The sequence below is a fragment of the Psittacula echo genome, assembly GCF_963264785.1.
Source record: "Psittacula echo genome assembly, chromosome: 5".
Taxonomy (NCBI): Eukaryota; Metazoa; Chordata; class Aves; order Psittaciformes; family Psittacidae; genus Psittacula; species Psittacula echo.
Genome location: NC_137739.1, coordinates 7,120,616 through 7,408,973, shown reverse-complemented (window position 1 = coordinate 7,408,973; position 288,358 = coordinate 7,120,616). Strand labels below are relative to the sequence as shown.

Genomic DNA, 288,358 nt, shown 5'->3' with positions numbered 1-288,358 from the left:
AATACAAAGTATAGGTCTATTCAATTAAAAATCAGTATTTACAAAGACCCTGCAGGGGCTAATTGCGTACAGTTAGATTGATGGCTGCTGCAAATCAGCACGGATATATTGGCTTTCTTTTTTGACAGCTGAAGATCTGGCCTTCAGTTTTCGTGCCTCTTATTTAAATTCTGGATAACTTATTATTGGTGTTACATGTGTCATTCCGTACCTTCTCCCAGAGAGAATACTCTTGGTATTGAAAGGAAAAATCAATATAAATTCATATTTTGTATCTTCATGACTCTTTCTTGCAGTGGCTGTCACTGAGAGTAACGAGGGACTGAGATCAGAGGTGGAAGGATGGTAGATTATGCTTAGTTCTGTTAAGGGTTTAAAAACCTGACCCTGTCCATGTGGCTTTCCAGATCTTACCTGCTTTCTTCCAAGGAGATCCTATTACTGCTCTGATTTTTTCAGCTGCTTTGTTTTTCAATTATGTTACACATTTTGATTTTTTTTTAATGTATTTTCTCTTTCCTTCTTAAAAAAAGGGAGGGGAAAAAAAGTTGATGTCTTTGAGAAAGTGAGAGATTTAAAATGCTGTTATTTTTCTTTGCTTGGTAATTTTACACTGAGAGCGTAAATGGTGATGTTTTGCATCCATATTTCACTGAGGTAAGTGAAGACATGTGGTACAATATAATAGAGAAACAAGCCTAGAGGCTGGCATTAGACCAGGCTCTGGTCTGTGTTACTCCATTTCTTCCCTCCTGGAGTCCCTAACATATTCCAAATCTGACTGAGGCCAGAATTTGAACCAAGCTAAATTTTGCCACCAGCCTTTCAAGGCACTTCAAACTTGACTTGCTGTACGTAGTTTGGATAGAATATTAAGTTAGCCATTGCCGTCACACATATTGTGTCCAGAAAACTGGGCGAGTGATTTATTACTCAGTCTCTTCTTAAAATAGTGATGGAGCATTTGCTTATTGTAAGGCTACAATTGCTGAAAGTTTGTTCCTGAAAAATAAAGTTTTCCTTTTGCTAGCTGAATGGGAACAAACAGACTGATCAAGTGCCAGAGGTTTGCGAACAGGAAAGTGGATGATGGCAATTTATCTTCAGGTAGGAATCTGCCAGAAGAGTCCAGAATGCGCAAACTCAGGTACACTTTTCATCAGACATCTGAATAAAGGCAGATATTGACAAATACATTCATGTATTTGTGATTGTAGGCCTGGAGAATCCAACAATTCTTAAATGCTTAAAAGGACAAACACAAAGCCCTGAAATTACAATGTGCAGATTTTGTGGCATATTTTCCCAGTAAAATAAATTGCATGTTCCTGAATATTTAGGTTTTTAGAAGTGTCATATACAAAGCTAAGTAGTCAACTGACATTTGGGTTATAATTCTGAAGCGCTGTGCAGCATAATAATTGTGGTATTGCTTCTGGTGTACTGCCCTCAGGTCCCTCAAAGATCTTAGATGTATGCATAACTGCTGTAAAACCTCATGCCCCTTGTAAGTCTTGTGGGACTGAAACAACTGAAAATTAGTGATAGTGTTAATGCTTTCAAAGGGCTTAAAATATTGCTTTGCTTAACGGTATTAATGGGCGCTGTTGTGGAAAGTGTATTTTTTATTTGCCACGCTGGTTAAAGTTGATGGATATACTAACCTCCTTCATTTACAGTGACTAGAAAGACCAATTAAGTGCTCCTTTGTGTGGTGACAGATGAAACAACAGCAAGTTGATACCCAAGGCAATGAGCTGCGCAAAACTAATGAGCAAATGAGCTGAATGGACAGGGGTTTTCCTGCAGATTAATTGCAAACTCTGGTTTGTCTGGTTCATGCTGTATCCTTCTGCAGCACTGCAAAAAGGGAGAGAGGCAGTGTTTAACCTAGAAGAAAGCCAAGAGCAAGGACTCCCAGTAGGGGCAGGACTCACTGGGATGTCAGCCTTGGACTTCTGAACAGAAAATGGATTCATGTGTTGAGGAAGCAGGGTTGTTTATCCCTTCTATTTTTTTTTCCCATTGGGGAGCAAGTGAGTTAGCTAGACCTGCCCCCTCCTTGTGTAACCCCTTGGTGAGAAAAAGAAGCAACAACATACTGAAACATGAAATGGTTTTTATTTCCACATGTCACAACCTAGACCAGGTTTCTGTGGGTAGGCATAGTGGGAATCGGGAAGGATCATCAAAGGTGAGGGTGTTTATGGTTGGATTTAAAGTCTTACAAACAAAGCTATGTGATTAGATTATTTGTGGTAGTTACAAGCGACGCCGATGCACTGTGAGCCTGAGTGCAATTGGTGGTTTGGTTCATGTAGGGCTTGGTATGTGCATTAAAAATGATGTACTATAGCGTTTCTGTTATTATTTTACTGATGTTGCTGAAAAATTCATGCAAGGATTACTAGGGTGAGGATGTGAATGGTTCCCTGCAGGGGAAAAAAGTCTCAAAGGACTTTTTCTGACATTGATGAAAGCAAGTTGGACACTTGGGATTTATGGTAACCTCCTGACAGCAAGATAATGCCTTGGGGAGGTGGGCTAAAAATTGCCAACATACTCTTTCTTAAAGAATACTGGAGTGTGTGAGTCATTGGGGATTAAATACAGGAGAACAGTATTCGTTTTCAGAGAGCAACACATCACTGCCCACCAAATAGGTTTAATGTTTACCCTATTGTAAGATTTTCTTCTTCACTTGTGCCTTTGAGAACATCTTGTTCACTGCAACTTAGTCACAGATGTGTCCCAGTACAATGACTACAAAAGTCCAGTTGGAAAAGCTGATGGCTTTATCTATTGATATTCATGTCTCAACAGGATTTTCTTTTATACTTATTTGTTATAGCTGTCATTATTATGGGTGTTAAGCACTTGTGAGTGTTAGGCTGTTCTGGTTTGTTCTTTCCAAAATGCCATTCGTGGGGAAAATTGTTGTTTAGATGTATATAATATTTTGCTTTTTCTACGGAGTGGTCTGTCTTGACTGATGTATTTGTTGTATGAATGTATATGGGTGCTCAGTTCAGTTGTGACAGTGTAAAGGTATTTTGAACATTATGGGAAGATTTCCTTTCATATTTGTATGCTTTATATTGGTTTCTATTTATATGATTTCTCTTCGCTAATAAGGAAGGTTCATCCCAAACTTCAGGATGACCAAGCCAGAGATGCCTAAACCTGGGGGTAAAACTCTTAGAAGAATATGCTGTCTTGTGATCCAATTATGAAACATGTAAGGAGCTGCTGTCATCTGACAGCTGGTAAAGATTTTTTGTTTAGAATAAGGAAAATCGTGTTATATTCAAAGATGTGTCCCCTTTCCTAGGAGAAGGGGGTTGTAGAATAGGGCAACATTCTTGTGTGCTTCTTTGTACCCTTCTTGTGAATGGCAAGGAAAAGGAACTGCTGCTAAGCAGCTTACATAGACCTTGTATGTACTGTTTATTTAAATGCTGAAAGATAACCTGACCAAAAGCTTCAATCCACCTTCACAACAGGATTTCATGACAAAGTGATTCAGGATACTGGTGGGAGCTGGGAGAAAAAGAGTGGTGATTCTGTAGTTGCTGGCTTTGTTTAAAAAGCAAACAAGTACTATACTTCAGGAGACTATTGGATTTCTTCCTTTATAATGAAAACATCAGCCTGTCTTGCCTTCTTTTCTGCGCTTGCATTTGCCTTTATTTTCTGTCTGAAGTGATGCCACAGCTCTGTTCTATGAACCCTACAGCCAGCATGTGTGTCCCAAACCTGCAGGCAGCAGGGATGGATCCTCACACTAGCATGCAGCCTTCCTGACACAAGCATTGACCTAAGAGGAGATCAAGGCTGCGGTATTCATGAAGCCCAGGGCAGTGCTGGTTTGCTTTGAGCTCTGCTGTGTAGGGAGATATTACACAACAGCAAGGGAAGGGATTTTCATTACGAAGCTACAAGAAGCCTTATGCATGTCTTCGAGACGAAAAGCCCTGAAGGCAGGCACTCAAAAAGGCAGTCACCTACTGCAGGGATGCTCTTTTGGGTACTTGTTCCTCTCATACATATAAATTCTGCATATACACAGCCCTCTTACCTCCCCTGTGTATAATATTTAGGTCTGACTTCAGTATACTGGAGATAAAGTTGAAGGCTGTAGGCCAAAAGTCCCATATGGCCACTCGGCCCTTGCTGGGCTGCAGTGAGGAGCTGGCAAGGCTGATCCATGAGGATCTGCTGGCTGGAAGTGGAGCAGATCCTGATCCCTGCTTGTGTAGTTCTGGTTTAACAGCATCACTCAGTGGTGTAAGTGCGTGTGCAGGAGGATGTGGGGTCTCTGGGGTCAACCAGTTTTAATGTGTTTTGGCTGTGTGGTGGCCATCCCAAGCAGAAAGCGAGGGGGAGTAATCGTTGCAGAAAAGTTAATTTGTACCTATGGAAGCCCTAAGATTTGAGTGAGATTTTCCAGGTAACAGCCATTGCTCAGTTCGTATTCCTGCTTCGGAGGGCTTGAAACAGATCCTGCCATCCTTCACAAAACCCTGATATTAATAGAGATGCTCCCTGCTATAACAGCTAAATATTATTCCCTCAGCAGAGCACTGAGAGGGATGACCCACAAAGATGTAAAATTTGGAGTGAATTTCTGGCATCGTAGTTTGGACTGTGTCTGTTCAGACCATGGAAGGTGGCCCTATGCTCCCACTGGTTCAGACCACATGAGGTTATTATGAAGCTGGTTATTATGAAGCGTCTTTTCTGAAGCATAAAATCGAGTCAATATGTGAGAATCTTGCCTTTCGTTTTGTAGGAGAGCAGAGAAGAGAGGAGATAGGAGAGAAAAACATGCTTTTAAACCAGCTAAAAATAACAATAAGAAAGTGAATTAAAAAATTCCCACAAACTTAATATTTTTAAAACTACGTGACTTTCTAAGTCAGCCACATGACTTTAGAGAGGACAAGGCTGACTCATAGTATTTGAATACTACAGATTGGCAATACTAAGCCTCTCTGTTTTCCGGGCGGGCGTAATTACTCTTAGAGAGTGAATTGCCTCCCGCGAATCTTGGAAGGGAGTAGTAGAGCAGAGGAGTAGCTGTGACTCAGACGTGGGGATGTGTGTGAGTCATGGTGACTCTTGGGTTGGTAATAGCTTGCTTAGGGCAGCACTTAAAATCTCATGGTGTATCCCTGCAGTAAGGTGGGTATTTGCAGCAGACAGACAAAAACAATACCATTGTTTAAAAATAATACCATTGGGGGCCCAGAAAAAGAATGAGCCATGACATTTTGCTGTTTTACAGGTGAATTAGGAATTAAATGGAAATGCTTTGATTTCTTTCTCATCACATAGGCCAGTTTCAGTATTCAAATAAACTCTAACCCCTAAGTGCATTGGAGCTCTGAAGTATTTGTGAAATACCAACATAGTCTAGACGAGGAGGAAAGTTTGAATAGTAATGATAGTTAGGGGGATTGAAAGTTTTGTTGTTGTTTTCGTAGCTTTTATAAGGTATTTGTCATTCATGTTGGCAGAGCGGGAATTCTAATGAGTAATTGGCGTTGCTATTGTTTATTGCTTTCATGTGAAATCTATTTTATTTATTTGTTTGGAATTCAGCCCAGCAGTGGATTACTGTTTTATCCATGTCCGGTTTAAAATATTTGATTCAAGCTTTCAGCATGCAAATTAATCTTGATGTATCTGTAAATGGAGAAGCTGTGCAGGCTTCTATTTATATGATATTAAAGATAAGGGACAAGAAGCAATGAAAATGCAACCAAATATTTACAGTTGGGAAAAAGAGAAACAGCAACATCTAAAATGATATTCTACATGAACCAAGCTAGAGAAAAAAGTGCTGTGAGAACATAAAAGTAGTTGTCTTTGCCTGCCTCTAGGAGATATTTATAGACACAGTGGAGTTTAAACTGAAACTCAGTCTGAATAAATTCTAGGCATGGTCTTCATGAGAATACAGATAGGAAGCTCTGTAGTATTTCCTGTGTATTGGAGAGATGTGTATATGAAATGGGTATTGTCCAGTTTGTGATTTCCACCGAGGAGTTAGAGGAGGTGTGGATGGGAGCTGGTGCTGCCTGTGGAGAGCCCTCATGAGCACCTGGTGCAGCCAATCCACCATGGCACTTACATTGGGGCTGGGGGCTATAGTTGGGGTGAATGGGACATGCAGCAGAGAACGTTGGGCAGACACATCTGAACCCTGCATTGCTGGTAATCTGGGTGAAAGCTTGTTGCTTCTATAGCATCTGAGCTTGTGCTGGCGCCAGAGAAATCCAGAGCTGCCACTTGGAGTAACTGAAGTGCTTATTCCTGAGCTTCCAGACAAAAATGAGCTGCTGGGCTTCAAGGACATCCTAGCTGGCAGCAAAGCTCCTAGATAAGCCTGGCCAACTCCCCAGGTTTTATTTCAGTGGAATTTTACATTTCAGTTTTATGTGTATGTCTGAAATAGGGTTGAAAACCACAGACTTGAACGACATTTCGTGGAGGAAATTGCACAGCTCTTAATTTAAGTAGCATTGTACAGCTGCTTCCCAGAGCAAACTGGTGACCTTGGCTGGCAGGAACCTAGCACCAGGGATGTGTCACTGCAGCTCCACCTTGGCTGGCAGGAACCTAGCACCAGGGATGTGCCACTGCAGCTCCAACTGGTCCCACTCCCAACAAAATGCAGAAGAGAGACCAGGAAGAGACGAGGGCATCTCCTCATCTTTATTTCCCACTCCGTGATTAGGAATATCTCAGTTGTTACAATTCCTTGGTGAAATGACTGTCGCAGTCAATGAAATAATTGTCAAATTGGTCTATCCCCAAGTGATTCAATGATGTTTCAAGACTAGAAGGTAGTTTGAGGGAATTTAGAGGAGAGGATTTACAATCAGAGCAATTCTGATCTTTTTAAAGATACTATTGCTTTAAAAGCTATTAGGGAAAACCCCTCTCATCTAAATACTGGTTTTTAGTGGTTGAAAAGAATGAGTGGGGGAAAAATTTGTATATTTGGAAAATGAACAGACGATATTGAGTGCCTTGTTCCTGGGTGATCGTATTGCACTCTATATTCTTTTAGTAGAAATACTAGTTCCATCTGAGGTGGGATTTCAGGGTTACTGTAGTGCAAGTGACACTGAGAGGGGGAAAGGTCTCTGTTTTCTTTTTAATTTAGAGAGGTATAAAAATAAGTATTCTCAAAAAGGCTGATGTTTGGGTTGTTTCACTGTTGCTCCTTTTCCATTCTCTCTATTTGTCTATCCTTTGTATATTTTAATAACGCAGTATTGTGCTTGTTTCTTCCTGCTCCATTCATGCTGTACTTGGCATAATTAAAATGAACTATGTAGTTATTTTTGTATTTCTTGTACATTGGGAATCTCTAGTGTGTCTGGCTATCTATAGTCAAATGTGCTTGTATAGTGGCCCTAAGGTAAAACCTTGTCAGCATTAAAATCCAACCAGGATCCCCATGGAGTTCAGTGACCCAGCATTTAATTTCAGCAGGGGAAAGCTATATGAGCAGCTATTCATCCCATCAGCACTCTGCTTTTCCCTAGATTAGTGACAATTTATGGGCTATGGAGATCCCTTGAAACAAGGAGCCCCAGCCCTTTAGGATCTTGCACATCAGCTAAATCTCTAATTATTGATACTGGTGGCTCTGACTGTACTCAGCCATGTCAGTAAAAGCTGATGCTACATTAATGAGGATTTAGCGTCTCAGTTTTCACTGAGTTTCAGGTATTTTCCTGTCTGTCTTGAGGATTTGTTCCTTGCAAGACCATCCTTACCCCAGTGGGCTCCAACTCCCATCAGATTGAGTTTTGTAGGAGCTGAATGAAGTCCTTGTGTCTAGAGCCAAATTAACCTCAGAGCATGTCACTAACCCTCAGGTGCAGCTTGTAATGTCTGCTGAGTTGTGCTTAACGGAATCTGTAACGTGTTTAACAACCCTTTGCAAAAACTTAATTGTATCCAAATAAATACCAGTGCTGCCCTATACGGTAATCAGTTTGGTTAAAATCAGTGCAGTAAACGAGGACTTTACCAATAAGTGCTTTTCTCCTACCGGCTGAAAAAGTACACTTTAAAAATAAAAGTGCTTTGCTGATTGATGGTTGTCCTTTGCTATGCCATTTTGAGGGTGACCTTGGTCTGTTTTGATACTCGAGCAGCTCAGCTTTTGCCCTGGAGTAAAATCAGCTTTTATAGGCACTAGTTTTTTTTAGAGTTGTGCCTTTTATTTGAATTAAGCTAGGCTGCCTTTCCTGAGGCGGCTGCCTGATGCATAGTGAAACCAACAAGCCTTTGTAAGGAGGATGAGCCTTGTCAGGAATACCTCCACCACTGTCAGCTACAGCAGACTTAATAGCTCTTCAGTTAATACAATCCCTTAATCACTGCATTCAAAATGCAGTGCTGCTGGACACTGGCTATGTTTTCTTTTCGGTGTCCCAGTTTACTGTATTGATGCATTTTCACATCTAAAAATACCTGAGTTGTTTCCATGATACACTCTGCTTCAGTTTGCACAGAAAACAAGTCCTTGTTTGACAAAGGAATATCTGCATTATATCCTCTAGCACAGAGAGTCACTGGTTATTCATGACTGAAGAGGGGGGTGTGGTGCAGGAGTTTATAATCTCACATGACAAACTGGGTAAAACAAGTTATGAGGGAAGTTGTGCCTGTGACATCCAGCTTGACTCCAGTCTACAAGGTTCATTCCTCACTCCTTCCAGGCTAGGACAGACTTGCCACTGTTCTGTGCTCTCCTCTTTGTGCTCCCTTATCAACATTCTGTGTGAGTGCTTGACTGGAGCAGGCAAGTCAGAAAAAACTCAAAAGGAAACTATATTGTTGAAGACCATGATAAAGTTTTAAGGGCTTGGAGAATTTCCCAGTGGCTTTTGCATTGATGCAGTTTGAGCTCTGGCAGGAGAGATTGGGTATTTTTCCTCCTCCTTTGGCAACATGGCTTTAAGGACATGAGCTGATTGGTTTACACAGAGAGTGACTGCAGTCTCCAGGATGAAATGCTTCTCTCAGGTGTCATGTAACAGGTCAATAGTAAGTAGGCTGTTGCTCCTCAGATGAGCCAGTATTGAAACCAAGCTCCCCTGCAGTCCTATTCCTAGTAAACCCCATCTGGAGACTTGGGAAATAGGAGGTAGAGAAGGTCCAGCAAGGTCTCCTCCTCTCAAGCAAAGAATGGTTCCTAGCTCCAGTGTGTAGGCAAAGTGTTTGTGAAGAGGTAAAGAGGCAGCTTTGACAGTTGGCAGGTTGTTTTGTGGGTTTCTTTCTTGTTTTACTGCTTTTTCTTTTAATACAGAAGCCCAGTTACCCCAGGGAGGCAGCAAGGCTGGGAGAGCACACATTGCTCCATGGGCTACCCTGCTGTGATCCCCACCTGCTGAATCTCAGCCTTAGGTCTGTTGTGCTTGGTACGTGGTCTGCTGGTGCCATGTGGTCCGTGAAACTCGCACTGCACTGTCTTACATCAGCAATAACTCAAGCTGAGTTTAGTGGAATTAAATTGGATTTGCTTCAAGTCTGGCAGAATAATTCTATATTCTCAAATAGCATAATTATTACCACCTATGGCACGGCTCATGGATGCAGTGCTTAATCTTAGGAGGTTATTATGGAGCCGAGTAGGAAAGGGTTTTCCTGTCCCAAAACCTCATTGTGATTTCCAGCCCTCTCTCAATATCCTTCTTTGATTAGACCTCTTAAAGAGCTTTTCTGGGAGCAGTGGGGAGTGCTAGAGAGTGGTGAAAGAAGGGAGAGACAATGCTGAGAAGGAAAATGCCGGTGTGAGGCTTGGACACCCTGGTCCAATTCCATGCCTTGCCCCTCTCCAGTGTTCAAGCCTATTTATTATTGCAGGTTTGGTTGCTTAGACTTCCCCATCCCACTTAGAATTACTGACTCATCCAGGATGAAATAAAGATTTCCTAATGGAGATTTATAAAAACTGCAATCAGTCCTACTGAAAAAATTTACCAAGTTGACATATCTAATGGAGGTAAATAACCTCATCAGAAACTTTCTGCCATCTGTGGTTTGTTATTCCTACATAAAATGTATATTAGCTACTTGTTTACTTCTGCTGTTTTGGGATTTATAATGAAAAGTGATGCCAGCACCTCACCACTTTATAAGTAGAGGTTGATTGTCAGCAACAGCAGGTTGATCCAGGATTTCAGGTGCCTTTAGTGCTTCTTACAGCTATAATTTATGGCCAGCTTTTTTCTGTTGGTTAGTACAGGGATGGAGATATAAAATTCCAACTTAAATATTTATGTAGCTAGCATATCTTCGTGAATATTTCTCAGTGGTGAGGAAATGCTGTTTAAAGAGCAATACATTGCAATTCAGTGGGAATGACTATGTGAAAGCTGTCAATGTTTTGAACAAAATCTGTGGATGCCATAAAGTGGTAGAATTACTCATCCGTCAAATCTGTGCTTTGGGAAGGAGCAAAATGTGTTAGTTAATGATACTTCAGTAGTGACAAAGAATTTGTCTAGAAAATTGGCACATCAATTGAGAATATCTGATTATTGAGATTAAGCATTTAGGGGTTCAGTGTTTCTTCCGTACATTTAATTCCAGCTAAAGGGACTGAACTTGTGCACGCACAAACTGAATAAAACCCAGACAGCGACTACTAATCTTGCTCTCATATATAATGTGGAGATAAGATGATGCTCAACTTTCCTTATTTGTCAAATCTGACAATTACAATTACAAATGTCTTTGCAAAAGATCCCATTTCCTTCCTACTGGCTGACAGCTGCCTAGAGGATTCACAAGCATAAATCCATTCTGCATACAAACACCTCAGATAAAAAAGAAAGTGTTTCTGCAAAGATTTTGGGTCTGCAGCATGGCAAGAGTTACATGTACTGATTTGTATCTGTGCTCTCTTTTTGCCCACTTACCATAAAAATAGCTAACAAAGAGAGGAATACAGTTTAATAAAGTCTTATGAAAAAGATAAGCACAAAATTAATCTGGGAAATTATCTGCCTACTATAGGTTTTATTGACAATTTTTTCAAAGACCTTGAATTACTACATACTGATTGTATAATATTAAAGTTTAAGAATATATTAAAGTTTTATGAAAATGTCTTATATAGCAAGCTGAGGAGCCAGTGCTATCTAATTTTATTTGTGTCTGATGCATCTGCAGCTGAAATCTCTGCAAGTCTTTCCCTTGTCTTTAATAGATATCAGAGCAGGCTTTTAAAGGAGCAGGTCTATTTACTAAAGGTCAGACACATTTGTAATGAAAATTCCATTCATCAAGATGCATTTATAGTGTGAAAATAGCTCACTGCTTCAGAATGGATTTTTCTCCCTCCTTTGCTCCCTTCTGGAAAAAAACAAACACCCTGAAAAGAATGATGGTAACATTTCTCATGGCACTCAAAGGTCAATTCATAATATAATAGCCCTGAGGGCTTACTCAGCTGGATGAGGAAGCTGTGCTCTTGCAAAGTGCCAATATGCAGACAGGTCTGTAGGCATTAATATCTGTTTGAAATAATCTATCAATGCTGGTATCTATGGTTTTGATAGTTAAATGAACTTGGTGCTGAAGAACCTTGTAGATAAACATTTACTGGTGGATTGCCTGCTTTGAGGGGTTGAGGAGGCCTGGTCTTGTCTCTCCTGATGTCTGTAAGATCATGTAGTTATTGTAGTTTTTCCTGAGAAATGGGTTTGTTTAGTTTCTAGTAATGCTTGTGGTTTTTTGTTTGCTCCCCTGGGAAAAAAATGCTGTTGTGTTTTGATCTAAATAAATATTTAAAGAAATAAATAAATAAAAATCCAAGCTCACAGATAACTGTCAGAGCCTGTCAGAGTCCAAGGAGCAGCTGAATGGTGCTTTTACTCATATGGTTTAGTTTTAGTTTAGCTCTGCAAGGCTCAGAGAGCTGGACTTGATAGTTCTTATGGGCCCCTTCCAACCTGAGATACTCTAACTCTCAGAATACTTCATCACAACCCTGAAATCCCTCAAAGAACTTGCAGCTAAGATTTCTGTTGTTTTTTACAGCCCTGCCCTGTCCTTGTGTTACCTTTGCATGCTTTCTCTCCAGCTGATGGAAATGGGGTGGACAGTGGGAGATACACTCAGAGACTACACCTACAGGAACATTTAGGGTAGCATTAATGAGTTAAGCTCAAAGTACAGCTACTAAATGCAGTAATGGTATTTCTAAATTAATTTATTTCTGACAACCCAAATAATTGTGTAGCTGCTGTAAATGAAATGTTTTTTTGGTGTTTTGTATGTAGCTGGGGAAAGAGGAACCTAATTTACACTTATCTCACACTAAGCCATTATTAAGAAAGGTGAATTTATTTCCAAGCTGTGCTGCTCTCCTCACACTCCCTGTCCCCTCTGCTGCTCCTGCAGTGCTCAACTGCTTTGGCCTTTGCTAACAAAGCATCTCATTCCTTATAATGGTTTCAGACTTTGTATCTGCTACCAGTATTGCCTGGAGATGTGATTCTGTGGGCACGGAAACTGAAGGCTGTCCCAAGAGGATCCTGCCTCTGCCTGGTGTGGGCTAAGTGAAGTCTGTACTATTTTTATAAACACTTATTTTATGTCTGATTTGGAGCATGCTTCCATGCACAAGCAGCGGCCTCTTTCCCTTCAGGGGCCTATCCTGCACAGCCAGCAGTGAGACCTGGTGATAAACTGAACAGCAGTTGAAAGCAAACTCCCAGCTTGTGTCCCAGAGATGTCCTGTCCCTCCTGCTGGGAGCTTAGCTGCCAGCATCATCATTGCAGGGTCAGTCTCCAGCATGAGTGTGTGTGTATGTGAGGTGGGGATGCACAGCTTTCACAGGCAGAGAGCCACGTGTCTCCTTCCTCACACGTGCCTGCAGCTCATGTGCATGCCTGCATGGGAGAGCTAGTTCCTTCTATGACAAGTTAAATGGTGTTCTAGGATATAGCTGAGCTGCCGATACAGTGGGCTGGGGTAGGAGGGGAGCACAGGGAAGTCAGCCACTTCAGAGCTCTCAGAGATAATGTTACTACTAAAGGTGCTGTGCTGGTGGTACACTGAAGCTGCTTGTACTAATGCTGTGGATCTTGAAAGGCACTCCTCCCTCTTGTCAAGAGAATATTTGTTATGCATTTTATAGTCTCAGGCATGGCCATCTGCTAATATAGTCAAGTAGACACAATAAAGGAGGTTTATATCTTTTTAGGTTCTGCTACTTCAGTTTCTATTTTTGATGAAGTAGGAGCCAGCACAGCTGAGCTGAAAGACTCTCAGGAACATGCCATGCATTTTGTAGTGAATGTGACTAAAGAAAATTCGCTGAAGGACTAGAATTAAAGGCAGCACATAACAGAGAATTTGAAATTGCTTTTGCCTTGCCTTTAGCCAGGGGTAATTCAGAAGCTCTTTTTGGCACAGAAGACTCGAGATGCTCTGACATTATGTAGTCTGTGCAGTGCAAGTCTGTGTGTGTGAACTGCACTGAGGTATGAGTGGTCAATGCCAGCATGTCTTTTACCAATATAGGCATGAGAAGCTTTTACTTGTAGTCCAGAGAAGGGTCTGTCACATTGAACTGGTCTCCTGACACATGGCAGGCTTGTACCTGCATTAAATAAATAAAGCATGCCAGTAATTGTGTGCATAGATATAGCTTCAGCTGTCCACAGGTTCAGTTTCTTTGCCTTCACTGTAGGCATCACTCGTTGAAGTTGGGAGCTCAAGGCTGGAAAGGACACCTGGGTGAATGAGCTGTGTGTGCTGCTTGTGCAAGCAACCACACTGTTTGTTCTGCATTTGCGTAAGCTGCCCTCAAATCCGAGGTGTTTCTCACTTTCCAGAGAATTTATAGTGGAATTTACTCTGGTTCAGCCCAGCGTGAGTCAGGTCAGTGGGAAGCAGCTCGGTGGCACACTGTGGTTGCTTGGGCTGGGCAAAGCAGTGCAGACATCCACATGCCTTCTCAGCAGCCAAGCCAGGCAGGAGAAGGGGCTGAGTGGCTGTCAGTGGGTTATCTCCCATCTCAATCTGTGCTGCCTTAATGGCCTTGGGTGGTTTGTTTTTTTTGTGGGGGTGTTCTGTGATTCTGTGTTTTTTTAAATTATTTATTTTCACCATTTAACCTGCATGCCAGAACACCTCTACTTACTTGTTTTAAAGTCCCTCGCAAGATCTGATTCAGCTTGACTTTTTGTGGTTCTTTTGTGTATGCTTCTTGACCTCCTGTAAGACGTTATCGTGTTTGGCTGATTCTCTTTTTCCTATTCAATGCATGCACTAATCTGTTCCTGAAATGCATTTTCTTTTTAGATGTGATTATTCATTAGGGAATTTGGAAGTGCTTTCTTAATCCGAAGAACTCAAAAGGAGCTGGGGCAAGAACAAAGTCTAAAAGCTTGAGCTGAACTTTCAAGATTGTCTGGGGAAAAGTTGTGGAAGATGTGCAAAAGAAATTCACCTGTTGAGAGCTGGAATTTCAGGGTGCAATTTTCATTCATCCTTGTCTTTGCCCCGAATTGTCACTATTCAAAATCTTTTGCTATCTTGATGCTGCTCAAATATGTCAACCTTTTTTGCAGTTCTTCCAGTTTCTCTTGTGGTTAATTTGGGTGGGTACCACCACTCAGAGAGCTGTTCTTGGGCTGGCAGCCTTGCACAAAACGCGTTGTTCCTGAGACAAACCTCATCAGTGATGGCAGGTTTGGGGTTATTTTTCTTTTTTCACCTTTTCACCTGCATGCTAGGAGGCTTCTAGTCACTTGTTTTAAAGTCTCTTGCAGGATCTGATTCAGCTTGACTTTCTGCAGTTCTCTATTGCAAAGAGAGAAAGCATCTGTAGTAGGATTATGCCCTCACACTCAGTTTAGTGTAAACTGAAGGGCTGTAGGACGTGGCTCCCAGCTCGTAGCGCTGTGGCACTATGACTTTCAGCAAGTTAATTATGTCTGACCAGCTCTCCCTGGCACGTTTCTAATTAGCTGTGGTTTATGCCAAGCCTTTCACTATCTTAATCCTTCTCTGCTACTATTTTGAGACTTCCCTGATAACCAAAACTGATGACTTGGTATATTTTGTGATATTTGCATCCCTGCATGTTTTCTTTTCCCTGATACCCTGAACAGCAGAGAAGGAAGAGGGGCTCCGAAATGAGGAATGGCAAAAAAAATTGGAGCACAAAAAATTGTCCTTTCTCTTTTCTGATGCTCTTTCAGAGTTTCTGCATGCTTGGGACAGGTCCTCATTTACTTTGCTTTCTTGTTTTTCTCATTGTTTTCTAGCAAACAATTGGCTTGGACATTCTTCTGAATTCTACACCCATCTATGTGATGGATGCATGCAATCCTCTGTGGGATTAATTTGTTGTTTTATCCTGTGTTTTTCATGTTTATGTAGCTTTTGCTTTCAGTTGTGTGGTCATCAAAATGCTCTGCAGTATTCAACTTCTTATTCCCCAAGAGTTACATGATAAGATAGCAAGTGTCTAATTAAACTTTGGCTAGTTGGCTACCTATCTTGATATCTGTAACAGCTGTAATATGTGCCTGGTCACAATTAATGAAAGTTAATATACCCTTGTAATTACATAATCTTGTTTAAATATCCATGACCATGAGCAACAGTTAAATAAGAGTATTATTTAAAATTAATATTATTATATATGTTATTTATAATATTATTTAAAATAAGAATATTATAATAAACAGTTAAATAAGAGTATTAGGGTATTACCTCTGTGGGTGAAAGAATCTTCTTGGAATTACACCGAACAATTTAGCAGTGTTAACATTAATAGCATAGTAGGTGATTTTGCAGTGAAAATTTTGTGTAATAATTGGTCTATTTGTTCTTTTTAGCTAATGCATTTTACAGCAAATGCAATAAATACTTGCAATTTATAACATATGTTCAGGAGGAAATCTCTGGTAAGAGAAACTGTTCCATAATCATATGCTTCAGATATTTTTAATATCCCCACGCAAGGTAAGTACATTGCTAAAGTCACAGAAACCAAAAATAGAATCATAGAATACCAGGAGGGTACTCGGGTGATGCAGTAGCCCCCTCCAATATTAGAACATATTTCCTTCAGATACCACCATGTATAGAAACAGCATCTGGAAAAGTAAATGTCTGATTCTGGCAATGGAAGAGCGATACTGTAATGACAGTCTGTGGAGACATCTTGAAAACATTATGCTTTCTTTTTGTTTCCGTCTGTCTTTTATCTCACATTTCCTTTGAAGCTATCCTTGGATGCAAACAGATGTGGCAATTATGTTTCTGTGTATCTTGTATATGTTTCTGTGAAAGTATTAAGGTAACTTTGTGCCTTATATAAAACAAAAAATCACCTTTGCTTCTTTATGGTGAATTTAAATTGAATATTGTGCTGGCATATTTCCACTTCGAAAGGACAACATTGACCAGTTTGGTGTGGGATTTTTATGGGTGCTTTTAACTCCCATTTTTATAAGTAGCAGCTCCAGTACTCCAGAGATTTGGCCTGGGCTCCCATGTCCCCATTGTTCTTCACCACCTTTGCATGGATCCTCCAGGTCTGCTAGAGGAAGCAAAGGCACTTTGTGACACATAGAGCTCTTCCAGCCTTGTCTGCTTGAAACATTCTCGCTGGCTGTCTGAAGATTGTTCTCAGCCTTGAAATCCACCTGGGTGTTTTCCCTCTGCTCAGAGCTGTGCATCCTCACATCCTTTGTTTTCATCTCATTGTTTCAGATCTTCCTTGGGGAGTTCTTAGCCTTTTTCCATAGATGGTTTATTTTTTCCTCATTTTGTTTTGTGTTGATAATACTGAAAGGGGCTGGGGAGTGGGGGGGAAGGAAGCTTCAGTCCTGCTGGAGTTCTTCCAAATCAGTTCGTCATCATTAATCTTCCAATGTTATTTCCCTCCCTTAAAGCTTCTTGGTTCATTATTGCCATGGAAAAAAAGAGGAACCTTTTGTTCAGTAACAAGGGAATTTGTGTCAGTCAAGGCAGCAGCTTTTTTGCTCCAAATTCCGTATCTAATTTTGCAGAAAAATATTGTCAGCAAATTGCTTGAGGTATTGCAGTGAAACACAGGGCATGTTACCAGCAAACATTCATGCTATTATGTAAATCTTTGCAGAGCTGAATTGTCAGAAAGATAAATAAATGGAATGATCAGAAATTACACCTGCAATAAGGATGTGATGGTTACAAAGAAGAACTGGCTAGTGACACCGTGAAACAATTAGCTGTCTGCTTAAATGACACTTCCACTTCATTATACGCAGAGAATTTAACTTTATTCCTTAATTATTGAAAAATAACTTTGAACAGAAGAATAATGCTTTCCCCATATGTGTAATCTGTGCTTGCAAAGCAAAAAATCCCAGTAGTTCAAAATGGAAATGTGTTTATTGGCATGCTGAGTAGCTCTCTTCTGCCGATTGTGGAATACTCAGCATTTAATTTCCTACATCTGGGCTTCCCAGCTCAGTTTGTTTGGGAACCACCAGCAGTGTCTATGCAGCAGCACCTCACTTGGTGCATTCAGCTCTTAGGATGCTGTGCAAAGAGGCTGGAGCAGTAGTAGCCACATTGGCATGCACAGGGAGCCCTGTGACACTGTATACGTTAGGCCTCACTTAGAGCTGAGGCCCAGATACTCAGAACTATCTCGTTTCTAGCTGGAGGCTAATAACTGTAAAAGATTATTTTCTGGTTGCACAGAGATAAATACCACTACTCGGAAGCTTGCATTTCCCTAGCTTCTGGAAAATGATTCTGTGGCCGTATCTCTATTCCAAATGTTGCTACATTTATCATAATTGGCATTATATTTAGAAACTGGGTTGTCATGTTCTAGTGTTTTGAACTGTTTGTCTTCAAGTCTTTTGGAATATTGCACAGATCCTTGTAAAGATCGGGATCTAGAAAAATGAATAAAAATCCCAAACATCACTTCTGTACCACCAAAGCTCAGAAACGTTAGATTCTGATCTGCACTTGAGTTGTTCTCCAATTATTTCTTCCTGGATGGGGCCCAAAGAGCCTAGTGTCCCAAGGACTTCACAAATCCAGTCAAATACTCACTCAGCACAGCCCACATGCTACCAACTGCCTCCCCCAGACATATGGCTATGTTTTTTGCTTATCACTATATAAGGTTAGAGTAGGGCAGAAACACTTCCCCCTCCTGCTCAACGGAATAAGTGTGATAGTTTTTCTAAATTAAAACAAAAACAACTTATACTCAGGAGCGTGACTAATGCAACGCAACCCAAATGACTTATACGATATGTCAGTGGAGAGTAGTTGCTTCATTGACTTCTCTATATTGTGCAGCTGCTGACTATGACTTGCATTTCTTTCTCTGTGCTTAGGCTTGTCTAGAAGCTCCCGTCAAAGATCAGATGTCTCAGTGCACATGAGACGTGACCCTGTAAGATGGAGACCTGACATCACAACTCTTCTTGAAATTCAATGTTGAGTTTTCAATACATGCTGCTGTTGCCTGGGGTGAAAGTCTCTCATCTTCTCTAGCAGCAAAATTCTTCCAATGGCTGCTGGTGCCTTGCCTGCCACACTGGGTAGCAGAACTAGAGAGATGGCAAGGGTGATGCTTACAGTAACATTTTTGCATTATTTTTCTCTTTACAGACATTTCTTTGCTCTAGTCTTACCTTGAGAAGTCTCATGCTTCAGGAATGCTCTATATGGAGATCGTCACTACTGCCATTTAAATCCTTTTGCTGCTGGGAACTAAAGAACAATGGCAATGACACTGCTGTGTCATTGGCAGGACAATACTGTCTCAGGATTCAGCAGTCGCTGGCAGGTGGCATATGGGAAGGGTTTGATTAGCAGGGCAGAAATGAGGCCTTGTCTTCGGGAAAGCATCATCTCTGCTTGTTTCTGCACTCAGCAGGAGCTGGGTGTTGTTGCCTTGCACTGGGACAAAATATTGTTGCCCAGCTGAATAGAGGCTTTTAATTCACAGGAGCTGCTTCTCCTGCTGAGTTTCTCCCAGTGCACCTGCTGCCTTGGTTTGGGAAAGAATAAACATTGTGTGCCATATTGCCTTTGCAAAGCTTTCCACTTCTATGTTTTTAATCAACTGTGTCAATGATCTGATGTGTCCAAACAAAGTGCTTGCAAGGGATACCTGGAACTTATAAATAAATAGAAATTCTAGGAAGAGATTGAGCCTACCATCAGAGCAAACACTGCTGCTACCCTGGAGAGTGAGTGGCACCATTCTCTGTTTCATGATTTGGCTCTGATCCTTCAGCAGTGTTTCAAATATTCTGTCTTCTGCAGCTAATGGGCAGGCTGCTTCTTGCAAGCTTTTGGGAAAAAAAAGTTGAAGATGGACAGTGCTATGATTAAGAGGGTTTAAGACTGTGTCTGAAGATTTGCTTTCTCATTTAGCTAGGGTCTTCCTGTGCAAACTACGGAAGGTCACTTGATCTCTCTACGGCTTGATCCGCCTTTGTAGAAAACAGGTAATGGTCCTTTATCTTGTCTATATAGATCGTAAATGATAAAGACATGGACTTAAGCATGTAAATTCTTGGTAATGCAGATTTTCCAATCATGAGTGGGACTTCCAAATGCTACTGTCCTACAAATAAGTAACAGGATGGCAATTCCTCTTGCATGGCTATAATGAAATCCCAAATGTAATTTTCGTAAGAAAACATTTTGGGGTTCAGTTCTGCTTTTTTGCGTGCTAATCATAAGCATGATAAGGTTTCCTAGTCAGTGCTGTCCTCCTTGCATCTTGAAAACATTCTATTCATTTGGGGCTCGATGGGAGGGGACAGAAGAGGAATTTAAAACTACTATACTTAATTGGTCATGGATAAGTCTCATAGGTTTTACTCAAAACTCATCATTGGTTTTAATAGGTCTGCTTAACAAGTGTTTGTCTGAAAAGCCTCAGGGTAATTAAAGCTAATTCTTACATGGCCTTGACATTTCTGCAAGAATTCCTTCTTAAAAAATAATCAAGGGATAAATTAGTATTTTAGCATATATAATGATGCATTCCAGGAATTAGGATGATAGCAGCTAGGTAACTAAATTGAGAGGAATTTCTTATAAGATTAAAGCACTTATGAATGAAAGTTCCCAGATGTTTTCTGAACTGACCTTACAGAAATATAATACAACCAGAATCTACTTTCATACTCAGCCCATAGAGCAAAGTAAAAATGGTTGAAAGAAAATATCTGGTTTTCTCTATCACTAATAAATACGGGCCAAATTAAGAAAGCATTGAAGCATACACTTAGAGGAATGCTTAAGTGTTTCATCAGGACCTAAAGTAGTGAATTAGAGCAACTCTTACCCTTGTTCAAACCACACTGATGTCAGTGGAACAATTCTCATTAACTTCTGAGGATGTTGTGTTAGATCTGCAGGTAAAATTCTGGTTCCTTTGAAGTTAGTGGTGAAGCTTCCATTAACCTGTGCCTGGGACTTCATTTATTTTGCAAAAGGAATGTTCCTGGCATAAAACATATGATCGTGTCCTGATAAATATAAAGAAAATTGATGCTATTCATTTAGGAATATCCAGCACTACCAATTAGTAGGAAGTTTGAATACAGAAAAAAACTAATCTAATTATGTGAAAATCCTTGCTGTGTAATAAAATAGAAATGGTTTCTGCATGTCTTACTGCTAATGAAAGGGATCAGTATTCAGAAACATGCTTGAAGTTTTTTCAATATGTATAGAAAACACTTTTTGCTTTCAAACTGCTAGGTAACCATTATAGGCTACTTTTACCAGCTGTAAAACTTCATTTGCCTTGTAGTCTTGAGTTGTTTCTCTATTCCTAGTAATGTTTTAGTGGCAACCTGTTTATATTTTGTAAGGTGTTATAATGAGACCTGAAAGTTCTGTTCGTTCCATGTTTCTGAGTCATTTTATGTGAAAATCTGTGAAAAAGAAAAGAAGTCTGAGGCTTTGAGGACAGATAAAATTGGTCTTCAGTTCAGGAAGAGCAGTTGCATCAGTCTGGAAGAACATGGTTAGGGCTAGAGTTTTCCAATACAGGCTGAAAGAATGGAGTGTATTTAGCCTAGAGAAGCTCCAGAGAAGTGATGGAAAGGCACCCAGAATCATCATTTGCTTTCTGAGGTGAAAAAAATATTGAGTACCAGTATAACAACAGAAAATGTATTAGGGGCTGAAAATATTACATAGTGAATAGAAAAACTTTCAAAAATGGGTCTTGACGGTGGCTAAGTTATGGACGTGCATGCTATAGGGAAACTGAAGTATGAATGTTCCAAATTCCTTTTAAAATGTAGTCAATTAATTTTGTTAATGGAGGAAATGCTGTTTCATCTAAGAAGTTGGATTTTAAAAGAAGCAAACAGCAGAAATAGCCAAGTCTGAGAGATGAGCGGTTTCCTCTTTGGAAAGTGTATCTAGAGGATCAGATTTTTCGAAAGCCTGTAAAGCTTTGGTAATCCTAAATATCTAATCAGAAAAATAAATGGAGCTTAACATTCAGGGGTTTTGACCAGTATTTCCAGAGGATTCCAGAGGGCAGCCTGCAGAGATCTTTAAGAGTGGGGTTTAAGGAGACTTGCAGCACTGCCTCCTCACCTATGGAATGTTTATGGAAGACAGTGTCGCTGATGCCAGGAGCAGGTCTGCATCCTCTGGAGGGGCAAGCCCACACGGCTGTCAGCATAGGCCTTCAAGTGAACATATTTCATAAAATGCTAGCAACCACACCAAACCATGGCATGCTTAGTCTCATTTTTACACACTGTTTCAAGTAGGATGATACACTTTGCAGGTAACTCACCAACACAGGAAGCATTAATGCAGTTGCTGAACTGTAAAACTCATTTGACATCTTATGAGTCACATACTCTGAGGTCTGGGAGCTGCCAAGTGTCCTCAGCTGATACTAAATTTGTTAGGAACTGAGGGTACTTGATAACCCCAGAAGTCAGGATGATAACCCCAGAAGTCTGTCGGATTAATTTATTCTGAAGGAGTGGCCGCATTGCAAACCTCTGTAATAGCTTTCTGGCTTTCATTGCCAGCTATGCATCCCCTAATGACTACAGTTAGGAAACCTACATCAAAACAGATGACATCATGTGAAAACACATATTTGAAAATATGACTTTGAAACACTGTGTGTTTTTTTAAGGTGATGAACATATTTCCCTGTATGAACTGAAGCCTTCTGTACTCGGAGATCTTCCTGTATCTCTTCCCCATGTGCCTAATAAACTCACAAATGAAGACATAAATGCAGGTCTTCAGAGAAGCCAAACAACTAAAATAAGACAGCCAATTAATCTGAAAGCACATTTACCAGTTAATGAAGTGTTCCTGAGTTCTTGAGTGCTGACAAAGAATCTATATTGGGAAGTATTTTGTGCTCCAAGGTATCCATTTGCAACAAAATCCCCGAAGGGCAGCATCTGCTAAAGAGCTTCCCAGTGTATTGTCCCACTTCAATTGTATATTGTTCACAGTATGTTTTCTTGACCAGGCTACAGTCAGTCTAGCTAGACTATATTTCCCAGGGTTACCTATGAACTGTCAAGTAAAACAACATTAAGAAATGTCAGAGAAATGAAATTACATTCGCTTCCCATATTTGTTCTTCGCAAATCCACGTTGGCTATTACTCATCTTCATGTCACCTTCTGGTTTCCTACAGGTTATTTATTTCAGTATTTCTCTGCATGCTGAATGATGTATAAATCCCTGGATCCATCCTTGCTTATTTGCTAGCAATCTGGATTCTCACATATCTCACTTCTGCTCCCCAAACTGTACAACTAGTTCTCTCAGTGCTCCTTTGATTTTTCATTTATTTATTTTCTGACCAACAGATATATAACTCTCCAACTTAGGCAAGTATTCTTGGTTCTCCTCTGATTTTTGCCACACTTCATACACCAATCTCTCTGAGCTAGCATCAATTTTCTATCCATCTGATCACAATTAACCTTTTTAGTGAGGACTGAGGCAGAAGAGGGAGTAAATGCTTTGGTCTGCTCAGCATCATTTATTGAGAGATTCTTTCCTGTTGAGCAGCAGACTGACTTCCTGTGACCTTCCCCTTCCTACTAATATACCCTATTTTCTTGTTCCACTTTGTGTCTTGTTAGCTGCGCCTTTGTCTTTTTTTCTCTTCTTTACGCGCTGCAGCAGTTCTTGGACACACCCTTAGAAATTAGATCAGTAAATTGTATGTTTTCTGATGCCTCTTGAAAGGACTCAAAGTCTTTGCAGAACTCTAGAAATACTCCAGCTGCAGCTTTAGCTGTGGTCTGCTTTAAACTCTTAATATATTAATATATTAATAATATATTATTAATAATAATTATTAATAATAATTATTTAAAGGAATAATAATTAAAAAGGAATGATAATCAGAGGATCACCTAGCATTGGATTACTCTTTCATGAAATATGTAACGTTTACTGTAATGGTTAGGGTACTATAACAATAAATTGCTAGGCCATTAAAGGACATACACTTCCCTGGATTTCTTAAACAGTATGCGTTTAAACAGTAAACATTTATAATTCAAGATAATTATAATAATAATAATTATAGCTGAATAATATAATACTATAATTATATATATTATAATATATATAATATATTATAATTATATATTATATATAATAATTATAGCCGAATATATATTAGGCTTGCCTAAAAAATAATTCCTAGCTAGTAGGCCTATCTTATATTTTTTTGTGAGATTTCACTGATTAGGAGATATTTGAAAACCTTTATTTTGGGGAGTTTTGTCCAATTTTTACCCTTTCTTTATCCTTTCATTACTGCTGTGCTTGAAAAAGCTTCTTCAGATATTGTCTATCACCATCATTTTCTTTTTATAGTGAGCACTGTAAGGCCGCAAAGCTGCAATGTTAATACAACAGAAATAACTGATACTGTATAAATGATATATATATATATATCAGATAACGTATAAATGTTAAGAGTTCTTTCTCCAAATGTAATGGTAGGGTAACAGGGGCTCAGAGTGACACCAAGTCTCTTGTGTCACCTGTGATTTCAGAAGGACTGGCGTGGCACAGCTCACCATTCTAGCAGGCAGGCTGCCCTTGCTTTACCTTTCTCCTGTCCAAGCCAAAGATTGCTGGAAGTTAAACCATCACATTTTTCACTTCTGAACACAGCCACGTACTCTTAACAGTTCTCTCCTCCTATTGACACCGTCTGGATTGTTTGGTTATTGTTGATTGTAGAACCAAATGCCACATAATTGTGAATAGCAGAAAGTCTCTACATCCTCAAGGACTGCTGAAAATTAAAAGTAGTACTGTTTTAGTGTTGAGCTGCCTGTGATGAGAGATTTTGTGTTTTTCAAAATGACCAATTGTTTTTTAAAGCTGAATGCACCATTTATACAGCCATTGAAAGTGGTATTAGGAGTTAATGCCCAAATCCTATTGACACTCATTTGATACTCCTTTGTAATAATGAAAATCTCTTTCTCCTAAGGTGAAATATTGATGAGGGTATAATGAAACGATATTTACCTGCTTGTGATTCAGGTTTTGAAGACTTACTTTCTTTTTGAAGACTCACCTCTCCCTGCCCAGCTAGAGACTCCAAACACCTGAACTCATCCATTATGTCTGTCCTTTAGATGGAAAGTTTTTAGTAGGGTCACACTGCTGGTGTTCATTTAAATGCAGCTTCCTTCAACAGTGTGCTTTCAGCTTCTCTATGGTGCTCTAATACCACATATTTTCATATATAAATCTTCTGTGGGCTTTAAACGTAAAGGCATTACTTGCAGATGGAACTGATGTAAAGTTTAGACTTGCTTTATTATCTTACAATAAACATCTATTTTTTTCCTGTAAGTGTATAGTTAGTCTTTGTAAATACTGAAGATTAAATTGTGCTATTTTAAACAGGAAGAATGACTAACCAATTTAAATTAGCTGTATTGGCATCAGCCTAAGATATGAGGTATGTGACTGTGTAATTGCTGCTGAAACTTGGGAGTTGGCTACCTCAGAACTGTGATGGGTAGTGCTGTTGTGTCAAAGTGCAAATGTGCATCTTGTGAGCACTGGATCTGGGCTGCTGCACCTCATCCACCAAGGACTCTGCTCACAAGTGGTCTCCTTCCATGGTGCTTTGTGTGCAGCCACATGGCTGAGTAGTACATGTCAATCAGTGTCTGTTAAGTCTGGGGCTGTATGACCCTTGCCACAGCCTCCTGGGACCCTAAGATGGGAAACAGGAACTAAGGGGAAAGTTCTGGAAAAGCACTGCAAGATCTGCTGGTTTCCATGTGATTAAAAATGCTGAATTGCAACATAGGGATGCCTGCAAAGAATTGCTTGTGGAAAGAGCTGGTGGTATTTGCTGAGAATGTGCATATGTGGCATTATTGTCTCTTTGCGAGTGCCTGCACAGGTCTGTGGGCAGGGCTTCTCTCCAGCATCTGCACAGTTTGGGCTGTGGTGTTTGACCCCTGCCAAAGGAAAAAGAAGGGTCTAGGACTGATTCCAGCAGAAATAATCATCTCCATGAAAATGAGAGCCCTCAGGTCTCTCTTTGATTATTGTTGAAAGGATGATGGCTTTGGGTAATGAAAACCATAGTGCTTTTTCCCTCTTCCAGTTGCCACCCCACTGCTGACATTTAATACATAGAACAGGACCTGTGCCATAATGAATTGTCACTTGCCTAAGAGACAGGAGTGATATGACCAGTGCTGGGGGACAGCAGGCTGTGAAAGCACCAGGCAAGAAGAGTCATCCTTCCCAACTGATGAAAGAAAAGTTAAAGGGGATGCATAATTACTGAAAGAGGCTTCTGAGACCAGAGGTGGAAAGAGTGACAAAGGAAGTGCTCGTATTGAAAGGTGCAGGGACTGACGTGTGCAGCCCTACGTGACCCAGAGGCTCTTTCACAGCTCTTGTGCCTCCCTCCACTTGGTTAGGGTTTCTGTAGCTGGAATCAGGCCCCTCTCTACTCATCAAACGCTATGTGCTGATTTTAATAGGCAAGATGAAACAGAAGACAGCTCAGTATGGGTTTAGATTGAGTCATGGTTATTGAATTTTTCCAAGGTACAAAGGTGCTGTTTGCACCAAAATGAAATAAGTGATAAAAAAAAATCCACAAAGAACAAAGCGACTGGAGAGTAATATTTGTCACACTCTCAACAGTCTTCTGCTGTTTCTGAAAGATTTATATGAGAGAAGAAAAGAGTAAGAAACATGCTGCAAACTTGCAACAGTGAAGTACCTGAAAGTAAAAAAGTTTGATGAAAGTTGAACATTGGTTTCACTCAACTTTACAAAAGCTTCGGGGAGGGATTGCTATGGGGAATTGAGAAGAAAAAACCCACAAGTAACAAAGAAACAAAGAAAAGGAAAGGTGAAGGGCAATGAAGGAGCATTTGTGGCCCCCATGTGGAAACCTTACAGTTATGCAGTGCCTGGTTCAGTCATTGTGTCCATGCAATGTTGAGTTGGCAGTCGTACCTCCAGACACAAGGCTCCTACCCATCTGTTTGTGTACGCTTCTGAACCTTTCCTACTTTCAGATTTACAAAGAAACATGTTTGTGTAAGTACTTCAGTATCTGAGGTTTCCCTGTCTCTTTCAGCTCTTAAAGATAGGAATAGTTTTCCTTGTCTGTTGTGGGTGTTTGTGATGATGAATAAGTGATAGGTGATTATTTGCTATAATAAGGGGAGGTTGGTAGATAGGTGCTTGCTTCAATGGTAAGATTGTTGTGATGAGTTGAGGACATAGGCATTGCAGGACTTGTAGGTAGAAGTGTCTTGTAGGAAGTACTCTGTAAAGTGTAGTTACCTTATAGCAGTACCCCAGATACCTGTGCACAGCCTGCTCTTAATTTGGCCCATATATAGGTTATTTAATCTTTTATGACACATTTACGTCAAAAGAAAATGACAATATTGAAATAAATTGGGACAGAAATCACATTAGAGGTACTTTTAGATGAACCCTTTGCCCTCTCTTCTTTAAATAGCTATCTAATCAACCTCTGCTAACCTTTACCTTTGAGTTTCTTAGCTGTGGTCACTTCCAGAAAAAAGCAGCTACAGGTAGAAGACTCAGGCAGGTGTGTGCCTTTGCTTCAAGCCTGGAGGGCTTTAGCATCTCCACAGTGACCCACCAGGGTGCTGTCTGTATGTGCAGTCGTTGTCAATTATGCAGTATCAGCTTTTGTTTCAGCTGCTGTCTGGAATCGGTAGAAATGAATAAGCCTTATCAGGAAGGAGCAGTAGAATGAAAAGCCAGCTGGAAGGAGATAAACTGTTCCTCTCGGTCGAGTGAACATGTGAAGTGCTGCCAGCCCTCATTAATGTGCAGGCTGCTGGAGTGCTGTGTTTCTCCCCAACTCTGTTGCCAAACCTATGAAATCGGATGCTCTGACTGCGAATGAAAGAGAACGGTCTCCATTTTCCTCATGACTTAGGCTGGGTCTGGTTCCACAGTCCAGGCACCACAGCTGAATCCTAACCTGATGAGCCCTTGCTGACTCCTTTCCATTTTGATTTATTAATCCCCTCACCTCAAAATCCCCCACCAGCAGATGGGGTCACCAGGGATGGGTTTAATCCTTGTTCCAAGGCTCTGTAAACACTGTGATCCAAGGAGGGTCTTTGGTGAGGGAGCAAGGTCATAGAGGGGGGTACAGTGCTCACCTTTAGGAGTTGCTCTTGACTGTGCTGAAACTGCATTTAACTTGACTGATTTGCTCTTGACAGTCTGGAGACTCATTCATTTGACTTGGTGCTCCACTACAGATCTGTATTTCCATGCTGGGGGCTGATCAGTCTTTCGGGTTCATCACAGTCCTCCAAAACTTGTGCCCAGACGCCTTTGCACCAAAGCAGTTTCAGAAGGTTTTCTGTTGTTGTTTTGGTGCCAGCTGTGTGTATGTATTTTCAGAGCAAAGGTTATGCAGTCAGATTTAACTAATGCAGTCTTGTACTGATATAAATTAAAAGCTAACCACTCATTTTCCAAAATAACTGTCTGTACCTCGGACTGCACCGGAGTAATAGGAGAAACAAATCAGTCCTGTTGTAGTAAATCAGCTCTAACTGTGTTTTTGTCTGGTCTGTTATTTTCATTCTAATATTATAGATTTGAAATTCTCTGTTCTTCACTCCAGGGAAGCAAATGGCAATTCAGCTCTGCCATAACTTTTAGTTAAGTCTTTTCTTACTAAGCCATCAAACTGTTGCTCACTGGTTAAATGCAGTTAGTGAGACATTTGCTGTGTGTATTTCGCAAGCTGTTATCACTTAATGCAAATGAAGGCTTAGAAATTGAAGGAAATACGGTTCTGCTGGTTTGCATAATTTTCATTTTCATGTCCTAACCTTTGTAATAACAACAAAGTTGGGTCATGTTTTCTGTCTGTGTTGTTGTACCATCACTGTACCACTGCGGTGGCCAAGAAGTGCCTGGCTTTCCCATCTTCGTTGCCCTCACATTGTTAGTAGAGGAGGCGAATATGAAATAACTTTGGAAGCCTTTTGAATAAAATGTCAGTTACTATTGTTTTTCCTGCAAAATTCAGAATCTGGGTTACTAAAATTATTTGGAAATATATTTTGCCAGACAAAAAGAGGGGAAAAGTCAAAATGTTTTCTTTTGATATTTCAAAATACTGGTTTTACTTCCTTTTAGGTAAACAAGTGATTAGAGGTGCAAGGAGTTAGCTCTGAAAGAATTGTCTCCAGTGAAATGTGTGTGAAAACTGTGGAGTAGCTGAAATAAGTAATATTTTATGTAACTGAAGGCTAAACATACGTTTCTTTATCTTGAGTTTGTCCTGGCTAGTTTTCAAGGGGCTACTATAAAGGGAATATGTCCATTACCATTTAGAGATTTAATTTGCCTTGATGGTCCCAACTATACTTGTATAATTAGTTCTCAGGATGAATGAGGTTTCTAAGCAACTTGAATATGAACAATTTCAGTCTGCACTGGGTCTGTCCAAGTTTTTGGGGAGTTTTTTGTGTGTAAGAAGAGTACAGTGTAAAGAAAACCCCAGAGTTCCCATCAGCCTCTCAGCCAGAGTAGATTCAGAGGTTAATGGCTCTCTCCAGAGTCTTGTGCTTCTCCTACCGCCCAAAATTAAATTTTCCATGTTCAAGTTAGATTTCATGGCATGTCTTGGATGATGAAAGTCTACAAAAAACCTCCTAAAAATCCTCAAGGTAAGTAAGAGATATCTTTGAACTTCAAACTATGATCTAAAATTCCTCTTTGTTTGATCTCATGATTTTTACTTGGATTTAGTTATTTTTCCATGCAGGGAAAATAAGCCTGTACAAGAACCAGCAACCTCTCTTCTGCATAAGGGTACCTGGGAATTTGGCTGCTGCGCTAGGGTCTGAATTTGTTCTTCCAATTCCCATTTGAAGATGTGCTACATGATATCCACCCATAAACTCTGTGATAGACACACAGTCCTTTTTCTTTTCCCTATTAACAGTGCCTTTCTAGCAGAAATCTCTTACAAAATTAAGTTTTCATTATTCTTGCAAAATGTAACGTGATACATTAGTTTGTATAATAGGAAGCATTATCACACCGTAAATAATTGAAGAAACCATAAATTACGGTTGACAATCTAAATGAAGCAAGTTCATTTTCTGATGCTTTTCTCTGTGAGTTTCCTTGCTGGATTTTGTAAATGAGCAAGTAATTTGTAATGGTTATCCTAAACATTAGTGAATTAGTGAGGGTCCATTGTAATTAGGTTTTTTTTTAAAGCAATTAGCAAGTGAAAATGATCTCATCGTTTACTTAGAATTGCTTAGGAAAAAAAGAAAAACATAACTTCGTTTGTACTGTATTTTTATTAACATTTTAGTCCTTTTATTTCCTCCTAATAAAAAAACTTGCACCAGGACAAGGAGAAGAGGAATGGTCAAATCCAAAGTTATATTCTTTCCTGCTAGATATGTAGGCTCCTTCTATTATCAAAGGTTTCTGGATTGGACCAAGCATGATATATGTGGTATTCTACAGGGCAGGGAATTAACTCTGTTTTCTGCAGATGCAGTCTAGTGCCTTCACCATAACATCATTCTTTTTCTGCATGTCTTTGTACACATCACACAAATATTTTTAATTCCATTTTAACAGAAGTGTAGCCTATTTTTTGCTTTCTTCTACATTTAGTAGTAACTGAATGGCAATAGAAATGAAGTGAAATTTTTCAACCCTGTCCAAGGACATCTCTAGTTTTGTTCTATTTTTCTGTGAAGAGTCTTATGATAAGAGCAAACCCTTGTTTTCCTTTGCTGTCACCTCATAATGTCAAAGGAAAAAGAGATTTGGCTGCTGCATATTCATGAATTACTACAGGAGATTGGATGAAGTACTTGGCAGAGATTCCTGTAACAGCTGAGATGTTGACTTCTTGGCTAGTGTAAGAATAATATGGACACTACACCAGTTTGCACAGCAGGTCTGCAGTCATCAGCACTGAGAATAAGGATTTTCTATCACTTCAGAATAGTGGGGTCAGTAATTTCCTTCTGTCATATTGCTGTGCACTAGAACGGTATGTGATAATTGGAATCTCTGGGTGCTGAAGGACTGGTGATCTTTTATGTGAAAGATGTGACCTGTGTTTGAGGTACAGTGTAGTGACACTTTTCAAGTAGCAATGTACCTGTGTGCACTGGAAGGCCAAGACCAGCTGATGGTTCCTGTTATTCATTTACAAACACATTTGTTGATGCAAGTCTCTGCTGTGTTGCAGTGTAGTTTTCAGTCTGATCTTATTTCCTGAGATCTGTAAGGGATGAAGTTCTAGGGATTTATGTGCATTATTCAGCTGCAGAAGTGTTCTCCTTTAAGAAAGGTATTCTCTTCCTTGTTGTATGTCTATTTTTTTTCTATTTATCCTTTTCAAAATACATGTTCTGCAGTTTAATCGTAGTTCTCTGTGTGTCATCCTTTTAGCACTGCTTTTACCTAGTTCTTTTCTTCTTGGATTTACCTTGAACAAAGCAAGTAAGTGTTCAGAACAGACACTTTGTCATTTAGAAGCACTTCAGCTTGATGCTGGGTCCAAGCTTAGAAAAACTGTTAATAACCAGAAAGAAGTAAATATTGCTTGAGTAGACATCAGCAGGAGTGGAGAGATCCTGGCTGTTGGCTGAAAGCACCTAGAGCTGCTCCAGACCAAGTTCAGCCCCTGATCAGTAACTCCGCTGCTGAAAGCAATGATTTCAGTGGTACAGTTCAGGCAGTTTAGCTAATCTGCAAATTCTGACTATAAAAGTCAAGAAACAAATGCTAAAAAGCTGTGGTGGATCTATTCGTCCCCTGACACTGTGTCTGTAAGAATAAGCATTGAGTGACAACAGAGAAAATCACAGGAGGCTGCATAAAATTGTAAAATAGGGCAGATGCATATAAAAGAAAAATTAACACAGGCTGGAGCAAATCAAAGCATGACTGCTGTAGCATTTAACATGTTTAATTACAAGCTGACTTACTGACATGGTTTCTGTGCTTGAGACTCCTTTGATAGTGAGACAAACAACTGGCTGTATCTGAACATACTGCATGGTTTTAATGTTGGGGGTTTTTTTGTGTGTGGTTGTCTTTTTCTCCATTTTTCTTTTTACAGTTTAACTTTCCTTGTGGGTAAAACAAATGATAATGTACGTTTTCCAGTATTCTTTGCAATACTCATCAAGAGTTCTAAGTCGTTTTGGTGGTGGGAAAGAAGTGACTGCTTGGTAACAGCTGTAAGCCTTGCTCGGATTTGGGAGGAAAGAACAGGGGATATAAAATTGTTGGTTGTATGACATATATAGTATCTGGCAGAAAACTAGTATTTTTCTGCTCTGATATACACTTATGAATAGAAATGTTTTCTAGTAAACCAGCTCTGGACCCCTTCTTGCTTGGTGTATAGGTAACATCTGACTTAAAGAGGAAGAGGAAATAAAAGGAACAAATTAAATATAAAGTAATATTTCTGTCTTCCTATTTTCCTAAATAGGAAACTTAAGTGGCAGGTATTTAAAACGCTTCTTTCTGAAATATGAGATTCAAAACCCAAGCAATGCATGACCATTTCAAAGACAGGAAAAGTTTCCAGTTCTGTTTCTGAGCTCCAAGTTACTCCTGTGGTTGTTCTGATTCTTAAAAGGAAAAAAACCCACCTCAATAACATCTGTAGGATGTGTGTGTCCCCTGGTACCTCTAAGCTAACTGGAGATTTCACATTACATTAATTTGCATGGGTTGCAAATATTCCTGAAGTAGCCTGTTGATTAGATTTCCCATTACTGAGTAACTGGCTCCTTGCAGGGCCCTTAAGAAATGTATTACTGAAAATAATACCTTAAATTAGTTGTTTATGTGAATGAAGAAGATGATTGACAGAATATGGACATGGTCTAAATATTAACTGGGGATGCATAGGTAGGAATTTGTGTATGAGAACAAAGACTTCCCCATGCTTACTGCTTTTGATAAGAGATTTATGCTTCTCATGTCACATTGATAATAGTGGCAGTCTCTTCCTTAGCAGAATAGCTATCAAAGATTAAAGTATCTTTGTAGGCTGGCATGAGCTGATTTGCTTAGTTCTGTGCATGGTAATATTTTTATTAGGCAAATCCTTGTGGTAGTAACTAGCTTTTCAATTAACCATTTTTTAAAAGCTTTCACACCTCTAATTACTTAACTTTAATTTCTTAGTGAAGGAATAAATCTCAACAGGCAGGAATTCATTCACCTGAGTTTTTGGGTGCTAAAAAGTCTGTGGAAAATCCAGAAAGCAATATGAAATATTAATGGCCACTCTGTTTCTTCTGCAAGTTAATTGTGATTAGGAAAACGGGTGATGTAGAGTGTGATGTGCAGAATTTCTTGCTCTTTAGAAGAGTGAAATATGAAACATTACTTATAATTGAAAGTACTGTGGTGTCTATTCCTTAGATCATTACTAAGTAACTTGCCAGGTCAGACCTTGAAGAACGAAATTCATTCCTGATCAGTGGAATCAAATCTAAGATGATTTACCAAAGAGTTTACCTGAAGATAATTTTGTCATGTTTTTATTAACATTTCATAGAAGTTACATAGTAGTTAGTAAGTTACTAAGAGATCCTACAGGTATTACTACATGTTGCATATGTATTAAAGTGCTTGGAGCATCTATAGATGTTGTAGAGGACTATAGGTGAATGAAAATGCTTTAGTTTATGTATAAACTACAGGTGAACAAAACTGCTTAGACCCTGTAGTGACTATTTCATCACAGATTTATGAATCACGTAGATGTTTTATCCACTATTCAAGGAGACTCTCAACCGCCTCTTTTCTGATTCTAGTTCTGTCAAAGTGTTTCCATTGTTTCTGCTTTCAGATGTATTAGCAGCTTAATTACTGTTTTGAAACCAAGGAACTTTTCAGAATAGATAACATGAAAAACAAACATCCTTGTCCCAGTGGTTAGTGAACCCTTTACTATTGAAGAAACTGTTTACTGATAAGAAAACTCTCATCAAGCAGATTCATAAGCAGTTGACTATGGTTCAGCTATTCTCCTCCAAGGAAAAAACTCTGGAGATATCCAGATAATTATTAGTTCATGGCTGTCCTAAGAGCAGGGTCTAACTCACACTGGCCTTAACTAGAATCTAATGAATTCCTTAATTTTTTTATTCTAATCTTTAGTTTTCACAGCTTTTCTGAAAGTTATGAAATACAGATTGTCTTTTGTTATAGGTTGCAATGAGGAGAGTGGAGAAGGCAAGGACATGATAACAGGATACGCAGACTAAAGCTAGTTGAAAATGTTTTAGTGGAACAGTTCTCCCTTTTAAAAGTACAGCTTAAGGGGTGGGAATGGGATTAGATATTAATTGAACAGGTTGATATTTGACCAAGAAATCTGTTAAGGACAAACCAGAATAAATATAAATCTATTTTTTATTTTGATTTCATGCATTTTATCCCCATATACATTTTAAATAATATAGACTTTGAACATTTAATAATAGTTATGTTATTTTCTAAGGTTTTGACACTTTTGAAATCTTTCTAGTTGCTAACATTATTCGATCAGGATTCTCATTCTGCAGGTAAATAACAATTTTGACTTTATGTTCCAATTCAACAGAAAAGCAAATTTTGAAATGGCAGCTTTTCCTGTGGAAAGAAAATCCGCCTTTCTAAACAGATGTACATGTGTCTTTATATAGTTTCAATATCACAAAGATTGTTTCACTGCAATTGACACTAATTGGAGGGGACAGGTGGTGGTGGCAGTGGGGAGGAAATCTCTTCGGGATCGTGTAGAATTGATAACAGGATACAACGAGCTAGAGGTGGTTGGAAAATGCATAAATACCAGTTATGTAAGAGATTGATTAGCTAAGATTAAAAAAGAAGAATGTAAATTAATGGAAATAAGAAACACACTTTCTCTTCTGTGTCTTCACAAAGAATCCTTAGAAATGTAACTTTAAACCGCTAATGTTCTCCCATGACTGCAACTAAACACCTCCCAACAAAGGAAACTCAACACAGTGAAGGCAATGGAGAGTGTTTGTGGCGGGGAGGCATTGGAGGAGCTTCATCACCTTGCTGGTTATGGATATGTGTGTTCATGTTTGCATAGATATGACTGAATCTCTTTCCATCTCAGAAGACAAATCTTTGGGTAGCAATAGAATAAATTCAGAGTTCAAGGTTAAAATAAAGGCATTGGTCAGCAATTGTTCTTTAAACTTCTCAGTAGATGTCCAAGTGTACGAAGTCCTGTGGTCAGTGAGAGAGAAAGCAGAGTCTGTATTTGAGCTAGGTGAGAGCCTGCCAAGTCTGAGTTACTGTAGCATGCATTAACACAAGAGGGAGTCTGAGATAAGTCTGTAGTACGTGTATTGTGACGAAGTCTGTATGCCATAGCTGAAGAAGCGAAGATATTTTTCCCCATAAGATACAGGCTGTGAGAGAATAATGGGAGAATAAATTTTAGGCTGTTTGATCAATTCCATCTGCTTTGAGGATCCACTGGTTTTGCCAAGGGAAAATGTGAACTACTGAGTTCTCAGGCTTGTGAACCAATGGATGGACTGATTTCACAGAAACACAGTAGATGCTTTATAAAGCCATGGCAATTAACTTTCAAAAGTTTGTATTTATTACCAGAAATCAGATCATGTTATCATTAGTGATTTATACTTGTAAAACAAGATGTAATTGAAAATTTTCACAATACTGAGATTTTTCTCATAGTATAATTACTTGTCTCTCAAGAGCTTAAAGACAGAATAGAGAAGAGAAGTATGTAAAGTCATCTGATGAATTAAAACAAAAGTGCAGTGGCTTTGAAACCACAAATACAGAATGGTTGGTTGATGCCCCATGGCTTGAAAAACAGCATGCTTCCTAAACATGAAACTCATCTTTCTTCCCATAACCACTGCCTTTGCTCCAGGCAATTGCTCAAAATACATCACCTCGAGGATTTAAACTTCTGCACAATGGTTTTCACAAAGTGTGTGTAAAGCCAGACTGTATGAGCTTGAGTAACACTGAGAAAGGGATTTTACAGAGGAGCCATATAGCACCTTGGAACATCGGTGTTAGCCACAGAAATACTTCAGATGCTCTGATGAACAGCTCTGGAAAGAGAAGTGATGTCTCTGCCTGAAATGCTGGAGAGGAAGGCAAAGAGATAAAGATAAAAAGATAAAACCATTTTCAAGCTCTGGGTTCTCCCACATTTCTCCCACTTTTAGCAGTGTTGCTGAGATTGGACTTGGTGTATCTCTGGTTTCCAGCAAGAATAACAAAGTTGTATAGCCAGCTGCTGGTGGGGATCTGGAGTGATTTGGGGTTGCTAGGGCCAGTTTCCAGTGGTGATGTGTGTAGGTGGAGCAGATGCAGTGACTTAAAAGAGTCTCTAAGCCTACATCTTGTCCCTGTCAGCTCTTTCAGGATGAGACGCGGCTGTGGTGAAAGTCACCTGTAGGAGCTTGACTGTGGTGGGGAGAGACTTGCCATTCCCCCAGGCACCTGTGCTGAAAAGGGCTGCCTGGCAGCGAGCCCGTGGTCAGATCCCTTGATTTATTTGACTTTGGTTTGGCAGCTGGATCAGGACAAGGACTCAGGTTTAGGTAAGGCTGGATGGAACCTGGTGCAGTGGCATACTGCAGTTATTTATCACTGCTGTACATAACCTGCAGCACTGAAACAACATTATCACTGACTTATATGGGGATTGGATTGTTATAACGCTTCCTTTTTATGTACTGCAAATGAGAAGTTGATAGGAGAAAGAGAATCGTGCAATAGGCTTTCCAAAGCAGAACTGACGGACTGCTGCTCCTGCAGGGGTACATCTCCCAGCATCAGCTTCCTATTGCATATGGAAGAGACAATGATCTATCAGTGACTCACTGAATGCTTTTCACTTTATCATAGCAAGTGATCAAAAAAACAACAAAAAAAAAAGAAAATTACAATTTCCATGGCCTTATAAAGGCAATAGGAGCCTGTGATTAAAAACAAGCAGCTTAGCATGTGAAGGGTAAAAGCACAGCAGCAGGAGCAGCAGGTTAGGTGTTACTGCTGCTATTGAAATGGAGGGCACTTTGCAAGAGCTTTATTGCCTCACTGTAGTAAAAATGAATCACATTTGTCTCTCTCAGCTCCTTATTTTTCCTCTCAGAAGACTGATAGGAAAAAAAAAAAGATAAAAAGCTCAAGATAAAAAAAGTTCAAGTTTCCACGTCAATGCTGTGTACAGATGGATCCATCTCTGTGTTTCTAAGCTGGCTTTTTGTTTGAACTGTAAACATGTCAGCTTTGTGCAGAGATTCCAGGTTTGGGCCTATGCTAATACTTGCTTTTATCAGGTAAAATGTTATGTGGTGGCGTAGAAGGGACTCCTGCTGAAAGTGTTTCCCTTTGCTAGTTTGATGGGAAAATAAAGAGAAATCTGTGTGAAGTCTCCATTTCTGTGCTCTGAGAGATTATTTCAGTAGTGGTTTATACTGGGCACTTAAATGGCATCTACAGGTACTTTTCAAAATTGGATGCCATCCTTTGCTGTAATGGAAGGGGTGAACTATGCACTTTTCCAACTCTGAATCAATTTTGTGGTGGTCCAGTCTCTATTAAGCAGCTTTTAACTTTAGTTGCTGTTACAGTCTTGGGAGTTACAGGCAGGAGAAGGCTCCAGCTATACAGCATTCAACAGGCTCTAAGTCTTTGTGCCATGTAGTGCAGGGACCAAAAGTAATCTCTTAGGAAGCCATATCATGAAAGTACTTGCAGAGGTACAAAGGACAGGGCACCAGCCTGCAAGCAGCAAAGAAAAACTGAGCTTATAGTCCTGTAATATGTTCATATAAACTACGTTTCTCGTCGTTCCTCCTTGCAACAAAATTGTAGGAGTCAATGTTCAGTCTGCAGCAGTGCAGCTTGCCAAGCAAAGCCATACTGTTTGTGATAGGAACACTTTGCTTGCTGTGGTGTCTGGCATCTGAGAGTCCTGAAGCATTTTGTGGTACAAATGTTAATTAAGCTTTACAACAGCTTTGTATGGTAGGTGAATAGTATTAACAGACATTTCAGCTAAGGCACACGGATGCCTCTCCTATGGAAGGGTATTAAGAGGGGCCTGTTGGGTGGGTAGCCCAGTGTCTGGGACCAGTTTGGCATTTGGGAGACCCAGTCTTCAATTTCTGCATGACCTTTTGTGCTAGCAAATTGGGACCTACAGCACAGCTGGGACCTCTGCTATTATTACAGCAAGAAAGCTAACTGTGGTAACATAAATGCTCCATAGACTGAAATAGCACAGGGTTCTGTCTGCCAGAGACATATTTTGGATTTCCCCCCAAATGACACTAGTATCCAGGTTTTGATATGCATAACAGTTCTTATTCCCACTAACACAAAGCTTTTACTTGTTCCAGAAGCGTAATCTTGTACCTCAGCTGCAGCAACAACAAGTTGTATGGGCTTGCTCTCTGCAAAGCTTGCCAAGCAGCAGCCGTGTGCCCTGTGCTCCGGCGTGAGCTTTCATTTCATTCACACATTGGTGAATCGTTAGCAGTCTGTGTGCAGCCTGTCAGCCCTTCATGTTCTCCCTTCAGCGCTCTTAGTTTCCTAGCAGGAGGAAAAAATGCTCCTAGCTTGTAGCCGGAATCCTGTGCTGACACATGTCCTTGTCCAGAGCCTCTCCGCCTAAGGTTGAATACTCTATCCGACAGCCCAGGCTGCAATCTGACGTCCAGGGGTTATGCTGGTATAATTTAGACCCATTTGAGTTTTATGGGTAAATACTGCAGAACCTCTCTGCAAAATGGCGGGAGGAAGGAGGATGCAGACAAAGTGTTCAGTGCTCTACTTAGCAAACACCTAAAACCTGCCCCACTGCGATGCTTTGTCAGACGCTGTATGCTGCGAAACTGATTAAATAAAATTGTAACACATTTGGAGCAGAAATCACCCAGTTCAATGTTAACATTGTGTAAACACTCTCCAACTGACTAAATCCAAAAGTTGCCAGAAGCATTTTAATGCTCCCGCTTTCTGCTAAAGCTAGAATGGCAACTCTAGCTACATTACTGTCTCCCTGGGACTCATTAGCATGGTGCCACCGTTGTTCCTGGGAGTGGTAGGCAGCCACGGGGGAAAGCGTCATACGTGCAGCTAGTGGCAACCTTCACACAGGAACAGAACTATGAAGCAAAACTGCAGTGGAGAAGAAGGATCATGCTTAATAATATGCAAACCAATGTAGCATCTCACAAAGATTTGATTTGCGTTTTGAGGCAGCTGCTAAAAATGTTGTTTTAACCCCTCTTGGGAATGTAAATATATCCAGTAGACAGGCTAGACAGAGGGTGATTACATTTTCTAATAACTTTAATTTTACAAGGTAGAACATTTGAAAGCTGCTGTGTCTTTCATCCTTAGACAGACTTTGCTGGGAGGATGTCCGTGTAGGGGTAATCGTATCACAGTTAATACAGCAGAACCCTGCCAACTCACGCAAAATGCACTAAGAAATGCCTTGCAGATTTGTCAGGATGTAAGAAAGTTTTGCTAAGCCTGATAGAATGTGAACATCTTTGTTGGTGACATGGACAGTGGGATTGAATGCACCCTCAGCAAGTTTGCCAAGGACACCCAGCTGTGTGGTGTGGTCGACATGCTGGAGGGAAGCGATGCCATCCAGAGTGACAAGAGAGACAGGCTTGCTCAAGGCCAGGTTGGACAGGGCTTTGAGCAACCTGGTCAAGTGAAAGGTGTCCCTGCCTGTGGCCAGGGTTGGAACTGGATGAGCTTGAAGGTCCCTTCCAACCCAAATCAATCTATGATTCTATAAATACAATTTTAAATGCACAAAGGACATGCTTTCTGCTCGCTTTTTATTGTGTCATGAAGGAAGCCCAATATTTGGTGGTGATGCTTGGGCTCGATCATTATGCTGTCAGGCTGCATATACTTTTCACTGAATCAAGTGCTTATATGCTAACCTGAGAAACTCAGACAAGCCTAGTTGTTTTCCCATTTGTAAGAGCAAACGATCAGTCAGCTTTGCCTTCCTGTAACCAATACCACACATTGTTAAGCTTGTGTGACTCGGGTGGTTTTTTATTACCTGTGTCTCACAGAAAGTGGCACTAGACCTAATGCAGGTGTTTCAATGTGACAGAGCTGTAAGAAAGAGCAATATTGTGGCCCAGTGCCAGAAAATTAATAAATGAGCAGCATACTGCTGCACTAGCATTTAGGGAAGGGTTCTTTGTGTCTTGCTCTGTGAAGTTATTGTTCAGGAGATAGCAAATGGGTATTTTTGTGGCTTGGATCTATTTTGATTTGTTTTCCTTGATTCAACTCATCAGTCTCCAGCCATTTTCTTGGGTTGAGTTTGACAGAGGTGCTCAAATGGACTCATGGCTTACTGTCTTCTAAAGAACATCTGTAATTCTCCTCCCTTTGGTTTTTGGTTTGGCCATTTGTGATAGCAAAGCCACTGTCATGGGCCAGGGTTCCCTGCTCTCTACAAACACAAAACTAAAAGGCACTTTGAGACTTAGGGGGTTCTCAGGCTTCATTTTGTTTAGAGACACGTTGCTGATTGAAAATACAAAGGTATCAATGGACTTCATCCTGCTTCAGCACTGCCCTTGACAAAATCTCCTTAACAGTTAAAATGAGACCCCCGTTGACTCAGAAAATGATTGCCCAAAGGCTCTCTCATACTCAGGCAACTGTCATGGCCATAGACCAGCAGCTCATTTCATTTTAGCCCTGCAGGTCTCATCTCCTCCACTCACACAAGGCTACAGGGACCAGTTGTGAGGGGCAGCATGCCCTCCTGCAGGATTTGTGCTGATCTCTGATTGACACCTTGTGCCTCAGCACCTCTCCATCACTGAAGGAAGGAGATTGTATCATCCTGAAACAATCTACTGCACCCCTGGTGTTTGCTCAAACATTTAATCATGCTTTACATTACACACCTTGCAGGGCACCATTTTGATTTTGCCTGGTCTCAACCAGACTAAGGAACCTTTTATTAACAACTATTCCCCTTCTGCCTTTCCCTCCCCTTCTCCAAGGTCTCTGTACATTGTAAACCAGGCAACTCTTGGTCTCTGTTCTGAGCATTTTGTCTTACAGAGCCAGGCATGTTCTCTGATGCTCTAAGAAATTCTGTGGGTTTGCACCGTTCCTGTTTTTTAACATGATTTTTTTAAACTTGGGGTACTAGGAGATTGTAGAATATTTCATCATCAGTCTCACAAGTGCTGCAAATGGATGTAAATTTACATCCCTATTTGTTGTTTATTTGTTTACACATCTAAGGATCATTTTTCAGCTTAGAGCCCTTTATTCTGTAGCTGTGCCTTGGTACGCTTCTTATTCCCAGATATATAACCACACATTTGGCTTTAAATGAACCTGGTGAAAATTAATGGATTTTCCTGAGGTACCAAGGTTTATTAAAAATTTATATCATATAATCTCATATAACTCTGCTCCAGCTCCTCTGTGCAAGCTCTCCTTAACTGCCATAAAATGTTTATTCCTAGATCTTTAACATCCTCTTTAGTTACTCAAGGATTAGAAGACATTTAATTTTCTACTGTCCTTTTCATATATGGAATAGAAATATGTATTGAACAATTTTACCTCTTTTGCATTATCATTGAAAACTTGGTGAGCTGTTTAGCTGCTGTGCTGCTGAGGTTCTTTTGCTGTGTTTTAACTCCTTGCCCTCAGCCAGGCTTGTGATGGCTTTTTCTCTGTCCTTTTTAGCTTTCTTAATAAGTATTTCATCTTTTCTAACTTTGCTTACAGTAATTCCTATTGATTTCCTCCTTTTCAGTCATTTTATATTGGATTTTTGTTCCTAATTGCCACCTTGACTTTGCACCAAATGAGAACGTGCTTTTAGCCAAAACTTGCTCTTTTTTATAACTGTGGTATTGTGGCTCTTTGGCCATCTCATGATTTTCCCCCCAAGAACTCTCAGTTCTCATCATGTCTACTTTTTCTTTTCAGTCAGTTTTGGAGCATATTCTGTTCTAGAGTTTTTGGGCAGTAGTCCTTTTGGAGCCTCAGGTATGAAATTGCATTTGTCATATTTACTGTTCTCCTTTCTGTTCTGTCCTCATTTTTAATATCCTTTTTTAAAAATTATATTTTGCATAATATGATATTAAACAGCAAAACATCTGGATCAGCAACAGTCTGAATAGCACTTGAAAATCATATCCTGTGTCTTTGTGTTGCAGAGTCTTTGCAGAGACTGTTTTCTGTTCTATTCTTTTCTCAGTTAACTCAATGAACTCTAAGCAATTTGTTCTGTTTGTTGCTTCCATTTCAACCCTGAAGAAGTACCCATGTTCTTCAGCATATATTTGCAGGGTATTTTCTACATACTTTAATTGGCATAATAAAGGATATTGCTTCTTTACAAACCTTGCTTGCATCCTTAGACTCCTACAGCTGCACTGTTGGAAAATAGGATTTGATTGTAATCCTTTTTAGGAGGCTATACTAAACAAGGCCTCCTGACAGTAAGAATATGCTTCTGCAATGGTAGTTTTATACGTTGAAGAGACTATCACAGGGATGAAACTTCTTGTTTGGGGTGCTGAGTTACGAGACCTGTTGCTACAAGATGCTGGGAGCTGGCTTAACACCAGCTTATGCTCATAGATGTGCTACCAAAGCCACCGCTGCACCAATTGCTATGAAATAATTGGCTCCTGCTGTGGCAGCAATCTGGGTAGTATTTGGCAGCTCAAGCTGCCAGAATGATCTTGTTCTTATTGCATGGGTGTCCAGCAAGCTATGCAGCAAGCTGTAAAGCTAAAAATTCACTGTTTTGCAAGAACATAGCAGTTTGAATTTGCATTCCCAATCAGTCCCTTACTGAGTCACTTTGCCTTGTCATGGCTCTGAATCACTGCACTGATTTGATGGAGATGTTTGTTTTGTGCCACGGATGTCAGGCCTTGCGTAGGGGCATGATTAACGATCCCTGACTCCAGGTGACTGACTGGGAAGGTTCTTCAAGTCAAACCGGACTACACAGACACAACCTCACTTCCTCCATAGTTCACCTGGCCATGCACAATGAAGGAATGCTTTAGTGGCTGAGCATGGTCATGCAGCAGTCCCCCAGATGTGTCTCTTTTGAGCATCTTCTCTAGGATTTGAGAGGCCACCATTTTTCATGTGACAGAGGACATCTGGTAGCTCACAAGATGTGAGGTCATTGTGCAGTGTGCATGAGGTATAAACCTACCCGCAGGGTACCCTGAAGCACAAATAGTCAGTCTGTGAGGCTGACAACAGCCAGCTCAGGCTTACAGGGCATTCGCAATGTGGTTTTCAATGCTTGGGAGAGCTCTCACTTCCATAGAAAATTTCTTGGAGCCCTAACCTTGATGGGCGCCTCTGATTAAGGTCTGCTGTCACTGAGCTTCTCTTCTCCCCCTTTCCTACCACACAGTCATAGCTGGAAGGGCTGAATATGGCCCTACTTGGCTGTGCTGATATTGTCTTCTACTTAGCATTTGTGCAATCTCTCTTTCTGCTTTCTTCCGTTTCTCAAAACCCATGTCCCTAGATATCTAAACACATCTTACCAAGAGTAGTCAGTGAGCATGAAGCAGATTGACTGCAAATCCTTCTGATGCTGAATTCAGCTGACAATCAGTTCCTAATGCCAGCAGCTATTCCCGTTTTGTATCCTCTTCTTTCAATCTGATGTCAACAAGGTCACGTTTAGAAACTTCTAACAAATGTTACTTTCTCATTAACAGACAGCCTGTTGGGTGGCAACTCCTGTTCTGTGTATGCCGGTTGCCATTTTAATCAGCTCTCTCTGTGTAAACTTCATATTTGGATATCTGGTAACGCCAGAGTGGTGAATGGTGTAAGAGCCAGCAGGTCTCTGCACACATTTAGCTCTTTATGGTTTTATACCAATTAGCATTTGAATCCCATTTTCCAAGTGACCCTGACTGTTCTCTGCCCTTTGAGGAGGAAGGGATGTGGCGGCAGAGCAGGGGACATGGGGATGTATGTATGTATGGATGGATGACATCATGAACAAGTTGCAGCTGGTCCAGAGCTGTGCTGTTAAATGGAAACTTCTTGTGTGTGAAGGAGTCCTGATTCCAGATCCTGTAATTCCAGTTTTCCTATGCTGTGCCTTCAGCATTCTCCACTAATTCCCTGCTGGCTAAGGACCACTAGTTTGCTAGGATCTCTAACTCTGCTAAGTACCTAAAAGTTGTGTGTCCTGCACAGTAAGTAAAATGAGCTGCCTCATGTATTGGTTTTGGATAGAATCATAGAATCATAGAATAGTTAGGGTTGGAAAGGACCTTAAGATCATCTAGTTCCAACCCTCCTGCCATGGGCAGGGACACTCCACACTAAACCATGCCACCCAACGCCTCATCCAACCTGGCCTTGAACACCGCCAAGGATGGAGCATTCACAACCTCGCGGGGGAACCCATTCCAGTGCCTCACCACCCTCTCAGTAAAGAATTTCTTCCTTATATCCAATCTAAACTTCCCCTGTTTAAGTTTTAACCCGTTACCCCTTGTCCTGTCACTACAGTCCCTGATGAGTAGTCCCTCCCCAGCATCCTTGTAGGCCCCCTTCAGATACTGGAAGGCTGCTATGAGGTCTCCACGCAGCCCTCTCTTCTCCAGGCTGAACAGACCCAACTTTCTCAGCCTGTCTCCATACGGATATTAGTCTGGAGTAAGAGTCCTGCTTTATCGTAACTTGAATGTTGGCTCTTCCCATCTAATCATCACTATAATCTGTAACCTAGTGCTGCAGGCATGGATTTAGATATGCATTCATAGCAATTATATAAGTGAATTAATCAAATATATATATATATAAAAGATATATAAATAGGGTGATTTAAAAGTGTATTGTGAAGATGTATATGGATACTTACAGTTTGAAACAAATCCCTTTTGGTTCACTGGGAATCTTTCCACTGATGTCAGTAGCCTTTCGGTTGGCTTCTTGATGATTTATCTTCATTAACTGAAGTTATACAGAGTATGTCTTCTTATGAACAGTTCAGAGCTGTCAAATTCTGGTGGATGCTCTTCTTAATGATGGTACTGAAAGTTAATGTCTGTTAGTGATGCAGTAAGATGCATGAGATTGTTCTTTCAGTCTTGCTGGGGAGCAGAGCCAGGACTCCTTAAGGATGAATGAGGGTGGAATGACTTTCCACAGGTTGGAAAGAGATCTCCAGAAGAGCATTCTTGTCCAGTATGCTTTGGGATTGATACCTGGCATCAGCTGCAATGAAACAGCCTCTCATTAATGTTAATCATACCTCTTAATTTTCATATGAGGTAATGAACAGAGTTATGTACTGGAAAGCCTGCTCTCTCTTTTTCTGCTGTGACAGTGTTAGATTGCTGTGATTTATACTCTTCATATAGGTAGTAATATGATTATTCAGTTAATCTATTATTCATTTCACTCATGATCTATTATTTTCACATTCTTATTCCGTGAGTCAATTTCTCTCTCTGCTGTTTTAATATAGTAGCATTTTAAATGGTGAGAACACGGCATTAAACATGTATAAGATTTAATCTAATTTAAAATGCTTTCTTCTAGCAGGATATGCCTAATAAGCATAAACCAAATAATGTTCAAAATACTATGGCATATTAACATGACACATTGTGAAGGATGCATTTTTCAAATAAAGCCAAGCACTAATCAGTGAATTTGTAAAAACCTTTCTTATCCTTATCCTGACGCTGTATGATTGACATGGGAAAAGATCCTTTGATAGAATAGTATTGTATACAAGCTGCCTTGACATTTACAAATACTGTTTCTTGCTGTCTAATGTGTTATCTTGAATACAAAATCAGTGATATCTCACAGTATTAATGCTATATGGACACTGGAGTGCTTGTGAATGATTAAACTACACTTGATTTAGTGCTGGATGTATGAGGGACCCACTGGTTGAAATAGATTTTAGGTTTCCTTTCTGCATTTTCTGCAGAGCTCCTGAGTCTATTCCAGCTTGCACTGGCACAGCCTGGCTGTTGCTTCTTACGCTTGTAGTTTTAGAGACTCTTGCCAGAGTTTAATTACCCAGGCAATTTATTTGAGAGAAAAATGAAGTTTTGGGTTGACTGAAAACTTGTTTGAAACAAACTCAGCCTTCTCCCTGTGCCTGAGAACGGAGTGCTTTAGTGCTTTTGATGTGTTTTTAAGAGAAACATTTTTGTTTCCTGTTTTGAAATCATGCTTCCTTTCAGAAAGTTAAGGCAATGCACTCTTGTGACAATGTAAAACCTGCCCAGATGCAAAGATCTATTTTACTATAAATTGCACAACTAACTAAAATGAAGTTGTCTGGTTTTTCTGTTTCATTGGCTGTTTTCGTGATCTCTTTTGCTGTTCAGTTTTTGACCATCCAAGCAGCCCCACTGTGAGAGTGCAGAACACAGTAAACCCCTGATCCCACAGAAAGTTACGCACAAACTTAGGGTTTATTATGTCTGCACCGGCTCCCAAAGAGCCCACAGGAGCCTGCTTTTCCTTTCTGTACAGAGTAAGGCACAGGGTAGGAAGGCAGCAGAGCCTGGTCCCATACTAGGAGGCTGGGTTGTGGCCAGGACACACCCCCACTGTGCAGGTTTAGAAGCCTTCTCAGCTCTGTCATTTTAGACAAAGCCAGTGGAAGCTGCTTTGTAATACCCAGTGGGAAAACTCATATAATTAAGCACATCTCTATGTCTCTCCAGTTCCTGAATCTGCTTTTTAAAATCTCCTATTCATTATCATTGTATCAGTTTAATTACAGATTTTTAGCAGAGGCTGACATGCAACAGGAGGTCTAATTGTGTGTTTGGTTTCCGGGATTGCTCATTCCCAGCAGGTGACTCCAGGCACATATGGTGGAATTAGCTATTTGCTCACACTGCTGACCTTCTCCGCGTGCACAGCCTCAGTGACTGAGCTGCTGCGCTCCCACACTTTCAGAAGGGTGAGTGTGAAGTGATGAAAAAGGAGACTTGGGCACTCAGATGAAGATCACTGAGACAGCTTGCTGTAAGCTGTGCCTCAGGTGATGTAAAAAAATGACTAATGCTGCAAGCTTCAGAATACAAATTCCTGTGGTAGCAAAATACTTTCTGACAACAGGGCAGAAGGATATTGGTTCTGAGCGTGGCTTGGATTTTGCAATGTTGTTCCTTAAGCATGTTTAAGTTCTTGTTAAAGTCAGAACTTTGTGGAATATTTCTGTTTATTGTTTGTATCTTGCTAGTTGCTATGAACTCTCTTTGTAGTCCAGGTTCTATTTTGCTGGTGGTGTTTGAACACAGAGAAAAATGAGAATGCTTTGTATTTGAGGAATGTATTAGGAGTGTACTTAGCTCTACATATCTCTGCCCTGGAACTTGCATGAAGTAAACTTTTATGGGAAAACAAATTTCTGAATATTAGAAAACCAATATTTGAGAAGGAGTGTGCATGAATGGCATTTTTTTATTTAACTGAGGAGGTCCAACTCCCCTTTGTAATTCTTTTCCCCAGGAGGAGCTTACAGAAACTGTATTACAGGGGTTCAAGAAACCCAGACTTAGATGCTGAGACTTCAGTGATGGTTCTTGGTGTGCTGGAGAGGCAGGTCATAAACTATGGTCATTCTTGTGGACATACAAAGTTAAAGCAATTACCATGCTGGGAACTGGGAAGGAGTTTTACTTATGTATTCCCCAAGTATCGTTAGGTGCTGCGGATCCTCCTGCTGCCCACCCCCCTGTTTCTCTAACCCTGCAATCCCAATGAAATTAGGGAAAAAACACTGGGTAGATGGTTCAGTTTTCTATGGCTGTGGGTGAATAGTATGAGTGGATCTCAGTCTATGGGCCACCAGGACTCTGTTTCTATTTCCAATTGCATCTGTACCTCTGTAGCAGTAAAAACCAAGGTGAGAGGCAGATCTCCTCCATGCTGTGCTCTGCGTAGCAATGTGCCCCAAAACCTGCCCAGAAACTTCCAGCAGTGAAAAATGCTATTATTACATTGCTTGGTTTTACAAAATACTGCCCGGAGTGACACTCCTCAGACAATTAAAAGAGCTGGCTTTGATCTATAAAGCTTTTCCTGTTTAGGATCGTGGATGCCTCAGTGCTGACATGTCTCGAGTTGACAATCGCGTCATTGACTGTTTGGGAAGCTTTGGCCCTGGGCACACAAAGATGCAGCACTTTTTTTTTTCATGTCTACCTCTCCTCACATCCATCTTAATAGAGATGTTATTTCTAGCCCTCGTTGTTTTGTTTCTCCTTTCAGCAAATAACGTAAGAGAAAGAAAGGTCTGTGACAATCTGGGGAGGCTTTATAGAAAAAGGTTTTGATGGCTGCTACTTCTTCTATGGGCATTTGGAAAAATCCTTGAAATGATGTTCGGTGGCTTGGTGAAAGGAATTATTACTATGGTAACAGCTGCTGACATGGTACAGGAAAGTTTATCTCTACTTTTCCCTTTTTTGTTTTTATGCTGACATGAAATCATGTGGCCTTATTGCAGAGATGGTGGCATCAGCATGTCAGTAATATTTGTTATGCAGTGTAAAAAAAGAGAAAGGAACAAGCATATAAAAATCTACATATTCAGAATCTAAGCACTGCAGCAGAAATAAACACCAGCTTACTGAAATAAATTAAGAAACTAGGAAGGAAAAAATCTATGCACAACAACTGGAGGAATCTTATTTCAAACGCTAGTCATTTCAAAAATCAAAATAATATTCCTTATTGGATTCATATCATAATTCTACAGTTATAGCTGCTATTGAGTTACAAAAAAATTGCCTTTACAGTAGAAATTTCATATTTCTGCCAGCATGTCCTAATCTGCTGTATTGTAGCTGGGTAAGTTGTCAAGGAGGAGGAGGTAATTGCTCTGTCTGCCCACTCTGGGGTTGGTTTGGCTCAAAGTGTCATATCCATTTTGATGGAATAAATGGCCCTAAATTATCAAAAGTGTGAATGTCTGCATGACCACACAAAACAGAGAGAAAGTCAGCCCTGGGCCTCTGAGTGTGGAAGTCTTAGTTCATTTATCACAGTGGACACTAAAGGACATAGAACTACAGAATAGTTAAGTTTGGAAAGGACCTTAAGATCATCTAAGTGTGGAAATTAAAAATTAAAGTTAATAAAAGTTTATTGCAGCCTTTCTTAAGGGAGGAGAAAGAGTTTTCTTGTTCAGTTCTAGGGCATAAATGATCAGGACAGTGAAGAGTCGCTAGAGATTGATAGTATAGGTCGACACAAAGAAGTAAATGGGCAGGAAATACGGGTTGTTTTGATAGTGTCTTCAGAATCCAGCTGTATTGTCCATCATGGATAGATACTCCAGCAGCTCATCTTTTTTTAGGGTTGAAAGGATCCTTACCAGGTCAGTAGTTCATTTATTTGCTGTGAGGCAGAATTTGTGCTTGTGTACATCCTATGGAGTCAGGAGAAATTTAGGACCAGTTCAGTTATCAAAGTAGTTCGAGAAATATAGAGCTGGTTTCCCATATGAGGTTGGGGAAGCTTTGTAATAAAAGAAATAACTTTTCTGGGTACATTGCAAGCTCTGCACAGTGGTTTGCTCCACTCGTTCTGAAACAAAAGTCAAACCCAAGTCAAGGGCAGGAGCTCTTTTTAGCACAGTGATTGCTGATGCTTATGCTCATGACCAAAAGAAGGTGACAGTCTCTTAGGTTTTCCCTAGAACACTTGAATAATTCTATATTAATTATGTTGCAGGAAAGCCTGGAAACAAGCCCTTGTGTCTGAACAAGGTGAAACATCACAGACTCGGGTTTAAAACCCAAAGGGACCAGTCCAAATGTTGCACGTGATACCAACCCAGGAACCGTTATGTGGGTATTACTAGTCTTGGATTACTCCAGAGTTTGGGCCCAGATGAGACACTTGCCTCCAGGCTGTGTATCACTTGCACTGCTGCTGTATGTGTGTAAAGCCTGCCATGTGTAGCAGGATATATCGTGACATACAGTTCAACTTCTTTCCTTATATTTTAATGGTGTTTTTGGATTAGGTCAATGAAGGAAACAAAGATGTTACTTGAAGACACAATAATCTCATGAGAATTGCGGGCGGCTGTAACTCTGTGGTCAGTGTGAGCACAGTCTTACTGCTTAACCATGGACTTAGGGGAGCATCCTGCAAAAACATATGGTTTAAGGATGTAAACCCACGTTTGAAATGTAGATTTTTCAAGGCAGTTGGAAGAGAGACAAATTGGAGTCAGCTGCATGGAGTGGTCTCATGAAATTGTGAGCAGGTTGATGTACAACTTCATATCATGTATCATGTGAAGCTTCTGCTTTTGCCTTGGCCTCAGTGCTAAAAAGCTATTGAGGTGTTCTATCATTTAACTCCTCTATGATATTCCAGCCAGATTTACTTTGTATGCAAGTATCAAGCAGTTAGAGGGTTTGATATCAAGGAATAACTTCTGCTCTGTCTTTTTCAAAAACCAGCATTTACTGGTTAAGCCTTTGGTGATGGTTCAGGCTTTGTTCTAAGCCTTAGAAATATTTGATTTGAAATGACACCTAGCAAACTTTGGGATATTGCCATCAGTTTCATTCCACTATTTGGGATCTTAGTCCTTCTGCAGCAGCACAGTATTTCAGGTAGTTTTGGTTTGTGTAGCAATGGCTGATTGGAGCTGTCTGGCTACTGCTGATTTAAGAAATGGATTGAGGAATGTTGTGCATGGAAAATGAAAAGCTACAAGTGGATCAGACTGTGGGAGGAAAAGTGGGTTTGCGTTTGCAAACACCCACTCAGCCCTGAAGCACTGGCACCAAGGATGTTTTTTGACAAATCCTGATTCTTATCCGGTATAAATCAGAGCAATTAGCAGCAACTCCACTGAAGTGAATGGGATTATCCATGTTAACAGAGATGAGATCACATTTATACTTCTGGAGAACCACTTTTAGCAGGGAGTGGATCCTGAGCAAAGCTGAAAGACTGGAGTTTGAATGTATTTTTAATTTAATTTTTTGTACTATCCTTCCCATCACTCCTGCCTCTTTAAATCTCAAATAAAATATCACATGGAGAGCTTTCATAAATAATTTACTTTCTGCCTGACACCAGTAAGGGAGGTATAAAGCTTCCTGTGTGTACATGCTGCTTCTAGAGCTCAGCGGTAACCAGATCTGAATTTAAAACAAAAAATCTGAAGACTTCTCTTTTTCTATGAGGATGGAAGAGGCTCAGAGGCTCTGAAAGAGTCAATTCAGACCCCTCCACATCAAACACGCCCTGTGGTGTTTGAAAAGGCTCTGTTCATTCATCCTGACTCCCCCCCCAAAGGGAAGAGGGATGACGTGGGGAGAACTGCCCTTGTGGTTAAGGAACTGGGTGGAACCCAGGGGATTTTGGCTCCAGTCTCTGCCCTGCTCTAGGTGATGCTGGCTGGGTACAATGCAGTCCTATGCTGAGATTTCCAGGCTACCTCCAAACGAGCCAGGAAGCAGAATAGTTGCATTAATACCTGATGTCCAGGCAAAGATACCTGCTGTCCATAGGGGTTAGCTAACACAATAGGTGTGTCTTGTTTTCCCAAATGACCTTGCAAAACTGCTTAAAGTCCATCTTTAAAAGGGAGAGTAACTGTTGAGCAAGCTGTTTGGAGCTCGTTTTCCAAATGTCCTGCATGACCTAGGGCAAATCACTTAGGCAGAAATTTAGTGAAGTATTAAAGCATTTCAGTCCTATTGAGGGCTTATCTCCAGTTCATTTCAGTGGGATTTAGGCTTCCACTTTCTACTTAAGTACCTAAATCTCTTTGTGATCCACACAAATCTTAAAGTTTCTCTTTGAAAAAAGGGGATCATAAAATGTCTCACAGGGATGTTTTGAGGAGAAATTAAAGATTGTGAAACAAAATAAAATGAGGCTATGTAGATGTGATATACAGGATGATCATGCATTCACTAAATCAAAGTCCAGATTACATGCTTGGCATGAGTGCTGTACAAGTGTTTCCAAGCTGGCAAGAGCATTCAGTCTCCATATTGCACAAAGATCATTCTATAATTTACAGCAAACCTCTGGAAAATATTTCTTTCACTTAAAACAAAAATACAAAAGAAAAAACTCTGCCCATGGCAAGGCATCTGTAACACGCTTAGCAAGCAGCATGAGCTCTGTATAATTCATCAAAAAGGCCACACACATAATGAGACAAGATTTATCTCTGTAGCTAAATACTTCTTCCCAATGCTGCTTCAAAACAAAAAGTACCAAGATGATGGGCATGGGGAAGACTTGTTCCAGGGCCTGGTGTGTCCCAGAAATGAGCAGTGCACAGAGCTGCACCCCTGTCCAGGGGCAATTAGTTGCCCCACTCCAGGGGTGCTCCAGCCCGAAGCACCAAACCATAAGCCTCTGCTGCCCAGATCTGGCATAGAATTTGGGCTAAAATGTCCAATCCAAGACTAAACAAGCTTCAAAAAGCTGTCAGAGCTGCCTTGGTAGCTCGGCTGCTGCCCTCTGCCATTGTCATGCCTTCAGCTGGGGCTGGGTTGGGAGAGTTTTCTGACTGTGGACAGACCCAGAAAATGCTGGAAAAGAGGGAGAGCTGGGGTTTCGGCTTCTTTCGTTTCTAGATGACATTGTGAGCAGGGCTGAGCTGAGCCTGCCTGTGGCCCTGGGGAAAGAAAAGGTCTGTGGGAAATGGCTGTTTCGCCTGGCACCATTTCCAGTGGGAATCAGTGAGGATTTCAAAGATATTCCCCCTGATGTGCTAAAGCTTGGCTTAAAAAACACAGAGATGAAAGGGCAGCCTCCTCTGGCGTGCGATGAGATGTGACAGGGTGAGCGGCTGCTGTTGCAATGAGCTGTAATGAGCTCCTGTACAGGGAGTCACAAGTGCTAAAAAGTCAAATGAATAGAAATAGCAGTGTGCAGAGTGATTTCAGGGCTGCCTGTGCATGTGGTGCATCCAGTCCTGCTCCTTTCCATGGCTGTGTAATTCCCTGGGGCTTAGAGGGGACTGCTGTGGTGTCTGAAGTGAGAAAGAGAGTTGCTGCACCATATAGGTTTGCTCTGCGTGCTGGCCACCTCCCCAGCTCACTGTTTTGTCCTTCTTTGTCTTTAAATGTGACCTGCAGAGACTTTGATACTAAAACAGAAGAGGAGAGTTAGGTGACCGTGCTGTACTGAAGAGCTGTGAGGTTATTTCCTAGTCTTACATCAGTCTTTTCCAGTCTGCTGTAGACATAGCTGAAGCTGTAATGCAGAGATAGGGGATTTTCCATCATGTTGAATGAATCTGCAAACTTTCAGAAGCACAATCTCTTCGTTCAGTTTGGGGTCTGCGTTCTCCCACGTGTATTGTGGCAAACTTGTAGGTATCATGTGAGTGTTTACACCAATGAATCCATGGTTTCCTTCTCTCTTTTCTCCTGTTTAGTGCCAAGAATCTGCCAGAAATTAGTAAGGAAAATTAGGAAATTATGCACCCATCCCTCTGGCTGTGGGATGCGAAGTCAAATGGAAGAGGGCATTGATGGAGGAAACGCAACAGTGAAGAGGGACAGGATGGAAGTGCTTCCTCCTGCTCTACCTTGCCTGCATACGCTCTGCATTTAATTTCCTACTGAAGAGTGAGAGAAGCAACGTTTGAGAGGTGTATGAAGGATTTGCTAATAGCTATAACCAAGGGTCTTCATTCCCTCTTCCCTCCTTCAGAGTACGCCCTATGTTCTCAATAACGCACTGAGTGATGTGTACTTCTGTCTTGTGAATGATGAATGCTGCACAGTGACTAGAAACAGTACTACCTACATCCATTTCCTAAATGGAGTAAGCAACGAAGCCAACTCTGCACACAGAGGAGATGTAGGAGTTATTGTGGCAATAACCTGTTGAGTCACTGTTTTTTATTGTACAATTATGTGTGTTCAGATCTGATGCCTAAATAATGTGCAGTGCTGAAACACTGCAGAAAAGGAAATGAATGCAGAAAGCATTGCTCCACACAGCAGAATGTCCCTGCTGAATAAAAGCTATAGCTATTTCCCTTAAGCTCTAGTTAACAAGGTTCTAAAAATGATGGGTGAACTCCTTCAGGGCTGGTGTCTGAGTGCAGTTCAAAAGAGTAGCCTGAAGTTCAGGCACTTCTCTGAAACTTCTCTCATCCATTTGAATGTCACAGGTCTTCAAACCTGGGCTGGAACCCCTGTGAGGAAACACTTCTCAGCAGCACTTCCACTTCTCAGGTTCCCACTGGAGAATAGAGCTGCAATGGCACACAGAACTCACACCATTTCAAGCTTGAAAATAAAAGTTGGTGGTGTACTGGAAATAGGCAGAGATTTAGACTGAAGGAGCTTCTTTCTGACCGGTTTCAAACAATGGAAAATCTCGTCTTTGTTTAATGTATGGAGTGTGGGAAACTTCTAGATAACAAATAGGGGAGGGCTTTGCAACCTGTCCCTGTTAAATTGGAGTTCATCTTGACTGTGAAATGTCCTGTCTAGTGTAAGACGAGGTGACATAGACCAGCCCATGCCATCCTCTTAACACAAGGGCAAAACACACTCCTATGTTTTAACTGCTGGGATTACTCTTGTAGTTCAAATAGCACAGGCAGATCCTTTTAGACATAGAGCCCAGGGCTCAGTCCCTTCAAATGGACTGAGAAACAGGCAAGTCTCTCTTCCAGGACAGCAATCTGTAGCCAGCTTCCATCAGCATCATTTGCATGTGGCGCATGTATCCCTGCATGAAGTGACCTGGCCACAAACTGATCTACGTTGTGGTGCTCTGTAAGGCAGCACCCTTAGGAGGGACAGCAAGTTTCCATAACAGATACAATTTCAGCAGGAACCTTCTGTTCCTAAGAGAATACTTTTGTGTGTGTGTGAGAGAGAAAGCAAGCCACACAGAGCCTAGCAACTCTGGATTTCTGGATTGCATCCCTTAGCACAAGAGCTGGAAGCATGTCAGTCTTTCAGAATATGTACATATTTTTTTCAGATTGGACTCTAGGCATGTTAGTAGAAACCTGGTACAAATGGGAGATGTTTCCAATCAATAGTCAACATGCTGCTCATGTCTTGCCCCTGTGGGGGCTGCAGGCTGCAGTTCCTGGCTCAGTTGAGACTACAGACAAAGTAGCCAGGGGCTAGGAAGCACTGCTTCTTTTTGACACGTGCCTCACAAGGTGATGTGGTTCCTCTCTGTGGCTCAGCACCAGCCCAGAAGCTTGCTGTTCAGAATACCAGTTTTATCCTCTCTGCTGTCCCTGTTTTGACTTGCTGACTGACCACCAGCCTCCTGTCATTTGAGTTCTGAAAATCTAGTTTTGTTTGAACGACACAAGAAAGATGTTTTAGAAATTATGTTACTACGGTGATGTGTTGAATCTGTGAACATTGTCTGGTTTGGGCTATGAAAGGAAGTAGATATGAAGGAGCGAGGAAGTGTTGGAAATATCATAAGTCATTAGGAAAACAATTGTACATTTATCTTTAATTACTTTATAACTAAGCGTTATGTTAGAAACCTAATCAAGGAATGATTTGTACGATGACTGAAAATATCCAAGAATAAAGTTAGAACGGAAAACTTTGTTCGAAACCTGGCTGGAACTATCGTTCTGGCCAGTTGCACTTAAGAAACTAGTTAACAATAGTTCCGCAGTTTGGACCAAGGTTAAGTCATCAGAGTGCAGGTGCAAGTGTGAAGATCATTATAATACAAAGCGGGAATAGATCATAAATCTGTATAGGCGTATTGCATCAGCCGACTTGTAGTGTATAAATTGCGAATGCGATGTGACGGGGTTAGAACCAGATTTGGGTGAGTACCCCTGGTTCTCGGCGCCTTAATAAAGCACCTCATATAACCATTCCGGTGGTTATGTGTTTGTCTTGACGCTAACAGAAGAAGTATATAGAAATCCTGATGTGGGTTTAAACAACAGTGACTAAGGATTGTGCACCCAGTAGTTTCCTGTGCAGTGAGGTAGGTTTTGAAGTGAACTGCTTTACTTAGCTGCCGTTTGCTTCTGCAGTGTCTGGATCTGTCGTATCTCTCCTACAGGTTTCTGAGGCAGTAGCATAGCTGAGTTAGCCAGGAACAAGAGACAGAGAGACCTAAGGTAACTACTTTTAATGGAGGCTTTGCACAGAGTATTTAGAAAGCTGGAAATTCATATTTTTGCTTAAAGGTCCTTATAATTTACAGTATGGCAGAAAAATTTCTGTGTTCCATTGAATGTTAGAACAGAGACCGGGAGAGTTCATCTGTGGTGCTTATGGAGTAGTCAGAGGTAGGTGGAACATGCACTTTATCATATGCTTAAAAATGTTTGGATGCACATGTCTTTACTGTACATCTGTAGAGCTTTGTGATCTGAGAGCATCTGTGCTGCTTGTTCTGAACTACTGGCAAACCTGCAGTGTTATAAAAGTCCAAAGAACTGTAGAGACACATTAAAGAGAAGTGAAATTGTGGCAGTGATGCAGTCGTGGGTTACTCGCTGCATAAAAGCCATCTTGATAAGTGAGAACTTAGAAAGACAACTTTCAAAAGCAGAGGTAGGATTGTTGCTAGCAGGACCCCTCCTGCTTCTTTGGCTTTCAGTAGTACCCATGGCCTTGCTTGCTCTCTGGGCTTCTGAAAATGCCCTGGCACTCTTGGCACAGTTTTGCTAGAAAACGCTATATTATGCGCATTTTCCTCTTAGGCCACCTAAGCTAAAGCCACTTACCTGTTTTCTTGTCAGACTGTCTTTGTGGCAGTTGTCTTTCAGGCTGAGACAGTGAACCTGACATTGAATGCTATATTAAGTTATTTGAGAGAGGAGAACAGTGTAAACTATAGTTACCAGCGCTTTAGCTTTCAGAGCATTTTGTGTGTTTGCAGGCAAACTGACTGAGGGGTTGGAATGTGAGGACCCTTGTTTTCCTCCCTTCCCTCATGGCATCTCTGACGCCTCCAAAGCACCAAAGCTCATCCCCCTCAAATCCACAGAGGGAAGCCGAGGCGTAGTTTCAGTGCAGCTTACTGGATCCTTGATGCACTCTTGAAGGCTTTTTGATTGCAATGTTATTTCCTCTTGGAGCCAGTGTGATTCCCTCTGTGCCACAATAAAACCACTTAACAATCTTTCTTCCCTTTCAGGAGAAAGGAAGCAATTTTAAAAAATATATAGCTACATATATCTCCCACATTTCTAGGCTAAAAAATATATCACATTTAAAATGTTGTGGCTGTGGCTCTGCAGGCTCCCCCACATCCAAACAATGCAATGTCATGCTCCAAAACTTCATGACTTGTGAGAGTGCTGAGCTGGTAATATATACATTGCATTTTTTGGATGTTACAGTGCTGCATATCATTAGAAAGAGAAAATACTTCTTTGTCCTCTGATCTTGAGCCCTGATTAGTAGCCGTGTCCAACCTGAATTAGGAGTATTTTAAATTGCAGCACTCACCCATATTAGATTGTTTCAGAATGCTTTCATGGCTCCATGTGAGTAATTTGACAGATGGTACCAAGGCACTTGGTTGTAATGCGAAAGGAATATAAAAAATTGCCTTGCTTAAAATAAGAAAGTAAATTCTCAAAAAAATCTATACCAGTTTCAAAAGTGTGGCATGTGCAGTATAAAGAAGTGAACGTGAATCCTTAATGCCAGAGCCTGCCTTGAAACCCCAAGTAAACTCTCATGCAAGTAGCAATGCTGTCCCACATACACAATGATAAAACATTTGCATTCCACGGTTCTGTATCTGTCTTGAAGATAGATACGTGTATGTAGGTACAGGCTGTGTTCACAGAGTGTGTGAGTTAGGGAAACATATCCAGCTGCTGTGAAATCATGCTAACTTTGCGGCATAAATTATGTGGAAATTTTCCAGATTTGTATTTAAAAATGGCATTCTTGGGAGCTTTGGAACTAAACAAGCCCCATCTGCTTTAAAAATTATGCAGCACCATGAACGTGCCACAGTAAACATAAAAATTTGGGATGTTGTGTAAGAAACAGCAATTCCTTGGCTGGCGGGAAGATTGCCAAAGAACGATTTTTTGTATGTCTCTTCTTGAAGCTCTTGGTTAAATGCATGCATTGCCTAAAACTACTAAGTTTTTAGTGCTAAGCATGAACTATTTTCAAGTCTGATTTTCAGATGGAAGTCTTATGACTGAACCATTTTAGTTTGTAGGTCCTGCTCAGCTAGGAGAGTGCTCACTCTGGCACCAGCCAACCTCTGGCCAGCCAACCCATGTCTGCTACATAACACCTGTCTTTGAAACAAAGATGCTTTGACTATAGATACTGCTAAACTTGGTTGTTGTTGATGCTGCTGAATAGGAATATCCAATGACAGCTAAATTTTCCATAGCTTTTGCATCAACTAACTGTTCCACTTGTGAGCATGAGGAGGAGAAGGTCATAGGGAGCAATCAGCACAGACTGATCAAGAGTAAACAAGCCTGACCAACCTCAGTGCCTTCAATGATAGAACAATAGGATTTGTGGATGAGGGAAGAACCTCCCTGTCATTTACCCATTCTTCACTGTCATTCTTTACTGTGAAAGTGATGAGGGGCTGCACAGGTTGTCCAAGGAAACTGTGAATGCTCCATCTCTGGTAGTGTTTAAGGCCAGGCTGAACAGGGCCCTGAGCAACCTGGTCTGGTGTGAGGTGTCTGTCCATGGCAGGGTGGTTGGAACCAGATGATCTTAAAATCCTTTCCAACCCTAATTATGAGTCTATGACTTACTTTGAATTTAGCAAGTCTTTCAACAGTCTCCTAGATACTCCTCTGTCTAGTGTGAGACATTACATTCTGGATGGACAGATGACTCAATGGATAAAAAACAGTTGGATGATTGGGCTCATTGATCCTGATCACACTCAAAGTGCACGTGTAACATGTGCAGTACTCCAAGGTCTGTTCTGTGGCCTGTTCTGTTTATGACCTTTACGAGTGACCTGAAGGAGATGATGGAGCATGCTTTTGTCAAGTTTTCAGGTGACATTTTGGGGTTGAACATTTTCAAGACTTGTGGGTTGTGTAAACCAGAGCTGACCACAGCGGAGTCAGACCAACACATGTCAGCATAGGATTTGGTATTTTGAGTCTCCCAGAGAGTCTCAGATATAACAGAAGAGAGGTGCAGCTCTATAAAATGACAAACCTGCTGTACATTTGCTGATTGAGTCTGACAGGGCTGCTCAGCTCTGTTTTCTTTCAAGTTTCTCTGCTGGCTCAAACGCTGCAACGTGTTACTGTAATGAACAACAGAATAGTGGCTGGGGTTTGCAGAGGGACTTCTGTATGTTCATGCTCCCAGGAGATACTATATTGCCCGAATTACTCATTGTGAAGTTGCTGTTCTGAGGAGAGAGGGAAGAGAACAGAAAGGTTGGTTCAAAGCTGCTGTAAACAATTACTAGCAAGTAAACCAGTGTGTAAACTGACAGCACATCAGTTAATGCCCTGACTGCCTTTGTGTGAGGCAGCTTACTCAGAAAGCAGTGAGGCCCTGGACATATGCCTTTTTGTAGGTCCAGCTGATCCAGTGGAAGACGGTATTGATCCAGATGCTCCCCAGTGCTTCTTTGCCAGAGGTTGCTGCCCTTTCCTATTTGCTGTCAGAATGGGTTTGCATGAGCACGTACATTTTTGCTCCAGGCAACATCAGTAGGGCTGGTGCGAACTGGCCCCAGCGATTTGGCTGATGTGAATTAGAGAATGCTCCCATAGTTTGCTTGGTGTGGCAGGTCCAGTGCACAGACAGGCACCAGGGCTAGTGAGTGCTCCTGTGGCACAGCTGGAGTGGGAGGAGGCCAGCCCTCCCAGGCTAATGGCACCTTGCACGAAAGAGCATCCACTGAAAAACAAAGTTAGAGGAGCAAAGGAGCTGTGAACTCACACCCTTTCACTGTGCATCAGCTATGTCACTCACTTTAAGAGGGTGATTTGATTGCTGTGGCACTGCCAGTGAATGACCATACCCACCTGAGTTTTCTGAAAACTCCCTGTCATGCTCTACACGGGCCTTGATTACCATTGCCTTTCTCCTTGGCTCTCAGGAGTCTGTTTTACAGATCCACAGATGTTGCCCAGAAAATCCCCAAACCATAGAATTGCCTCATGCTTTTTATGCTTTTTGCTTCACTTTGATATTTCCCTGAAGGATGCTATGCCTGCTTTTGTCTATTTCTGGATGGAAAGTCCCTTTGTAATGACCTGATATTGCTGTTATTTTTTTTCTTTTTAATTTAAAAGCTTGCTTTGGAGTTGTTTCTCCTTCTATGACAGTAAGTCGCAGGAATTATTTTTCTTTTTACATGATTTGCAGATCTGTGGCTTGAAAACCAGCAGAATGCTGGGTGTTAATCTCAACTACCGTACATCCATTGCTTTCCCATTGCCACTGTGACCCTCCCAAAGTAATTGACAATTTATCATCCAGTAGCAACTCAAACTGAGCAGTGTGCAAGGGGTGAATTCCTGCTGGTTTTGCATGGTTATTAAGTGTCCTTGTTGAGTCTTACACCTTGACAAGTTCTTGACCCTGGAGGACAGTTTCAGTTCACCTGTTACCGAACTGGGGCCACCTCTACAATGGGCATGGCAAGTTTTGAGCAGGGTCCGTTTGATCCAAACTAAGCTGTCCGGGGAACGGTAGGATCTGTGGATGATTATTTGTGGCAGACGTTTGCCTGTCCTGTAATGACGTGGGAGAACAGCTCTTTAAATCACAGGACTGACAGCGGCTGCAAACATCTGCGGATATAGGATCTGTAATCTCTCTTCTCAGACCTTGACATTGCTGCTTAATCTCTGCTATTTGTGACTGCAGTTGTTTGGTTTTTATAGGAATTGTGTAAAATCCACTGCAGGAGGGAATCGCTGTGCGTTTCTCATTTGAATGGCAGTGGATATTGCATGTATATGCCTCTGCACACACACGTGCATATATATAAAAACAAAACCACAGGGAGCTTTAGTGCAAACATTACTGCATACTTCTGAAAGCCAAACAGAGGCAGCAGTTAGTACATGAGAGGGAGCTGTTGAGTTTTCAGGTGGTACAATAATGAGAAGTAGAGATGCTTTGGAATCCTTGTCAACCCTGATAGTGACACCCATAAAAGCCCAATATATGCTTCAAGGACAATATACCCGGAGAGATGTAATCGGTCCCTGTTAAAGTGCTCATTGTTTTGGAACTGAGGACTTTCTTCAGTGATCAAAGAGCTACCTTTGATTAATCAGTTTTGAAATGAATGAATTTCTAAGTTCTCATTTTTTGCTTTCCTTAGGGGACATATTTCTAAAGCCTTTTGATCTTTGGTGCTAGGTATTTAGTAAAAGGCTGATATGCTTTTACAAAAAGAACCATGGAAGTCTGGTTGTAAAAGGTGATGTGTATAAAGCCCTGATCAGAAAACATTCAGAATACAGGTTCAGCAGGTCCATTGACTTCAGTGGGTCTATGCACACTCACAGGGTTGCTCTTGTGCTCATTCTTCAGCAGGATCAGTGTCTTTAAAAGGTAGAATCAGGCTGCTGGTCTGTGGAAGAAAAAAAATGGTAATATCTATTGCAAAGGTCAGAAAATATTTATGTGGCATCTTACACTAACAGATTACAGGCAGCACAAATCTTTACAAATAGGCATCCTGCTGGTACCAATTGGAATGTAGGAGGCAGTTAGTGTCTCCTAATTGTGTCACTTGATCCCCAGGGAGGCATTTAATGGATGATATTTGCCTACTGAGAGTCCTGTCTTTTCTTTCTGTACTTCATTAGTAATAGTTCAGGGTCCTCCTATTCATAAAAAATGTATGCGCTGCTTACCTGATTTTTCACATAGTGTTCTATGGAAAAAGATGTTGTACCTACAGAACTAAACAGAATACCTTTAATTACATGATGTCTTCCTGTCTGCAGGCAGGTTTTACCCACTACTTATTACTAAGCCAAAGAGAAGGAGAGAACAAAGCAGAGAAAAGAGAATAAAACCCAAATAAAGTAATGACAATCTGCACATCCACTTGCCTCTCTGAAAGTTTCCCCACTCCGCATCCAAGCTATGTGGCCTGGATCAATGTTATGGTTACTTCAGAATGCAGAAAGCTGTCTATGGGAAGTGGATGCCTCACTCCTTCTGCAGAGGTGGAGTTGTGATCGGAAACAGTTATGTTAGCAAGCATGAATAGTTTTATTCATAAGAGAAATCTTGCCGTTGTATGACAGGGTTAAGCATTACTGTCCTACTGTTGCTAGAGGGAGAAAAAGAAGAAAGAATTCAAAACACCACAAGCAGAGCTACCTGGAATAATTTCAGAGTCAAAACTCAAGCTGTAACAAATCCAAGTCTCTTCTTGGTGCCTCAAGTGGTCTATACTGACCCATCTCTCTTCCCCAGGATCAGGGACTGCCATTCATTTTCTGATACTGTCTTGGCTGATTGCTGTCCTATTTTCTCACAATGTTTTAACTCAGATTTACTTTCTTATAACCTTGATCAACTCCTCAACATATAGATTATTTAGTAACAGAAATACCTTACTTTAATGGTCTAATTAAATACAATAAAACACTTTAACCTGCAAATATAGAGCCTCCCAGGAACTGATCTGTACTGTTGGGGTTCAGTTCAGAAACACAGATCTACCTGCCTTTATGATTGCAGTGTTTCTGCATGGGGCACTCACCTGGGGTGGCAGAGAACATGCCACGCTGCCTTTCATAAACCAGACCTGTTTGTCCCCTGTGATCCACAATAGTGTTGTGAATCCATTGAAAGCGTGAATTGCAAATGAATTCATTGCACATGCAAAAAATCTGGTAGTAGGCTAAGGAAAGTTTCTTGTGTTAGCCACTGGCTCTCCAAATGAAGGGGCTCCCTGCAGAGTGTTTGATGTGCTCCTGAACACTGACTCAAGGCTGCTTACCTTTTCTTCAGACCCTTCTACTGTCCTGAGGAGCTGCTTCTCCATGTCTGCTCCCCTGTTTGCACTTAAGCCCTGTTGAGAGCTTTGCTGAAGGAGAATCAAACTGACCAGTATCAATATTGGCTTGGTTTTGTTAAATGGAGCATGCTGTGATTTGTTACATAGCTTGGGGTGGTAAGAGAGATCCATTAAACTTGAAGTTAATTAGTATGGGAAGACTGTAATTTATCAAGATTGCCTTAATGAAAGCACGGGCATTGCTATTTAATTAGCAGGTGCCTTTGGATTTTTTAGATTATTTTTTCCTTTTTTATTTAATCCAAAAATATTACAAGTACTTTGCATATAATGAAAGAAGAATAGATTAGAAGACAGGAAACTGAAAAAACATTAAAACCCTGTGGATTTTTTTGTTTTGCTATTAAGTGCATGCTGTTTATCAGGAAAGAGAGCTTTAACTGCTGTGGTCAGTTCTCATTTTGTACCTAAATTGTAGATGAAAATATGCCTCAAATGACAGAATCCTAATTTATATTACAAGGAAGGACTAAGCTTATAGAGCTATTAAACCAGAATGTGCCTGTTGCTTCTTCTGCTTCCCTGTTTCTGAGGCCTTCCATTGAAACAATGGGGACCTCCAGATGATTTGAAGAAATGTATAGACTCAGCTGTGTTTTATATTGTGCACTGCTTTCTTCTTCATTTTCCTTAGTAAAAGATAAATCACTGTAGATTGAAACTTCACAGTTACTCTCCTTTAAGGAAAATGATACTGCTTTCATTCACAGAAATGGGCCTAGTCCCACACCAGTTTCTAATCACGCAGCACTGATGTGAGAGAATGTGGAATGGGGTGTTGTCCTGTCAAGTGCATTGAATAACATACAGAAAGTTCTCTCCCAGGAGGGTTATTACCTGCACAGTTTGCTCAGGCTGTCCATCCATCGCCTCCCAGCGACAGATGCAGGGCTCATCCCACGTGGGATAAGCGTTTCTAGCAATCAACACTAAGTCATTCCTCATAGCTGCTTGGGGTGGCACCCAAAACTACCGTACTTGTATTGTGAATAGTATGTGTCTTGTACGGCAGCTGGCTGTACATTTAGCTTACATGCCACAGCAAGGTGTGCAGAAAGGCATTCACTCCAAGCCTCAAGGGTGGCTCAGCCTGCCATTGTGGGAGTGTGGAGGTTGTGGAACTATTCCTGTGCAGTGGGAGACACCTGCTGTGCAGTGCACAAATGGCAACTGCATGCTGTACTGTGCCCAGGCTCCTTGCTACAGCTATGGTAGGTAGGTGTGATATTAAGTAAAATACAGCCTGAATGTAGGGCTTACCTCACTCCACAGACTGTAAAAAGAACCAAGATTAGGTAGATGGTCTGCATGGTTCCTAAGTCTTATTAATCTTGATTTTTATGCAGGTATCTACACCTACTCTGTAGGTGTACATTCATTGCTCCCTTTCGCCTCCTGTGAATGGTGATAATGGTGATAATATCACTTCCCTACCTCCCAGGACGACTCAGTAAATGCATCAGAAATCTATTTGGCTGGAGTAGTCTTTCCCTAGTGCTCTAGTATAGCTTGCTCTGGTAGTTGTGTCAGCTGTGCAACTACGGCATTTTGTACTAAACCCACTATATGCAGCCACTGCTCTCCTTATGCACGCTGCTGTGGGAATTACACACCCTGGCAATGAGCACACCCAGCTCTGAAAGAAGTTTCTGGAACTTGTGCGTGTTGATGGCTGCAGTTTAAAACCCCATGTTGGTAGCGTTGGGTGTGCTGTCAGAGCTGAGATCTGCAGGGTTTAAACAGTCCTGTGACAGCTGCAAGATAGATTTCAGTTTCCACGGAAACTGGCACTGACTCTCCAAAATCAAGGTGAAGTGTTGGCTGATTATCTAATAATAATACTGAGCATTTACATACGAAGTTCTTCACCTTCCTCTTGCTGAAGGAATTTCCATTCCTATAGCATTCAACAAATGCAATCCATGTCTTGCGAATGCACACTGTTGTCATAGCTTGGGCTGCGTAATCTACTTTCCAGGGATGAAAGAATTCAACCTTGACCTGCTCAGCCACTGAGCCTTATGCACTCTGCTGTTAAGATAAAGGGCTAATTTGCCCCTATGTCTACTGCACAAACTGATACCTTTGTTTAGAGGACAAATTACAGAATAACAGAAGTTCTTTTGCGTTACTGTGTGGTTTTATACTGTCTTTCCAGAACGTTTTTGTTCTCAAATGCATTTCCTTGTAAATAATTCCCATTACATGAAGTTTTTATCTGCTCACACTCTTGCTTATCACCTGAATTTAATCATGCTTTGCCTTTGTGCTCACTGGACTCTGTTTTGAATCAGTGAGTTTCATCGTTTTGCTGAACATTCCTTTCTCCAGGTCATTGATTCCTAAGGTTAACAAAATGAATCCTTCTGCTGATCCTTGTTAAGTCTCACTGATCTCCTTGCTATATCCTGAACTGCTCAATTACCTTTTGCCTTCAATTTCAGAGGCATTTATTGAACCCACAGATCAGTCTTTTGTGCAGGAAGCAGTTTCATATTGGATTCGGGAACATGTTCATGTGACTATTGCTCATACTTACACTTCAATTTGTTAGGGTTGTTTAAGTTTTCTTGGTTAATTTGCTTCTTGACATGCCCTTTTAAGTGTACTTTCTCCACTGCCCACTGCTCATTTTCTTTCTTTCTAATCTCTATTCTTTTTCATCTGCTCCTGAATAATATCTTCCACTGTTTGGTAATGTTGACTTTTGACTTACCATTTTGTAGTGTTTTATCTTTTCTACCTTTCTGAATCATTTGAGTCCTTTGCCAGCCTTTATTCATTTTGTGAGGAGAATAAGAGACAATATTCTTCCGAAGGATGTTTGCTTTGATTTCCTCAATAGGAAATTGAGCATTTTCTTAAACCTGTCTTTCATCTCACTAACATCACGTCCCTCTTATATTTTTTGACTGGGGGTTAACATCCACTTTAGCCAGGTTTGGTACGATCAGTTGTATTTCAGCTTCCATGTACTGGGGAGAGCATGGAGACACAAAACCATGGAAACAATGTTTGTGGCCTAACACCCCATGATACCCTTTGAATCAGCTGGGTATTAATGGGAAATGGGGCAGAGCATAGGTCTTACTCCTTTTAAATCTTCCTCCAACCCTAATGACCTCATGCATCTATAGCTGAGTCTACTCTCATAGTTCTTGTCTTTTCTAGGAGTGCAATATGGAGAAGAAAGGGATTTTTACACATCTGTGTGCCAAGCAGTTGTCTTTAGGTGTGTTTATAGCAGGGAGGGCCATGTGTCTGTCACAAACATTATAAAAGAAGCTCAAATTAAACTTCTGGCTGCAGAGAGCTACTGTGCAGTCTGTCTAGAGCCACCATCACTCTAAGCTGCATTTTTCGCATCAGGAATCTGTTATTTCGAGTGCCCAAGGACTATGCAGCTGTTTACAGAACACACTGACATCCCTGAACAAGTCACATACCTTTGGCAGTGGTGCAGATGTCTGGGGTCTTGGGAATAAGCAATAAAACTGAAACTCTCAAGAACAATAGCTTCTTTGCTAAGGAGAGGCACATTCTGAAGTGACTGAATATGACTGGAGATAGCGGTTTGAAACCAGAGCACTGACAACACAAAAGACACCACTCCTAATCAACAAGCCTACTTATAGATTCTTTTTAGAAAATAAAAAAAGCCAAAAGAAGTTCTGCCTTGAAAAAGTACTTTTTTGACAAAACCTCTGTTTTACTGGATCAATTGTTATCTTAGGTGATCCTATTCTATATTGAATTTTTCAAGTTAATTAACAAAGCCATTCTGAGGTTGTGTCATTTCTTCACAGACAAACTGAAGCTCTGGGCTTCTCTGAGGAAACATAGAAGTTGAATGTGTGAGATGAGCACCCTGAAAACCTCATGGTAAAACCCTTCACATTCAGACAGTTACCTCCCGGTTGGTGCACTGGAAAAATGATACTTGAAAAACCCCAAGCCCACAGGCTTTAAAACAGAGGTGAGGAAAGTGTGTCATGTTTAAAGAAATAAATGGCCACAAAGGCACTTTTGTTTAAAAGCCTCCAGGGCACTCTGAAATGCCTCATAGCAGGGGGCAAAGCCAGGCTGAACAGGAAACTAATGGTAGGAGATATGTGGAGTTTATACAGCCTTGACATTGAGTATAAATTTGAATTTAATATGTTTTGCTGAGCAGCTTTGAGCTACTGGTTGCTGTGTTTTGTTGTGAAAAGGATTTTGGTGACTAGCTGGGTAATAATATGTGAAAGAAAAATGAACAGCCTTGGGGGACTACTTATCAAGATTAGAGGGGTGCACTGCTTCACAAAGTGTCGGAGATGTGGAGTCTTCTACAGCATGTGCTGTGATCCCACCAAAATACTGCTAACAGCTAGCTCTCCATGAGCACTTCACCAGCCACCACAGTCCCTGTGGTTAAAAGTTAAGCCTATTAACTTAAAAAAGGTGTCTTTTAAGCCAAGACAGAAAAAGATAACATAACTAGGTAGCCTGGTTTGTTGGAAGCACTTAGGCCATTCTCAACCTGGACAAGTCAGTTCCTTCTTAGAACAAACACACATTCAACAGCATTTTGGGTGACTTCCATTTCAGTAATATTGTTGTAACAGGAAAGAGAAGTAAGTTTGCCTTAAGCATTTTTTTCTTTGAAAGAGACAGCAGAAAGAACAGAGAAATTACAAGAGGTAGTGAGTTTAGCAAACCTGCACATAAAAGAACCTTTCATAAGAATAAAATGCTGCATTTACAGCTGTAAAAGTGCACACCCGTATAATTTAAAAATACAAAGCTACTTTTACTGTGTTTCAGGGCTTGATCCTCTTTAGTTCAAGTGCTGGGCTTAAAGTGTTTAACCTCATTGCATTGGCAAAACCAAGCCATTCATACAGCACTGGGCTTTTAACTCATCGTAAGTGAGAAAGTTAAACTTGGTAGTTAGTGTAACCAAAGTGCAATTGTGTTCTTCACACTGTGTACATTTTGACTGGCTTGTAAAAAGAATGTAGAAGTTCATGGCTCTCCCTGGCAACTTCTTGTGATGACCGAGGTAAACATGATCTGCAACATATTTGGCCACAGCCTGACTCTGTATGAGAAGACAGGCTTTTATCAGACAGTGGAGAAAAGTCGAAGTCAGCTACCTGCAAAAGGAACATCAAAGAGAGAGTTTTTAATTTGGGTCCCACTGGCTTGAGTAAGTCCAGCAAGAATATTTTGGGCCAGAAACAGCACTTGGTCCTCAACCAGTTTCAGTCAGTCACCAACTCCAAACAAACTTCTGATTTATACCTGTTGCACATGTCTCATAGGTCGTCTCTCTAGAGGTATATTATTCATATCATAGTATGATATGAAGTGGTTTAGGTACTTTCCAAAGGGCCACGAACGCTACGTTTGATTTAGGAGCTCATGCTTATTACAAATACAGTAATGCATCATGTGAAAGCTACACCCGAGATGGAAGGGAGCTGGGGAGATAAAGGTCACATACTAGGGTAAGGTAACAATCTAGTGCCACTTTAGGTAGTGTACCTATACTTTTTTACTCTCCTGTATTCTCTCTCATTATACCCCTGCTTTCTTTCATGTAACCACTCTAAGGCAGATCCTCTGGAAGGGATACTTCAGTGCAAGCACCTGCTTGGGTATATTAACAAACTGCCCATGATAGCCTGATAACTTGAATTATAGTTCTCCACAACAAGCCAGAAGCCTGCCTGTTGCTTCAAGTGTTTGCCTGCACTGTTCAGATTTTTCCATGGAATGGATCAAACACACTAGGGAAATGCTCCCTCCCACTCTGTTAGTCTGGGCATTAAGGAAGGGACATGGCTGAAAGGTGTCTTTACTTACTATCCTAGCTCAAAGTAAGAGTAATGGAATACCTCCACCAGATCTTTTTGTTGTGTGTTACTTCGGAAGGTTGTGTACAGCACCAGTCCTAGCATCACTGAAACCAGAGCAATGCAGAGCAGGACAAAGAAAGCTGGGTGGATCCCTAGGAAAGAGCAGAAGGGCACATTCATGGAGTGATACAATATAGTGAGAAGGAAATGATGTTTTAGGAGAAGTTTTCATATTTTTAGACCGAATTACATCTGTGTAACGAAGAATAATTTTTTTCAGCCTAGATCGCTTCAGATCTTTGAGATCTCAGAAGTGGGAATGCAGAATTGTGAGATTGGTTTTTCCCATACCTTTTTACCCTCTTTTCCCTTTAACAGCCTAAAAAAATCTCCACCCGTTTACATATGTTTGTCCTAACTCTCCAGTGTGTTTGTACCACTGTGGTACCCAAAGAAGACAGGAAGGAACCTCATCTTCACAGCAGCTAGCAGCCTCCATCAAAGAGTATTTGCATACTTAGTCCTGAATGCTCATCAGTGCCTTCTGGACTGAGCTGCCCTGTCTGTATGCAAGTGTTGGCCCATGCTGAGATGGTATATCTATTCTGTATCACAGGCTGGCTGTCCTCTGGTCCTCTTCACATGACCTCTTTCTCAGATGATTCAGGGACCCAAGGGGAGCATGTGTGAGTGTGCATGGGGAAGCCAGCAGGCATTCCTGGCTGGAGAGAAAGAAACTCACACTGAACTGGAGGCCTAGAAAAATCTACCCTTAAAACAATCCAGAGCTAAAGTGAACAAAAAGAATTGAGACTTCTTAATTAAGGGAGTGCTATAAACATATATGTTTCCTAGTTACCCTCTCTAACTACAAAAGCCAGACTATTTAAACTAAAAATATGTAATTTAAGTAAATCAGCCTTCCCAGGAAATTCATTAGCTTCAAGATACTCTTGAGACTAAGGGTTCAGCAGGATGCAAGAAGCTCAGAGCAATTTCAGTAAGCACATTATAGGCTGTCCTTTCTCTTTCTCCTTCCTATGCTTTCAGGGACCTATACCAGTTTCCAGAAGCCTCATCTGCAGGCTGGTTAATCCATAATTATCTTTGACATGTTTGAGGCTGTTGGTTCTCTGACAGGTGGGAATCTCTGTGCTGCTCGGATCAGCTGCCCCCTCACCTGTTGGCCACACTTTGATTTCATGGTACGTCTGCAGCATCGTCACGCCTTTCTCCACTCTGACGCTGAGGCAATACTGTCCAGCATCACTGAAGGTATGGCTGAGGTTGTAGCAGGAGCCATTAATTACCACAAGATGGCACTTTTCCCCTTCCAGTGGAATGCACTCGGCCTTTATGAGCCAGCATAATGCTAGCGGTGGGCTGAAATGCGACAAGAGCAAAAATAAAAGAAAAAAATTGGTAAAAACTTTGCAAAAATTTCAGCTAGGAGCTGATGAATCACTTGGTTAAAGTAGTATAATAATTGTGAAAATAATGAAGTTAATCTAAGTACAAATAGAGAAGTAATTAAGTCAGTTTATAACATTTGTCTATTGAGAAAGTTCTTTGTAATGCTTCTATAAAAGCAAGCCTTTCAGATGAGAGATAAATACCTGCATGGGTCATAAGCAGGCCTTTTGTGGAGAAAACCCCATAGTCCTTGTCCAATAATGATAAAAGGAATCTTTTTTTCCTGCACTTCCAAGGGAGTATAGGTTGTTTTTCTTTTGTTCTCACACAGAAGAAATCACTGTTTGTGCTAGGGAAGCACACCCAAGACTCCTGATTATAAAATCCCCACAACCAGAACTGGAAAGAATGTAAGATGAGTTCTGTACAATGGACTAATAAATGCAAATAAATTGCAAGGATCACAGTACTCCCTTATAATAACAAATATGTTCTTATTTGCTACTAAGCAGCCCAGGTGCGAACCACCTCATGGCCATGTGCCTTCTCACAATACCTAGTTGATGCCTTTTATTTACATTTTCAGACCCTTGTTCCAACTGATTCTGTTTGGACTCACTTTATGCTCTGTGGACTTTGATTCTGACAACCAGATAGAGATTTTCTTTACCCCATGTTATTAGTATTTTGTTCCTTATCTCTTTAGGACATTATTTGCTAAAGAAAGCAGTGTGTTTATGAGTTTAGCTAATTTTCTAGCTTTTTTTTTGATAACCCATCTCTCGAGCCTTTGTCATTGCTTCTCTATCATAAGCTCCTATTGCATCAGTCCCAGTCCTGTGGTGAGGAGTTTAGGTCTGGCAAACACTGTTCATCTTAAAGCCAAGCCTGCTTTTAGAGATCTCAGGTTATCCTGTAATGGTTTTTGGCTGTCTGTATTTACTGGTATGCCACCTTCAGTTTCCACTCCTGCTAATGTGCATTCACTTTTGAATGCAAATTGTGCTGCTTTGTCTATTAGGACTATTTATGCCTTTGGCAAACGATTCTGTATTGGGTGCTACTTGCTCCATCCTTCATCTCCACTAATAGCCCTGCTCTATTTGGTTGTGGGGTTTTTTTTCAATCCAGCATTAGCCTCAACAGCTCCCAGTAGGAGAACTGGAAGTAAGTGTCACTTTTCTGCTCTTCTGAGTATAAATGACTTCTGTGGTTATAGAGCTTTTATGGTGAAGGAGTTTTCCTGAGTGTTTCAACAGTATTTGAATTACAAAAATCCTCTGATACGTTCTAAATGCTGCAGCTTGAGAGAGCTTGTGCTAGGATGGAGGTGCTCACGACTCTCCTGTTATCATCCCTGCATAAAGCCCTTCTGTCTTATTTCATCTGTGGCAGTCTCAGCTTTGCCGTAATTATTCCCCAGCCCCATTATGCCCATGAGCTAGTCAAGGATAACTGCTGTGCAACAGGGCACTGAATACAATTTATTTAATGTTGGGGAAATTGGTCAAGAAGAAAAATTCAAAAGGAAGTTTTAAAATGTATTTCAATCCCCCCCCCCCATGTATTTCTTTCCTAGCATTCTCTTTACAAAGATATAAAAATAACATTTGCTTTATGTAGGAGGATTCTACTTTTCTGTAAAGATTGAGGCTCTTTCAGGCTCTTAAAGAGTTCATGGTATTTCAAGTCAGGAAAATCCAATATTCAACAGCATTTTGTTCAAAGGAAATTTCATTTTTGCTTTAAGAAACAGTTCTGTGGAGTGCAATTCACTATTTTAAGGAAACTGTGTGGAAAAACAAATAGACAAAAAGGGACTTAAATAGACAAAATAGAGAAAGAAGTTGTGTTTGTACTTACGTGCCATTGATATGAAGAGATAAATTCAAGTCTTCCATTACATGAGTCTCTCTGGAGCCCACTACATTAATGCTTTGAACAGCATCTGAGGAAGGGAAAAAACAAACCATAACACTCCACATGTAAACTTGAAATTCCCTGGTTTTCCACTGAAGTTTTATTTTCACAGATTTTGCAGGTTTTAGCTCCATCAGTCACACAAATAATACTTACACCACACCCAAAAAAGAAACTTCCTGCTAGAGTTGTTGTAAGTTTTCTGAATTATTTGTGATTTCTTTTTAATATATAATCAACTCCTTTGTTAATCCTTCACATTTTTAGTTATGTGCTTGTTTACTCCTGAACATGATCAAATCAACAAGACTTTCCTAATGCTTATTTAACTAATAATAGTTAAATAGCTGGATTAAATTAAACAAAGAAATCCTCCATAAGTTACAGTAAGCATTTTATTGTAAGTTTTAAGGGTATGTGAGACTGTTACAAAAGATAGTGAAACTTTTGGTAAATGAAAAAGAAACATAAGATTTTATACGTTTTCTCCTGTTTTTTTCTGTGCTCAAACAGCACAAAGTCCATTTTGCAATGGAAACACTTCATTGAATAACGACCAGTTCTTGCATGTGAAACAATACTAAAGTTGTACTATCACATTAAAGATAGATTGTATCTGTAGCTATATAGCAAGTTCAGTTTGAGTAAGCAAAATGTTTTATAATTACCTAACAGCTCCAGAGCAGTAGTGAAATCACCAGTTTTCTGCATTGTTTCTCTTTCATGTATGATGCTTCCAATTTGCTCCCACTCAGCTATGACTTTCAGATGCACTGTGCGATTCCCCATGGTAGAGTGGTTATAGTAGACAAAGGGTTGCTTCGTGATCTGATAAACTCTATGTGCAACATGAAAAGATTTAGAACCAAAATCACCTTTTACCAAGTAATTGCATATTCCTGATTTAAAAGGGACAAGCTCTAACACGTTTTTTAAAGAGAATGCTACAGTCTGCTATGATTCTAGTTCTACTTTACGTCCGTACCAATAAGGATTAATGCCTGTGTCACCACCAACTACTCTCAGTATACGACCCAGAGCATATCTATGCATTTTTGATCAAAGAAACTAAATATAGTGCTAAAAGAATTCAGAAAATGGGACAGAAATAGACAGTAAATTATGACAACTACCTTTATAGCAGGTGGCCTATGAGTTAATTAAAGCACTACGGTGGGAGGGGGAGGAGAAAAAAAAAAAGAAAGAAAAAAAGCAGTATTCAAAGACTAAATCCTACAATTTAATTTTGTCCTATGATATAATTGGGATTTTTTTTCTAGATGGGCATCTGAATCAAAGCCATCTTGAATACTCTTTAAAGTAAACAAAGAAATCACACTTACCCATCTCCAAACCCCCAGTTGTAGACAAAGGATGCTGACTTGAAATAATGACTTGGGTCATGAAGACAGAAGGAAATCCGGGTCACAGCACCCATGGAAGAACTAGAACCATGTGTGATAAATCTACTGTGTTCTATCTTGGCAATGGTAAGATTCCCTGTGATAAATTCTGCAGATGATAAGATCGAAGAACGACAACAAAAATCACTTTCATAGCAAGCTCTGTGTGAGTATCAAAACATTACTTAAAATGTACTGCATAAGTCTTTTTAGGTCCTAGTCCAAGTGGTTAAGTGTATTTTATATCTATTATTCAGTATTGTTACATGTGTTAGTGAAACAGAGAAATTAAGTTACTTGCTTACGTTAATAAAATGGGCTATGAGAAAGCTTCTAGTAGAACTAAGAGACATAATCCTGGTCTGACTGAAGTTAATGTCAATTTTTACTATGGATTTGAAAAGAACTGTGATTAACACAAGTATCTAGATAAAGGGATTCAGAATCAAACTGATAGACCCATCTTTCATGTCTGGGGTGGCAGGTTTTGTTTGTTTCTTTTGTGGGATTTTTATGTTGCTGTTTTTTGGCTTTTAGTTTTAGCTACTTCCATAGAAATGAAAATTTGACTACTGTGAATAACAGATGTGCTATATATTGTGAATACTAGGACTGCAAAGGCTGATCTGAAGACGCTTCTTTAACCTATGAACAAAGAGGTCTTATGATGATACACTTACCAGCTCGTTATAAAATTAATGGGCTATTAATTACGAACAACAGATTCTTACCCTGTTAACAATTCATTAAATTTCATTAACTGTTCTCTTGATGATGCACTAATAAGAATCACAATTAATGCTTCAGAATGGGGCCAGTAATTCAGAACTAACTGGACTTGTAGTTTATATGAGTTATTGGCAACTACCTTTGAGCACCTGAAAAGCTCCACTAGGTGCTCTTGCTTGGGAAGGCAGAAAGGTGCAGTGGGATCTTACCTTTTACAGCTATGGAAGGCTTTTATTCCACTTGCTTGCAGCATAAGAGTATGACAATGCAAAGCAAGAAATGAATAAGTAGATATTCAACATGGCAGCCATTCTTAACAGAGAAAAGATCTCATGTATACTTTTATCCGACTTATTCAGTAAGCTTGGTGTTTCTCGAGGAAAAATCTCAATAGCTATGCCCTATGGTTATCTGTTTTGTCTTCCTCCATGTCCTTATCATTGGCTGGAAGCTGAGTCTATTCTGGAGTATGTAAGTTGAGCACTGGGACCCAGGGTTAGAGGGATGTCATTACAAGTCTCTGAAAGAAGGGATTGTGGGAAGCTATCAAGTGATATTTCATGTCAATCCTGTATCAGAGATTAGGTTAACCATATCACATCATTGGTCAGTTTGTCAAGATATATATATTTATGGTTATAAATATTCCCAGTAAGCTGATTAATTATTTGAAACGCAGCCATGACTTCACATCCAATTTCAGTACACTCAGAGATTGAAAAAAAAATGTAATGGCTCTGTTGTACTGATGGCCTAAGTTTTTGCTGTGTCATGCAATGGCGAAAATCAGTAGATTGTCACTTCTGCTGGTCATACTAACTTTAGAAATGCTGAGAAACAGTACAGGAATCATTGTTTTAAGAGTCTGGACATCACTGAACAACACTGATGTCTGAACTGCAGCTACTGAAGCATCTGTTTTCTAGTTCATTTTCTCTAAATGAAACAGGCAGGAAAACATGGGCAGCATCACACTTGCTACCTGTATGTAGGTAGGCTACAGCACAGCCCAGTTAGTACAATGCCATCCAAACCCACCTTCCATCAAAGGAGTATACAAATCAAAGTATGTTGGCAGAAGCCATATTTATGCCTGGCTTTCATGTTTCTGATGCAAGCAAAACAAGCAAGCATCCTGATCTATACTGAATTCCTGAATACACAGAAGTTGTAAAGCCATTTTACCTGTAATTTGAAGCACGGTGACATTCCTAGCAACCGGCCGACATAACCAGCAGTTTCTGTGAGTCACCCAGACAGATATGGGAAAAGTCCCAGGAAATTCACCAGTCACATTAATTACGGAGTTAAACTGCTGCTCAGATTTCTCTATCAGAATCAGGGGAGCATAAATCCAGTTGAAGTGATACGAGTTTGATGTGACACTGTCATTCTTCATACTTAGACTGGCATGAACAGTGGCTTGAGCTCCCGTTGTGATGGGACCATTGTTGGTTATCTCCAGAACATACTTCTCTGTGGAAATCATAAGAAGAAAAAAACCCAAACCCAAACCTAGTTGTATTGCATTTTTAAATTAATTTATTTACACATTTTAACTAGTCAGCTGTAGTTATATGTTAGTATATTACTTCTTTTTTACCATTTAAAAACCTGGAAAAGAAACTGTTTCATCTATATATGAGTTCAAACATGTAAGACTGGGTCCTAGAAACGTTAATAGTAGCAGGGAGCTTCAGATTAGAACATTATAAAAATTTTGATGAGGTTTCATAGGCAGAACTGGACAACATGGAGCAAGTTCCCTTGCTGCACCAGTGCTCTGCCTGGCGATCCTCTCACCAGGGAGCACTGGGGCAATGCTGGGCAGAGCAGCAGAGCTGGGGGGTTCTCATGCTGACGGCTTTCCTTCTCTCTTTCTGCAGCCACCAGATTGCTTACAGGGACCTGAGTCTTTTAGCTGCAGAAGCTGCATTTCTCACTCATCCATGACATGTAACATGGAGCACTGGGGTAGGCTACCCCTGTGCTGGCTTTCCTGCACCCATCAGCTTTGGATGGGGTGGAAAGAGAACCCAAAGCATCTACTTAGTGCTCACATTTTATTTTACATATTGCAGGTGCTGAGCAAATCTGGTTGCAAAATAACTGTGAGAGGTAATGTTTTACTGCCTGAGCAAGAATTCCACTATTCGCATTTCACAAGGGAATGGCCCTGAGTTCAGATTTTTGAGTTAATAGAGAAATGCCTGTGATTTGATGGTCTGGCACAGAGAAGTTTCATGTCTCTAGAAGAATCAGGCTACCCTCCTCTTTGTTTCAGCAGAACTGGGGAAAAAAATAGCCAGCTAACTCGTGCTTATCTAGCACTTCTCCTTGGAGGTTATCGTGGTGCTTTACAAACCAGGGCCACACTGAAGCCCAACAACTGCAGCAGTTGAGATTAAGTGGCTAAACCAAGGTCACTCAATGAGTCACCAGCAGAGCGAGACATTTCATCCAATTCAGGGATTCCTTCTACCTTCCCGACCTCTCTTTGCAGAATGCAGCACAGCGAGGGATGGGGGCTGCCCAGGTGCCCTGGGACCCGCAGCACTGAGTCAGTGGAGGAAGCAGAAGTGCAGCTTCTGGGTGAGGAAGTGCAAAGCAGAACCCTGGCTCCCCAGGATGCCCCAGCTTTAGCGACAGCACCAAGGTCGCAGAGCCTGAGATCTAAGTCTGAGAAGGTGCTTGGAACTGTCTCCGTCCCCTGACATAGCTAGCAAGCCTGGGTTAGGGAACCATCACCCTCCCACAAGTAAAGCACCTTACGCGCCTTCGCTCCGCCGCTCCACCCCCCCATCGCAAGCTCCCCGGCGGCGATGTCAGCGCAGACCGGCGGCCGCTTACCTGCCGCCGGGAAGGCGCGGCCGAGCAGCAGCAGCACGCAGGTCAGCAGCAGCATGCCCAGGGCGGCGGAGGCCATAGGCAGGCGCTGCTGCGATGGGTCCGGGACCGCGTCTCGCCGCGCCGGGGCCCAGCGCAGCCCCGAGGCCGTCCGCGGTACTGCGGCACCTCTGTCCGCCCCCCGGGATGCTCCCCCGCGGCACAGCCCGTCTGGCCTCTCCCGGGGAAGTTCCTGCCGGGCGGTGTTGCCCACGGAACGGTATGCTGCAGAGCCGAGGAGGGTTTAAAAGTTAAATACATAAATACAAAGCACAAATGCCACCCATCCGCGAAGAGGGTGGGCACAGCCTTGAGCGCAGAGACCGTGTTTTGGGGTTGGTGGCTGATGGAGTATTAGGCTCTGGGAGGTGAGGACGCCCCAGTCTCGGACAGTTCGCTGCGGTTATGCAGACGCTCCACGTCCGGACTGGTGGCTCCGCGCAAGGTGCGCGACGGGAGCTCTGAAGGGAGCCGGGAAAGCGGCTCCAGCAAACGCAGTGCAGCTTGGTTTTAACTGTTTTGAGTAATTATTCTAAGCCCTATCTTACTCCTGGCTGTATATGTATTTTTTAACAGATCAGCCCCCTTCCACCGGCTTTGCTCCGGGTCCCCGGCGCGGCGGAGCCGCTTCTACCGCCGCTCCCCCGGGACGCTGCCGGGTCGCGACTGCATCGGCGAGGCGGTTCCTCGGCGGGAGGGGTCTGGGCCTGCAGGGGGGACCGACTACGGCCGCGTCTGCCCAGGGTAACTCCACGACCGCGGTAACTCGGCGTCGTCCCCGGCGACCGCTGCGTTAGGGGACACCCCGGGTCTGAGAGAAGGGACGCGGCCGGCCTCGCCTCAGGCAGCGCGGCCCGGAGGGTCCTGGCTCGGGCGGGGCGGGGCAAGGCAGGGCAGGGGGTGTCTGGGGGTTGCGGGATCCCGAGCCGTGAGGTGACCGCTCGGCGCGACGGGCCTCAGCGCCCGCCTCCGCCCGGGGAGATGCGGGGGAGGCGGGCGGCGGGAGGAGGCGGCCGGAACTGGGCTCGGGCGCTTCCGTTGCGCCCATGCGCTGCCGCCGGCCTCCGGGAGCAACAAAGGAGAGAGCTGGGGGGCAAAGGCTGGCCGGGCCCGGGGAGCCGAGGGGTGAGGGGCGCCGGGAGCGTCAGCGCTTCCGTATGGGCCTAGGCCCGGCGCGGGCGCGGGGTGAAGCGAAGCCGCGGGAGGCGAGGCCCGGCGCAGCGCGGGGCGGAACCGGCGCGCAGCGGGGCGGAGGAAGGGGCCGGAGCCCTGGCAGCACTGCGCTCGGAGGCCTCCGGCCGGGACGCTGGGGGACTGAGGGATGGGGGGTTCTTTGTGGCCGCCGCTCACGGGTGTTCGTGTCCACAGGATGGGCGCCTCGACGGGGATGGGATCGGCGTGATGGCCCTGTCAGCAGAGAGCGACCCGGTGGCCACTAGCCCTGCGGCGGGGAAGGTAGGGGGGCGCGGGGCCCAGCGGGCAGTGCCCCGACCCTGGGGTATCCGTGGAGGGACCCGAGGGGATGTTTGCGGAGCACCCCCAGCTGTTGGTTGCTGTTTAAGGGTGGCTGGGCTGAAGCGGGCTGTGAAGACAAGCTGACAGGAAAGCATCGAGGTGAGGAGAGAGGTCGCCCGTTTTCCCATCTGAATTGGATTTCGGGTTTCTTAACAAGTGAGAAAGGCAGCTTGTGGCGGCAGGACAGCTCCAGGCACCTCTGGGAGTTGGTGCTGACGGGATGTTTCTGAGGGAACCTGCGAGTTTGGGGTCCGACTGAACAAGATAATAGCTGTGCGGTGCAAGGAGCATCCCCGAGCAGCTGCTGCTGCTGCTGCTGGGAGAAACGAGACCAAAGGAAACGAGTGAATGTTTGTGCTGTGGTGTGAAGAGCCCAGTAGCCACCTCTATCTAGAAGTGTGTTCCTGTGATACCGAGTGCTGCAAATGCTAGGCATTATATGCGTAGGCTTTCCTTTTGGAGAAGATGTACCCTTTTCAACGTGTCAAAAGAACGATGTAGGTGATGTAGTAGCTGTTGTTAACCAAGCATATAAATTAACAAGTATTTTTTTTATGGTTTTGTAGGTTTTTTGGTTTTAATTTTAGGTACTGAAAGCTGATCCTTCATCTTCCAAGATGGCATTTGTTTCAGCACAAGGGCCTACAGTGGTGGACCAAACCACTTTGATGAAAAAATACCTTCAGTTTGTGGCTGCTCTTACAGATGTCAATACACGTAAGATACTTTGTTTTCTACTGAACGTCCTTCAATAGTTTGTTTCACAAACGTTGCAGTATTGTTTATACGGTTGATAAATATGTGTTGAATTCACTTTGCATTCCGTTTGAGTTTTGATTTTTGAAGAAGCAAAATGATGAGCAACACTTACATGAGCCAAAGTGAGCAAGCTCTGTGTGTGTGTGCGCATTTGTATGATGGTTGATTGTGAGAATTGTGTGCCTTATAATTTGGCAGTGATAGCTAAACTGATAAGATCTGATTGCTTCTTTGATCAATGAGTCTGGTGTTTTCATTCATGATGTAGTTTTATATTTAATTTTTTTGCTTGAATTTTTGTTTTCAGCTGATGAAACCAAATTGAAAATGATGCAAGAAGTCAGTGAGAATTTTGAGGTAAATATAAAAACACCCAAGAACCCAAATAAGAAGACCCATAAAAACCCTTTAACTTTCTGAAATGACAGTCTTCCTAGTGCTTAATATTTGTTGGTTTGATTTCTGATGTTATGCGGGTAAAATGTTAATATTAGTATCTTGTGACTTATAACTATAAATCATAAGTCACTGATTTTAGGTTTGTATTTAGGAATTAGCCAGGTTAATGAAGAATTACAATGTTTGTACTTGGAGAGCTCTTTCATTCTCTAATCTTTATTCAGCAAGCATTTAAATAAAGGTGAAGAAATAGATTTTTCTTTCATTTTGAATATGAAATTTCTGTATTTAAAGCTTCTTTGATTTAGTTCAAATGTTTATTGTACTCTTACAAAGCAGAAGCCTCTCTGGTTCCTGTGAGTAGTTCCATAGTATGGAACCGAGGGAGGAGTTGTCAGATACAGAATCTGACATCAGGAGTGGAGATGGCTCCCATGACATCTTTTGCATGGTGATGGACTGTTAAGTTTAGATGAGCAACAGAAAAAGAGACGAAAGTTAATCTAACTCTGTGTTAGCATAATTTACACTTTAGTTTACTAGTTATTATGTGTATGTTTTGAAATTATGGAGAACTTATTTTGTAAGAATAAGTTCAAGATCCTAGAATCTAGAATGTAATTCTAAATCTTAGACTGTAATTATCTCTGTATCTAGTTTTTTAGTCATGTTGTGATTAAAAAAAGAGTGCTGCTATTGTGACATATTCTGTGCTTAACTGCTTTATTTGAAGTGATCTTGCATAGTCCATGATAAGGAAATATAAATACATATTCTAGTCCTGTTTAATGTCTTTGGATATTTTCAAGTAAGCTTTGTGCTAGGTTGCATCCAATAGGTGCTGGATGTTGAAAGCTGTGCCCGTTTTAGTTGTTTCTGAGTTATCGGTGGAATAAATTCAAAGCTGGTGTAACTGTATTACAAAAAAAACCCAACTTAAAAGTTAAAGGCTTAATCCTTGTTTAGTGTGTTTAAATGTATTTAAGCAGGTGTCTGTTCTGCATCTGTATGCACATGGAGAGCATATTACAGAGCTTCATATTACCATAAATGATTATCTAAAAATATCTGTGTGGAGTTTTGTGCCTGTTTAAGCTGACCTGCTATCTCCAACAAAATTTATCTGGCTAAAAGAATAGTTTTAACAGCTTAGTCTAATGATCTATTTAGAATCTGATAGCTTAGTTGTTTCTCTTTGCTTTTGTTTTTGGTAGGGAAGAACTTGTTCAATATTTGCTTTGATAATGTTGTCTTGTAACTCACTTGGTTCTGTAGTGTGGTCCTACCCAAAGAGGTGATGAATTGACTTGTGCAGATGTACAGCTCTATTTGCTGGAAAATACTTGAGGGAGCAAGAGGATCCACTAATATAGTTGTAGTTTACTTTTTCCTGTAGAGGTTGCGGGCCGTGTTGTTGCATTTTGTTAATGCTAGATGGTTTCTTTTGGTCTTCTGTTCCCATAGTCTCCTCATTAACTCTGTTGCCTTCTTCAGTTTCCAATAGCTGTAAAGTTCCTCAGGTTTTATTTTCCACTTCAAATTATTTCATTTTTTTTTTTTTACTTATTTTCAAAAATTAGCTGTTTGTTTGAATTGTGTCGGCTGCATTATTGATCAGGATATCTCACTAGTTAGGGGAAGAACTGACGATAGCTTGATGATTCTGGAGGACTTGTAGAAGTGAGATTTAAAACTGATGTGCTCCACCTTAACATTATCTATTTGACAGTGCCAGTTGTTGGGCTGGTTGTTACGGTGTTCTTCTGGGCTAGTAGAGGTTATTGCTCTTCTAAACCAATTTCTGGACACACTTGGCAGTTTTGAATCTTGTTTCTGCAAAATTATTTATATGAGGGGGATTTTTTTTCGTTCTTCATTTCTTCATAGAGATTCTGAATTCCAGATGAGGAAAGAGGAGTGTATTCATTGTCGTTCCAGTTTCCGGTTTGGAGGAGAATAAACTTCCAGAATCAGCTTCTGTTGCTGCTTCTCATGTTTTATGCAGCGGTGTTATTCTGAAATCTGTTAGAGTAGTGGAGGTTTTAGTTTCTTGTATGGTTCACATAGGGAATGATGCTAATTTTCTGGTCCTTGCTGTTTAGCAGTTATTGGGAAGGTGCTTTCGGGAATTTAAGCTGGATTTGTGGAGCTATACTTTTCCTAGAATGGATTTATGAGCCACTTTTCAAGAATGCAGCAATACCTGTTTAATTTCTTGTTGGAAACTTTTTCATTCCTTTCTTCCTACAAAGTGGAACCATTCTCATGGCATAAACTTGAGGAGGTTAAGAATCATTCAGAGTTGGAAAGACTATAAAGGAGGTAAAGGAGGAGAAGATTCAGACAGACTTTTTTTGGAAGGCATTTGAGGTGAAGAAAAGATGCAAGCTAAACTGTTGTTCATACTATTCTGTCTTGCATTGTCATGGTTTAACCTCAGCTGGTAACTAAGCCCCACACAGCCGTTCACTCACTGCCTTTGCTGGGATGGGGGAGAGGATCGGAAGGGAAGCTTTATATGCTGGCCATGGCATCTTATGGTATGTAATATCCCTGGGGTCAGATTGAATCAGCTGTCCTGGATCCAGCTCCTTGTGCTTCCTCAGCCTCCTGGGATGAGGAGCAGAAAAGGCCTTGACTCTGTGTAAAGCTCAGCAATGATAAAAACGTCTCTGTATTATCAAAACTGTTTTCAGCACAAATCCACAATGTAGCCCCATAGCAACTACTATGAAGAAAATACCTGTGTCCCTGAAAAAACTAGCATATGCATTTAAAAAGCTTTGTGCCTTTCCTATGATATGTCTGCTTTCTTGAAAACCCTTGAGATAAAATCCTTTTGTTTCTATAGTGCCTGATGTAATAAAATTTATGGTTGCATATTACAAAATCTTACTGCAAAATTGAGAATAATAGCGGAAATCTATAAAAGGAGGTGGCTTTATAAAACTTTCATGTTATTTAAGGAATAAATAAAGGTGAAAAAACCCCTGCAATACCCATGCAGATTTTTCTAAAGCATGCTGCATTCTTAGATGTATCTTTAGTAACTGACCAGTGTGCTTCTGCATTACAGCTGCTTCAGAGAACTGCCTTTGCAGGTACATAAACTACAGCTGAGTTTCCAAGTAAACCTCACAGTAGTTGGTTAGATTTTTTTTTTAAGGCAGATGCAGCAGTTGCAGATGGAGGCAACTGGCTCGTCTTGATATTTCTGGCTTCACAAGTGGACAGTAGTGCAATATTGTTTTCACAGTGGCATGTAATGCTTAGTTTGGGTGATGTATGCATATTTGCAGAAATAACTAAAGTCTAAGTTTAACAGTGCCTGAAAAGTCTTGGGAATCCTAAAGCAATGAAATGTGAGTGTGCTTGTCAATCTTTCTTGTTCAAGAACATCTACAGCGCTTTCCCCTCCCCCCCGCCATTTAAAATACCTGTATGTTATGCCAATTCGATTTTCTGTGTGAGGGGACAGTGTTAAAATATATTAAAAAAAAATAATCATCTTACAGTCCATTTGGATTGGAGGAGAGAGGTTAATCTGTATTTACTTTTGTTTTTCACTAATAGTGCTCTGTAGCGTATCAGTAAATGCAAAATCATTGAACCTAATAAGAAGTTACTTAAAATGTTTAATAGTGGCTTTGAATGTAACTTAATATCTAATCTTCCTTTTTTGCTGTTGTTTTTTGTTGCTTAAATAGAATGTGACATCATCCCCTCAATATTCTACATTCCTGGAACACATCATCCCTAGGTTTCTGACCTTTCTACAGGATGGAGAAGTTCAGTTTCTGCAGGAGAAACCAGCACAGGTAAACACTGGAGCATCTCTTATGTTTTTGCAATGTATGCAGCAGACTACTTGTTTGGTACTTGATTAACCTAATGAGATGATGTATGTATAGACTTTGTTCTTAAAAATAAATCTGTCATTTGGCAGGAAGTTGAAAATGTCCAGTTTCTAAATAAGTTAGTTACAAACTTTTTAAGTCTGGGCTTGTATGAAAAGTGAGGAAAAACTATAGGCAACAGAATTGTTTTTCTTGCTGAAATACGATAGATTGTTACAGATTGCTGAATTTACTGTGGAATGAAAGGCAGAAGTTGAATCTATTGCACTAAATACTTGAGTTCCTTAAAAATAGTCTAATAATTTCCTTTTTCCAACAGTAGATTTGTTAGATTTGATTTACATATGTGGGTAGTAGGAAGCATCATGTATTTGTATGTAACCTTTTGTGAATGATTGACCACTGAAGGACTTAGTGTTCAGTAAACAACGTACAAGCTCTACTTTAAAACATTCTTCTTAACCAGCTTCTGAAGTGTTCCATAAGCTCATAGTTCTGAGGTTTACTATGTCCACACAAAGTAAAATGGCTTTTTTCTTTTTAAGCATGCAGAAGTGTTAAGTTAAAAACATGTCACAACTGATTAACTGGTTGGTGCTTTTTTTGTGGGCTTTTAAAAAGTTCTGTCCCATCTTTATCTTCTTTTTAATGTGTTTTTTTTTTTTTTCAGCAACTCCGAAAGCTGGTGCTTGAAATAATTCACAGAATACCAACAAATGAACATCTTCGTCTTCATACCAAAAATATCCTGTCTGTGATGTTTAGATTTCTAGAGGTATTCTTTTTCTCTTACAACTGTTTCAAATTTTCATCTTCGTCCTTCAGCTGCAAAGATTGCTAGGAGTAGGATTTTGAATAGCTGTGCTTCTGGAGCAGGAAGGGCATGGCATTTAGGCTTCACCAGTGTGATATCTTACTGTCTACAGGTTTTCTCCATGTTTTCTTCTGCCCTTTAGAAACTTGGATTTTACAAATGCAAGGAATGTTCTCATGCTAGATATTTCATTCATTAATAATTTTCTGGCAGATACGTTATTCTAGAGACTCTGTTTTGTTTTTTACTTTTGAAGCTCACAGGAAATAACCTGCTCTATTTGGTGGTGTCTCAGTGTGTAAATAAACACACTTGTCTGTCTGTCTGTGGGGCAATAGAAACAGGTCTGATTGTCTGGAGTTGAAACTTCTGGTTTTTGTTGAGGTAGGGATGTTTAATTTTAGCCGTGTTCTAAGGCTGCAAGGTAAAGGAAATCAAAGGTAAAGGTATCAAAGGAAAGTCATCTTGCTCATGAAAATTAATATTAATGGGGCGCTTGAAGGTTGCTGAGTATAATATTAGAGGGTTTTGAAGTACTTACGCAGGAGTTGAAGAATGCAGCAGTAGGCTCACTAAAGATTCTCTTCTTTTCAGACGGAGAATGAAGAAAATGTACTGATTTGCTTAAGAATAATTATCGAATTGCACAAACAGTTTCGACCAGCAATCACTCAAGAAGTAGGTCATACATCTTGTTATATGGTATAGAACTTAATGTCATGGTATTTTGTTCAGGTGGGTTGTTTTGTTTGGATTTTTTTCCTGCTGTCCGTTCTATATTGGCTGATCTGTTGTGGTAACCATATATTTCTTTATTGATGTATTTTACTTTACAGTAATTTTAAAAGAGGATTGCATAGTGCTGGCACCCCTGGGAAAAGCCCAAACTCTTAAAGCTTAGTTGTTTTTGCCTTAAGTGTTTATGAACAAAGTGTTTATGGATGAAACTACGGAATAAAATTCCCACAGAAGGGAAGAGAATTGGTGACTTCTTAGTATATGATGGGAAAATCCTGGAAAAGGAGTATTATGATTGTTCCACCCACCCCTGCTTCTTTCCTGTGACTCATAAAGGAGCATTTGAAAGTTTTCATTTTTATTCTGTTGCTTTCTTTCGTTGATTTTCTCCTGGGAAGGCTTAGTTGGTTTGTAGTAATTATTTCTAATAATACTGTATTGGAACTATGTTGAGATGATAGGTAAATTGGATTCTTTCCAAGTGCAATTCGAATGAATATTGGCAAAACAGAAGGAATAATAAAGTGCTTTCAGATTCTTTTTAAATAACATGAAAAATGTGCTCTAGTGATGACTATGAAGATTTTATATAATTGTACTGTTAATACAGAGTTTCTAAACCAGTGAAAACCTTTTTTTCTTTATGGTAAACTGACTTCTTCCTTACTAGATCCATCATTTTTTGGACTTCGTGAAACAGATTTACAAGGAACTTCCTAAAGTAGTGGTAAGCTTTTTATTTCTTAAATTGCCCTTACTATGGTCAGACAGGTAGTTTTTATTTCTTAATTTTATTTCTAAAAGATATTAACATAATTACTTTTGTATTTAGCGATACAAAGTAAATATAGTTTTAATAAAAACATTTAAAATACATCTAAACCAGAGAGATTTAGATTTTGAATTAGAAAGCTTTCTGTTTATAGCGCAGTATTACTAGTAAGAGCAAACCGTGGTAAACTTGAGGTAAGCTTGTCTAATAAAGCAGTTGACTGCAGTGATGTCCATGTAGCCAGATGTCTTTTTTTGAGGAAAGGGTGAGGTAATGTACTTCCCAGCAGCAGACAGAGCTCTTCAGTGTGCTTGATATCTGCGGAGGCCATCACCTGCTCTTCCTCACTGATACAGAGCATCTCTTTGAATGATTTTCTTCGGCAAAAGAGCCACCTTGGTTGGGGATGCTTCTCTCCTGCTTGCTGTAGTGGAAGATAGCAGGGTATGTCTGTAGTCCTAGTAGATCCTGCAGTATGAACATCATGTGCAGAGAAGAAAAAACTGCCCACAGTTAGTTGTAGGGGGAAATTATATGGTTGAATTCCAATTAGATAAATAGCTTTTTCACTATTATTAGCATCATTATATTTTTCTTCTGTTCTTTGCTTTTAGAATCGGTATTTTGAGAATCCTCAGGTGATCCCAGAGAACACTGTTCCTACTCCTGAAATGGTTGGCATGATTACAACAATTGTGGTGAAAGTAAACCCTGAGCGAGAAGATAGTGAAACAAGAACAGTGAGTATTCAGCTGCTCTTTAACTGTGACGCTGTCTGTCTCAAAGTATCCCAAATCATAGAATCATAGAATCATAGAATAGTTAGGGTTGGAAAGGACCTTGAGATCATCTAGTTCCAACCCCCCTACCACATGGGCAGGGACACCTCACACTAAACCATGTCAACCAAGGCCTCATCCAACCTGGCCTTGAACGCCACCAAGGATGGAGCATTCGCAACCTCCCTGGGCAACCCATTCCAGTGCCTCACCACCCTCTCAGTAAAGAATTTCTTCCTTATATCCAATCTAAACTTCCCCTGTTTAAGTTTGAACCCGTTACCCCTTGTCCTGTCACTACAGTCCCTGATGAAGAGTCCCTCCCCAGCATCCTTGTAGGCCCCCTTCAGATACTGGAAGGCTGCTATGAGGTCTCCACGCAGCCTTCTCTTCTCAGCCTGTCTCCATACGGGAGGTGCTCCAGTCCCCTGATCATCCTCGTGGCCCTCCTCTGGACTTGTTCCAACAGTTCCATGTCCTTTTTATGTTGAGGACACCAGAACTGCACACAATACTCCAAGTGAGGTCTCACGAGGGCAGAGTAGAGGGGTAGGATCACCTCCTTTGACCTGCTGGTCACGCTCCTTTTGATGCAGCCCAGGATACGGTTGGCTTTCTGGGCTGCGAGCACACACTGAGGCCGGCTCATGTTAATTTTTTCATCGACCAACACCCCCAAGTCCTTCTCTGCAGGGCTGCTCTGAATCTCTTCTCTGCCCAAAGGTAATAAGGGCATAAGGTAAAAGTAATAAGGGCAGCTAAAAGTAATAGGCTTTCTTCTTGCTTTTTTTCTTATCAAGACTTATTTGTAGAAGCTGACTGAAACTTTTCAGATCTTTTCCTATGCAGCTATAGTTACAGGATTTTTACATAATATAATACAATACCAAATGCATTTGTGCTTTTCAAATGTTATTGTCACTAAGTATAGTGCAATTAAACTGAGTAGTTTCTTTAAAAATGTATTTCAGATACTTTTGAATTAATAACTAAACTGTTTATAACCCATGTATTCTTTCTTTCAGCATTCTATAATTCCCAGAGGATCATTATCTCTAAAGGTCTTGGCTGAGCTACCTATTATTGTTGTTCTTATGTATCAGGTTAGTAAAATCTAGTATTTCATATCTATATTAATGGATATATGCTTTTTATTCCAAATGGCTTGTGAACTTCTGTTGGCTAACATACTATTAAAAATAAATGTAATGTATTTTTGAGATTATAATATGGTCTAAAAATAAGCTGCTGAGATATTTTTTTTCTGATTAGCTCTCAAATAAAGTTGACTGCAACTGTGACATGTACGTTTCTCTAATAATACTTTTTTTTTTTTTAAGCTCTACAAATTGAACATTCATAACGTAGTAGCTGAATTTGTCCCCTTGATTATGAACACTATTATAATACAGGTTTCTGCTCAAGCAAGGTAAGAGCATTTTAAAGGTATTTTGATGTCATTTGGGATAAACTACTTAAATCTGCCATTCAGTATTGCCCAGAATATTTTTGTCTTATATCCTGTGATTTTTGTTTCTGTTCTTACTGTAGAGTTTCTGACACAAATGTGTATTACCACAAATAGTATGGGATGGAGACCATGTTAGCTAGGACGCTAGCTGTTGTTTAATCTTTACGACCAGGGATACATTTTTTCTGTTCTAAGTTATGGCATAGGTGAACCCTATATGGCATAGGTGAAGCCCACTATGCAGATAGTGGTGCCACTGCTTCAGATAGATGTTTATAAGGAGCAGCAAAGGGTGCTGAGCAGGGCAGCAGGAGTAAAATCTCTGTCTTTTGCTATCTGTCTGATGATCTGAATAAATGGTTGAAGCTTGAGACAGACAGACGAGTCTGTGGGAGGGAATAGTGCTTGGGAGAATAATGGAGCCAAGTGTTTGATGCCAATGTATTGCCTTGGCTTTCTGTAGAAAGTTGAAAACTCTATGGCTGCCTCAGGGCTGTGCATTTCTGCTTGGAGCATAAGATGCTGGGAATGGAAATGACATAGAGCTTGTTGAAAATGAGCTCTCTCATGATGATTTTATTCCATTATGAAGCAAGAACCTCACTACATGATGATGTAATTTGAACCTTTTGTGAATTTTCTAAACGAAGGTATTAAAGAGAAGGAACAAAATTGTAACTGCTGTTCAATTTCATTTCAGGCAACATAAACTTTATAACAAGGAATTGTATGCCGATTTTATCGCTGCTCAAATTAAAACATTGTCTTTTTTGGCTTACATCATAAGAATTTACCAGGTAGGTTGCATTTTTGTTGCTTTGTTACTGCTAGTGCAGCAGATCTCTAATTACTTTGTCAAGCAAGTGACCAGCATGACTGCAGTGTATCAGGGGTTGAAGACAAGAGTGTGTTCCAAATCTGAAGACAGGGCTATACTTGGCCGTCCTTTCGGAAGTATTGTCATGTGGATGCATAGTAAAAATGCGCTGTTTCTCTTGCCCTGGGCATTTATAGAATGGCTATTGTACTTTAGTTTTACAAGTAGACTTTGTAAAGAGAAACAAGTGAATTTTAATTGAATGTTCCTTTGCAAATGTAAAGCAAACCTTTAAAATAGAATGTCATAATAATTGTATTCGTGTTATTTTATTGTAGGAATTAGTGGCTAAATATTCTCAGCAAATGGTAAAAGGAATGTTGCAGTTGCTCTCCAATTGTCCAGCTGAAACTGCACACCTCCGAAAGGAGCTTCTGATTGCTGCTAAGCACATCTTGACAACAGACTTGAGGAGCCGTATGTTGTACTTTTTAAAAATGGATCTATAAATGGGAAGATTTTTAACTATATGTATTTAAGGGGCATATTGCTTATTATTTGTTTCGGACTATTCCATACTTCTGATTGTTTTGGGAGTGGATGTGATTTTTTTGTTTCATTTTGACTTTTTCCTTTTTCCTTAATAAAATAAAATCGCCTTAATAAGGTGGCAGAGTGAGCAAGCGCCTTTTCTAGCTTTCCAAGTATCTATTGTTCCAGTTAATTACTACTTGATGATAAACATTCATGTTAGTTTGTAATTGTGCCTTTAATTGTATGGATACTTTAAAATACTAATCTGTTAACCTGAGTGGAAGTAGTTCTGTCAAATCCTGATACCATATTTTTGATTCAGTTTATCTAATATTTGTCTTTAGCAGAGGAAAGCTGTTTTTGGTCTGCCTGAATTAATGAGGTTTGGTGGTTATGTTCTGTTTCGGCAGAATTGCCAAATTGGAGATGAGTGTACCTTGTAAAGTATTAACTTCTGTCTTTTCATCTTTGCTGTGTGGTCCCATTTCTTTTCCTCTGCTAACAGCAGTTATGGGGCAGTGTGATGTCTTACAGGTATTGTTAGCTTGCCAAAAAAAAAAAAAGTAGTATGTTTCCCAGTTAGAATTATAAAATGGTTAGGGTTGGAAGGGACCTTAAGATCATTTAGTTCCAACCCCTTGCTATGGGCAGGGACACCTTACGCTAGACCACGTCACTCAAGGCCCTGTTCTGCATCCTTTGTGAACTTCAGCATTTGGGTAGCGGACAAAACCTGAGTTAGTGTCTCCACTGGAGGAATAAACAGCAGTGTGAACTTAGACGTTCGTGGCTCTTGGTCAGCTGTCTGGTGTTTTAGGACACATATTGATAACTCATCCTTCCAGCCCTGCTCTTGACTACCTGCAGCCCAAAGTGGATGTAGAGGAGGAAATGCTTAGAAATGTTAAGATGAAGAGGGAACATGGTATGTAAGGAGGAATAAAGAATGTGAGGAAGAGAAGTGGGATATAAAGTGTGTGGAGAGCTGTAGAAGATTAGGCTTTGGTCATTCCGTTGGTGCAATTCAACTTATTGGCAAAATGAGCACTGAGGGAAGTGTTTTATATTTGTCAGTCTTGCAATTGTCATTGTTGTCAGTGAAATAATATTTCAAATTCAGTCTTCTGTGTTGATTGAGAGTTGATGCATAATGCCTTGTATTTTACTGTGATGCATTTTGTCTATGTGGAACTTTGTTTCTGATTCTAAGAGAGTGAAGGTGAAACTGTACTCACTCTTTCTACTGTCATCACTGTAAACACTACCCCTAAGAATATTTCATATCAATAACTTGTGGCATGCACATAAATATTAGGTGGAGGTTTTAGAACCTAGCTTAGAAGATAGAATAGAGATGTCTGCTTCAAAAGGCTAGAATGGATTGTGTGGCATTTCTGAAATTTCTAATGACTAAACATTGCGAACACGTCTTAGTTTCAACATAATGCATTCTTACGTTTATGAAGTTTAATGAGAGAGTTCAATCAATAATCCAGTGTAAACAATTTATTAGTACTTGCTTTGTTTTAATTTTTCTTACTAATTCATAGTAAGAGTAATAGCAAAACACAGGAATATTAATGTTAAATGTGATCAATACATAGAAACTCATTACTGGTTTTCAGTTTGCATTTCCTTTGCTTTTTTTTTGTCAGGATTTGTGTCTTTAACTCTTTGTTCTGGTAACACCAGTGCAATTGAGAGTAATTCCTTTTTTAGAGTGGTTTGATGATCAAAGGAAGTTCCTTTCCAACTATTTTTTGGACTCACCTTTTTTTCTTTATAGTATTATTTTTTGGCTATGACTGAATTTATTCATTTCATGACAAGGTTGTGGCAACTGCCTCGTGAAATAATGGATTATCTTTGCATTTAGCATCTTTATTCCCGTTCTTTGTTTGCTTTTTCCATTGTAAATTTTCCAGATCTCTACCCCACTCAGAAACTAATGCCGATGTTCTCCTTTTATCTTCCTCTTTAATTTGCAGAATGTGACGTTCTCTTAAAGCAAAGACAGCTACCATATTGTCCCTTTAATTTAAGTGGACCTGACTGATTCCTTGTCCATTTGAGATTTCATTCAGAAAATGCTGGATTTTAATCTTTAATATTGTTTGGAAATCTGTGGAGAATGGAAGTTGCTGGATATTCCTCTTTCTCTAACTCTTTGCTTATTTTTAATAAAGTCTAGCTTGTTGCATTGTTCGGAGGCGGGAGCAGTTAATCCTTCCTGCTGTTTCCATCATCTGCCTTTAGGGTGGAGTAACCTAAGCAATTCCATAAACATTTTGATTTCTAAATTTAAAAAAGAAAATGTTTCTTCAGTCTTGCTTTGTCGCTTGATTACTTTTTTTTTTTTTGTTACTGGAATCTTCCTTTTTGTTCCCTGGACCCCAGGTTGCATGTATTCCTCCTTATGTGTTGGGTTAGAACTTGAATGATATGACAGACAAAATAGAGTTTTGGTGTACAGTGTTGCCCAAACTTGTCCCTTCCAGTAACTCATTTGTTACATTTTAAAAAAGTTCTGCAAAGATGGAAACAATGTGTTTTCTCTTTCCAATTGTAACTATTTTTATTGTATCAATGCTGTGGCTTTGTGTACTGTAGTGTTACTCAAGGCGCAAGTGTCAGTGGAGTTCATAGTTACCTGAGGTTAACTGGAAGTTTCCTTCATTTACAAGTGTCATTTAGACACTGCCTTTTGTAAGCTTCAGGAATGAATTTTGTAATCAAAACACTTTGACTTAGGTTTAAATATTTGAGTGATTTCATGCTTAACTGTCTTATTTTGACTATTTCCTTTGTCAGTCATGTATAGCTTTTTCTTTTTTCTCTCTCCTTTTTTTAATATAGAATTTATTCCGTGTATGGACAAGCTCTTTGATGAATCTATACTAATTGGCTCTGGATACACTGCCCGAGAGACACTGAGGTATGCCCGAAAATTTGGAATAGCTTTCTGAGTACCTGCCAGGGCTAGTTTCTTTCAAGGTTTATTAATGTTTACAGTAATGTCTGTATAAGGTCCTAAATCTTTGCTTTAAATAAATGATTTTATTAGATTCCAATATTGGAAGGGCTTCTGTTGCTGTAGAGTGTTTGTTGTTAAACACTTGGATGCTGCAGCATGGTAGTGTGAGTGTAGGGCAAAATGAGATAAATGGAGGCATGAAAATGATTTCATTTTTTTAAATTGCAGAGCACAACTGAAACAGTTGTTACTGTGAATTCAACTCGGTATCTTCCTCATATTTCATGAAACTGCCTAAATCTTGTGTGCAGTGTAAAATCTGAACGAGATTTAAACTATTTTGGCAATAAGTACTTTAAAACTTATTCATTCACAATTGAAAAACAAATAAATGGGGAGAATACTTACTTTCTTTGACTTCAATAGATACTTATATATAGTTTTTTATGTGCTTTTGCTGATCAAATGAAAATATTCAAACAAGAAGAATTACTCCCCTTGCTCAAGAATCAAGTGTACCTTATAGACAACATGTATTAGATTTAGAAGTATTCTCTCTCCTAGATGCTTAAACCTGGTATTTAAAAATAAATGATTTTAAAAATCTGTTTTCATCACTACTTTTGAAATCATGAATCATCAATGATCATCAGTTGGGAAACAGGTTACCAATGCTTCTTAAAATGTGCCTTAAAACATGCTAATTTTCTGTTAACTGTTGATGTTAATGTGTGCTGGAGATGATGTTCAGCAATGGGGAAAGAAAGGTGAGAGAGGTAGCATTAGTGTTGTGGGACGGATTAATGAATCTTTGGTTAGATTATACAGGTTATAATTCTCTTGTGTAATTAAAAAAGATGTGTGAATTTGGGATTTGCATATAAAAATAGAAGATGTGGTTTAGAATCTTGGAAATAGCTCCAGGCAGTAATTATTGGTTAAGTGCAATTAACAACAATCTGAATTGTCCTCAATGTGTTTTCTTCATTTCTTGTTTTTACTGATAGACCACTTGCATATAGTACGCTGGCAGACCTGGTACATCATGTCCGTCAACATTTACCACTCAATGATCTCTCCCTTGCTGTCCAGTTATTTGCCAAGAACATTGATGATGAGTCGTTGCCTAGCAGTATCCAGACAATGTCTTGCAAGCTTCTACTAAATTTGGTAGACTGTATCCGGTCTAAAAGTGAACAGGAAAATGGAAATGGTAGAGATATTCTTATGAGAATGCTGGAGGTATTGATTTGTTTAAAACATTTGCTAATGAGTTGAATATCCTATTTTTTAGTATGTTGTCAATCATTTTACTTCCTCCTTTCTTCAGAAATGAGAATATGTAGAAACAGTCTGCATACTGTATTTCATTTCAGGATTTTTGAGAAGGGCTCTTTAAAATGCAGTGCAGCTGGGATAATATCTCAAATGCAGCTGAGGTGCTTTGCTAGCTCAGCTTATTCATTTAGTGACTTGTTTCAAAGCAGAAAACCAAATGTCTGTGATGCTAGGGTAAGAGGATTATCTCACAGGTCCTTGTCATAGCCCAGTATAATCTGTAATATGTGCAATATCTGAACTTTCAAGACCTGCCGATCCTTTTAAGGATCATCTTTATATGGAGGACTTTTGAGGGGAGCTTTTCTTTTTGTTACTTTAGAAAATCAAGGATGCGCCTGGGAAGCTTTCATCCATGGTGCAGTACAAGTGAAATGCAACCTACTTGCTGTAGCCAAGTTTTAATGGAAGAAGGTTGCTTAGTGTTTCTTCTGCCACAACATGAAGATGCATTCAGGTGTAGAGTAAAACAGTAAAACACTTGTAGGGTAAACACTGGTTTAATAATCTAATTTTGGGATGTGAGACCATGTCTTGAAATCTAAATCAAACTAGTGCTTTAAGATGACGGAGGAAGCTGTGTGGCTGCTTGTTTTGGTGATCTAGAAATTTTGAGTATAGTGGATCCCCTGCATCTTTGACTCTTCTTCTGTCAGTGACAGACTGTTGCAGTTCCGAGTGACCCAGGGAAGAGTTTAGTCATTTTAGTCATCTCCAGATTATTTGGTATTACCTTTCTTAAGGCAGCAGTAGTTTAGGGAATGGCTTTCATCCTAAATATGGAATACAGGTGATGGCAAGAAGGGGGCATACAGAACTTTGCTGGTAGTGCAGAAATACCTGAGCAAGCTAAGTCGATCTAGACTTTAAAATCTGGGAAGTACAGAAAACTTTAAATTGAAAATTTGTCCATTATGTCCCTTGTTCGGTATCAGCCAAGAGGCAGAGATGTTGGAGACCACTGTTCATAGAATCATAGAATAGTTAGGGTGGGAAAGAACCTTGAGATCATCTAGTTCCAACCCCCCTGCCATGGGCAGGGACACCTCACACTAAACCATGTCAACCAAGGCCTCATCCAACCTGGCCTTGAACACCGCCAGGGATGGAGCACTCACAACTTCCCTGGGCAACCCATTCCAGTGCCTCACCACCCTCTCAGTAAAGAATTTCTTCCTTATACCCAATCTAAACTTCCCCTGTTTAAGTTTGAACCCATTACCCCTTGTCCTGTCACTACAGTCCCTGATGAAGAGTCCCTCCCCAGCATCCTTGTAGGCCCCCTTCAGATACTGGAAAGCTGCTATGAGGTCTCCACGCAGCCTTCTCTTCTCCAGGCTGAAGAGCCCCAATTTTCTCAGCCTATCTTCATACGGGAGGTGCTCCAGTCCCCTGATCATCCTCGTGGCCCTCCTCTGGACTTGTTCCAACAGTTCCATGTCCTTTTTATGTTGAGGACACCAGAACTGCACACAGTACTTCAAGTGGGGTCTCACTAGAGCAGAGTAGAGGGGCAGGAGCACCTCCTTCGACCTGCTGGTCACGCTCCTTTTGATGCAGCCCAGGATATGGTTGGCTTTCTGGGCTGTGAGCGCACACTGGAGCCGGCTCATGTTAATTTTTTCATCGACCAACACCCCCAAGTCCTTCTCTGCAGGGCTGCTCTGAATCTCTTCTCTGCCCAACCTGTAGCTGTGCCTGGGATTGCTCCGACCCAGGTGTAGGACCTTGCACTTGGCATGGTTAAACTTCATCAGGTTGGCATCAGCCCACCTCAGAAGCATGTCGAGGTCCCTCTGGATGGCATCCCTTCCCTCCGGCGTATCAACCGAACCACACAGCTTGGTGTCATCGGCGAACTTGCTGGGGGCGCGCTCAATCCCACTGTCCATGTCACCGACAAAGATGTTGAACAAGACCTGTCCCAACACCGATCCCTGAGGGACACCACTCGTTACCGGTGTCCAGGTGGACATTGAGCCATTGACCACAACTCTTTGCGTGTGGCCATCCAGCCAGTTCTTTATCCACCGAGTGGTCCACCCATCAAATTGATGTCTCTCCAATTTAGAGACAAGGATGTCATGCGGGACAGTGTCAAAGGCTTTGCACAAGTCCAGGGAGATGACGTCAACTGCTTTGCCCCTGTCCATCAGTTCTGTAGCCCCATCATAGAAGGCCACCAAATTGGTCAGGCAGGATTTCCCCTTAGTGAAGCCATGCTGGCTGTCACCAACCACCTCCTTGTTTTTCATGTGCCTTAGCATGCCTTCCAGGAGAGTCTGCTCCAAGATTTTGCGAGGCACAGAGGTGAGACTGACTGGTCTGTAATTCCCTGGGTCATCCATTTTCCCCTTCTTGAAAATGGGGGTTATATTTCCCTTTTTCCAGTCGTCGGGAACTTCACCTGACTGACATGATTTTTCAAATATGATGGCCAGTGGCTTAGCAACTTCATTCGCCAGCTCCTTCAGGACCCACGGATGGATTTCATCAGGTCCCATGGACTTGTGTACGTTTAGGTTTTTAAGACGGTCTCGAACCAGATCCTCTCCTACAGTGGTCCTGGGGTCCTCATTCTCACAGTCCCTGCGTTCGCCTTCCAAGACTTGGGTGGTGCGGTCAGAGACTTTGCCAGCGAAGACTGAGGCAAAGAAGTCATTAAGAACCTCAGCCTTCTCCAAATCCTGGGTAGCCAGTTCTCCAGATATCTTCCGAAGGGGGCCTATGTTGTGCCTAGTCTGTCTTTTACTCGCTACGTACCTATAGAATCCCTTCCTATTATCCTTAACATTCCTAGCCAAGTTTAATTCTAACTGGGCCTTAGCTTTCCTAACCTGGTCCCTAGCTTCCCGGACAACATCCCTGTATTCTTCCCAGGCTGCCTGTCCTTGCTTCCACCTTCTATAAGCCTCTTTTTTCCTTTGAATTTTCCTGAGCAGCTCCTTATCCATCCAAGGAGGTCTCCTGGCCCTCCTGCTGCACTTCCTTCTAGTTGGGATGCAAGACTCCTGAGCTTGGAGCAGGTGATCCTTGAATAACAACCAGCAGTCTTGGGCCCCCCTGCCCTCTAGGGCTGTGTCCCATGGAACCTTACTAAGCAGGCTCCTGAAGAGGCCATAGTCTGCTCTCTTGAAGTCCAGGGCAGTGAGCTTGCTGCATGCTCTTCTCACTGTCCCGAGGATCTTGAATTCGACCATCTTGTGGTCGCTGCAACCAAGGCTGCCCTGGAGCGTCCCATTTCCAACCAGCCCTTCCCTGTTGGTGAGCACGAGGTCAAGCATGGCACCTCTCCTTGTCGGCTCCTCTATTACTTGCAGAAGGAAGTTGTCTTCCACACAATCGAGGAACCTCCTGGATTGCTTGTGCCGGGCCGTACCATCCCTCCAACAGATGTCAGCGTGGTTGAAGTCCCCCATGAGAACAAGGGCCTGTGAGAGTGAGGCTTTTCCTATCTGTCTGTAGAGCACTTCATTCACAGATTCCTCTTGGTCAGGCGGTCTGTAACAGATCCCCACGGTAATGTCCCCCATCGCTGCTCTCCCTTTATCCTTGACCCACAAACTCTCTGTCGACTGCTCACCCGTCCCCAGACAGAGTTCCATACTCTGCATGTTCTGCAGAATTGATTATTGCTTTATAAGGCTGATACGCTGCATACAACTGAAAGTTAAACCTATAATGTATACATTTTTTAATACATATCTGATACACAGTAAATACAGGTCTGACAAATTTGAGGTTATTTTTGCTTAGCAGTAAATATTTATAGACTGAAATATTAAGTCTTATTTTAAAAAATGAATTCAAATAGCTGTACATTTTAAATTAAGTAGAACTGTAGGGGTCAGTTTTTAGTTGATGGTTTTACTAGTTTCCAGCAAATATTTTTACTTTTAGAATTTGTTAAAAAGTAAGCAAACTACTTGTTGATACATGTTAAGTGAACATGTTAAACGTTTGGTGTCATTGGGTGACCTCAGGAATACTGTTATAAATTTTTTGATCTCAGTATGCTGACTTGAATTATTAGTATTTTTAAATTTAGAATGGTTAGTTGAAGAAGAAACTTACTTTCTTTTTTCTCCCCCTCCCTGCTCTTTGATGTGCCTTTCCGTTTTTTCCCTTAGGTTTTTGTTCTGAAATTTCACACTATAGCACGATACCAACTGTCTGTAATCTTTAAGAAATGCAAGCCACAGTCTGAACTTGGGGCTGTGGAAGCTGCGTTACCTGGAGTACCAACAGCAGCAAATGCAGCTCCTGTTCCTGTTCCGTCTCCTGCCCCAGCCGCTCCAGTGGCCCCTGCACCAGTACCTGTGTTTGAAAAACAAGGGGAGAAAGAAAAAGAAGATAAACAGACGTTTCAGGTCACAGATTGCCGAAGCTTAGTGAAAACTTTGGTCTGTGGTGTCAAGACAATCACATGGGGCATAACATCATGCAAAGCTCCTGGTGGTAAAACTGCATAATATTTAATTACATTTATCTTTTGTGTTAAAACAATGAAAATACTTTTTAATGGGTAACCACTGCTTTGTTCTTTATCTTCTTTCAGAAGCACAATTCATTCCCAATAAGCAGTTGCAACCTAAGGAGACTCAAATCTATATAAAACTGGTAAAATACGCAATGCAAGCATTAGATATTTATCAGGTATGTAACCTGACTGTTTAGCACTTTTATTTGTACAGTTACTGTGTGTTAGATGTCTTAATAAGGAATTATATGCTAGCTAAAAGACAAATCTCACATGAGGTATATTTTCATGAAGTCTTTAATTTCAGGATCACAGCTGTTGGGAAGCGTTATGAATTTCAAAGTACTTACCACTTACCAGGAGCAAATTATTTTCTTAACAGCTGTAATTGTCTGTGTTCATACAGTCAGGTCAGACTGAAAGCAGTTGTCTTTTATGTGGTGGATTAGATGTTTTCAAGAGATAGTTTAGCTATCAATTGGAGTATTCTTATGGCTACATTTTTCTTCTGTAGCTACACATAGCACTGATGAAACTAAATGTACATGATTTGGAATTAAGTAACTTTGCAAATATGCTATGATATCTGCTGCTGTTGGCTTGCTCCACTTCTGACTTAGTGGTTTTAAAATCTGTGGTGAAAAATACTCTATTGTAATATTTCCATTGTTACCATTGGCTCTTCTGATTGTATGGGGCTTCATGTGAAACCTGTAAAATGCCTTTTCTTTTTTCAAAAGGTATTCTAAGAATAGCAGGAGAAAGAAGTTACTCAATACTGTAACCAATGTATGTGTGTTCTCAATTCCTGTAGGTCCAAATAGCAGGAAATGGACAGACATATGTTCGAGTAGCAAACTGTCAGACAGTCAGAATGAAAGAGGAAAAGGAAGTTTTGGAGCATTTTGCTGGTGTGTTCACAATGATGAACCCTTTAACTTTTAAAGAAATCTTTCAAACTACGGTTCCTTACATGGTGGAGCGAATCTCAAAAAACTATGCTCTTCAGGTATTATGTTTTTGTTTACTTTTTTCAATTGAGAATAAATACCATCCAGAAAATAGCTTATACCTGAAGTACATAAGGCTGATATGGAATTAGAAATAATAATGTTGAAATTAGCATGCAGGATTTGAAGCAGTCTATGGAAACACTTTGTGAAGATGGATTCTCAAAAGCTTTCCAGACCAAGTTTAGAAGATATGAATAGAATCACACAGAATCATAGAATAGTTATGGTTGGAAAGGATCTCTATAGAGATCATCTAATCCAACCCCTCTGCCAAGGCAAGGCCACCTAGAGCAGGTTACACAGGAATCCATCCAGCTGGGTTTTGAATGTCTCCAGAGAGGGAGACTCAGTGACCTCCCTGAGCAGACTTTGTTCTTGAAATGTGTTGAACATTGTAGAGTTCTTGTTTTGTTCAAGTGGTTGTGTTAGTGTTCTACTGTTTTACAGAATACAAGTCCTATATTGCACATTTAAAATTGAACTTTAAATTTGAATGGTTAAGTTATAGGCATGGTTATTGCCACTGAGGATAACCTGAATCACTTGGGTAGCAGTGGAGATGGGGCAAGAAATTTGTCTTAGTTCTTTGCTTTAAATGGGTAGTGCATTTATCCCTCTTGTTATTTTCATTGTAGCAACAATAACTTTTTTGTTGTTTCCTTCTATAGATTGTTGCCAATTCCTTCTTGGCAAACCCTACTACCTCTGCCCTCTTTGCAACGATTTTGGTAGAGTATCTTCTGGATCGGCTGCCAGAAATGGGCTCTAATGTTGAACTCTCCAATCTGTATCTCAAGCTGTTCAAGTTAGTCTTTGGCTCAGTTTCACTATTTGCAGCTGAAAATGAACAAATGCTGAAGGTAAAGGTCATTTGTGTTAAAAACAAAAAAGTCTGTTTTTACTTAATACGTTCTTCAGATGTCTGAAGAAACTTAGTTTTACGCTGTCTAACATTTGATAGTCTTTTCATGTTTGAATCATTATTAGTGAAACATTTCAGTTTTTCCCAAATGCCGGGTACATTGCCTTATTTATAAAAGATGGTTTCTGTGAATGTTTGCTTCATATTTGAAGCTATAAAGTGATGTACTAATTCTGAATATAAATGACTGATACGTGTTTGTGGTCTGATTAGGATTGCAATAAACCCATGTAACTTCACTGTCAGGATATGCATATCTTCTTGCATATTTTTCCTCTTTGTTTCCATACTAACTTAAGACTTTTGCTTAGGCTGGAATCACTCTTTTTTTGTATGTTGCTGAATTTTGTTCATTCACGTCATATTCAGTGACATTTACCTCTTTAGTTAGATATTTCTGTGCTCTCAAAAAGTCTGCATTAAAGAATGCTATTTCTGCTATTGACATCATGCTGTCTTTGTAGTCCAAGGATCTATTTATGTTGATGAGATCATCTCATTATTTGCTGAGTTTAGAAATACTGAGCTTGAAGCAAGTGTTCTGTTCTTATAGAAGTAACAGCTGCCTATACCCAGAAAAACCATTAAGATATTAATTGAGCGCTGTTCCTTCTCTCATAGTTTCTCTCCATGTCTCTTCCTTCTACCTTAGAATAAACAACATTCTGATACACATAACTGTGTGATAATCATTTCCGTGCTTAACAGTTTGTTACAGCAGGATCAGTAATGTTTTCTGGGTAGAACAGAGTGGTGGCTACTGATTTTTCCATATTCTTTGAAAGACAAGAATATGAGGCAATATTCATATAATCTTGCTTAAATTCTTCCAGTTTGTCATCAGAATCAAGGTAATTTGGATTTTATAAGCTCTAGATCCAATTTAAAGAGTGTGATGTACTGCCTTCACAGTTTCATGCTTTTGTTACCTTTTTTGTTTTGCAGGATTGATGATATGGGCCTTGGGTAGACAATTTAATTGAATGATGAAGGCTATTTGCAGCATTTGCATAACAATATAGAAAGCTTTTAGATATTAATGAAATCCAGAATTGTATCACTGTTTGTCCCTGATCCATGAGACTCCTTGTATTTATCAACTGTTTTTAATGATTTCTTCAAACTCTTAATGTCTCTAGAAAGGCCACTGATTCCATGACCACTTTTTTACTTGTAAAAGGTTGCTTTCCAAGCACAATTTTAGCATTCACAAGCCCTACGAATTAGTGATGAAGTTAGATCAGGAGTAAATTAATATTGTGTCATTCTGGCACTTCTGATCTCTGCTACACATCCCTGGCTTCTGTGGAGCAAGTCTTTTTAATTGTGTCAGATTTGCAGAAAGTTTTTGTTACAGTAAAGTTACTGCTTGGAGTAGCAAGCAGGCTTGATTGGCTAATATGGAAACAGGATTTAATTAAAGAATGCTTGGGGTTCTTGATACTGTTCAAATACAGATTTAATTTTTACCTGTTTCAACAGTGGCATAAAAGTAGTGTGGGATCAGAGTAGCTGGAATAGCAGAAGGTTTTTGATCTGAGAAACTTGTTGCATGCTAAAATTGTACAGTACAATGATGATAAAATTAATATTTCAGTAATCTTCAAGCTTTTTTTTTTTTTTTTATAGCCACATTTGCACAAGATTGTGAACAGCTCTATGGAACTTGCACAGACTGCCAAAGAGCCCTATAACTATTTTCTGCTACTCAGAGCACTGTTCAGATCTATTGGAGGAGGCAGTCATGATCTTTTATATCAAGAATTCTTGCCGCTGTTACCAAACTTACTGCAAGGTAGAACAATACCATCTTTCTCCACCCTAGTTTCTGATCTTTTTATGTAAATAGTAGTAATAAAGTTATGTAGTCAAAAAACCCTGAAACTAAAGCCCTAACCCCCTTGATAAGTAGTTGCTGATTTTTAGCAGTTGATGAAATAGCTTGAGTGTGGCTTCTTTTCATTTACTATCAGCTGCTTCAGGCTCCATAGTTTTGGCTGCTTCACAATTTCTGCTGCTTGTTTTTCTGCTTTTCATTGTGGGGCTGTTGGTTTTTTTTTTTTTTTTGTTTCTTTTAGGTTTTTTTTTGCTTGGATAGCTTTGTTAGCATGCAGCGTTGGGGGACAAGAGTAACAGGAGAAGCAATGGTGGCAGGTCATCAGTGGTTTTGTGGGTAGAACATTACAGAGAAGCTCTGGTTGATCTGCTTTTGAGGGCATGCACCTGCAAGTGCATGGTAAATATAAATGCAAGTAATGTCAGTCTGCAAAAAGAAATGGAAGTAACAATCAGTTTCATTGAGGATTTGTGCTTGCAAGAACTGTGTTCCAAAGATATGATGAGCAAAGAAATGTGGAGAATTGTTTAAACCTAAGGACAAGCTGATGGGAACAATTCCAGGAATGTGTAATCCAGTGGTTTCCATGTACAGCTCTAGTGGCAATTTTTACTGTAGTTAGCAAATACATATGTTATCTGTAGATCATTATATGATACATGTCAGTGCAGAAGTGCTAGATAGGTTTATGAAAACTGGATGGGAAATAAAATAAGTTGGGCGATGTGTTTAGTCTGTAGGGGACAGTGAATGTACTTGAACTCATTTAATATTTCTTTTCAGGATTCCAGATATTTCAAAACCAATTTGTTCTGTGTGGATTTTATTTTGTTGTTGTTGTTGTTGTTGTTGTTGTTGATACAATCCTGAGGTTTGAGTTAAATGATCTTTTTCTGGATTTCATCTGTATTCAAATGCTACTTTATTGACTTTAACATTGAATTTTAGGATAGGCATAGATATTCCTTTTGTATATTCATGTACCTACAAAAGCATTCACTGCCTAAAATCTTTAGATCCAAGTTAAAATTGTGAATGGTATTACATTTTGTAACTACATTATCTATGGAGTTGAAAGCTTTTAAAGATGTGAGGTTATTCTGAATTTAGGAAACAGCAGTTTGTAACAATAAACTGCCTTTTTCCTTTGTATAACTTCTCAATGATTTGCAGGACTTAATATGCTGCAAAGTGGCCTTCATAAACAACACATGAAAGACTTGTTTGTAGAGCTCTGCCTCACTGTGCCAGTTCGTTTGAGCTCGTTACTGCCTTATCTGCCAATGTTGATGGATCCCTTGGTGTCAGCTCTCAATGGATCTCAGACCCTGGTTAGCCAAGGCTTAAGAACTCTGGAATTGTGTGTGGATAACTTGCAGCCAGACTTTCTGTATGATCACATTCAGCCAGTTCGAGCTGAGCTAATGCAGGTAAACATGTTGTTTCCTGTTAGACCACAAGAGGTCATTGATTCTCTAAATATTGTTAGAAATTTGGGTGAACTTTTGGTTATAAAAATTTAAATCTGTTATGAGAACCGTACCAGTTTGGTGTGTATGTATAAGGCCAGTTGGTGTTGTGTTGTTAAACTGAAAACTGTGAAAAATTTGAAAGTGATCTGTTTTTAATACACCCCCTGTTAAAGACTTTTAAGCAGGCATATGGTTAGTTGTTGAAATTAAAGCAGTAAAGAGTTGGGTTAAAGTTAAGACTTGGAATTCAGTAGCAAGACTATTACTATGCTTAAGATAAGTTGGTACAGAAAATGATTTAAATTTTTTAATTAAAAAAAACCCCAAAACCCAACAACAAAAAAACCCCAAGCAAACAACACAAGCTTATTACCTTCAGCATCTTATGACTGACAGCTATGTGAAGTCTTACGTATACAGTGAAGATGATGTGACTGAAAGTTTGAATGTTTTAAATGTGTCTGTTTCCCTTAATGCAATGCTTTATCTTCTAAATATAATATGTTATTTGCTTGTTATATTTCAAAACTAGATGTCTGAGGTTATTTGATTTCAGCCTTAACTGGCCTGCTTTTTGATATAATCTAAAACTACATGTAGGACAACCTTGTTACTAAATACTTGAACTGTTGCAAGCTGAGACTGCTTTTATTCCATCTAGATAAGTATTTTCTGGACATTACGGATCAATTAGCCAAATATAAGTGTCTTCCTTAATGTTTTTTTACATTGCAACTTGAAAAATGTTGAAGTGAGACTGGTCTGACCACGTAACATTTAAAATATTTACAGGCTTTATGGCGTACACTGCGCAATCCAGCAGACAGCATTTCTCATGTGGCTTATCGTGTACTTGGTAAATTTGGTGGAAGTAATAGGAAGATGTTAAAGGAGTCGCAGAAACTGCAATATGTAGTCACAGAAATCCAAGGACCCAGTATTACAATTGAATTTTCAGACTGTAAAGCGTCCATTCAGCTCCCAATGGAAAAGGTAAGAGCTTAAATTATTTTCTGTGCTAAGAAATCGTCTCAGTTTTCCTTTATTACCAATTTTTTGGAAGTTTGCTTGTAAAACCTAGTGAAAATGTGTTGTATGTCTGTCAGTTCCAGATGTGAGTTGATAACTACAGAATTTACATAATTAAAAGTAGGTTTTAGGATCTCTTGCATACCTGATTTTTATTTTTATTTAATAACCCTTCAGTTAGACAAAGAGATTTCTAATTTGTGTTTGTAACGAAGACACAGAATCTAAACCCACTTACGTGTTTTTTTGAGTTGCCAGACTTGGCAGGTAAAGGACAAAACATTGTTTCAGAAATCACTGCAAAGAGCTATTTTGCTTTTTTCACTATGTAGTGTAATATCAGTTGAGAACCTCTGTAAAAGGCAGATAGACTTACACTAACTTCTTCCTTCATTTTGACATGCAAAACTAGCAGAAGCTTGCCAACCTGTTCTTTCTTTATTGTCCCTTCAAACTGTTCTATATGTCACCTTGTCGTGGTTTAAGCTCAGGCCGTAAATCAGAACCACGCAGTCCACTTCCCCCCCCACCTTTCTTCCCTCCGCTTCTGGAGGGACGGGGAGGAGAATCGAAAGAATGCAACTCCCATGGGTTGAGATAAGAACAGTTTAATAACTAAGGTATAACACAAATCACTACTGCTACCACTAATAGTAATAATGATAAAGGAAATAACAAGGAAGAGAATACAACCGCTCACCGACCGGTACCTCACCCCCACCCCGCAGCGTTCTAGCCCCTCCGGGCCACTCTCAGTTCTACTTCCTGGGCATGACGTGCTGTGGTATGGAATACCTCTTTGGCTAGTTTGGGTCAGGTGTCCTGTCCCTGCTTCCTCCCGGCTTCTCCTCCTCCCTGGCAGAGCATGAGACTCACAAAGTCCTTGGTCAGGATAAACATTCTGACCAGCAACTGAAAACATTGGCTTTATCAATATTTTCCCAGGCCGAAAGTCAAAACCACAGTGCTGCACCAGTAGAAAAAATGACTGCTACTGCTGAACCCAGGACACACCTCCAAAATTTAAACATGCTGTTCTGCTTTTACAGAGTGATACGATAGGAGATAAACTGCCCAAATAAATGCTTTTCAGTACACGTCTTTTTTCTTCCCATTTCTAACTTTTGCTGTACTGCTTCGATTAGGAGCAAGAATGTACTCTAAAACCTCCTTCTTTTCCTTTTGAAGTGTACTGAAAACTTACTGTAGAAATTTTTCTGTGATGATTATTAGAATGACTCCAGTGGCTTGGTTTTGTTTGTTGTTTCTAGCGTGGGTATAGTACTTCTCAGAGCTACAAAACCACTTTGTACTTGTACAGGCTTTCTTCTGACAATCTCAGTGTGTCACAAATGCTTAGTTCTCACTAATTACAGCAATCTAATCAGTGTCTTGGGATCTGAGAGTGAAGCAATATTTTGAGTTAATTTGGCCTGTAGAGTTACTTACCTTTCCAATTACACTTCCATAAGTAGATATGATCTGAATGTAGTAAACAGTTTTCTGTACAGGCAGCTGGGTGTCTTTGGCTCCATACAACCCTCAGGCTTCAAAATAGCTTGGAAAAAATATTCTTAAAATACAGATAGCTTTATGGATCTGTCCTCTGTACTGAAACTGATGACTTGAATGCATATAAATACTCTTAATTGCTGGCATTTTCCTCTCCAGCTGGGTTTAATTTCAAAGTTTTCATGCGTCTAAGGTGTTGGTTAATGATAGAGAATGATCTTCAGCTTCTTGGTGTTGACCAAGAAACAATGTATCTGCTGAATATTTTGTAACTATAAACAGGATATGTCAAATTAGAAGGAGAAGTGGAATAAGTTGAGAATGAGAAATCCATGTGTCGTTTCAGTGCTTTAGTAGTTTTCTGTGGTCTGTGTAAAATGCAGAATCATAGAATAGTTAGGGTTGGAAAGGACCGTAAGATAATCTAGTTCCACCCTCCTTGCCATGAGCAGGGACACCTCACGCTAAACCATATCACCCAAGGCTCTGTCCAACCTAGCCTTGAACACCGCCAGGGATGGAGCAGTCACAGCTTCCTTGGGCAACCCATTCCAGTGCCTCACCACCCTCACAGTATAGAATTTCTTCCTTATATCCAATCTAAACTTCCCCTGTTTAAGTTTGAACCCATTACTACAGTCCCTAAAGAAGAGTCCCTCCCCAGCATCCTTATAGGCCCCCTTCAGATACTGGAAGGCTGCTATGAGGTCTCGTTGCAGCCTTCTCCAGGCTGAACAGCCCCAATTTTCTCAGCCTATCTTCATACAGGAGGTGCTCCAGTCCCCTGATCATCCTTGCAGCCCTCCTCTGGACTTGTTCCAACAGTTCCATGTCCTTTTTATGTTGGGGACACCAGAACTGCACGCAATACTCCAAGTGAGGTCTCACGAGGGCAGAGTAGAGGGGCAGGATCACCTCCTTTGACCCGCTGGTCATATAGCTTATTTGGATCTTAATTCTAGAGTAAAAGACTTGATCAAAATCTGAGCTGTTTTGCACTGAACCTTCCCATGATGCTAGTTCCTGTTCACCTTATCTGCTTCTTCCTTGTTAATGTTGAAGGAGGGAGGAACCTGAGCGCTGCCATTCCAGCTTGCATCACTGCATGTGAGATTTGTTGTCATAGAATATATTGTTCTTTTCATTGAGATACTTTAAAGGTTATTCAAACAGTGATGGGATGACAGCTAGTTAAGTCAGTAAGTGGAAAGATGGTTTTCCTTTCAAAGAAAGCACGGCCTTTTATGCATAATCCTGGTTAAGCATAAGTGGTTAGATTTTATTCACAATTGATCAAGTATCAAAATTTCTTATTTCGTGCACTCCAAAACAACTTTTACATGTTGTTTTACTTAGTGACTGTATAGACTTTGTTTTTACTTTCTTGCTTTAGTTTTTTGGGAAGTATAGAAAGCATCTAGCTGTGCTTATGTATATGCAAAAGAGACATTTTCCAAAAGTATGTACTCTCCATTTTCATTGCATTCATATCTTAAGAGGTTATTTGAATTATTCTAAAATACATTAGATCTTCTTGCAAAGGAAGAATACTATTTCCATTAAGTAAATGGTGTTTAGAATTTACTTACAGGGACATTTAATCATGATTTATGATTAAATGTATGATGAAAAATATGTTGCATGGAAAATATGACAAAGTAATTTGTAAAATAGAACATTTTATGGTACCATTTATATATGCATATAAATGCATTGGATACTAACAGTGTATAGGGATTAGGAACAGTAATTATTGCTGGAGGGAAGGTGAGGAAGATTTTCTTGAGGGGGGGAGAGAGAGAGAACAAAGGCGTACCTCACTCATGACTTCAAATGCTTTCTGACCATGCAAATAAATGTATCTGCCATGAAACTTTGCATTTATAGAAGCACAGCAAGCATCATGATGATTTCCAGTCTGCTCTCTCAGGCATTCTTTGCATTTCTTAACTTAGACAGTAAAAATTGTCCATACTTTTAAAGTTACTTTTAATATGTGTTAAAGATACTATTCTCTTGATTAATAACCTCATTGTAAATATTAAGAACAAGAAGTATTTCGTTACTATCTATCTCTTTTTCGTTATAGGCAATTGAGACTGCTTTGGACTGTCTGAAGAGTGCTAACACAGAACCGTATTATCGGAGGCAAGCGTGGGAAGTAATCAAGTGTTTTTTGGTAGCTATGATGAGCCTGGATGATAATAAACATGCATTATACCAGCTTCTTGCACATCCCAAGTATGACAATTCTTTAAACGTAAATGTGTATGTAAAATTTATAGTGTTTCTAGAACAACCTAATTTAGAGACAGTGGTTAGTCTAGGTAACATCATCTTAATGGGATTTTTATCTGATTCCTTTAAATCACTGCAGGACTCTCCAGTAAGAGGAATCCAGTCAACATATTATTTAACGCCAGTGAAGTGTCAATGTTCATACTTTAATTTTCTCACCCTAATCACAGTCCAATGTACAATCTGTTACATTTGTTTAAATTAATTTTAGTTTAGGTTATTTAAATAGTTGGCCTGTTCTGGTCCTTAATTGCATTTTTAAGACTAACTTAGATTGTGATGCTTTGTGTGTACATTTTTTTTACTAAAATGAAAGAGATACAAAATACAGTTTCGTTTAGTGACCAAACTATAACATAGTCACAGATGTAACCTCTGTTTATATTACTGTGGGGGCTTTTTATTGATGCTTTTAATTACATATTTTACAATTTTAGTCATTGATACTTAATGAGTTTATTGCTTTTAGACAACTTTGACATCTTTGCCCATGAAGAGTGTGCTGATTTTGACTCTTTCAGTGTAGTAAATACAGCTAAAGATTATAGTAGCTTTTATAATTTGGAGTTGTTAGACTTGACATAAATATGACTTTGCAAAGAATAGGTTTTGTTGGGCAGTGATTTGATAAATAATGTTTCAATCTTTCAAGATTAAAATCAAATGTCATTTTAAAAAAGGGAAAATGTCAAAATATTGAAAATGACATTCTGTAATTGAGTTGCAGTGTGATGCCTGTATACCTATTATTTGCAATATACGTGGCTTCTTCTAAACCACTGGCTTTAAATGTTCCTGATGAAATTGAGCTATCCATCATGTTTGAGACCACTGCTTGACAAAATTAATACGGATGGAGTGAACTGGTCTAGCTCTGTCAAAATGAGGGGGAAACAGGAGGTGGAGAAGGAGTTAGATATTGAAAGCAAACTTTAAATCAAGTACTTGACACTGCTCACAACTGAGCTGCCAGAACTGCAGTTTAGGGTTCTAATGAACTTCATTTTGTCTTTCAGCTTTACTGAGAAGTCCATACCCAGTGTGATTATTTCTCATCGATACAAAGCTCAGGATACTCCAGCTCGTAAAACATTTGAACAGGCACTGACAGGGGCGTTCATGTCAGCCGTCATCAAAGATCTGAGGCCCAGTGCTCTACCTTTTGTAGCCAGCTTAATCCGCCATTACACAATGGTGGCAGTTGCTCAGCAGTGTGGTGAGTAAAGTGGACTAGAGATCATGTGGACTGTCATGAGAGGGGTGGAGAAGTTTATTGATTTTCTAATAGTGATTTGTTTTAAGAAAGTCATGATATTGCAATGGTTTCTGGATAGATACGTTGCTTTTTGTTTGATGGCTGAGTTACATTCTAATTCTTTTGAGCAGTAAAAAATTATGAGGCAGGTTCTAAAGAAAACCATCAATGACCTAATAATACTTTTAAAATGCTCCACCTAATGAAATAATTACAGCTTAGCACAGGTTATATTTCCAGATAATTTGTGTTACTTGATATACATAGCTATTTTTGTAGGTGGTATTTAATTGGGTTGTTACCACTCATGGTTTTGAAGGGCCATCAGAGAAATGAAGTAAATGTTAGAGCACTGCAGTGCCTTGTACCGATGAAGAAAACTTTTTGCTTGGAATTATACTGTATGACAAGTAATTTGGGAAAAGACATGGTATAAGCATATCACTGTTCATTGTCACATTAATGCAACTTGAATTTTTATGATTCTTCGTTTTAATTAAATCTTCTTTCAGTGCATATTCTAGTGCATAGAAGAAAATATTCAAGTAGATACAATCTTTTTTTCTTCTAAAAATGAAGAATGCCTTAGAATCCATTTATATGCAAATAGACACAGTGCTTACTGGTTTTGCCATCAACTAGTCTGAGGAGTAGTAAAATCTACTTGAAAGACTATTCATATTGAAATATCCATTGTTTTATCTTTTTTTCTTCTCTTTCTTTCCTTCCCCAACACAAATTACAGGTCCTTTTTTGCTGCAGTGCTATCAGGTTGGAAGCCAGCCTAGTACAGCCATGTTTCATAGTGAAGAAAATGGGTCAAAAGGCATGGATCCCTTGGTACTTATTGATGCCATAGCAATCTGCATGGCATATGAGGAGAAGGAGCTCTGCAAGATAGGAGAAGTTGCTCTAGCAGTGATATTTGATGTTGCAAGCATTATCTTGGGTTCAAAGGAAAGGGTAATATATATATATTTTTTTTAATGAATTTGAATGATGTAATTTCAGCCAATACAAATTTGCTTCTAAAATTTTGGAGACTCCCAATGAGCTGAAAAAGCAAACTGATACATTTCTTTCTGTCCAGGCTTGTCAGCTTCCCTTGTTTTCATACATTGTGGAACGTTTATGTGCTTGCTGTTATGAACAAGCTTGGTATGCTAAACTAGGAGGTGTTGTGTCGATTAAATTTCTTATGGAACGACTGCCACTAATTTGGGTCCTTCAGAACCAGCAGACTTTCCTGAAGGCACTTCTGTTTGTTATGATGGATCTGACTGGAGAGGTATTTAATGAATTAATTGTATCAAATAGTATGGGGAAAACAAGCTTTTGTTCTTAAATTCACCCAGATTGAACTCTTGCTAATCTTGTTTTCACTTAACTTCAGAATATATCATATCTATGATAGTTATGTGTAAATTTTAGTCATTTTAACTTAAACCAAGACCTGAGGTTAGGAATGAGGTCTGTTTTTTCTACATAACTTTTTTGAAGTTGTTGGGATTACATTGGTTTCTTTCAGAGGAGATGTGTACAGGTCGCATTTAGATCAGTGAAAGAACACTAGATTCACTGTCACTTGCATGAAAAACACTGGTGTGTTTTTCTTCTTTGTTTAGTTTGAAAGTTGTTCATGTTATCAAAAAGCTGTATATAGTTATAGATACCTAGAGAATTGCAGGCTTGACCTTTTCTCAGTTGTGAATCATACAGTGACAGCATTGCTAAGGGTTCCAGCACTTCAGTTTATAAAATTGTTATATATAATTAAGTTTATAAAATTGTGCTGTATTGCAGCTTTTAGTTTTGGAATGGTTGGTGGGAAGACTAGTTTAATGTGTATTCTGTTCAAGCTTTACGTGGTTTTAGCTGTTTGCAGAGGATTCATCAAAATGAAATGCTTAGTTCATTGATGAGTAGTGTGTAGATCTGTGATTTTTGTTCTGTACCTATTTAATAAAAATAATCTATGATACCTTAGGTTTCCAATGGAGCAGTTGCTATGGCAAAGACCACATTAGAACAGCTTTTAATTAGATGTGCAACTCCTTTAAAAGATGAAGAAAAAACAGAAGAAATACTAGCAGCACAGGAAAAGTCTTTCCATCATGTCACACATGACCTTGTTCGAGAAGTAACCTCTCCAAACTCCACTGTGAGAAAACAAGCCATGCATTCGTTGCAGGTACTTGCACAGGTCACTGGAAAAAGTGTCACAGTGATTATGGAGCCACATAAAGAGGTAAGAGAAATACTTACTAAAAGTGAGTTTAAAGTTGTTTACCAGTTTGGATTTGCAAAATGCTTTTCTGAGTACATTTTCCCACATTAGTGGTAGCATATGCTTGTCATTTGCTAGGTTTCATTGTTCTTAAATACACCGTGGTTGCAGTACTGTGCAGATGCATACAAGCTATGCCTGACTACTTAGCCAGTATTTATAGTGTCTTCAGGTTTATTTACTTCCTGAAATTATGGGCTGCTCATCCTACCACTGATCAGACATAGGCTAGACCAGGTAGATACTGCATTTAGAACCTCAATTTTGTGTTATTTTCTAAATATGAGGTACATTGCTATGCCTTTCTGTATCCAGAAGGAGACTATAAAGATCAAAGCTGTTTGAAATAACTTTTTGCTCGATACTCCTTAAAGCTAATAGCATTGATGCTTTTGAAAGAGAAGTAAACATGCATAAGCCCTAAGGGCCACCACAACATATGAAATTGTGGCTGTAGTTATAGTAGTTCGTGAACATACAGAGAACCCCCCTAATTGGTATCTTTTGCTAATGGTGTTTAAAGAGGAAAGAGAGGTTGATGTGATGGAAAAAGCTTACATGAATGTTTTTGTTTTTGTGATGCTTTAGGAGCTTAAAATATTCTTGACCTGAACATTTGAAATGCTCAGGTCTATGAATTTCTCATATATGTAATATATAATAATAAAATAATAGAATATTGTGAATTTATTTAAATATCATAGATCTGTTCACAGAGCATATGTAATAATTACAGTTACTGAGTTGTTTTAATAACTGTCTATGAATTAAATTAGTTCAGAAAAGTACTTTTCTTCTTGCATAGTGATTTCTGAAGAGGTATGACTGTAGCCACAGTAGTAAATGGATAGAAACATGCAGCCATTACCAGTGGTGTCCTCTTAATGGTTAGGTCTGTAAGGTCATTTGAATAGACTGCTAATTCAGTAATCTAAATTACATTGTGTAGGTTCTCCAAGACATGGTTCCTCCTAAAAAGCATTTGCTTAGGCATCAACCAGCAAATGCCCAGATTGGCCTGATGGAGGGAAATACATTTTGTACAACCCTGCAACCCCGATTGTTTACAATGGATCTGAACGTTGTGGAACACAAAGTTTTCTACACAGAGGTACTTTCCTTTTATGTTCTGATATTTGAATGTAGATGCTTAAGTAGAGATGGTGTTAGGACTTTCATTGTTAAAAATACACATTTTTCTCTGTGCATTTTAAACTTTCACCAAAATGTAAGATTTTACCTTTTGAAACATGAACTGAGATCTGCCTTTACCTGCAGCGTACTAGCTTTGAGCTAAGCAGTCTGTGTTCTGGTGTCCTCAACATAAAAAGGACATGGAACTGTTGGAACAAGTCCAGAGGAGGGCTGCGAGGATGATCAGGGGAGTGGAGCACCTCCCGTATGAAGATAGGCTGAGAAAGTTGGGGCTGTTCAGCCTGGAGAAGAGAAGGCTGCGTGGAGACCTCATAGCAGCTTTCCAGTATCTGAAGAGGGGGGCTACAGGGATGCTGGGGGTGGACTCTTCATTAGGGACTGTAGTGATAGGACAAGGAGTAACTGGTTCAAACTTAAACAGGGGAAGTTTAGATTGGATATAAGGAAGAAATTCTTTACTGAGAGGGTGGTGAGGCACTGGAATGGGTTGACCAGGGAAGCTGTGACTGCTCCATCCCTGGCGGTGTTCAAGGCCAGGTTGGACAGAGCCTTGGGTGACATGGTTTAGTGTGAGGTGTCCCTGCCTATGGCAAGGAGGTTGGAACTAGATGATCTTAAGGTCCTTTCCAGCCCTAACTATTCTATGATTTTGTGATTCTATGAAATACATTAAATGAACTTTGGTGTTGAAGTCCTAGTCTAGCAGCCCTAACTTTCATATTTAGGTCTTATTTTATGCATAGTATATCTGCTAAATAAATTGTTGTAACACCAAAACATAGATATTGTTTGTTAAGATTTATGAGTCCCTAACAGTTTGAATAAAATCAGATATAAAACTAGTGTGTAGATTTAACTTAGAGAAACTGTTTAGTCCCTTGGTTACCTAGTTGTCTTGTCCAAATACAAGTTCAGGATGTCTTTAATTCCAACAGTAATTGCAATTAGTAGGGCCGGATATGCAGAGGATCCTCTGGTTTTGACTTATGACAAAACCAAAATGGTGTACATCAAAAAAGTCTGTAAAGGTGAGAGTGGTATATTGATATTTTTAATATATGAATCTTGTTAGTGTTCTTGGATATAGGTGCAACCTGGACATTATGAACTTTCATAACTTTGTTTCAGCCTGTTCAGTGTTTTCTAACTAAATCTCTATACATACATTGAAGATGCTTGCCTGAGGAGCAAGAGCAAAGAGAAGAGCTGTGTAGGAAAGAATTGTCCCTCTGGGTATTAGAATTCCTGAAGACATTTTCAGCACATTTTTTCTCTGTTAATCTCCTTCTGTTTTCTTACCCCATTCCTCAATATTTTCATTTCTCTTACACTGTCATTCAGGAGGCGAGCTTTTCTGTAGACCTGCTCTTCTATCATATGAGCAGCCTGTTTGTAAATAGACCAGCAAGGTACTGGCCAATGAAATGCAAAATGGCTAATTATTGCCTGCCTTCTCTCTGATCCAGTGCCTCTGGCTAACCACCAGTTTTAATAGGAACTTACACCCTGATTTTGAGTAGAATTTTTCGTGTTGGTGAGATTTGAAGGGTGATTAGTGTGCTTCCTTGAACTTGGCTCTTTGAGGAAACAAGACTCAAAAAGTAATAATACCATTTCAAATGTGATTTGCAATGCTAAGCTGAAATGATTTATTTTCTTTTCTCTAGTTACTGAATTTGTGTGAGGCTGAAGATGCTGCTTTAATGAAACTACCCTGTTACAAGAGTCTTCCATCACTTGTACCTCTTCGGATTGCAGCCCTAAGTAAGTAAAACTTCCTAAGCAAAGTTTGGTGTAGACAAGTGACCTTGTGAGCAGCGGGCAGTGTTCTCCCCAAGATCAGCAGGAAACTTGAGACTGATGACTGCTCTCTAGAGGTCACAGTTTAATGGAGAGAATAATGGGAAAGTGTTGCTGCTTTATTAATGACTAGGATTTAGTTTCTGAAATTAACCCAAAATATTTTTTAGACTAATTATGTTGTATAGCATTAGGAAAACTTTAGAATGCTGTTAATAGCATTCCCAGTCTTTCACTGTTTTATGGTGCCTGTAGCTTTTTGGCGAAGTATGCTATAATTTATCTGTCGGTAATTTAAGATGAAATAGAAGAAACTTGAAGAGAAAAAAATGTAGAATTAGGTTTTGGTGTGGTTTTTTTTTTTTCTTCCTTGATACTGAGTAAACAAAGAGAACAAATTTGATGTTTGCAGATGCTCTAGCTGCCTGCAATTACTTGCCTCAGTCAAGAGAGAAGATCATTGCTGCACTTTTCAAGGCACTTAATTCAACAAATAATGAACTGCAGGAGGCAGGAGAAGCATGCATGAGAAAGGTTAGTGTATTAAAACAGTGTTGCTTTTGAGACCATTGTTCTCTCTGCTTTACTTCCTTGTTACAAAGCTTCTTGTGAAAGTTCTGTATAGTAAATGATGGCTGTTAACTTCTTGTTAGTGACACCAATATAATTAAGTTTCTGTCAGATGTGGGTTTTTTGGGGGGGATTTGAAATTAGCCATAAAAATTTCTTCTGATTGAAATTAAGCATTAAAAGTTCTTGGGCAAGGACCAAGTCTTTCAGTCTTTCTGTCTGTCTGGTCTTTTGGTCTTTCTGTTTGTTTGGTCTTTGTAAAATGAAGCTTCTTTTCTAAATAGTGTCAGTGCTTCCCAGCAGTTTTGCAGATGTTCATGCCTGGCTTTATTGTAAATGCTTTTCTCATCTTTCTCTTTTGTTCCTAAAAAGTAGTAAAAGACCTCATAGTTGTTTTTGGAAAAGTAAGCAATACAGCAGAGTTAGACTCTGCATCACAGTATGGCAGTTACTTTAAGGAACAGGACTGTGGCTGTTCTTTATGTTCAGAATTAGTATCCTTATATGGTGCTGCACTGCCCTGTCCTGGGGATGCCAGGGACAGGGTAGTGTAAAAAAGCTGGTAGGACAGGAAAAAGGCTATTCTCTCATCATGATTTGTTGCACACTAAATGTGCTTAATTCTGATTCAGTAAGATTTTAATGCCATTTTTCTTAATACAGAAAATAATAAAAATACAGCCTCTTTGTACTGTGTAGATTTGCTGTTATCTAATTGGGAATATAACTAGAGTAATACTGCTGGCTTCGATTGTTTAGGCCATTTTACTAGAGGTCAGACGTTGTCTTTTCATGTCACTCTGGTCATGAGAGGGAATGTACTTATTATTTATGGCTTGCTGACAGTACAGTTTGGTTGAGAGGTAAGAGGAAGCAAATAAGGGTTATTCTGACCTTTGCAGTTGGTATAAGATTTTTCTGATTGTTTTTTTCTCTGTCATAAATCTATGCCCACAGGATGTTTGGTTATGAAATACTCTCTTTGGCTGCTTGCAGCCAGGTTCTCTTGGACTTTTATGTTACTCAGAATGCATGCAGACTGTAAGACAGAAAATCTGCTCTTGCCTACAGCCAGATGAACGGCAGTTCTTAAAAAGGCAGTGTCTTAAGTGGTTTGTCCATAGCTGTATATTTAATTTATAGTTGTGGCCAGTTTTCAGTCTGTCTGTAATTAAGATCTCCTCCTTTTTTTTTATTATGGAATATCCTACTGTGTGTCAGAAATGCCCAAGTGCTTCCCAAATTCATCTTGTTACCGTGTATATTTCCAGCAAAAAACATGGTTTAACGTATTGCATTTTGAAAGTACAAAATAAAAGAAGAAATATCAAATCAGCAGAATTCATTTTAAGAAAGGTGCTTGCAGAAAAATCACTGTCCTCTCCATCTGTATCTTAAACCTGTACTCTCTTGCAGTTCTTGGAAGGAGCTACTATAGAAGTTGATCAAATTCATACACACATGAGACCGTTGCTTATGATGTTGGGAGACTATCGAAGTCTGACACTGAACGTTGTGAATCGTCTGACATCTGTCACTAGACTTTTCCCAAACTCTTTTAATGATAAATTCTGTGATCAGATGATGGTAAGCTCGTTTAAGTTTTCTTTATTTCTTCCATAAGAATTTTTCTTTTAATGAGTATTCATATTGTTGAAAGGTTAAAGAACAAATCAGTAGTAACTCAGTGTACATACTGGTAGCGTAAGATTTTTGTTTCACAATTTATAGGAAAAAAAGCCCACATTTTTAAAGAGCTAAAACATTTTAAAGAGCTGCTAAACCAGAAAGTTTAGAGATCTTTTCTGGTGAAGACATACCTAGTAATTCTGAGGTCTGCTTGGACAAATTTATCATTAAGCAAGGTGCTAGCAGCACAATATGCTATGGAAACCCTTGAAAACATGTTATGTTTCCTCATAAAGTAAGTCTGTTTTAGTGTTTTTTCAATTTTTAAAATGGTGGAAGGTATTGCCCTTCTTATTTGCAGTTTTTAAACTGTGAATTCTTTATCCTTTTGCCATGGATGTTCAAATATTTAAATGCATACATATCAAGGAAGTCATTAAACAAATGTAAGCCTATCAGATTTTTGTGCCATTTGATGTATGTTTTATAATCCCTGCTTTCTTTATTATGGAAAGGACTTCTAACAACAGCAAGCTCTTCATTCTGAGGCAGTGAAAATAACTAATCAGTTTTTCCTTTGTTTCCTTCAAACAATCACTTTTGCCTCTACTTGCTTTCTTGTAGCATAGGCTGTCACTTGCTAAAATGGAGTAATATAGTTAGAAGAATAATGCTAATTATCCTCTCTTTGTAGCAACACCTGCGTAAATGGATGGAAGTTGTAGTTATTACACACAAAGGTGGACAACGGAGTGATGGAAATGTAAGTCAGTGAATGCTTGTATGTGTGAAGACAAGAAAAAACAGTATTTTTTGAATTTCAGAACGCAGTTGTAAATGTTGCCATAAACTGATTACACACTGATGTTTTGTTACAAGCTAATGAACTTAGATGTTTGTTGAATATTTGTTACAACTCTTAGTAAGAGGAGCTTCTTATCTGCTGATAATGGTTACTTCAAAGCCTATTCCATACAGGTTGGTGTGGAACAGCTCATTGGTTTCTATATTTTTTTCCTCAGGATTTTCTGCTTAGAAGTCTGTTCTTCATTGGAATGGCTGATAAGCTCAGCGGGATATTCCCTCTTTTTTCACTAATATGTTTGATGTTCATGACATAGTATTTTGAAAATTCTACAGAATAATATAATCCCGCTTAATTTTAATGATAATTTTTAATGATACTATATAACTTATGAAAAACAAGTTGAGATCACATTAAAATCTCTCTCCCATCCAGACTAATAGTCTCAACGTCGAACTCTGGGAAGCTGATCAGTGTTCTTATAAATTGAAAATGGCACAGTGTAATGACAACACTGTGTCCTCTTAGCAGTTTAGCACTGAAGGGAATTCCTGCTTTTGTGTAGTTTCATATAGATTACCAGAAGCTCCATAATTCTATTAAGATTTTACTAATAACTTATATTAGTTGTTGAGATTTATTATTGCAAGTAGGAAAAAATGGGGGAATCTTACTAATTTCTTTGTTTTTCAAATGAGAATGAAATTAGATTGGGTTTTTATTTCCCTCAAAACATGGAAATGCCTTTTCTTCACTCTTTCCTGTCATTGTAAAGAGAACTTTTAAATATGAATTTAGTCATTGCTTTGTATTTGACCTAGATGTTCTCTAATGGAGTATAATTTGTTTCTTATGTTTAAACTTAAAAACTGTGCGTTTTTTCAGTTAAACGCGTTGTATTAAGGTCAAAGTAGTTCTACGTCCTCCATAGTCTTCTTTTGGGATTCTCTTTTCCTCAAGTGTGATGATTACAGATATCTCGCAGATCTTTTTATAGCAATAGTCTTTTGAAGCACTTCTAGAACAGTTTTTAGTCGTCCCTAAATCACATGTAATTGTGAATTCTTCTGCTCTTAATGTCTTCTGTTGATGTTTTCTATGAGTTGTGTTTTTAGTCTCCTAAACATGTAATTTTTTCTTTTAGTGTTGGCTTAAAACCTGTCTATGTTGAGGGGGAGGTACACACAAGACATGTGAGAGAAGGAATCTATTGTCACATCTTGAGGGAGGAGAGAAGTCTATGGAAACATTTCCAAATAGAATTGTGTGACTGCAAAGCTGATTGAAATATTACTTTTTTCCTCACAGTTGTTGCTCTGATGTTTTTGTAAAAACTCAAGGAAACTGAAGGAAGGCACAGACATTATGGTCTTTATACAATTGCTATGGCAGCCTGTGTTCATTTGTCCATATGCTCTAATTGTATCTTCTAAATGTGAAAAACTAGGATGGCGAAACAGGTGGTCAGAGTTACTGTAGATGGCATTTCCCTTGCTCGTGTTTTCTTAACCATGGTAAGGTTTCAAAATCTGAGATACTTACAGGCAGTGTTGGGGAGTATTACTGGAGGAGGTTGCATCATTCAGAGTGGGTGAGTGTTTGGATCTGGGAGATGGTAAACATGCAGTGGAGAACAGAATTGGTAAGGAAAGTCTTAAGTTTGCCAGCTAAAACAGTACAGAGCGCTGTTACTTATGGTAACTTTTTTTGGACCTAAAGGGTTTTCATCTTTTTCCAGCAGCAGTTAATGAAGGTGCTACTTGATGGTAATGCTGGTGGTGTCATGCAGCTCTCCAGCTGAGCGCAGAGTGGCTAGTCAGCGAAGCTTCTGAATGAAACAGCCCAGAAGTCTATGAAATATAGAGTTTTTATATGTAAATGAAAATTCTAGACAAACTGAAAACTTCAGACGTCTCAGTTAAATATGCTGCATAATAATTAGCAGCTATTGTGAAGATCCACATTGATGCCAAAATTACTAAGCTCTTCATTCAGTTAAAATGACAGTCCTACTGTGTTCCTGAACTGTGTCTTTGCTATTTAGATAAATAAACTAATTAAAACGTAACAAATTAAGTAGTGATTAAGGTCTAATTTATTGGCCCAATGAGTGAAATCTTTGATTTAAATCCCTCCTTCCTTTCTTCCCTGCCTCCCCAAGGAAAAGAGTGGAGTTTTTTAAGTCATGTCCAGTAATTGAAAAAAAAACCAAGTTTTGAATAGATGGTTGTGTCTCCTCTCATGAACAGTGGCAGCATGTGGAAATTCTGCATTGCAGCCTATTAGAAGGACTTCATATCTTGGTAGTTGAAGTACTGAAAGTGGTTTCATAATTGATGCTGGACAGACTTTTCTTGGAAGAAGCTAAAATATTGTTTCCCCTGACTCAATAATCTTGTATCTATTTTTTATTCATTATAAATATTTGAGAAGCTGTAAAGTAAAAAAAGGATGCTTTTCATCCTAATTCTTAGAAGAGCAGTTCAGAGCATGAGAGAGTCATTGTCTCCATTCTTTCACTTTGAGATGAGAAATAACCCTACTGAAGTCAGTTTCTGGCTGCAGCCTGAAGAATAGCATATCCTGATTTGTTCATTTGTTTGATATTCTTGTGGGCTTTTCCTTTTCATGCTGTGACTTCTGGTTTGGTTCAGCCTGCTGCAGAAGTGGTAGAGGTGAGAAACTCAGTGGAGGCACCAGGAAGTTCTTTGTTGTTGTGTTGGGCTTTTTTTTGTTTCTTTTTTTGTTCTTATTTTCTTGGATTTCTTTTGAAGCGTGGTGTATTAGTTTTACCGTTGTGTTTTGGGCAGAGTGCATTATGCCTTTGAGTGCAGTGCTGTGAATTGTCTTCTGTTTGTCTGTGGCAGAGCTGTTTCGGTAGCATTGCTGTTCAGGATGCTAAGCATGTTTGTACTAGGAAGAGCAGGATTTTTAATTGTGAAGGCACTAGTGGTTTCAAAAGATTTGATATGTGTTCTCAGTCCTGCACTTCAATCCATGAGAGTAGCCTTGTGGGGGTCTGCCTAGGCAGATCATGTTGCATTTACATTCACTTGAGGAAAAGCAATACATTTGATAATAATCTTTTGTGTAGTGCATACTAGAAATTGGTTTTAGGGAGATCCTGAGAGTGAATATTTTGGTGTTTTCCTTTCCCTTTTCTTCCTGAAGAAATCCAAACTCTAGTTTACTGAAATATAGTTTTAAATTACACAGTGAAAGAAAAACACAAAATGACTTGGGGCTTAAGAAGAATTTAGCATCTAGTGGTAGAGCAGAGCTGACTTTTCTTTGAAATAACCAGCTGTTTACAAGATATACTTCAGTATATCATGGTCTTGCTTGAAATATGTGGGAAAGATGCTTGTCTTTTTCTTCATGTCTAGTCTGGGATGGTGGGCTGTATGTGAGGAGCTGTTTAGAAGGGAAGGTCTGGCTTTTTGATGCATGAGTCACTTCGGTGTAGTGCAGTGAGCACTCTGTAACTCCCCTGTCACCATTATCATTACGCAGTGTTTAGCTCTTACCTGTAAAACACAACCATTACTGACAAAATAAAATTAAAGTATTATATTGCAAGGGTGGAAGGGCAGACTTCCACAAGAGCAATTTTCTCTATGCATCATGATAAGTAGATGCTGTATATATGTTAACCCCTTGCATTTGATTGCTGGCTATGCTAATATAGAGGGGAAGAAAAAAGGTACGATGTGTGATACTGTTTTTATATATTTAGCTGGTAACATTAACCTGTGTTTCTTTTTACGTGTAGGAAATGAAGATTTGTTCAGCCATTATAAATTTATTCCATCTGATCCCAGCTGCCCCTCAGACTTTGGTTAAACCTCTGCTGGAAGTTGTTATGAAAACAGAACGAGCAATGTTAATTGAGGTAAGAGGGGAAGTTAACATTGCTGATATTTTTGCTTTATGGTATTTTTAAACATTAGCATATAATAAATATAATATCTTAAACATGGTGTGGGAACATTTGATTTAATAAATAAATACGCTGTTCAAGCCTTTTAGGAGGTGATAATATTTGTCTTAGGCTCTTAAAAGTGAAGTTTAAAAATTGTCAATAAATTGTCATCATAAAAGTTCTGAACATTTTGTATCTGCATAAATGCCAAGTCAAATGTGGTTTTTTGAGTGCTAGTAAATTAGTAGAAAATGCTCTGTACTCTGCATTTTTAATTTAAGCTTTATGAATCTTTCAGGCTGGCAGTCCATTCAGAGAACCGCTCATCAAATTTTTGACACGTCATCCATCCCAGACTGTGGAGTTGTTCATGATGGAAGCCACTTTAAATGATCCACAGTGGAGCAGAATGTTTATGGTAAGCTGTGTGGGGAGTGGAGCAGGAAAAAACCCTCATCTTCACAAATCTGATAAATTAAAAGTTTTTCATCTTTTCCATCTTTTTTTTCCTTGTATAACCTTGTAGTCCTTAATCATGGTCTTGCTCTGACTGTAGGTGCCTGTTTTCAGTTTTGCGTTTGCTTGTCCTGGGATGCTGATTTTGTACCTTTCCAGATCATACAGGATTATTACTGAAGTTGTAGAGGCTGTTTTTATATATGTGAAATATAACCTCTGGAACTTTACTGAGCAATATAAAAGCTACAGGATGATATAGGCTTTTGGTATTTTTGCTTTTAAAGGTTGTTATTAAAATTATTTCTTCCCCTTCTTCAGAGTTTCTTAAAACATAAAGATGCCAAACCTCTACGAGATGTACTGGCAGCAAATCCTAACCGATTTATCACTCTACTGTTACCTGTTGGCACCCAAGCAGCTGTTAGACCTGGTTCTCCAAGCACTACCACAATGCGTCTTGATCTACAGTTTCAGGCCATCAAGGTATTAATTTATTCTTGTATGTCTCTGCACTAGATAGTTAAAAGCTATTTAGCTAAAGCCTGTTACATACAGGTTTTCAAGTGTATGTGTATGTATTATAGCTTGTAGAAAAACACTTGTAAGAATGTAGTGTTTCTAGTTAGAGTCGCTCTAGGAAGGGGAAATGCATTCGAACTATACTTTTTCTAATCAAGTAAGATACAAGGGTCAGACATGGCAACAGAAACTTAAGGAAGAAAAAAATCCCTTAAAAATTCATCTACGTGAGGGTTTTTTGACTTTTAATATTTTAGAACCTTTAATTTACCTTAAAAAGGAGCTTTTACATAAATTGTTTCTACTGACAGATCTGTTGTCTGTTGACTGCATTTGTCTTGTTTTGGTTTTGACAGATCATAAGCATTATTGTTAAGAATGATGAATGTTGGTTAGCAAATCAGCATTCCTTGGTGAATCAGCTGAAACGTGTATGGGTGAGTGAAGCTTTTCAGGAGAGACATCGTAAGGAGAATATGGCTGCGACAAATTGGAAGGAACCGAAGCTGTTAGCATATTGCTTGTTGAATTACTGCAAGTACGTGAAACATTTATTTCCTGTAGCTTCTCTATATATAATCTTTACCATTACTTTTTTTTTTAGTTTTTAAAATACTGTAAGGTTTGTAGTTATTGAAGAGAAAATTTAATGTCTTTCATAATACTGCCATTAGCTCTAAACCCGTGCCTCTGGTACTGCTTGCACTTGCCTCTCTGCTCACTTAAAACCAAGAATAGTTTCTTCACCAAGTCATCAGCACAGTAGTTTGGCTGGGTGTTTTTTCACTGAAACTTTTTATTGTATTCTTACAGAAGGAATTATGGTGATATAGAGTTGCTCTTCCAGTTGCTTCGAGCTTTTACTGGTCGATTTCTCTGCAATATGACTTTTTTAAAGGAATACATGGAAGAAGAGATCCCCAAAAATTACAGCATTCCCCAAAAACGGGCTTTGTTCTTCCGGTTTGTAGACTTCAATGACCCAAACTTTGGAGATGAGCTCAAAGCCAAGGTAACTAAAGCAATTAAATCAAAGAAGCCTGGTATTTAGGTCTAATTTTCTTCTGGGGAACTAGGGCAACAAAACTCTCTTACTTAAATGTCAACGAGTTTGATAATTGGCAGAGCCATTTAGGTGAAAATATCATACCTGAAGAAGAGCGATAATAAACAGAGACAGCAATTCATCTTGTCTGCAATGTGGGCTACTTTAGTTTACACTTTCTAAGAATCTTTGCCCTTGGAAAGGAGAAAGAGGAATAATAGCCTGTGTGTATCTGTTTCTTAAGGTTTTATTTATACTTTCTTTTCTTTAACACAGAGTGTGTCTAACGTGCAGGTTTGCATATGAAATTACTTGAATGTTGACTGCTGTTAGAAGAATCCAGTAGTTAAGTATAATTGTTTTGGGGTCTTTTTATGTTCTGTAGGTGCTGCAACATATCCTGAATCCTGCTTTCTTGTACAGTTTTGAAAAGGGAGAAGGTGAACAGCTGTTGGGACCCCCAAACCCAGAAGGAGATAATCCAGAGAGCATCACTAGTGTTTTTATAACAAAGGTAACAATCCTTGCTTACATTAAAGGGTTTGAAAAATAAAACAAAAATGGTTTCCCTCATTTGGCTTTTCAATCCTGATGTGAATTAGTTGTGCTGTTTCTAAGTACTGTGACCAGTTGTATCAAATCATTTCATAACTTTGAACTATAGTGAGATCCGTCAGTCATTGGTAGGATTTGACTACAATTTTTTATCTTTAGGACTTGAATACCTGCTTTAGAAATGGGCCTTGTATGGCTGTAAACCCAGTCTTTTTCATAAGTAAAGCTTTCCATGACTGAACATGAGTGTAATTCACTTGAATTTTATTGAATCAGTTACTGGTTATAAAATAGGTGTTGCTGAAGGGGAGGTTTGGGTTTTTTCTTTATTATAGAGAATAATTTTTATTTTTTCTTTTCCCCCATCTCACCTTCCTCCTCTCCTCTTTGATCGTCCCTGGGACTAGGTACTTGATCCGGAAAAACAGGCTGATATGCTGGATTCTCTCAGGATATATCTCCTGCAGTTTGCCACACTTCTGGTTGAGCACGCTCCACACCACATTCATGACAATAACAAAAACCGGAACAGCAAACTGCGGCGCCTAATGACGTTTGCTTGGCCTTGCCTCCTGTCCAAGGCATGTGTAGACCCAGCATGCAAATACAGTGGACATTTGCTTCTGGCACACATCATTGCAAAATTTGCCATACATAAGAAGATAGTTCTGCAGGTATTGGCTATGGGCTTGTATTCATACATTTAAGGGATGTTGATAAGTTCCATAGTGTGCTTGCTTTTATTTTTAAATTGAAGAGTAGAGGGTGTGCAGTAGTCTTGGATACTTGCTATAAAAGTAACTGTTAAATTCGTGTGGAACAAAAAAATATGAAAGCAGTAAGCCAAATGTTAATACAGATTTATTTCTGGATAGGAAAGTATTGAAAATTTAAAAGAAAAAGTATAGAAAATTTAAAGAGTATAGAAAATTTAAAGATAAGTGAAAACAGAAAGGATAAAGGGGGCAATAAGAAGTGCTTTCAACTGAATTAACAAAATTGGTATGTTTCCTTGTTTAAGAGGCAAACATTCACTTGAGAATGTGGGGACCAAAGGAAAATTTCAAGTTGGACAGTAGAGAGGGAGGAAGAAAAAGGGAAGGAGGCAGAAGGATACACTATATATTTCCGATGATGAATTATCATATATTTACTAAAATATGGGTCTTTAGGAAAAAATCGTGTTCTTTAGAAAACATATTTTTTTGTTGTTGTTTCTCTTTGTTTTTAAATGCTTTCTTTTTGATAAATATGTATAATATTAACATTGATCACAAACTTTGCTGTTTAGGTCTTCCACAGTCTTCTAAAAGCTCATGCGATGGAGGCCCGAGCTATTGTCAGGCAAGCAATGGCTATTCTGACTCCAGCTGTGCCAGCTCGAATGGAGGATGGGCATCAGATGTTGACTCACTGGACACGAAAAATCATTGTGGAAGAGGGTCATACAGTTCCTCAGCTAGTACATATTTTACACTTGATAGTACAACATTTCAAGGTACTTGTACCAGTTATTCTGATAGTCACTGTATCTCAGATATCAAACTGCAGTTTGATTAGCAAATAACATCTGATTTGTATGGTGTAGCTTCAGAAGGCTTCAGCTGTCTGCAAGGATATTTATTAAAGACTGAAAACAACTATTAAGTAGGAAACCACTTACTAAGTTTTAGCATGAATGAAATTAGAACTCAAAATGTTAGGTGAAAGTCTGCAAGATTAATTAATTGCACATGCACTAGTGGTGCTCTCTAACAGGGGTGCAAAAAAAAAGAGTTGCTTATAAAAAGTGCAGAACCATATTCTTTTCCATGCTTCAGTAATCACTGTTTGTTTGACTTTACATATCCTGTGGGGTTAACTACGTAACTTTTATCTCCAGCTAATGTTATGTTGTGAAATATTAAACAAATGGGGGAATGTCAGTATAGGAGCATTTTTGAAAACACATATTAAAACATGCTGCAAAGTGACAGCTAGTTAATATGCATTGAAGTGACTTTTCAGTAATTGATTGCTTAATGCTTTTAGAAGGCAATATTTGAGTGTGTTCAAATGTGAGTTGTAGCTCTTTAAAAAGATCAGCAAAAATTTGGAATGATTGTTCCTGGAGAAAAATTGTATATCTTCAGAAGAACACCTTCATTTGGGTACGTGAAGTCAGTAGTCACTACTGAAAATTGTAGCCAAAATTTCATTTCCAAAGCATCAATTACATTTCTGGATTGCAGAATTTGAACTGGTTGAGATTTAGCAAACTATGGCATTAAAAGACTTGTTTTAGCATTTTGCTTTATTTCGACTCTGTATTGTGTAGAATTTTATTGGTTAATGGCTAACATGACTGTGCAACCATCTTTTCAGGTTTATTATCCAGTGAGACATCACTTGGTTCAGCATATGGTTAGTGCCATGCAGAGACTGGGCTTCACTCCCAGTGTTACAATAGAGCAAAGAAAATTAGCTGTGGATCTTGCTGAAGTAGTTATTAAATGGGAATTGCAAAGAATTAAAGACCAGCAGGTAGGTAGTTTAAATAAACTGGTGAAGATTGAAATGTTACACAGGTAAATACTTTTTTAACATGCACATTACTGATATTTCAGCCAGATTCAGATATGGATTCGAGTGCAAGTGGAGATGGACCAAGTTCTGCCTCATCTGCTGTTAAAAGAGGATTGTCTGTGGATTCTGGCCAAGAAGTAAAACGATTCAGGACCGCTACAGGAGCAATAAGTGCTGTAAGGAAAACATAAATTTGGGTTCAAATTCTCTGAATTTATAACCTACACTGACTAAGCAATTTAGTGAAATTTTTTATTCCACGTAACTCGCAGGTTTTAACTCCCTGAATTAAAGGTTATAGTTTTAGAATATATTTTAAATCTGTTTTGCTTGTTGTTATCCTTCAATGTTTCTTACGGTTTTCGTGTTCTGTATACATGCAGGTATTTGGACGTAGCCAGTCCTTGCCAGGAGCTGATGCACTGCTTTCCAAGCCAATTGACAAGCAGCACACAGATACAGTTGTGAATTTCTTGATTAGAATTGCTTGCCAGGTAGTGTGTTTATTCTGATATGCAAATACCAATGTGGCATTAGTGGCCAAACCCTTAGTCCCCTTTTTTCACAAGAGTCTTTTTATGCTTGGATTATTCTAGTGTTTGTGTACTTTCTTTTGTGAAAGGTTAGAAACTTTAATGTGAAATTGTACAAAAAGTAAAATGTTACTATTTTAAGGAGGAAAGAAAATGAATTTGATAAGCAGCCTCTGCATATTTTTAATTTCACAAATGATGGGTATTATTCATGACAGGTATGCTTTAGCTTCTTACTGTTGGCATTGTACGTTTATAGCTTGATGCAGGGAGCGTGCACTTTGAACTTAACTCTTTAAATGTGAACAATTGCAATCCAGATTTTGAAATTGAAGGAGTCTCCAGTTTACTGTGCTGTTGATCAATTCTAGCATTTTGTTTGTTCTTTATGTTCTCTTCTCAAGCAAGTCCTATATTAGGAGTGACAAGATTGAAATAAATGTGACTAGTAGAATTTGGCTGAAGCCAGCCAAAGACTTCAGAAAGCTCCCATAAGTGTTTTGTCTTTATATATTTCCCAGATGCTGCAAAGTATGTTTGTTCTGTTGCTTAGATTTAATGTCAAGAATATTTTACCCATGTAAAATACTTTAACTGAACAGTATTTAGAGAGTTTAATAAGGAAAGTCTATTTAAATTATGTATCTAAGGATAATGATTGTGATTGTATTTTCAAGATCAAATACGTAGAATTACTTCTTTTCATGCAGCACGTAGAACTAAAGCTTTTCACCAAATTTTGTTAAGAATTAATATTTCTAGAGTGGGGAAAATTAGTTAGTTGTAGCTCAAGGCTGACAAGTGTTATGGCTTCTGCTTCTGCAGCAGACTTAGCTGGTAAGTGATACAGGATTTTATACACCACAGTCCATTGCACAGAATAGACATGCTCTTGAAGTATAAAGATGAATTGAGTAAAGAGTAAGGTATGGATACTTTGCAAATGGAAAACGTTAACCATCCTGAGCATGTAATAATAAAGTATGGGATTAAGCTTTTTTAAATATACCTTTGATGGGTGATTTAAGATAATCAGCTAGCAGTTTAGACACCAGTTCTGATGTTTACTATTAGTTGTTGGCTTTTTATGCAGTTAAATGCTCTGTGACTGTACTGATGAAACTACTTAAGCTCATCCATTTCAGAAATAAGAAATTATATGCTTGCTTGCAGTGCATGATAAATTAATGAGTTGGTTACAAAAGGGTGTCATTTTGTTAACTCTGATTAATTGCTAGGTAAATGACAACTCGAACACTGCTGGATCTCCTGGGGAGTTGCTGTCTCGCCGCTGTGTCAACCTTCTGAAGACAGCTTTACGACCAGATATGTGGCCAAAATCAGAGCTGAAGTTGCAGTGGTTTGATAAGCTGTTAATGACTGTGGTAGGTAACATTCTAGTCCTGTAGGTCTTTAGGTTTCACTAGCACGTATGTTGATTGAATAGTAGCAATAGCTGGATACTGATTTTTACAGTCTTTTCTTCTTTGTAGTGAAATACATAAATTGTTAAGTATTTGAATTGCTTGGTTGGTTTCTTTTCTGTTAATAGGAATTTTACAGATTAAGATTGATTTTACTGGTTGCTACTTTTCTAGCTACCTTATGGTAATATGAAGTTCACTGAAAGGTTAGTTTCCTGTATTTGATGATACAGCATATTTTGACTATCATCTGTATGCTGTTTGTGTGCTATTTGCCATATAATAAGTTTCTCTAAACCTATTTTATTTGTTTCGTGCTATTTAGTAGACTGGTAACTCTTCATTGCTTAAAATTTTTAGGAACTCTCTTCAACAGAAACTTTTTTGTTTCCTTGAATAAAAGAGCAATATACCCTGCTTTTGGAGACTTTAAAATGTCTAAAATTATGTGGGAGTTTGAGGAGGGCCATGTTTTCCCAGATGTTGATCTACATGTGCTATACTCTTGTGTTTATGGATATAGTTATTGAAAGGTGAAGTATCTAATTCCATCCTCAGGAAGATGGACATTGTTGATGTTTACTTAATACGAGGCTATAAGCCATCATAAAAAAAAAAAATTACAGTGATAATTCTGTAGGTTTACAAGGATATGTCCAGGAATCAGAGAATCATAGAATAGTTAGGACTGGAAAGGACCTTAAGATCATCCAGTTCCAACCCCCTGCCATGAGCAGGGACACCTCCCACTGAACCATGCCACCCAAGGCTCTGTCCAGCTTGGTCTTGAACACCGCCAGGAGTGGAGAATTCACAACTTCCTTGGACAACCCATTCCAGTGCCTCACCACCCTCACAGAGAAGAACTTCTTCCTTCTATCTAACCTGAACTTTCCCTGTTTGAGTTTAAACCCATTACCCCTTGTCCTATCACTACAGTCCCTGATGAAGAGTCCCTCTCCACCATACTTGTAGGCCCCCTTCAGATACTGGAAGGCTGCTATGAGGTCTCCACGCAGCCTTCTCTTCTCCAGGCTGAAGAGCCCCAATTTTCTCAGCCTGTCTTCATACAGGAGGTGCTCCAGCCCCCTGATCATCCTTGTGGACTTGCTCCAACAGGTCCATGCCCTTATTATGTTGAGGACACCAGAACTGCACACAATACTCCAAGTGAGGTCTCACGAGGGCAGAGTGGAGGGGCAGGATCATCTCCTTTGAGCTCCTGGTCACGCTTTTTTTTTTTTTATTATTACTGTAAATATTAATGAATCTATATATTCCTATTGATTTATATATTATGGTTTATTTATCTATATTATGAATTATTACTATGAATATTTTATTTTCATTATTTTTTTGTTTAGTTCAAACAACCCCTTTTCTAACCGTTGAGCTATGTCTTATTATAGAATATGCTGGTTTAGCTCTTCACTGAAGGCCTGTCTCTGAACAATGTTGACAAGGAGATAAAACATAATCCTCTGTTGAAAGGATTTCCAACTAGGAAGGTTGCAAGCAAATTTCAGATCTGAGGATCACAAAAGACACCAGAAGGAACATACACCTGTACATGCTTTTTATGGCTGAAGATTTTATAGTGCCTTGTATTTTACAGTTTCATATTGCATGACTTAGACAAACAATTGCTGTAAAACATCAGTAGCTTAGGAACCTCGACCTTATTACAGGGTTTCACAGATCTGAGTGGGGTTTCCTATACTGTGTAATACTTCTGTGATTTCCCTCACTCACTGCCTTTCTGTATGTGTTCTGTTTAGGAACAACCCAATCAGGCCAACTTTGCCAACATTTGCACTGGCTTAGAGGTCTTAAGCTTCCTGTTGACTGTACTGCAGCCCCCTGCTATCCTTAGCAGCTTCAAACCCCTGCAACGAGGTGTAGCAGCCTGTATGACTTGTGGGAACACCAAGGTTTTGAGAGCAGTTCACAGTTTGCTTTCTCGCCTGATGGGTATTTTCCCTACGGAACCGAGTATGTGGTATTTTCTTCCTCCCTTTATCCTTTGTTGCTGCATAACTTAAGTGATTAAGGGTGGTGTGAAGACACTCCTTGGAATGTGCTAATATTATATTTTATGATTCCTGCATTTAATAGTCTATTTTAGCTTACACTTTCAACCTCTGTTTAAAAGAAAAAGTTGAAATAGGTAATCATGTAGAATACATCATTAGCCATTGACATAAAAACTTAATGACCTGTGGCTGTCATAACTTTAGTTCAAGAAATACATACTATAAATTTAATGCATTTTTGAAATTATAATATTTCGGCTTCAGAAGTGCAATTTTTTAGTTGTTAAACTGCTGTTTTGCTAAAGAAAGGAAGGGAGATAGTGTGTGAGAAAGAAAGACAATAGGTAATATGCTGTGTCTTAATAGGAACTAATTTAGATAATGTTCTTTTTTAAAAAATCAGTTATCTTAGACTTCTCATCAAAATTAATTATTTAGGAGTGGTACACGATTATAGAAGACATTGGTTGTATAATAAAGAGGTTTATATAAATGAGGGATCTGCTTGTGTTAACTGTGGTTTGTCAGCAACATAAACTTCCAGTGATGGTCTAGATAGATGACTGTGAGTTCTCAGTGTTAACTGTTACTTGCCTGTTCTGGGCTTATGCTACCAAAAATAAACACAACTCTTCAAACTCTGCAGGTACCTCAAGTGTGGCTTCAAAGTATGAAGAGTTGGAGTGCCTTTATGCTGCAGTTGGAAAGGTTATTTATGAAGGACTTACTAATTATGAAAAAGCCACTAATGCTAACCCTTCTCAGCTCTTCGGTAAGTTAAGTTTCCCACATCTCTAGTAGATATATGTAGAGTGTCTGTTTAGGAGTCAAAAGACAAACATTATGAGCTTTTGTTTTCCATAAGGAAATTGAAATCTGATATTATGCAGAGGAAGCTGTGGGAAGCATGTTGAGCTAACTTGAGAGATGAGCTTGGGATGTCTGTCATCTGTGAAGAAAGGGACTGAGGAGTTCATTGCATTCTGTCTTCTCCCAGTAGCTGACTTGAGAGCAATTATTGGAAGTGGAGAGCTGTAGGTAGAAGCCTCCTGTTTTAAAAGTGTATAGGAAAAAGGTGCAGCATTCAGATTAACCAAAATAAAAAGTGAAAGTTACTGGAAACTTGTTGCATGGAAAAAACAAAATCCTGCAGGTAGTTCTCTGAGATAGAGTATTTCAAGGAATCTGTGTGAACATTCTTACATGATATTATCTTATATTTTATTTTTCAGTTGTTTTTAAAGCCTCATTTATCAGCTGACTAACATAGTGTATGAAAAATTATGTATTTATGGATCTTGAATTCTAAGTAAGAAATTACAAAAATACTATTTTTTCTTGAGCGAGCAAATCTGAAGTTTAACATATACCATTCTAAAGAGCTGAAATGTTCTTCTTTTCTTCTTCTTTGTACTTACTTAACTGGTAAAGAACTCAGCTACATAATACAATGACAAAGATATATTGGAACAATACAGGTTGGCCCAGAACTAGTTGTGTTGGTAATACAGACCTGAAATTGCACAATTTTGGAAAACTTGCTGATTTAAATGGCAAATGTCCTTCACTGTTTTACTCTGTGATCTGTGTAGATAGTTGTAATTTCGCTTTGGGAATTGCCTATTTGTCAGATGTCAGGATGTGCTTTACAACAAACTAACCAAGAAAGATATTTCTTAGATTCTGTCCAGAGCTCACTTAGAAGCAGCACTACAATCTGACCATTGAAGGTGGGGCATAGCTTGTCTGTGTTTAAGGGGCTGAACATTGTGTGCCAGTCACATCTGAGCATGGAAAGAAATCAAAACTTTCAAAGCAGCCATTCAATGAACAAAGCTACACTTCTATGAATACTGGTGTAGGCTTTTGTTGCATTATGAAGTTGCAGTAGGGCAAGAGGCAGCTGTAGATTTTTGAGGTTACAGTTTCATAGGATGTATGTACTTCTTTTAAAGAGTTAAGTATTTTAAAGCATAGATATTGCTGAAACTGATGGGTTTGCATGAATGTGGAGAAGCTGATATTAGGATAGGCATTGTTAACAACTATGTGCAATTTGAAGGGACTGTGATCTTTAGGCATAGTGCATTCATGAACTGTGCCAGATTCCGCTGATTCTGCAGTTAACTTTTTCAACGTACAGTATCTGATTTATGGAATTTTATACAGTTTCTAGATTAGAAACCCAAGATTGTGTAATTTTGTGGAGTTATTTTTAAATACTAAACCTGGGTCTATTAAAGTGAAAGCTTTTTGCTACTTTTTGCTACTTGAACAAATGTGCAACATTAGGAGTAGTTTCATTTTGCTTGATTAACTATGCATATAATATTTCTTTTATATATATATTTTAGGGTCTTGGGGAAGTATCTGCTCTCCATTCCCTCCTTTCTGTCCTCCCTTTCTCCCCCTTGTCCTCCATATATACAGAACTTTCACATATTTGGTTAATGGAAAAATTACTTGTTAGTTTTAGACTAAGGACTGAAGTTGAGATTGAAGTTTTTCTTCAAACCTATCCAGATTTCTCATGTTTATGACTTGGGTAGTCCCATGCTGCTTTCATGGCAGGACAAAATACAGCTAGAACATTTTCCTGTGTTCTTTCATAGAACAAGAACGTATATATTGAAAACCTATATCTTAACTTTGGTCATCACAGTATCACAGTATCACAGTATGTTAGAGATTGGAAGGGACCTCAAAAGATCATCTAGTCCAATCCCCCTGCCAGAGCAGGAACACCTAGATAAGATTACACAGGAATGTGTCCAGGCGGGTTTTGAATGTCTCCAGAGAAGGAGACTCCACAACCTCCCTGGGCAGCCTGTTCCAGTGTTCTGTCACCCTCACTGAGAAGAAGTTTCTTCTCAAGTTTAAGTGGAACCTCTTGTGTTCCAGTTTATACCCATTACCCCTTGTCTTATCATTGTTAGCCATTGAGAAGAGCCTGGCTCCATCCTCATGACACTGCCCCTTTATATATTTATATACACTAATAAGGTCCCCCCGCAGTCTCCTCTTCTCCAAACTATAGAGACCCAGCTCCCTCAGCCTTTCCTCATAAGGGAGATGCTCCACTCCCTTAATCATCTCAGTTGCCCTGCGCTGGACTCTCTCCAGCAGGTCCCTGTCCTTCTTGAACTGAGGGGCCCAGAACTGGACACAATATTCCAGATGCGGTCTCACCAGGGCAGAGTAGAGGGGAAGGAGGACCTCTCTCGACCTACTGACCACCCCCCTTCTAATACACCCCAGGATGCCATTGGCTTTCTTGGCCACAAGGGCACAGTGTTGGCTCATGGTCATCCTGCTGTCCACTAGGACCCCCAGGTCCCTCTCCCCTACACTACTCTCTAACAGGTCATTCCCCAACCTATACTGGAACCTGGGGTTGTTCCTGCCCAGATGCAGGACTCTACACTTTCCCTTGTTATATTTCATCAAGTTATGCTCAATGAAAGTTTTATTTCCTTAAGTATTGTTTTTCTCTGTAGGTACTTTAATGATTCTGAAGTCTGCATGCAGTAACAATCCCAGCTATATTGACAGATTGATTTCAGTTTTTATGCGATCTCTGCAGAAGATGGTCAGGGAACACTTAAACCCACAGGCTACAGCAGGAACAGCAGAAGCAAATACAGGTATGATGTTATTTAGACTAAGGATGTTAATGATTAGAAGTGTTGTATCTTAGGATGTATTAACATAGTAAAGGAGTTCAAATGGTTTTGTGTGCATTGATACATGTTGAAAAATACTTCAGCATTAGTGAGAAATACTACTCAAGTATTGAAGGATGGAAAAATTGTACTTGGAGTTCCTGTTACCTGCTCAATATATGAATTTCGGTATTAACCCAAACACTTCAGTGAGTGGTTAGTGAATATTTGTTGAGCTACAGCATATGTAGAAATACTGAAATTCTGTAACATTTTTGAGGGGAGAGGGGCTGAATTTTTTTGGTCTGTGCTTTCACTTTTTAATTTTCACTGCTTCCTATTTGGCAACAATGGGACAACTGTGGAATTAACTTGTTTGAGCTGATGCTTTAGTTTTTATCTTAAAAATAGCATCTCTTTAATTCTGGACAATTCTGTCTATCATCAAATGAATTAGGTCATGAGTCGTGGAAAAAAACAGATGTTCTTGTAGAAGAAGATTCAGAGCTAGTAAAGAGCACTTTGGTTTATTAATGAATAAGCTGCTGAATGAAAGACTTCGTAAGAATTGCTGCTGTTAGATTCCCAGCCCATATTTTAATTAGATAAGTGAGAACCTGGCAGATTTTATTAACACCGAGAAGCAATTGGAAAATTATTAAACTTGACAGATAAGCAAGTCAGGAAATTAACGGAACAGAATAGGTGTGCTGCATCATAGAGTATTTCTTTCACAAGTTTAATTGCAGTTTTTCTGTACTGGGGTTCTGTAATTTACCAAAATGAAACCACACAGGCTTGCCTTTAGGATTGTGAATGAATGGATTTGAGGTGGTTTTTTGAAGGAGTCTGAGTTATTTAAGAATGGAAAGTAGTAATTCCGAAGCATTATTTCCAGGGATCTATTTCCAGATATTGTCATTACTATTTTTAAAATTACAGTAGCTTATCTTGAGAATATTTTTATTAGGTGTTTTATAGGAGTATGCCCAATTCTAGTCCTTTATTTGTATCCATAGCAGGTACAAGCGAACTAGTAATGCTAAGCCTGGATCTCGTGAAAACTCGCCTGGCTGTGATGAGCATGGAAATGAGGAAAAATTTTATACAAGCTATTCTAACATCTCTCATTGAAAAATCTACTGATGCCAAAATTCTTCGTGCAGTGGTAAAAATAGTGGAAGAGTGGGTGAAAAACAATTCCCCGATGGCAGCTAATCAGGTAAATTGAGACTATAAAAATCATTATTGCTCTCAAATGCTACATAACTGTAAGCCAGTGTTATAATTTTCAGGTTTTGACAGGGAGGTTTGTAAAGGATCTGTTATGTATGTTCGGATGCCCTTTATGAGGTTTGGAATATTTTGCATCCACTGTGGAAGTAAATGGAGTGAAAGATATCTAAGGCATTTGATACTGTCTCCCACAGCATCCTCATAGATAAGCTAAGGAAGTATGGGCTTGATAATCAGGTGGTGAGGTGGACCAAGAACTGGTTGAAAGGAAGAAGGCAGACAGTTGTGGTCAGTGGGGCAGAATCTAGCTGGAGGTCTGTGACTAGTGGAGTCCCTCAGGGGTCGGTGCTGGGACCAGTGCTGTTTAATATTTTCATCAACGACCTGGATGAGGGAACTGAATGTACCCTCAGCAAGTTCGCTGATGACACTAAACTGGGAGGAGTGGCTGACACACCAGAAGGCTGTGTTGCCATTCAGCGAGACCTGGACTGGCTGGAGAGTTGGGCCGGGAGAAACTTGATGAAATTCAACAAGGGCAAGTGTAGAGTCTTGCATCTGGGGAAGAACAACCCCACGTACCAGTACAGGTTGGGGGTTGACCTGCTGGAAAGCAGTGAAGGGGAAAGGGACCTGGGGGTCCTGGTGGATAGGAGGATGACCATGAGCCAGCACTGTGCCCTTGTGGCCAAGAAGGCCAATGGCATCCTAGAGTGCATTAGGAAGGGTGGATTAGTAGGTCAAGAGGGGTTCTCCTCCCCCTCTACTCTGCCTTGGTGAGGCCGCATCTGGAATATTGTGTCCAGTTCTGGGCCCCTCAGTTCAAGAAGGACAGGGAATTGCTTGAAAGAGTTCAGCGCAGAGCCACAAAGATGATTAAGGGAGTGGAACATCTCCCTTATGAGGAGAGGCTGAGGGAGCTGGGTCTCTTTAGCTTGGAGAAGAGGAGACTGAGGGATGACCTCATCAATGTTTACAAATATGTAAAGGGTGAGTGTCAGGATGATGGAGCTAGGTTTTTTTCAGTGATGGCCAGTGATAGGACAAGGGGCAATGGGTGTAAACTGGAGCATAGGAGGTTCCATGTGAACATCAGGAAAAACTTCTTTACTGTGAGAGTGACAGAGCACTGGAACAGGTTGCCCAGGGGGGTTGTGGAGTCTCGTACGTTGGAGATATTCAAGGCTCGGCTGGACAAGTTCCTGTGTGATGTACTCTAGGTTACCCTGCTCTTGCAAGGGGGTTGGACTAGATGATCTTTTGAGGTCCCTTCCAACCCTTGGGATTCTGTGATTCTGTGATACCTAATTTTTTATAGGCTTATATTAGGTGTGTGATCTGAAGTGCTGTTTTGCTGAGAACTTGTTTCAAAGTAAAAGTTTTAAACTGTTTCACATTAACTAAGATAGGTTCTTCAGGAGGAGGATGACTAATGCTGGTTTAAATCATGCTATTTCTCTAACATTTTGTGGCCTCCTCACTTTGCCATATTTTCTATTAGAGTTGAGTACTTGAGAGTCTAGTGCTCTATAAAAGGACATGCACTTCTAAAAATCTAAGATTTTTGTAATCATAGAAGAACTCAAACCTGGTTTTAGTCATGATTTTAAAACTCTGTAGCATATATTAGAAGGATAAATGCTTGAGTTATTTTTCAAGAACTATGACCTTCTACCAAGCTATTTTTCAGTACTTTAGAAGTGAAAGAGTGACATAAAGGATGGCTGAGGTGTACTTTGAATTTGCCAGTACTCTGCGTGTTTTAAGATGAAGTGACAAAATTAATCATGTCTTCTTTTAACACAGACACCTACTCTCCGGGAGAAGTCCATTTTACTAGTGAAAATGATGACTTACATTGAAAAGCGTTTTCCAGAAGACCTTGAATTAAATGCCCAGTTCTTAGACCTTGTTAACTACGTCTATAGGTAATTACAGCAATTAATCATTTATTGCAGCTTATTGGTTCATAATTTGTATCATATATGACCTTTATACCATAGCATCAATCTTTGTAGGTTTGAGTTAAGTGATTATTATTTTTTGCTTTTTTCCTAAAATGCAAAATCCTTTGATTTCACTGAGACCACAGAATGTGTTTAAAAATGACAGTTTGAAAATGGAAGTTCTTTGAAAGGATTTTTGTTTTGACTCCACTAAAATATTCCCACTGTCACAACTTAGTCCTTTCCCAAGAGAACAGGGTGTTCTCATAGCTGATTGCATTCTAAACATTATGGTGATAGCTGAAGTCTGTCTATTCACATCCTTACTGTATAAAGGTTTGGGGTTTTTTTGTCTTGGAAATTTGTTGCATGTTACATTTGCAGGAGAGTTACTTTGCTAGAGCTAAACTGGCAGGATTTGTAATATAATGAAATAATTAATTATCAACAAATGCCAGGTATTTAATTTTGTGCTGATGATTCATGTTATTTTGAGTTACTCTTTGCTGCTGTTCTGTTTGCTGAGTAATTGTGCAAATCCTTAGTGTGGACATGGTGATCAAAAGCTTGTTACCAATGAATATCATGTGTCATTTCAAACAGAATACAGATGTGGTTGAAAGTGTTTCATAATTATAATACAATTTTATCCTGAGAGAGTTTTTATCATAGTTCTGGGGTAGTTTTCTAGGAAGCAGCAATGTTGTCATTGCTGTTTCTTTCAAAATGCCACACCTGTGTGTGTGCCTCACCATGTGGGCTTGTACAGAGTATCACCTCTATTGATTTTTAGTATTTCATCTGCAAAACATAAAAGGCTTCTCTTCGTAATGTCTCTGTCATATCATCTTTATCATTTTAGGGATGAGAATCTTTCTGGTAGTGAACTTACTGCTAAACTGGAGCCAGCGTTTCTCTCGGGTTTGCGTTGTGCCCAGCCACTCATCCGAGCCAAATTTTTTGAGGTCTTTGACAATTCTATGAAGCGACGTGTTTATGAGCGCCTCCTTTATGTGACCTGTTCTCAAAACTGGGAAGCTATGGGAAATCACTTTTGGATCAAACAGTGCATTGAGGTAGGGAAATCATTTGCATTGGAAATATAATTTGAGAAGTATGTTTTATTCCTCATTTTTCTTAGTTGGGTGTAAAAGCATTATGCGGCATTGCTTGTGGTATGTATTATCTGTATCAAAGCTAAAATATTAAATCTGCTGCCTCAGATACTTCCTGTGGTGCTTAAAAATAAGCACAATGTCTAAACTATGAAATGGTGATACTTTTAAAGTGGCTTTATTATCGACCTTTAAAATCTGTTTTCTCTGTGAAAAGATTAATGACCAGGTTTAAGAAAACCCATCTCCTAAAGGATGGCATTTATAAAAAAAAATAAAAGAATTGTTATAGTAGATGTTTTCAAGAAAACTGTTAAGGCCAGAGAGTCTGTTCTGGTGATATAACTGTCAGGTGGGATTAGCATTGAAACGCAATTGCATTTTGGGTTGGTTTATTTAAAACAAGATGGGGCCAAACTGCCTTTTTATTTTTAGTTTTGAAACAAGTTGCATATTAAAGCATGGGCCTAAAGTGACTGTGAGGATAACTTTGTACTCTTAAAGGTATTAGAACTCCTTCCAGAGAGATAAAGAACAGCATTGCTTGATGTTTTTTTGACCCCTTACCTGGTTTTGGGAGCACTTCCACGTTAATGGTGAGAGTCTGTATACATCAGCTAATTGAGGGCACTAAATATACATGTCAAAAAGTACAAAATACATAATTTAGGCATAGAAGGTTCCTATTTCTTCAGCATTTTTAGGAGAGGCTTGAAAAACATTCTTGAAAGTACAGTCATGAACTTCAGAGTGGTGGCAAAATGTGACCAGTTTAAGATGAAAATGTATTTAGGTATTTAATGAATAAAGGTAATAAATAGGCTTTAAACATTATAGCAACTTTTATCTTGTTGATATTAAATTGTAGTGATGTTTTCCTTGAAATAATACAGTAAAACGTATATTTAAAGCAATCTCTGTGCTTTTGAATGTCTTAGCTCCTGTTAGCAGTGTGTGAAAGGAATACTACAATTGGGACAAGCTGTCAGGGTGCTATGCTGCCCTCCATCACCAATGTTATCAACCTTGCTGACAGTCACGATAGAGCAGCATTCGCTATGGTAACCCATGTCAAACAAGAGCCTCGTGAAAGGGAAAACAGTGAATCCAAAGAAGAGGTAACTTAGAGAAAATACCGTAGACAGATCTTATTTATGTAATACTGTTCTCCATAGTTTCTCATTGTGTAAGTTTGAAAAATATGTCTTGAAGATGATGTGCAAAGATTGTTCAGTGTATCTTGTTTTTAATACACTGTGTTTTAACCATGCATGGGTTTCTCAGAACTTTCACTCATTTGTTTAGCCTTTTCTTTACTATAGTACTCTAGCAATTGCATATTTGAACCTGAAGAACTAGCAGAAACAGTGAGACCTGAAATAAGTTGTTTGAAAGGGCATTTTATATTTGTATGGGGGGAAAAAGCAAAACTACATAGAAAATGTCTTCATGCTTTGTGTTGTTTGCTTCTGGATAGGATGTTGAAATAGACATTGAATTGGCTCCGGGAGATCAGACCAGTACACCTAAAACTAAGGAACTTTCTGAGAAGGACATTGGCAATCAGCTGCACATGTTGACCAACCGGCATGACAAATTTCTTGACTCTCTTCGAGAAGTGAAGGTTGGTACAGGTTGTCAGCTTCCTGACAAATCACTTTTAATACTGAAATCTTCAAGCTGACCTGACGTGCCTTTTTTTCCCCTTATCTGACATTTCTGATTTTTTTAGCTGACTTTATTTTTAATGTAGACATCTCTTATAATCTGATGTAATTTCTTGTGTAGAGTAAAAAATTCTTAAGCCTTTACTTAATTGCTAGTTTTTACTCTGTTACTTTCCTACAAAGTTATATTGCATCCTTCTCCACCTGTAAGTATATTTTAACTGTTCAGTTAAGAAAACAGTGGTGACAAAGACAGGGTATAGGATCAGAAAAGTGAATCAGCATCTTATGTTTAAATAATTTCAAAGAAACTAATTCTGGCTGAAAGCTATGTTGAAGTAGTACTTCCATAACAGCTCTATCCAATTAACTTTACCAGTCATCAACTTCTTTCCTTTTTCCTTCTATTTTTTTATTAATAGTAAGAGTAATGAATCAGAGTCTTTATCAACATGAAAATGGGATTAAGTTCTTGCTACAGTAATCTGTATCACTAAAGGAAATGTCTTTTTGATATGCTGGTTGGAAAAGGCATTTGCTTTACTGCTTAAACAACTGTATAATTGTGTACTGCTTTTTCCTGTAAATTGTATTTTGCTCATTTGTATCCATCTCTCTTTGTTCCTAGACTGGAGCGTTGCTGAGTGCCTTTGTCCAGTTATGTCATATTTCCACACCATTAGCAGAGAAGACTTGGATACAGCTATTTTCTCGACTTTGGAAAATCTTGTCTGACAGACAACAACATGTGAGTATCTCTCTCCTTACATATAAATTCCTCTTTGACTGATGTTTCAGGGAAAAATTTCTATGATGGCATAGTGACTTGTTCACTTGCTTTGAGAAGTTTGCCATTCTTTGTGGCTAGTGAATCTTTTGAATGGAATAGGGTCCTTCAGCTTACAAAGAGGAATACCCTTATGAAATGACTGTTTCCTGTATTAATGAGATTTTAAATCTAAATTCTCTAATTGAAGAATCTGAATGAGAAAGTAACTATTCTTATGTTTTTTGTTCTAGGCTCTAGCAGGTGAAATAAGCCCATTCTTGTGCAGTGGTAGCCATCAAGTACAGCGAGATTGCCAGCCGAGTGCACTGAATTGCTTTGTGGAAGCAATGTCGCAGTGTGTTCCTCCCATTCCCATCAGACCTTGTGTCCTGAAATACTTGGGTAAAACTCACAATCTCTGGTTTCGTTCTACACTGATGCTGGAACATCAAGCCTTCGAAAAAGGACTGAGTCTACAAATTAAGCCTAAGCAGACAACAGAATTTTATGAGCAGGAAAGCATAACTCCTCCTCAACAGGTAGTGTTATATTAATTGAAATACCTTATGAAATATGAAGAGAAACACACAGTGACAGTGTAGTACAATAGTATCACAGAATCATTTAAGTTGGGAAAGACCCTTAAAGTCATCGAGTCCAGTTGTAAACCTGACAATGACAAACCCACCACTAAAACATATCCCTAAGCACTACATCTACACATCTTTTAAATATCTCCAGGGATGGTGTCTCCACCACTACAGCAGCCTGTTCCAAAGCTTGACATCCTTTTCACTGAGGAATTTTTTCCAGTCTAAACCTCCCGTAGCACAATTTGAGGCCATTTCCTCTTGTCCTATTGCTTGTTACTTTTGAAGAGAGAGCATCACCCACCTTGCCCTTGCTACATCCTCCTTTCAGGTAGTTGTAGCGGGCAATAAGGTGTCCCCTAAGACTCCTTTTCTCCTTAACAAATTGCTACCTAAACAAATGGAGTACCCTGTGAACAGGTGCTGTTGTAGTCTGTCAGGTAGTTAAGATCTACCTGGGCATGTTTGTGATCAGCTGAGGAAGCTAAGTATTAGATTCTTTTTACATTAAAGACTGAGCTGTTGGCTTGTTAAACAATTTTGTTCTTTATGGTTTGATCTGATGTATCAGGGAAGACCAGGAAGTATCAATGTACAGACCATAGTGAAGCCATAGTGTTTTTTGGTCTTTTGAGGGTTTTTTGGTCATGTAATGCAGTGGAGTTGTTCTCAGTACTTGGTCATTACTAATTGCTTGTCTTCTAGAGTTTGAAAAAGAGCTTATGTAAACACTTCTCTATTTCAATATCTCTATCAATTTGCCTCAGTGTAGAACATGTGGGTTTGCTATCTACTGTGCTTTATAAGGACAGCTTGACTATGGAGAAATGTATGTGCTTAACATCCTAGGAAATACTGGATTCCCTTGCTGAGCTCTACTCTTTGTTACAAGAAGAGGATATGTGGGCAGGACTATGGCAGAAACGCTGTAAATTCCCAGAGACAGCAACAGCTATTGCCTATGAGCAACATGGCTTTTTTGAACAGGTACACTGTTGATATTAAAAACGATTTGAGTACTTCTACTGTTAGGATGATGCTGATCAGCAAGAAAATATTCTGAATATTAATAAATAGCTTCAGTCTTCTAAAATAGAAAGTGCCACAGCTTCTGTCCTGGCTAAAGTAGTAGTTTAATGTCAGTTTAATACCTAGACAAGGTGAGATTTTTGAGCACATCCATCAAGTTTTCATGATATTTGTAAAGCTGTCAAAAATTACTATATTCAGAAACGAGTTAACACACATCACTCTTCACTTTTATTTATTTATTTATTTAACTTAGAATTCATAGACATTTTCTCATAACTTTTTTTATAAGGAAAAGAATGTTGAGTTAATGTGTATATAGCAGTTGTAAAAAATAAAATGGTTTGATCTCTATTTAGGCTCAAGAAACTTATGAAAAAGCAATGGAAAAGGCGAAAAAAGAACATGAACGGAACAATGCTTCCCCTTCGATCTTTCCTGAGTATCAGCTCTGGGAAGACCATTGGATTCGGTGAGACTTAAAAGCTAATGTAGAGCAAGCATTTTTGCCCTGCAATAGAAGTAAAATACTCTGCTGGTTTAAAGCATTAGTTATGAGAATAAACTTAGCTCAGGATTTAGCTAAGATACAGGGGAAAGTGATATGCCTGGAGTGTTGTAAACACGTAATGTACTGTTGGTAGAAACAGACTAGAGTTAAAATTTGTTTTTCCTGTTTAAAGTGGTTGTTCTGGGAGACACAAAATGCAGCTCTTCCCACTTCACAGATTTCTGTGTTATAACTGGTAGTAAATAAATAAATAAATAATTAAAAAAATCATCCTATCTGGATTAAACTTTTGCAGTGGTTGCAGAGCTGTTCATAGACAAACAAATATGCAGATAATATTCTGGTACACAACATTTACAGTCACTTTTATTGAAGTTTTTGGCAAGCAAATTGACAAAAGTTCTGATTTTCTTAGTTGCTCAAAAGAACTGAACCAATGGGAACCTTTGACAGAATATGGCCAGTCAAAAGGTCATATCAATCCTTACCTCGTACTGGAGTGTGCATGGAGAGTCTCAAACTGGACTGCTATGAAGGAGGCTTTGGTGCAGGTGAGTGTGGGCTTTCTGTGCTAATGTTTCATTTACTTCTTCATTTTACTGATTGCATTTCTGATAAGTCAGCATTACCGTTTGTTTCACAGACACAGTGAACTGCTCTTGGGAAATATTCTTTGGTATCCCAGCTCACAGCTGGGTATTTTGGCAATGAAGCATGTCATTTCAACAGACAAACTCGGTTCCTTTTTTTTATCTGTTTATAAAGCTGCAGTGTATGTAAGTAATGTGGCCAGGGCAGGTGAAAGGCAAGGTGCATAGTCATGAGTCACTGAAAAGCAACAAATGTTTTTCAAAGTGTGTGCCATCAGAGATATGTGGAGAAACTTAAAATGGAACCCTTGCAAGTAAGTATATGGTATTATTTAAAATACAGTACTGGGGAGAGACATCTTTTTGTGTTTTACACCTTTACAGGAACAAATATTCCTTTTGTAAAATGGAATAAAGTATGAAAATACATCTATTATCATCTCCCTGTCAGTGGACAACACAGCCATACGTCCAGGTTTAAAAGAGCAAAAAGCTATTTCCTCTGTTTTTGTTTGGTTTAATACCTGAAAGGCAAAGCCAAAGCATTTTCAACTTCTACTGCCCAAGCATAAAACCGCTAAACACAATTTGTTGTATTCATCTCCACTACACATGAAGGGGTATTAAGATACGTATGAAAATGTGAGAGTTTAGGACTTGTCAGTTAGATTTGGTTTACATTAAATACCTTAGTGTATCTGAGGAATATTTATATGGCTGCATTTCAGGATCTGTGTTAAAAAAAATCCCTGAAAATGCAACACAAAATCTCAGGTTCAGTGTTTATTGGTTGGTGAGGCTTGTGTACACTGCAGGTTATACCAGTGATTGTTAGTGTTTTGATTAAGACAGTAACAAATTTGAAGTTGTTTACATGTGGTGGGAAATGTATTAGGATTACTTACTTGGCACATGCTGGTTTTCTTGTTTCTTACGTTTTATAGTCTTGCTTAGCAGAGGCATAGTAGAAGGTTTGTTCTTTCAGTAGCCATGCTTTTCTGTACTGTCTGGGGGTTGCTTCCTTTATGTGTCTTCTTTTGCTTTCTTTGTAAGTACTCAAATACTTTATTATGGCAAATTAACTAACTAGATTTCTAGCTTTATTCTCACTTTGAGTCTACTTTAATTCCATTTAAAATAAGACTCATTTTATTTTGCAATATATTCATTACATATAATACTAAAATATCTTGGGAGCACCAGAGGTTGGAGCCAGTGTGGTCAAGACTGGAAAGCAACAATCTAATGGGAGATGAGGGACAAGAAGACCAGATAAGAAACCTCAGGCAATGAGCCTGAGATTGGGAATCAGTGAGAAGAGTATGACATGAGGATGAAGAAGGCTGGAGAAGTAGAAATTGGACTAGGAGTGGCAGGGATAACTGGGTAAATAGACTGAAGCAAGAAGCTGAAGTGCTTTCCTTTGAGAAGGTGTAAAGAACTTGATAGAGAGGAGAGAGACTGATACAGGGTTTGAGTTGATTAACACAGAGAGAGATGGGGATTGAACTTAGACGAAGACCATAGAATCATAGAATGGTTTGGGTTGGAAGGGACCTTAAAGATCACCTGGGTCCAACCTCTGCCATGGACAGGGACACCTTCTACTAGATCACTAAGATTACAGAATAAATGTTTTGGGGGAATAAATACTTCTATTCTGCAAAAGTAGACCATAAAGTAAATAGAATCATAATGCATAAGCCCAAGGTCATACTTCCCTTCTAGATGATTGACATTCAAATGTGCTCCCCAAACAATTTTTTGTGTGTATAATCTTTGTACTAGAAAGCATACAAGTAAAAATACTGAGACCACTTATAAGAGAAAGTAAGCTTTTGTGAAGTGACACTGTTTAAATCTGCAGTCTTCACTGAAAAAGAAAAAAGGCTAAAAATTGTTTTCATCTCCTCAAATTGTGACAATCTGCTGAGAAGTAAATATCATAACAATTGCACAGACTTATATATACGTATATGTTTGTGACAGAGTGCTGAGGTCTTGAGATAGCACTGCCAGTAGGAATTGTTTCCTGTAAGTTCCTTATTTGATATTCTGAGGAATCAGAAAATTTGAGTTTGGAATTTTCTGATGTCCCAGGATTTTCACGGAAGCTTAATGCCTCAATGATTATGCTTTTATAGCTTAATGTCAAGTTTACAGAACCATACAATAGCTTGAGTTGGAAGGGATTTCTGGAGGGCATCTGGTCCATTGCTCCATTCAGAGCAGAGCCCAAGTAGTTCAGGTTGCCTTGTTTGTAGAGTTTTAGTATCTTTAAGAATTGAGATACTTCAGCCTTTCTGGACATATTCTTCATCTGAAGTAGCATAGGTGTGCCCTGTGTGTTACATGTTGTTTTAGAAACCAGTGCAGTACTTAGCTTCTTTGTTTAGAGCTAAGGAACTTGTGTATGGCAAGTGAGGTTATTACCATCTTCAGCTGGTAATGAATAATATGTATTGTTTGTACTTCCCCGCTACTGACCTTCCTGATTCGTTATGGAGTTCATTATTGTGTTCTGCTTGTAATTCATTTTGCTGAACAGCATGCGCTGCTAAAACATTTAACCTTCCCTTTGTCCTTTCCTGGGTTTCACTCATGAGACTGTGTGTTCTGTGCTATCAATGTGCTTGATGAATGAATGCTCTGTAAAGTTTTGGCTGTTACAGAGCAGTTTGAAGGTGGGTGATACACTACAGGCAGAAAATAACACTGTGAAAGATTTAAATCTGGAAGATCTTTTTTCTTTCCAAGTGTTCCTAAACATTTTTATTGTGTGAATAAAGTTTAAATGGCATGGCAGACATGCTGTAAATGACCCCCTCATTTTCGGAAAAGGTGCAACAGAAAATATGTAGATAGATATTTTTATCTGAGAGCAAATTGTGAGAATATTGCGTTAAATCACAAGTGGAAATAAGCTTGCTATCTTCATTGCACCGTTGCTATGTAGTGTGACGTTACTGGAATTACTCTTCTGAAGATGTCAGAGTTCAGGAAAAGGTGGTGAACTGCATATTTAAAACAGAATGTTACTAACAAAGCTCTGAGTAGACCCTTAGGCAGTGGTGGTTTTCACATTTGAGAGAGTCAGGAGGATTAGTCCCTCACTTATTTGGGGTTTATTGTTTTATCAGTAGTGTTTAAGTGTTAAACCAATACCTACCAGTTAGTAGTATTTCATGTCAAATTGCAAAAGAGAAAACATGATTATGAAAAATGCTGAGCATCCTTTAATTCCAGTATCTTGCAGCACTAAGTTCACGTATACAGAATAACCAAACAGCTTAATTGTGATCACTTAGTCTTGCATGATAAATATGTAGAGTTGTGTGTCTTTCTTCAAAATCATGCTATTATGTTTTTTAAATGTAGTATGTTTATTCTGCTGTAACACTTTTGTTAGAAGGGAAAATAGGTGGATGCATCAGTATGTTTTGCCTTAGAGGCTAAACTGTGAGAAGAGTAAAAGTTGCTCAATTAATTAAAGGTAGCATCTTTTGAGGGAACCTAAATTAAGGGTGTCAAACTACTACAACATTTGAAATGGATTTGTTCCATATTTGTCGTACTGATGGTTTGAATTAAATGGGTGTTTCTAAAGATGGATTTTATCTTTTATCAACCCATGAGAAGCCCGATGTGTAAGGAGCAATCTGTATATGTGACAAAAATTATCTTATAAGTTATATTTACATTTTAATTAACTTCTTTTTTTTTTACAACAATTAGTATTTTGTGTCCTATTTAAGTATGCAACTTCAGTGTCTAACTATAGAAATATTATTATTTGAAAAAACTTTAATGCCTAAAATAAGAACTGTATTGTACAGTATGTTATAAACCTTCAGTTCGAACAGGCTGAAATAGATCATGTCTGACAGGTTCTGATTCTGGAGATTTGCAAGCTGAGTGGAAGTGACAACTGCAAATAACTGCTGAAATGCTTTAGCTGCAGTTGTATTAAATGAGATATTTTCAATAATGAGACATTTACTAAACTATGAAGGAGAAGATGCTGCTGAAGCCATAAATGGAGCTTTTGTGGCTCTACTCAGAATCTTGTCAAAGTGTCAGGACATGTTTGCATAAATATTAGGTTGTGAAAGAATAATTGATTCTATGCTGCTATACTCACTACTCCAATTTTGCTGATATTCTTTAATGTAGCTGGTTTTATCAGGTTCCATGGTTGATTCACGAGAGGTCAGAAAGCATGGCAAACAGTATCAGTTTTTGTAAATCTTTGTGAAACACTTTTAATAATCTACCTATTAAAGTTGAGCTATTAAAACAGCAAGTGGCCTTTGATAGGACCCGAGTCTCATTTCCATTTGCTCACATTGCCTTTGTGTTTAATGATCCAGTAGATAATGCAATAAAGAAAGATTATTTTCACTGTGTAAGTGTAAGGTTGCTACCTGGCAGTTTCTTGTTGCTGGATCAAGCATGAAAGTCAGTTGAGGATAACAGAAATAACAATTGTAATGGTTAAGATACAGTATATCAACACGAGGATAATGCAGAGGGATTTGTGTGTTGCATATCAAATCATAAAGGGTTTGATGTAAAGTGGAAGAAAGAAAAGTGAAAAAGTTCTAAATTTAAAGCCTGCAGTGTCAGCTAGTGACAAGTACAAGTTTACTGTAAAATACTCACATTTTCCCTGCAGGACAGTTCAGGTACCGTGCTATTTTTAGTTGCCATATTTCTGCTCTTCCAGGATTGTAAGAGAATGGTTTAAAATAATTTTTAAGATTATTGACCTGACTTTGCCCCTGTACTCAGAGATCCCATTGACAGAAATGGCGAGGTTGGTTACTTACTGAGTTATCAACTGTTTATTCTCACAAACTTAGTGATGTCCTAGAGCAGGCAGGAAGTATAATCACAGAATTATGGAATCGTAGAATAGTTAGGGTTGGAAAGGACCTTAAGCTCATCTAGTTCCAACCCCCCTGCCATGGGCAGGGACACCTCACACTAAACCATGCCACCCAAGGCCTCATCCAACCTGGCCTTGAACACCCCCAGGGGTGGAGCATTCACAACTTCCCTGGGCAACCCATTCCAGTGCCTCACCACCCTCACAGTAAAGAATTTCTTCCTTATATCCAATCTAAACTTTCCCTGTTTAAGTTTTAACTCATTACCCCTTGTCCTATCACTACAGTCTCTAATGAATAGCATAATGTGCGTAATGCTAGCATAATGTGCTGACATACAGGGATGGGATCCTTTTAAGTGAGAAGTTGACATTACTTGTGCTGGAGTCTCTGAAGCATTTCAGAGGTAGTGTATGTTATCTGCTGAGGATCACCTTTTTTCTTTATACAGGGTGAGTTGGTTTGCAGTGCGCTTCATGCTCCTGTTGCAAGACTGCTTTCAGCTTACTCAGCTGTCTGAGCTGCACTGCAGTTGTCAGGGTAAAAATACCCTAACAGTGGGTTGTATTCAGGCGCTTCTGCTCTAGTGCTGAATTGGCAATTTATTTGCTAGTCTGCCCTTGCCAGTAACTTTAAGAGAGCCGAAACTCCACTAATGCCAAAAATCTTGATATTTTAGTCTGATATTTTAAGAAAATGAGCTAATTTTTATAAAAAATAAAACTGAGCATTTACTTAAGAAGGCTTTTTGGGTATGAATGGTCCTCACTAGACTTTTTTCCTTTTCATTACAGGTGGAGTTGAGTTGTCCAAAAGAGATGGCCTGGAAAGTGAATATGTACAGAGGATACTTAGCAATTTGCCATCCAGAAGAGCAACAGCTTAACTTCATTGAGCGCCTGGTGGAGATGGCGAGTAGTTTAGCCATTCGAGAATGGCGAAGGCTTCCTCATGTGGTCTCACATGTCCATACTCCCCTTCTCCAGGTAAGAATGAAAAGGTTTTTATTGCCATTTATTTTCCAGTAGCAGGTTTCAGAACTTTTAGTGACTATAAGCATAAAATACCTCACTGTATAGTATTGATTGATTTTTCATAATGGTATTTTTTTGTTAAAAGTTGCAGAATGTGCATTTTCATTTGGCTTCCTTTTCAAGTTTTTATAGTTTCACCTGAATCCCTTCTGTTTGTGGCATATAGAGGTAGCTATTTAAAAATTGAGCAGATGGCTCAGGTTTTTCTTGTGGATTAATGCATTATGCACTGCAGTACTTGGAGGTCTTGAAGATTCAGTGGGTTTTGAAGCGAGGTCCATGTTGGGTGGGTGTATTGTTGCATTAAGTTATTTGCAGAAATGTTGAAATAACCTAAGTGTTCTTTTCAGTTCAAACTGTTACATTTTAAATCAGGGCATGAACTGATTAGCTCATGAGTTAGCTCAGTAAGGGAAAAATGTATTGAGAATTGCTGGTGTTTCTTTGAGGATCAGTGTTCTCAACAGGCTAAGCAAGATCTGAACATCCCTGTGGCCTTAGCATGAAGGTGAAAGAACCAGACACTGTAAAAGTCTGTTGTTAGTGAATGACTTTTTGGGTGAGCACTAGCAGCCTGAGGGAAAATCGTGTATGTTCAGGCCAGTGTGAGCCTTACCTTTTCTTTGTAGTTTCTACATTATATTGCTGAATGTTGTGATTTGCATCAGGGGAAGAAAGCGGGAAGGAGTCTAGGCTTTAAGTGTATGATATTTCTCACTGGACAGGGAGCTAGTTGTATAAAAGTTGTGCTGAAAAGGAGAGAGGATTTCATTAGGTAGAGCTAACGTGTACCTCAAAGCTTTGTGCATTGGTCTTCAGCTTTATTAGTTGTGCAGCTAGCTCATTTGGCAGGTTCTGTTCAACATTGTATTAAAATGTTGGAATAACATTGGAAAAAGAATTCCCATGGTGAATCACATTGCTTCACAGACTGAAAGATGTTATGGGTGAGGAAGAATGATATCTGCTGCCCTCATCTAATCTGATACCAGCTACAGGAAAGAAAATGTCTTTGGTCTGAGTAGAATACTGCATTTCAGTAATGCTCCTTGTCTGCATGTGGGTGCACATAGTCCAAATTTAGCTGTGCTGATTGAAAAGGTTAATTTGTAATTCCAGTCTGTGGAGCACTTGTGTGAATAGGTCAGCTGGAAGATCTGAGTCAATGGTAACCACTGTCAGGGGCCTTTTGCTGAAGTGGAGGAGTGGACTGCTTGGATCAGAAGTGGATGGAGCCCTATGGCCTTCCTACTTTGTGATCTGAAAGAGATCTGTATGGTTTCTGGAGAAAAATGGACAAAGCAAGTATAAAGTTTTGAGAGAAGCTGGCTCCTAAAGTAGGAGCAGAATTCTGTCAGTGAAGCAGTGAGCTGACCTGTCCAGAATGAGGTGAGGGGCAGCTACTGAATCCGGGGTTACAAGAACTTCAGAAACAAACAAAACCCCCAACACCTCCCCCTGAAGCAAACAAAAAACCCTGACAAAAGTGAAGTGTTACCTAATCTTAAGTGGCTTAATTCTTTGTCAAGAGCATTTAAAACAGGGGGTGAAGTTTGTAACCTGAGTTTCATGCTTTCCAGTAAAGTTATAGAAGTGTATTGCACATGACTTTTAACAGCACTGATGTTCAAGTAAACTCTCCTGTGTAAGCTTGAATCTTTGACTTACGAAGGATGAGTAACTTTCCAGTTGGGAAACCCAGTATGTACACAGAGGATGGGCAAAGCTAACATTTTTGGTGCCGTTTTTTGACTTTTTTTCTTAACTCTGTCATGCATTTCTAGCAGGTAGAGCTCATTAGCTGCTTCTGAATCATAAAAGCATTTTCCTCTCAAAAGGGAGTATGCTATTTTCTGTTTCTCTAAAAGAGTGTGCTTGGAATAAGAAAAATGAAAGATTACTTTTCTTTCATCTTTGCTAAACAGGTTCTTCGTGCTTATTTTAGTGTGCCGTATTTTAGCCCTCAAATCATTAAATATTATAAGGCAAAGAATGTACTGCTTTCCAGCTTTATTTAAACATAAACTGGTTTTATGATGCTGTAGAAACCCCAAGTACATCTTTATTTTTGCTGTGAGAAATCTTTTATTTTGCTCACACAACACTGATAACTCAATTTCAAAACAAGATGTCTTTAAATCTTGTGCTTTTAGTCTTTCTCTTTGGCATACATGTTACTTGTAAATGGTCCACTTAGAAAATGAGGGAAAAGTACTTGTTTCTCATCTTGTCAGGAAGAGATTGTGAACTCTTGAGACCACTTTTTTCCCTCTGGAAATATTTTGGGGAAGTATCTGGCACAACCCTGATAATACAGAATATGCTGTTTAATTTTTGTGTAAGATGAAATAACATGTATTACATGGTGACAAAATGCATAACTTGTGTACTTTGTAACTTTTGCACATATTACACCATAACAAAAATGGACTTCTCTTTCCTTTTGAAATGCTTGAAATATCAACACCCTTTTGTTTTCTCTTGGATTTAATCATGTAAATAATTAATTTTGCAACTGTAAGAGAATTTTTGAGAGTAGATGTTATTGCCAAGTGTAATTGAATGGAAGTAGGTACCTAAATTCATCTTCAAAAAATAGGATTTGACCTTGAGATGCTTCCAGCAACTTGTTGAAAATAACCATGTGTGAAAATGAACCAGAGCATGAAAGTGGGGCTGAGGCAGGATTGTGTTCTGTATGTGATCTGGACAAAGCATGCCATTGTTTTTCTGTTTCAGCTGTGTTCCTGTTTAGGTGTCCTGCTAAACATGTACCTGATGAAGATGAGCACTTATTACTGTTGAGGGAACCTTTCATCACCAGGGGAGAAATTCTGGAATTATCAGTGGACACAATTTGTGATTTTGTAACAGGGATACATTTATTGATGGACTATGGATGAACCTTATCTGTAGAAATGCAGAGAACCTTGCTTTCTGAGTTCTGTTTGATAGAGTGGCTTCTGTAATTCAGTAGTTTCACCCTGTGTGTCATGCCTGGTGTGATTCATAAATAACTAAACCTGCATGATCCAAGGTACCTCTACTAAAATGACTGTACTTGTGGGTAGAGTTTACACAACAGCCCATACCTTCAAATTTGTATAATAGAAGTTGATGCATCAAATAAAGTGAACGAATATGGAAGTTTTCTCCATATTAAGAGGAAGCTGTCAAGCAAATAGGTACAATGTGTCATTTGTTTGAGCTGATACAATAGGGCTAGAAATCTTCTTGATGAAAATAATTCCTTCCTGCTAAGTTTTCACTGGTATTTGAAGTTTTTCCTCCCCTAAGAATGGAAGCATCTGCATCATGAAAGGATTAGGATTGCTAAATAAAGTATTTAAATGCTTTCAGATATCAATTCAATCAAGCTTTTAAAATAATCTAATGTGTATATATTCCTCATGAAGAAATGGTAAATTAGTCCATGACTGACAGAGGTACAAATGTAGCCATGAATTTGCACTGCTGTAATTACTTTTTTTTTTAATATCAGATAGTATGTGATTAAATACCCATGAGAAAATTAAATTTACGTGATGAATGGGTGTGGGATGAAGGTTAAGCTATTGTGAGAGCTGATACTGAGATGATTGTATGGAAATAATACTTCGTGTAATTTACTTTGTTTCAAGAGATTTCACTCTGTCAGTTTGGACTCCCTTTTTTCCCCCTCCTCCCCGAATAGTTATCTTAGTTGGTTGATTAACAATGAATACAACTGTTATCTGCCAAGTGGTAGCTTAGAGAATACTTCATTGGTTTTATTGTACTACAGGTAATTAAATTCCATTAAAGTTTGTGGGCCTTTTCAGGTTGTTGAAGTTTTAACAAAATGTCTCCTGCCTTTAGTAGGTTTGAGACTACTGCCATCTTCTGTTTGGTCCTCTTACTAATTTGAGGATAGGAGATGTCAGTGAAAAACCATTCTAAACTTAAGTAACTTCTCAAAGCCAAGATCTTTGCAGAGTATCTTAAAACAACACCTTCAGGAGCACATAGATAGTATTTCTGTACATTAGAGTTAAATGAAGACAGGCTGATGGAGTTGGAGTTGTTCCGCCTAGAGAAGAGAATGCTCCAGAGAGACCTTAGAGCAGCTTCCAGTGCCTAAAGGGACTGACAAGAAATCTGGAGAGGGGCTTTGGACAAGGGCAGATAGTAACTGGACAAGAAGGAATGGCTTTAAATGGTAAGACATTGAAGCAGGTTGCTCAGAGAGGTTGTGGCTGCCTCATTCCTGGCAGTGTTCAAGGTCAGGTTGGACGGGGCTTGGAGCAACCTGGTCTACTGGAAGGTGTCACTGCCTGTGGCAGGAGGTTGGAACTGGATAAGCTTTAAGGCCCCTTCCAACCCAAACCATTCCCTGGTTATGTGATTCATTCTATGAGACAAGTTTCTGTCAAGTCAGGGCACGAGCAGGAAATTTATACTAGTAAGTTCTGTTAAAAGTTTTTGTTCAAGGTCAGTATTTAGGCTTGATTCTTGTATTTAGCAGACTGCATATATATTTACTTGTGCTTTTCTATGATGAGAGTTGGTGTAAATTGAAACCTATATACTAGAATTAAATGCTAGCCTGTTGTCCTATGTAGATGTGTGTGGGAAAAAGGATGGAGACGAAGAGAAAGCGTAGATTCAAGTAAACTCTCTCCTGGGGTGTGTTTTTAGTTGGTTTGGCTTGTTTTTTCTTAAAAGCAAAACACTACCTTTTGAAGAATAACTTGTGAAGCATTTGCAGTTCAAAATAGAGGATTAGGGAATTTTCATCTGAATGCTATCAAGGACTAGTAGTATCAAGGACTAGTTAAACTCACGGATTGTTTTGCTATTTTGTTGATGATTAGGTTAGTTATAGGTCATTTAAGCAGCTAATAGATAGGTCACTGAGCCAGCATAAATAATTTCATCTTTACTTAGTCATTTAAAGGTGGCATCATTCATAGAGACCTTTCTGTAACAGTGAAATTGGCCATTGGACCATCTTCTATGATATTTATATCGTGTAATGTTTTCTAGGCAGCACAACAGATAATTGAACTTCAGGAAGCAGCCCAAATAAATGCAGGATTGCAACCAACTAATCTGGGGAGGAACAACAGCTTACATGATATGAAGACTGTTGTAAAGACGTGGAGGAACAGGTTACCTATTGTGTCAGATGATTTATCCCACTGGAGCAGCATTTTCATGTGGAGACAACATCATTACCAGGGTAAAACTGCCTGGTCCAGCATGCATTCATCATGTAATTTTCCAGACAACACATTGTTTGAAATAAGTTCTTCATTTTTTTTTTTAATTTGTTATTTAAACATACAGGAACGTTGGTTTTTTCCAAGTATTTGTTTTTAGTCAATTTGCATTTAAGTGTTTCATTATTGTAAGTCATAATTTCATATGTATTGCTGTGTAAGATATTGCTGTATATATAACTTCATTTATAATGATAGACATCTCATGTTTTATTTCTAGCCATTGTAACTGCATATGAAAACAGTTCTCAGCATGATCCTAGTTCCAATAACGCTATGTTGGGAGTTCATGCTTCTGCATCGGCAATTATCCAGTATGGAAAGATAGCTCGAAAACAAGGGCTGGTCAACGTAGCTCTGGATATACTGAGTCGCATTCATACAATTCCAACTGTGCCCATTGTGGACTGTTTTCAGAAGATTCGCCAGCAAGTTAAATGTTATCTTCAGCTGGCTGGAGTCATGGGCAAAAATGAATGTATGCAGGTATGGTAGCTTTATCTCTGAAGTTGTTGTTGGGACTTGGAGGATTACAAGGGCCATCAGATACATAGATTTAAATAAACTGCCTGTATACAGAGCAGGGTCTGAACTTTACTGGCCATGTTAAACCCATGTGTGGAGTGTTATACTGTTAAGTAATACTGTTAGTCAAAACTAGTCATTATCCTCTTTAAACAGAATACTGTGACTATATTAAAAATTAGCTGAATAAAAGTAAAGTGGAAATATGTTTTTTGAAATCTTACAAGATAGATAAATGGAAAAGACTTTGAAAAATATGTTATTTGCAATAGGAAGAAACTACACTATTGCAAGGCTAACTGGAGCTCTAAGTCAGTTTTGAGTGTCTGACTCATGAGCGATGGATGCTGGCAACCTGAAATGAAATGGAATGTGTTAAAAGGAAAAGAAAAAATGTGACTGTAGCCAAAACCCACTGACATATGATTACAAGGTCAGCAAGCTGGGACCTTATAAGAATAATGTAATATAGCATAATATATATAACAATATAACATAAAAAAAGAACAAGACGGAAAAGATAACCCATCACCTTATGAATGTTGTCTATAGCATCTAATAGTTTTGTATAGGCCAGTGGAAACTTAAAATTGTTGCCAGTCCAGATTTTTTAAAATGAAAATTAAGTACTAGAAACTCATGCTATTTAAATTTCAAGGGAATGTTTTGGCTCTTGTTTTGTGGCACTTTCATCTTAATAAAACCTCCCATTTTAGAAGGCTTTTTTCACTAAGGCTTATATATTTAACAGGGTCTCGAAGTTATTGAATCAACCAATCTGAAGTACTTCACCAAGGAGATGACTGCTGAGTTTTATGCATTGAAGGGAATGTTCTTGGCACAGATTAACAAGTAAGTGTGTTGGCTGGAAGAGGCACTAGCACACATCAGAGAAAAATGCAGCTGAAGTATTTCAATACAGTATTTGAGCAGGAAACTTGTTCCATATGTTTATACCAGCCTAAAATTTGTCACAACTGTATAAGAAAGTAAAAGTTTAGGTGAGAGTTCATTGCATCTTGAAAATGCAATGGCTGCTCATATTTCTAAGTGTTGTAGGAAAGAACTGTTTAAAGCAAACATTGCACTAGTTCTATTTTAAAAGTTTTCTATTAAAAGGGGTGAGAAGGGAAGAGGCAGGGAGACCAGCCTTGTTCAAAGCTTTGCAGCATAAGATGCATGTTTTAAATACTTTCCCTCTCTGGTTATGTGAGTACTTAGCAAACTGATGTCTAACTGATGTCTTAGTGTAGTTGACAAAGGAGGTTGCTTTAATTATGTTTTTAATGTAAATATGATATATAAAACCAAGGGGAAAAAAATCAGTCTATAAGCTTGCAGCTACTTAAACAAAATTAGCCTACTTCTTTGTTTCTGTCACTTCTGTTCTGTTTCATTGTCATTGTATATATCCCTTCAATAGCTGCAACTGGTTAAGGCATAGGAAAATGTGTGGTGGCATAGTTCGATGTGTTTAGACAAATCTGGTGTGCGATGCAATATGGCACTGCCACACTCATTTCAGATAATTGAATTGAAAAGACTAATGTGGTGTGCTTTGGAGACATCTTGCATTGCAGCAATTAAACACCGAGGTGCAAGCCTTGCTTTCACACATCTACTTCTGTAATATTTTTGCTTTGTGCTGTCAGGCGTTTTATTCTTTGAAGAACATCTCTCTTTAATTCAGTAAACAGATATTTCAGCAACCAAATTTTGTTTGATGATGCCAAAAAAACCTTTCAGATTTCAACAGCTTTTAGTATGCATGGTATAGAATGGCAATAGTGCTACATGTTATGTATGGGTGGAGTAATTCCTTTGCCACTACAATTGTGGACACTTACAGAATGAAATCCATCAGGTTTTAAGGTGTACACTGCAACCTCCCACAGCATTTCAAGTCAGGAAATGATGAATATCTTCCTCTGTGGCTGCAAGAGAGAATTTTAAATAGGCAGAATGCAGTTACTTTGATGGAAAGTGTAGTGGGCTTTTCTTAGGGCCATAAGCATGCTTAGTTCCAGTGGAGGTGAAAGAGAAGAAAGTGTTACCCCCCACTCCCCGATCTTTTAAATTTTTTTGATTCATGCAGATAAAGGCAGTTAAACTGTCTCTATTTGTTCTTTCAGGGTAGAATGGATAAAGGTTTGTGTTTAAAACATGGTTCTGATGTATTAACAGTTTCTTAACCTTATCCAAAAGCATACAGGCATTTTTAGCACTGCGGTTGAGGTCAGGAGTTTAGCAAGGTTACGGTTAGGACCAGTGGCAGCACTGAAGCTGAGAATGTGCGACAACTGATTACCTGTGTGTCAACTGAAGTGGAAGTTAAAGGTCACCTTTGCTCTTGCATCTCCCTGCGCTGCCCATTTGCTGAGCAAGGTGATAGAAACCATTTTTAAAAAGTCAGCTCAGGTGTCAAGAATGATGAATTGTAGAGAAGGAGAAAAGAAAACCGACTGAAAAGTCCCCTTTTTGTAAAGGGGAGGTAGTGATACAAAGTCATCTATCAGGCTGCTGCTGTGGTAGTTCACTTCAGAACCTTGATCTAGGGTACAGAAAGCCTCTGAAAGCCAATAACATTAATAAAACATAGAAAATAATAGAAACTTCGACAAAGTTGCTTTCCTTTTTGTGGTTTTGCCTCAATAGCTCGTCTTTTTAATGTATCTCTATAATCCTCCAAGCTAATATTTTTATATTAAAAAATATATTCCAGTTAATTTCTAAAAATCAGTCAAACAAGCATTATATTACTTTTGTATAGTTTATTTCAATGCTTATTCTGTAAGGCAGAAATTAAGCACTTTCTAGTAATAATGGATCTTGGAATGCTTTAAAAGGTTCTTCATTTCAGTAATCTGTGTGGTAGTGTTCTCATCCTTTAGTGTTATGCCTGAAAAGTTACATGGATTTAAGGGCTGTATGTATATTGGGATGAATTGTGCCAACTAGGAGTGCTTGAGGAAACCTGGAGAAGGCTTCAGAAGTATCAAACAAATAATCTTTTTGTTACCGAGAACCACATGATTAACCTTCATATTTCTTCACTTTTCATGTTGAAAAATAAAATCCTAAAGACGTGGGGATGTGGAACTGACTTTTTCCAGATCATGTTGATTGTAAATCCTTTCATGGCTTTGGTGGGAGAATGGTTAAGTAAGATGAAAAGATGGGTAATGTAACATCTTCCAGTCTTGCTTTTCCCTACTCCTTGTTTGCTCAGCAGAGAAGCACTTTTTTTTATACATTTGCTGCTGCTCTTCTTGTGTTAACATTCGTTCTTCTTTCTCACAGTATCGTTGCTTGAGTTGCAATTGTAATGCACTGAAGTTTTTTAGGTTTTTTCAGGGAGTATCTAGAGATCTTAAATACTTATAAAGTGTTTTCCTTATGAAGTGTTTACTTTTATAGGTGCTGAACTTTTAAGAAAAGCTAAGACAAAAGTCATAAGGGACCTTACTAGAGAACTTAATGTAAACGTATCATTAAGAAAGTAATTGAGTACCCTATCAGAAACCTGAGTCTTACATAGTTTAGTAACTTTTGTAACTAACTTTTGTTAGTAACTAACTTTTGTTAGTATAAAACTAATACTTTTTCTTGTCACAATGCAGGTCTGAAGAAGCAAACAAAGCTTTTTCTGCAGCTGTGCAAATGCATGATGTTCTCGTGAAAGCATGGGCAATGTGGGGTGATTACCTGGAGAATATCTTTGTGAAAGAACGTCAGCTTCACCTGGGTGTCTCTGCTATTACTTGCTACCTGCATGCCTGTCGTCATCAGAACGAGAGCAAATCAAGAAAGTACTTAGCAAAGGTAAGATCTAGATGCTGAAAAAAAGAATTGGAACTGCAGCCTTTCAAAAAAGGCTGGGATAATGTTCACTGCCCAGATTTGTGCAATTAGAGAAGTACCAGTTACTGATGGAAGGCTTTAATTTAGGCAGGAAATCTGCATATGTTTGCTCTTGAGTCACTGCATCTAAACTCATCTTGGGTTTTTCTACTTCATTGGGGTATCTGGGGTTTTATTTAGGTATGGAATCTTTTGTGGGAGAAAGGGGACAAATTGCATCCAGCATTTGTACTATATAATGTGGTGAAATACTCATAGAATCATAGAATGGTTAGGGAAAGGACCTTAAGAGCATCTAGTTCCAAGTTCCAACCCCCTGCCATGGGCAGGGACACCTCACACTAAACCATGTCACCCAAGGCTCTCTCCAACCTGGCCTTGAACACCGCCAGGGATGGAGCATTCACAACTTCCCTGGACAACCCATTCCAGTGCCTCACCACCCTCACAGTAAAGTACTTCCTCTTTATAGCCAATCTAAACTTCCTTTGTTTAAGTTTTAACCCGTTACCCCTTGTCCTGTCACTACAGTTGCTAATGAAGGGTCCCTCCCCAGCATCCCTGTAGCCCCCCTTCAGATACTGGAAGGCTGCTATGAGGTCTCCACGCAGCCTTCTCTTCTCCAGGCTGAAGAGCCCCAGCTTTCTCAGCCTGTCTTCATACGGGAGGTGCTCCAGCCCCCTGATCATCCTCGTTCTTACTTGCAGAAAGGCATCCTTTGGTCCTTTAAAAAGTACCATAGTTTTATTTCTGTTTACCATTACTGTGGATAATTCATTTTAACTTTTACCTTAGTATTGAAAATTATTCCAAATAAGCCTTTTCTGTCATTTTTTACTCATAATTCAACAAAATTTCAGCTAAAACAAGCTCCGTTTTGGGATACTTAATCTCTCTCATGAAGAAAATGTAAGAAATGGTAACAAGACTGTGGAAGACCATCTGTTTTGAACAGAAAACAAATACAGAAAATATTTTTCTTTTTAGATTAAAGGTGGTGGGCTCAATACCACTCTGAAGTTTATTGTTCTCCCTTTCTGGTTGTGTAACTGTTAGTGATTTTTAGTCAGTGCTTAATATATTTTCATTTAAATTAAACTGTAGAAAAAGTATTCTTGGGGTGGACATTAAAATAATAAAAAACACCCAAAGAAATGCTCATGTTCTTGCATTTAAGCTAATTTATTTGAATAGCATATTTTAGCTTCTATAAACATGCCTCATTTTCTACCCACCTGCAAAGCAAAACCCAAACAACCTGTGGAATGCAGTCATGCTCTTTCGTTATTTTCTGTCTTGTTGCATAGCAAGTAGTACACTTACATTTAGGGATAATGGATGTAAAAATTACATCCTTTAAATATTATTTCGAAGAGAAAAAAACCTATTAATAAAATATCTGTGGGGTTTTGTGCAACATAATAATTGCTGTGTCTTGATTTTTAAGCGCTGAGATGTCCTCTTGAAATTCTCTTGTAGGTTCTTTGGCTGCTGAGTTTTGATGATGATAAGAACACTTTAGCAGATGCGGTAGACAAGTACTGCATTGGTGTCCCACCCATTCAGTGGTTGGCCTGGATTCCACAGCTGCTGACATGCCTGGTTGGCTCAGAGGGCAAACTCCTTCTGAACCTCATTAGTCAGGTACAAAAGATAATAATGATTTTTTTTATTGTATGTTATACCTGTTTTCAAGGTGAGGCACATGTAGTTTCCAAAGCAAAATAAGAAAATACCAGGCCTTAAAAATGTGATTGTTTGCAACTGTTGAGGAGTGGAAAAAATGGTAATTTCTGTCTGTAAGTAGAATATTTTAAATTACAAAGTGTTACTTAATGAAATTAAATCCAGTTAAATTTTGTGCCATATGTGCATGAGGCATTATAGCTTTCCCTCTGGAATCATGTTTACTGCGGTTTTGTGATGAACATTATAGAACACATTTAGAAATATGTAGTCAAGTGCTTGTAACGTAGGAGTAGTGATAAAGAATTGTTAGCTTTTAGTGACTAACAGGGAAAACTATTTCATTAGTGCTTTGGTTTTTACTAGAGTTGACTTTAAGAAAGCAAGGCTGTGTATGTCACCATCAGAAATCATTACCTTTGTAAAGGGCTTTGTAAATTTTCACTTAAGTTTAGCATGACAAATGATTAGGCAAATAAGGATAAGGTTTAGGGAGTTAGATGAAGAAACTGACTTCCTGGATGTGTACCTTTGAACTGACAGATACGAGTTTTGATTAATCTTGCTTTGGGATTTCAAGATTTTACTGCCTATTGCTGTCTGCTCTGAGGCAGAATCTGAGAGTAGAACATAGATTGGTACCTCAGCGTAAAGCTAGTTTAAGCGTATCTGTAGGCTAAGGGAGAAGAAGTGACATCTTTTAGTTGGTGTTCTTTAAGATAGTGTTTTGTTATTGCTTACTGTGAACAGGGTTTAAACATCGTGTTTTCAGGGATGTTAACTGTTCATTGTCTAACCTCAGCTCTGTCTTAGTTTGTGTGCAACCTGGAAGCATTTTGATGTTCGTTCGTTACTGTACAGGTGAACATAGGAAGCTCTTACAATAGCCTATGCCCCAGGCCACTTCTATGTGCAATGCTCCAGTGTTTCCTGAAAACTGGCGAAGGACAACTCTTGTGCTGAATTTCTCATAGTAGTAGTGTTGTTGATTTTTGAGATACGGACTTGATGATCTGTGTGGGTGTCTTCCAACTCAGAGTATTCTATGAATCTGTGATAGCCAGCTTCTTTTACACTATCCCTTATCTTTGTTCGTTCAAAGCTCTGAGAATGTCAATTTTTGTAGAGAGAGAACATGTCCATGTGTGCTTGCATGTGCATTGATACACAAATCTAGATAAATTAGTTTGTGCATCTGTATACATATGTTTCCTTCCCTTTGCCTACATTAAATGAAAATGAAACTTCGAAAGGACCATGCAACCAAACAGTTTAAGAAAGCAGAGTAGCTAAGACAAAATCTCTGATGCATATGGTTTCTGTTGTCTGACACCAACCCTGTGCTCAGCTGTCTTCTGAAGCAGACAGAAGAAACTTAATTTCAGTGAGTTGTAGACACTTTTTATTTGTTGACATGGGTACAAAAGTTCTTAGAAGTGAGTGCCTACTCACAAGTCTGACTGTAGTTGGAGCTCATAAATATCACAGATGGTTTTGTTTATCTTGCCTTTAAACTTAAGGTCCATAGAGGGAGTATAGAATAAAAAGTACAAAATTTTCTGTGTTACTGACTTTAAACTCTTAGTTTGAAAAAGTACTAGAACCTAAACCTTGCTTCAGACAATTTACTCTTGAATTGCAGCATGAAGCATATGTGTCAGGATAGCAGTCTGCCATAAATATCCTATTACTGAACAGTTAAATGCCATTGCAAAATTTCTACCACTTACCGTACCCACTTGGATGGAGAAAGAATCCATGATTTAGTAAAATTGTAGCTGGAGAAGCCTCTAGTCATGTCTTAAGATGTGTTCTATCGTGGGCGGTACTTTCAGTTACTAGATAACTGAGATCTACAGATTTTAAAGGGGATGCTGAGTGTTAGGATCTCTCTAGGTTTCGGTGTGGGATTTTTTTGGCTTTTTTTATTTTTTATTTTGTTAATGGAAGCCACAAAATCTTTTGTTTTGGGGTGAAATCGGTATACCATTACATTAAGTGCCATAATTAGGTGGAGTAAAGTTGCTCTCTAATGGGCCTTCTTATCTAGTGTCACAGGGCTTGCTGGGAATTGTGGCCTAATTTAAAGACTAACTGCTGTCATCATGTCTGGTTTTCATCCATTATGTACGTAAGATCTTTGAGCTGGCCCAGCTGGTGCTCTGGCTGTTTCCAGGTTTATTAGGCAATATGATCTGGAAGCCCTGATAAGGTAATGCCTTAACAGTGTTCATAGGGAGTTACTGTTTCATCCTCTTTAGGTTTCTGTTACTGAAACCCAAAGATTTCCTAGTTTTCCCTAAGCTGTTATTTAAAACAAGGACCTATGAGTTGCACTCATTTACAGAGTGAATCTGTATGTGTTGAGCTGATCTATAATCGGTTTTCCTTAACTGAGAAATATGTGTATGTGTATCTCCAAATAGGTGGGAAGAGTCTATCCCCAAGCTGTCTACTTCCCTATCAGAACCCTCTATTTGACCTTGAAGATAGAACAACGAGAGCGCTACAAAAGCGGTGAGCTTGATAATGATCAGATTGTTTGGGCTCTTTGTAACTTACTGGTTTGAGTTTCACCTGATTTTACTGGGAAAATGGATTCTCTACGAAAGATACCAATTTAGCAAGTCTAAGGAAAAAAGTTCTTGATAAACCTTCCTTGCATTTGTTTCTGTAAAATTAAATCTGCAGATGGCTTGAGCTGTCTTGAATTTTCTTGACAAAAAGAACTCACCAAGAAGAGTTTCATCTCCTTGGTTCTCATATTACCTTATTTACTGAGTATCACATGTTCTTTACTGGATTTTTATCTTTAGGAATTGGTGGACAGGTAGAAAATTCTTGGATTGCAAGTACAGAAAGGCATCATAGTTTTCTAGGACATTCTAGGCTAATGTTGATTACAAGCATGAACCATGCAACATTCAGTTCCTTTTCAAATGAGTCAAGCTTTTAGAAATAATGTAGCAAAAGATGAATTCATGTAACTCAAGTGAGGTAAACTGCTTTCTTTGAATAATCTGTACTTCAGTGTCTCTATAATAACTTTTTACAGTGAATCTTCAACTAAAATGAACATTTAAGTTTACATGAAATAAAATCAGTTTAGGCTTTGAAGGAATGTCTGGGAGTGGGAAGAACAGAAGCAACTTGCACAGTTATGTACCTGAGTAAGATCTTTTTCTTTTTCCAAAACCAAGTCCTATTTAGAATTGTTATGTCGAATGATTGCACAGAATTTAATTGTTCTTTTGTCCCATATGATTTCCTGGGAATCCTAGGAGAGGAAAAAAGGAGAGGAAGAAAACATGGTTTAAATTATTTGATTGGATATGAAACAGCATTAGTTACTTGAGGAGCATGACTTGGTAGTGTAAAAGCTGAGGTTACACCTCGTGTGTGTTTCTGAAGAGAGTTTGTATTGCTCTGGCTTTAGGAAGTATGTTCTACTGAATAACATTTGGAGTAGAGTTTTCTTTATAAGAAGCAGATTTTCTTGATTTTGGTAGGTAATACATGATTATTCAATACATGATACTTCATGAAATCTAAAGCAAATTTCTCAAACAGTTTATTTTATTTCATGCAGGCATGTGTCAAGTTTAGGAAAGGTAATTTTTATTTTTTTCTTAATTTTCCACTTTCCAGATTCAGGGCAACAACAGCCAAGTTCAGTTGGAAATCAGTCCCACTCTGCCTCAGATCCTGGGCCAATCAGAGCCACTGCACCGATGTGGCGATGCAGCAGAATTATGCACATGCAGCGAGAATTACATCCAACACTTTTGTCTTCTCTGGAAGGCATTGTAGATCAGATGGTCTGGTTCAGAGAGAATTGGCACGAAGAGGTATTTGGCTTTAATACACCTTCATATGTATGCAACATCTAAGGAAAAGTTAACTACAAACCAGTTATCTAGAATTAGTTTTAAACATTAAAACATACCTATTTGTTTTGATTAGTAAACTGATGTATTTGTAAAACTGATTGTTCTGATGAGAGTTTTAAGGAGATCGGTTATTTCTGGAAGCAATACAGAGGTTTCCCTAAACTACACATTTGATGAATGCCTCTAGGATTCAACCTGTTACTTGTACTAACTGAAAATTTATATTCTTACACTAAGTTTCATGATTACCAGTTTCTGTCTTGTTCTGGTGTCTATGGCAGGTGGTGATTATTGTCTGAATTTTGAATTATATCAGGGAGCAGATGGAGGAGCCACTCTGCTTTCATTATTTGCTTCTCAAAGTGTCAGGCTACTCTGTTCTGTCTACCTAGCACAGTGTTTATTTGAAAAATAACACATCATTTTCTAATATATCACAAACTATGAAATCTAAAACTCAGCTGCTGTTGTAAGAGAGGTGTACTTTGTGATGCAGCATTTCCACTGCTCAGTTTGTTTGCAGTGCCGATAAGCATCAGCTCTGTCATTCTGACTGACCCTCTGGTGCAATCTAAAAATGGAGTTTTAAATAAATGTTTCTGAGAGGATAACTTTACTGTATAAAATGCAGTGTCAGATCAGAAGGCCTAATATACCTGACTATTTTGTCTTTCCTTTTTAATCCTTAGGTTCTTAGACAACTGCAGCAGGGCTTGGCAAAATGCTATTCAGTTGCCTTTGAGAAAAGTGGAGCCGTTTCAGATGCCAAAATCACTCCTCATACACTAAATTTTGTCAAGAAGTTGGTCAGCACCTTTGGAGTAGGTCTTGAGAATGTCTCGAATGTGTCCACCATGTTTTCTAGTGCAGCTTCAGAGTCATTAGCTAGGAGAGCACAGGCAACAGCTCAAGATCCCGTCTTCCAGAAGTTAAAAGGACAATTTACAACAGGTAAATGTTTAAATTGTTTTATTAAATGCTACTTAGTTCCCAGAGAAATTCCACTCCTCCTTCCTTCCTCAGAGTTCAACTGTGAAGGCATTCTGCTGTTTTGTTTTTCCAGTATTTTTCCTGAGAGAGAACGTAGAATAGAGCATCTTTCTGTTATTCACCAAACCTGAAACTGTGGTCAAATCACATATGTGTTTAAACACAAATTAGATTACTTCACTGTAATATTTTTGCCATTTACATGGAACTGCCTGCTACACATAGAATCATAAAATCATAGAATAGTTAGAGTTGGAAAGGACCTTAAGATCATCTAGTTCCAACCCCCCTGCCCTGGGCAGGAACATCCCACACTAAACCATGGCACCCAAGGCCTCATCCAACCTGGCCTTGAACACCGCCAAGGATGGAGCATTCACAACCTCCCTGGGCAACCCATTCCAGTGCCTCACCACCCTCTCAGTAAAGAATTTCATAAGGGACAATAATGATTTCTGTTTTACAGTGATGCCAGAACTTAATGACATTTTCACCCCAGAACTCCAAACCGACAATATTATGCAAACTCTTTCAAAACAACTTACTTTTGATGAGGAGAATGACTTTAGTGTTTTGGATAACTAGTTTATAAAAATCCTATTACACAAATTTACATCGTTGTTAGGTAAATTGAATTAATGACTTTAATCAGATCTAATAAAAAAGATACTTATGGGAAGTGGCTTTTTTGCTTCATTTGTTTTCTCTTTATCAGTGGAGTTACATGTCTGAGTGTCTGATTTGATTTTAAATTCTTAGAGAAGCTCATGTAGAGCATGATTTTGATACATTTGGTGAAAAGTGTTAAAACTACACAAGTGTATATGACAGAAGGTGACACTGATTGGCATCAGTGTTTTGGATTGCCAGGATTTTGAATTTTGCATAAATTCCTATGTAAACTTTATCAGCTTTTCCTTAAAGATGACTGGTTGACTGAGTTTGACAAGTAGACTTGCAGTGTTTTTTCAGGCATTTCACTGATAAAATGTTGTGAAAATAAGTGAGCTGATGGGAATCTTGTGAAAGCAACTCAGTTGTAGATATGACCTACATATCTTGTGCACGCTATGTATTGCATGATGTCCTTTTTGAGGCACAACAGTTGTATGACAGCAGATAATGAAAGTCCTGAACCATATGATTAAATTTTTAATGGATGAAGTGTACTAGGGAGTGAAATGGTAGTAGAAACATTCTGTGTATCTTTAGTGGGAGCATATAGGGGTGGGGATGGAAATAATCGCTGGACAATGATTAATGGCATGAAATTTAACAAATTCAGATGCTAGATTCTGTACCTGGGATGGAGTAATGCTGGGTACAAGTATGGGCTGCGAGAGGAATGGCTGGAGAGCAGCCCTGCAGAAAGGGATCTGGGCATGGTGGTTGACAGCAGGCTCAGTGGGAGTCAACAGCATGGCCTAGCAGCCCAGATGGCAAACTACATCCTGGGGTTCATCAAACAGCATAACCAGCTGGTCAAGAGATGATCATCGCGCTGTATTTAGTCTTGGTGCGGCCTCACCTGGGGACTTCATGCAGTTCTGGGCCTCATAGGTTAAGAAGGATGAGAAGGTACTAGAATGTGTCTAGAGGAGAGCAACAAAACTGGTGAAAGGGCTGGAAGGCATGTCCTATGAGGAACGGATGAGGACTTAGGCTTTACGTAGTTTTGGAGAAAAGGAGCCTGAGGAGCAACCTCATTGTCCTCCACAGCTGCCTGAGGAGGGGAAGTGAGGGAAGTGCTGGTCTCTTCTCCCTGGGATCCAGTGATAGGACGTGTGGGAACAGTTCAAAGCTGCGTCAGGGGCGGTTCAGACTGGACATTAGGAAGCATTTCTTTACCAAGAGGGTGATCAAACCCTAGAACAGGCTTTCTGGAGAGGCAGTCAATGCCCTTTTCCTGTCAGTATTTAAAAGGCATTTGAACAATTCTCTTAGTACTTGGTCGGCCCCGAATTTGTCTTGCAGTTGGACTAGATGATCACTGTAGCTCCCTTCCAACTGCAACAGTCTACATGAAATACAGATTTGGACTAGTTTTTAATTTTTAGAAATGGTTTCTGTGTCTTTACAGTGCAATAGTAGTACAGTCAATTTTTCATTGCTGTAAGTGTTGTTGATAATGCTCAGGTTTTGTTGGATTTAAGTTATTTTTGATCTGTCATGGTTTCTTGCCTCTGAGTGTTAGAGAGATCTGGGGATTAAGAAACTTTAATTTCGGTTCAGTTACAGTTAAAACAAAAAATGGAGAGGTTTTTCAGGTTTTACATGCTCATGTATAATATTTGCATGTCTTTATGGTATCTAAATGGCAGGTAAGGTTTTCGGGTTTGCTATCTAATCGATATAGAATAGCATCTGAAACACAGAACAACAACATAGCCCTCGACATGAAAATCAGGTAAAGTCATGAAATGCAATGTGTTTCTCAGTAAACTTCAGTTTAATAACAAGTAATTATTTTTTTCGTTGAAGAGTTCATATGTTAAAGTCTGATTAAAGATGAATGTCTATGGGATAGAAATAATTATTTTGCTTAGTTCTAGATTTGATTTTATTTTAATTAATAAATTCAGTGTTTTCATTAACAAATGAAGTGTGGGAAACCAGAAGAAATTAAACTGGTCAATATACTTGCACATTTTTGTAATTCAGTTCATTATGCAGAAAATGAAAATATGGCTTCTATTAATTTTGTAACAACATTAAATGCACATAAATGAATAGGATTGTAATTACTGTACTGAAGATAGCAAAGGCTGCTTTAGCATTATGAGAAACCATTCGTAAATCATGCCTACTTTGTCCTTTTGTCACACTACAAGGTTCATGTTTGTTTTTCTGCTTCTCAGCACTAGTTGCATTTAGGTGATGGATAGATAATTACAGTGGCTGCCTTCCATTTCGAAAGTATCCAAGCTGAGCTGTCTTGAAGTAAACTCTTGTCTTCAATTGTTTCCAGATTAATGTTGGCGGCTATGTTTTATAGACAATTTTAACTATGTTTGGTTGCATAATCATTTCCATCAACATCTGAGTTGCATCTTGATTCCTGTTTGGAGCCACTGGGGGCTCTTGTACCATTTCTTACATTCTAAGTACTTTGTCTGCAGCAGTCTGGACCATTGAAGCTTTGATAGGTCATTTTTTTCCATCCTAATGTTATATATTTTAAAACCAAATTTTACTTCGAAATTTTTTTTTTTTACTGGAACTTCAAATGCAGAGCTCTTTGACTATCTCTTCTTTGTTCCTTCTCTCCTTTCCTGCTAAACCTTTGACATCAAAGAACAGAAAAATGCTGAGAAATGCTCCCTTTGAGAGCTTTCTCAGCAGTGAAAGGAAGAGAAAAACTGCCTTCATTGTTCTTTTGTGGACATATGATAGTTTAGAGTTTGGATTGGCTTCTTTCTGCAACCATTTCTTCACTCAAGCTGAATAGGAATGGAAAATTCCGAAGTATACCCTGAATGGGCAAGATAATTTTCTTAAGAGTTTTGCCACCCAGCACAATGAATTCTTTGCTGCAGATGGAAACTCTGTAATCAGAAGCAATCTTCTCAATGTCTGAGTGAGTCTCGGAAATGTGGGGAGAGGGCAGAGGAAAGAGCTGTGTTCAAAATTCTCAGTTGTTTTAATGATTTTTTCCTTTTGTCAAGAATGAGCATAGCATCACTTCGGTAGCTCTTTCTTTACTGCCCTTCTAATTTTTAGGTAAACAGGATGTTATCCAGAAAATCCAGATCAAGAGTTTGGACAGAACAAGGGGGAGTGGGTTTAAACTTAAACAGGGAAAGTTCAGCTTAGATTCAAGGAAGAAGTTCTTTACTGTGAGGGTGGTGAGGCACTGGAACAGGTTGCCCAAAGAAAGGGTAAATGCTCCATCCCTGGCAGTTTCAAGGCCAGGTTGGACAGAGCCTTGGGTGACATGGTCTGGTGTGAGGCTTCCCTGCCCATGGCAGGGGGGTTGGAACTAGATGATCTGAAGGTACTTTCCAACCCTAGCTATTCCAGAATTCTGTATTTGACCTTGGTCTGGACTTACCAGTCTTAGTTTTCTGGAGCTATGTTGTAAATCAGAATTCCTGCTTCATATTTCTGCTTACCTGTCACTGAGATTTTTCATGTTTCTTGGTGCTTTCCAAAAGATCTTGTGTGATTAAGATGAACCTCTGGGAAAGTACAGAGCATGTAAATGTCTGAAACTTTAAAAGCAAGACAGCTCTTCTATCCTGATCTTCTTCAGTATCATATGCATAAAGAACTGCTCTGTGAAGCTAAGCTTACGTTTCAGTCTTAAGTGGCATCTTACATGATGTCTTGGCTTACATGGTGTCTTGGCTTTTCAGTTGAGGGTCCTTGGGTTATCAACTTGTAAATGTAATCAGACTTTGTCTATGGTCAGAATGATCTTTAAAATCTTACAAATGAACTGATGCTTGCTTTTAGGCATTAATTGCCTGTTACTTTGAACTGATTAGGACTATTTTCTGCACATGTAGCAGAAGGGTTGTTTTGGGTTTTTTTTTTGTTATTTGTTTGTTTTTAAGTCCCAGTTTGTAGGTATTTTCTCTGTTTCTTTAATGCTATGTCAATGTTGGTCATTGTGTAGGTCAGGGGTTGTGGGGGGACAGAGGGATTGGTACTCTAATTTTGTTAACTCAAGTGTATTTTTGTGCTACTTCATGAAAAGTGATGGTACAGCCCTCATTCAAAAAGCAGTCACCTTTATCTAGTTGTGTTAAGAACCATTAAATTTTTTAGATCTGTCTCACTGGCAGAAAGATTGTGCCCCATTTGTCCTTTCATTGAGAGTGACAAGGATCTTTAGCACCATTGAGAAGAGAGTGAGCTTCTTCATTTGCAGTCTGTATGATGGTCTTCTGTGAATATCTCCGTTAAAGATGAGGAGATAAACTTCCTCTTCTCTTTAGGAAAAAGATGACTAAGTAGTAGGGTGTTTTAGACCATCATGTGTTAGCTTGAGGAAGGTGTTATCCAGTAGTAAGTACTGAAAAGGATTATTTGTTTGAAGCAAAAATACTTTTTACATACATTAAGATATGTGTAAAGCAGAGAGAAGTCATACACCCATAATGTCTGCACTTGTATTTCCCTTCCAGCTGAAATGATTTTTCTTCTCAGATGGGCTGTCTGTGACACGAGCAAAAAGGCTAATTGAACTCTCTGTTTTTCCCATCTGCTACTGGGAAACAAAACAACGAAAACCCTAAACCAGGCATTTCAACACACTGGAGCTGTTCTCACGGTGAACAAAATGGCTCTTTTTTTCAATTCTTTTTGTAAGGAATATACAGTGATGCATATTTTTACTGCTTTGGTGGTTCCCATTAGCACAACAACTAGTTGCAGTTGGGGGATATTTTCCTGAACTTCAGAGATTCAGGAGATAAATGATTCAATAATTTTGCCACTTTCATAAATTGATTTACTCCCGCTGCTCACTAGAGGGTAGGCTTGGGATTATAATAAGAGTGTTTTACAGTAATATTGCAAATACCCCTACCAGGTAGAAAAAGAAAAGGGAGTATTACAGTTATACTAATTTCTAACACCCATGAATATGTAACTGTATTTTTCAATATAGACTTTTCTTATGAAAGTTGAAAGGATTTGGTATGTTTGGGGTTTTTTTCTTTGTTTTGGGGATAGTAGATTTAAGGCTTTCGCTGAAAGCTTGTAGCATATCCGTATATTGTGGATACACAATGAACTAAGTTGAGTTATGTGTTCTCTGATATTTTGTTTAACTAACAGAATAGTAAAATGAAAGGAATCATAGGCTGCACTAGTTTATTCAGTAATAACTGAATTATGTGTACGCCTGTGCACATAAATGAGAACTTGGAGAAAAAGAGTGTGCGTAGGATAGTGTAGGATAATACAGACTCTTCTGGTTAAAAGACCAAATGTGCTAAGCTTGTTTGTAGGAGTAAGTCTTGTGGAGAATCAGAGTTTTGAGTGGTTTTAATTGTGGTTGAAAAAACTTTAGCATGCAGCAATTGCTCTGTGTGTGTGTGTGTGTGTGTGTGTGTGTGTGTACTTACTTCACTGTTAGCATACTTACAGATGCTTGGGGCATATTTGTGTGACCAAATTAATTTGTCCTCTGAGCAGGACTCATGACTGTTCTGTTGTTTGGAGGTTTTTTTGTTAATGTAGGAAAATACTGTGTATATGTAAAGTAGTGAAACATAGATTCTGCAATAAGAGTAAAACTCATTTCTGAGACTATTTTAACTTCCTGTTGTATTGAAGCATAAAGAAGATTCTGTTCTGGTTTAGCTGAAGATCTCAGAAATACTGAATCAACATTCTCTTTCTTGCTGTTGCTTTTTCACCTGTAACGTGTTGAGCTTAAAATGGCATCTTTTAGACTGTGGCATAGAAATGTATTTTAAAAACCCAAGTCTGTTAGTTAACTTGCACAATTTGGGATGCTATAACTAATGAGGTTTACAGTTAAGAGGTTTACTTTATCTTCTTACTGAGTGTGCTTCATCTGTCACTGTTATCGTACTGGAGTCGTGAACCATAATTTTGTGTTCGTGGTTTATTCATTTTCCCTCTTTTGTGAGATTCAGACTCATTATTTATTTATTTGCTGTCTTCTGTAACTGTAGTGAAAAGCAGTGTTGTGAAGATGGCATTGGTGTTGGCTCAGAAAATGGTTGATGTTGCAGTGAATTCTGTTACAGGATTATTTTCATAGTACATTGAAGACCAGGTGTTGACCTTGAGAAAGTTGTTACTTCACTTGCCCCTGGGCTAGAGGAGGTAGTTCCATGCCACAGTACTGTTACATTGCAAAGGAAAGAGCAGGCTGTTTGCGTAATATTGTCATTTTTGCTTAGGCTGTCATATCTGTTCTTCCTGTGGTGGCATGCAATTGTTATCGGAGCCAGGAAAGAATAAGGAGAATTTTCTTGCAGCTCAGAATAGGAGAATAATAGTAATAGTCAGAATAGGAGAATAATAGTAATAGTAAATGTACTACTTGTCTTGCGGTTGCTCACAGGTCCTACATTGTATCCTCAGTTTTGAGGCTCTTTCATCCCCTTTAAAAGTAAAAAGCCTTCACTGATTTTAAATAAGTAAATCACTTTGAAGTGAACAGGCTGAAAATTACAGTGCTGGTCTGTGAAATAAGCTTACTTTTCCTCTTTTACTAAATGATCTGATAATTTGGTTTATTACTGCTTGCTTTCTATGAGTCTTTCTGGTTGCAGTATACAGACAGTTAAATACAGTGATAGTATTTAAGATTTTCACAGTATGTTTTTCTAATATTTGCATGACTAAGGAAGAATTTTGGGAAGTTCATAATTACAGAGAATATTTTAGACCTGTGTACTGAAAAGAGGTAGCAGATTTGGACAGATTTAAGTTATATATATGATTTTAGGACCTCACTTAAAGATTTTCTGTAGAGATGAAATATTCTACAGAACCTGTCTTTTGAGGGCAGGACAGGTCTGTGTGTGTGTTTGATTTGCACTATTGAAAAGTATGACTTACTATCCTCCAGAGTCAGCTGATGTAGTGTTATTGCTGGTGTATGATCATATAGCAATTATGTTCTGACTTTCCTAATGATTCTTCTTTCTCATCTGTGTTTTTCTGAGCATGCTAGTCTTCCTCTGTTTTTAGGGTTCATAGGTAGCGATGTTGTTCTGCTGGACTTGGTTGGTATATATGCTTTGCTTTTTTGTGTGAGTTGCTGGTAATAGCTTTCCCTTTTCCTACAGTATTTGACACCAGTATGATGCTTTTCTGCGTAACAGCTGCATGTGCTGAATGTGTATTTTGCTTGAGGTCGTGTAGCTAGAAGAACCTCTTTGAAAACTCAAACTTCAGACACTTGATCATTAAATACCCTACAAAGAATTTGAAATGCTGAGATTTATGTATATTTTTTTGTTTTCTGGTTTTTTTTTTTAGACTTTGACTTCAGTGTGCCAGGGTCAATGAAACTTCACAATCTGATCTCTAAACTGAAGAAATGGATCAAAATTCTGGAGGCGAAAACTAAACAGCTTCCAAAGTTCTTCCTCATAGAAGAAAAGTGCCGCTTTCTCAGTAATTTTTCAGCTCAAACTGCAGAAGTAGAGATACCTGGAGAATTCCTTATGCCAAAGCCAACACATTACTACATCAAGATAGCAAGGTAACCTAAAAATACACTTTGGTAGTTGTAATTCTGAAAATGGAGAAGAAAATGACAACCTTCTCCATCTGTCCACTTTGCAACAGTGGATGTCTTGTACCTTTCATATCTATAAATTACATATATAGAGACATACCTTGGAATAACACTTTTTTTTTTTTTTATTTTATCCTCCTCTGATAATTTTACACTGCCTCAGGAAGCAGCTGTACTGTTACATGATGAGTATGCTTCATATATTGATAGAAGTTGAGTTCTTCTGTTGTAGTCAATACAGGTACTATGGTTCAAAAGAGTGATAAAGGTCTGATCTGGTGATTGATTTTGCTCAAGAACTCTTTCTTTAACAAAAAACAAACAGAAGACCTTTTTGACTACACAATAGAAACCATGGGCTAGCTGGGCAATAGAATTGTACCTTGTAATGCAGTTGCACTACCTTATTTCTTTGATGGTTTTTGTTTGTTTTAATACCAGAGGAGATTTGCTCAGGTGCTTTATTATCCTTTTCTTCCTAATAGGTTTATGCCCAGAGTGGAGATAGTTCAGAAACACAATACTGCAGCAAGAAGACTCTATATCCGAGGCCATAATGGAAAGATTTACCCATACCTGGTAATGAATGATGCTTGCCTGACAGAGTCTCGCAGAGAAGAGCGGGTATTACAGCTTCTTCGCCTTTTGAACCCCTGCTTGGAGAAAAGGAAAGAAACCACAAAAAGACACTTGTTTTTTACAGGTACTGAAAGGAGAGATTTTACATTATTTTTTAAATACATGTTATGCTCAAAGATTGCAATTGTTAAATTTTTTGACAGCTGCTAATCACTGATTCTGAAGGTTTTGAATATTCAGAAGGTAAAGTCGCATCTGTCTAGGTGATAAGTCTTTTTTTGGCATTGTAGCACCCCTCTGAAGAAATAAAGCTGATTGCATGGGATCTAGGATGTTTTTAGAAGAGCTTACACACATCGTTTGCTGTATAAAGTTTAGTTGTGAATAACACCTATAAGGCAGAGACATGCCTGTTGGAGCTGTTGCTATGGAAATGGATACATGTACTTCAGAACAAGCATTTAGAGACAAAGAGAAAGAAAACAAAACTTCTTCTCCCAAGTTGCAGTGTATGCATGTTGAATTTCTTTTACCTCTTCCACATAACACAAAAGGATTTTTTTTTTAGAGCTTTGAATTTGATAAACGGTTTCTGAGTTCTTTGATACGAAAACATATCTTTGTATTTTTTTTATATCCGTGGTGATGTTTACTTTCAGGAATATGCTGACTGCTTGGTTGTTGCCAAATAAAATCCATTCATAATCTAGATACTGGATGCAGGACTCATGTTGAGTGCACTTCTATGATCTTGTAATAGGTAACTTGGTTTGGAGAGTGCACTTTGCCAACAGCACCACCTGGCAATGCTTAAAAAATCCAGAATTAACAAACATAATGGTAGGGAGGCCTTAGTGAGGAGAGTTAAGGAGATTTCCAACATTATTCATGTGTAGAAATTGCCAAAATACTTAATAAAAAGGTCACACATTTAGGCATTTCTAAACAGAAACAGTGAATGAAGGCTGAAAACACAGGTTTAATTCTTTCTCTTTCCTTTCGTGCCTTGGCTTTTTTATGTGTTGATTATAAATAATTCATTCATGAAATGAGAAACAGAAAATATCAGAGTCTTGCCTGGCAACGTACTTGGTCTGTTTGTGATTCAGATACTTTAAAATAGTGAAACCCTTTGTTTTCCGGATACTAAGGCTGTTGGGAAGTTCCAGCTTAAACTGAGTAGCTAGTTTATATTAATGTATAATACTTTTCATTTCAGAAGGTCACTTAATAACTTCATATAAACGAGTTCTGTACATTGCATTATTCAGTTCTGATAATCCTTGGTTGGTAAGCAGGAAATCTATTATGGATAAGGGAAACTTTCATCAAAGAGACAAAGTTGCTGCTATCTTGTTGTCCTTTTAAAAAGTGCTGAGCTCTGATTTTTAAAAAAGTATATATTGCTTGGTCCTCCTTTTTGGACTAATAGTATCTATTTACATGAAGTTGTTTCATGAGTTTAGGTGTCCAGATGATGCAACTGGCACTTTCAGAGCTAGAAATGTGAGTTCTAACTTTAAAAAGGAAAAAATACCCAAGCCAAAGGATTTGTTATACCAAAAGGTCAGTATCTCTACATATGTGAAGTCAATGTTGCATCACTCTGAGGCCAAAATAACAAAAGTGCAATAAACAGTCTTTAAAACTATGATAAACAAGGACACTGATACAGAAGTATACCCTCTATATACTAGAGTAACATGTTTTCCCTCAAAAAGCTGTTTTTAAACTATAGTGTTTCTGGAAACAATTCTGTTCCTTGGGGCTTGATGCTATTTGGAAGAACCTAAAGAATATCCATTTGTCTGCTGCCAGAGGTTAATGAAGCACACCAGAAGAAGTAGCTCATTAACACCCCTTCTGCAGAATGCATTTCTTCTTTAAGACTGAAGAAATTGCATCAAAAAATTTAAATGCATTTAAACTTTTTTTCCCTGTATTTCTGAGTTTAATTGTTACAGCTTCTGAGGGAAATGTTGAGAGAACTGTTGGTGGTAACAGAAGGTCGCTGTCAAACAGTACAGTGTCACTGGAAAAGCTGGCTATGAAGAGGCCTTGTCTGTTTTGATGTGGGTGGGGAGGCACATAAGACTCAGTAGGATGATACATCTGTTGAGCACCATGAAAGCGCAAATGAGATTTCTTGCAACTTTACTGCTCACCAAGGAAAAGCTCACTGCTTTAGGTTTTCTTATTGTTGGATATTTTGCTGTGTCTTCCCTGTGTTGTTTTCAAGTGGTGTCATTTAAACATCTATTCTTCAACTATGTTCAGATTTTTTCCTCCAGCTTTTCTGAATCACTTTAAATACCCTATTGAGCTAAGTAGTTTTGTTCTTCAGACTCCCTGACATTATCATGTAATCAGATACTACAAACCCATTTGCACCTGAACTAAGTATTAACCTCTTTTCAGCAGGTAAAGAAAAGTAGGAAGAATAACAAGTGTTAAAGATTTTTTTGCTAATATAGTTAATGTTTCTGTTACGAAAATCTGCTATCGTTGTTTTTAACAGAGCTCGTGAGTGAGTTGTGAGTGTAGTAATAAAAATTTTCTCTTGATACGACTGTGATCATCACCTGAAATGTATCTCACTTTTATGCTAAATCTTCTCTTAGTATTTGGGTTATGGATTAACTGTTTTGTTCTCTTTTGCTCTCTCTTCCCTCTCCCTGCCCCACCACCATCCCCTCTCACCCTTCTCAAATGTCTCCTAGTCCCCCGTGTCGTAGCAGTTTCCCCACAGATGCGTTTGGTTGAAGACAATCCCTCTTCTCTTTCCCTGGTGGAGATCTATAAGCAACGCTGTGCCAAGAAAGGCATTGAGCATGACAACCCTATTTCTCGTTACTATGACAGACTGGCAACGGTCCAAGCGCGGGGGACTCAAGCTAGTCATCAGGTATTAGAATGTATAATGAATTTTAATCAAGGGCTTTCTTGAGGTCTCTGCTGTGTCCCGTATCTCCTGTCCTGATCACCTCTCATTAAATGTGAGACAGATATATGTGCAGAGGTGGCATTTTGATTTTTTCGGAGTTTACTTTGGTTTTGCTTAATGTATTCTTGGGAACTTTTAGATCTCTTTGGTGTTTTAGGTTATCTTGGAAAGCTTAAAAAAAGCTGTATTTGTTCTACTCTAGGTTATTTTGGGTAACTGCAAGGGAAAACAGACAAGATGTTGATTGCTTTTTGGTCCTTACTTAAAGTGCTTTGAAAATAATTAATTGATAACATGGGAAACAGCATTCATAATTTACATAAGCAGTTACAGGATGTTATGTGAGGCAGGCTTCCCCAAGTTCTTCTAATGGATCTCTTAAAATTGCGAGTGGATTCATTTTATCTAAGTCAAATAGAAACAGTTGAGTAATCACACCCTAATAAATGATAGTACTCAGAACGAACAAAGCTCTCTCTCGCCTATCTCCATCAAACATCCAACTGTGATAAATAAGGTTATTTCATGTTTTTTATCTCAAGGTTAATGCAAATTCTTACATAAAGTGCCAGTCCCATTTTAAATACAGCTGTTAGAAAATACGTGGTATCCATGCAGGCATGGTTTAGAGACAGTATCTGTTCAGACTTCCTTTGTTAAATATCAAATGAAGTGTTACCTAACATTTGTTTCTATTTTGAGGATTTTTCTTTCAGGTTATGAAACTCTCTAATAGCCATTTAATTGAAGCCAGTATGACTGTCATGCTTTCTGGTGTCCTAGAACAGATCCTAGTGTTATATCCTTTTCTGATTAATTATGCTAGTATATGGTACAGTAATTAAATATTTTGGTAATTGCAAATGTTTACATCTAGGGGAAAAGCTGCAGAGTGTGCACTGACAGAAACAGCTGAATACAGCTCTCAGCTTTTACCTTTTTGTATTTTTGAGATGCTTTTGTTGTAATATAATACATATTACAAATTACTTTGCGCAGTCTTTCCCTATCTTGTGTAATAAACATCCTTTTCCTTTTACCCTATGAAGAAACCATGCAGAGAGCCATCTTTAGGTTGCGTGCTTTGTAGTCCCATGTACAATTTTGAATCTTGCCATTAGCTTAAATTAAAGGGATTTGTTTTATTGCTGCAAAATGCTTATCCAGCTTTAACTGAAGCTAGAAAATAGCGAAGTATGTTCTGTTAGTTTCCTGTAAGGAAGTGCTGCATCATGAGTTGAATGTCTCTTTAGTTCAATTCTGATTTTCTTTAATGTTTTGAATAGAAGACACATCAAATCGGGTTATACGGTTTTTCAGTCTCTGGTTTTCCGACATGCCTGTTTGCAGTTCTCATGCTTACATGGTTTTATAAAAAAATTAGTTTTTTCAGATAAAAAGCATTTTCTAGCTGTGCAGAGGCTGGGCTAACAAAACACTGTGTGTTTAGACAGAGAAGTCAGGCAATGGTGTAGGATTGAAAGCACTCAATTTCAGGATATTTTTTCCTAAAATGGGATACAGCAGTTGAGAGGAGTTTGGTAGTTGCTCTTGGCACATTCGTCTGTTGGTAAGAAATCTGTTAAAAGTGGTCTCTTTCAACTAATATTTATGCAGGTTCTCAGAGATATACTTAAAGAAGTGCAGAGCAACATGGTGCCGCGCAGCATGCTGAAGGAGTGGGCTCTGCATACATTCCCCAACGCCACTGATTACTGGACTTTCCGAAAGATGTTCACTATTCAGCTAGCCCTAATTGGCTTTGCAGAATTCATCTTTCATTTAAATAGACTCAACCCTGAAATGCTGCAGATTGCCCAGGTACGGGTTAGTTTATTCTAGATGCATGCTGTTGTCTTTGATCAGATGGAAATTTGGACTGTACTTTGGAAATGAGTCAAAACAGTAATTTGATATGTGTAATCAACAGTGCATGTCAGTAGGCTTTTCATTTATATGTGACTGCCCATCATGTAGGTAGTAATTTAAACTGCAGTCTCCATGGACATCAGCTCTACCTTCTATGGTGAAAATACTAGAACTTTGTAAAGTCATTCTTAGATATTGAAACTGTGTAAATGACTGATAAGTCACTCTCTTTGTCCTTCAAATATATTGCTTTGAATATGGTGTTTTCGTCAGATTAAAAAAAAAATAAATTTAGAGCTTCATTTTCATAGAGGGGAATACTGTTTTTCAAATACTGTTCTCTATTCAGCATTGCCATCATGTCAAGCTACAACTCCTATTAATAGTGATTTTTCTGTTTTAATCCAACATTTTAAATGAGACTTGCCACCTTAGTAGGGCGAAGGTGGTATATATTAAAGTCTTAATGGCATTTTAATGCATGCAGGAATATGCTCTGTATAGCAATTAAGTTTCTTTAATCCCTTTAGGTAAGTGTTTAGATGCTTATTCTAAGGGAGCAATGCACAGAGAATGCTTGCCCAGAGCTGGGATGCGCAGAGATGTGTCCATCCATATGACTCCTTATAGACCATACCACAGAAGAAGCTATTCCTTAAGTCTGATATTATAACAATGTGTATTTAGCAAGGAGTTTTGAGAAGAATACATCCCTGACTTTGCATGCCTTGAATTTTAATTTTTTTTGCTCAAAACCTGTTTGACTGAAAGAGTGAAAAGCTGTTGGGAGTACATTTGTATTCTGAGAATTAATGGTAAACACAAATCCAACTTCTTTTGGTTTCATTAATGAAATGAATGTTCTTTTAATTACTTTTATGCATCTTGTTTCTAAATCCAGGATACTGGCAAGCTAAACGTAGCTTACTTTCGCTTTGACATTAATGATGCTACTGGAGATTTGGATGCCAATCGTCCAGTTCCATTCCGACTTACACCAAATATCTCTGAATTTCTTACCACGATCGGGGTGTCTGGTCCACTGACTGCATCTATGATTGCAGTAGCTCGCTGCTTTGCACAGCCAAACTTTAAGGTTTGTATAGCTTTTGAAAGGGTTGTTTGCAGGCATGTCATGTTTGGCAATTTAGAAACAAAACGACACTTTCTTGGTTAAAGTGAAAACTGAACAGTACTTGTTTGTTTTTAAATCTTACTCTAAGATCATCACAAATGCCAGCTAAAATGTTTGCAGTTTGCCTTTTTGAAAGAATGGGAGGAATATAGGTGGAATTCTATCCTTAATTTAATTCTTTGTCCAAACATGTTAATTCAGTGCTCTACCTCATAAGTCGTTAAGAATTTGGCAGTGTTAAATAGTAAACTGGCAAATGCAACAACATTTAGAATCTTCGTAATCATTTGTCAATAGAAATGTGTTTTGTTTCTTTGTTGGTAAAATAGAATGCTAAAGATACACTGTTACTTTGATGGATTCTAGCTCTTAACAGAGTGTAGTTTTCTGAAGAAATTGTCTAACTTCCTTTTAAATTCTAATGCTTTCCAAAAATGAAGTATCTTGCACTTATGCAAGCAATTTGCACCAGAAAAACATTGCGCAGAATGTACTGTAGCTACGGTGTGAGGTAGTTACATTATAAAAGATGGAAAATATCCTAAAGTGATTTTAGTCTTTATCTAAAATGCAGAAAGCTGTGTAGAATATGTTTTTAATAATTCATCATCTTACCTTACAAAACCATGTCTATTACACGCAAACAAGTTTGCAAACATAGCCTGTAATTTCAACATCTGAATGATGTATGCCCACTTAGACATGCCACATCGATTTGGTGTAGCTCTACCTTGAGTACTGTGTGCAGTTTTGGGTGCCTCTGTATAAGAGGGACATCACATATTAAGAGTGTGTACAGATTGGTTGCGTATAACCAAGATTTTGAAAGGTTTTGAGGGCAAGACTTCTGAAGAGAATTTGAGGTCACTTGGTTTGTTCAGCTTGGAGAAGAGAAGGCTGAGGGGTGACCCCATTGCAGACCACAACTTCCTCAACGGAAGTTTGGGTACTCCCCAACCTGGTGCACCTGACAGACTACTACCCACTGCTGATCTTCCTGACAGGTGGGGGGGAAGCTGCATCCCGTAGTCTGAGGGGAATGAAGAAAGATTTCAAGGCCTTGGGACGGATGGTGAAAGATTCAGGGGCTCAAGTGATTTTCTCTGCACTCCTTCCATTTTCAGATGATGACGTGGGATCAATTAGAAAAATCCAGTCCATAAATGGTTGGCTTCAAGACTGGTGCTACAGGCAGGGTTTTGGATTCTTTGATAACGGCTGGTTTTATAAGACACCAGTCCAGACAGTGATATGTGGGAAAGGTTTATCTCGCAGGGGTAGAAGGATGCTGGGACAGGAATTGGCAGGGCTAGTTTGGAGAGCTTTAAACTAGATTTGAAGGGGGATAGGGTTGTAGCTGGGCTGGCACCAGTGGGGCAGCACTCTAGAATTGATGAAGACCGGGAGGCCTCCCATCCCTGTAGGGTGAAATCGGTGAGCTCAGCTCGCGCCCTGAAATGCCTGTACACCAATGCGCGCAGCTTGGGGAATAAGCAGGAGGAGTTAGAAACCTGTGTTCAGTCAGTAGATTATGATCTGGTGGCGATTACAGAGACATGGTGGGACAGCTCACATGACTGGAACATCCTCATAGATGGCTATGTCCTTTTCAGGAAAGACAGGCCAGCCAGGCGAGGTGGCGGAGTTGCTCTTTACGTGAGAGAGCATCCACCATGTACTGAGTACTGTCCTGGCACAGATGAGGAGCAGGTTGAGAGTCTGTGGGTGAGAATTAAGGGGCAGGCTGGCAGTGGTGATACTGTTGTGGGTGTCTATTACAGGCCACCAGATCAGGGTGAGGAAGTTGATGAGGCCTTCTACAGGCAGCTGAGAGTGGCCTCAGAGTCACAGGCCATGGTCGTTGTGGGGGATTTTAACTTCCCTAATGTTTGCTGGAAAGACTATTCAGCCTGCCATCCACAGTCCAGGAGGTTCCTCCAGTGCATTGATGATAACTTTCTGATGCAAATGGTGGAGGAACCAACTAGGAGAGCAGCACTGCTGGATCTCATCCTCACTAACAAGGAGGGTCTAGTTGAAGCAGTAAAGGTTGAGGGCTGCCTCGGTTGTAGCGACCATGAAATGGTGGAGTTTAGGATCTCGTGTGGCAGGAACAGAATAGCAAGCAGAATTGCAACCCTGGACTTCAGCAGGGCAAACTTTGGCCTTTTCAAACAATTGCTGGGGGAAATCCCATGGGCACGGCTGCTCGAAGGTAAAGGGGCCCAAGATAGTTGGCTAGTATTCAAGGACTGCTTTTACCAAGCTCAAGATCAAAGCATCCCGACACGTAGGAAGTCAAGGAAGGGAGCAAGGAGACCTGTGTGGTTAGACAAGGAACGGCTGGGTAAGCTCAAATGCAAGAGGAGTTTACAGATCATGGAAGGAGGGGCTGGCCACTTGGGAAGAATATAAGGCTGTTGTCAGAGGATGTAGGGAGGCAACTAGGAAAGCTAAGGCCTCCTTAGAATTAAACCTGGCGAGAGGGGTCAAGGACAGCAGAAAGAGCTTTTTCAAATACATGGCAGATAAAACCAACACCAGAGGTAATGTAGGCCCACTGATGAATGGAATGGGTACCCTGGTGACAGAAGATACAGAGAAGGCAGAGTTGCTGAATGCCTTCTTTGTCTCTGCCTACTCTGCTGGAGGCTGTCCTGAGAAGCCCTGTACCCCTGAGGACCCAGAGGAAGTCAGGAAATTGGAGTTTGCCTTAGTTGATGAGGACTGGGTTAGGGAGCGATTGAGCAATCTGGACATCCATAAATCCATGGGTCCAGATGGGATGCACCCCCGGGTACTGAGGGAGCTGGCTGAAGTCATTGCTGGACCACTCTCCATCATCTTTGCCAAGTCTTGGGAAATGGGAGAGGTGCCTGAGGACTGGAGGAAAGCAAATGTCACTCCAGTCTTCAAAAAGGGCAAGAAGGAGGACCCGGGTAACTATAGACCAGTCACCCTCACCTCCATCCCTGGGAAAGTGATGGAACACCTTATCCTTGGTGCCATCTCAAGGCATATCAAGGATAAGAGGGTCATTAGGGGCAGTCAACATGGCTTCACCAAGGGGAAGTCGTGGTTGACCAACCTCATAGCCTTTTATGAAGACATAACAAGGTGGTTGGATTATGGCAGAGCGGTGGATGTGGTCTACCTTGTCTTCAGCAAAGCATTTGACACAGTCTCTCACAGCATCCTCATAGCTAAACTGAGGAAGTGTGGTCTGGATGGTCAGGTGGTGAGGTGGACTGTGAACTGGCTGAAGGACAGAAGCCAGAGAGTTGTGGTCAGTGGGGCGGAGTCCAGTTGGAGGCCTGTATCTAGTGGAGTGCCTCAAGGGTCAGTACTGGGACCAGTATTATTTAATATATTCATCAATGATTTAGATGAGGGAATTGAGTGTACTATCAGCAAGTTTGCTGATGACACTAAGCTGGGAGGAGTGGCTGACACGCCAGAAGGCTGTGCTGCCATCCAGCGAGACGTGGACAGGCTGAAGAGTTGGGCTGTGGAAAATGTGATGAAATATAACAAGGGGAAGTGTAGAGTGTTACATCTGGGCAGGAACAACCCCAGGTTCCAGTACAGGTTGGGGAATAACCTATTAGAGAGCAGTGAAGGGGAAAGAGACCTGGGGGTCCTGGTGGATAGGAGGATGACCATGAGCCAGCACTGTGCCCTTGTGGCCAAGAAGGCCAATGGCATCCTGGGGTGTATTAGAAGGAGGGTGGTCAGTAGGTCGAGAGAGGTTCTCCTTCCTCTCTACTCTGCCCTGGTGAGACCACATCTGGAATATTGTGTCCAGTTCTGGGCCCCTCAGTTCAAGAAGGACAGGGACCTGCTGGAGAGAGTCCAGCGCAGGGCAACTAAGATGATTAAGGGAGTGGAGCATCTCCCTTATGAGGAAAGGCTGAGGGAGCTGGGTCTCTTTAGTTTGGAGAAGAGGAGACTGAGGGGTGACCTTATTAGTGTATATAAATATATAAAGGGGGAGTGTCACGAGGATGGAGCCAGGCTCTTCTCCGTGACAACCAATGATAAGACAAGGGGGTAGTGGGCTCAAACTGGAACACAAGAGGTTCCACTTAAACTTGAGAAGAAACTTCTTCTCAGTGAGGGTGACAGAACACTGGAACAGGCTGCCCAGGGAGGTTGTGGAGTCTCCTTCTCTGGAGACATTCAAAACCCGCCTGGACGCCTTCCTGTGTAACCTCATCTAGGTGTTCCTGCTCCGGCAGGGGGATTGGACTAGATCATCTTTTGAGGTCCCTTCCAATTCCTAATATTCTGTGATTCTGTGAACGGGGGCAGTGGAAGGGAGGTGCTGAGCGTCTCTCTCTGGTGACCAGTGATAGGATACAAGGAAATGGAATGAAACTACATAAGTTCAGACTGAACATTAGGAAAAGGTTCTTCACTTAAGAGTGTGGTTGGTCAGTGGAACAGGCTCCCCATGGAAGTGGTTACAGCACCAAGCCTACCAGAGTTCAAGGAGTATTTGGGCAACACTCTTGTTCGTATGGTTTATGGTTAGGTAGTCCTGCAAGGAGCAGGGAGTTGAGCTTGATCCTTATGTGTTGCTTCCAACTTGAGGTATTCTATGATTCTCTGAAGGTCAGAGAACAGGTGCCCATTTATTCTTTTTTTGAGCGATGGGTGCCTAGCTCAGTTCAGACATGCGGTGATTACTGCTTTAGATTATCTATCTTGTGGACTACAGAGAAATGCTTTTAATGTTTTCTGCATTTATCTTTTTTACAAATGCCCAGAAAATATATTTAACATGTTGACCTAATAGCTATATGTGTTATGAAATGTTTTATTTGTTATGTGCAGACAGTGAATTTGATTCAAACTGGTTACCTGAAAGTTTGTTTTAGAATCTCAGGAGTGTTGGAGTTGACAGATGAATGTCAGTAACTCAATTCAGTGATGAGAAAAAACAGCAACTGTTTGTTGCAGGCATTTTTTTCATCCAGGGGTAGAAATGGGCTGTATATACATATGTGTACACATATTATATACACCTATATATGTATATAGTGTGTATATATATTAAATGCATATGTATATATGTATGTTGCAATCAGTGTTCTTTCCATGTTTGGCAGAAAGCAGTGTTCCCTGAGAGTGTAATCCCTGTGCAGAAAAACTCCAGTTTTGCAAAGCACTCTTAATCTTTGCACAAGACTTCTGTGTATGTGTGGGAAAAGTCATAAATTTAGTGGAGTCATCTTAATACAGAAGTACATGACTGCATTTGTGTATGAAGATCTTAATATATGTTACAGTTTAAGCAGTGTTTCAATTCTCTAAGAGACGTGATGTGTTTTCATGATGAAAGCTTTTTGTGAAAAGAAACACCTTGAGAGGAAATAGTAGAGACAGTTGGAAGCCACATTCATCTTAAAAACACTGAGATTGCAGTGCCGAACCAGAAGTGTCAAAATGCTGTTGACTAAAATCTAGTTACTATTCTGTAATACCTTATGGTTCTTTGGATTAAATATAACAGTCTGATTTTTCTCCTTCATGTAGGTTGATGGCATCCTAAAAACTGTGCTACGGGATGAAATAATTGCATGGCACAAAAAAACACAAGAGGATACTTCCTCTCCACTTTCAGCAGCTGGGCAACCTGAAAACATGGACAGCCAGCAGCTGGTTTCACTGGTTCAAAAAGCTGTTACTGCTATCATGACTCGACTTCATAATCTTGCTCAGTTTGAAGGAGGAGAAAGCAAAGTCAACACTCTGGTAGCAGCTGCAAATAGCTTGGATAATCTCTGTCGTATGGATCCTGCCTGGCACCCCTGGCTGTAACTTGAAATTTTCAATAGCTTTTTTTGCTGCTGTTTGTGGTGTGAGCCATATATTGTGTTAAGAAAATGTGAAAAAAGCTTTCCAGACCATGGCTTACCTGCCACACTGCATTTTGTCAGTCTTCTTTTTAATTGTGTTTACAGTAATAGGACAATTTCACTGCTTTTAATTTCATGAGGGCACGTTTCCTGCTGTTTAAGAAAGGTTGTTTAATATGCAACAACAGTTTTCACAAATAGCTTAAAATGAAGAGAGGAAACTTAAATACTGTACAGAAAAATCTTATTTTATGATGAGGACTATAAACCTAGCACTGTTAGATTTAGGGTCTGGCATTCCTAATAACCTGCAGTATATCATTTTTTTTATACCATAGTAATTACTAAAAAAATATTAAAAAAAAAATTAAAAAAAGACAGTATTCCCAGTTACTGAATGTTACTTTGTGAAATTTTACTTAATTGCTGTCCCTTCATTCTACCAAACTGAAGGCACAATTAAATACTCTTCCTTTAAGTTTGCTTCAAATTTACACAAGCAATGATGGTTTGTACAGAGAATTTTGTACCAAATGTATAGAGGTAACTTTCTGTTAGGCACTGAGAAAATGATAATCAAATTGTGCTGGCTTTTCTTGAAGCGCAGGCTATGTACAGTGAAAGTGTAAACCATTTAGAGTATTTGGTTTGTTGTGGACAGTGTTGAGGGGGGAGTTTATAAAAAAGATGGAAAAAGGCACCCATGGATACATGTGTTTGGCTGTAATAGATTAAAAAAAGTCAAATCTTATGTTGGTTTTTTTTTTTTTTCATGTTTAGAATTACAGTAGCTTCTTTGGAATGAATCTGTTTCTTTGTAATTTAAGAAAAGATCAGTTTAATGTTTCACTTGTCTTTCTGTTAGCATTTTTATAAAACTTTGGTGTTGAGAATGTTAAATTTGTACAGAGTGATTTTTTCAAAATAAATATTTTGTAAAACTCTCAATGGTATTCATTTTATTTAAAATATTTAAAATATTATACTATGGACTAAATAAAAAAGTCTCAAGAGCAGGTGGAATCTTTAGTAGATGAAACTGGCCTGTATTTTAAAGGGTGATAACTGTATTAACGAGACATGGATGTGATGTTCTCATGTATGGTGTTGAATTTGCTTACAGAAGAGCTGTGAACAGGAAGTATAAATTTTTTCATTCAGTGTATAGTCTTTCTTCCGAGCCAAGTTAATATGTTAACCATATTTTTTCTAAAAGTCTGTCTTTAAACAGAATAGTCTATTTCTTGGCTACAAAAAATTGAGCTTTTAAGTAATTGTTCAGAGGTCAAGATGTATCTGCAGATGAACTCTATTAGGGGATGCTGTTCCTGGAGAAACAAAGGTGGTCTTGACTGCTATACCAAAGGATGCCTCTGTCTGCTTTTGGTTGTTTTGGTTTTTTAATAAGCAGACAACAGGTTCTTTAGAGATTTCATAATAACATGAGAGGCATAATTGAAGTTAATGACCACCATTCAGTAGTGTACTCTCTGTGATACAAGGGAGTTTTCTAAGTCAATCTAATGACATTCCTTTGGTAGGTGAGCTTACCGGCAAGTTAACAGGTAGGTATGACTGTAGACAAGTCAATTATTTAAAAACAAAACAACATGCTTCAATGGGTCTCTTACAGAGTCTCAGAAAGACCTGTTCCTTTCATCTTTGCAGCCATCAGCTGAAGCAGTCAGTTGATATGAACTTGAGTATCAACATTATGAAGAGGTACATGGCCCTCTCTGCGTTCACCCAAGTTGACAGTTTTGCTAGCACCATGAGCAGCACTGAACCTGGCACAGAGGGAGGTGAGGCTGATAGACAGAAAGTGCTATGTATGTAGATACAAGAGTTTGCAGCCATGATTGTAATGTGAACTCAAAATTGTTGATGGATTAAAGCCCATTTGAAGGCTGAGTGTTAAATAGGTTTTCACTGTATGCTTGGCTGGGAGGCATCACTTATCATGCCAATTAAGCATAATATATAGGATAATGTATAGTTTGGTAGGTTAATTTATCAGTTTGCATCTTTTTGACTAGTAACAAGTACATCTAGTATGAGAAATGAAGATACCTTGCACTCTCACTTCAATGCATTCTTTTTCCCCTTTGGGATATAACTAATATAGCAAGAAAAATAAAATGCAGTTTTGAAAATAGAAGTTAAGATATTATTGACTTGGAAAAGAAAGCTTGACTCTCAGCTATCATCAATGAAAAGTAAGCGTGCAGTAATGAGTTTATGAAAAATGTCTGTTTTAGAGCAAAAAGCCTGAAAAATAAATTAATGTTGCATTTTTATTGTAAAATATAACATGGTGTTAAGGAATAGTGATAGATTGAACTTATTCTGTGTAGAAATTATAATAATTTAATCCTAGCAGTTTTGGAATTAAAAGTGAATAGGAAATGCTTGTTCGCTCACTCAAACTATAACTGCAGTAATGCATTATGTTTCTCTGAACTTATTTCACTTAAAGGGTTTTCCAAGCAAGTTTTTTTTCCATTATTTTCCTAGGTGCGATGGACTGAGCTTTTCCCATCTGAATCACTACTGTCTTTCCTGTTTGTCGGTTTGAGGACCTTAGCAAGAGCAAAGGGACTCTCACCAAGCAAGTCATGGCTTTCCCAGGTGTCTGCTTACTTCTTCCCTGGGTCTGGGAGAGGCAGTAGCAGGTAAGGTCCATCAGAAGCAGATGATAAGTGTTCAGCCCCTGAAAGTTTAAAGAGGAATGGTAGCCAGCTGGGTGACCCTGAACCATAGCCATGTGATGGCAGGTAAGGCTGATCCGTTTGTAGACTTGGGATGCAGGCATTTAGATGAAGGAGATCAGGCTTTTCTGATTAACATAGTTCTTAGGTGGATCAGAGGATTTGCTGTGGAATTTGGCTGGGAGGAGGAGTTTACAACTTCTCACCAGATACTTCTTGTTCTAGATTGTGGTTGTCTTTCTTTGCATGATGAATAAAATGTGGCCCCTTTATTCCCACGCCTGGTTTGTGTGCTCCTTATGTATCACAGAGAGAATGATAGATTGAGTCATGCTGTATGCCAGTATATAAAAGTGGAATCTCAAATACATGAGTGGTAAGGACTATATAAGGATTTGGAAAACAAACATATCTTTTTTTTTTGGCAAAGACTTGCTTCCTTATCAAAATCATGTTGGCAAGAAAAATCTGAACTTTGTTCTTATAAAACATAACGCTTCCTGCATGTGTCACAACACGCTATATGCAGTCATTCACAACTAAGCTTAGTGCTTTCATGACTTGAAGGGAATTGTTGGCTTCCTTTTATTGAAGATTGTAACATTTGTAGCTGTGAAATATGGCACATGCTGCATCACAGGAGTTGCAGTATCTTTTCCTTAATCATTTGCGTGTCTTAGATATGTCTGACTGAGAGATGACAGCATTCCCTGAAAGGAAATCATGGGATAATTCAGGCACTTTTCTGTTCATGCTAGAAATCATAATAGGAAAATGAGAATGTTAAGATAAAAAAGACAAATTTTTCTTCTTAAATCTGTGACATCTCTCTTGTTTATTCAAATATACTCCTAAAAGAAAACTCGGTAGTGCTCCGTCATATGGGGGTGAGTGAGCAGAGCTAATAGGGAAAAGAGAGTTATCTAAATAAATCCATGACAGTGTTAATGTGCAAATGTTAATACTTGGTTTTTTTCTTTCACAAACATATGCTATGGAATTACCTTATTTTGTGAGAAGTCTTATGTAGTCTTAACCCAGAGTTTTGCCACCAGCTTGCAAGGAGATAAATCCTCGAAGCTTTTAGTTAGACATGAGCATGCTTCAGAATCTGGAGAAAATCTTCGGACATATCTTGTATGATCAGCAGCTGTGCATTAGCAGGTAAGTGGTTTGACACAGTACAGTGTATGAAGTTCCTGATTATCTTCAAGAGCACGTTGCACGTATCTTAGCTGCATTTAATTTTTTATGGTTGTAGATAAGGATTTCCTCTGTCTCATTAGTTCAGATACACGCTCAGTATGCATCTTGCTGAGCAGATACTTGCAAGTGAAATACATTAATTGTCAATTCAATATTAGTATTCCTTTTAAGGTTTCTTCCCTCAGATTAGATACTACACGAAAAAAGCCCATGTTATTACTCTGTACTATCAAATGCTTGAGAATTGAGATATCAAATATAAAATTGTCTCTGAAATGCTGTGCATGGGCATTATGCCATTCTTAAAATTCCTCCTGTTGTGTTTTTGGGTTTGTTTTTTTTTCCCCTTTAGCATCCTGGACAGATTTTTCTGGATCTTTGTAAGGGTAACTAGTGACAAGGCTTTAACACCAAAGTTGTTTCAGCCGTATTATAAGTCTGTATGAAATGGTAGACTTTAACATACACACGTGTATTGGTGTGAAGTGGGCTTATGATAGGTCACTTGAGTGACATAAGTACTAGTAACTAAGAAGCAGATTTGGCATGAAAATAATAGACAAATGTGAGCTGTGGATATTACACAGAGAATAAATAGTTGTAAGTCTTAAATTATATTGTATTAGTCTCCTGATTTTTTTATTCATGTTTGGCTCTATCTTCATTAGACAATGCTGCTACGATTTAACCTGTTACAGTCTGCTTTCAAAGTAAATTATCAGAATTCATTTGCTTAAGTGAATTATACTCCAGAATCATTTAACATTAGTTGGGTGTTTGAGTCCACCCTCTGAAACTGCCATGCCGCTTTCCTCTCCTGTAATTGGGCTGTCCATGAATTGTCAGATACAAAGACAGCTAGCGACAGAATAGTTATTACTGGAAGAAGATGACTCAAAGCATTTCAGCAGCAGACAATGAAAGCTCTGTTTTGTAATGGCAATAGAATAAAGTTGCTTTTAAGGCTCCGATCTGTTTCAAGTATGATGTCTGAAATGTTCTTTTGTGGTGTAGAAGCCTATTCAGGGAGGAGAATTCACACTCACAGGAGCTTTTAATCAGCACAGTGTGGGTGCATTTTGCATTTCAGAGGTTCAAGAGAGCACATGTGAAACAACTGGTGTCTCACATGCGATTTATCATCGTTCCTTGGATGTGTTGGGGCCCACGTGTAAAGGCACCATGACTCTCACTAGGTGTTACTCAAATAGTAGTGCTAACTGAGATTGTTATTGAAGGGTGCTAAAATGCAAGGTGAGGGGAAGGGAGTCACTGAAGCTGTTAACTTAAATTTTAATTTCTTCACTGCGGCCTTTTCATTTTTCCTCAATTAGCATTACCTTTCCCTGAGAGTTTCAAAAGAAGAGCGGAGGGATGCTACTTCTGCGTCAGCCATGTTGCGTCCCCTCTCTGTTTTCAGACTTCTCCCTTCCCTGTTACAGTGTAATGCTTTACTCCGAGATCCTTTGTTTCTTCAGTTACCCCACGGAAAACATCAGGTAGGAGTATCCTGGGTGTGCATGGGTCTGGGTGGGACGGGCGGGAGCAGAGTGCTGTGGAGAGGAGGCTGCCAACAGCCCCGTGCCGGTCACAGCCAGTTCCAGCCAGTTCGGGAAACTGGCGGGAGCTGTAGTCCGCGCGGGCGCAGCTGAGGTGAACCTGAGGGAGTGGCTGTGAGGCGGCTGTGAGGCACATGGTGCAGAGGAGCTGTGGAGAGGAGGAAGAAGCCAGCCGTGGCTGGCAGGTGCCATTACACACTGCCCATGCCCTTGCCACAGGGGCGGGGGTGACCAACTGGAATCCAATGCAGAAACAGGGAACTTGAGGCCAGGAAACAGGGGAAGAGGTGGTGGACTGAAGCTGCGCAGCTGAGCCAGGTGAAACGTGAACAAAGGTGCTTCCTTCCCCAAGGGTTTGGAGTTTGTATGTGTGGGATTTGTGTGTGTGTGTGTGTGGTTTTTTCTTTCTTTGGTGCGTTTTTTGTTTGGTTGGTTTTTTAACCTCCTCAGTAACTGTGTCAGTAATTAAAAGCTTTATGTTAATTGGCAATAAATTAAATTGAGTGAAATTCCCCCTGTCCAGATTGTTCTGCTGATGGCAGTATGCAGCCTGGCGAGTGTTTTTCGCTGTGGTAACTTACTCTGATGGCTGGGTCTTGCACAGCCAGGACTTCGAAGGCTTTGTCAGGAAGCTCATTAAGGGAGATACTGGTGCTACAAAAAGCGGTTACTGTTTTATTTTATTTTTTTTTATTTGATTAGGTGGTGCTTTTCCCTCTGCCTCCACTGGAGCACTACATGTGGTTAATATGCTCTTGAAAGACTTTTCTCAAGTGAGCTATATAACTGGTCCTGACCTTGTCTGGTCCTGAAAGACTGTGCCACACTTCTCATAAGAAATGAGGTGTTAACCCTGAGCAGTGGCAAAGTTTCTGCTGGCAAAGATGTTCTGCTGCGTCTGTGTTTCCAAGGGGGAAGCAATAACTGGTATGGGTGCTTTCTCCCCTGTCCCGTCTTTTGGCAGTGCAGTCTTTTGGATTTAGGAGGGCAGAAGCTGTGTATTGTTGTGTTCAACAATGTGAAAGGCTTTAGCGCTTTCTATAAATACGTATCTTATTTAATCGGTGCTGGTTGTATTTCTTGACAGAAAACCGTAACTGTCACAGAAATTGGATGTCATATTGAAGTGCCAATAAAAGCCTTTTTCCAGTACACCTGATTCTTGTACCTGGTATAGACATTTGTTATATTTAGAACTGATATTACCTTTGGCTTTTAGAATTCACGTGCCCTATGCCCCAATAACCAGGCCTCACTTGCTGCCTGCAGCCTAATATTATTTGTTGTTTTTTTTTTTGTTTTTGTTTTTTTTTTTAAGAAAGAACATGTATCTAGGCTCTAAGATACTGTCAGAATTGTACCTTAATCAATCAACCACTGCTTACCCAAAGTTCAGCCTCCATGAACTGCTACAGTACCAGAAGAAGCTTTCTCAGACTGTTATCAGGGAAGGGACAGAGACCTTTGCAGGCTCTTTGATTCTCTTGATACTAACACATTAATTATTGTCTTTCTCTATTCCTTGCTGCTGGTTGTAAGAAATGGGCATTAAAGAATCTATTCTGCTTATTCAGCAAGAGTACTCATCAGTAACAACTCATAAGCAGCTTTACAGTGGGTCAGTATTGCTTGACCATCCTTTAAAGTAATACAAGTGGCACAACTTTTAATTGAGGTCTGGTGGTGTCACTGGAATGTTTCATTGTGTGATAGTTGTCCCCATTCCTTTCTGTAAAAAAAAAACAAAAACAAAACAACAAATCCCCCCCTCCAAAAGAAAAACCCACAACAATTACTAAGTAGAGAAAAATGCTATATTAAAATTCTGTAAATTAACTGCATGCATTATTGTAAATGCTATTTTTTAACATTTCATGAGATAAACTCTATGCTTACTTAGTTGTTTGTTTTGTTTTGTTTTAGCATAAGCATGTGAAGGGACTGCTCTCCATCTCTATGAGATTCTGTAGAGGACTGGGGTCAGGACTTCAGGATTCCCTGTCTAACTGTGAATGATGCACACTCTCCAGTATGAAGTAAGTGGGGAGAAAAAAGATTTGCTGTTTGGAGGGGTGTGTGTTGTGTTGTAAAACATACGTGCTTGGTAGTCCTTGGGTAAAAAATGCTGTTCTTGGTTAAAATGATCTTACCTTTCTTGTTGGGGTACTGCCATCTGGGTAGTCCAAACAGAATTGTGTTGAGATTAAATGAGTTTTGAGAAAGTTTTGTGGGACAGTGTCCAGATTTCTGTGATCTCCATGAGGTAACTATCGCAAACACAAAAATGCTTATTTCATTCTTTTTGTGGCATATGTGATGCTGTAGAGCTGTGGGATGGTTTAGTACAGGTATGAATTCTGTGTTCATTGCTCAGAACAGGCTATTAGTCATGCAGGGAAAGTTATCTACTAAGTCCAGATTAGTTTTCATTCAGACATATGTTTTAGGAGTTACATGTACTTTGTGATTCATCGCTTTTTTTTGGTGACCCAAATTAAGTCCTTAAAATGGTGCTTTGCTGTAGTAGTAGTTACATACAAGGGCACTCAGCTTCATTGTTGCGCTATTTTGCAAATCCACCCAGAACAAGATCTCAGCTTTGGTAACTGTGTTTCTTAACAGCAGACATGCCTTTGTCGTGAAATTCGTTCATAGATTGATACAACAGTTGTTCTTTCATCACCCAGGAGCTAGATGCAGACATATAAAACAAATGTTGCCCCTTTTACTCTTAGCAGAATTCTTCCTGTTTAATTTATAGGTGTTTTAGCACTTTTCCAAGAGTGGAAGACAACACATACAAGTTAATTGTCTTAATTGCAAAATGTTTCTCTTTGTATTCGTAGATTGGGTTAATGATTATATTCTTATTTTGCCTGAATTAATGGTAAGAACCGCACACTTAGAGTTGTATGATTCACCTCTCTACATGTTTTTAATATTGTTCAAAAGTGGCAGGGATAAATGCTGTCAGTTAAAGGGGTAGATTGCAGAACATGAATCGATGATAAAAATATGCAAATGGACCTGACATCAGTGGTGTAACTGAAATATTACTTCATGATTACGCTTAGGGATTTTCAGTACCTGTCCCCACCATCCTTAATAGGTAGCTGTTTGTGAATCAAATACAATTTCAGTCAAGAAGCAATATGCCAGTGGGAGGAAGTGTATGAACATAAATTACATAATTATTATTCCACTTGCTTTTATACATTTAATCACAAAAGAGCAGAAGCCCGAAGATACAAAATAAACCTTAAAGGCATCATAAACAACAGCAACACACCAACATGTGCCCTGTAAAGTATAAAAAGATTAATAAAAGAGTGATCGAGACACTTCTTAATGTATTTTCCTCTTTCATGATCATTAGGCATTAATTCTAAATTAGCTTCATATATTTGCTTCTGAAGTCAATTGTTGAAGCAAAAGCTGCAGAGAACTGGAAAGTTATTGGGAAAAGGAGATATGTGGATGTACTTCCTTTTACTAGAGGAGGGAAAAAGAGGAGGTGATTTTTATCTGTATTTTCTTAGGGCAACGTCACTGTGTGATAGAATCTGATGCAGTGATGTCTGCCTGAATTTGCAGAGAGCCTGGAAAAATAGATCTGAGTTGAAAAGTCCTTCATCTTCTGCAACTGGTTGTTAACACCAAGGTCAGTCATGGATTTTTTTTTTTAGGTGTCAGCATTGTGAACTGTGTCCCTGGTTATGAAAGAAAAGCAAGAGTCACGCAGTTGATTCTTGTCACACATGGACAGTTTATCCAGACTGTAGATTTTGGTGTGAACAAGCAGATGCATGGATGTGTATTAGGGGTTATGAATGTAGTGGTAATGGAGGGTTGATAGTATTAAAATCTTATATGCATTTCCTACAAGTGGAATATATCCCAGGGCTTGTTATGGGGCACAAGAAAGTTCTACAACAATAGTGCAATTTTGTGTCTTCCTCAAGGGCAGCTCAGATCAGCCTTCTTAAGTTTGGGAACTGTTCTAAACCCTATGGTGACTATGTACAAACTTTTTGCAACAATGGAGCAATACTTTCACTAACAGAGAATACAATGTTTGGATATAGTTTATAGTTTCCTTTAATATAGGTTGGGCTGCAGGTCTTTGCATGGAATGTGCCTGGATTCCATTGCGCAGAAAACATCTGTCTATTTAGCTTAAAAAGTATCATGATCTCTTGGAAATTGTTGTAATAGTCTTGTTGATCAGTATTAGTACTCTGAACCTGGTTTACTGACTCAATAGTGTAGATTCATTTCACTCCAGCTCCATTCAAAAATGGATTCCTGAACAAGCTGAAGGAAAAGTTTTTTATTCTGTGAACAAACAAAATTAATTTTATTCTTCTTGCATATGAATGAATAACTCTAATCTTTTTTCTTTTTAGGTATATTTCTGTGACTTAACCTGCCTTGAGGACAGATACAGAAAGCACAATAGATGTTTAGCTGTAGGAACAGAGAGCTTTAATGTGCCAATAGTTCTGACAGAAAAGTGAGTCTTTTTCAGGAGGCTGGATGCAGCATATCTTATTTTATAGCCACTGACCTAGGTAATGGGCGGTTTTGTTTTTTATTGTGGCACAGTTTGTTTCCTGGTGGCTTTTTGCTCTTTCAGTAGTGATTTTGATTGTTTTCTCATTTTTCCTGGGGCTTCTAGATGGCCTCCATTCATACCTAGATGAAGCATTGTGTTGTTTATAAACTGCAGAACATCTGTTTTGCAACACAGTATGAGATGCCTGAGCCACCTCCAGGCTCAGAAGCAATGTAGTGTTGTCAACTGAATGATCTGCTCAACTTGTCCAACCCAATAAAGGGTAGATCTTACCAGCTAAGGCAGAGCAACAGGGCAGTTTGGCCATAATGCTTTCAGAAGTGAAGCTGTTACTGCTATGTGTCCCTGCTCTGAGATACATAGGTTCATTAATGTAGGAGGCTGTGAATGCTCCATCCCTGGCGGTGTTCAAGGCCAGGTTGGATGAGGCCTTGGGTGGCATGGTTTAGTGTGGGGTGTCCCTGCCCATGGCAGGGGGGTTGGAACTAGATGATCTTAAGGTCCTTTCCAACCCTAACTATTCTATGATTCTATGATTAACACAGCTATAGGTTCCCCACAGTGTGTGAACGCAGCTGGGGGGTAAGGGTTTCCACCGTGTGCTGCAAACACCCACGCTGAATGTATCAGAAGTGCAAAGAATCATAGAATCACAGAATAGTTAGGGTTGGAAAGGATCTTAAGATCATCTACTTCCACCCCCCTCCCCTGGCATGGGCAGGGACACCTCCCACAAAAGAAGAAAAAAAAAGAAGAAACATGAAAGGTTGATTTAGCCATAGATTCCTGGTCAAGACACTGATGACTGTTTCACTTCACTGTACTACAGCTGGGAACAGGCATAGCCCTTGTTCCTTTCTTTTATATGTCTGCCTTTAAGTGTCCTACAAACAAACATTCTGTAGGAATGCATTCCCAGTATCTTCTCAGCAAGAAAGGAGCAATTATTGGTCAGAAGATACATGGCATGTTAATAAAGCTGGCTGAGGAGTTAACCTGATTGGAGAAAATGTACTAGGAATCTAATTTTTGTTACTTAAATTCTGTATATATCACAAACAAGTCACAATGTCAAAACCATTTTATCAATATACTGTGTCAGTCGTATGAAGATTTAAGGGCAGCTGAATTCTTCGACAAGTACAAAATGTTGTACAGAGTACTCCTATATGATTTAATCCTTTAATCCATGCAGTAAATAAATGGTTTTGATGTGAAACACGATCACTTTGATTACAGCAGCAGAGGGGAGTATCTTTTCTTGGGCTGCTTATGCAGGGTACATAGGAAACAGACTGATAAATGTTTGACAGTTTAAGCCTTATTAAATACACTCTCTTTTCCTGTCCTGTAGAGAAACTGGTATTTGTATGAGGGCACTGTTATTAACAGACTACACTATGGCTTAATTTCTTATCTCTTGAGCATGATAAGTATTCTTCCAGAAAAATTTTGCTATTGATATGTGATAATATAGTATTTTCTGACGCTTCACTCTTTAAAGTGGTCTGTGAACGTCCACTTGATAACTTTAAGTTCATGATCCCGTACATTTCAGTGCGTGTCTCAGTCAGTTTTCAGATGTGGTATCACAGCACCACCGTATCCTGTATGAAATCCGAGTTCACCCACTCCACGTATTTATGGTAGATGTTAAAATATCTGGGGACTGGGCTCTAACACACAAGGTAAAAGCAGGTCAAAATTTCAGCAGAAAGAAATACAGAGCCACCAACATCATTAGTTCATTCAAATTTTATGAAATAGTTTTATTTTTAGAAAACAATTTAACTGTTCTTTTCTTTAAACGGTTTCAAATGAAATGCATTTTGGCTTTTTAAATTCAAAAAGACCTTTTATCTTGAAAAATTTATTTTCAAACTTTCAAAATAGTAAAAAATGTAAATGATTTTTTTCAGTTCAATAAGAAACCAAGTGAATTGCAACTTTTCTGGTGGGGTTGGGATGTTCTCAACTTCTGCAATCATTCACATCAACTTAATACCAAACCATATATTTTTAGTTTTAAAAAAGACAAGCAAATAGAAAAGTTGTTTTTTCTTACTGTGCTATTGCTGGTTTATATTTGCAGCTAATATTTTAGGGAACCTCAAGTTGTTACTGCATGCCACTGTGCTATTATGCTTTGGGGCTGCATTGCCTTGAGGCTACCCCCTTAAAATAATTGTGATTCTGCTACAGTGATGGGGGGAGCAGATCACTGTGATTAAAGATTGTTATTTTGAGAGTATGAATTTGCTGTAGATATTTGTGTTTGTTTTGAATTGACAGGCATTTAGCAAAGAGAGACAGATGGAATTTGTAAAGATTTATCCAGAAAATGATGAGTGCAGTATTAAGTAGACAGAGTAGCATTAACTGAATTTGTTGTGCTCCTACACTATATATGGGGGTATTTGTGTGGTATGTATATAAAAATGGAAGAGATGAGGAAAGTTGTAATGCATCATCCTAAGCTTCTTGGCACATGCTATCAATTATCCATGGTAACACTATCTAGAGTTCCTGTGACAGAGCTGCCTTGCACTGAGTGCCATAGAAGATAGGAGCTTTGAAAACTCTAGGGGTAGGACTGATGGTTTAAAAGTGAAGGAGAGCTTAAGCAGGATGGATTATAATAATCTAGTTAAATTAATTGAGATCTAAAAGGGGGAAGGTCTTGGAACATCTCCTGAGTAAATATTGGCAGGATTTAGGGAGTTTTGAGTTCAGTTTGTCCTTCAGAATTACCTCTTAGCATCTCTGTTTTATGTTTGCAGTGTGGCTCCTTGAGAACTTCTGTTTATTAGTTACCCTTATTAATTAGTGATGCGGTTCTGAGGTGTCATGTTTATCCTTGATTTGTTTTAGCCAATTATATTTGAAAGGCTACTGGGTTCCTTAAAACAAATTTTATTGTCTATTATCTGGTCCTGATTTCTTCCTTTTTTGGTTTTAGAACCCAAACCTGTTGTACTTTTCCAAAGGCTGGAAAACATTATCTCAAATCACATGTGGATCCAACCTTTGTGGCTAAAGGGAGCTTTAAATTCTTTGTAAAATCCATTTTCTTGAAATGTGGTAAAGCAGATTATTTCCATTTATTTGTCTTTTTTTAAAAAGGTTGTGGACCCGATTTTATTTTCATGCAATAATAACACTTTGATTTTTGCATTTTCAATCCCTTGTGGTGCCTCATACAGGTATTTTAAAGTGTAGAGCTTGGGCTGTTTGTGGAAGAACTATCGTTTTCTGTATTTACACACTGAGCACCACATTGGAGATTTTATTCATCCCTCCTCTGTGCTATCCCAATGTAAATAGTAACATGATAATACATTTTTCTCTGAAATCCATAGGGCCTTTTTAGTACTTCAATTTTTATTTTTTATTGTTGTTGTTGTTAAAATGTAGTATTTTGAGTCTGATTTTCCTCAAGCTATAAATCCTACCTGCTATAAATCATACCCGTTAACAGATATGTATAGAATACTGTGGACTAGTGATTTGAAAGTGCTATCACATGAAAACAATGGTGTTGCACAATAGTTAACTCCCTTAGGAAATTACATAGCTATCTCAGTACTCAGGAGGTTTAAAACTGTCAGTGCTTGGTATAGATGAGTAATAGCAATCCTAGGTGTTCTCAGCCTTGAGTTTTAAAATTGTTTTCAATTTTCAATGCAAATGTCTCATTCAAGGTGAGAAATGTCATACTGGAAATGCGAAAAAGTTTCCAGGCTATTACACTGGTGAGTGTGTATGGTTTCTTGATGACTTCTAAATAAGCTCTTTTAAAGTAAATAATAACAGTGAAAGAGACAAAAGTTTTGCATAATTTTATACAGGTTGACTGGACTGGAGAAAATAAGACATTGAGTTAATCAGTAAGGCTATTTACTGATTGTTGAAATTTAGAAGTGATTTATTTGTCAGAGTTGCGCTAAGCTTGCCATTAGAGATCCGGCTCTAAAGGCCATCAAGTATTTATAATGACATGATCTAATCTCAGTCAGTGACATGAAAAGCATCAGATCTGATTTTAAAATGCAAATTAATATAATAGGCAGTAGACCATCCACAGATTATTTTGCTATTTTGGGGAGATTATATAAGCAGCAAACATGGCTTCTCTTCATAATGTTTGTATTATGTCAGGAATTCGACTACCTGCTCAACTGATGCAAAAAGCCTGCTTTTGTCTTTTTCTGGCAGTTTTAGGAGGTTGAAAGACAGAGACACAAAAAGAGTATTGTTATTACTGTGATTATTATTGAGCAAATGAAGGTTAATATTTCAGAAGAGAGAGAGGATTTTGTTTAATATATGTGGTGATTTTCATGATTTTCAGTTGACAGATGATGGGTATTTGATGGACATCCAAATGGCAACATGTTCATGTTAGCACAACTAAGATTTTAGTTTCTCTGTTGCCCCTTGTAATATGGCCCTTGTATAACACTTGAAAGCAGCAAGGCTTTGGATCAGACATGTTAAATGATAAGTTCTTGGTCAAGCAGTTGATTTTTTGAAGTGTGGGATTAGAGCTCCTCAAGTCTGGGGAACACCTGCACTTTGTCTTTGGTTGCCAACAGAGTAACTGTTTAAATGCTGGCTCTGCTATTGAATCACTCAGTGGTGTTGGACATACTTTATCTCTGTGGTTATTTCCTTCAGTCTTTTTACTCTACTATTCTTGGTCTCCTGCTGCATCATGTGAAAAGGCTCAGGTTAGATTTCCCACCGCAGTACCTCAGCTGCTCAGCAGTTTTCACATTTGATGCTCTGAGACCAGCTCAGCTGCTGAGAATGTGCGAATTGCTGGGAATGTGTCAGGGGACTGTGAAATGAGTGCGGCTAAAGCTTCCATATCCTTCCCAATAACTTTGTGTCTCCTTGACCATGAAGTAGAGCACATACAGGATGATGTGCTAATGCTGAAGGAATTAGGCTTCGGAACAGCAGAGCCTCAGTGAAAGGCTTGCACTCCTAATGAAGGAAAGGGCTAAACACAGTGTGCCTAGGCTGTTTCCTATTCTAGGCATGATACTTATGGCCCACTGCTCTGTTTGGCTGCACAGCTTGTGTAGAACTGCTCTGGGTATCTTTAAGTTGGTCCCATACTAAGCAGTGAGCACACCTGCTGAGTGAAAAGAGGACAGGTCTTCTGAAATGAAGACAGGCTTTCAGAAAACCAGCTGTAAGATTTCAGCATAAGAGAGCAAGAATCTTTATATTTGAGAAAACAAACATGCTTCCTTGAAGCTATTATTTGCAGCCACTTTGAAAAATGACTTTTAAATCCCTGTTCAGCAAATTTGCTTATGCAAAAGAGAATGTTTATTACCCTAACAATTATTATTTAATGTGAATTTGAATTTTAAATAACCCATTTCCAATGAAATATGTAAACTTGATTGCAGTTCTTTTCCCTGTCATTATCCTTTGGGAAATAATACATAGCGTGCCTGGAGAAACCTGAAGGCCCTCTTAGTAAACTACCAGTTATGCTGCAGAAGGAAAGGGGGTATGTTTAGGTGCTGTACAGCTGACAGAAATAAACCTGGTGCCATTTGGTACCAGGCATAGGTCTGGAGGCTAAATGGAGAAAAATATTTTTTTTTTTAACGTTGCAACTTTCTGAAACATAGCAGGTAAAAGAGCAAAGTTAAAGCAACTTCTCTTTAGGCAATAAGAAGCAAAGGAGGATTAAAGCAGGTAAAGGAAGTACATAAATGGATAACTAGAGGAAGGTAATTCTGTGAATCATGTAGTACAGACAATTGTCAAAGGTATGAGTCTCCACAACTATTTTTATCTAGTGCTTTATGGCTGGGATCTGGAAAAATGCTTACACACATGTATAACATGGAAGCAATTCAGTTGCTTTCAGTAAGTTAGGAACAAATGGGGCAGCCATATGTGAATATGTTTTCAAGCTATCAGACTGATTCCTTGTGCTGTTCAAAGCATCCGCTGAAGTCAGTGGGAATTTGGGCCTGTTGGAGATTTCATCTGGAGTTCATTTGGATCAGTCTCATAGCAGAGCTTGTATTTCCTTTCAGGATGCAAGCCATAAAAAAAAAAAAAGAAAAAATTAGGCAGCCAATTCACCCCTCCACATGGCCTATTCAAGACAAAACATATTCTGATTACTGCTCATGGAGGCTAACATCAAACAGATCATTGCTTATCCTGGAGACATTTATCCTCTCAACCTTGTAGTCTTCCGCAGATGATGGCTTCAGCAGATTGCAGGGCTTGCTAAGACAGTGCTTTGAAAATATAGCCAGGCAGGCCTCATGCTAATGACAGTGATGTCTACTGAAGGCAGGCTGAATCTCTTCTTGAAAGTTTAAATTTGGGCTTCCTGGCCACATGGCGAGTGTCATGACTGGGTTGATGCTAAAAACATCTTGTCCTGTATCCTCCCTACCTGGGGTGAGCACACTTTTCCTATCTTGTATTTAACAGCTAACCACCCTCCACTCTGTCCCAAATGTGGCTTGGGCTAAGCAAGCCCTGGGAAAGCTTGGCATCGCATGGTAGTTTGAGACAATGGGCCAAATATGGCCTCTTGCTAAATTATTTGTAGTACAGTTGAGAAGAATGAATAGCCTGGGTATCTCTAGGTGTCTCTGATCTAGTAGTGAGAATTGTAATTATGATTTCAGTTATGACTCTTAAGGATCAATGATGTATATAAACAGGGAAAGTTCAGGTTAGATATAAGGAAGAAGTTCTTTACTGTTAGGGTGGTGAGGCACTGGAATGGGTTGCCCAAGGAAGCTGTGAATGCTCCGTCCCTGGTGGTGTTCAAAGTCGGGTTGCACAAAGCTTTGGGTGACATGGTTTAGTGTGACGTGTCCCTGCCCATTGCAGGGGAGTTGGAATTAGATGATGTTAAGGTCCTTTCCAACCCAAACTATTCTGATTCTATGATAAAGCTGCTATTTCCATTATAACTTACCAACAGAAGGTTTGTCTTATACTTGGAAGCCTCTTTTTTTTTGACTGTAAGAAACTGAAGAGTTAAAAATATTTTTTTCCCGAAGGATTAATTTTCCATTCTGTATTGATACAGCACTGATCATACAATCGTTCCTTACCTACCAATTACCTAGAGCCATTTAGTTGAAAGCCCATTTTACACTCCTACCATCAGTAGATCAACACGATGCATCTATGAAACAGTCCATTGATATGGACCTAATTAGATTTTTATCAGTTTCAGCTAGGTGTAACCATTTCATTATAATTGACCTGGATTAGTTTCCACATGTCTCCCTCATTAAAACGTATAGCACCTGTGCTAATGGGTTTTGTTTCTATCAAGATATAATGAGGACTGGCATATCTGCATATTCTCCAAGCGCACCAAGAACAGAGACAAATACTCCATTTTATTACCATCTGACAGAGACATAATGATTGCTGAGAAACTCATTACCATCATATTATGCAATGATTTAACTTGAAAATCTTGCCGTGCTGCAGCCTAGCAGTGGTAGAGCTTTTGGAAATGCATGTTTTTTTGTTTGAATAGTGTGAGCTGAGCCGATTCCCTTCTCCCCGTGTGCTGCACACAGTCTGTTTGCTTTGCAGATTTCCCACTGATTTTGGGTGTATTTCATTACTGTGCTGTGTAATTAAGGAATATCACTGAAAGATGGTTAGAAAAACACGTGATGAAACTACAGGTAGTGCAGGAAGCTTGTATAAAAGGCAGAGCTTTAAAAATATTTTTTCCTCTCTCTCAGTACTCCCTTGTTTGCACACGCCCATAACACTGGTTTATGGGCAAGACATACTGGTGCCTTCTCTTTTGGGCCAGCTGGTAAAAGAGTTCTTGCTGCTCTTGGTTAACTTTTCTGTAGCTTTGCAGATATAGACAGGTACTTCCAGATGAAAGCTTTTCAGCTGCAGGTTCTGTCTTCGTTCTCTGTGAAGCTTACCCTCTTCCAAATGCTACTGCTGAGCTGATTTCTTCAGAGCTCAGTTTAGTGCAAAAGACCATGACAGAGAATGTCACTGAGCAGTTTATCATTTGAACACAAACCCCCTCAGTAATGTAGAATAACACAGTTCATCTGGCAAGTGGAGGCTGCATTCTTTCTGCCTTCATGTTGGACAGGGAAGAGAGGGATGTACTGATTCATCTCTGTCACCTGAGATAGGAGGTACTTAAATATACTAAGTATATGGAAGTCAGAATTGCCAGTTCTAGCCCCTTCTAGCCTGTCTGACAAACTCACCTCAGGTTTAACATTTCACTGTATGTGAAGGGGTGAGTACTTTAGGGATATCCTGCTCTTCCTTGTACTGAGTAGTAATGCTTCTGTAAGTAGCCAAAATTACTGTACTCTGACAAGTGCTTATTAGCTTGAATTAAATGTTTCATTGTTTCCATGTGGTTTCTGGAGACAAACATCCATATTCCAAATTACTCATTAATTAAAAATCTTGGTATCAGTATTAGTATAGAGATGAAAACAGAGTTTATTTCTGTCTAAGCCAGATATTTCTAGTGCAAGAATCATGGTAACAGTGATCAGAAAGGCAGACAAGTACATTTTTCTGGAAGTGATGTTTCCATTTCTCCTTTCAGTGTGTAGAATTCACATTGCTGAAATATGTTAAAATTCATTCTTTCATGTATGTATGTGTACACAAATATATGCTTTTTTAATGAGAGGATAGTAAGAAAATTTTATTACTTTATGAACTTTTTCAACTTCAGAAATTGTGTTAATGTTTTGAATTTCAAACATTGAGCAGCTCTAACCAAAAAGCCAGGCTGGATTCATATTTGGGGTTGCACCAACATTTTAAATTGCTGGACAACTGCTTGATCAATTTTGATCCCTTTAAAATACATTTGTTCTTTTAAATAGGTTCAGTTATTAAAGAAACATACAGAGTGTTCATACAGATGCAATATACTTGGTAAGCAAGAGGAGGAGTGACTCAGGTAGCAATCTAATTAGATTAGATTTAGCCATTTCAGTACATTTCATTTCATTCAGAGATTAGTTCCAGGCTGTATTTTAGAGGAAACAACCTGTCTCTTGTGCTGATAGTGAGAGACTAAATATGGGTACCTAAAATGAGCCAGTGCTTTGTATTTGGCAAGAAAAATGATGGGGATGTTTCATAAACCTTTTGTTTTCATCTAATCAGCAACAAGAACTTTGCAATACAATGACTTTCAAGACTTAATTCAATCCTGAGCTTGTTTACCTGTGTTTTAGTATTTAAAAAGGAAGAAATGGGGGAACTTCTTATTCTGTGTCTGTTTCTGAACATTGGTGAGCAGGTTACAGATTCAAATGCTGCTGAAAAACATAATGTGAAATTGCTAAAATAGGCTATACATACCTGTAAATAGATGGAAAGCTTTCTCCATATTCAGTGTTTGATCAAGTAAGTAACTTAGCTGTGTTATGTCATAGAATTGTGAATACAGTATTTCACCTGGGAGAACTGCTTTTGGTTTATAGAGCAGGCTTCCCAGTTGGAAAATGAACCATATGGTGCATATGTCAAACCAATGGAAGGAGGTAAGCCTCTCAGTACATAGAGCTACTGAAAAGAGTCAGCAGGCTGACTCTTAATTAAGATCATATGGTGCCTACCATTAATCAGATAGCCAGGCAGTCTATTTATAGTTGCTTGATCTTGAGCGTAAAGTTGTTATATGAACAAATTTCTCCACTCACCCAAAATCAATGGAGTTTCACTGATGTGAATGAATGTTGAACATGACCCTTAGTCTGTGGTAGGGGAATTCTTGTGAGTGTAGATGAGCACCTATCTGGACAAGCCATCTGTCTGCTGCTTGTGTGGTTGTAAGGTTGTCATTCCTGTAGGATGACAACACACAGAGCAGCAGGGAACTAGGAAGGGCTGTGCATGATAGAACTTGTTTCCAGAGTGCAGAAAGGGTGAGATCCCTTAATTTCTCCACCTGTGTTCTGTTTCCATCTAGCTGTTTGGCCTTCAGCATGCTTTCAGATTCTAGAAGGCACCACTGTTGCAAAAAGCTTATTTGCTGTCAGAGATATTAAAGATTATTTAAGAAAAATGGTGTGTAAAACCAAAAAGATTTAGAAGTCCTCGGTGGTCTCCAGATGCCATCAGCCCAGTAAGAGAGGGAGAGCCAAGATTTGTCTGAGCTCTTAAAGAGGTCCTTTATAATACAATTTGCACAGCCCTGTGCACTGTGAAGTTGTACCCTTGATTATTACTTTTATAAGTGCCTTCTTTATGCAGCCCTGCTCTGCATTGCTGATATTCCAAGTAAAGCAGTGAATGAAAACACTTGAGAAGAAAGGATACAAACTGATAATAAGTTTTCTTTTGTTTTCTGAATACATTTAATTTAGCCTGAATGGCTCCCTTCGAACTGACCCTAAAGCATTCTGCAGTATGGTGTCAGTCCCCGCAAAAGCTGGCCTGTTCTTCTCACCCAGTATGTAGCATCAGGCTGGCATTTCATTATTGCTAATGTTATTGAAGAAATACTTTTGTAATGCAACTTATGAGAGGTGAAGGGAAGAACAGACTTTTCCAGAAGAGTCTGTGAATAATAGTTACTAGCCAGGTTTGGCACTGAGGCTATGAAAAGACTTCCTGCAGATCACAGGATTTCTTTTTCTTTCCTGTAGCCTTTTCTGCATTGGCTAAGGTGATCGCTCTACCTATGTTGTATAGAGTGTGGAGGCTACATATGTATATATAAATGTGTATAGAGTGTGTAAGAAAGTGCCATAATAGTTTTTGAGTAATGAGAAAGAAAACACGGTTGTATACAGAATTTTTTTGAGCAAACTAAGATTGCTGTCACAACATACAATTTCAGAGCTCAAATGCTTGCCCATCTTGCATTATTCTTGCACACAGAGTTTTATGTTGATTATATTGACTAAAAAGAAATAAGGTCAGTGCACAGCGAGGCATTGAGCTTATTACTGATGTTGTAAAGGATTATTTTTCTTAAGTAAGTACAAGGATATTGATAGCTAAACTATACTATGTTTTTGTTTTGGATAAACATTTTGCTGTAACTCATTTTCTGAGGGATTTTTCTCTTAAAAGCATTGGACATGTCTGCATACTAATAAGAGATTACGCTCTTTAGTCCCGCATATTGGAGTTGTTGAAGACAGGTCATTTGAGTCCAGCAGGAATTTATTTACTGTGCAATTACGAAATGCAAAAGATAGCAGCCAAAATGACAACCAGTGTGCAAAACTGTGGAAACTTCCAGTCTTTGGAAACCAGAGTTGTGTTAATTCTTGTCTTTCTTGGGTTGGAAAACTAGAATGTTTTAATGTTTTAATGAAAAAATCCATATGGTAGATGTGCTTGGTGTTTCCCAAGCACAGGTTTATGTTTGCAGTGTACCAAAAGGAGTCTGTTGTTTGTATGTGTTGGTATTTTTTTGAGGTTATTTTTCCCTCTCAATTTTAAGCAAAGCAGAAAGTTGCTCTGTAGTGAGCAATATTTGGTGTGGTAATGGGATATGGAAGAAACTGATTTGTGGTCATCCTGTAAGAATAAATTGTAGAGGAAATTCTTTTAAATCTCTAAGTGTTCAATACACATTCTAGGGTTTGGTAAGTGATTCTTTTCAGTAAATAGACCCAGGTTTTTTCCCCTGAAAGTGTAAGAGGTTTTCTAAGTAACACGGCCAAGGGAAGCCCTGACAGCAGGCCTTTACACTCCAGATCATGAGCCTGGAAGTGCAGGAGTGAGCATGGCAGCACACACCATTAGGGGGCATGATGTGCTGAGGCCGGAAGGTACTTTGCAGTCGTGTCCCACCTGCACCAGTCTCTGTGCTGGTGCCAGCCAGAGTGCAAGTGCTCTGTCCTTGTGCAGCTTCTCCCCGGGGATGTAGAGCCAGAGATATCCTACCATGGTGGTTTCCTGTGGTAAATGGCATGCTGTAACAGAACAGCTTATTTTTAATTTGCTTAGTTTTCATTGTCTTTTAATTTAGGTGAGTTTTGGTTTGCTCTAGAGGAGTATTTTGTATGTCAGTCAGAAACTGTATTCGTGAGTCTGATAAAGCAAAGGGCTGTACTTGCTGTGAAATATGAGCTTGATTCAAAGCCCTCTTGAGCTCTTGGAAGTATTTCCATTGATTGCAGCAGGCTTGGATCTATTCTTATTTCTGTGAAAATTCTGTAATAAATGAAGCTGCTTTAGGTCATTGGGAATGAAGGATAGCAGCTGTAGGTAGACTGTTATTACTATGGTGCCAGTAATCTCCAATTGCATTAGGACTGTTACAAGGTGTTCATGGGAAATGGTTCTTTTGTGAGGCAGAGATGATTTCAGAGTTCCATAAGAATTTTTTTGATTTTTCACTCATTTTGTACTCATTTCTGTTAGGTTCCTGACTTTTTGTTCTTTTTTTCCCCATTGGTGTTCCAGTCTCCCAGGTAGCCAGTAACTCATTAGATACTTTGCTGGATCCCAAAATTCTAGCTTCTAACCTGGTGTGGTAGAGTGACCCAGACGGAATGCCAGGTGCCCACCAAAGCTGCTCTATCACATCCCTCCTCAGTTGGACAGGGGAGAGAAAATAGAACAAAAGGCTCATGCATCGAGAGAAGGACAGGGAGATCACTCACCAGTATCATGGACAAAAGACTCAACTTGGGGAAATGAGTTTAATTTATTACCAATCAAGTTAGAGCAGGGTAATGAGAAATAAAATCTGAAACACTTCCCCCCCATCCCTCCCTTCTTCCCAGGCTAAACTTCACTCCCACTCTTATCTACCTCCTTACTCCACTCCCCAGCAGTGCAGGGGGATGGGGAGTAGGGGTGCAGTCAGTTCATCACGTGTTCTCTGACACTCCTTCCTCCTCAGGGGAAGACTCCTCACACTCTTCCCCTACTTCAGTGTGGGGTTCCTTCTCATGGGCTGCAGTTATTCATGAACTGCTCCAGTATGGGCACCTACCATGGGGTGCAGTCACTCAGGAACAGACTGCTCCAGCATGGGCTCCTCTCTCCATGGGGCCACAGGTCCTGCCAGGAGCCTGTTCCAGCATGCGCTTTCCAAAGGGTCACAGCTTCCTTTGGGCATTCTCCTGCTTTGGTATGGGGTCCTCCATGGGCTGCAGATGGATATCTGCTCCACTATGGGCCTTCATGGGCTTTTGAGGCTTTGCCAGCCTCAGCATCGTCTGCAGGGGAATCTCTTCTCCAGCAACTGGAGCACCTTCTTCTTCCTTCTGCACTGACCTTGGTGTCTGTAGAGTTGTTGCTGTCACATATTCACTCCCCTTTCCTGGCTGCAATTGCTGTTGCACAGCTTTTTTTTTTTCACCTTCTTAAATATGCTATCAGGGATGTGCTGCCACTGTTGCTGATGGGCTTGGCTGGCAGCAGTGAGTCTGTTCTGGAGCTGGCTGGCACTGGCCTTGTCGGACATGGGGGAAGTTTCTAGCAGCTTCTTGCAGAAGCCACCCCAGTAGCCCTCCACTACTTAAACTTTGCCATGCAAACCCAAATGCACATAAATAATCGGCATCTTGCATAAGAGACTCTATAATGTAGCAGCCTCAGACTTTATCAGCCTCTTGTATAAGGGAGTATGTTCAGTAGATGGTGCTCTATAAAATACAGTGTCTGTACCATGTTACTAGAATGTACTTCCAGCTTCCCCATAGCTGATAGAATGCTTTTGATAGACCTAAAATTAAATGTTTCTCCTTGTACATTTTTGCTATTTGGTAAACACCTTCTTCAAATATAGACCTGAGCTTAAAATGTATGTAGCTTTTTCTGTTCATTGTTTTGTTTTAACATTTTTTAGCAATGTTGCTGGTACAACTGGGAAATGCTTGTTAGGCTAACTGCTGCTGCAATTAGTAGGGTCTAAAAAAGCATATGGTGTTGAGATACTGAGCATGGAAACATTGATGGTTAGCAAGCCTTCTACCAACATTTCAGGGGTCACACGATTTGAAAAAGCTCTTTCTCCCTTGCATTTCCTCTCCCTTCTCTTCTCTAGCGAGGAGCTATGAAGAGTACTGAGCTGAGAAAGGATATTGTCTTCCATTTAACCACAGAATGTGACACAGAACTAATGGTGCTAGTGATGCTGTCAAAGTGTCTTGGCTCTGAAACTGAGAAGGACAGTGAGGACGGTCCAGCTTGGACCTCTTCAATCCTCATGGTCTCTGTTGAGACAAGTGCCAATTAATGACAGTAACAGTGGATGGCTTTGATGTGGATACTTCTAAATGAGGAACAGGAACAAACCTGCTAGCTCATTTTGTACATGTTTCTATAGAGACATTCAAAAGTGTCCATTTGTCATTGTTACTGTCTGGGATTTGAGTCAGAGAAAACCTTCATGTCTTTTTTTCTAGTCTTCTTATGGACTCCATCATCAAAATAGGTGTTTTAATCTCTAAATCTAAGAATTACTGGCAAAATAAATGCTGGGCATCAAAAATACAAGCTGTAGCCAGTCTCCTTGAAACAGGGCTGATTTTTCTGGGTTTTTTTTGGGGGGGCTTTGCTTGGAGTTTTTTGTTGCCAGTATTTTGTTTGGTTGTTTTTCTGTTTGGTTGGGTTTTAAAATATAAACAATGTTGTGCTTTGCACAACTGGGTTCTGTTTTGTCTGTTACTTCAAAATAATATCTTTAAGTTTCCAGTTGTTTATCTGTATTTTTAAATGCAGGGTTTATGCAGGTCATATTTTTTCTTCCCTTTCGTTAGGCTAATTTTAGGTCTTTGACAATATACAAAATATTAGTAAACAAATTAGATACAATATGAATTGTCCTCACTGGTTTAACTCTGTCAAAAACAAAGCATAAAGTTTTCTGGCACTAGGTTATCTTGCTTTTATTATAATGTTTACTTTATTATTAATTTGAATATTACAACAATATACTAGATAAAAGGTCCAGGTATATTTGCATATGTATAAAAGAACTATTTGACAATCAAAATCTTAATAACAGAAATGAAACTCAGCAAACTATTTTTTTTCCTTAAAATTAATTAAAAGATAAATAAGACTCTTAACTAAGCTGTTTACTCTGGCCATTTTGCTGGCAAATATATTATGTTCTGAGTTTTCCAAAGCAGCTAACCAAGGAACAAATTAGATTGCTTTGCTTTGATTATATCATGTCATTCAAATTCCAGAGACACTGTAGACAGGTCTAAAGTAGCATTAAAGAAACCCAGTTATGTTATTTATAGGCATCATACCATTGATGCTTCTGGAATTTAAACACGGTGTTTAAGTAATTTTCCTCTCCCCATCAGTATTTTTTTCCATCCATTTCTACTGCTGTATTTGATAGAGTTGCACATAGCCCCAGAAAGTTCCTGTGATTTCATTGTTTGGAAAGTTAGTCTTCACATTCAAAGGTGCATTTTTCTATATTGTTTCATTTTGACATGTCCACATCCAAATAGGATCCTCTGAAATCTGTTGAACCCAGACTTCTGGAAATATTTGCATTTGCAGTTTGAGGGGAACGGGTAGCAATTATACAATACTTAATATTGATTTAGCTGAATAGAAAATTATGAGAAATCAGAAGAAACTTCCAGGTCCCCTTCCTTGCCCTGTCTCCTTGTGCCAGTTCTGTGCAGTTTTTTTTCAGTAGTGCATATTCCCTTCTTTATTGGGATTGGAAAACTTGGTATTTTGATTCCCTCTGGTCTGCCCAGTTTGAGAAACTAACCTTAATATATCAATTAAGATGAGAAACACTCTCTCTCTAGTATACACCCATGGAGATTCCTGATGGCCATTTGGATGAAGCCCAAGCTCTTGTAGTGGTTGCCTGTGGTGTAAGTTCAACTTCTTTTGTGCGTAGCAGACCTCTGGGCATGGATAGAGCATATTTGCATGGATCCAATTGTAGGATCAAAGCCCTCATTAGCTCTGCTCAGGCTTTTGTTGGAAGCTGATCTTTCATTTGCGCACATCTTTGCTTTACCACTGTGGAAGTGTGTAGCTGCATCACATGAATTTGCAAACAGGCTGAGCAGAGAGGCTGTAACCACCACATTAATTACTGCTTTTGTGACACAGTAGGAACTTTGCAGCCCACCCAGCTGCATGTATTGCACCCAGCCCCACATACACATGTAGAAACAAAGCTCATCTGTCTTGTTCAGCTTAAAGTTTTTTGCAGACCCTAATTAAAGAATTATTTTTATGATCTAGTGCCTTCCTTCTTGTCATTGCTTTCTGGTCCTGAATTCACCCTAGGGTTTGCACCATTCAAGAACCTGTATATTTCAGAATAGCTTTCAGTGAGTAACTGTGTTGCGCTAAGTCAATGAGGAATCAGTCAGGACAGAGGGGTTTTGCCCAAGAGCTGGCATTTCTGTAACAATGCCATTAATTGTCTAAATGATAGTAAGTGTAGTTTCACATGCACTTGAGCCAGCATAAGCAGACATTACTGCCAAGAGCAGTGGTTCAACCCTCCCTATGCCCCTGGCTACCTTTTCCCATTCCAGAATCGCCCTTTTTGCTGAACTACATTGTTTTCATTCAGGTAAGTTCCCTGATCCACTTTCCCGCATGGCCACACAGATACTTGTCAGCACGGATGAAGGAGTGGAGCTGGGAACAAACAACTGGAACCTGGGGGGAGGGCAGGACTGCCTCTTACGGTGCCTATCCTAGCTTAAGCCAACTTAAAATGTACTGCCTTGCATAAAATACTGTTATTTTACATCCTGCCTCTTCAGTTCTTCACAGGGTTCCCACTTCAAAGTGCCTGTGCTGTAATATCTGGTTAGAAGAGCTGCAGTGAGAGAATATTTAGTATGTATTAGGGGTGGGCTCAGTTAATTAGTTTGAGAAAGGATTGCATCTTCTCTCTCAAGAAGTCTAGAGTTTATTTTAGGGACAAAGTGGGGGAATGGTGCTGGAGGCATTTTAAAAATACGTCATCTGTAGGCATGGATTCTCCTGGGCTATTGGCTTTCTTTCCCTAGCTGATTTCTTGGCTGGCCTACTCTCTGTCTCTGTAGCAGCCAGTGCAAAGTAAGGTAGATTTTGAGCTGATTTATAGTACACACAGCTGTTTCTTTGGCTTTGGATTTGGGAGAAAGAAGGAAGATGGTGTCAGGCCATCTCAGCTACCTGTCTTGGCTGAACATGCATTTGCTGCCCTGTGGAGTACTGAAACACCATCTGTTTCCAGCACTGGGATCCTGCCAGTTGGAGAAATGTGGGGGTCCTTGGGCAGAAGGAGTGCATTGCCCCATGAGCTATGATCACAAGGTGGACCTTTTTGGTTTGTCTCATTGTGCTTGCTGCATGGCTAACTCTGTGAAGGTTCTTGCCTATTCTTATGCAGGGCCATCTTTACTCAGTCTCACCAGTAATGTCACTGCAACTCAAATTTAAGTGGCCAATTTTTTAAAAGCTGCTACAGTCTTTAGGCTCCTAATGACTCCTAAAACATGAAGTGAATTCCTCTTCACTGAGACTGAAACAAAAATAAAAGAGAGCTCAGTGCTTTCTCTACTGTGTGTTTTTCTTGCCTTTTCATGGATGAATTATTATAAAGGGAGCTATGTATCCATGGAGATATGCATTATTATAATGATAACTGGAAGGGGCTTCCTGTTGATGAAATAATAAGTGTATCCTGGTTGAATAAACTCCAAGAGAGAAAACCCTCTCATTCTGCATGTCCCAGCATGGTGTCCCTCAGCAGGAGCCCTGTCATTTCTACATAGAGCACAAGGGAGAAGCTACTTCTCACGGCACCCACCTATGGCTGTGTCATGGTCTCCAAATGGGAAACCACATGGGAGGTAACAGAGCTGGAAAATGCTTTTACCTCCCTCTAGGTCCCATCTGCTGTCACCTCTCAGGCGGAACCGGCCAGTGATAAAGTGGGTACAATAGCACAGCAGTGGGCAAAGTATGATGAGGTGTTACCTGTTTGCTGTGGGAAGGCTTCTGGCTTCTCTGGGAGAAAAATGGCTCACAAAGGAGAACTCATAAACTGTGAGTTTAAGAGAAGCAGAGCTTAATAATAGCAACCACTCAAGTGCTTTTCTCTCTTAAGGACTGTTTTAGTGGAAGGGATGAGAGGAAAACCTTAGAGGACTGCTCTTTAAGTAACTTCAGCAGCAGCAAACAGCCTGGCCCTCAGCCCTTCTAGTCAACTGCATAAGGTCTGTAAATGGGGAGTGCTGGTTGACAAGGCAGGAAGAATAACTGGGTGAAAACTTTGGCTAAAACCTTCCTCCTTCCTATGTAAATTTACTTCTCCTTTGCACCTTTTGGACAGTTAGGGTCATTTGCTGAAGAGTATTTGACTGAGGTTGTTGTAGGGTTTTAGATTTTCAGTAAGCTGGGGAAACGTCTGTTCTAGCAGGAACAGCAGACAACCATGCAGTGTGTGTGGCTGATTAAAAAAAAAGAAAATAAAATTGTAATAATTAAAGGAAATCACTGACCTTAGATTAAATGTTGCTGTCAGCTGCTAAGAGCATGGAGCTTTGCATAGCTGTGGGGTTATTATGCAGATGAAATGCACAACCAACCAGAAAATAGGAATTGTGTTTTGTGAAAAGCTAGCATTGTGCTATGGTACCACAACAGTGTCTCTGCACCCAGGGTGGCTGGGGCAGGCTGGGGCTCCTTCAGTCTCTGTCAATAAGCCACACACAGAGAGGCCAATCAAAATTCTCCTTCATTCAACTTCCTTTTATTCTAGATAAAAAATTTCATGGTTAATCATTATCATCTTGTTCCCTTGCTAGGTAATTAGTATTGCTTTGTGCCTTTCCCTATGTTCCCTTCATGTTAGAGAAGTTTAATTGAGATTAAAAGAAGAAGAAATTAAAGGGGTTTTAATCTGTTGATCTGTCCTATCTGTTTTAAAAAGAAAAGCTGGAGTAATAGAAAAATAGGCTGGTGTCTATGCTCTCTTATCATCCATTTTGCCATTCATTACTTGAATTGATGAGAATGTCTGCTTTGCATATCTAATCATATAAGTGATTAAAAATCTCCTGGGGTTTCTCCCTGTTAGTGGAGAATAGTTATAGGAGGCATAGGCCACCTATGTATATGTGACCTATTTTAAATGTGAATAGACAAAGTTATAGGTGGTCAATAGGCTTTTGCCTATCTATTATATCAAGTTTGCTCAAATTTTGCTCAGAAACCAACACTCTGAGTGAAAACTGGACGCTTACTGCGGTTTCCTCAAAGTGTCCCTGAATACAGCAAGTCTTCATCTCATAAAGAACAAAGTAAGAAAATAATCTCGTCTATGAGAACTCTTTGAGTGTGTGCTTTAACATCAGGGTTTGCTTGAAGTTGTTTACGTAGAGATGTTCTGAATCAAGACTTTGGTGCATTAAGCTTGCAGAACCAACAGATGCCTAATGTCATAGTTATAAAAGTAAAGTTATAAAGTAAACTTACACTGAAGGCAGCAAGAGAGTAGTTTAAGTCACAAAAAAGAATATTTTCAACTATTTAAATATTACAATCCTGGGAAAATTTTGAAATAATCTGAATAATAAAAGTCCTTTCTGGAATTTGTCCCAAGAAATAAAATCAGTTTAACATACTTCAATGATCTGGATGAAAAGAAAAAAAAAGAAGGTGTTATTTTTCTTAACCGAAGGTGTTGAAGAACTCTTATTGTTTTCCAGTATTCCTTATAGTGAAAAGCAAATACAGATTTTAAATGTAGTATTTATTAGACTCTCTTCTTTTCTGGAATTTGCAACAACAAAGAAAATCAGAGAGCATTCTTTAAATAGCCTTGGAGAAGAATAGGACCTCTGCAATTTACTGTGTGCTGTTCAGAGATGAACTCAAATGTGCCTCTACGAGGCAATTAATACAAAGCAAATTGTGAGGAACTTCAGGCTGTACACACTGGAATAAGCAGGATGGCTCTCACTGACTTCAGTGTGTTTGAGTCAGGCAGTAGAAATGAGATCCTAGCAGTTGTCCAGTGCAAGGTGAATGCAAAACTCCCAATGCCTCATTAGAGTCAGGATTTTATACTAGGTTTTGCTAAGACTTCATTCCCACAAAGTTTTTTATCTTCAAAAGAACAAAAAGCGGGAGATGCATCTCATTGGGTCTCTGCTATTGCTATTTAGGTGGAAAGCACTTAAATGCTATAGTCATGTCTAGATTCAGCAGCCTGGTTGGTGATGAGGCATAGCCTTCCAGGCCTTTATTAGTCACTATCAAGAGATGGAGTCTTTTATGAGGAAATGCTTGTAAGCTCTGACTGCATAGAATCTGCAGAGTGATACACCGGTGGGAGCATGCTGTGTAAATGATGTATCTGGAGAGGAAGCTTCTTGCTTATATCCTCTTATTAGCTGTGTTCGTTTACCTACAGCTCATGCAGGTGGGTAGATGTGTTCATCACAAAGGGTGATGTTTCTATTTCATATTTTGTTCCCTTCTATTCTTGGTATGTGATAGCAAGTTGGACAAATAGATTATAAGCCTCAAGACCCTCCCTAGGATGTGTCAGATCTCTGCTTTTAGCCTTTCTAGGTCTCAGAGCAGCTAATGATGAGTTTCCATGCACCCCTGAACACCAGTGACTGGAACATCTGTGGTGTATGTATTAGATGGAAGAGTCCAGCCTCTTCTGTAAAAGCACTTAAAATGGAAACTTAGCATATATCCATGTTGATTTGCTCTCCAACTAGTGTTGGAGATGATTTGGGAAGTAACAGAAAATAAGTAGAATGGGCTTTTGTCTCATAATTTTGAGACTAGTTGCCCAACAATAATACCTGGGCTAGTTCTAATTCCACTGAAATGAACATGCATTTTTTTTGCTTTGGTTTTAATAAGCTATGGGTTGGTTCCTCTGACCACATGCTAGTACTTATGAGAATAATCATGTGTGGCTGCAATTACTCCTATGCTTAATTTTCATCCTGGCTAAAGGCGGAAGGAATTTATCAAAATAAAACCAGAAATGGTTTGGTCCCAGATTCGGAGTCATGTTCTTGCATATAAAAAGTTGGTTGACAGACTAGATGAAAAACGGGTCACTTCTGGGAGGCCTTTAGCCATTGTGTACCTGAAAGAAAACATTTTTACAATATAATACACATTTCTCTCAGATTTTATTTCGTATGTCTTTGGGTTTTTTTGAAGAACATAATCTACATGAAAATCACATAGTTCTAGGAGCATCTGTGCCTTCATATTACAATAATATCTGAGTCTTTAAGAGAAAGAAAGCAAGGACAGGTGTAGTATGATTTTCCTGGGTGTGGAATGATGCTTTATCCATACCGAGCAGCCATTTACTGAAAAGAGAAAATATGTTTACTGCTACTTTCTTTCTGAAGCCTTTAATTTGGGAGACCCTTAGACTGATTTAATATTAGGATTGCTTTAGAAATAGTTGTCCTGGTATGTGAAAGCATATAAATAATTTAAAAATGCCTTTTGTGTCTTAATAACTGCTGCAGCAGTGCAGATGATGTCTAAGCTGCCTTTAGACTAGCTTATGTATCTGGAGAATATAATGCCAGCAGTACAGGCCTAGTTATAGGTTAAAAAGCCATCTGAAAAACAAGGTAAGAAAGTACTAAAAAGCTAGCTGAAAAACAAGGCACAAAAGTAGGAACGGAATTCTTTACTGTCCTTTAAAAAAGACCCTATATATACTATTTTATGAAACATAATGCTCCAGACAGCACAGAAAGGAAAAATATACTTTCATTTTATCCATCTGCCTTTGTGGGACTACCTTTAAAAGGCTCTTTGGGATGGGGGTGCGGGGAAACCCTTCTTTTTTAATTCAATAAGGCCAGTACTATAACACAGACAGGAACATTCCTGAAGCTTTTCCCCATTCCTTTTCTTTTTGAGTGACTTCAGTCTCTAAGGGCAACATGGACACCACCATTAAGGGTTGAAGAGAGAGCTGCGTTGCTTTTCAGCAAGCGGACAAATAACAGGGAAAGGAGATCTGAGGAAAAAGGAGACTCAGACCCATGCATGTTTGGTTATGAGCCATCTCAGTGTGATAGCCCCTCTAATAATTCCTTAGTAGGGCTATTTTCTAGCAATGGAGCTGGACAACATTATGCATCCCCAGTCTTCTCTTTCCCTTCTTTGTCCCTGTCTTGTTTCTGCACTTGATAAGCAGAAAGATTTGCTGCAAGTTGACAGAACTCCCAATGGTTTCATAGCAATCAACAGCTTCTTGCAGACTTTGCAGGATATCCTGATGTGAAGGCTGGAATGATGAGCAATTCAGTCTGCACTGATGGTTGGGTCTGTGGTCACTGCCTGAGTGCACTGAGAAAATCAGTGAGGGACTCTTGTTAGACCTTGGGCGTGATTTCCCTGTGGAGAAGCTTGCTCCCTGAAGCCTGACTCTTTCAGTCTGAAGTTCTCTTTATTCAGTCTGGGATAGGAGCCTTAATATAAAGACCACATGTGCCTATTTATTTTAATGATTAGTTAAAAGCCAATAACATAGGTCTTGTGCTGTGTTAAGCCATCAGCATTACATGGTACAGCTTTATCTGCCCCTTCATAGCACTTCAGCAGGGAAACACATGACAAGGAGACAGTGAGCCAAAGGGAAATGTACTTTTGCAAGCACCGTTCTTTGGAGCCTAACCAGTTTATGACTGTGCTGATATGATTAGGTGGCCTTTGGTAGGGAATGACTCTCAAGAGGGCCAGATTGGCTTAGTTGCTAAGATGCTCTTTGTCGTGGACCACAAGGGGGAGTTAGATGCTGCTTTATTATCGAGGAGGATAACATACAGCAAGGAGGTGGAATCTGAGTGATAAAAGAGGGATGGGAGGATGTCAGACAAGAACCATACAACCCAGACCTGTGATGAGCTGCTAAAGCCTTGCTGTCATCTTCACCTTTATTGTAGTCAGACTCACAGTGTTTTCAAACAGAAGCATCACTGCGTCACCCATTTCACAGTTGGGCAACATCTCTTATGAAACTATGAAGTGAGCTGATGGGGATTACTGAGAGGAGCTGGGTGACAAGGCACTTGGGTGCCTGTCTCTGGCCCAGGATGATCTGTAAAGGGCAAAGGCTTCTTCCTCGTCTTGTCCTCACACTCACTTGTTAGCAAACACCTACCTGTACTCTTGCAATGCTCATCATACAGTATGCTACTCAGTGTTCCTCAGTGCTCAAAGATAACCTTTTGCAGTCCTTTTCTTTCAGGTATATTTATAGATATTTTATATTTATAGATATTTTTTCAGCTCCCCCTACATGGGAATATGCCCTGGGAACTTGCTTAAGCAGAAGCTTTGCTGTCCTTGCTTAGAGAGCTGTGACCCTTCTGAAATGCTGGAGTTGCCCTCAGCTTTCAGCAAGGAAAAGATGAGCACGAATTTACAACCTCACATAATTATATTTTATGATAACCTGATGCTAATGTGAATACAAAATTGAACATAAGAATCTAATTGTGTACTTCCTGTTGAATAATGCAAGGCAGTAGCAGTCATTAGCCTTGTACTGTCTGAGAAAGCATGCCTCTTCCCTTTGTGGAGAGCACATAACAGAAGACAAAGAAACAATCTTCTCACAAGGTTGTCATTGTTCCTTTCTCTCAAATCAGAAGCAGTGTCTTAGTGAATCAGATTTCCAGCACTGAGCACTCCCTGGTGTGCCAGATACTAAAAAGAGGGCGTAGAACGTGTTGTACCAGCTAGCAAGTCACAGTAGCTTCTTTGAAATCAGTGGTTGCACTAAATGCACATCTGGTCTTGAAATGTGTAGTTTTCTACTAATGTGGGGAAGTGGAAGGAGAGAAAAGAAATGAAAAATTTCATGTTGAGGCTGAAGGATAGAAAGAATGAGAAGTAGCAAATGGGCAGCACTCTCTTGGTAGCACCATCTGTGACCATTTTTATAGCATTTTGCTAATTGTCTGGGTCCAAATACCTCCAGGCTCACCTGCAGATTCAGGTTCAAGACTTTGTGTAAGGTCTTGATATTCAAAGCTCCTTTCAGTAAGGAATCTTCGACATGGAAAGGATAGGAGGAGTAGTGGTAATTCTGTTTGGGAGGTAAAATCATTCGTTCAACTGAAGCAGAATGCAAGACACAAGACCTACGGGCCCAGGTCATTAGTGAAATTTAGTAATGGGCTGCAATGTTTCGACAAGGCTATCAAAACTATTGTTTTCAAGTATCTGAACCTAGTTGTGAATGCTTAGTGCTTCTGCAATTCCAGGGCTTAGCACGGATTTAGAGAACTGAAATTTAGAGAACTGAAAAGTAACTCTGCAAAAAGAACAACTTACAAAATGGATAGAATAACAGACCAAAGGTTTCCTGATGTGTTCCTCAGCCTTTCCCTCTGTTACACTGGTGTTCAGGGAACAAAGGAAGAGGCTAGAGTGGATCTCTTTCTTAATATAATCTTGCAGCAGGAGAGAAATTTCCTCTTTAGCAGACAGAGACCTGGGTGAGAGATTAAAAAAGCCTGAAGTTTATCTCCAGTGGAGCACATATTTAGTGCTGGCACTAGGAACAGTGGCAGGATTTAATCCACAGCGCGTTTCTCTTGTCTGTCCTGTGGCAGTCACATCTCACTTACACAGTCGTTATACTCTTGCATTCACTCTAGTGGAATTCTGACTTGCTCTGTGGGAGGTCCAGATGGTATCACGTACCTGAATATCCTTCCTGTCTGCCTGCAGAGCTTGGTGGTATGTGCATCTGACAAGCCAGTAACTTCACAGCCCTGAGTTAGGTAGAAGCCCTCAAGGAGGTAAGAGTGACTGCCACACACAGCTAAAGGTTTGAGAGCATGTCATTACATCTATCGGTTTGCACTGGAAGTACCAGCTGCCAGTACACACAGTAAAAGCTCTGACTCACTATTGTTCCTGTTTCTGACAATTGCAGTATTTGCAATCACCATTGGGCTAGTTGTTATGAGAAGTGCCACTCTGCTTCACACATCTGATGTGTGTTGATTGTAGTTGTATAACTGAACATTTTCTAACCTTCTGCTTCTTGTCTGCATGAAAGGGATGTTTCTTTTCACCTCTGTGACACTCGAGAAATTAAAAGCTGTCTCAGCTGGGGCTGTGCATGACCTAATGCTTGGGCCTCTCTTCTTCTGTCATACATCTCCCTTTACTCCTTTGGGACAAGTTGTGGAAGCAGGGGTTTGCTTATGTCAGTAAGAATGGTGGGTTGTGCATTCAGATTGCAAGGGTGACAGTCTGAATTTCTAAGAGTTCAGAATTATGAGTATTATCATTATTATGAGCTCCCCTTAGATCTGTAGGCTGACTAAAAAATGGTCAGTAAGGTTTTAATGGCAAAAGCAAGTATCTCAGTGTTTCCAGGGTTGTATTTCTGTTTTTACTCTATGCAGGTTGCAAGGTGAGTGACAGTTTTCCTGTGGGTGCTGTTTCACTCCGTGCTTACCTTTCCCCCTTAGACATCTACCTTCTGGTACAAATGGGCTTTTGGATGATTTGTATCTAATCTGAGAAGCTAACTTCCTCTTACAGTAGTTTTTTTTATGTTTCTTTTTTTTATATTTTTTCTCTCCTAACCTGGACAAGAAGAGGTTTGCCTTGCTCAGGGTCAGATCTTTGGAGAGGAACGTTTTATCTATGGTTATTTGAGGATTTTAAAGCAGTAATTCAGGGCATATTTAAAAGAATGTTATTTTCCTGAGAGAAGGAAGCAATGCCTAAGCAAGGTTGCTAAGCTCTGCCTTCCCAGGCTGAGACTGCACGTGTCTTTGTCTCATTTTTGTTATTGCATATGCTTCTTTTTCAGACTTTTTTAATACTGATCAGAGTTTCCTAACTCAAAATTTGTTGTCCAGCCCTTAGTCATCCTTAGAAATTCAGCCCTGCATTTAATCACCAGTGATGGTCTCCACAGTTAGCGTAAAGCTGAAACCAGCTGCCTGCTTGTTTGCATGTCAGCTTTGCTCACTGTGATCCTTGGGCCTTTTGGGCACTACACAAGGGAACATAATACCCTTTGGTCTGTGAGAGGCTTAAAGCAGAAGTCTTGTGTCAGTAACTGCTAAAACAGCCTTTAACACAAATCAACAGGCCGCTGTTTCACCAAAGGCTGAGTCAAGTCTCCCTCAATGCCAACCCTGGTCTGACACTCTGTATGTTCTGGTGGCCTCAGCCAGTACCCCAGGGTTCTGCAGCCAGTGCCAAACACGAGGCTGTGAATGTTTTACACTGGTGAGCACCTTGCTCACATACTTGGACTGGGACCGCATCCACGAGCAGTTGCTCCTCAAGGTGAGTAAGGGCATCTTTCTCAGATGTGTCTGATTGGATATTAACCTCACTCTAGCATAGCTGTGCTTGGCACCAGGGCACTTTCTGCTTCTGGACTTGTAGTGAGGAAATTGCCTTACCGAGGTACACTACATGATTAAAGACAAGTGTCCAAGAAGCCCCTGAGCTTTAAATAGGAGACAAGGTGCTTTTAGTAATTCTAGCACATACTTAAATACCTTTGTGAATCCAGATTTTGATTCTTGAGAACCATGTTTCCTTGAACTCTTTGAAAGTCCCTGGGGCCTAGCACAACTTTGCTATGCTTCCAATGGAGCTAAGGACACATGCTGTGATACTTATGAAAATTCTACAAGTCTACCCACCTAAGCAGGGTATAACACTAAAGATGAAAAATGAAACGTGTGTTTAAAAACAACAAAAAAAGTACTTTCAAAAAGCACATTAGGAGACTTAGCAGTTGTATAAAAGGAAAGAAGTTGTGGAAGAGAATGGATCTGGTGGACAACATCACAATACGTTTCTGGCAAATGGCTCAAAATGGCATACAGCAACATTTTTTAACCCAACAGGAGCAGAGAAAAGGCTTTCGGCTCACTGCTTTTAGCACTTACATGTTGTGGCTTGGCTTTATACTTAAATCCAAATAATTTAACATTTAGCTGATAGTACATGTCTTTGGAAGTATGAAGGTGACAATGGCAGCCTGCAATCTGGAAGGCTTGGTGTTTTATGCCTGATTTTAATTTAATTTTTGAATGTAATGAAATGTTCTTGATAGATTGATAGCCAATGTCTTTGAGCTTTTTTAAATAAAAAGGATGAGTAGAGGTTCTGCAAAATGACACCTTGTGCATGCACAACTTTTCTTTGGATGGTTTTCCCCTTTGTCATTCATATCTCACATGGTTAGCTGAAATACTGCCATTGCTTTGGAAGATAAAGAATTTTTTCCTTCCAAATTATTCCTGCTTATGTTACTTCACTTAATTTTGCTTAAACACATCAGCATATTGACTCACTGTTTAGTCATTAGAAAGAGAGACCAATCCTGTGAACACCAAAGGATATATCTATCACACAAAGAAACAGGACTTTGTGTTAAAGAGAAGTCAGTATGTGACTGTTGTCCTGAAGTCCATAATCCATTTACACTCTTTTCTCAACACACATTAGTATGTATGTTTTCCTGTTAAGTTATCGGCGTTTGCCTTGAGATGTGTGTATGGACCTCATTGGGTAGGTACTGTGAGCAGTGCTGTCTCCTGCTCCCTGAGCATAGGGCTAAGGTCTGTCTGTGTGGTTGGTGTAGGTACCTGGTCCTCGCTGGCTTCCTTATTTGACTCCCAGTTATTCTTGCAAAAATTGAGAAGAAAATCACTGGGTTAGTAGTATTTCCAATGTGACAAACCTACTTTGCAAGTTTTTATTGAAAAAGCTTATAAATTGACCCATTAGTTTTCTTAATCTCAAGGTGATGAAGAAATTCTGTCTCTATTCCAAACCCATACGCACAAAGAGACTGTTCCCTTATGGAAATCTGGAAAGCAGTGGGCAAGTTTTCTTGAAAGGATTTATTTTCATAAATTCTGTAAAAGAGTTTCAAATACTCTTAATATCCTCCCTCTGGGAGGAGGTGTTGTTTATTGCTTTGTTGTTGTTCTGTTACTGTATCCCTGCTTTGCACCAGTAGCTTTTGGTGTGTTATCTTCATGAACTAGTGTTATATTCCCACTTCTCCCTCCTGTTCACCACAAATGGAGACTCTAGTTAAAAATCTGCGCACTTCTCTCCTTAAACGTTTCCAGCTGAGAGACAAATCGGGCCTGTATTGGTTTCATTTGGTAGCCGTCAATGTAATTTTCTTCTGAGATGCTTTTTGTAAACTCTGACCGTGATTGTTTTGTAGCTTTGCTTTCAGAAATGCCATGTACTTCATCTGTCAAAACCAGGAAATATGTCTTAGCCTAATTATGGTGTTTGTGAGGAACAAACTAATCAACTGAGTTCTAGTTTATTATTTCCAAAGATAGACTTAAATAGATGTATGTACATAATCTGGTGGCTTTTTGTGTGGTCAGGAGAGCTGACAGTAAAACTTGGGAGAGAGGAAGTGGCATGTGGATGTTACAGCTCTTGCTTTGACTTGTATCTGGGACTGACCAAAGGAAATGGGTGAAAGGTATTTGATGTTTTGTCCCACTTTACTTAAGCAGACGTGTTTTGACCTGTGGTTTTTCTGAGGTGATTAAACTGCAACACTTGTAAGCAGTTCTTTACACAGACACAGTGCTCATAGATGATGTAGTATAGACACAAATACTTACCAAGGTTAGTTTTTAATCATAAAGATGAGTTGCCTTCTGGAGGTCGATTTTTCTGTTTCTCTTTATAAATGGCTTTTAAAATGTATGCTGAAGAGCCAGTACTCAATGAATAAGGTATCATTTGTTAAATCTCCTAGTCTGGGATTTGGCAATTGCATTCCCTGCTATCACAGAACCTCCTTTTCTTCCCTGTATATCATGAGGAGTAACTGGAGAGTCTTGCTTGGGTGACCCTTTCCCCAGCAGAAAGGAGTAAATAGAATCTATAGGGAGTGTTGTCAGAGTCCTTCTGGGAAAGAGGACTTTACAATATGGAGAAGTCAGCTGGATTAAAGGATCAAGACAGCTTTATGAAATTCAAGGGCTTGAGAGTTCTTTTCTGACTGTAAATAAACTATTACAAGCTTATCACAAAGGAATATACTACATAATGAATAGTAGTGAAGATCCAGCCATCAAATTACTGAATTAAATAAATAATCTCCAGAAAAAATAAAACCCTGATATGTTTTCAAAGGGTTATAACTAGAAGAAAATGCTTCATCAGATAGTTTTGTCTTTCAGTGTGTTCTTTAATGAAATAACCTTTTTGTGGAATCAGTGCACTGTATGTCTTCATACACAGTGGCAGTTTATTGAGCTGGAGTTGAGGTCTTTTCCGGAAATGTTGACACAAGAGTGAGTCAACTTACCAGAAAAACATGAACCACCTACATACCTTTGAGTTCTGTATTTGCACTGAAGCTCTGACATACAAGGATGCCCCATATATATATATATATATATATATATATGTGAGTTCAACCTTCTTCTCAGTGTCTTCTCTTTCATTATGGATATTTCTAGTGTGCTTCATGTCTGAGGATGAATAAGCACTGTTTGCAAAGTTCTGCTGCTGGTATTTGTCTTGTGCTATGTAATGAGAACTTTTTCACATGGTTGTGCTAATTGAGTTAGCTCAGGTTCCCTCTGTGCCAGGGCAGAGTCCTGATGGTGGCTGTGTAATAAAGTGCACCTCATGTCAAAGCTGGTCTCTGGAAAAGCAGAACAACAGAACTGTGTGAGTGTCGCTTACCCAAGAAAAAGTAAATCCAGTCTATGCAGGAAAAAAAGCTTCTCTTTTAGTGCTTATTTCAGAACAAAATTCCAATCTGAAATAAAAAGATGGAACATCAAGGTTTTCTGCAGTTTGGAAATGGAAAAAAAGGTGTCAGACAAGCTTATTACGACAATACCAGAATAGTTATTCAAAGAAAAATTACTTTGAAACACTGATTTTAATTTGTTTTGATTTTTTGTGTGTTTAACTTTTATGCTTAAATATTAACTTCTGAATCTGTACTGAAATATACAAAAGTGAAACAAATCTTGCATATTGAAGTATAGATGTTCTCATAGCCTTGCACCAAATGAGGGAGGTAAAAAAATATATTAATCTCTTAACCTGTATCTCTTAAAGCGGATTTCACAATATCCCCTCTTCATAAATAGAATATGAGGGTTGTAGAAAGCTTCGTTCTAAACCAATGTCCTTGAATCCAGATGAGGTGGTTTGTTGTACTGTGAGGTTATTGAGGTGTCAAGTGTATAAAAGTGATTCTTTCCTTTCCACTTTTGGGAAATGTTTCTTGCCTAACTGTCCTGGGTTCAGCAGTAGCAGTCATTTTTCTCCTTCTTAGTGGCTGATGCAGTGCTGTGTTTTTGACTTTCGGCCTGGGAACAGCGCTGATAACACTGTTTTTGTTTGCTGCTCAGTAGTGTTTGCTCTGACCAAGGACTTTCTGAGTCTCATGCTCTGCCAGGGAGGAGAGAAAAGCATAGCTGCCTTCCAAGCAGTTGACCCGGATTCGTTTCCTGGCCAACGCACCAGAGAGGAAGCCAGGAGGGAGCAGAGACAGGACACCTGACCCAAACTAGCCAAAGAGGTATTCCATACCACAGCATGTCATGCCCACTATATAAACTGGGGGCAGTTACCCGGAAGGGTTAGATCACTGCTCGATCGGGCTGGGTATCGATCGGCGGGTGGTGAGCAGTTGTATTCCCTTCCCTTGTTAGTTCCCTTATCATTATTATTATTGGTGGTAGCAGTAGTGGTTTGTGTAATACCTTAGTTACTGAACTGCTCTTATCTCAACCTGTGGGAGTTACATTCTTTCAGTTCTCCTCCTCATCCCTCCGGGAGCCGGGGGAAGGAAGGGGGGGAGTGAGAGAGACTGCATGGCTGACTGAGTTTTAACTATGACACTAACTCAGGTCTGAACCATTTGGATCCGGTTTGTACAGTGCAGGTGCATGGAACAAAGTGACAGTCTCTGACTTCTTGGCTCTGAGTAACTATGAAGGAATATCACCATCGTTTGCTCTCTCTGCAGAAAACAACTGTTCTATTTGTCAGGAGACACTTGAGCTGTGGACAAATTTTAAGGAATCAGTGATTTCTACATCTCTCAATTCTAGTGGTGTTAAATTGAAAGGTTGATACTTAAGTGAAAATCGCTCTCTTTTTTTCCTACCTAGGTATTTCTATTCTTTTTTCTTTCTGACTATTTCACCAAATTTCTTCCACTGACTCATCTTGGCCTTTCAAGGACTTGGTGTTACAGGTTCCTTTCCTCCTTAATAAATCTTCCTGTGGTTTTGAACAATGGGAGAGAAGTGGTAGCTGAGACAGCTTGGACCATTAGTTAGACAGACCTGTCATATTTTATCACCGGTAATTTTTCTCTGGCCTAGCTCCTTTGGTTTTTGTCTCTTTGTTATTCCCAGAGTACAGATGTAAGCAGTGAGCTGGAAAGTCTTCAGGGGTGGTGGTTGTATTGAGTAGGAACATCCTGCTTGTTTCAGCTTCAGATTTAGGCTAAGCGGGGTATCTTCCAGTTTTTGGCAGCCTCAGTCCCATTTTGTGAATGCAAGGGGATTAATAGTGAATGAGGCCAACACATATAAAGCTTTTCTGTTGTTTCTTTTCAGAAAACACATCTGCAGGCAACAGCTTCATTGTGTCATGTTTGGGATTCTGATTAAATCAAAGTTAATATCCTTTTTTGATTTCTGACATTTAGGACACAGAGAGCCAGACCTGGTGTCTGTGAACTGATTGCTTGCTGTATCTGGTGTATTGGGATTATATTTAATGGCATCACTAAAATTAAAAACCCACACACATTGTCATCCTAAGACAAACCAAAGTGAATTCAGGCTTTTCATAAAGCAGCTTTATGAATTGTCTCTTTAACTTTGTCAGACTTCACATTGTCTTTACCTCAGATGGCGGTTGGTATTTAGTGCCCCAGTTCTGCTGCTTTGTTTTCTTTAGGAATCTCATTATTTCACTGGCCAAACTATAACTCAAGCTGAAGGGTATCACTTAAAGTATCCAAATTCTACCACAGTTTGTACAAATGACATTGAGGATTTGCTTTGAAGTCCACTGGATAACAGCATGAGTCAAAGCAGATAGTTCTATATGGTGGCTGATGGTAATCCAGCCATATCCTCCTTTTACTTTGATTAGCTAAAAATAAAAATACGCTAAGCAGGAAACATACGGTGAATCATCTTTGCCCAGTGAACCTGCCCATCAGATGCTGCGAACATAAATCAACAATTATCAGTGGCAATTTTTTGAGAACTGCAGAGCTTGGAGCATGTGTACAGAATTTCAAGGCTGATGCAAACAAACCTCAGGGCTGTTCCCAGAGAACCAGGGAGGCTTCTCTCATGCTGTGGTTACTGCCAGGCAATGGTCTACCCACCTCAGTGTTTATACTGTGTTCATTCTTGTTATTCTCGTTGTTTACTCTGTAGTGCTTAAAAAAAAAAAAAAAAATCCAAGCCCCTAAACTTAACTTTTGTTTTGGTGTTGTTATAGAAGACTGTTCTTGATAAATGCAGTAGTTCAAGGGATGTGGCTTCTGGCGTGGATACAGCCTCAGGGAGGAAGAACATCAGAGTTTGGACTTGTGCCTCCACACGTGCATTTCAGGACAATTATATCTGTGTTCCAAGCAGAAGGGAAAGTAGTAACTTCCCAGCTATCTGAATGGTTGTTTGGACCATTCCCCATCTTCATTATAACTGCGCTTGCAGCCTGACCCTAATACAAGGCAACTGCCTGCTAGCAGTTGGCATGAAATCTTTACAAACAACCTGTTTCATAAATAAGTTTGTGTTTGGTAAAGTTGAACCAGAAAGTTTCCCTTTGTGGTTTTCTCCATCTCCTTGTTCTCTTTCTCTTTAGTCAGAGGAGCTTTGAGCCATGTTCCTATTTGGCTATTCTGTTTCCAGCTCAAATGGAATAGATTACTCCTTGGCATTGGGTATTTACTAAATAAGTTTCAAGTAATTCCATGCTAAGAACCAGGAGACTGTCTGCAGAGAGTGATGGTGTAATTAAAAAAAATACAGTGGGTTTGTACAACAGCAGTGCAAAACACTGCAGTAATAAGAATGCACTGAGGGTGAGTTCTGGGATTGAGAGTTTCTGAGTGGGCTCCTGAGTTAAGCACCTAAATCAGTGACTTCGCTTTCAAAACAAATGAGCCTTTTGACAGATTTCATTGCCTTTAATTCTCCTTTCCCTCAGTTCACCCTTCTGTCACATGAATGAGATGCTTCAGCTCACTGCTGGGACATGTCAGGGCTTGATTTTTTTGTAGTTTTTAACAGTGAAGTGATAGTCTAAGGCTAAAGCACTGACATGAAACTGAGGCTGCTGGGATTTAATTTCTGGCTATACCAGAGTACACAATGTTATTTAGTGGCATCACTAAAATTAAAAGGATCCACGCATTATCATCCTAAGACAAACCAAAGTGAATTCAGGCTTTTCATAAAGCAACTTTATGAAGTGTCTCTTTAACTGCCAGACTTCACATTGTCTTTACCTCAGATGGCAGTTGGTATTTAGTGCCCCAGTTCTGCTGCTTTGTTTTGAGTTGCTGGGCAACTCATTTCATCTGTCTGTGCCATGGTTTTCAATTCCATAATAGGGTAAATCTTATCTTTCACACAGATTTTCCCCCTCTAGCTCTAGTTTGTCACCTCTCCAGGCCAGAGGACTATTCCTTACTGTGCATACATCAGTCCCTTATACAGTGTGTGGGACCTAAATATTATTCTTATATATATATATGTTTGTGGAAGCTTTTCTTGTGTATTAACTGAAGTATTAACTGCAGTTCACTTCGACTGGTTAGAAAGTGATTGAGAAGCATAAAAGATAAGCATGCTCAAGTGATGAGTTCTGTATTAAAATCCCCTACACCTCCTTTCTCCTTGGTAGAGAGATCTCCATGGCTATTCTGCAACAAGCTCTCAACACTTTTCTAAAGCTCTTTTAGTTTTTTTCTATTATTTCCTTCCTCCAGGATTTTCTTAAGTTTGAAGCATTCCATTTAATCGAATTAGACTTGCACGCTTGCTGGTGGCCATGCTCACTATGTTTAATTAAAAAGCCCAGCTTCTTTGCCAAGGAATAACTTCCTGACTTTTTTCCAACTCAGTGATCATATTTTCCAAGACAATATTTTATTTACAAACACCACAAAAGTAATTTCCTTTACTTTTCATTTTCCAGCTGTCTAAATGAAAGCCATATTTTGCCATTTTTTCAGTGGGTGCCTTTCTATCAAGGGACTCCTTTTTCTACCTGTAGGTGGTTTATGGTGATACTTTGCTTAGTCAGAATATTTTTTCCAAGTTAGAAAAAGGAATCACTTACTAACCTGACTTTTATTGCTGCTCTGAGCCAAACATTACCCATAAATTGAGCATCTTCTAACTTTTATCTGAATGAAATGCTGTAGATTTTATTAAACATTTTACCATTTCTCTCTTGCAAGACTGTTGGAGTGCCATCCAACCCAGAGGAATAGTTTAATTTTTGTTATTAAATAATTTGGTCCTGTTCTTTATCGACTCTATTTTAAGTGAGTTTGGTTAAATTGAATGACTCTTGATAATGGCTTGCAAGAGTGGTTTAGCGCTCTGGCCTTTTATCCCTGGAGACCTGAAGGTCGTGCTTTTGGTCCAGATAAGGCTGCTTTGCACCTCTGAAGCAGTCTGAAGTGACATTCAGCTGGCCTCAGAGAGCTCTTAGTGGGATACTTGCAGCTTGACAGAACTGCACAGAGACTTTAAAGTAAGTATACCAGGGTAGTGCAGAAAGCTTGTTGGAGAACTCTTGACTCACGTTCAAGAACAGAGTCTTCAGCTGATTTCCTGCTTAAGGTCACAGGCAATCAGTATTTGTTTGAATTCATCCGAGTCTAGCGGGTGCTGGTCATGTCACTGGAACAGTTGCAGGTTGTTGCTGTAAGTGTAGCAGCTTCTGCTGCCAGTCCCTGACCGGACCTGCAGGCCTGGGCAGTGTCTGCAAGTAGAGATGTTTGTTGCTTTTTACTACTTTGCCGCACCCTAAATCCCCAGGAATTCCTTTCACCTAGAGGGTAATATATTTGTTTCTGTGTGTTGAGCCCAGTCCAGCATTCTCTGCTGGTATTGAGGTTTCTTGACTTCAGCATACATACACCAGGCCAGACTGGGATTTTATAATGTCTATGGAAAGAGCACACGGTTGTGTTGGAACATCTACAGCACAGGCATACAGAGGTGTAATGTTCTACACAGGTTTGCCCCATGCTAGCAAAACTTGAGTAGTTGTAAGAGTAACTGAATTGCTCAACCCCACATCCTCTGTGTTGAATATCTGTCTTGCTGGAAACTTTCAACTTTTACGATTATTTTACGTCTTGTGTGGTTTGATGAAAAGGCAGTTACTTTCTGGATTTTTATTGCTGTAAGTTCAGTGAGAAAGTTATTTTGATAATGTAGAATTAGAAGAACTTTAAAAAGTAGTTGCAGAATGAAAGGCTTGCCAAGAAAACTAAGCCTTCAAAAATCTAGAGGGGATCTAATGTAATTGTCAGAGATGTGTAAAGTGACATTGGATGCTGTTGTACTAAGGTAAGTGAATCTGCATTTGGTTGTGCAATGGGCAAGTATCAGTCTGTCTCCAGGAGCCTTTTCAGACCCATAAATTCAGCTGCTTCCGTGGTGATCTGGCTTTATTCTAATATTTGTGGAAGCCTTGTTGAAATTTAGGAGCCTTGGTACTGGATTTTATATGGTCAAGTGTTACTCAGGAAAAATGTTCTACTATTTTGCTCTCCCTCCAATAACCGCTACAAAAGTTACTCATGCAAGTGTAGCAGAATTGCCTCAGATAACAATGCAGAGGTTGAACGTTTGCTGAAAAAGGGCTGGGTAAGAAAGCAGTTGGATTTATACCATGCTGATATAGCAGCATTTGATGGGGACTGGAGGAACCCCCAGATCTGCAAACCTAGAAATGCCCCGTTCAAATCTTTGGCTTCTTCCCTTTATGTTGCTGTTGTTGCACTTCTCTGTGCTGGACTCTGCTGAACTCAGCTGAGCCCATCTGAGGTAGTAGGAGCGCTGTGTGCTCCTGTTCTCAGCTATAGAATCAAGGCTTTAGTGGCCAATCTCTGATTTAGAAGAGAAGAAAAAAGAAAAGGCAAAAAAAGAACTTGCAGTTACAGAACAGTCTCAATGAACTTTCTAGCTGTCATAATAACCTCTATTGCATTATGTTTGAAATTGCATTATGCTCTAGCCTGGCACTGCTTCACCTAGCTAGTGAGAGGGTATTAAGACCAGCTTGTCAAACAGTCTCAGTAATGAAATAGTTCCTGCCTTTCTGTGGACAGCTTTATAGAATTAAGGTTAAGGTAGTACAGCTGATGAGGGCTTCATCATGCTTTATACCCCAAGTGCTTTCTGTGTGTCTCTCTATTTCACAGTTAGTATCAGATTCCACAGATAAAAGACTAATTTTGTTGCTTTTGGGGCTTAATTTGTTTTGTCTGCTTCGTGCAAGTAGGTGATTTAAATGGTCCACAAGTGAGAGATACCTTGGGGACAAAACTTAGCTTTATGCTTCATATTATTCAGGCTCTAAAGCTCAAAGTAATTGAATCTCTACTCAGAAATGAAGATTGAGTATTTTTATTTTAAATTTAAGTGTCTATATAAACATGATGCCTCAGGGCTTTGCTGATTTATAATACATGTGATTTGAAGGGTGCCTTAGTGGCTTCAGCAGAACTCTTTTCATTATATTAGTCTTTGGTAAAAAATACGCAGCCCATAATTCTTTTTTTTCCCTACACTATAATATTGCTAATGCTCTTTCCTTCATGATCCTGTGTAATGCTATTAGCTAAGCAGCTGTTCTATACCTCAGACACATGACAAAACACCTTACAATATTGGTTCCTCTCTGCACTAATGATAATCTCCACGCAGTTTCCCCCCTCTTTTTGCGTTTGTCTCCTTCCTGCCACTGCCTTTCAGCCAGGTATCTTCAAGCCTAATGGCCATAATAATAGGTGATACCAAAGCCCACTAATGTCAGACCATCGCTCCTTTGAAGCCTGTATGGTGTTACTGTAAACAGTAGGATGGCTGCCTTCATCCTGGAGCCTCTTCAGTTTGATAGGCAGGGCCTGAAGGCCTGTGTGATGTCTCACTGACTTCTGTGCAGCCCTCCCCGGGTCTGGATAGTGACTGATCAGATTCCCAGCATATGGTTTGGCTGCTTCTTGCCAGAGCACAAGTTCAGAGGTATGAAGCATGTTGAGTGATTTCACTCATCCTTTTTTTGTGACTAGAGCCCCATGGCAGCAGGTGCTAAGATTGTGTCACCCACAGGAGCAGTGGCTGAGGCAGCAGGTTGGTTTGATCTTTTCTAGCCAGCTGGCAGTCTGTGCTATGGCTTAATCTATGTCAGATGTTTCCAGACACAATGAGTTCAAAATACATTCTTTTAAATTAAAAACCATGACAGGTTAGAGAGAGCTGCAGTTGGAATGATCAGAGAAAAGTCCTCAAGATGCCCTAGTGGGGATCAAAGTGAATACTACCTTGTAAAGACATCCACTTCAGTTTTATTTGAGACCCAAACTAAAGCTTGATAGCTGCAGAATTGGCAATTTTAATGTGAGATCCAGCTCAGCCTGACTCTGATAAGGTTTCATTATTGTATTTTCATGTGAGGACCTCTTGCCTCTTCTTTCACTGCATGGATGGCCAATGGTCCATCTATTTAAAGGCAGCCCAGGGCTGAAATTTGGAATAGCCATGTTTAAGTGGTACTCTCATAAATGCAGCAATTTATGTACTGTAACCTGGTGGTGAGACCATAGTGTTGCTTGAAGAACTGTGTTGTTTCCCTTGGGGAGCAACACAATAAATTTGCTACAGATTTGATTTGGCTTTTTGGTGCCACTCTTAATGTCTCCTGGTGATGTGCGGTGAACTGGGGAGTTAGACCAGGATAAGTGCTCCTAGCAGCGCTTTCTATTTGGGAATTTATTTTTGTCAGTCAGGCAAGGACAGTGGCCAGAAGTATCTAGGGTTTGGGATAAACCCCTCAGCTTCTGCAGAAATGGAGCAGATACAAATTAATTTTTTTCCTTCTAGACTCCTTAGCCATTGAGATACAAACTGGCCTCTTCCTCAGTGCAGGAAGCAAGAGTCCTTTTGCACAGGATAAATTCCATGCTTTTTAAAAAATCTTTCTCTATGGGGTCCATAGAAGAACATTCATTTTGTATAGAACTGACAAGAAAATTGGCTTAAAAATTGTTCAGACTATTCAAGAATGGTGTTTTCATTGCTGATACTTAGATATCAGTGTAATAGGTCCCTTAGAAAAACATGGGACAGTGAGACCTGCTATAGACAGGGGAGGATTAACATTTCTGTTGCCATTTTTCAGCATGGACTGAAAATGCTTATGCTTAAAGAGGTTATAATTTTGCATATTTGCTGCAAGCTTCTACCCAGACCTCTTTCTGAGCTCTGTGCAAGTGTCCATGTAGGCATACATACAAAAGAACCTATTATTTTGTCTTTTCTTTGCTGGAACAAAGTTAGTTGCTTTCCATAGCCTATTGAGCATATGTGACATGGATCTGATTGCAAAGCAATGTGTTGGGACCCATAAATTCTGGCAGTGCAAGGTCTAATCCTGTTTTTGAGGAGCAGGTGCTAGTTCCTGCATACGTGCAAGCACAGGCTATTTCAGTGTGTTGCATCCACAGCTTTTGCTGTCCAAAAGGGAATGCTAGCATTTGGAAAATGAGGTCTGTAAATTATGGTTTTTGGTTTTTTTTAATTGGACTCTTTTTCTGTGTCCCAAACATCTCTCAGACCACTGGGTATGAATTCTCCCACACTGTTGACTTGGGCTTTCCTTATCTTCACAGTTCTATAGTTCTATGTGTTACCTAAATACACTGGATACCTCAGGAAGAATGTTTTATTTGTTATTTTGGCTACTATTTCGTTTGCTAGTATGCTTCTTATTTCCCCGGGACCTATAGAGGAACAACTGGGGCACAAGATGTACTTCCAACAGATTAGTAAGGTATATGTGGCTTTAGTTCCTCAGAAAACAAACATTTTAATTACTATTTCCAGGAGCAGCCTCTTTCTACTCAGAACAAATATAATACGTCCAAGTATTTCCTGCTCTGAATACTTCTGGGAAGCCTTTGGATAGTCATTCAGGGGAAGTATTCCCAGTCCTGTCAACTTCACAGGTGAAACAAAGAGAAAGAAAAAGAAAGGCAATGCTGTCAATTTGAAGAAAATCTGCTGTGCCTGGACTGTGTGACATCAATGAAGAATTTTAAAAATCCACCTTTACATCACCTATTTGAGTTCTTCACTTTGCTTTGATTTCCAGTCCCACTTTGGAGTTCCAGGAAGATGTGCCCCCCTCCCACCCTGCCCCTGCTTTTTCAGCAGCACAGTTAATAGAAAGGGAAAATCATTTACTGAAATTAGGATACAAATGCCAAACTTTTCCATTTTGGTGTAGTAATTTGTGGGGCAGACTTGAGACAGATACATGGTACTTCCTACTGAACCCTGGGTAGGCTCTCTACTCTTCCTTCCCCAATGATTTTGGTTTCTTTCTTGTGGAAGACAGATTGCCTGGTAAAAAGGAATCTGTGATGTCCATGGAATGATAAAATTGATAGGTTGATTGTGACTTGTCAGTGACGAGGTATGTGGTAGAACAATGCATTGCTTTGGATTGGTCTTTTCCTTGTTTTTCTTTCTTGGCCAAAATTCTTTGCTGGTTTGGCAGTATGCCACCTGCATTCTGATAAGACATCTGAGAGATGAATAAAAAATAAATTCATACAATCAAAAAAGCAGTCAACTATTTCAATGACAATAAGGTGTGTGTGTGCATGTAAACCAAACCCCCTCTAACCTCTCCTAGAATAAACCCATCACTATTCATGAGCCATTACTGAACTTTTCTTTATAACATCTGATTTATTATTTTTTTTTAATAGCTTCTCTGAGGAAGAAAGAAAATAGGATCAGAGCAGCAAAGCGAAATGATAAGTGTTTAGTTTGTTATTGGTTCCAACTAATAAATGTGAATAGTGCTATGAGCCTCTTTCAAACTGGTGGGCATAACAACTGAAATTCCATTCAAGCTAAATAAGAGAGCAGTTAAAAACATCTTTGTTTAGTGAGGGCTGAAACAATAGAGGCTGCTGCCAAAAGCATCAAATGGTAAAGCACAGTCTGGTTGGATTAAGGCATTTCTTTGGATTAATAGAGCAAATGAGAGATTTGGGTGCTGGAGATGAGGAGCATGTTTTGAGAGACGGAAGCAGTACTAGAAAAGCTGAGGAGATGGTCAGGACAATCATTACCACCATTTGGAGTATGCCTTTGAGAAATAGGACAGGAGACATTCTTCTCGGAGGAAAACAGGGCGTTATTTCCTCTTTATTTACAATAAATCAACAAAAAAAAAGAAAAAAACCACAAAGAAACTGCAATAAAAAAAAACCCAACCAAAAAAACCAAAACAAACCCCCATGAAACAAAAAAGCCCTCCAATCCAAAACCCCAAACAAAAAAGCCCTCCAATCCAAAACCCCAAACAAAACCCATGAAATTTTTCATGATTGCATGAAAAAATGGTCTTGTCTCCCAGCATCTGTTTCTCTTTTGGATGTGGGTGACAGTTCAGGTCTGGCTGAGGGCTGAGCTGAAAAGGGAGGTAACAAGGTGTATCATCTGGGAGGATTCTCTGCTAATGTGAGAACAGCTCTGTGCTCATGACCCTTTGTAAGGACAAAATGTGCAGAAGCAAGTGGGAAAGGTGAACAAGTTCTCTTCTCCTTTGTTTAGGGCAAATTGGACGTCATTGGACACAGGATGATTTCCAATTTTGTCTTATTTTACTGCCAAAAAATGATGCTAGGATGAAAATAGAACTGCTGGAAGAACTAACATTCAACCCTCATCCAACCAAACTGCAGAAAACAGGATAATTGCAGGTGTGTGTGGGATGAGGAAGCTTCTGAAAGTTGCCATTTTCCCTGTAAACAGTAATCCCACTGAAACTCATCCAGACTCTGTCTGGAAGTAAACAGTGGGCGTTCATTGCTGTGGGGAGGTTAGGGGTGTGAAAGGCAGTTCTCTGGCTTGTTTTCATCTTTTAGGTGAGGAGATAGTAATTTTAAACTGGGCATATGGTCCCCAGCTGACGTCCGCATACCATGGATGTGATGAGGTCGAGTGCTGTGGTTGGGATATTTAGATTATCACAAGGCAAGTAATATTAGGAATGAACACCCTACTTAGAAACATTTCTGTGGTGTTAAGTATATGTGCATAGGAAATATTTTGAAATATTTCAGCTGAGCACGTTCTGGGAAGAAACCTTGCTGGCTCCCTCAGCAGTGAGGGCTGGGAAAGCCTGGCTATTGAGTCTGAACCTCTTACCCTCTCAGCACCAGGTGATGGGGCTCTTTGTGAGTCATCTCTTGTAGAACGTTGCCACTGTTTTCTGTTTACCACCTTCTCTCTAGGCTGCAGTTGCTGTTTAGTTAAAATATGTGACAAATACCCAGGAAACTGCTTTGTTTCAGCTGTGACTCCGTACCCTCAGCTTCGCACACTGCCTGAATGCTTCCTTATATGCACCTGTCATCCACATGGGAGGGCTGATGAGGGATCTGAGCATCTCTCGAATATATCCCCTTCCTGCCATTAAAGGTTTGAAGAGACTGTTCTGATCACTTCATCAGACTCAGATCAGTGAGATTGTCTGGTAGACTCTTATAGGGAGCCCTTCCAGTGGGAGTCCACATGGGAAGAAGTGTGGAAATCCTGCTTTGAAAATGTAAGAGCTCAGTCCTTCCAATACACCCTGCAGTTCATACTGAGAAGTAGAGGGCAGGCAAGGTCTCATCTTGTTTGACATATTAATGGGTGTTTGGTGTCTACCTGCTATAAGGCATTCCTGTTGTATTCACATATTAGTAAAAGCACAGATGTTACAGACACTCATATGTCCACTCACAAGAAAAAGTACAAATATGGTGCTTCTCTGTCTCCAGGTTTGGTCTTCCCAGCACAAATCTTTTTCTGCAATAGAAATGACTTGGCTTTGCCATTGAGAGATTTACAATTGACTATATGAGAACTGATTTTGCCCTCACTTCCATTCCTTAAACAGCATTCTCCTCTATCATGAGCCTTCACAGCAAATGTTTTATTTCTGTAGCATGAACTTGCCTGTTTGAGGAAGCCATGTTCTCTCCTTTTGTGATTGAATAACACAAGCAGAACTTGTTCATCTACTGATTGTTGTAGTTACACACATGTCAGCAGGGAAAGCTGTAAGGACTTGAAGGGATCAGACACTCTGGGAGGAAAGAGTTGCTGATCTGTAGAGAAGTAGTGTTGTGGTTAGAATAACTCCAAAGCAAGAAATTCACCTCAGGAGGTGTGTGATAACCTCCATCCTTTAAAGCTTGCTTTGACTACAGTTAAAATCTTGTAAGGTCTGTCATTATGATAAGACACAGAAAGACTCTTATGTTGACTCATCTGTACTGAATTGGCTTCTTTGCTGTAAGAGAAATTGGTTTATAGCACTTCTAGCTTTCTCAGCCTCTCCATGGCCTAGGACTGTTGAATGAATGTAGTAGCATGAGCCCAGGAGGAGGACAAACATCACTGAAGAGTAGAGAGAAACTCTAGGGAGCAGGTGTGGTGTAAAGGTGTGGGAAGGTGACAATAAAGAGATCCAGGAATATGTCTTGTCAGGAGTTATTCTAGCATCCTGCAAGTGTACTTGGCACCTTCTGCTGTATTTATAGCCTAATAAGAAAGAATGGTGTTCCTGGGTTGTTGGGGTTTTTTTGGTTTTTTTTGGTTTATGTTTTGTGGGGTTTTTTTGAGGCCAGAAGTTCTGTTGAAGTTAAACTCTTCTCATTCTGGAGTCTTATGTCTACATGTATTAAAAGAAGTGTATTAAAAAAACCCCATGTATCAAAAATACCCATTCTATAATGTCAGGCCCACAGCTAACTGTGTCTCATCTCTGGGAAGAGGTTAGCTTTCCTCATCTTTTCTTTTTTAGCCTCAAAAGAACAACTGTTCTGATTTTGCATGGCAGAATGTTTCACAAAGATTTATAATAAATATGGTACGCTGATTATAAATGAATGGTACCACCACAGTAAATTCCACTCAGACATGGTAGGTAAAACTGTGGGAAGTTACCTAGCCTGTGATTTCAGTCAGTTCCTTTTTCCTTCTGTTTTAGTGACTGTAAATTCCAGACCCACAGAACCTATTCTACTGTTGTCATCCCATACTCTGTAGTTATTTCTCACTTTTTATGGTGTCAATGTTATTTCCTATTCAACTGCAGAGCAGCTAATTTAACTTAGATAAATGAGCTGTAATGAAACCAGAGTGTGACTGCAGCCCTAATTGTTTTATTTTTATTAAAAAAGGCAAAACCCCCTCTATTTCTCAAATCATGAAGTGTATCTGCAGGATGTGCAATTAGCTCCAGACTGTGGAGCCCCTTGAAGAAGGTGCTGTGAGAGTTACCCATTGCTTTTGTCACTTCTCACTCAGTATGTACCATATGGGAACATTCAGCAGAGGTTTGTGTGGAGGTAAACAGAATCTTTTGGCAGCAGCCCACCCCTGGAGCAAGGTTTGACAGGCAGCAAGGCTTACATCTATCTAAAGACCTGTACTTCAATCTGAAAACCTTCCTACGTGTTTAGCCTTCTACCCATCCTATTTGCTTTGCTGAATATTTGGTTGTGTTGAATTGGACAGGTAAAGTGAGCTCCACACTGAGTTGTCTTTACCCATTGGAGTCTCTTATAATGCAGCTACTATTTCAGAAGACCTACCTGGTTAACTTGTTAACTTTCAGTTTGCTTACAGCATGAGTTATGGTGTAACTGAAACAGCCATGTCAACCAGTTCTTGCAAATAGCCTAGGTTCCTTGAAAGCTTTGGCAGTCCTCAGAGGAATGATAAATTCTGGAAGATAGGTGGATTTGGTGAATAGTTGTTCTGTGGTTGAAGGTTTATCTCTAATAGTAAAATGGAACTTACTGTAAAGGAACACACAGTCACAAGTGATTGCTTTGCATTAGCTTAACAAGTTACTGCTTGCAGGCAGGCATCACTTGTGTCTGAACTCCTTGCTGGATGAAAGTGAGAGGTAAGATGCATTAGCTGACATCAACAGGGTACCAGTTTGGGGTAGGTGAGTAGTAGAAGTCACCTTCTGTTCTGGAATCTAATTTGGTTTGTGTAACCCAGAGACTTGAAGATTTTTATTTACTTTTTTTAAGGTAGCATAGGTATAATAGAAGCATGAGAGTAGAGGTATAAGTGTCCTTTCGCCGAGATAAGGAACATTTTGTCCAGAGCATGAGTTGTTAACTTGTGTTTCCTGTTCAGATACCTGTATTTATTATTCCACTGGTTGTAGAGCTTGAAGGTTGTGGTGCTAAAGAATTCCAGGGAGGTCCTCCTGATATTAATGTCGGTAAACCTCAGGCAGTAGCTTTCACCCTGCATGGAAAAAAATGGCTTGCATAGCATCTAACTGATGTTGGGATGACAAGGGACTGCTGGGGCAGGTATCACAGTAAAAGTGAGTTAAACCAGCATTTCTAACAGAAAAATTACATAAAATATTTTATGCCGATTCATAATAAGGTAGCAAACATTCGAGGCATTCTTAAGTTAGAAAACCCCTGATTTAGCTTCATCTGCTTTTTGGCCAGTTCTTAGATAGTCCTGATGAGTCTGTAGTGCACAAACTCTTCTAAGAAATACCCAAGTCTTTTCATGTGTTGTCTACGCTTTTTGTCTGAAGTGTTCCTCTCACATACTGTTAAATCACCTCCTATGTGCCAACATCCTTCTTGATCTTCTGACCTTTTCAAGCAAATTAAAAAGACACTCACATACATCTCTTTAGCCACATCTTTCTGTTGATAAGAATTTTGAGTGCTCATCTAACACTTTTCAACTTCAAAGCTCTTCGGAAGTGAGGGGCCTGATCCAAAGTCCATTGAAGTAAATGAATAGTATTTCAGTTAACTTCACAGAGACTTAAACTCTAAATTGTGCTCTTAATTTTGTGATTTTTTCCCCATCTGCTCTCTGAAGACCTGCTATCTTTTGCTCTTCCTTAAGTTTTAGACTCTCAGTACTAACTCTTCTTTTGGGCTCCTGTTTGACACTGGCATAATGAGACTATTTCTGACAGTAGCTTTCTGAGAGATTCTCAAAATTGGGCTATAAATATAATCTCATAAGCCCTTCGTAACTAAAAGATGTCCATATGTATTAGCCTCTAGCCTGTCATTCACAGCAATTTATTCATATGAGATGGCAGTTAGGTCACTTTTTTGGTAACAAAACAAGCCATCCAAGTTTCCAAGTGGTTCCATGTTTCTTCCCCTAAGCCCCTCTCACTGTTAAGAGAACTCTTCCTTTTCTCCTGTCAACAAACTGAATGGGTAATTCCACTTCTTTAAGGACTATAGGAGGCTTTATTCTTGTAAAACTATTTCAAAGGCCCTGAAACACTTTGCTGCCCACAGCCTTCTTGGGACTGTCTCTGTGCAAGTATGTAGGTAGTTTAGCGGCTTCACTTTGGCTTTCAGAGTGCTTCTACATTGGCTTCCTTTAGAACTCTTTGGCTTCTTTCTTTCTGGCAGACTTTGCTTTCTCTGTGCTGGCAAAATGCTTCTGAATTACTTCTTTCTCCATTCATGTTTTCTTTTTCTTGTCTGTTGCATGCATTTAGTTTCTGTGTTTTATCAGTTTTCCTGTCTATTTGTTTATTCATTCCCAGTATTTGTTTTTTTCTTTTCCCTACAGAATATTCTGCTTATGTGGAGGCGACTGGAACATTGTTAGCTGATAATGTGTAGGCAGGTGGTAAGTAGTAGGAATTACTGATACCAAAAATAGTCCTCCTGCAGTCTGTTAACAATATGCTGTTGCTGTTTTCGGTGTTGATTTTTCTGCAAGTCAGCCAGAGCCATTTAAGATCTCTGTGTGACAGTCAGTGTATGCAACTTGCAGGTCTGAGGGCTCCTTGGGCACCAGGGTTGTGATTTACCTTGTTGCTGCCAGTGTTTTTGAGCACCACAGAACCCACATTCAACAAAGCACACAAGCAGTGCCTTTACATGCCTGTGTAACCTTATGTTCCTACCACAGGTAGGCTTTTCATTACCTGCAATTATCTGTGTTTTCACTAGGTTGGAGCTTGCATTAAATTAGCTCTCAGTTCTACTTATTCTTCCACTTGACTTCTTAGGCTGTACTCAATTCACATTTTCATTTCTCCTTGAACAGCATGAACACTTAGGTCTGGTACAACGGTTGTTCGTAAACCATCCTCATCTTGCCATTACAATTAGATACTGCAGCTGAATTACCTCTAATTCTCTGTTTTAATGTAAGAAAAATAGATTCTGCCAAGGCAGCCAGATTGCCTTTTGCTTGTTTGCTTTCTTCACGAGTATCTTGGCACTATCTTCCCATTTCTCTTTCTTTGAACTGATGTTTAGTCCAGATTCATTACAAACAAGATGCGGGTTTTATTTAGTGGCCAAAGCAATTAACCATTAGAGCATGCTGCTGTAGGTGGTGGGAATCCTCCTCCTAGAAAATCAACATGAATCAGAGACTTTAACAGCAGCTTCTCTGGGTGAAATTCAGTGTTGTTTGGTTTATGAAATGTCAGTCGACATGGTGTTATTGTCCCTCTTATATCCCTGGTATGCTAGATGTAATGAGAGCTGTGCTCTTGTTACTCAGCATCTAGTGGAACTTCTGATGTGAGATATGGGGCTCCTACCTCTTTCAGAGATGTGTGTCAACGGTCTCTACAGGCTGTGTGGGTTTCCTTAACACACTGTTTAATGATCGCTGTCTTCCACATGGTATGTAACAAAATGTTTTAGGAAAAAACACTTCAGGGAAATCTTAAAGCTGTGAAAAACATATGTTTGAATGCAGCATTTAGACTTCTGTGCTTTTCTTTAAACATCATCTCAAATCCTTTCCCAAAGGCTAGCACTAGAAGTGTTTATATGTGCTGTGTATGCTCAGCTTCTATTTAAACATACACAACACTGTGTTCCAAATCTGCTTTTCCTGACTGAAACCAGCACCACTACATAGAGATGGGATAACACATCAAAAGAAATAGGTATATAACATATACTATATTACCTAGGTAAAGCAGAAGCCATGTACACACAAGTGAAGCAAAACAAGGAATCCATTCACCACTTCCCATTGGCAAGGAAGTGTCCAGCCATATGCAGGAAAGCAGGGCTCTATCACACCTAGTAGTTACTTGGGAAGACAAACCCCATCACTCTAAAAGTCCCTCCCTTCCTTCCTCTCCCCCCAGCTCTATATGCTGGTATGGGATATCCCTGCTGTTCAGCTGTCCCTGCTGTGTCCCCTCCCAGCTTCTTGTGCACCCCCAGCCTACTCGCTGGTGGGGCAAGAAGCAGAAAACGCCTTGACTCTGTGTAAGCACTGCTCAGGAATAAGGAAAACAGCCCTGGGGTATCAACATGGTTTCCAAGACAAACACAACCCCATTCCAGCTACAGTGGAGAAAATTAACTTGACTCCAGCTGAAACCAGCACAAGCTGTATCACACCCTGACTGTAAGGTTAGAAAAGATCAGTATTTGACTTCAAAGATTTGTTTTCAGCAATTCTTACTTATTTGTTAAACAGGGAACATTTTATGAGCAGCTAAGGTGTTTGGCAATAGTTTAATATGGTATTTTGGTTGTGATTAGTGTTTCTTGCAGCTGCCAGCATTGTAAGACTTGTGAGCAGAAAGCTGGATATTAGACATCAGTTCTCTGGGGCCAAGGTTGGCAAGGAGAGAACCTACATAGAAACAGGGAAGATGGCAGCTACTGGTGTAATTACTGGATAATAAGTGGTGATAGACTATGGAGATCTATAGTCTTCAGCTTTTCTCTCATTCATCATAATGATAAATCTCAAAAGCTCTACACCTCTTTCTTCAACCACATCTCTCCTTGGTACTCTAGCAAAGAAATAGGATTTTTCTAAAGGCAATTTTCATCCAAGAAACAACACATACTATTTCCTTTTGGACTTCATTGCTGGCAAAAAATTTTCACCCTGGTAGTCTTGACAGCAAATTGAAGAGTTTATAACAAAAAAAATGAAAGCAATTAGTTTTCTGATTAAATTCACCTTGGCATTGAGGAGCAGGTAAGTGTTTTCAGTTTCCATGTGCATTCAGATGAAACGGACCTGGTAGAAAAATGGAAAAGTCCTTAGCATAGAATGTAATAAAAAGATAATTGGCTTTTCTGTGTTTTTAATAACTGTCTTGGGTTACTGTCTTTGTTGGGGAAACAAACACATCTGTCCATTGCATATTTCGTTGTAATCACAGGGCTCTCTGTGTGTGCATGTGTGTATTATATATGATTCATTTGGTTTTGCTTACTCTGAGTTGATAACCAACATTGCATTTACAGGCATCCTACAACTGATACTGTTGCTGTTATCCCATAACTGTTATCTCATAACTGATAGTGTTGTAAGGCCTTGGTGGTATGGCCTGTAGTTTTCTGCAGACTGAGAAAGAATCACCTGTGTGATTCTGGAAGCTAAATAGTAGTGAAGTGAATACTGTGGGTTAGATCATACCTTGAATAAATTTGAGGACATAAATGGTGTCACCTGGACCTTGAGTAGTAGCTCCTTGTGCTCTAAGATACCCCTTTTACTAGCAATTATTGGCTCTCCTTCCTCTCCCACGAGGAGCAGGATGAGTAATACCACATCACAGCCCCAAATGTTAATGTGCCCCTTTATGTCTAGTGAAAGGATATATATATAATCAAAGGTCTACATTTCCCCTGCCCCTGTCAACCTCTCCTCCTGAGCTGCTGACCTGTGCAAAGGATGTGAAGAAGGAATTTCAGACTCTCAGCTCCTGTGCAGGTCTATTATCTATATTAAAAATAGTCTTAAAATTTGGTACCTTAAAGATGTTAACTGTAAGAAGCTCTAAATGGTTTGACCCTATCATAGAAGTAATTGCTGGAAAGATGGTGCTTCATCCTGGCAACATCATGTTAGAGTGAATGATGACTAAGTATATCACAACGACTGAGTGAGGAGTGCTTATTTAAGCTTCATCCCTTGTTCCTTCAGTGTTTTATTAGATTGCATTTGCTTTCCTTGGATGTTGGATTTAAACCTGAATTCTCTTGTATGAACCACAGTTTGTTCAACTCAAACAGTTTGTTATTTCTACTTGCAGGGAGATAATAGGCTGTTGATTCACAGAACTAGAAGAGGATATTGCCCTCGTCCACTGAAATGGAGAGAGATGCTAGTTTTCAGAACAATAATTCATTTAATTTGCATGGCTTCAGTAGTTAAACCAGCCCAGGTATTTGTTGTTAGGTCATAGTCTGAAGAAAAAGCTGCCATTTCTTGTTTAGTGACTTAAATGTAAGTATTTTGTATGCCTCTCAACTTTACTGACCCAGTCTGACGTGTACTTTTGAAGAGCATGACACTCTAGGGCCTAAAAAGGGAGTGAAAATTGGATGGAGGTCTGAATCACTGAGGAGGGCTTGTATCCTGAAACCTTTATGTGCTTTACAAGTTGTATTTGTCTAATGAAAATGGACCAACTTCCTACAAACTTTGCCCTACTCCTATTGGAGTTCTAGACCTACAGCTATGTAATACTTAGACAAAATGTCCTTTGGTTTGAGCTTGTTTCCACTCCAAGTCAAATTGAGGGAAAGAGACAGGTATTTTCTGTTTTGATGACTCTCCTGATTACTCCTGCTATTTTGTGTCATTTTTTACCATTTATTGACATAGTGGCATGCTTGACTGAGGGATGAAAAAGGTATCTCATCCTGTCACATATTTCTTACTTTGTTGAAGATGGACCTTCACTTTATTCCTGGCTTTACCTGGAGCATACTGCTTCCTGAGAATCCATCATTTACAATGTGATTTTATAAGGTCATATGTGAAACAACCCCACCAAATACATCATCTGACCTGTTTTCATGTGAGGTGACATAAGTCGTAAAAATTGCTGGGTATTTTTGCTGTTGGTACAGTCACTTTAAGAGTACTACCTGCATTACCTATGAAGCAGCACTTTAGCCTGTTTGCTGACAATACACATTACTTTGGGGATTTTAAGCATATCGCTACTTTCCACTCTACTTTAGGAAATCTGAAGCATTCTAAGGGATATATTTGCAGTGTGATTTCTTGGGATTTGTTGCACACCTATTTCTGTTGAGGGAAATTATGTTGTTGTCAGCACATTCATCTCATGAAAGATGAGCCAGTATTCATTAGGCAATGTTATAGAAGCACATAAGCAAAAGGGGGTGAAAATCCTCAAACCCTCGTCACTTCTTCTTCAAAATTAATTCTATTTATATGCATTTTTAAAAACTCTTTTTGCAGTGAGCAATCAGAACAATATTTAACAAGGCTTTGTAAGCAGAAAAGATCAAAATACACCAAGATATCTGCTTACATTGTAAGCCTTCCAGTCAAAATTAAAACACTCTCACTTACAAGACTGATCCATATTGAGCAGCTTTAGCAATAGCAGTTTCTCTAATGGAGAATAATTCTCTAACGGAGAATTATTAAAATGCCAACTTATTCAGCATCACTTCTTCTAAAAGACAGCCTGTTCTTCCACAAATTCAAAACTATGAGGCAGGGACTCACATTGGTGCTTTTCAGTGCCTAAAATAATAGGATCCTGATGTGTGACCTCTTATGGAACACTGCAATATGGTAAAAATAGTCTATTTAACAGTAAAATATGAATAAATACTAATTGCACATATGTTACCAGCAATATCCACCTTTAAGGCCTTACAGCTGTATAAATACTTTTGGTACAATGATGTGCAAATGTATATCAATTAATTTCACTGCCAGCTTTGAACAGTTCAAACCATACATAGCTAAATTTCACCAGAATTTAGACACAAGCTCAGGGTCCTTTGAAAGTGGGTCCAAGTGTTTTCAAATATATTTGGGCTTTCAGCCAGTCTTGGCTGAGTTATGACTTTATAGCAAAACTGCAAACCCAGGCAAGCTTTGGGGAGGCTTTGGTTTCACTGTGAACATTTTATTCAAGCCTGAAATCTGATGAGATGAAGCTTAGTAGAGAGGGTTTTTTTCCTTCTGAAGCTTCTGATGAAAGTTATTTACTTGATCTCTTTGCAAAATCCCCATAGGTTCTACACTGTAATGTTCCTTTATTATTTCTCATCTCTTACCTGTAACACAACCACAGAAGCTGCAGATTGCCTGGGGACTTTCAGCATCAGGGATGATGCCCCAGGCATTGTTACATGTCTTGTGTGTTAAGGTCAGAGGGTGGAGGGGAAAAACAAAAAAGAAGCCCAAGTGTAGTGTTCTCTGTAGGAAGGAATTTTTGCTAGATACTTCAGGGGAATGTGTAAGTGACAAAGAAGCCTGTGTTGTCATGTTTTAGCAGTTTAATTATGTCTGTGTTAATAATTTGAAGGGGACTAGGAGTGTTTGTTGCAGTTTAAGGGATCTGCTCATGGATTGTAGGGCAATGGATGGCTGTAAAACCCGGCCAGACAATTTCAAGAACAGATCAGATATGGCTCACTGAAGGAAAATGGTTTTGTCTTGCTCTGGACTTGGGGCAGCAGTCAGTTGAGTGGCATGAGCAGGGGGTCTGGATCATGCGGGTGGTGAGCGTGTGCATGAGTGGAGAGGATTTCTCTACTTAAACAGCACTATTAAAACATGTACTTTTTCACAAATGCCGTTTTTCTAAGCAGTGAATTCTGTGCAGCCAGGATTTATTCTGGTTTTATCTCTACTCCTGTAGCCAGCCAGGTGCTAGGTACTGAGTATCCCATAACTCAGATAGCTGTGTCCCTCGATCCATACAGGCAACTGCTGGAAAAGATGAAACCCCTTTTCCTTTTAATTGCAAAACTGTACAATGCTGGCTCTTGTTCTGTAGTGCCTTGCTGGGTACATTTCTTTCAATAATGACTTCTGTATCAGAAATAGCATACATATCACATAACAGGGTGCTTCTTTTGAATTTGGCTTTGACTGAATAGCAGTTTCTTACAAAATTCAACATGAATGTCTGGAATTTGTATCAGAAGTGACCTTAGGCAATAGTCTTTGAAATACCCCCACTTTGAAATTTGTAATGATGTAGCCTCCTTTTGAGATCAGTCCATCCCTCTTCAGCTTTGTTGGTACCAAGAAGGTGAACAAAGGTGCTATATGAAGTGAATGAATACAGATTTAATGAACAGCAGAAAAGCAGATGACAAAACCAGCTGACGTTTATTATACTGTGAGCTGTTTTGAACAAAGTCCTTGCAAACCATATGCAAATAAAGGAACTATTTTATCAAATGGGCTTTGTGTCTGCTGCAAAAGTGGACAAAACTGATGTTTGTATTTTCAAGAGGAAATTCTTTGGAACAACAGTCCTGTTCCTAGAGGAAGGTACAGTAATTCTCCGGAGTAGCCTGGGAGATCAAAATATTTTGCAGTATGAAAATCAAGAGGGTTTTATTGGTGTGATGCTCTTTTAGAGTAAACTTTCTAGCCTTAGCAACTGATCACTGCCGTGCTCTCAGGTTGTGCTCTGTAATTGTCTCCACTGTGACTCTTATCTTTGGCTGTTTGCATGAAAAACATTTGCAATGATCACCAGGCCAAAGTGTTACTGAGAAAAAGCACTTTCTGTATGTTATATCTCTGCCTTTGCAGTAGGATTTGGCTTCCTATGAAGTTTCTTTTTATGTAAATTTCCCAGCAGATTTTTTTTTTTAAAACTATAGAATCCACATGAAAATAACCATAGTTTTGTACTTCATAAATTATTAATGTGGCAGCAGTTGCTTGCTAAACAATTCTCTCCCACACTGAAAGTGCTGTTCTGCAGTATAGTAGAAACTTACTTTGAACTTCTGTTTAGAGACAAAGAAGTTCATACCAGCTTCAAAGTTAATGCATGTGACAGTACGTATCTGATAGCAACTGAAATGCCACCTCTACCCACTGACTCAGTTTTGTTTACTTTGTTGGCTGTTGTAATTAGAGGGGAGCATACCACGATTTCTGCATCCTTGGCTTCTGTCTATGATCTTTGACTCTTCAAGCCTTACTGAAGGGTTTGTGCTTCTCACAGTGAGCTGCTGGGAACAACTGACATTCATTTGTCTTTGGAGGATTTAATGGAAGACCTTTATTTTAAAGTGGGGTTTGGAGACCTCTGGAAGCTGTAAAGCTAAAGCCAACCCAAGTTAGACTGAAGTTAGCCCTACAGATAACCAGTAGGACTTCAGTGTGAAGTATAGTCATGTGTTTTGAATAAGGTCACTTCAATTACCTCAGCAACATTAATCCTAAATTAACAAGGCTTATGTATGACAAATGACTTATCTGTATTAAAGAGAGCACACATTTTCACCCAGCAAAATTAGAATGTTTGAAAGTGATATTCTGTCAATAGAAAAGATAGAGAAAGAAAAGATCTTATTATACATTTCCTTCCAGTAGGCATTTGAAAGTCATCCTTCCTACTACAAATTTATAATGTATTACAGCATTTTCTTTTAAGTTGAAGTTTCTTACTTGGCTCCTCTTAGTCCCAAGAACATCTGTACCCTAGACCCAGTTAAACATAGTTACGCAGGTATATGCAGACAATCCTGAGCTGGAAAGAAGTGAGCATATCCTGAAAGGAGAGCTTGTTCTCTCTACTCTCTTCCTGGGATGGGTGCTGAGTGTTGGCAGGTAACGATAGCACTGATCAATGGATTCCAAGAGTGAGGACACGGTTCCCTTGATTCTGTTTTGGGGAGAAGTGTACAGAGACCCTGGGCTGGTCACACTGCCAGTCTGGCTGTAGAGAATGGAAAGGTTTTTGGCCTAGTATACCAGGGATTTTTGTCCAGAATTAGGTTATAATGATTGCATGCGTGATGGCTTAGAACTCAAAGCAGAGGTTCTATTGGAGGCTTAATATGTAATTCAGAAGATAGTTTGGCCTCTTTCAGCTAGTAAAACAGAAGCCTGGATGAGTTGTGATATGTCTCTAAATATAGCACAGGCATGAGTACCAGAGGAGAAGACCTTGCCTGGCATAAGAGCGAAGGATGAGAGCTGTCCAGGAGTGCATTTGGGTTTGTAATTAGAAGAGTTTTTCTCAGACCAGTGGGGCAGTGGACTTCTGCAACAGCCTTCCAGGAGAAATCGTCAGGGTGAAAATCTAAGCTTCTAAGTTCTATTAAAGCTGACAGGAGTTGAGAGCAGCTCCCCATTGCAAAGGAGAGCTTACACATGTGCTCTAATAAGTTACTGAAACACTTCTAGCCAGAGTATTAGAAATGCAGGGCATCACTTGTAAATTGTTACCATGCTTATTACTATTGTATGTAAGTGTGGTCAGTACCTTCTTGGCTGGATATGCTGACAATGCAAAGAGCACTCCTGTTTCAGATTTCTTTAACTGGACAAGACAAACCAAAGTAGCAAAGAAGACAGGCTGTGAAAGAGTTGGGGTTGTTCAGCCTGGAGAAGAGAAGGCTGCAGGGAGACCTTACAGCAACTTCCAGTGCCTAAAGGGGCTGCAAGAAACCTGGAGAAGGGCTTTTGACAAGAGCAGGTAGTGACAGGACAAAGGGGAATGGCTTTGGACTGACAGAGTGGAGATTGAGATTAGATATTAGGAAGAAATTCTTCCCTGTGAGGGTGGTGAGAATCTGGCACAGGTTGCCCAGAGAAGTTGTGGCTGCCCCATCCCTGGTAGGGTTCAATGCCAGGTTGGACGGTGCTTGGAGCAACCTGGTCTACTGGAAAGTGTACCTGCCTGTGGCAGAGGGGTTGGAACTAGATGATCTTTAAGGTCCCTTCCAACCCAAACCATGAAGACAGCAGCAAAAAGAAACAAAGAAATGAAGTGACTTGCCCAAGGTCACCTGGCATTTCTCATTTCTGTTTCTGTCTCCCTGTGCACACATTTTCTCTTCCTGGAATAAACTAGATGAATTCTGCAAGGCATATCTCATTTGTTATGAGTAGTCAGGTGAGAATTCTTATCTTGCCGATTCAGGAGCTGCTGCTACTTCAGTGAAAGGAATATTTTCCTTACCACATAACAGAAGCTATAAAATAAAAGGTGAAGTGATAAATGGTTAAGGTACTGTAACTTGCACAATTAAAATTCAGCACTGAACAACAATAGGAAGCAGAGAATTTGCTGAACAACAGTGAACTTTCCCTTTTGTTGTTGTGCATTTCAACTTGCATGCAAAACTGAATTTTGTCCTATATACCAAATAATTAACACAGACCATAAGAGTAAAGAATAGTTACAGTAATGTCTCTAATTTTAGCTGAGAAAAAACACAGCATACCTTGTCCATGCTCCACCATAAAGAAATTGGCTCCTCTTTCCTCTTCTTCTTATTGTTAGTGTCCTAAACCTAAAAGACATCCTCTTACATCCTCTTTCTTCTCAGCTCTGGACTCTCCCACACATGAAAATAACCCAATAGTTTTTCACAGATCTTATTTTTAATTAGCTGTAGTTATACAAAACCTCTTAATATATGATTTTGCTCAAAATAGCACCTAAGTGCAGTCTAAAGTTGCGGATCTTGAATACCTAGATATTAAGATATTTAAGATTTTTTTTCTCTGTTGTATATGTAAAAAAAGGACATGGATATGGTGAAGTAATGTGGACTCCATTGCCAACATCACATGTAAAGCATGTGATGGAAACATGGAGGGATAAAAACAACACTTGAATTTTCTTGTAAAGAAAGGTTCCTATTTATTTCTTCTAAGTCAATGAATATTTCATTTGGATACCACCATCAGCACGCTTTCTGTATTTTGGTGGTTGTTTTTTTTTTTAAATGATAGTGCTTTGCCTGGAGCATTTCATGAACAGATAAGTAGCAATAAAGCATTGTGATCTCTGAGATATGAAGAGAACTCTTCATCTTTAAAACATACATTCTCTGTCCTGATTTAATTGCTATCACCCTTCTGGTCTAGAGATATTGCCCACACAGGTCAGGAAAACTGAATGACCTCTTTACAGTCCTTGGAGCAGTTGCACCTCTTCACAACCTGTTTTACACCCACCCCTTTTAAGCTTTCAAAATGAAATTTGCTTGCAAAGCCTTTTGACAAGCTTTGAATCAAGAAACAGCAGGAGTATGCAAGCATCTGAACTGATAAAATTGTTTATTACAGGGTCAAAAGGGATGCAACTTTGAACAATCATGGCTAAAAGAATGAGCCTCTCTTGCTTTGTTAAGATAACAACCTTTCCAGGGTGGGCTTAATTCTTCTGCAACTCTGATGTAGGGCACAGCACTCAGTGTGGACTGACTGTGGCTTGGGAGGCTTCTGGGATGCACTCAAGTGTAATGGCTTACTACTGAGAAAGTGTTCTACTCCCTGGTCCTTCAACTTTCCAGTTTCTCACTGTGTCATGAAGACTTGGAGTTTAACTCTGGATTTCTCTGTATTGGTTTTTTTTCTTGGAAGATTGTTGATAACTCTTGAAGCAGGTCAGTCTGAATTACAGGTTTGCTCTAGTAACTTTGTCATTAATTTTTCTTAGAAGTGTGATTAATGATTTGCAGTGATCGATTGGTGAAATTTGGCTAAAACAGTGATCTAACTGCAAGGAACTACATCTTGCAGTTCCTTGAGCTGCAAGATGAGATGAGTGGTGTGTTATACTATGTGCTTCAAGGTTAGTCTCAGCTTTTCTTTGGTAAAGTGGGGAAAATAAAGCCAATTTACACTGTTTATATATTTTTGATCATAATTCACTATGAGGTGTAATCTTCAGCAGACATGTTAGAAAAAATTGAAGTGCTCAAGAAGGTCCAAATACATTCTCTAGATGGGAAATTCTTTGCAAGTTGAGCAAGGGGAGGAGAGGAATCTTTTTCAAAGTTTATTCCCTAGATGAAGAATTTCCACCTGAGTTGCTAAAATGAGATGTAGCATTTGCTGGATACTACAGGCGTTCAAAGTATCTTTGTGCAGTTTTCTGTGCCCACAAACATGGTTCTCTTCTGTGAAGGTGCCACATCCTTGAGCTCTGCCAAGCTCCCGAGCTTTCCCAAGGTAAAACTAAATGTCAGCTTTCTCAAATAATGTTACAGTAAATGATCTTTCACTTTGTGCTGAGTGTCAATTTGTATTATTAGGGACAGTAAATGGGGCAGAGAGAATGGTAAAACTTGACAGGGTTTCTTGGTTGTCAGTTTTGGGCTCATGATACCTGAGTTTCCTTCCCTTTGCTGTACAAGGAATGAAATGATCACAAGTGCTGACATATAATTTATCATCATTGAACACCTCACTGAGTTGAACATGGCACTTTGTTTCTGAGTCATATTCCAGATGTGTTCTTGACACCTCTGAATTGTTACACTCTGCTTTTGTTTATTATTATCGAATTCCAAATGATAGAAATATACTTTTTTTTAATAATAATAAATAAACTCTGGAGAGGTAGGAGAACAGCTGAAAGAAATAGCTGTTGGGGTTTGCAGATTTTAATACTAAAGACAAACTTTGTAGGATGGAGCTCAGTAGTTCCTTATCTATCTCCATGCAAAGGGACTGCACCGTTTTATACACCTAATTTAGAAGTGATTTGAAAATCAGGGCTCTGTTGTAGAACCTAATGAAATCAAACACTTCACATTTAGCAAGAATTCCTTGGCTTGGATAGTGCTTTAGTGTAAGCCACTCCATTTGTTGGCTTGATACTCACTAAGGTGTGCGTAAGAATTACTTGTTGAATAGAGAAATATACCTGACTTTTTCCTTTTATTGTCTCATGAGCATTTCCTCCAGGTTTCACTTGGGGCGGAAAAGTAATGCATGGGATCCAAGGAGAGGTTGTATTTTTTGGTGGCTCTGAGTTTTGGAGAGTACTGTGATCCCTTGGTTATTGCTTGCTGTTGGGCCTTAAGCCAGAAAACCCATGAGTGAAGCCCCACTAAATTAAAAAAGAGACAGTTCTTTTATGGATAAGCCACTGTGTGCCTGGCTGAAGTTACCTGTTAGCTCTGTATGAGGGATAGCCCCTCAGCAGTCACTTACTGCTCACAAGTTCCTCTTGGTTTAGCAAGAAGAATCCACTGGAAAGGCAGCCGGAGTATCACTGTGGGTCATAGTAATTTAAACATTGTTTTCTGTAGTTGAAAACTTTATATTAATCAGTAACTTGTTAGATATATCCCTCCTCTCCCATCCTCCAAGTCTCTGATGCACAAAATTAAACTTAATTTGTTTCTCTGGACACTTCTAATTTCTCAGAATTTATTGCAATTATACAATACCCATAGCTCATTTATTTTTTGTTTCCTGGTGATTAAAACTCAAGACACTGAAAAATGTTATGTATGTTTTCCTTTTCATCACTAATTCTTTTCTGTCCCCTACATTCAAGACACATTCTGAAGTCATGAATCATTAAAGCAGCAAAATTTACAGATAGACATAGTTTGTAGCCAAGTATAGGAAAAGCAGAAATCTTCAACCATTTTTTAATAATATATTTTGGTTGTGTTTAAGAGTATGTTTTACTTAACAGTGAAGTCATTCCTGTATGACTTATGTCAGATTGAAGTAAAAATTGGGTTACTACAGAGAACCATACAAGCTGGAGAAGGAAAGTGACCTGTGGATATAACCACACTGCATTGTGTAGTAATATCCCAGTGAGTGCCTGTTTCTTCCGGCTGTAATACTATAGGTCTCCACATGGTTTATCCTGATGAGGGGAGACCTGAGGGGGACATTTTGCTTAGCTCTCAGGATACAGAGAGGAATTTCTTTTTTGAAGAGTGTCACTTAGCCTCCATGTATAATGACTAGTCACACAAACTTGCTCTAAAATGTGTTTAGGTACCTGCACAGGACTGAGAAGAAAGTAGGCAAATTCATTAAATGAAGCGTATCTATGAAGAGCTCTTAAGCCCAGAGATTCTATGATTCTGCTGCTGAGCTACTGCCTTTTCAAGGCTGGGCAGTGTTCCATGGAAACACCATCACATGCTCACTCTGGTTTTATCCTCTTTCTCAGTTGCTGGCTATTAGCAATGTTCTTAAAACTAGTTACTCAGTGAGCAACACTGAGTGATATTGTTACACCCAAGCAAGGTATGAGGAGAGGAAAGGAGGGGAGGTAAAAGTGATGGAAACTCTTTGGGTTTCACAAACTGGTGCTAGTCTTGATTATCTCTACATTTTCTGTGAAGGGCTAGTTCTACTTGTCTTCACTCAGGAGGCAGAGGCTGTGTTTCTACCTGGGCTTGTTCAGCCCCTGCCATGTTACCTGTAGCTGCTTGGTCAACATCCCACTGATTGCGCTGCTTTCTGGGACAAGGAGCACTTCTCAGGATGTGTGTTGGGATGAAATCCTCATTTGCAGGTGTAAATGTCCCAACTCATTTACCTCCATCACCAGGTGATTGAACCCAGCTGCCTACTCTGCTCTGAGTGCTTTGCTGACAGATAGTGGCCCTGGCTGAGCCTTCCCCGAGTGCTCTTTGTCACCTTTCCCCCACACTGACTCAGGGAACTGGGCTAGATGGGCTTTTGGTGTGATCCAGGATAGCTGTTCTGTCATTTTTATGTCAGGAGGTGTTTGGAGGACCCTGGAGGATCCCATTCTCTGTAGGCAATATGTGTCCCATGCTGAGATGCTGCTTTTGTCATGTTGATAGATGAGTGATGAAGGTGAAGGGGGAATAATAAATACCATTATAACAACTAGTGGTCTTTTTAGCATTAGCTAAAGTAGGAGTGAAGTAGGAGGCACAAATATTTCTTCAGGCAGAAAAACTCCCTAGATAATGTGGAACAGTGTGTGTGACAGGGCAGTGGTATCTTTTTGGGGCAATGCAGAGTGTGTTAATTTACTATATACTCAAATCGTGTAGAGTCCTTCCCAGCTGAAACATCAGCAAAACTATTCAAAGCAAATATATGCAGTGGCTGAACTTCCTTTAGCACTTTTTGAATGGAGTTCAAGTACCAAGAGGCTGGCCTACTTCCAGAAAGCAGGGCTTCTGTTTCCAGTGCTGGCAAGCAACATTTGGGAAATAAACTTGCATCTGAAATGCAAACATGTCCTCTAGTTCACCAGACTTCTGAAATCAGCTAAAGTGAGTTAAAACAGTTAAGTACCATGAGGTGGAAGTGTGGTACTTGAAGATACTGTAGAGCAGTAATTAAAAGTGTTCATCTCTCTGCAGCTGAGGATCTTCTTTGTAGACAGAGATGGGCCTGTGGTGTGTTTTCTTTCTCATTCTACTTGAAAAGCCCACAAAGGTACCAATCCTTCTTGCTCTCAGTGTTAACAGAGGAAATCAGTATGCAGACATTTACCTCTGGAAAGATTCATTATCTTCTTCCTCTTCTTGTCTCCATGGTGAAAGATGGGTGAAAACCAAGCCAAGGCAAATAGCACCCATCTATTTGTAAGCTGTTTTAGGGACCTTGTTTATAAGGAATTGCTATAGGCTTTTTAGTCCAAACGTTGCTTATATGATAGCCAGTGGAAAACACTCCTTTTGACCTGAATGGGAAATGAGTCAGGTTTCTCGTATTTTTATAAGGTCTATAAAATGTTGGCTTTCCCTTTAGATATTTTTTTGAGTGAGTGAGAAAAATAATAAAAAAGTGTTTCATTTCTGTCATGTCTTCTAGCTTGAGTCCTCTAGGTGCCTTAGAACCTGTGCGGATTTAACTTCACAGCATCCCTTTAATTCTGCTAACACTCATTTCAGCATTATGGATGGAGAGGTGAGAGAAGCTACTTGACGTTCTCAGGCCAAATCTGAATGAGTACCACTCTCCTCTTCTGGCACTGTTCCCACAGAATTATTTTTCTCTTTAGCTATAATAGGTCCGCACCAGCAAGCTGGATTTTTTCCTCAAGTATGAGCACTTGAAACAGCTGAATAAAGTGTCTCAAAATCATAACTAAGCCTGAGCTGCACAGACTTCAGCACTACCTAACCTTTAAGTGCCGTCAAGGAGTCTTGCAGAGAAAGGTGGTCTGTTCACCTGTGAGGCCAGTTTGCAGCAGGAAATAAAACAGGTGGGTTTTGGTGATTATTGGACATGCTGCACTCTCACCAAATTCTAAGTAGTACCCCAGTACACATACTTATTCTGTCATCTGCCTGGAAACTCCCTGCTAATATTAAAAATCACTGCTGTTTAAAATATGAAACAATATCCTTTACTAGTATTAAATGAAAATCAAGACTCTCGTACCTTAGATCCCCTTGATTTCAAAATTTCTTTGTATGTGTCAGCCATCATTCAACTCTCCCAGGTTTTTGTCATCCTCCCGCTCTCCGACGGGGAGTTCTCTTTATTTAAACAAGTAAGGAAAGAAAAGACATGCATTCTTTAATTAGGTTATTTGGTGTCATTGAGGTGATAATCTGATGACAAATGCCACAGTGGTTGAGCTGAATCTGGTCTCATTTCAATTGCTGGCAACATACATAACAATTGTGGTGGATAAGGTAAAGTAGGAATATCTGGCTGAAAGCTTGATTTTTCAGGCTGAGAACCAGCTATAGATGTGACTGCCTACAGTGATTTCAAAAGCAGACTACTTAGCTGCCTTATCCAAATTCATTCCATGAACCAATGAGGTTAATGGGCTTAAACTCTCCACCTTTCTCTTTCATTTGCCTGACAGGTTTCTGTCAGCTCAGATTTTGATTATCACTTCCTGCTGACAGTGAAGGAGAAGTCAGGCTACATTTTGTAGTAGTGTTGGCTGAAAAACGTCAGTGGACATTGTCCACAACTGAGACTCCATTTCCTGGAAGACAGAGTTTCCAAATGCTGGGTTTTCATCCAATGTCAAAATACCAAACAGGGTCTGCAAAGTGGCATCATCTCTTCCCTTTGTATGGCTGAACAATGCAGCACACAAGATCTCCAGTTTGAAATTAGAGGAGCTGAAATCACAGCGCAATAACCACTAAACTTACAAGAGGATCTTTTCCAATTAAAAGGTGAATGACATATGAAATGGATGATTATGGGTGCTATAGCATTTAGTTTCCTGAAAGTATCTAGAATCTGGTAACACATAATTATTTACAGCTCGAAAAGACCTCTGGGGTTTACACTGACCTTGTTTTTTCCTTTGTAGAGCTGGAGGCTAACTTGTTCATCAATCGTTTCATTGTGACTTAGCCTGTGCACTCCATAATCACAGGATTCTTGTAAAAAAGTGTTTTGGATGCATTTCATCAAGGCATTCTGATTGTGCTCAGGTCATGGGGAAATCAATGAGCCTTATGCATGTGCTTAACTTTAAGCATGCAGGAGAGGTGGTGTTTCAGAGGGGATGCAAAACCATCTTCATGTTCTGGGGAAAACGCAACCCCACCTGCAGGTGTTGTTCTTAAACTGAAATAGTAATGAAACAATTGCTGAATGTTTTGTTCCAAGCTTTTATTGTTAAGTCTTGAGTTGTTCTTTTTTTGCTATCATTAACAGTTTTCTAAAAAGATATCACATTGAAACATAAGCTTTCAAATATGCCAGAATTCCTGCTGTCACATACTGACCTTCTGGCAGCATGAGCAGTCTTGAGCTGAAGTTTCTTTGTCTGGAGATCGGCCCATCTGTATGCAGGCAGACACTGCAGTCACATGAAAGCGGTTAAGTGAAGGGAAAAAGAGGGGCATTTTGACTTGGCTCATGCTTCTGGAGTAAAGAACTGTTAAAAGTTGAAGTTGTCCAGCCCAGGTCTGTGAAGTCCTACAACCAAATTGGTTTCCATGCAGGCAGAACTGCCTTTTGAATTGAGGAAATGAGCACATGCATCTTAGCAGAGGAGAGAGTGGGAGGATAACAGGCAAATTTAATTTCACTCTGAACCTGATCCTGCTGTGACACTGTGGGATCACTCTGTCCCTTTTTCTCCTGCTGAACAGTGAGAACTCACACAGATGACAATAGCAAAACATCTGTTAGAGAGGCTAGTGTGATTGCATGTGCAGATGCGTGGTAGTTTAATCCGGCAGCTGAATGCCACACAGCCACTCACAGCCTCTAACCCCCAGTGAGGTGGGAGAGAGGAAAAACAAAGTAAAATTTGTGGGTTGAGATAAAGGCAGTTTAATAGGGCATAAATGGAAGTGATAAAAATAAAATATATAAAACAAGTGATGCACAATGCAATTGCTCACAACCTGCTGAGCAATGGCCAGGTAGTTCCCAGGCGGTAGCCCCTAGCCAGCTTTCCCCCTCGCTTATATACTGAACATGATGCCATATGGTGTGGAATATCCCTTTGGCCAGTCGGAGTCAGCTGTCCTAGCTGTGTCTCCCCTCAAGTTCTTGTGCTCTTCCAGCCTTCTCACTGGTGGGGTGGGGTGAGAAGCTGAAAAGTCCTCAACTTAGTGTAAACACTGCTTAGCAGCAACTAAAACATCAGTGCGTTGTCAACATTATTCTCATCCCAAATCCAAAACACAGCCCTATTCCTGCTACTGGGAAGAATATTAACTCTATCCCAGCTGAAACCAGGACAAAATATGAGACACAACTTGATAGAAGAAATAGAGAAGATATTGATTCAATGCTGTGTATCTACAGTTTGCAGTGATGTTGTTGTGTAAAAGTAGATATAACACAGTGATGGCCTGGGGCTGCTCTGTTTTGTTGTCACTGGTGAGGCAAAGCGGAAGGCAGAGAAGTGGGGTTCTGTTTATTTTCCCTCAGCTGGAAAGAACATTCTTCTTGAAGAAAAAGACCCCAACACTAGATTAAAAGAACATCCTGGAAATGATACAGCAAAGCAACTTGTGAAATAGTCTTCAGCTTGCTCTCTCACAGGTGTGTTGCCATTACAGTTACATTCAATCCCAAAGGAAGTTGTCTCCTTGCAGCGTGTGTATTAACAACAGATTGCTCTGGGTTAGTAATGAACATGCTGTCAGAACAACTGTGTGAGGGAAAAAAAATGTTTCAACAGTTCTTCAGAAAACCCCCATCAAGTCTCAGCATCTCCTGTGGATGATGTACGCAGGTATTACACATGCAGTGTTACTGGGAGTTCGGTCTTTGGTGTATCCTTAAGGAAATGAGATTATAGTCACATTCTGAGTATGTATGGGAGAAGATAACACCTTACCTTATAACTTTTGAACCCAGGGATTGATTTCTGTCACATTTGATGGAGAAGTGGACATGTCCAAAGTATTTTAAGTTCATACATGCTTCTAGAAAATAGATGCTGATAGATGGGCGAAACCTTAGAAGTACCCTTTGTCTGCTTCTCAACCATGGGAAGTGGTTTACTTGCAGGTTATTAACCATGCATAAAGATTCCCAGAGGAAGGGGTGATCCGTGCAGACTCCAGCCACGTGCATCTTTGCACTTGATTTGTTAGAAGAAAGGGAAAAGAGCAGCTGTGATTTAAATATCTTATTCTGCAGAGCTGGATGAAAAATTGAATGTTATCCAAAAACATCAAAACAATTTATTTGTCCTTTTTTTCTTTGAAATTCAAAATAGTGATGGGAAACGGCAAACTTCAGCTCATGTAGTTATTAAGCAATTAATGCAACTTGCTTGGCCATGCTAAATCAGATCCTTTTTCTCTCATGAGTCCGTTTTTTGGCTGTTCAAATTCATTGCTTGAGGATGATCTCATGCTGTGATATGAGTAATACAGACATATCAGTTATCCAGGGCTGACCTCTACCTCACCCTTTGCTCTGACTATTGATTTCTCTGGGTGTTTTATTTCTGCATCATGTGATAAGATAGCAATCTGATTAGGAGGTGATGAGAAACTGAAATATGTTGATATACAATAAGTTCAAAAGAAGCTAATTGAGAAATAGAAGTGAAACACAGAAGCCAACTCTTCACATTGACATACATCTTCTAAAATACAGAAAATCTTTTAAGTCCCTCCAAATCTTGTTAGCTAACAGAGGCCAGATTAGTCACTTTAGATGTAAGATTGAGCCCATGTCATTTTTTTTTCTGTGGTGCTTTGAGGTTGTTAAGGACCTGTTGGTTAGTGAAATACAGTTGTTTCATTGTTCTTGTACTTTAATAGCCAGATGAATTCTTTTGAAACACAGTGTGTGTTTCTGAAGGAATTAGCTTTAAAAATGACAATACTTTAGTGTAGTTTTTAGGAAGATAGAGAATGTGCCCTTCATTTTGTGTCCTCATAAAAATGTTGCTAAAGTGACAAGCAGGGTCACTCTTTCATGTGTACTGGCTTCCTTAAACCTACTGGTGTGAGAAAGGTACTGGTTAATAGCTCTGTCTTTTGAGCTTTAAATAATTCAATTCCTTGGGCTACTACATAACCTTCTTCAAACTTGGCAACGTTTGAGCCTTTTAGCAAACCTGATATGAAAAGCACATTTTCTAAATAGCTGAATTTGAACATAACTCCTCATGGCTTGATGGTCAGTTCTGGGTAAAAATATATATATATCAAATGGCAATATTTTCTCTGTTGTCAACTGCTTTTTTGGGGGATGTGCAGTGCTATTGCCAAGAAATAAAGCACAAAATCTAGCCCTGGATCTTTGGGAAATGCTTAGAAAACCACATCAGTTGCACTCTCTGCTCACACTAGCAAATGAATTGCTGCCAAATCCGTGAGAAATCAAAGAGACCCCACAGAACAAAGGAATGGCACTGGGAAGCCAGCGCTTGTCGATGCTGTATGAGGATGTGTTTGAAGGAATATGGTTGTGCCTGTGAAACTGAGGACAATGCCCCAAGGCAGTGAGAACCTGCTTAGTTCTTCAGCAATGAAGTACACTGTGAATCTTCTAAGGAGCAAGATGATCCTAGTTAGCTTTGTAGGAGTAATACATTTTCCTGTGCTTAATTATTTAAAGGAACCTGTATGCATCTTTGGAATTGTGTGACCCACTAATCAATCCATCCACTTTTGCATAATGCATGTGGCATCAATGTTATTCCATTTCAAGATCACTTAGGAAAAACTTGCCAATCTGCTCATTGCTCCTCTGCAGTGCAAATACAGACACACAGCTTGCAATGCCATTTGCCTTCTGTGCTTATTTAGAGCCAGCTGTAAATGTTCCCAATGATTAGCATTTAAAGAAAAAGGAAGCCTGTAAATTCCTACCTTTGAGTGAGATCAGGTGCCTGACCTTTGGACCTGTGAGAGGTTCCCTTCGTAGTGCTAAGGTACATTAGATCCTCACTGTGAGATCCTTAAGATGAATACTCTGAGCCTTGCTCTGCAGGATGGCATTGCTGTCCAGCTGGGGTTCTTCACCCGAAACCTTTTCTTCGTCGTATGTCTGGAGAACAAACCTTTCAGAATACTGAGCAGGACTTGAGCTTGCCTTTTAAATCCCAATTGTTGCCATATTGCAGACTTAAGGAAAGGGCTACCCATACTTATTGCCTGAGCAGAGCTCAAATCCTCTTCTTTTGCCTTTGGGGAAACTCTTTCAAACGATTTTTTTTCTGCTGAGGTGGAAAAGGGTTTTCTTCACCCTCTGGATGAAGAAGAACAGTAGGAAAGAAAGAAGCACAAAGGAGATTGTGCCTCTGTAGCTTCAAAAGTAGAAAATACTCATGTGGGCAAAAGAAATTCTATGGCCTGGTCTGCAAAGTGTTCACCTGATGCTTGACCAGTGTGATATGTACAGTGGGTGCTGAGACTTTCTGTTCTGCTTACAGGGAGGCTTGCCTCCATCTGAGCAGATCTCATGTAAGAAAGAACACCTTGGCTGAACCCCCATTGTTTCAGGAATTGCGGTAGGATTTTCCATTATACAGTCAGGATATATTTTTATGGACAATAATGCAATTTGTTGTTATGCAAGCTAAAAAAGCTCTATCAAATATAATGCTTGAGAATATAAGCCACAGAGGACAGAAAAGAACTTTCCCTCTTTGCATATCTATCATTATGCTATTCTGTAAGTGCTTTATGAGACTTTGGAATAAACAGGATCTTGGAACAAAATATGTGCCCCCCTAGAATATGTGCTACGGCTTTTTTAATTGTATTGTTTTCAAAGCCTGCACAATCGTACATCATAGTGCCAGGAGGCTGAGTTAGAAAATCAACTATGGGGTGTTTATAGGGTATAACTTTTCAGAACTCCTTGTGAAGTGTCCACATGGTTCCTGCACCCCCCTGGGAGCAGCAGAGTGTATCTTCTTTGTAAAATATGCAGGAAAACTTATGAAGGGAGAACCATGTTTGATGAAGTATTGTGACCCTCTTGCCAATGAACTGTTTCAAACACAGTACTGGAGAGCCACAGATGTGGGGAATGGAGGGAAAACTTACTACCTAGCAATCTTCTCTGCCATGTCTTTAAATATGTTTTCCTTCTGTGTCTGTTTTCAAGGGAATAGTGTTTGGAGATTTTCTCCCAGAATATTATGCCTTTTATTTTTGTTTCCTTCACCTGTGTTTGATAGTAAAGATACATTGCCATATACATCATGAGTGCTGTTGCCTGATTAAATGAGCTACTTCCACCACAACAGAGCAAATAGGAAAGAAGGAAAGAGGCTTCAGGAATGTAAGAAAGCCTCTGTGTGACATGAGGTTTGGTAATGCTTCCTTTAGTTGTTTACTGGTGGTTTGAGATGCATGGTGCTTGTGCTTTAATCATTGCTGTATATATACAGGATAAAGTGAGGTGTGTGTAAATGCTTGCATATGTATATATCATTAGGGATTGACAGGCTTTTAGTTTCAGAGGGAAGCAGAACACACTGTTGTTAAAAACTGTTTTGTCGTGGCTATTGCTTCATCAGTTTTGCTGAGTTTATTTTCTTGTGCTGTTTCAGTTGACTTCATCATCTCCTTGCTGGGCTTTGGTCTGTAGGAACAGACTGTTTCCTTTTCACTTAGGATCAGTGCTGACTCTTTCCTTGAGAAAGAGTTTTCTTAATACTTTAAGAGAGAGATGTGATAACATGGTCTTGCTCATGGATATGATACTTTACACTTGCACAAGGGACTTCACACCCAAAATGGTTTGCTTGGTACTGCAAGAACAGTTTTGGGGAGTCATCTACCTCTGTGTTTGAATCAACTATTGAGTTTCTGTGGGCAAATCTGTCTTTAACACGAAGTGTTGAAGCTATGTTTGTAGCTGTGCGAACATGACTTACCCTCTACTGCCTTGTTTTCTGTGCTTGGTTACATTTCCAGATTATGTGTCAACTGAACTTTGTCGAATTCTGTTATATTCTGCAATATTTCATAAGGAAGTGTAGCTCCTCAAAGTCCTATAAATAACTTTCAATTAGAGGTCTATATATATTTATATATATATATATATATTTTTTTTTTTTCCCCCTGAAAAAGGCAATAAACAAAACCAGAAAATCCCCTCTCAAGAATCACAAATATACCTGTGTGGTCTTTTTTGTTTGTCTGTTTCTTTCTTTCTGTCTTTTTTGTTTCTCAGTATTGCCAGGAGGGGCTGTGGTATCAGCAGTCAGGATAAGCTACAGGTCCCATTCATGAGAAAATGAACATTTCCATTATCTTAGACAAGGGTGTGTGGCGGTTGAATGTGTGTTTCTGAAGTATATGTCAGCATAAGTGTGGCCTTGATAACAGTTCTGTGGCTATTCAAAACCTGTTTACTAGCAATGTCTATGGGGACAGAATAGCTGTCCCTCTTCTGGTGTCCGATGAATTGCAATAGAGTAAGCACAGTATCATTGCAGTCTGGTGCTCATCACCTGACCTTGTGAGCACCGTACTTCCAGAGCTCTGCATCTAATTGTACCAGAATGAGGAGGAAGCTTTGCTTTGGAAAACATTTTGCTTTGAAGGATGTGCACAGGGTCTTGGACCTGATGTGGTCTGGACTTTTCTTCTTTATACTTGAGATTGGATAAGGACAAAATGAGAAACAGATCCAACACCAAAACTGGAGCCTCAGGCCCTACAATAGACACTAGCTGAAACTTTCTGAAGTTACAAAGAAATTTGGCATTACCCATTTGCTTTTTCTTCCAACAGGGCCTGCCCTTACAAATACAGGAAAAGATTTTTTTATAGTAATACTCATCTGAATCAATTTAATTTTACAGGGCTTTTCAATGCTGTTTCCTCTTTAAAGAGGTTCAGATTAAGTCTTTATTGTTTTGATGCCTTACCTCAAACTGAACTAGGCCAAAGCTTTACATTTTGCTATTTTGCTTTCTTTCTCTTTCTTTCTTCCCGCAAGTGTTATGCAGGAATGTTCCTGTTCTTCAGTCAGCCACAGCCTCTTGGCTGTTTTCACAGTATCCCCATTTTAGATGTACACATTTTAGATATTCACAGATGAAAGGAGAATAAAGGTACTGTACTGATGGGCCCTGTGTTAAAACTAACCTATTGAGTGTGTGTATCTTTAGGATTATTCTATTAATTCATATAAAAGAATTACTTACTTAAGACTGGTGGTTCTTAAGTCTGGACTGGATAAATAAATTCAAATACACTGACTTCCTCCCACCCCGCCCCATGTGCTACAGAGCTGTGTATGTTGGAAGAAGGCTTGTCATACCAAGACATATATGCAATCTCACAGGTGATACAAAGAACATAGCTTGATTTATATTTGTCTATGTCTGTCCATTTTACAACTGTAGTTACAATGATTAGTTCATGAGCTGCACGTCTTCAGAGTTTGAATTATTTGAATGTATACTTTTTAATTTAAGAATATCTGTGCTGAGCAGTTATTTTATGTGAAATCCTGGTCCTCACTGAGGAAGGAGTTTTGTCATTGACTTTGTAAGGACTAAGACTTTATCCATTATATCTAGGAAAATGATAGGTAAGTGAACGTTGGCTTTTTAAGAAGAATGCCCTGCAGTTATGCACAACACATACAAATATATTGTAAATTTAATGATTTGTTCAATGAATGTAAAAGCTGGTTGCATAAAGGGGATTTATTTTTAAGTGATTATTACCATCTGTCACTAGGTTTCACTGTGCTGCAATAAAAGTTTGTTTCAGATTCTGAGCAGTTCAGTCATATGAAAATCCAGAAGGACTGTTTCTTCTGATGGCTTTCCCCAGCTCTACCTTTAGAATTGCCTCTCCAGATGGTGGGTATGTGAGGATGGAAATGCACAAAATATGGAAAACTATTCGGGTAGAAAGGGATGACCTGGATTTTGGAAGGTGGGTATATTTCATATCTGACTTCTACAGTCCCTCAGTTGTCTTCCATCCTGCAAAAATATGGGGACATGTATTTGCCTGTGGCTCTTGCTGCTTTTCCTCTTCAGTCTATGTTCTTTCCTAAAGATTATTGGAGAGAAAATAGATAAAATGGAAGGATTAAACAGGTGGAAAGGTTTTTCTTCTTCTATTCACTCTTCAGTCTTTGAGGATAATCCCATCATATGGAAAAATGGATGTCTGCCAAAGTGGACAATTAGAGAGACAGGCAAAACAGCTTGGAATTTGTTGATGATGTGATTTTTGTCATCTCAAGACTACACATCAATCAGCACTGTAATCAGGAAGTAAATATATTGTAACTAAATTTGCAGTAGTTTGTTAGAGAATGCAATGGAGCCCTTTTCTAGCTAAGAGATCACAGCATTTATTATTCAAACCTTAGATTTTAACCTCTTTCTTCTGTCTGTCAGGCTTGAATGTAAGTCTCTCCTCTCCTAGGAGCACAGGCTACCTACTGATCTGGAGAATAATTTTGTGTTCTGCTGGGTGAACGTTTCTGTATTCTCTACAACTCTGGGTCATCTCCAGTAGGAGGAACAGTCACCTCCCAGAGTACCCTAAATTTGAAGCTCACTGCTTAGCATATAGAAGAGTTCAAAGATTCACTGAGTTCACTGTGATTCAGTGTAGTTCAGGTATGTCCAGACACTGAGAGACTGCCCACCACCAAGCCTGTTTCCTTGCTAATATAGTTAATTTCTGTGGTTCCTGCTCTTGTGAGTTCCTTTTTTCTCAGTGCCTCCTGAATGAATCTATAGTTTGCTCCTTTAGCCTATGGCACCATCACACTGAATGAGTGACTGGAGCTGGCATACTCCTCTATGCCCATTTACCCTGTCAAAGCTTGAAGCGTTTTACAACCCCCAAACCATTTTCAGGTAGAAGCTGAGAGGCTTCTACAGAGTTTGGAAGGAAATCTGTGCAATTCCCGGGGGAATGTTTTTTGTCTGAAAGGCCCTGTCTAAGCACTGCTGTGCAAAGCTAGATAGCTAGTAGCCTGATGAATATGTTATTGTCTCTTCAGCCTCTGCAGCTGGTGTGGGCTTTTTTGCAGAACCCTATTATCTATTGACACACAAGAGAATTCTTTCCTTAGTGTTGTTGCTTCTCTTAACAGTAACTAGCTAACTTGCAAGCTTAAAGCATGTAAAAAGTTTGAAAGACCAACTTGCTTGGATACCTGTATTTCTCATTTTAGTATGAGAAATATCTATCCCTCCTGATTCTTTCTGTCTTGTTGCATTGCTTCAATATTCTTTTTCTTTCCCTGTTTTGTGAGCTCTTTCTCAGAAGTAAATACAGTTTAGGGTAGGAGCTCATAGCAGAGACCTGAGCATCTGGCTCAGCCTGCTGAGCTACTCTACTAGCCCCCTTAAGACCTGCCTTCCTCCTGGTTGCCATGAAAATGTAAAACAGAGAAAGTAAAAGGAATGGGAAGACTAGCACTGACAGGAATGACACTATGGTGCACCCTTCATTCAAATACAGCTTTTTTTGGTTTTCCCTTCTATTTTTTTCCCCATCTTCCCCCAGTGGTTCCCTGTAGTGATTGACAGAAGTTCACCTTTCCTGAGCTATGGTTGTATTTATATATTTATTTATTTGTAATTAACTAATACTCTCGTTACCTCCTTTCTTCCTTCCTCTGACATGGAATCTGAACTATCTTTACTATGGCAAGAGGAAAAAGAAATGAAAATATTAACTATTTTATTTTATAATTAACTAATGTTGATATCTTTCCATCTCAGATCAAAATTAGCAATACAAAAGGTTAGTATTTTGCTATAAGCAAGTGATCAGGACATCAATCATGTTCTCTATCTGTGCCCTGGGAAAACCAAAGGAAGAGAGTCTGATTTGCAATCTTGCTGAAGACTATTAATGAGTAACAAAAAAAAGAAACATGAAAGAAAGAAAAGGTAAAGTGACTGCTCACAATGTTAGAAATTACTGGCAGCAGAATGAAACAGAAACCTTCACAGTTTTCAAATATATTTTCATTATCTGTTTAGCAGCATCATGCAGGGGGGTTGGAACTAGATGATCTTAAGGTCCTTTCCAACCCTAACTATTCTATGATTCTATAATGGCATTATTTCCTCAATCAAAGGAAAGAGGTTAGAAAGTTTTGAAAGGAGGATGGTATTTTTCATTAGCTGTGGTGCTCTGTAGTTATGTATTTGTCTTATTCTTCATGAAGGTGTAGTGGAAATGTGTACATAAATGGTTTTGTCTCTATATACACTACTTGATGCTTGTGAAGTACTGTCCAAATGTTCTGTACTTTCTAATTAATTTGAAATAGTTAAAATCAAACCTAGAGAGTCTGAGGTATAGAATTTCCTTGAATTGAGGGGATCTAAGTGTCTTACAATCTCATGTTTCTTTGGATGGCTATGGCCATGCTGTACCCCAGAGGAGCTCTCTGAACCCCAGGGACTCCTGAGACCCAGTGTCTCAGCCCATTTTCACCATATTCTTGAGTCAATGATATTAGGGCATTGGTGACAGTCTCCAAGTCCTTGGTTCCAGTGAATGCCTAGTCTTATAATGAGTTTTTAAACTTCATCTCACATGTTCATAGGTACACAGGACTGACTTCATTGTTTTGTATGAGCCTTTGCGAGGATGGAGTGCTTCTCTTTGGAAGTGCCTTAATTTTTATTGACTTGAAAGTGGAGGAAAGAGAGAAAGATGAAGGACTGTTTCTATGACTAGTGCAAGTAGGGTATTAATAGTATTGTTATTCTCGTATGGTCTGTTTACTCAGCTGCCTGGAATATATATTAATTAAATATATCCTATTTTTGTTATATGTTGAAAGCTTGCTACTATCAAAAGATGCTGTAGTGCTTCTATCCTAAGAATGGCTCCATTTATCATACTTAATTATTTTTTAAATGCTTTAGCAAAGCTGCACTCAAGAATGGAAGGAGAAGGTAAAGAGGCATGAAAACCAGGGTGGTTCATTTTTATGGAATCCTGTTTTCCCTCTTCAGATATCTGTCATCAATTTTGTGTGCATATTTTGTTGCCTGTGATAAGTTTCAAGAGGCACAGCTCCAAACATTGTGCCTTTCATGTGGAAAATCATTTCTACAAAGAGAGGTCATACAAAGTTCAGAAAAGCTGAAAGAGAAGCTTGCTCCCCCACAATCTGCCTCTGCATGTATTTGGTTGACTTCTCAGTCAGACTAAAACTGCTCCATTCAACATAGGCACTTTTTCACTAGCTGAAAGATTGATGTCCTACTTAATGTGGCACATACAGACTTCAACCAATACCTGATTGAAAAGGAGCATGAGAAAAAGTTACAGGAGAAGGGAAGAGATCCAATAAAAAGAGAGACATGTTAAATCATTATCTGTCATCTCTCTAAGCTAGAGTCCTGGTCAGTGTGAAATTGAAGATCTTTTTATCTTTGAGAAAATGACAGTAGGTCAAGGGAAGCGTTAACCTTGAAGTCTGTTGTCTAAGTCAGCTGGACAATGATCAATGCTTCAAGTGTGACTTAAGAAATATTTCCAAATTGGCTTTAGGAGAATGTTTTTATGTTCCTTCTTGTCTAGTTATATTCCATCTGGGAATGCAAATGTTTCAGTAGTTCCCAAATAGGACACTGTAAGCCTTGGACACTGCCCAAGAGGCAAAAAGATCAGATCCTCAGCTGGGGTAGATAACTGTGTCTTCACTGTAGCAAGAGTCATGTTTGTTAAAATTCTTTGGAGCTGATGATGTAACAGGTATAAGGCTAGGTAAGAATTTGTGCAAGTCAGCAATGCTAAATGCTTACATGTATGCTGGAGAATATTGTGTGTATATTTGCTGTGGTGGTTTCCTGCTGTCAAATCTGAGTTTCCTCAAACTTCACCATCGAGAAACTACCTTTGAAAACAGTCAGCACATGGTGTAATATATAATCCTGGAAATTAGAGAGAGAGAGACATGAATAAACTGAGTAGTATCTTGTTTTCTTTGTTGCAGTGCACAGCTCCACAACAGTGACAGTCAGGAAGTAGCAGTGAATTAAGCTGTGGAGTAAGGTGGGGATTGTATATTAGACAAGTGTCTGATCACTTGAATGTTCTTTCTAGGTAACTCCCTTTTTTTATGTGTAGACTTTATTTGTAATCAGGATCGCATGTTGGTCAGGGTTAAGTAAATATTTTTGGATGAAGCTGGCTGAAAAACGAGGTATATAGGAAAAAGGTACCAAAATGCCAGATCAGGTCAGTGAAATGCAAATCCACTATCTTGTCTTTGATAGTGCCAGGGAGCAGTTACTGCAGAGAAGATGGACAGTGCTATGGTAACCTGTAAAGGGTGGTTTTCTAGTCCATGTCAGTTCACATTTGACAATGAAGATTGAAAGTTTATGCTCTTGTAGTGTTTTTGGATGATACTTGCTGTCATTTTTCTGTTGTCATGTAGAAATCTGTAGACTTAATGCTGGTTTTCCTTCTGTTTGCTTTTAGACTTCCGGTTGATACTCTTTTTCTCTGCCTCTCTCCCAGGCACTGCACTTTTCTTGGTTTATGGTATTACCATTTTGATATTTTCTTCCCAGTCACCAGCTGCATATCAAAGAAGAAGTTTCTATTATATATAGTAATGCACTGCCATCATTGAGCCAGTGATAACTTTATGAACTTACCAGTGATACTCTATGGGTTTGAAAATAGAAGCTGGTGATTATGTAAATAAGAAAGTGAAAAAAAAGGCTATAAATAGGATGGATTTGTCGGCATTCGCACTTAAATATAACGAAGAAAAGAAAAGGCAAATCTTTTCTACATGATACAAAGATACTTTTAGAAAAGTGATGAATTAAATAGCTGTGTTGATCATGCTCCATGGTAGCAGTTGCACCAAAGGGCTGTCTTAAAGGTAAAGCTGGTAAGGCATCCCCTGTTAGAAATGATATGCTTGTACAATTTAGGAGCTGCAGAAAACAGATGAATAGCAAGTCATGGCTTAGTGTAAGCATCAGGTTAATGTGGTGCCTGGAGAAAAGTTTTCTGTCTTGCATAGCAGAGAGTGATTCCTGAAAATCCTGCCAAGTGGGCCTCTGATGGCTTTTGTAAAAACTGGTTTGCAAACAAAGCCATTTGTCCAGTGGGAGAGTATACACATGTGAGGATTTCCCATTGGAACTTGCATGGGCTACAGTAGAAAATCCATTCATCAAGTAATGGGCTTGACTAAGCAGAGCTCTAGCGGAGACGTGGCTGGGCTTGGTGTGGCTAAAAGTGAGCATGAGGATAATCTACTTCAAATCTTACAGACTTGCCTGCAAGGGGTAAATGAACCTGCCATCAGGCAAAAAAGAATGGAAGAATTATAGTTACCCTATTGATATTCCAATAATGTGTTGTATTCAGTATACCTTTATTCACGCAGAGTTAAGCAGCTGTCAGAATATACACAGCACAGGAAAATGCTGAGCTGCAGTTTTTACTATTTGTCACAATATTTGGGTTGTAGCTCAATAGCTTTTCCATTGTACTGGAAAATTCCCACTTTGGTAAGACAGCACAAATTGCAAAAGCAACTTGTTAGGAATATACTTTGCTTATCTTCTACACGAACAGCATTATTCTTCCAGTTATAAGCTGGAAAAGGTCTCTCATTTTGAGATGCACATTTAGGTTTGGAACAGAGATAGTTTTCTGACAGCTTTATGAAATTAATACTTCTTTATGACAGAGCGTATTACTGCTTGCTGTATGTAATAGTTTCTTTCATTGCCACTTACGTCCTTCGCCGAGAAGGAAATTCGCCTCTATATGACAGTACGCTTTGAGTGTCACTGGCTTTCATATTATCTATTAAAAGAGATAATTGTGAGGAGCAGATCAGACCTCAAGGAGGCCTCCTGGACTGAACCCATTTCAAGGGGGGAAGCCACAGCTGTCAAAACTTTGACTTTCTAATTCCTGAAAAGACGTTAATTCACTTGGCTGCATGATCTAGTGGGAGTAGAAATGAAACTCCACTTGCACGACCTGGTGTCAATCATTATGGGAGGCATCTGCATTTATATTGTCAAAGCACAAACTTTCTTTACTTCCTGAAGCATGAAATCACCTTTCAGATGAAGAAAGAAATATAATCCCCATTCTAGAGAGATGTAGCAGTTCTGTGCAGGGCTTCAGTTACACAGAGAGATGTTTAAACACTATATTCTAACTTCAATATCAACCAATCTCTTGGAAGTTGCTTTGCAAGTGAAAGTTATGCAATGTTTTTCAAGAGATCTATTACTACTTTGTATTATTTTAGGGTTCTAATTCTCCATCTCTAAACCAAAGGGAAGTTTATCACTGCCCTTGACATTGTCAGCAGCACTTGGCCCACAGCGTCCCACATTTTCAGCCTGTGTTCACGTGGCACAGAAAAAAATGAGGAGGTATATTTTTTGATGAAACTTTACAAACCAGAAGAGATGAGGTGGTAAACTGCAGCAGCAGGGTGGCTGCTAATGCGTTTGATGTACAGTCATTTAATGTCATTGAATTCTTATCTTTGGGCTGTTTCAGGGTGTTTTTGTGCTAGGTCGTTATCATCTATGCTGCCTTTCAGTTTGTTGGTGGACTCACACTGACAGTTCTGTGGAATCCCATGGAATTATTTTGCAACAAAGTCAACAAGATGAGACATACTCATGCATTTGATTACAGGCCAGAGATCGTCGATTGCTTGCTAGGGCAGTGGCTTGTTTGGTGCTGGTTCTGCTAATCCTCTTGACAAAGTTCTTGTTCATCACCTGAATGAGTCAGAGATTTCATATTTAGCCGGAGTTTATGTGCAGCTCAGAAGAGAATTTCTGACCCCAAAGAAAACAATATACTTTTGATAAACTTCTGAAAAGGTTAGCTTTTATTTTCAAAGTTGATGAGATCACAAACCAGACATGTTAACTTTCTCACTCTTTGAAGTACAGAATACTTTTCTTCCCTCTAAATGCGTGAATTTAAAGCACAAACGTAGTTTGTCTATGCTCGTGAAGCCTGTTCTAACTACTTCTCCATGTCTGTGACAGCCACAGCCTTTCAGGTACAGTCATAAGGTGTGTCAACCCTCTAAAAGCAGTCCTCCCCATTTTGAAGTGAATGGGAGAGAATTCAGCTTGATTTCATTTTTTTGTTGTTGGTTTAAGCTGTTATATGTTTCAGTGCTCTTTATTACCTGAATCACGTGGTAGAAAGGCCTGGTATCAGTTGAGTCAGCAAGTTTGCTCCAGTGCATGCAGTTGATGCTCTAGCTTCAGTATAAGGAATGGTACCAGGAAACTTAGGAATACCTACACTGCACATAATACTTCAGAGCTTTCCCCTCAGAAGGGCAGGTATGCCAATGAAGATGTTTCCAATCACAGACCTCTCCTGAGTCCATTTGGTATTGCTGCAATCCTTATCAGTGATAGAGCTTTCAGACATTGAATATGAGGAAATACACAAGCTTTAAATATGGAACTTTTAATTTCAAAATCTGGAAGTTTCTGTCAGAAGTCACAGTTAAACCTGCTGTGCTTGCTGTTAAAATGGGGTTGTTGCAGGAGAAATTAGTTGAAAAGGGTATCACAGTATCACAGTATGTTAGAGATTGGAAGGGACCTCAAAAGATCATCTAGTCCAATCCTCCTGCCGGAGCAGGAACACCTAGATAAGGTTACACAGGAATGTGTTCAGGCGGGTCTTGAATGTCTCCAGAGAAGGAGACTCCACAACCCCCCTGGGCAGCCTCTTCCAGTGTTCTGCCTTTACTTAACAGTTTTGTTATTTTTTGGAAATGAGGTGGGATTATTTTAATGCCCAGACCATATTCCTCCTGCTCTTAGCCCTTTGCAGCCATTAAAGTTCAGAACAGTCTGGTGCCTTCTTTCCTTGCTCATCTATCACAGGCTTTACTGACTGACACTCTTTGGCTTTTCCTGCAAGATGGCAAGTGTAAAGATACAGAGAGTATGTTAATTTGATGAGAGTCATGTTTCCGTGGCAGCAGCAGCAGCAGCAGTACAGCATGGAGCAAAAAGCCAAATTGCAAATGGCTGTACCAAACCCAGATGCTTCTTTCTCATCTTAACAGTCCAAACTACCTGTGTCCAAAGTGAAGAATGCTGTGAGCATTCCTGCATAACAGTTGGCAGGATAGAGCCCTACATGGATGGCAGCCTGTTCTGAAGGGCTTTGGGAAGATGTTTTAAAGTAAGACCCTCAGGTTCCCTGCCTGCAGCATCCCAGTAGATTCCATTGTCTCTTCAACTTGATGAATCATAGAATCATAGAATAGTCAGGGTAGGAAAGGACCCGAAGATCATCCAGCTCCAATCCCTCCGCCATGGGCAGGGACACCACACACCAAACCACGCCACCCACCCTTCCTATGACAAGTTTGTCAATTAAACAGGAAAAAAGAAGACAAAAAACAGTGCCAAAGAGATTCTTGGAGGTAAAAAGAGTCAGCTTTCCTCCTTCTTTTCTAGTTCATGATGCACAGAAATTGGGAGGCAGTCAGGAACTGAGAGGATGGTAGGATTTGAAAGCAGGTTGTTTTGTCTCTGTGAGCAGACTGCAAGTTTGTTTATGAACTGACATGAACCTAGTAGCACTGTGCCATGAAGCCCTTTGCAAGACCAAAAGCTCTCTGAAGCCTGGATTTCTCTCTCTATCCCAAGAAACATAGTAAAAACCTAGAAGGGACATGATTATAATTAAAGATTGAGGCCTGAAATAAAATTTGCTCTTTATTCTTTAAACCAGCAACCAATTGGATGATCTGCTTTCATTTTTTGATATTCAGTAGGATTTGAATATAGGTAAGCGTAATCCTTTCTTTGCAAAGATAGCATAGCGAAATAGAAGGCAAAAAAGAATCTAGACTGCAGGATTAATGTTTACTTTTTTTCCCTGTGAGCATGGTGTCTTTCCATGCCAGTTTTATAAAGGTTGTTTTCACCATATTGCATTGTAGTTATTCTGTTCAAGGACCAGTTTCATGCCAGATGTAAAATGTCCTGCATTTCACATGACACATGTTTTGGCAGCTCTTTCCACATTTCTGTATTGTTAGCGCAGCTTCTGTTGTCTTATTGGCATAATGAAGATGCTAGCACGCTTCCCAGCTGTTCTTGGATAATTCTGTGTGTATCTTAGCCTAATATCTGTCAAGTTTAGTGTGACTCCATGTTCTACATTGTTTTACAAAAGACCTATTGTTCCCAGTCAGACAGTCTTGGTTATATGCTTATTAGCACATTAAATAACCTGCTGAAAATGTCACCTGAAGCAGTGCAGAAAATCATCAATACCAACTGTGAATTTAGCCCAAATGCTTTGAACTTTTATCTGATATGCCTCATGTCTAATATGTTGCACAGAAAAATTCAGCAAAACATCAAAGTGGTGCTTTCCCATGAGCCTTCACATCCTGAAGAGCCAAGGCAATGGAAAGCAGCCAAGGGAGTTCATACTGCAAAGTCATAACTCACTTTTCATTGAGTGATGAGTCCATCATCTCTTGCTTCTCACAGGTTTAAGAAGCAGGAATCCTTCAGCCAGACCCCAGGAGTACAAGCCAGTGACCCTGTTAATCTCTTCTATACTTCAGTGTCATCTGTCCCTTTTTATTTTTCTCTCTCTCCCTTTTTTTAAACAAAACCCATCTGTACATCCTGGCCAGCAGGAAATCAAAAGAGCAAAAAAGTAACTTGTCTTCTCAGTAAGTAGGGCACCTTTCATCATGTGAAACAAAGTAGGGTTTTTTTTTAAACTAGAGCCTGAACTGGAAACTTGAACACATCATGAAGAAACTTTATCTGCTGAAATCTCTGCAAACAGCACTTATCACACCTAATATTTGCACACGTAAGTGCAAGAAGGACTGTTTGTGCTGTATATTGTTCTGGTGGAGATGCCTGGTATCTTAAACAAGAGGAATGAAGGTGCACCTTCTGGGTTTGAAAAACCTATTAATATATATGGATAAATTAATATATAACAGTAGCACACAATTATATGCCTCCTCTGTGCATACTCGAAAATAAGGGTACGGACCTTCAAAATTCTTCTGCTGGCCACTGCTGAGATCTCTTGGTAGAAGAGGTGAAAAACTCTGCAAGACATCTTTAAGATCGCTTTGAGCAGTCCCAGATCTATCTCGGCTGCAAGTATCCATTTCAGAAAGCTGTCTATTGCACCTAGAAGAGGGGTTAAAGGGTCACACCATGTGCAGCTCACTGTGGTTTGTTGGGGGTTTTTTTGGTCATGGTAGACCATGGCTTGGGAGAGCAACACTGCCTTATAATGTGTTCCAGTGTGCTTACTACACTGAAGATTAATGCTGTGTGAATGCAAGGTAGGTATGTGATGTACATGTGTGCCTCTATATGCATGTGTATATAAACAGTCTGAACAGCAGCATCTCAAATGCCTTCAGGAACATTGTGAGTTTTCTGATTTAGAACAACTATGTGGTCTAATTTGCTAAAATGATTAAATCTCTTCCGCTTCTATTGAGTTTAGGAAGATTGTCTTTTGCTATTTGAAAGAGAAAGCAAACAAAAGCTAGCTATTATAATTAGTAACTTCTAAAAACTGTATTTTCTGTAATGATCTCCCATATTGGCATAGAATACAGATTTGAGGTCTTTCAATGCAGTCAGCTTCAAACTGACTACTTGGGCCTATGTTATCTTTCCAGGCTGAAGAACCTGCTGATCAAAGATGCAGACTAAATACAGATTTCCTATTCAGGCCTTTTTTGCTGAGAACTTGGCTTAGCCGGTGACTGCTCTGTAACATGGCTAAATGGTTATTCTAGCACAGACTGTTTAAAAATGCTGCAGCTGAAGAAGTAGAGAGCTGTGAGATTCTTGGAGGTACATGTGTTTGTAAAGGAGAGTGGGAAAGTGAATGGAAACCAAATCTTAACATGAAGGTTTTTGTGAAAAAAGAAAACATTTATCTAGGCAAGTAATGAGAAGAAACTTGTGTATAAGAGCATGCTAGGTGCTCATGAGCTTAGTAGCAGTCAGAAGAGCAAGGATACTAGCCTGATTCTTTGTATATGTTTTTATGAAGATGGTTGTTCATATGAAACCTCTAAATGCAATACAAAAGGCATGTAGTATTCAGAATGATGCTGTTCTTGAAAGCATATTCCTGACCAGAAGTTGAACATAAAACTTCAGCATCATAAGTTAAAGAAGAAGCAAAATTTCTCACTGGTAAAAAAAAAAAAACAAAACCATGCATTTTTCCTTCCTTTCTAAGTGAAAATGGAAAATAATTTGATGGATTTGTTTGTTTTTTCTTATTCTCTAATACATTTCTCTCTGGCTGTCCTTTGTGTGCCTTTGCTTTTGCTGTTGCCTTACTTAGAAATCATAGGGATTGAGAACCCCAGAAAAACATGTGTGGTTCAGGAACCTTTAGTGGTGCTCCTTGTCATAATTTCCAGATGATTTTCTGTCTTTGGTAGTTTTCATAATGCCATGTAGAAGGTTCTTGAAATCATCAAGAAAACAAGAACTGGGCAAGGACTGAACACACACTTCTTAGCACTTACTGGTCCAGACTTGTTCTAGACACGGGATGCAAATAAAGAAATCAGAGCCCCTGTAGTCACTCCCCTGTAGACCCTCTCCTGTAGCCACAGAGGCTTAAAGACCTTTTTATGAAGATCACAATTCTGAATGTTGAAGCATGTATGGAAAAAAATTCCTGGAGAGAGAGAGAGAGAATGCTTAGTTGTAGCTTTTCTAATTAGCAACCGATATTGTGTGTTTATAATAGAGTCTTACTGACAAAGCTAAAACCATTTCTTAAGATCCAGATGGCTGCTTTTCTTTATGACTTGCTGTAGGGTACAGACTTTGATTTTATATATTTTGATAATCTATCCTGATTATTCAACTAATACTCATTGTTCTCCCTATGCTGCAACAATACCCTTTGAGAAACTGCAGCATATGGCTTGGTAAGGGAAATTTCAAGGTTAAGAAAATCTTCTTTAGCTATGTCTCCAACTTCTTTGTTTCCCCTCTCTCGAGGCTAGGACCTGTAACTTTTATAATATCTCTTTTAATGTTTCCTGGTGACAAGATTCTCGTTCAGGGCAGTGTTTTTTGCTGGATGGGGAAATGCCTTAAAACATTCCCTGATCTTCAGAAGTGTCTTCTAAAGTCAGCCAGTATGTGGGATCAAATTCTAATCCAAAACAAGCCAACAACAACAACAAAAAACCACATGGGAGAATTTGGTGGAAAGAAAATGCAGAGGGCAATTGCATGCTCTTGTGGGCAGCAGAGGAGATGGAAATAGAGAATTCAAAGTCCTTGTACTGCTGCATGAGATTACCAGGTCAGGAGGTGAATTGACAGGATGAAGTACAATGTAATTGCAACACCTTCAGAATCAGAATATCATTATCATTAAATAGGAGGAGGAAATAGGGAGCTTTAAAGACAGGTGAATATTCGACTTATCTAGGCCATTGGCATTTTGATTTTATTCATTCTCTCTTTATCCAGGTTAAAATGTATCTAACTGCCTGGAGCTCAGATTTTGCCCACAGAAGTGTTGTTTAAAGAATACCGCATCATCTTAACAGTTACAAAGCAAGAAACACGGGGCTGCAGCCTCCCTAGAAACATGCCCACCTTACAGTCTCTCTGGAAAGCTGTCTTGAACAGACTGTGGTTTGAAAAGAAAGAGTTTGCCTGGTTACCCCTGAGATCCATGATCTCCTTCTCTTCCCTGGACATGCCCTGTTGCAAATAAAACTCCAGTAAAACTATTTAAAATTAACTCTGAGGTGCTTCAGGGTTTTCTTAGAGGGAGGAAAATGTATGGATCAAGTTACCAGAAAGCATCCACAGCACCCTCTGTCTTTTGTTCATTTGAAAGCAAAGGTATTTTGTGAGATGTAAAAATGCTCCTTGCTGCTAAGATTTCCTCAGCCCTAACCAGCATTTTTTTCTAGAAAAACAGAAAAAACAGTGAATCATAGCAAATTCTGAACCAGGACTAAGCACAGATATCCTGTGTCCTGTGGGAATTTCCTGATTGCTGGACTGGGATAAGTGCAGTGGGCAGAATTAGTTAATCTTTTACAAAGTCAGGAGTGCTAAAAGAGAGTCCGTTCCAGAGAGCAGAATAGCACAGATTTAGGCCTCTGATCTAAGCCAGAATGAACCGAGACAAAGAATTGAAAGATTTTTTGGGGTCGTCTTCAGTTCAGAAGCTGTGACTGCCCCATCACTGGCAATGTTCAAGGCCAGATTGGACACGACTTGGAGCAGCCTAGTCTAGTGAAAGGTGTCCCTGCCCATGGTAGGGGGTTAGAACTGGATGAGCTTTAAGGTCCTTTCCAACCCAAACTGTCCTGTGATTTTGTGATTCCAGTGAGCACATCAGCCTGTTGGCTATATGCAAGGTCCCTCTGTTTATGATGGGTGTAGAGTTCTGTGCTATTTCTCAAATGTTTTTAAAAAGTTCTACAACAGAACAAAAAAAAAATACTGAAACTCAAAATTCTAAGTGAAAGTGGTTTTTTTTTTTTGTTGGCCTCTGTAACTTCTTAGACTCATTTAAGGTGTCAAAAGAGGGCAGTTCAATTTATCCTAATTCAGAGGTTCAGCTATGCTTCAAGTTGCACTGATTTTTCTTAGGTTACTTCTAAATAAGTGACATTATAACAGGAAAATTATTTCTGTTCAGAATTGTCTCTATTACTTTGCTCTATTTAACTGGGTTCATAGTAAAACTAGAAGATAATCAGCCTGCTAATTCTGGTTTACAGAAAATACTTGCTTGAGCTTTGTTAGCGTGTCCCAAACTAAGAAGCAGTTTTCCCAACCGCTTCTAAATCCAACTGTTTCCTAACGCAACTTTCTCTTTCCTCAGTGGGTTACAATGTTAAAACTATCCCCTGATTAAAAGCACCAATGGCATTACTAACAAATGGGTGTGTGGTGTGGACAGACATGGAGGAGAGAGCACGCAGTGTAAACTTGTCATTTGCTTGGTTTATGAAAAATGAAGTGGAGCCAACAAGGAATGTGCAAAATATTTCTTGTTCTTAAGCTCCTCAGTGCTGCTGTCAAATTTGTTGTCAAAGCAATCAAAAACTAATGACTGTGATTAGCTGCTGAAATGGGTCTGTGAATTATGGGCCATATAAATATTTTGGCATTAGTTCTGTATTCATACCGTGGAATAAATTTACTGAAACTCTGCACTGGAACTCAAGTAAAAGGGAACATAAGGAATGTTTTACATGGATATTGTTTTTCTTGGGGAAAAGTACTTCATTTTTATCCCTATTTTTCAGATTTTATACATGGTTCCTAGATAAATACAAATCCCACTCCCTCCCAATTTAAAATACAGCATAAAGAAAAATAGATAACTGTTTAAGAAAAATGTTTCGCTTAACTAGGCTCAAGGGGTTGTCTTGACCATGAGAAATCAATAGAGCTATTTACTAGGGAGACATACATTCTCTGTTGTATGGGGCTTCACAAAGCTATTCTGCACTGCTCAGCTACCATTTAATTGCATAAACTTTTGCCAGCTGTCTGCAAAGAGAATTCGATTACAGAGGACATGAATGACACTGGTCATGTTATTGATGTGACTACAGTCTGGCCCAGAGAAACCTGCAAGGTTAACAATTTGGGAAGCAATTTCCTCCAAGAGAAGAGTGATAAAGAAATGATAAGGCAAGTAAAATTCGGTGGCATAGGCACCATGTATTTGCTAAAATGATCTGTATTGCTCAAGTGGGGCAACATAAAGTGCAAGACCCCTTGGATGCTCATCACCTGGGAAGATACTATATCTCTGTTCATCTATATTCTCTAGCTACCTTTGCCTTCAAAGGGCTGGATGCTGTAATTGTGTCTTTAGATGAGTTGAAAAGCTTCCTGCCATCCATAATTTCCATTGAGGGAACAAAGAAGTGAATTTGGTCAATCTTAAGCACTGCTTGGTTCCTGAGTAACTCCTGCTGCACTCTGCAGTAGTGCCAGCTATCAGAAAGCTAAGCCCAAATACGCAAACTATGACTAAAATTCTGTTTTCACATTGACCTTGCTGATATTACTCTTCATTTACATTCCTGTGGGTGAAAGAAGAAACTGTGTGTGATTCATAGATGCGGTAGACTAAGTGTGGACTTTCCCCAAATGACTTATTGAGAGGCATCTGTGTAGCTTTGACTTCAGGAAAAAACTTATAAACAAGGTGTAAATGAGCATGCAGTTTGCTTGATTGATCTATGTGTACAGTTTAATGCTGAGCTTTTTCACTTAGTGTTCACTTCATAAATGAGAGATGTAAAATATTTAAATTACATGAAGCAGAAATTAAAAAAAAAAAAATATTGATTCTCTCCTTTCCCTTCATCCTTCTCACTAAAAGTTTTTTGCTTTTTACATTAGTGGCTGTGCTATATATTGGCATTTATGCTAATGAAGAGCCCACTACAAGTGTTCCACTACAAGGACCTAGTTAATAGCTTTCATTTATCCAGCAAAAGATAAGCTCCTGCAATCTCCAATCCATTGTGCAGTAAACTAAAGACATAAAAGGGTCATGAAACTGGAGTCTCTCCATAACTGTGCCATCTTTTATTCCAGTACTGTCAAATGCTTTCTTCAGGGAGATAAAACTTGGTACTGCAGGTTAAAATAAGCTCCGTGGTTCATATCACAGCAGTTACTGGTAATCTCAGGGATTCCTGTGGAGCTGATACTATTCTTAGTACAAAGGTGGGGCACTGATTTTGATATATGCTTTCTTAACTTGCTACTGGTCTTCATTCAAAAAAGTGTAAACCACACTATTTGTGGCTAAACTGAAGGTTTTGATCTGGGTGATCTTAGGCAAGTCTAGAGAGGTTACAGCAGCAAAGCCGAGGATTTCATGCATGTATGGTTCATCTCCCAGCCTGTACTGTAATAGCTATTAAGCTGAAGAGTAAAGATTCTTTTCATACTTTAAATGGAATACGTAGTCACAAAGAATAAGAGTAATTATTTTATCTATTTTTTTAACCATTTGGTTTTTGTGACACATTATAACTGTTTCTGTAGTCTTCATCTAATCAGCATTTTTTAAATGGTCTTTTAAATACTGTGAGCCATAAAGATTAAAAAATACAAATACTAATAACTTCCCAAGATTAAAAAAAAAAATCAATTGCTTGGGAAATTAGTTTTATCTCTGTGAAATTGCAGTGTCTGAGTAGTCATAAAGATACACAAATGTAATCGATGCCAAATTTAAAGCATCTTTAGGGGACATTAATATTATTTGCATATATTTTCATTAATTTGTCTGTCTTTATTATACTGCATTCTTCTAAAATCCTCCAAGTAATGTTAAGGGGTTTCACTGAGACTGCTGCTTTATAAATATTTGTAATTTCTCCTTGGAAATAACAGTAATAAGAAATTTGAGTTCTGCCTGGCCGCTGTGTTAACCTCTGTTTTCCTAAAAACAGGAAAAAAGTAATTAAAGGCTCTCTAGCTTGATTTTTTTTGACATAATTAAAATAGAAGGACAAACCTCTCTGTTTTTAAATTAGTCCTTCAAAGAGAGTGAAATACTCAGATATGCCACTGTGACTTCCACATTGTCTTTATTTTTGGTATCAGCTGGGCATCACTGTGAGGTGTGCAGACACAGTGAGAACGTAGAACTGCATTGTTGTAAACTGACCTGAGACAGCTCTCTGGCTCTTCTATAGTAAGACACCGAAGATTTCAGTTCCCTGTGTTCTTTACTGTGAGGGTGGTGAGACACTGGAACAGGTTGACCAAAGAAGTGGTAACTGGCGGTGCTCAAGGCTGGGTTGGACAGAGCCTTGGGCGACATGGTGTAGTGAGGCATAGTGCAGTGAGGCGTCCCTTCCCATGGCAGGGGGAGTGGAACTAAATGATCTTAAGGTCCTTTCCAACACAAACCATTCTGTGATTCTGTGATTCTATTCTGAAATTAAATCCAAACCATGGAGTTATTTGTAGTCAGGGGATGAGTTGGATTTTCCTGTGCTCAGGAAGTAGACAACATTGGGATTGAATAAAGGGATACCTGTTGCAACATCTTAAAAAAGTTTATTCATAATGTGGTAATTGGCACAGAATTCTTTTGCGATGTATCGGTAACAATAATAAATCCTCAGTACAAAAGAAACACAAAAACTGTCACATAATATTGGCATTGCATTAGAAACAGCAGGAACAATTGCTGGAAGCACTGACAGGTATCCCCAAAGATTTCTGCTACCTTCACTACACACACTAATTTGAAAATAGAACTGATGCTTCATGCATTCTAACTCTCTTTTTTGCAAAAGTATCTAAAAGGTTCCTGTTTTGCTATGTATCAAACATAACACAGCTCTCTGAGGCTATGACATTGTTTTCTCAAATCTCCAGTCAGTACTTCAGATCATTTAAATTAATATAAGCTGACTGTTGGAATAGAGAATTCTCCGAAAGCCAACAGAACCCAAACAGAATGAGATCTATCATGTCCTTGAATGTTTTCTGTTGACAGATAATCTGCTTTGCTTGGGTCAAAAAGTCTTAAAGAGCAAAAAATGCAAAGACTTATAGGAGCAGCCTCTTCATTTTCTACCTGCAGCAGCTCTTTAACATCAGCTTTGCTGAATTAGTTATTCTTGAATGCTGCTGAAAGCCAGCTGTTTTAATAAATGCACAGATCTAAACAAAACCCCCAAACCAAGATTAACACTGACTCAGTTGAATGTTTTCACAGGCTCCTTTAGCATCAGTTTGGTCTCTTAGTGGATCTCCATAACCACTGTTGTGTATGAACACATTCCAGACTTGAGCTGTCTAAAATTCACTCTAGAAAATTGACATTTTCTTCCCAAAGACTTGGTTGTCACCAGTTGTCCAAAATTGGCCTTGGGATCCAGGAAGTCTCTTCCAATTGTGTTTCTGTAAAAGCATAATGAAACATTGCCTCTGTGGAGATATTTCCACACTTAAGCTTTGTTTCAAATGCTTGTAGAAGTCTCAATTATATGCAGTGTAATATATGAAATTCCTGACTAAAACCAAAGCGACTGTGTGTTGGAATTAGGGTATTTTCTTGATTTGTTTTTCTAAAGTGTTTTCTTTGTGTTTCTGCTCTTTTTCTTTCTGTCACTCTCTCTTGTTTTGTGTTCACTGTTACTGACAGCAGTTTGGTTATAAAAATAGGTCACAGGGAAATAGTTTTACAGCAGCACTCCCTCAAACTCACCAATTATACTTGCATAAAGAGATTGAGTTACTTCCTGGCTTTCTGTTTCCAAACATGCCTCTTGTGGGCTGAAAGGAGTAGCTATGCCTCCCAAAGGTGCTCTGCAAGAAGAGGCACTGACCGGTCAGATAGACATAACAGGCTTGAAATAGTGGTGGCTGGAATACAGCACTATACTAGAAAGACCTACCAAAGTGCATCTCTTTCCTTCTGAGGATGGCCATGAGATTTTTGCTGGTCCAAATGTAGGGAAAGCACAGCAAAAAGGCAGGACATTGTGCTAAAGCCGAATGGTGCATGTGTGGGGAGCGGCAGGGTTGTGCTAAGGCTTTATCTTTTGTACAGAAGATACTCTGCTGCTTTAAAGAAGGTACTTCTTTGCACATCCTGCTATATATATATAAATGTACTAACATGAACTGAGCTGAAAGTAAATTTCAGTTGGAAGTAAATTACCTAATTCCATTTTTGACTAGGTTAAATCTAAATCAACCCTAGCTAAGCACTAATTAGGTCAGAGCCTGTTCATCTCTTGAGGCCAAATACCACGTATCATTCTGATATGCTGACTTTAGAGTTGCTGTTCCTGTTAACTGGTGAATGGGATTTGATACTCCAGCTGTAACATTTGTCAGCAACTGCAAAACCCACTGTGAGCATGAGACATTTATTGACTAATGAACGTCCTGATTATCTCAAATACTCCATTAGTAACCTGATGGACAAGGTTTGGTAAGCAATTCAAGTAGTTTTCCCATAATCTTAAACTACTTTTCAGATAGCCTTGAACCACAGCCCTTTAAAAGTGACAGAAGATTTATTTTTTACTGCAAGTAGCTCCTAAAGTTGCTCATTAACAGTTATTGATATCATAACACTTTTTGCTATAGCAAACTTTCTTTTAGTTATTAGAACTTTTGACCTTGAGTTCTCAAGAGCTTACTCAAAGCAGCTTAACATTTTGGTGTCTTGAATGTGGTGTTTGGGGGTTTTCCTTATCATTTGTCCCATTTCTCTTTATTTACTAGAATGTCTTGGAACCAAAAGAACTATTTCTTCATTTTATTCTCCTGGATAAGATTTTTTTTGGAAGTTTCAGTGATTCTTTGCTATAGGTAGGAATATGTTCTATATCTGCTGTGTTTCTTGGATACCTCTTTGAAATTCTTACAGAGCTCAAAAGTTATTTATATACAGTGTCATCAAGCAAACAGTGTGCAAATAACATACGGGATGAATCCAAGATATTATGATAGACATAACTGACTTTGACAACCAGGCTGTTTTCCAGATCCTAAAACCTAAACCAAAACGTGGTGTTCAGCACAGCAGGTTTTTCCCACTAAGCACTACGCTAATCAGTAATAATTTTTAGGTTATTTTTATTTGTGTTTGATCTGACTCTTGCTTAAAAAAATGTTGTTAGCATTTTCCCATTCATTTAAATGGGAATAGGGTTGGACTAATAACTAGTGTTTTTGTAAGAAGCTTCCATTACAACTAATTTGCCTACAAGAAACTTGGAGAGAGAATTTTCACAAAGGCAGGTAGTGATAGGATGAGGGGAAATGGCTTTAAAATGAAAGATGATAGATTTAGATAAGATATTAGGAAGAATTTCTTCCCTGTGAGTGTGGTGAGGCACTGGCACAAATTGCCCAGGGAAGCTCTGGCTGCCCCATCCCAATCGGTGTTCAAGGCCAGGTTAGGTTTCCATACAGACTTTCTTCATGGATTGAACCACAATTGTTTTAAGGCATATTTCCAACTATTCCAACCTTATCCTCAGGGAAGAAGTTTGGTTTCCAGCCAGCCTAACAATGAGAAGACGTAAAGATGGCTTAGCGACACCTTTGTTCATCAGGTTCACAGTTTTACTGTGTACTCTGGTGTGACTGGAGGTGAAAACTGCGCTTCTAGTTCTGTCAGGCAACAAAACCTCTCTTATGAAAGAGACATTGGTTTTCTTTTAGAGAGTGACAATGGTCTGGGATGTATATTTGAAATCCTAACAGGACTGAATGAATTGCTCATTATTGTTCAATATTTGAACAAGAGACAGTTTTTTTCGCCCACTGAAACACTGGAAGGCTCTGTAAGGAACGAAGTGAAACATTGCCACTCCAAGGTCCCCCTGAACAATACTTCCCATTGCTGTCCTTCTTTGTTATGAATTATTTTCATTTTCCCTGGAAGTTTATACTTTTGCGAAAGATTTTCTGAATGGAATTAGTCCATTACAAGAGCAGAGGAAAATTTGGTTTTGTTTTGGGTTTGTTTTTTTTAAAATAATCTTAGAGTATTCAGTCTAATCCTTAAATCTCTGAAGCTGATAATCGGATGTGTTTCCCAGTCCACAGTACTGTCTGCTTAAGCCTTTCTAGAGAATTATCCAAATAGGGTTTGAAGCAGGTGAATACTCTCTTCAAGCTTCACATTATCTAAATGTTCATCTTCTTCAGGATTTACCTTTTTTTTCAGCAGCAGTAATGCAGAGGGGAATTCAAAGCCCAGTGCATTTCAAGGACTGCTGTATCTGTCCAGACTTTTTGAAAATCACATCTCAAGTAATAGCAGACAAGGTACATCAGATGCAACTTTTTAGACAAGTGTGGTTGCTTATTTCATGAAGAACCCCTTTCTCACATTTCCATGCGTTCTTGCCACCAGAGAAACCTACTGATCCCAAGCTATTCTGCAAATGCTTTTATTTACAGGGGACTGGATTTGGTTTGTGTGTCAAGTTTGTGACATACGTCTCTGAAAGTTTTGGTGTGAATGGCTTGCTGGCTGACAAGAAGTAGGTCTATTGCAAAAAGATTAGGGCAGAATTGTTATGCTTCATGGCCCGGGCTTTCAACTACCTGAGAAAGCAAAAATCTTCCCCATTCTGTAAAGATGTTGTAAAAAGTCTCTGTATCTTTTTACTTTTTTTCCAGAGCTGTCAAAATGGT

The 288,358-nt window shown here is 39.3% G+C and overlaps 2 protein-coding genes across 6 annotated transcripts; one reads left to right on the top strand and one right to left on the bottom strand.

Moving 5' to 3' along the window:
* Positions 1-67,656: 67,656 nt before the first annotated feature.
* On the bottom strand, positions 67,657-76,929 carry TMEM130 (transmembrane protein 130; the record flags this gene model as incomplete). Its single annotated transcript, XM_080619392.1, has 8 exons — positions 67,657-67,833; positions 68,578-68,690; positions 69,719-69,921; positions 71,815-71,899; positions 72,540-72,709; positions 73,215-73,383; positions 75,189-75,479; positions 76,854-76,929. The coding sequence occupies 8 exons, from the start codon at positions 76,927-76,929 to the stop codon at positions 67,657-67,659; spliced, it is 1,284 nt and encodes a 427-aa protein (XP_080475518.1).
* Positions 76,930-77,928: 999 nt separating this feature from the next.
* On the top strand, positions 77,929-187,592 carry TRRAP (transformation/transcription domain associated protein). 5 transcript variants are annotated; one of them, XM_080617730.1, is made up of 72 exons: positions 77,929-78,014; positions 78,258-78,344; positions 78,971-79,121; positions 79,471-79,520; positions 83,270-83,380; positions 84,090-84,194; positions 84,828-84,911; positions 85,642-85,698; positions 86,358-86,483; positions 87,548-87,625; positions 87,863-87,951; positions 88,694-88,790; positions 89,149-89,287; positions 92,201-92,279; positions 93,326-93,560; positions 97,787-98,114; positions 98,215-98,312; positions 98,951-99,145; positions 99,818-100,009; positions 101,701-101,866; positions 103,082-103,338; positions 104,173-104,373; positions 108,011-108,162; positions 109,236-109,435; positions 110,220-110,437; positions 110,565-110,762; positions 111,462-111,722; positions 112,711-112,872; positions 114,584-114,680; positions 115,129-115,250; positions 116,703-116,873; positions 117,610-117,678; positions 121,493-121,612; positions 121,941-122,060; positions 122,420-122,584; positions 122,977-123,158; positions 123,434-123,632; positions 124,051-124,179; positions 124,628-124,894; positions 125,512-125,718; positions 126,585-126,743; positions 126,827-126,961; positions 127,169-127,279; positions 128,557-128,703; positions 130,521-130,734; positions 131,422-131,547; positions 134,273-134,419; positions 135,457-135,659; positions 137,480-137,601; positions 138,482-138,695; positions 139,673-139,852; positions 140,212-140,358; positions 141,030-141,149; positions 141,422-141,709; positions 142,610-142,747; positions 143,149-143,261; positions 143,716-143,851; positions 149,574-149,765; positions 154,839-155,034; positions 155,295-155,560; positions 156,351-156,451; positions 159,220-159,421; positions 160,940-161,104; positions 163,573-163,663; positions 164,795-164,994; positions 165,726-165,987; positions 173,995-174,220; positions 174,742-174,959; positions 177,556-177,740; positions 179,397-179,600; positions 180,550-180,744; positions 186,322-187,592. In XM_080617730.1, exons 3-72 carry the CDS (start codon positions 79,022-79,024, stop codon positions 186,604-186,606), a joined length of 11,514 nt encoding a protein of 3,837 aa, XP_080473856.1. In that variant the 5' UTR covers positions 77,929-78,014; positions 78,258-78,344; positions 78,971-79,021; the 3' UTR covers positions 186,607-187,592. The 5 variants fall into 5 exon arrangements, 4 of the variants coding, with proteins under 4 accessions (XP_080473856.1, XP_080473854.1, XP_080473855.1 ...); XM_080617728.1 differs by having other exon boundaries at positions 154,839-155,067; XM_080617729.1 differs by having other exon boundaries at positions 108,011-108,189.
* Positions 187,593-288,358: the final 100,766 nt, after the last annotated feature.

Bases quoted from the DNA above. Each gene is read 5' to 3' on its own strand.
- TRRAP (XM_080617727.1), top strand. From the start codon at position 79,022: ATGGCATTTGTTTCAGCACAAGGGCCTACAGTGGTGGACCAAACCACT. The intron at 83,381-84,089 runs GTAAACACTGGA...TTTTTTTTTCAG, and splicing joins TGCAGGAGAAACCAGCACAG to CAACTCCGAAAGCTGGTGCT. The intron at 115,251-116,702 runs GTTAGTGTATTA...ACTCTCTTGCAG, and splicing joins GAGAAGCATGCATGAGAAAG to TTCTTGGAAGGAGCTACTAT.